This window comes from Megalops cyprinoides, chromosome 22 (genome assembly GCF_013368585.1).
Source record: "Megalops cyprinoides isolate fMegCyp1 chromosome 22, fMegCyp1.pri, whole genome shotgun sequence".
In the NCBI taxonomy this organism is placed as follows: domain Eukaryota; kingdom Metazoa; phylum Chordata; class Actinopteri; order Elopiformes; family Megalopidae; genus Megalops; species Megalops cyprinoides.
In genome coordinates this window covers 4,942,381-5,230,738 of record NC_050604.1, presented here as the reverse complement: position 1 = coordinate 5,230,738, position 288,358 = coordinate 4,942,381, and the positions used below count along the sequence as shown (strand labels likewise).

The 288,358-nt window shown below is 42.7% G+C and overlaps 7 protein-coding genes and 1 non-coding gene across 8 annotated transcripts; 3 read left to right on the top strand and 5 right to left on the bottom strand.

Annotated features, from left to right (window-relative positions):
- Positions 1–16,117: 16,117 nt before the first annotated feature.
- Positions 16,118–16,189, bottom strand: trnap-agg. The gene has a single exon. It is a non-coding gene; the product is annotated as a tRNA-Pro (tRNA).
- A 35,683-nt stretch (positions 16,190–51,872) lies between these two features.
- rrh (retinal pigment epithelium-derived rhodopsin homolog) lies at positions 51,873–59,242 on the bottom strand. Its single transcript, XM_036517419.1, has 7 exons — positions 59,017–59,242; positions 57,308–57,498; positions 55,918–56,017; positions 55,320–55,473; positions 54,591–54,759; positions 54,111–54,289; positions 51,873–52,169 (listed from the first exon to the last, which is right to left on the bottom strand). The coding sequence occupies exons 1-7, from the start codon at positions 59,120–59,122 to the stop codon at positions 52,064–52,066; spliced, it is 1,005 nt and encodes a 334-aa protein (XP_036373312.1). The 5' UTR covers positions 59,123–59,242; the 3' UTR covers positions 51,873–52,063.
- Positions 59,243–61,885: 2,643 nt separating this feature from the next.
- lamtor3 (late endosomal/lysosomal adaptor, MAPK and MTOR activator 3) lies at positions 61,886–65,327 on the top strand. The gene is made up of 7 exons (XM_036517078.1): positions 61,886–61,956; positions 62,186–62,226; positions 62,767–62,801; positions 63,052–63,110; positions 63,303–63,436; positions 64,020–64,083; positions 64,682–65,327. The coding sequence occupies exons 2-7, from the start codon at positions 62,218–62,220 to the stop codon at positions 64,753–64,755; spliced, it is 375 nt and encodes a 124-aa protein (XP_036372971.1). The 5' UTR covers positions 61,886–61,956; positions 62,186–62,217; the 3' UTR covers positions 64,756–65,327.
- Positions 65,328–67,720: 2,393 nt separating this feature from the next.
- On the bottom strand, positions 67,721–80,738 carry dapp1 (dual adaptor of phosphotyrosine and 3-phosphoinositides). The gene is made up of 9 exons (XM_036517270.1): positions 80,571–80,738; positions 74,214–74,336; positions 73,338–73,471; positions 72,919–73,049; positions 72,766–72,813; positions 71,884–71,946; positions 71,465–71,550; positions 69,652–69,739; positions 67,721–68,754 (listed from the first exon to the last, which is right to left on the bottom strand). The coding sequence occupies exons 1-9, from the start codon at positions 80,639–80,641 to the stop codon at positions 68,731–68,733; spliced, it is 768 nt and encodes a 255-aa protein (XP_036373163.1). The 5' UTR covers positions 80,642–80,738; the 3' UTR covers positions 67,721–68,730.
- Positions 80,739–82,512: 1,774 nt separating this feature from the next.
- Positions 82,513–111,769, bottom strand: atp10d (ATPase phospholipid transporting 10D). Its single transcript, XM_036516382.1, has 24 exons — positions 111,597–111,769; positions 106,835–107,193; positions 105,108–105,302; positions 101,309–101,513; positions 101,017–101,102; positions 100,346–100,452; positions 99,567–99,698; positions 97,462–97,574; positions 96,667–96,919; positions 95,473–95,690; positions 94,812–94,997; positions 94,191–94,417; positions 93,859–94,109; positions 92,506–92,612; positions 92,022–92,148; positions 91,676–91,860; positions 90,595–90,895; positions 89,338–89,414; positions 88,675–88,800; positions 87,715–87,915; positions 86,402–86,482; positions 85,242–85,346; positions 84,627–84,814; positions 82,513–84,293 (listed from the first exon to the last, which is right to left on the bottom strand). The coding sequence occupies exons 2-24, from the start codon at positions 107,122–107,124 to the stop codon at positions 84,071–84,073; spliced, it is 3,984 nt and encodes a 1,327-aa protein (XP_036372275.1). The 5' UTR covers positions 107,125–107,193; positions 111,597–111,769; the 3' UTR covers positions 82,513–84,070.
- Positions 111,770–112,552: 783 nt separating this feature from the next.
- commd8 (COMM domain containing 8) lies at positions 112,553–132,270 on the top strand. The gene is made up of 5 exons (XM_036516988.1): positions 112,553–112,651; positions 122,629–122,784; positions 123,114–123,266; positions 128,389–128,544; positions 132,036–132,270. Exons 1-5 carry the CDS (start codon positions 112,607–112,609, stop codon positions 132,054–132,056), a joined length of 531 nt encoding a protein of 176 aa, XP_036372881.1. The 5' UTR covers positions 112,553–112,606; the 3' UTR covers positions 132,057–132,270.
- Positions 132,271–150,189: 17,919 nt separating this feature from the next.
- On the bottom strand, positions 150,190–234,400 carry gabrb1 (gamma-aminobutyric acid type A receptor subunit beta1). The gene is made up of 9 exons (XM_036516704.1): positions 233,656–234,400; positions 233,458–233,549; positions 233,218–233,285; positions 195,678–195,898; positions 177,981–178,063; positions 170,296–170,430; positions 169,355–169,507; positions 163,106–163,356; positions 150,190–151,138 (listed from the first exon to the last, which is right to left on the bottom strand). Exons 1-9 carry the CDS (start codon positions 233,733–233,735, stop codon positions 150,791–150,793), a joined length of 1,431 nt encoding a protein of 476 aa, XP_036372597.1. The 5' UTR covers positions 233,736–234,400; the 3' UTR covers positions 150,190–150,790.
- Positions 234,401–248,382: 13,982 nt separating this feature from the next.
- On the top strand, positions 248,383–272,916 carry LOC118769602 (gamma-aminobutyric acid receptor subunit alpha-6-like). Its single transcript, XM_036516789.1, has 9 exons — positions 248,383–248,963; positions 249,208–249,326; positions 252,043–252,110; positions 253,037–253,257; positions 254,222–254,304; positions 258,111–258,254; positions 258,806–258,958; positions 267,176–267,435; positions 271,960–272,916. The coding sequence occupies exons 1-9, from the start codon at positions 248,878–248,880 to the stop codon at positions 272,521–272,523; spliced, it is 1,698 nt and encodes a 565-aa protein (XP_036372682.1). The 5' UTR covers positions 248,383–248,877; the 3' UTR covers positions 272,524–272,916.
- The last annotated feature ends 15,442 nt before the right edge of the window (positions 272,917–288,358 follow it).

Sequence of the window (288,358 nt, the reverse complement as noted above, 5' to 3'; positions counted from 1 at the left end):
AGTTCTGCAATATTTCTTTGAATAAAATGGAACAAGTTCCACCTTAAAATTTCATCTTCAAGATATTTTGTATTGGGAAAATGAAAAAAGAAGGGAATTTCCCTTTTGGACAATTCTGGTATTAGAGTATGCTTTATTTAATATTAAATTACTGTCTTAAATTTAATATTGAATTATTATATCACTATTGATATAATATGACTGCACTTTGCATTCAGTTATAGAGACACAAAGGTTTTGTAAAGTAATGAGATCTGTAGCAAATGAAAATAAGAAAAACATGCACAGAGGCACACACAGACAGACACGCGCACACACACACACACACGCGCGCACACACACACACACACACACGCACACACACGCACACACACACGTGCCTTCCTGACCCCCAACCCCTGATCCCTGACCCTTGCCCTGTGTTTATTTCTCCCAGCGGAGGAATGCAATCGGTCTCCTCATCATACATCTCTTACACTTCCACAGGGACGCAACTGCGCTCTAGTGCTCTCCTGGTGCGCGATCAAGATGAGCAATTCTTCAATCAGCACAATCCACACAGTTGCGTTTTACGTTTTTTTTACAACTGTTTTCACACTTAGGTCAACACCATTCCCACTTTTTCAACACTCTTTACACAGTGTGCTTAACAACCATGCAAGTGAGCACATCAGTTAATCTTTCGTGCAAAATGCACTACAACCACCAAAACACTTCAAAATTTACCCAAAAGTGACTCATGCTGCCACAACTATAGTCAATGCTCTCTTCCAGCAAGACTACTTTGTCACTCAAAATACAATGGACTAAAAAACAGAAACAACTTGAAGCATTGTGAAAGGCATATATTATGTGTTGCAGTATCCTCTGTTTTTGCATTGATTAGTGCTGCATTGCAAAACAAGTAAAGTAAAGTTTTCAGTACATATTGTAATACCAAACAAATAAATCCGAAACGCTGCAACATGCCTCATGACAGCTCTATGCTACAATTTCTGAGGTATACTATAGTACAAGAAAAATTCTGCAGATGCTTTTTATTTCTAGTACAATAATTGAAACAACAACACTACCACCACCACAATACTACCACTAGAAGTCTGCTGTAGTCCTAATGCAGATCAATGGTGTCCTCTGCATTTTGGGTCTAATTTTTATGAATTTCACATTTACTGCAACATTCTCCCTTGCCTTGAACCTTTAGAAAAAAATCTTTAGCATATCTTATCTACCCCTACAATCCCCCATGCCCCATAAATATTTGAAGCCAAGCAACTACCATGACACCAAGAGCAAACTTTTTGAACAGTTGTTTTGCCTGTCACACTATTGAGTGTGGTAAATTTACTGTAGTTGCATTCTTGAGTCACTTTCTCTCACTAATAGCCCATGATTTACATATACAGCAGTAATAGTGGAAAAATCTCTTCAGTGACAACTACATCTATATTTTACCTATATACATGCACATTTCAATGCAAATATGGCCACTTTTGTATAGATGGTAACAAGGCTGTAGACTGAATAAACTTTCTGCTAAAATCAGTATAATAATCTCAATAATCTCTCTTATTTCAAGCATATATTTTCATTTGTCTGTCAAAATACAGCATATTTCAATCTACAGTGATCTAAATTTGTTCGGTTTTGCACTGAAAGTTATCTGTTTTGAACAGAGTATCTAAATGTCTGCAAAATTTGCTGTAGTTGTACAGAATTTTGCTGGCAGTGAACATTGACTGAGAGAGGTATTCATGAATTTCGCAAGAAGTGGTGATTGAATGTATTTTGTATCAAAGCAATGCAAAAGTATACACAGTTTAGTTCACATAGTCTACTGATATGGTGAATGTGTTAAGTGTTTTGGAAAAGTGGACTTGATATTGAGACACATGTGAAAATGATTGTAAAAACTGTAATGGGAAATAATTTCCTGCAATAGTGCCACTCAGATCTAAATGATATGTTTCCTAAAGAAAATGTGATAAAGATTGAATTTTGTGTTCTGTTTGAATTCTCCTGTGTAACACCGCTGTCTCTTCCTAATCCTTCTCTGCCTCCAGCTGACAGGCACAAGCAACCCTCATCCCATGATTAAAACGCTTAAACAAAAGCTGTTTAAACATGCCTACCTTGTCTGATTTGGCATTTAGAGAACCAAGTGCATATCCTCTCACATCACACAAAACTATAGACAGATCATATATTCAACATGGATCCATGCCATGCATCACTTGTTTTTTTTTTTTGATGACATGAATAGCAAGATGTGTTTTTTGTCCATGTGTTTTCTTAATGATTCACCTATCAAGCTCCTGTTTTTCTCAAATAGTTTCCTATACAAAACTGCTCCTCTAAAAATATGAAATATAGTGATGGCTCAAACAAGAAAATGTTCTCATAATTGAAAAAAAAATTGAAGAATAATACAGTCTGATTCGTTTAGAAAAGTCAAGTCTAAATAAAGTGTACATTTCTTTAGTTAAAATTCTGCCTATAGTTGGGAAATTGGGTAATTCCCAAAATGTATTAATGGGATCCCAAGTGTACTGCAGGACTCCAAGTGCATGGTTTCAATGCCTGTATTATACACATACAACCAAGCTAAGTAAACAAATCAACAAACTAGGCTAACCACCCCCCAAAACATACATACTCAACACCCACCACTGCAAAACAGGGAGACAAAAAACTATGTGTTCCAGATTAAGACCAAACCATCAGATCTTGGCTGTCAATCAGATCAGAACAGCCAACAGAAAACCAAACACTGAGACCAGGCCTGTATCATACCTGTAAAAGCAATGGAAAAAGCAATCTCTTCCCAAGCCTGAGAAATCTGTGACTTACATGAGAGAGAAGAACATTCTGTATGCATGTGCCCTAACAGCACAGTTTTTCCTATTCATATCTGATATGAGATTATAACAGACTCCGGGGAGAAATATGGTGTGAGGGATATTAAACCCTTTCATTTATATCTGTTGTGCTGCATGGACCACCTGCCAAAATGGCTTAATTCTGTCACAGTGACAACACATACTGTATGCGTGTAGATAGGAAGTGCTTTTTAAGTGCTGAAGAAAACATTTACATTTATTTATTTGGCAGACCATATCCAGGGTGGCTTACATGAAGTGCGTTCAATAGGGTTAGGCAGTTAGCCACGCAGATACTGAATCATTAGTGCCATTAGTTAAATGTAGTGCCATTGTAGGAAACATTGCCACAAGGGGAGTAAGTGCAGACATAAGGTTTACAGCCTCTAAACTCTTACCACCAATTTCCAGCCTTAGGCTTTTACCACCATAGGTCTGTATCGCCACATGGTGGTTACCACTTAGCTTTTGCCCCTGCAAAATCTTGAATTGACACCACAATTTTACATTCTACGCTTTGATTGTGATCTAACTACTGGTTCTTTATTAAATTGTTAAGAGGGGAAAGGGGTCAGAGTTTATAGAGAACTCAGAATAAGTGTAGTCTGAATAAGTGGGTTTTGAATCTGTTCTGAAAAAAAATGGACCATGATCCTGCTTTTCTGACAGTTTCAGGTAGCTCATACCACCAAGAAACAAATATCCTAAAGTAACTATGCTGAGCAGGTTAAACCTTTCCTTTATGCTTAAAGACAACTAGAATCTTAAAGCTTTCAAACCTTGAAACCCCTCCCTCAAGCCGTATACCTCCTTAAAATGCTACCTTAACAGCTTAACTGACGAAAATCCACATCTCAACAAACAATGAATGACATCAATATTACGATGCCATCACACAGATAATGAGTATTTCTGGTGACTTGTAATTACCATTGCCTTTTGAATGTAACACAGACGTGAATCAAATTGGATTATAATGTTCACATAACATATTTGTGTAATACAGTCACACATGCATTTTACTGCTCGGTCCAGAGATGAAGACGCATAGGGTTTAGTCAGAGTAAGCCTTTAAGATTACTCACGGGTCTATGAAAGCCCAGACCTGAGTTCCTCTATTGTGAATCATCATCCGTTTTGCGCGATATCATCAGAGGGGGTCCTTAAACAACGTTTTGATACATATGTGCTGCCCGGCCACAAATCGAGATAAAAGTTTCCCTTAAAGAACGGACAAAAAACAGCCATTCTGTTTACTTAATGCTGACAGATCGGCTAGATTCATTTCCCTTTTAGCGCGCCGTACACTCGCTCTCCCGCAAGCAAAATGAGTCGTTAATTCAACCTGTGAGTACACAAATAATGTGTTTCCATCATTCTGTTCCTTTATTCTTCGTCACATGTGGGGGCAGCTTGGTCTTGTGTTAGCCAGTGTTTCACAGGCTGGTTTCTATAATGACATATGTCATGCTCTTGCCGTAGCTATTAGCGTGACGAAAAGCAGGGCTAGCAATAAACAAAGAAAAAAATACAGCGCGTAATGAATACTTAACATATGCTTTTAATATGTGTTATTGTCTGTTGTGTAACCATTAATTAGAGTAAATGTAAAATACAAAAAAGAATTATATTATATTATATTACATTATATTATATTATATTATATTATATTAAGCCAGGGCAGGACTTATTACTTGGGGCAAGTGTTCATTTTGCACTGAATAGGTATGCCAAAGCCCCTATGGTAATTCCATATATTTCATTAAATCCTTTCAAGGTTTGAAGCCTGTGTCTGATATGAAAATCCTGCGCATAAAAAAGAACGATATTGATAGGATTACGAACGACTCAGTGGGAATCTGTGGGAAACAAAAAAAAAACAAAACGTGAGCATTCAACTCAATGCCTATGACAGGCAATCAGTGGCGAATCCCGCGGCTAAATGTGGGAGACGTCTGCGCTGAAAACCCTGATGCGAGCAGGGAGGCAGATAAACGCTGCGTCCGGGTCCTCCGGCTGTCTGAGAAGTGAAGTGGGTCCCCGGGGCCGCCGAGACGACATGGAAAAAGGACACTTCATCACCAGCGTTCGCGGGGCCGCAGCGCGCACCTTCCGACAGCTCCGCGCGTCTCAAGATACCGCGGCTTTGACGAAAACGCACTACAGGCCCGAACTGAATGCAACTGTTAACACAAGTAAAAATTCACAGAAGTTAAACGCACAGGTGTCAGTGGGTGTAGTGTGCGTTCCTTCCTTTCCTTGAGGATATAATAATAATACTAATAATAATACTAATAAGAGTAATAAACCAATATTGCTCAAATTATTAACCTATTATTTTGCTCATCTTGTATTTCATCATTGCTGATTATCAATCAAACAGGAAAACATTTCAACATTTTTTTTTCCTTTTAATGAAATATCTAGTTACTCTAGTTACTATGCATGTCTAATTGAGAAAACAAAACTCATAAGAAGAGTTATTGCAGGCTTTTCTACTTGTCCATTTTTTTTCTAGTGATCCTCACTGTCAATCACCGATTCAGTAATTATAGTGAGTATGGGCTTTTTTCAAGCATGTTGAATGACATAGAGTGCTATCTCAATTATGACCCAGAAGCAGCAGTTCTACAAAATGTCAAACAATACTGTGATAGTTTCAGATGGAGAACCCAAACAGAAAGCTACAATTTTCACACTGCTGTCATCACTAGTAAAGGCTCCAGAGTAATATTCTCAGTGAAATTATAAATATTATGACTGATTTATGTTTTTTAGAAGCTTGACAGAAGTCTATTGGAGCACTCCGTTTGGTCTGTCTGGAAACCATTCAGTGTTGGAAAACATTAGTGGAACAAAGGGTGCAGGGGCAAACAAATATTTAAGACCCCATGAATGTTTTAACGTGTATTTTCAGAAAGTAATATCACTGGCACAGTGATTTTTCCACATTTTTTAAAGCTTTATGACTCCCCCATCTCAAAGCTGCATCTCCGTGTACCAGTGGGGCTTGATAATCACCATCACCTGCCCAGTTTATGAGTTCATTGCTAAACAGAATCTTTTTGTAATTTGTTTCCCTTTTATTACCTCTGTATTATATCAATATTTGAAAGTACATTCAAAAACTATTGATTGTACAAATAATAATGAAAACACTGTAAAAAGTTTCTATCAGTTAGTAATTATGATTTTTGGGCGGTGCCAACTCAAAGCGTTTTGGCACTGTAACCAAAAAATGACAGAGAGGGACATTTGTTGGGTTACTGTCGTCCTCACACATTCCATAATCAAGTGTTACTGAGGTCAGGGCACATCCTGACTGATCCAGCATCAGTTTGCTTTGGCAGCAGCATGAACAAGGAAGCTCTTTGTATCTGTTACAACCTGCGCCAACGCCCTTAACAGTGACGGCTCAAGCTCTGCTTGAAATCCCAGGCAGGGGTGTTTTTTTCTGGCTGACGGCATGCTCTGTGCACCATCTGTAACAGAGGAGGAGAGACTGTCACCCGGGCCCTCGCGCTTGTGTAAATGTGGTGTCAGCCAGGAGCCCAGGGGGTCAAGCGATTTATCGCCCCACGCTGAACCGGCCCCCTCTGCTTCACGAAAACCTCTTACTGTACTCCAGTGCCCCCGTGGGAGTCTTGTTTAAAATACCCGAATCGAAGAGGCGACTGACAGATGAGGCCCTGGGTCTGTTTAAAGTAATCACAGGCCGAGTCCACTGTGAGAAAAAACAGAAGGCACTTATGGAGTCTTTGGAGGGGGAGGTGCCTGGCGTAGCCTGGGCCCACTGCACCGGGCTGTGCATATTAGAGCTAAGTGCTGTATGAAAATGATTTAGCGAGAGGGGGGACTGCAGTTTGGCATGTTGTACAGGACACACTAAAAACTGTTAGAAACACAAACACTGTCTTTCAGAAAAGGAAGCTTGGTTAAGACAGTATGCCAGCCCATTAGTGCTTTGTTTTCCAGCACTTTTTTGGGATGGAAACTGCAAACAGTATCCATCGGTATCTTTGGTACCATTAGCTGATTAGGAACAGAAACCACTACTCTCAAAACCCAAATCGCGCTGAGGCACCTCCCATTGCTTGCACCCCAGCATCAAAGAGGGACCAAGGGAGCTCCAGAAACAAAATGGCGCCCAATGGCAGCTGCTGTAACTCTCCCGGAATTGACCGAGCTGGAGCAGCGGGGACGTGGTCCCGAACGAGTGCGGCGGGCTGCCCGTCTGCGGGATCGGCCCAAACCCCACGGAGATTAGCGGCGGAGGCTTTTGTTTTGCTAAGGGATCAGGGTCTTTGGTGTCCTCGCCCAAATATAACCTCACTCGGATGCCGCCCGCTGCCGCGCCAGGGCGGCCATTCCGTTCGCGAGCGCATGCAAGGCCCCCTGATTACCGCAGTTGACCCGGGGCTTAGGGGCTTAGCAAACAAATTTGTGTTTTATGGAGGCGGTAAGCAGGCTGCCATCAGGGTCTAAAACAGGACGCAGAGATGAGAAGAGCACAGCGCCTCATGCTCCTGTGTCACTTGGCAGCATTTTCATTTCATTTTTGTTTCCATATATAAGTATATAAGTATAGGGACGGGACATGTTTGATCTTCCCTTCCGCTCTTCAAAGAAACAAGATATTTTTAAAATGAATCATACTTTTTTGTCATTTTACCAATTTGCTTAAATACCAGTATACATTCCACCATTTCTTTTTAAAGTGACTCAGAATGTTTTCTTGTAAAATATATACACAAAAGAAAATGAAAATACCAATATGTAATTTGTTTTTGAAATCATGTTAAGGTGATATTAATAATAATCCCATTTTCAGTTTGACTGGCAAAGTCCCCCACCGTTGGAAACTGAAAGTGACCAAGTTGTGTGACAATTGATGTGATCTTTCATTCGATTTAGAACAAAATTTCCAAACCAAAGAGCTTTACTTGATTATTTTTAGCATTTGACAAACAAGGGTTTTCCAAAAATTGTCAAACTTTCCATGAATGGGGGAAATAATCGGTCTTCTCTATTTCCACATAAGAAAAGCAAGTGATTTATAAGAATGCCCCCTGAGACATATGCACAGATTTGGGGTCATATCAGATTTAAGAAGGCATGCAGTCACTTGACATGACAGTATGAATTCCTCTCACCAGAATGGCAGATTTAACAAGCACATTTATGCTAATAAAGTTTGCTTTGGCAGCCTCGCAAAGGACAAATTTAATGCCAGTGGTGAAGATGTAGTTATATGCTGTAACACTCTAAGCTCACGGACACATGTATCCCGGGGGAAAAATAGCTGCACTTAAATAGCACATCCATAAGTTCTCAGGAAGCCAATCACACAGATAGGATTATAGAGGCGCAATCAATTACAGGTTGAAAGTGCTGAGCACCACCTCAATCTGACACCCTCCCCCCCAATCACATGACAACAACACCATGCTGTCATTGGCTGCACAAACCTCACTCACTGCTGAGGGAGTTCTGTTACAGTAGAGACAGCTCTTTGGGGTGTCGGGGGTCTGGATTTACGAGACAAGTAAAGACTAAGGAGCTCACCCAGAGTCCACCATCACAGAGGAGGGTCACAGAGGGTCACAGAATATCCTAGGATGTATTTTCACAGAACAACCGTCACCTCTAACCCCAGATGAGCACAGGCCAGTGGCACGTGAACACCCCAAAAGAGAGCGGGGACCTCTCTGTGAGGCTGTGGTGACAGGTCTTTCCCCCTCCATGGCCGGTGTCCCCTTTCTGACAGGTCCAAATTTCTAACCCATCACTGACACACATCTCCCAGCCCCTCATAAATCTTCCCCCCACTGCCTGGAACCACCCTGCCACCTGCCCCGGCTGCCCAGGGGAATGGGGTAAATGTGCACGCCAGCGTGCGACTGGAAATAGGATCCTTCCTTTAAAAGGGCAAACACACCACGGCTTGTTTTTCCGTAGGCTCTGCAGAGGTCACATTGGACATGGCCTGCAAGACCCGCCTCTCATCTTTCACCGGTGATTCCAAATCCAAATCCATACCACTATGCTGTGTGCATGCGTGTTCTATACAAATAGGAACTTTTTTATGGTACCAGTGACACAGACAGAGCTGTCTGGTTATTAGCAGCAGCATGCGTCTTGGTTATGTTACATATTATAACAAATATCTTGCCATTTGTGTGAGTCATGTCATCATTTCACTTTCTTGTTCATTTTTTATACATGTATACATACACATGAGACACAGCTTGCGATAGACTCATTTAAACCTGTTAACACTGTAATAAGGGCCATGTTATTAAGAATCAGTTGAATGAATGTATTACTATTATATGTATGAAATAAGAAAATAATGAACCCGGGGAGTGCAGATTTAATCATTTAATCACTTAATCATATAATATTGAAATGAATTTAATCTTTTAATCACATAATATGTCATCAGCCCAATATAAGTGTTGATATATGTATATCCCCATTTGCACAGATGTGCGAAGTATTGTCCCACAGTTTTTTTGTTTTTTTTTTGTAGGGGAGGTTATCAAAGCTCATCTTTTCAATTTACCTATGTTTGTTCTGCATTTCATATGACAGTTATGATTTCACAAGCAAATCTGATAGGATGCTCAAAACAACTTTGGGTCTAGCAGTTCTGGAGGAAGTAAGTTTTACAGTTAACCCAGGGAAAGTTTAGTTGAACACACAAACCACACTGAAGTCTAGTCAAATAATTTCCCTGGGATTTATTTTCTCACAAAGCTACCCTTTCACGTGCCTTTTTAGAGTGGCATTTCTCAGGTCATTTTATGAATATGGGTGATGATTATGTCATGATACAGAAATAATATAATAATGAATAATATTTAACAGAGACCTCAATATGAAGAACTTCATATTTCTACAATTCATCTTGAATAAATCTAAAAAAAACTTTGCATTGAACATTATTGCAACAGTTGAGTAGCTGTTATTTGGATTTCCTCCAGATATTTGCAGTCATGTTAAAAAGGAGTAAATCTCATTCATATCTCACCCATGGTGGACAGCTATCTGTTGATATTGTCAATGCTAAATGAAGGATTCCCACTTCACTTTTGAAATGCTTCTCATTGTCACTTTGGCTGCATTTGCATGTGTTGCATGACAGAAAGTTAATGTCCCGGTGTTAAATCTTAAATCCATGGCAGAGGAGATCTCAATGCTGTTTTAGTCACACCTGTGTTTTCCTAACATTTCCTCCTGCTCTGTGTCTCCTGCCTGCGCTTGTCGTTGTGCTCTGAGTTTATCACAGATCAATGCAAACCGGCAACAAGTGGCCGGGCCACTGCCAGAGATCTGAGAGGAGTCTTTGGGCTCTAATCCCAGCCATGTCAATCACGTTTCTGTCACCCTAGCAGGAACGATCCGACTGCGGCAAAACCTGGCACACACGGATGAAGGGTTGGAGACTGTTTTATTTGAGGGGCCATGGTTCGCCTTGGTGAAAATGTAGGTGTGGCACTGCATATAGGCCCCACCCCATGGTGAGAGGTTCAAAGGGCAAAGTTCAGGGGGGGGGGGGGGGGGCGGGGGTAATGGGGGGTGATGGAGCGGTGATGGGGGGGGTTCACACATGGCGGCCCACCCCAACCCCCCGTTTCGCCACGCCTCATGCCCTGCTCCTCCGTGGACAGGGTCGCAGCCCCGTTATCGGGCGGCCGGCATTGTTTCCTAAGAGGGCTCCTCAGGGCCGTCCGCACTACAAGCTCCGCCGTTAATCGCCGATTCCGCCAGAGACGCCTTATCTGTGCCCTGACGCTTTGAAGTGGCGAACGCGTTTGTGCGGAGCTTTCCCACAGTCCCGGGGAGAGAGGAAACAAGCAGGGGCCCCCCGGCACGGGCCGGGAGTCACAGTAACCAGACCCCCTGCTGACAGTCGGGTCCCGCCCCACCCCACCCACTGGACCTGATGGTCCAATCACCTGCACTTCCTGGAGAAGACCACTCACTCACTTTACACCTGTTCAGGCTGCTGGATGCCTTTGGCAAGGGGAGCAGGGAGGTGATGGAGACACCAGTGTTGACTGCTGAGTTCCTCTAGGACTATGGAGTTCATGTTATTCTGACCAAATAAGGTGCATCATATTTATTTTGTGTGTAGTTATCACTTTATATTAAGGTCCCAGTCATTAGCAATTTATGAAACAATATAAAATATTTGATATATTTCTTGCATGTTAATATTTAATGAATTGTTGCATTTCAGTGGCAGTCAAAAATAAAAAAATAAGTACATAACTCACTTGAATGCCTGTTGAATACCTCATATGAATAATAATCTTGCCGTAGCTGTCCTTGCATCATTTGGAAGAAGTATGTGATGTGTACTTTTGGATGATTGTGCATTATTATTAACATTATTATTAATTGCGGACTGCAGTTAATAATAATGTTTTAATAAATGCATACCTAATTGTTTAATCTGTGCTCAATGTGAAGTGCTACAGAATGTTTCTGGGTCAAACCTCTTTTTAAGAAAGACTGTATGTGTAGGAAACAAAATAAGAAATGGACATGAGCTGTAAAAAGCATTATCAGAGACACTAGAGTCCAAAAGACACACGCCTCGGGCTGATGCAGCGCTGATTCTCGGTATCTCTGATCCTTCAGGACCTCGGCACTTATCTTGGTCTCAAGCTCAGAATAAACCGCTTTATCGGGAGAAGTAACCAATCGGCACGGAACAAGCCTCTTGCGAGTTGCTCCTCAGATAAGCGACCCCTAACCCCTCCCAAATAGGCTGCACCCCCATCCAGATTTTAACCTAGATATCAACACATTCTAGGAGGGGAAAAATAAATTTAGAACTGTTTTTCACGCGCCCCGACTGGCGAGTGAGGGCACGTCGGACTCACGCTACACTTAGACCGGTTCGGTTCTTCTCCTCTCTTGGTGTTTTGCGATGCTGCTGCTGCGGCCGGAGGAACCTGACGTGAATTCAGATCCAGGTGGTGAAGGTGAGTATCGGCATCCTGTCCACTGTGGAGCGGTCCTGAAACTGACGCCGGTTTGACGCGCTCTAATTAATGAGTTTGACTAGATAGGAGCGCGCCTGCTGTTTGTGAGTGCAACAATCTCGTCTACATATTACTCGACAAGATTTGTCACGTCTTATCTTTCTGTGTGTGCAAAAATGAATGAATTAAAATAATTTATTAACAAATCTTTTTTCAGTAGTGTTAAGGTATGCAATGAAATTTACGCTTGCCTGCACACTTGTATGCATCCTCTCTATAACTGTTTAGATCCGTGTACCTTCTCTGCCTATCAGAGGAGTCTCAGATTTGAAGGCATGATTTTATTTGCAGATCTTATTTGGCTGCTCGTTCTCGTTGTTACTAGAATAATATGTTTATTTAATTCTATTGATTTAATTTAATTTAATTCTATTTTGATTTTTTTAAATTATTTATTTATCACATAGGGCTGTTTCTTATAAGGCTTTCAGGTGTTATTGTAGAGCCGCATAGTGTCAGAAAACTGTCGTATATAGTTTTTACGGGGATTTTCTATAGTTCTTAGAGGGCTGTTACGTATAGTTCTTCTATGACTGTTGTAGTCTTTACAGGGCTTCTCCGTGGTTATTACAGAGGCTTTTCAGTAGTTCTTATAGGGCTTTTCTATAGTTCTTAGTACCTGATAGTGGTTTTGTGAGAGTGTTGGCTGATTAGCCTTGTTTACAGTGGATTAGGAGGAGGGAAGCAGGGGTTAAGACTGCAGAGGATCTGGACAGTTTCCCCTCAGAGGGGCGTGGAGGGGGTGGGGGTGGGGGGGTGCCAGCCTGTCTCTCCTCCCTCGCCGGAGTCCACTGACAGGCAACGGGATTTGCCCGAGCGGTTTGCATGAGAGCCGACAAGCAGAACTGAACGCGGCGGATTAGCTCGGGATTATGTTGTCAGGGCTACCCTTGATGGACAAACTGCAGAGGAATAAATTGCAGACTGTTTGAGGAGCTGGCCGAGTCGAGGAAAGGCACTGATTTCCCATCAACCCCTCGGAGGAAAAAAAAAACGTCCATAATTCATAAACAATCGTCCTTTACCCAGACACTCCTGTAAAGCTATAAAGCATCTGCACGCAAACCTGGCAAAAAAACACGATCAACAGACTTTTTATTGTAATACTGTAGGAGAGACCTTGCGGGTGGAAAGTAACATTCAGATTAAAATGAAAATTCAGATATATTCTGTTGGTTTCTAATGAATCATAGAGTAGGGCCAGGTCTCGTGCTTAAGGCTAAGGTGTGGAGCTGGCATCTATCAGGAATATTGACACATGTTTGTATATACCGCGTTAACGCCTAAGAAAGGAACTTTTAGCACCATAAAACAGATGTAGCCTATTATACGGCAAATATACTGCAGTTCCAGCAGATGTTTCCGTTTCTTTAATATATGGCCCATGTTGTGCATTTTGTACAAAGGTAGAGTAAATCTCTACAGTTTAGTTGTTGGTTAAGAGTCATAACTTCGGCATAGTGACTCCAGATCGAATTCAATAAATTACCATTACATTTATTTTGCAGTTTAAGGAATGAAATGCTATTGATTGCAAGTTATTGCTATTTTATTGAACTAAAATCTTCCTCTATCAATTATTATTGTGTGCTGTTAGGTGGACATTCATAACTAAATTAGTCACATAAACAGAATTTATACCTGATGTCAGAAGTGATGCAGTTCATTTTAATTTTGATTTTGTTTTGGATGATGATCATGTTTTTTTTTCTTATATTACTATCCGTGGTAAAGTTTTATTATGTGCTTGGTGTTGAATTAATATCAGTTGTATTAATATGTCATGTTATATGGTTTGCGTGAGATTGCATAGGCCTAGTCAAAACATCTATGAATATTTTTGGTAAAGCACTGATCAGACAAAAACGGCGCATTTTATGCAGTGTGCCAGCCTTAAGTGTGTAGTGTGTTTTCCAGTGGCTCCGCGTCAACAGAAGAGGAAACCGGGCTTTCCAAGAACAAAAACGCCGTCTCGGCTCTGCAGACAGAATATCACGCAGAGGAATGCGTTACATGTGGGGGATGAGGAACACTCCTATTAATCCGTTATACCCCGACGACAGCAAAGTGCCTAGGCTCTCTCACGACACACGAAAACTATGAATGAGACACGGTAAAAATAATAATGTTCTGTATTTGTGTATTAAGATGATGATATGGTATCACCAAATTCCTTATATTGGCCTTCTTGGCAGCGTATTTACATTTTAGACTACTTTTTATGTTTAAATTAATGAGCCACATTTGAAACTGAAGCTGAGCATTAGATTTACTGTGGGTGGTGAGATAACATGGCTATCATTACTCATGGCCTCTCACAATACCGTCAGCATAACGCCACGGCAACGTAGGCATGTTATTTAAATTAGTCTAATTAGTGCAGGAGGAGATAGGACATGGCAGATTGCTGTGTGAGAGGAGCGGTACCACATTAATGAGCTCGCAAATGGGACAGAGAAGGGAAAGGCGTCTGTAATTCTGCGCCGTCACTAATGCATGTGTGCACATTAAACATATGAATATGCATCCACCGAGGAACGTTGTCTCGCAGACTTCGTTGTGAGCCAGCGCTGTGCTGTGAATAATAACTCGCATGCGAGAATAAAATGGTAACACTTTCAATACATTTATGCATCTCAACATTTGCCTGTCGTGCTCTACACCTATTGTAATTTATACTGAAATTCAGTCATGTCAGCCCATTTGATTATTATTTTATTTTGGTTTCGGTGACCAGCAACAACAAATTTAATAATACATTTTATGACCAAAAGCTGACATTCGAAATATATAATTCGAAATACACAATACACGTTTTGTTTGGCTGTCATTAAATCTCATATTAAGTTTACCACAATAATTTCAAACATTCAAAATTTTATATTTTGTGTGATTGACCTAGAGACAACTGTCTGTTTCTTTCTCCTTGAATATTGAATGAACAAAAAAGTGTTAATATTTGTGCTTCGTTTTGGGAAGTAACTGGTTTTAATTATATTTTTGCTTATATGTAGCCACATATATACGCAAGTCATTGTAAAAATGAGGCTTTACAGGTTTGATAGTAGCCTACATGTATTGAATTTCAGATTAAAAAGTTATATGGACTGAATAAATGTACAGTTTATCTCAAGGTGAAATAATGATTTGCCACGAGTGTTTCTTTTTTCTTTCACTGAAAATCCTGGCAGTGACTTTGAACTCAATTGCGTCACTGCCAGCGTGTATTTCAATTTACAGCAATCTCAGAGGTACAGCAGAAATCAAAGCCATCTCCATGAATCAAAGCAAGAACGAGAGGGTGCGACAGAGAGAGAGAGAGAGAGAGAGAGAGGGAGAGAGAGAGAGAGAGAGATGGAATGAAGAGGCCCTGTTCTCATAAGGTGGTCGTTTCCCACACGCACGCGGATTCCAGCTTTCCATAGTCATCACAACAGGTCTTGCTGTTTCCATCCAGAGGGAGTTCACCCTGATATTCTACGTACTGACCAGATATTCATTCCCACACTGCTTCTGCCTACAGCGTTTCCGTGTTTAGGAAATTTCCTTTGGTGACGGAAAGCTTCGGTCCCGCCTGTGTCGCCATGCGCGTAATGGTTGCTCCACCTTCGACCACACCCCTTTATCCATATTCATAATAAACCCATACATCATCTTACTCAGCGCCTCAACAATGGCACAGATTTCAAAGTTAAACGTGAGGATCCCTGTCGAGTCATTATATAGATTATCTGTGGTTTGTCTCTTCCTAGGCAAGGCTCCTAGAGGATCACATGTAGCTTGGATTGGGACCACCTGGGTTCAGAATCTGACAGGGTCACTGGAGGTTGACTAATCATGCTGGGGGTGGGTGGGGGGGTCACAGGCCCAGGGAATAGGATGGACTGTGGGTGGAGGGTGGCGTGTCAGATGGACAGCTAAGGACCTGGGCAGTGACTGGTTGAATAAGGAGGTGGAGCTTCAGCTGGGTGGATACAGGGCAGAGCATCAACCTATCATACAAATGTAGATGCTGGGTGTTTGGTGGATCACAATAATTTGTCAATAGTCCCTTCTTAATGTTACATTTAGGTCATTTGGCAGACGCTTTTATCCAAAGCGACTTACAAGTGAGGAACAAGAGGGAGCAAGCAAAACTCACAGGGCTTCATTTGTGAGTGGTCAAATAAATGTTAACAGCCAGGGCTCGTCCGGGATTTGAACCCGGGACCTCTCGCACCCTAAGCGAGAATCATACCCCTAGACCAACGAGCCCCTGTTAAGTTACAAACAGATCTGACACCCACTTGCAGAGAGGGAAACGTCATTTAAAGAATGCATTTAATGAGAAGGTGCTCTGTCAACTTGACCAAAGACATTTTCCAAAGACATTTTTGGTGGTTTTGACTAAGTCCAGGGGTAGGAAGCTGTAAGATAAACTTTGCACCCCTGTTGTGCTGGATAATAATAGTGCTTTTGCTGTACACTTGAAAACCTAAAACCAGAAAACCAGAAAACCTAAAATATGAAATTTGGTCAGTGGGGCATCTGTATTCCATCAGAGGTTCACAAGTGAGAGGAAGGCCTCAGCTTTCCAAGAGCAACTTGGCTATCTGAGTGCCACAGACAACCTGCCACAGAGGAGTGACACAACTCCGCCTCCAGGGGGAATGGCCATGAGTATACTGACAGGGCAAAATGACAGAGATGATCCTTTATCTGGTGGGGGTGGGTACATTCCAGATAAGGTGGGCATGTGCCCCAACACTTCAGGCCAGGCCTCAGTCAGGAGTGCAGACCTGTTTCTGGGTCAAACAGAGTTTGACGTTGATACCATAGACACCTAAAAGGAATGCCTGTGTTATGGAGATGTTCATAGGACTGGTCTGGCGAACTGGTCCACAATCTCCCTCCATAGGTCAGTCAATGGCTACCGGTGATGGGTTGCATCTATCTCAAATACTGGTGTTAGCATACCAGGCAGCAAGGGGAATGGCTCCCCCATCTCTGCAATCAATTATCAGACCTTACACACTGACCAGGTCATTCCACTCTACAAATTCAGGGTGCCGAGCTGTCTCTCCACTATGCAGTCACACAAACCAGCAACAACCTCTGTTCATTCGGCCCCCGGTGTGTTGGAATGAGCTTCCCATAGCAGCCAGAACAGCAGACTGACCTCTTCAGAGTGCAGTCTTGTCTTCCCTCCATAATCATATTTGTGAATATATGTATATATATATATATATATATAAATATATATATATAAATATATATATATATCTTCATATTGCTCTAAAATATGCTGTATTTCTGTATTGGACATTTGAACTGTGCGAGGGACAGACATATTTGAACGTGGTCAGGTGTGTTCAGTATTTTTCAAGGTTCCAACAGTTTCATTATATGCATTTTGTACTCTTATTTTGCAAGCTGCTCTGGACACATGTAAACATTTGTTTTCAATTTGGATAGCTTTGATCCCAGATCATAACCTGTGACTCATAAATTTTCCAGTGAATGTATTAAAGTTCATCCCAAAAAATGCATCCTGGTTCTATTCCCACCACAACAAAATAAAGGTCCTTCAAAATAGTACAGCTTATTACATTACATTACGTTTGCTTAGTAGAGACTCCAGAGTGACTTACAGTATATAGCTCAGAGTTCTTTATATGTTATCACGTTTACATGCAATTTTTACATTACATATTTACACAGCTGGATATTTACTGAGGCAGTTCAGGTTAAGCACCTTGCCCAGGGGCACTACAACAGGGCCCCACCAGGGAATGAAACCATGAACCTTTGGGTTACAAGTCCTGCACTTTACCACTGTGCCACCTCCATGTATTTATTCATGCTTTGTGAAAGTGTTCTTTCCCAACTACATTGTTAGCTTTGTCTCTCTCAGACGGCATAGGGTCAAATGGTCGTGCTGAGCTCCCTGCATCTCCTTAAACAAATCCCTGTGTGATTACACATTAAGCAGATGATGCACCGTCCCCTGCACCATGACCACGGTCCTGTTTGCTAACCACACTTTGAAAAGGTCCCCAAACTGTGGTTGCTGTGTAACGTATTCGGCATGGAAGTCCCCGCTGTCTTCATGGCTTTTGTGGTGCCCACTGCTGGCGGTCGCATTCCCTCGGCTTTTAGGTGAGCTGGCTGTGAAAACACAGGCGAACATTGAATCAATTCCTCAGGCCTCCTTGATTATATCGCTCATTTCCTGCGCAGAGGAAGGTGGGAAGGGAGACGCAGACCCGCGGTCAGCTCATTCCTGAAAAGACGAAGCCTGATTGGCTGGGAGTCATCAGAGGAGACGGTGAGTAAAGGCGATACGGCTTGCGGCGTCTCGAGATCAGTGCTCTGTGTGACTCAGAAAGCATTTCCACATTCTTTCCCAATATTGCGATGGTTATGCCTGGAACAGTTCTCAGGTCAGTGTAATCTCATTAAGAGGGAGGGGGTGGATGTCGTGAGAGGTTAAGATTAAAGAGAAACTGATCAGGCATAAATGCAATTTAATGAAAGGAATACAAGGTCAATGGCGTGGAATGTTTCTTGATTTTGTTTTATTATGTTTTATTATGTGAATGTCATTATGAGTGATTCACATTGGTGAAACCCCGACTCTGCCGTAGAGTATTTAAAGGGAAAGAGGGGAATTGCACAATTCACTGGAAGCATCCATATGTGGAAGATAATGTTACTGACTTACTTCTCATAGTTTCATTACAGAGGGAAACTCATTTCTTCTCAAAATATCCTTTATCAATTGCGACAAATAACCGGCAGTTTTGTACACACACATTTTGTACAGGTATTGATGGATAGCAAGAAATGCTGACACACTAGTTTTCTTCACATCGGATTTTTAACTCAAACCCTAAACACGCCATCCACAAAAAAACGAAAATTGGGCTTTGGCCTAGCATCATTTTTCATACAACAGTGAAATATTTGGCACATTTGTGTGTGTGTGTTGGTTTATATTAATGTCAATGATGATTTTTTTTCCTGCACCATCAAACATGCTGACACATGTTGCCTTTTTCAAATCAAATTTCCACACATGATTGTGATTAAGACTTCATTAGCTGTGCAGCCATCGCCCTGTCTCCGTTTGCGCTTTCGTGCAGGTCGCCCCGTCGACAAAATAAGGAAGGCAGTGACGTCTAAGACATCAAATCTTTTTAGGAGCTGACACCGAGGGCTTGTCCCGTTTGGGGGGTAAAGTAATACCCCTGCGGAAAATGAGGTCATTCTCCTCGCACGCAACTCGATAAGAGTTTCACCTGCACTGACGGAACCGCAGTCAGTAACAGTAACTTTCTGTGCATTCAGATCTTTCACGTTTTATCAGCAGTTTACTGTGAGATGCCTAGAGGTGTAAGAAGCAGAACTTGCAAGTAACAAAACCACGTCAGATCATAAATAGCTTGTAGGATAGGATCTCATCTTGATTTCTGTTGCAAGAGGGAGCTTGGTGGGCAAGTACGCACTCTAAACAGGATGCCAGTCTATCACCATGTCATTACCCACAATCCATCTGTTGTAATGTCTGCCTATCTGAGGGGCACTCACTCCCAAAGTGTTTAGCATGACCCAACTGAGCATCAAACCCACTAGTGTCTGGGGTGAGGGGTAATGCACAAAGCACCTCAATTATTTTGTTATTTTGTGCTGTTAACACTGGCCATTGATGACTCACTATATATCCCAGAATGCCATTCTCTACCACCAAAGTAATCATGTGACAAGACTCGGGATGGTGAGGGTTTCAACAGTTAGTTACAGACTGGTGTTTAAAGAGGCCTCTCGTATTATGAACACAATATGAGGTCAAAAACCTTAATGCATGAAACCAGCTTTCCAGTAACAAGGATAAAATTGCACAGTCATTGATTATTTAACAAAAGTGTATGTAAATGATCCAGGGGAGACTAAATAACACGTGCAGACGTACTCTATGAAACGTCTGCTGCCCCAGCTAGATCAATAGCGAGAGGGGTGGAGCATCCCTCACACCTAGGGAGGGGGCAGGGGGAACATGTGTGACACTGCTCACTTCACCACCCCTGAAAAAACAAGCCGCTACGGCATTCGCAGGCGTCCCAGGTTCGAGCCAGGGCCGCCCTGTGAACCCCAGCATGGCGTGCGACTGGCCCGCCGCTCCCCCTCCACTGACCCAGCCGTGAACCCCCCGAAACAATAACAAGCCCTGCATCTGCGGCCTCCCTCCCCTGCACTTCTGAAGCGGGGGGCGGGCGGGCGAGGGGGGGGGGGGGGGGGACGAGACTTTCGAAAAGTCATCATCTATCTGCGGATTACAGGGGGATTAAGGCCGTCGGGGCTTCCGCCGCAGCCCCGCCCCCTCCGCCGCGTCGCTGCTGTTATTGGAACTGTGATGATGAAGATAGTGTTTATTTTCATTGTCGGTCTTTATTACATTCAGTAATTCCACCCTCTGGGCCCTCGGTTTCAATAACGAGGACCGCAGCGGAATTCCCACTCCCGCCGCCGTGTCAAAACACTCCTGACATGCGAAGCGGCTGCGGAGGACGCCGCAGGCTTAATACTGCCATCTACAGCAAAGGTGCCACAGCTTGCTGCCCAGCACGCATCCCAGTTTCCACACGCTGAAACTCATAAGAAAAGACATCACAAATGTCATGCATGTATCTACTGTAAATGTAATGAATATGCATTAAGGTAACTAAGTGAAAAGTCAGTTTAACACAATTTAGAGTTACTGTGTTATTTAGAATTTACATACTGTAGAGTTTTAAGCAGTGGAAGGCTTGAGTGTGCCTCTGGGTCCCTAATGGGATAAGCTGATGCGTTGTAATGTGTTGTAATGTTATTATGGGTGGGTTTGCATACAAATCTATGATGAGGCAACACAGGCTCAAGTGTTTTTTTAATTCTGTGCTGTACAGGAATGTCAATCCACTGCTTGCTGCAGCAGGAAGTAAAGGAAACCACTTCAGGGTTTTTTACTGTTATAATGCAGGGCCCCACCTTCTGGGCTGGGAGTCGCCCCGTTCTCCTCCAATCAGAGGTGGCGACCTCCCCTCTTGGTGTGGAGAGTGAGTGTATTTCTGGAGACGCGGCCACACATTTACCAGCCTCAGTAAATCTGAACCCCTGATAAGGAGCTGAAGCTAACAATGAGGGTACCCATCACATATTCCCTCTGTTAATACTTCCAGTATGCAGACACCTGTTTTAGTGTGAAGTTTTCTCTCTCTCTCTCTCTCTCAACTAAAATGATAGCCCGTGACACAGAGGTAACATATTTTACATTCGTGGCTACAAGCTATTTGGAACAAAAAACATGCCACATACAGCTATTACTCAGAAGTTAAGATAAAAAGGCTTATTATGGCTAGTGTGGTAGTAATTGATATACCCAGTGAAGTAGCTCATTGTCTAATTTCCCTTAATTCACTGTTGTGCCACATTTATCTCTCTCCAGGGCTTAGATGTTTACCTCAGGATTTATGGAGATTTATCTGGAGTGGCTGTGAATGGACAAAGGTAATCTGCAAGTCTCATACATGATTAGCCTATTGAGTCTGGTGGCGGAGACCCTGGGTGTGAAGATGAGTGGCCAGACATTTTAGAAGGGGTGGAGAAAGGCCCTTAATGATCCACCAATCACCTGAGGATTATCAGGCCCTCAAAAAATATACTACAGTTAATTCCTCCTTTCCCTCAGAGCACAGCATTATGCATGCAAAGGTTGTGTGGATATAATGATACAGACACATACACACACATTCATACACACACAAAGCAGACATTTGACAGAGTGAGTTTGTATATTTGTGGTTTTCAGTCTTATTGGATCACCGAAAGGACATTGAAATAAATCACCACAGGTATTTAGCCAATAAGAGACATCTATTTCTAATAAAGCATATTACCCCATGAGCATATTAACCCTCAGAAGTGAATGAATGCATTCTCTCCATCTCTTTCCCGTGTTACACTTAGAGCACGAAAAAGGTGTAAACCACTTAAACGCAAGAATAAAACTTTTTTTGCTTTTAACTTAAAAGTTTATGCATTTTTTTCCGCGTCTGGTGTGAAAAAACGCACGGAGCCAGCGCCGTGGGCAGCCAAGTGTACAGCATGGCGCGGCAGCGCTGAGCTCGTCTGTAAGCCCGTCTCTTTCCTAGAGACCAGACGTCACCGGAGACGCGCCGGGGTCCGGCTCGCTCTGCTCTGCTGCCGCTCCGACAGAATCTCGTCTGAATGCGAAATCTGCCCAGATACCGGCAATACACTCGCCTCTATTTGCGGTGCAACAGGCAATCACATCCCATGTAATAATGGACGACCGCATTTTTCTGCACACAGCGGATCGCCTGGTGGAGCGGGGCGCTTAATGGAATGGGGGAATTGATTCGAAAATGTCGCGACACTCAATGTAGTCGTTTTGACTGACTGGACGTAAACATACCCCAGCCTGATTTTGAACCCTGGATCACCCACACATTTGGTTATAAACGATAAGGTCGGCTAGCGTTCTCCGAGCTCCCAGAGTCAAAGTGGAATGCAGAGCGGTCATTAATTTTCTCACGCTGGGACTGAAATCTCACGCGGCCCACCTAGACAGTCCAAATGGACTTGAGCCCCAAATGAGATAATAGTGTTTAAATTAAACATTGAAAGCCTCTGAAGATGAGTAACATATTTAAATATGAAGCTCTGCATGAGGGCTGTGGTCAGTGTTTAAGTGTGTGATCGTGTGCGCAGAGTTAAGGGCCATAAATTCACAAACGTCATCATTAGTACAGTTATCACCTGCAACAACCTTTAATAAAAATGTCTGCCGTTTAGAACAAGTTTATTGAGCATATAAAACAATAGCTTGACCCTGCCATTTATAAAGATGTACTCATAGATCGTGCGCAGGGTGACTCTGCTCAGGGACGATAAAACTGCTGTCGTTTTGACAAATGTACGCACAACACATTCAAAGTTTGAATAGTTGGGAAATGGACCGGTACAGAACTGTACTGCCGAGGTGAAGATAAATCTGAAGCCAGATGGTTTCTTGGCCCCTGTGACATGTTGGTTTTAATCTTGCGAGCAGGTAGATCCTGGGGATTCTGTGTGCCAGGGCTCCGCGGTAATGGATGAGCTACCTTACCTAAACAAGCCGGGTCCCGGGAGACGGATCCCTGCCGCTTCGCTAATCCTGGGCGTCTCAGCATCCAGCTTATCTCTTCCGCAGGGCTGTCCCGGTGCCCGATTTTATTTATCTGCTCCATACCTGAGTGCTGGATATTAGGCAGGTGATTACAGTTTATTTATGACTAAGGAAGGAAAACCAGCAAGACCAAGAAAAACAGCTCCCGAGAGTAGGAGACGTCCCAAAGTTTTACGGTCCAACGTCTGGTCATATTTTACTTGATTATACAACCTGCTTTAATTGAAAATGTGGTATTACGAATTCACAAATGCTGAACAGATCATTAACAGATTAACACATTGTTTAATTGAAATCCGTCTTGAACAAGGAAGGCTGAATATGCAGAAAAATATGTTAACAGCAAAAATGGCATGACCTTGAAGCAGGCCAGCATGTTGTATTAAAGACCAGAATGATGATGACATCACTTGTCATTTATCTGCAGTGCCTTGGTGGAGCAGGTGTTTTTTTATATATGTATCTTCAATATGCATCAAGGAATGAAATTTCAACCCAACACATCCACCCAAAACAAATGACTGTATGTATAATATGACAAAACCCTGTAAAGAAGTCAAACTGTGAGATTAGCACATATAATCTCATCATTTGGGCATAATGCAACACAAATAGGGAAGCTCCAGCTCATAAGGCCTTAGTTCTTGAAGTCCAGCCATAGTGATGTGTGATTAGGATGACTCCCATCTCACAGGGTAAGTCTAAGTCTGGGTGGGGCATCTCTTGGTGGGAGGGGAGGGGCATGGTGAGGGTCAATGTGACAGACATTACAAAACTACAGAACCTTATAGAGAGGTTCCTATCCTCCACCATGCCCCTGCTGTCAACATCCATGTCAAGTGTCCACTAATGACTGTACCCGGTCCTCATGATTTCCACCAATCACTGTAGACTATCCTTATGAGCTCAACCAATCACTGTACACAGTCCTCATGAGCTCCACCATTACGTGGTCCTCAGGATCTAACCATTAATGCAAACAAATTACACAAGTTCCCACAATCACTGAACACAGTACTCATGAGCTCCAATAATCATTTTACACAATCTTCAAGAGCTCAACCTTACCTTGGTTGTGACTGTGGTAATAGAGGCTGTTGTACCTGCATTCAATCACAAAAATGTCATTACCATCAGCATACCTTTATTCACTACTAAAAGGTCTGCTACTGGTTTTCATGAGTAACCCAAGATGACTTATGTTATGACTAAATTATTTAAAATTGCTACACATAAGGAGGAGCTGTGCACATTCTTTAAGACCAGAGCTAGCGTGATATTATACAGGTCAGTTACTTTACAATAAATTAATTTATTGTAATCATTTAAGTACACAGAAGTTGTTACATAGACATAGTGGAATGCATGATTTACTCTAACAGTCCAGCACTTAGGTGCACGATCTGCTAGGAAGCAGACTCCCATTAAAGAATATGAGTTTTTCCAACAAATGATATATGTGGTCAAATGTTTGTATGTGCAGATAATGTGGAACGGCTTATCCATTATCTTTTTTTCCTGGCCGTGGATGTTGCGAAGTTATCAAGTTCAACAGTGCTTTGGATTTGACTACCCCGAGCCCTGACGGATCTGCAATCTTCAGACTAACTTTCCCGACCGCCAAAGCTGCGGAATTTTCTATATCGTTAGCCCGACACCGAGAGAGAAATCCCCTCTCCAGCCTGAGATTCGAAACCGAGCTCGGAGCGGATCTGCGGGACACCCAAGCTGCATTCTCCGTGACAAGGACACCTCCACCGCATCAAAGTCTTAGCGCCAGATTATTAACTGGCACAGCTGAAACCCCATCCTCCGCTGTGAAGTGTTCGGTTTCGACAAAGAGGGATTAGATGGACTTGGCACGGGTTTGTTGCTTCGGGATTTGTGTTTATTTGCCTTGCGAAGGCACAAATCGCAGATTTACTCTCTGCGCTGGCAAGAGAGTGTCAGAGCAATAAACAGTCGCCTGGAGTTTATTTATTTTGAAGCACGCGGTAAATTGCAAGGCGTGAAAAGTGCTCAAGTCTCCACGTTAGCGCTACACGTTTGATTGGTCTTTGTATGCCATCATAATACCTAAATGGAATCCCGGGAGCTAAAAAGAAATTGATCTTTCGCCCGTCGGTCAGTCTTTAGCTTTACAGTACAATTTCGCTACATGTTAATGACACAGCCAGCAAAGCCCTGCCACTCTCTATTATCTTTAACCATAAAGCTGCCAGAATGCTTTTGCAAATGGTGTCTGGCTCTCTCTTGCCCTCATCTGCACATGCAGTATGGACAAACTGCAAATCATTTGACCAGTGAGACCGCTTGAGAATGAAGCAGGTTTCCAGCACTAATGTTTAAACAAAGCTGCTTTGAAAGAAATTATCAACCAGATAAACTGTGAGAGAATATTCATTCAGAAACCCTTATAGACATATAATAAAATAAAACAACATCAACAAAAAGGCACCCAATAAACTGAAAACGTTTGCATTTATTTGCTAGTCAAAGTTTAGGGTGAATCCAGGCCCTACTGAATAATTGGGGGATTACTGCTCAAGGCTCTACTGCTTATCCACAGGTTACACTGTGACATCACTTTGGGCTTCACATCGTAGTCATATAAACATCAGACCAGCATTATTATGAGTTCTAGAAAGAAGAAAGACCTAGTGTTGAAGCTTGTGTCCATCACACTCAAGATGGCATTCAAGGAATGGACATATTCTGTTGTTCTTAAATAATCTTAGTTTCATACACGACTGTGTTCTGACTCAGGTACTGACATCTGTTGTCACATTGTCGATTTCTCATGGTTATTGAAATAGAACATATTCCACTCTATGGACCTGCTGGTTTTTCTGCTTCCTCTTGATGAGTAGAGAACATCACATAAATTCATCGCCGATTATTAGTTTTGCATCGCTCGATGCACTTCCTGTTGACAACTGTCATGACCGTGGTCATTGAGTGGTCAGTGCACAAAAACACACCCGTCAGTTGTCATTTTTTGTCCTCATCAGCTGGTTGTTGCATGGCAAGAGGAACCTCAACAGCCCATTTTGTTAAGATTAGGTTCATTCTTTTTACACTTGTCTCTATGAACCTAAGATGGTTTGTTGGAAGTACATGCGTACTAAAATTTCCTACACCTAGGGTTGCCAATTTCCTGATATCGAAATAAGGAAGTGGGGGTGAGGAGCTCAGTCAGTAGTAGACTTTCTGTATCTAAAGATATAACATAAAAATGGTTGTGAGAAGTCCTATCCATACCATACATAATCACATCAAAGAAACTGCAATGGCTTCAACCATTTACCAGACATATATCTATAGGCCCATGTATTAAGACAAGCAAACACAAACGTAAATTTGATCAGTTTTGTATTGTTGAGCGATAGGAATACGTATGTAACTGATTATCATTCAAGAACTTTATTTGGGCTGTGCAAAACAACAGTTTAACATATACTATTTTCTCATTCTTTGGGAAAAAACAGAACTGTATTTTACCAAAAACAATATACCTATATTACAGTTTGGGACTGTAATTTCTTACTTTCTGCGTGTTCTAACGGGTGATATTGTTTCAAATGTTGAAACGGGTTTGTGTTGTTGCCTGTCTTTGATGGCACATATCTTCGGCACAGTTTGCAGTGCATGCTGCTCTGTTTTCGTCGGAATATCTAATAGTTGCCAAAATATCTAATAGTTGAGTGACCTTTCTTGTCGACGATGTCTTCGTCCTTCCAGCTGGTCATAGGCACTGCTTTTTCTTCATTTCGCTTATTTTGCTTATTCCGCTCCAACTACATGCCTGTCAGCCACTGTATGTGTAAACAATACTACGTGCTGGCCTGAATTTATACCTCTCACCGTGCAACCTAACTGCGCAATGCATACCTCTACTTCTGCGACATGATTGGCAGTTTGTGATTCATTTCTGTGAATGCTATCTAAGCATGGAAAGTAATTATATCGAACATTTATCGAACATTTTTTTATATTTCTATCGAGGAAAATTATATCGCGATAATTATTGTTATCGTTGTATCGCCCAGCCCTACTTTTGAATAAAACAGACCTGGTATTATGAAAGAATTTCAATCATTAGCGCAGTCAGACGTATCGTAGCAACGCTGAAAGCGCTTCCATTCTCTGTTTAGGTAGTGGAATATAAATGACAGACAGGCTGAGGGAGAGCAGCAAGGTTTCCTTCTATCTCATACAAATCGCCCTGTCTTAATAGTCTAACCTGTAATATTTCTCTCCCATAGATTTGCATTGAATTGATTCTCAAAAATACGGAACAAAGCGCGTCCTGTATCAGTTCAATACAGAACACGCTGTAAGTTTCCGATTACAGAACATTCTGTATTTTACGGGACAGTTGGCAACACTACGCTGCACCTCTCATGACATTTCAGACTTTATGAAGAGGTACATAAAAGTTAAATAAAGAGGAACATAAAAGGTTACCAACAGATGAAGGGCTGCTTGCCAGAATTTATAGAGAGAATTTTTAAGCCTCATGAAGCTAGCCTTAGAGATATCTACAAACACTGACTACAGATCATTTTGCTAATTATCTAATTGCTTAAGTTCTTTTGATCGATGCACCTAAGGCAGAATTAAGACTGCGTTCCACCTCCATATAAAAAACATTTAGCCTTAAACCAAAAAAAGCTAGAAAGATGATGAACTGTAAAGCAAACATGAGCTGTTTTGCTTTTGATTGGCGGGTCTGCCTCGGTATCGCTAGGCTTTTGCAAACGCACGATCGCTCATCCGTGCCTGGTGCGCATTGGCCTTAAATGGCGTTCATGGACAGGAGTGAGGGGGAATTAAAGCGGGGCTGTTGCGATTAAACGGGAAAAGAGATAACGCCTGGCTTCAGAGTTCACGGGCAGGACGACGGCCCCTTAGGATGTCAGTTCTGTCTCCTCCATGCAAGTGAGTTTTTGGTCAACCGATACCAATCAGTGTCCCGAGCCTCTACAGGGCAGTCATTTCTTGAGAGATAACTTAAATCAAATCAGGCAAACCAGTAGCTGGCCTGGACACATTGGCCCCGTTTACACTTGGTTTTACAATGCGTCTTGGGCGATCGGATCACAAATGGACAGCGCTGAATACAAGTGTAAACGACCACCAAGACGCATTGTGATCCGATCACTCAAAACACTTGCCAAGGTGGTCTGGGACGCATTTGACGACATATCTTTTGTAACGTAAATGTGAATGCGCTCTGACGCGTCCCCGACAAGGACGCAATAGGTCATCAATGCAGGACGTGGTGTTTGTTTTGGTGACAGCGCGCCAACACTCGAAAAAAATGCTTTTCTAACATTCTCCCTTTTTCGTCTTGTCCTGCACTCTTTTGCAAGCCTCAAATGACTTTGTCCTGCCAATCTCAACAGTTATACAGGAATAGCCCGTACATGTATATTCGTTCTCCAAAAATTTTTGTTTTTCTAGCAGGCCCGTGCTAAACAAATCTGGCGACAGAGACTGACGTAAAATAACTGTAGGCGGGGTGACGCAGGCAGTAACGAAATCTGAACACAAGTGGTCAGCTGGACACCTTGGAGACGCATGTTAGACACAGGTGTAAACGGCGATGTCTCGGCTGTCCACTTGTGATCCGATCACCCAAGACGCATTTTAAAACCAAGTATAAACAGGGCCATTGACATAGGCCTACAGACAACTACAATTAGGCCTACACTTTTCCCATTTCAGATTGTGCTGATAGAATGAGTTCAGTGTTTGTTTAAGTTAATAAATGTTAAGGTGTCTTCAATACACACTCCATAGGCCTACACAATACCAGACTCAATACTGAATACTCATTATAGAACTAACAAGCTAACAAAAGAAACTATTTAAGGATTTAATTAAAGCGCCCTGATTGCTGATGGAGTGAAACGTCGGCCATCTTTACTGAGACGTCAGTCAGACGTATACTTTGAAACGGTAACATTTTTGGGCCATTTAAATTCTTTACCAGTAATTTGCTTCTTTAAAAGGAAATGGAGGGAGGAAAGTCAGGAATGCGCACACGACGTTCAGCGCTGTGCCCACAGGACCCCAGCCATGACGTCGATCCAAGACGTTAACCAGGTATACTGTAGCGCTGATATCCTGAGGGAACCGCAGCTCACGAAAGTGCTAGGTACGCTCGGAAGATGGATGGGCTGCACCCCGCGTCCTGAATTCTCGCCTCCAGCTCCCCCTGGCTCCTGTCACGGCAGCATGATTTGCAACGTCCGTGTCGGTTGGTCCGGAGTCTGAGACGCGGCGCCATTGTTTACCCCTTACCCACGGAGGCCCCCAGGCAAAACCCGCAAATTTAGGGTCTAAACGCTCGAGTGAGTTTTACACCTCTACCTCGCTTTCTTTACCCTTCTTTGAGTATCGCAACGGGTCGTTTTATGCATACGCTGAACCCTTGTGATGTCTCAAACTACGTTTGCGGATGACAGGAACCATTTGACTGTTTGGCCATGGACTGCAAAAGACCAGACATTTTGTATGTTTTAAACTTTGTTACTTCAGCATAAAAGTATTGTCTTTCTTACCACCCACAAAACAGCAGCTGGACCAACCTTTGCAAAAGAATATTCCATTTATAAAACTAAAACCAAGACCCATCAGACAACCAGCACCACATGCACAACTCACCCTCAAGAGCCAGGCACATACAGTACCTCTGATGAGACAGGACCGGTTTGTTCATCAATAACTGGTCTTAACACATTCACACACAGACAATTACAATTACAGTCGTCCAATTTAAATTTTAGTTGAAAAAAAGAGTCCTGTTTTTTATGACATTGATAAATGTTAAAATTTAACACAGCGATCCTATACATCTGAACAACAGTATCCATCATACTCAAAACACAAATGATGTGTTATTGATTACAAAATAATATTTTAGTCAGAGTCACTTTTACAATTTTCCAGTTCAGAGTGCACTAAACTTTCACAGAAAATACTCCAACGATTGGAATTAGTCATATATATATATATATATATATATATATATATATATATATATGACTAATTTATCAGTTTTGATTTACTAATGGAAATTCAGCTCTGTTAGAGTGGCATTGATCTTTTAAGGGGAATATCACAACTGGGGATCAGCGTATATGAAAATTGGCGGTGCCAAGAGCAAAGAGCCGTCTCATTCCCATTCTGCGTCGGATTCATTAACCGTCGGTGCCTTCTCACTGATATCAGATTACCGGACCCGTAAACAGCAGCAGCTGGAAAAATGCGTGGGGTATTAAATCTCATACGAAGCGCAAACTTGGGCACATCCAATGCCGGGACGATTACGCAGAAATAATGTCGCCGCGGAGCAGCCCTGTTTGCGCTCTGTGAATACGGGGACCTCTCCGTTCGACAGGGGAGGCGGATTAAATCGCAAAATGAAGCGTGCAAGAGTTCGTGGGGCCGAAAACAGCTGTGTTTTTACTGCCGGCGAAACAGAATGCGGATTTCCTCCGTATAAGCCGCATCTGCCATTTCCATCTGAGCGCGGAGGCCAGGGGGACAACAGAGCACCAGTCAGCGGGGAATAGCACTCCCTTACACAGGGCAATGGCACAGTGGATTAAAACTCCCTCTGAAATGGAACTCTAAGTTAATAGCTGGATATCCATATTAAAATGTCTATATACTTCTCGAATTTCGTAGATTTTACATTCATCTCCATTTTAAATATGCTTGCTTTTAACTTTTCCCATTTTATTCTTAATACCAGGCCTTCCCAACTTTTTTTCCAACCAAAACAGCAGTTGTGAGAGTGTGCTAAACTGTTTATTGATTTCTAATCTACATGCAAAATGGATATCGGCACCATGTAGAATGTATACCAATATGTTTTCAAGGACTCATTAAGGAAAATATAATGGACCTTTCTGTCCACTAAAACATTCATGCCCTGAAACATGGTCTGTAAAATGTCCTTACATTGAATTGGCAAAAACCCAACACCAAAACATGCACACAGAAACCGAACACCTAGTCATTTACACAAAGACACAAAACAAAAACTTGCACACAAAACCCAGCACCAAAACATGTACACAAAAACCCAACATCAAAACATGCACACAGTGGCCCAACACTATTTTACACAGTGAGCAGAGAAAGCAGTGGCAGAGGGGAGGAGGGGGGAGTAGAGGGGGCTGGAGGAAAGGCACAGGGGACATTTTTGGAGACGAGAGCCCAGAACGTGGCTTCCTTTCCCAGACCCCAGCAGAGCTTGTGAGCCGGGCCCACCTGCGCTTTGTGTCACCATCTGGTCTTGGAGCCCGGAAACTGGCACGGTTTGAAATCTGCATCCCCACCATGCCTTTTGTGTGTGTGTGTGTGTGTGTGTGTGTGTGTGTATGTGTGCGCGCACACGCCTCTGTGTATGTACTTGTGCTACAAAGGTGATAGACTAAGTACCACAGAGGGCTGCAGCCAGCCGGGCAGAGGCAAGGCCCAGGTTTGGCTCTGGGTCTATTGTGACCGCACAGCACGAGTTTGTCTGGTATTAAGCCACAGCGGCAGAGAGGTTTAGGTAGAGAGCTAAATCAATCTGCTGGCTTAAATGTTCCTCCCAGTTTCGCTGCTGGTCGTACGGCTCTGTTTCGGTGCTTCAGTGAGGCTTAGAGGGGATCTGCTGTTAGACTCTGCTGTAGTGTTTTGTCAGTGTTTTCATTTCTTAACAAAAAAAAATCTAGCAGTCTTGATGTTTTAACATCAAATGCCACCATGGAGGTATACACACATACACAGCACACACATCAAAAAATGTAAGACCTTTTGACAACAAAATTTGTTGGAATGCTACAATGCTTTCCACTTCACTTCACTATATGGATGCATTTAAAATACTTTAAACAGTTTCTAAGTCTCAAATGCTTTTAATGTATTTTTGAATACTACAATGCTTATCACTTTATGAATCCGTATGGAAACATTTAAAAACATTTTTAAAATATTTAAGAAGTAGACATAAAACACTCTAAAACACAGTACTTAACCCCATCAGAAATATTAAGTTGGCAAAGCATCTCTCTTGACTAGAATGAAATTATGCTGTATTTACTCTGTAAAAAGACCAGAGATACTCTCTTAAAATTCAGTCAATTTTGCAATGATAAGAATTTCTTTGAATTAAGCATTAATGAAGTGACTGAATACAGGAATGGAACATTTATCTTAACTTATGTTATCTGTAACAGTCATGTGAGATATCATACCTTCAACATTGCACACATCACTCATTTTAATCACTTCTGTGTCTCCTTTCACCTATCCTGCTGGCAGTTAAATGAACACCAGCCATCAATCTACAGTTATTCTTCAATATATGCTGGTTTATCATCAGTCTAATTTAATTAGGTGAAAAGAACTGGGTCCAGCCAAGGATTGAGCAGGAATTTGACTGGTTTCTGGGTGGAGAAAAGGGTGTGGCTCCAGCTTCTGGTCCCACTGCTCTGTTTGATCAAGGGTTGGGGGATAGGACATTATGGTACTCATATGTGCTCATATGTGCTCATATGTGCTCACACCTTTTTGAACGTTGCCATTGCAAATGTCTAGTGTTTAAGCTGTCTCCATTCACTAAAATGATGCAATGACCCCCTAAATCTGCTCTGGTAAACTGCATAGTGAACTATGGTATTCAGTTCACTGCTGGTGTTCTGCCAAGTATCCATTTACACTCCCATGCAGACAAAACTGATCACATACATAGGCACCTCCATCTCTGTGTTAACAATAGTTATAAATAGCAGTGGTTGGTTTCTGTTGCTTTAGTCTGATCATGTGTTGATGCACTTCTGGTGCATGGGGGCTTTTTAGCCTGCACCATGACTGCCAGGCAAGTGGATACTGAAGAGTTAAGAGAGCCCTACCACCTTTGCATGGAGCACCTGTGTGTCCATTATAATTACTGTCAAGGTTACCTGGCCAGTGAGGTACTAGTCTACATTTGCAACTTGTAAGCAGGTGTTGTTGGTGTCAGAATATTACGAAATAACTTTAAACTGAAATATAGCAGGATCGCTCACTTTGCTTTCTCACTGTGGTCAAACATGAAGACATGAACTAACTAACCTGTTACACCTGCTCACCAAAGTAATACTAAACAACAGCTAGCATCCTAAAATAAATGGCCACATGTGATTTCTCCTAATTTAACCGTCAACTTGGAATGCCATCCTCGTCCAATTGGGTAATATCAGTGGGTTTATTGCATAAGTGTAAATTTAGTGTGATACACCCAACACTGCCCTCCCAGGGACTCCCCCTGGTGGTTCCACTGGGGAAGTGCGGCCATGAGAACACCCAAGACCCCTCCCTCTCCAAGCCCTGTGAACTTACGTTGAACCCGATAGGCTAATAGAGAAAGGGGCCGGGTTTTCTTTTAAGCATCAGCCTGGCAGTCTGTGTTCAGGGTAAAGAAACAGTCCCTAGTGTGGGCTTGGCAGGTCTCAGCACAGCTACCTGTCCCTCACTAGCTACGCTGTTTACCCTCTCTGTTAACAAAAGCTCTGAGACTCGTCCCTCCTTCTGCCAGGGCCATGGAGCACCGCAGCACCAATATACACAGTAATCAGGCTTGAGTAACCCGCTGCATTAATGTTTGAAAGCTCACCAAAATATTAATCCTAGTGTTAATCAAAGCAAGGTTTGCTCAGCTCCAGATTGGAAAAAAAGATCTGAAGTTTCTAATCATTAAATAAACAGCTAAACCATTCTTTTTGTCTCATCACTCCCAGTTAACATATTTAAAAATGTGTCATCAAAGCAATAAATAAATATGTGGACAAATATGAGGTTGAAACATGGTTATGCTAAGGTATCAACTGTGACTAATGTGTGTCTCTTGCTTTCCCCACACACATTCAGTGCAGAAATGGGAAACCTTCAAACATATTGTATGTTCCATCTTTTCATTTTGAGCTCCTCATTACGAGAAAGCTGTTTCCCCTCATGGCTTTTTCAGCTGCACCCTAATTCAGTCTGGATATTAGCCTTCAGGGGGTCCCAGCTCTTTGAACTTTGACACTGTGAGCTTCTTCGAGGATTCTCTGACGCTAATCAAAGCGAGACTGGGAAATCTTCGACAAGGGTTGCGTTTCTCGGAGCAGTGCTGCCCTCGTCTGAATGAGGCACTCAGACTAAGAAGAAAAGAGTGGTGCAGAGCACGGGGGGGGGAGAGAAGTGACTGTTTTATTGATATCGCTTTTAAATTTAGATTTAGGTCCCAAACGGCAAACGTAGTCTGCAGCGCAGCAGTAGCACATTTCCTTGTTCTGACGGTTTGCTCTTTAAAGAGCAGAGAAAAACGCACCTTGAAGCCACAGGTTAACGTTGCTCAGGGCTCTTCCTTTCAGCTGCGTTTCAAAATAAAATCCGAACGCAATTAGTATAATTCCAGCCATTGTGTCTACTCATGCAGATGAGCAGCGCGCTCCAAGAATGCATTAGCCGTCTAGAATCTCGTTTAATCCGCCTTAAGTGTGTTTAGAATCTCCGACCAGCGGGGCATTCAGGAAGCCCTGTGCAAATTCAGCCAGCCACATTATTGACTGAGAACCACTCTGCTCTTGACATCTTATTTAAAGCTTACCGAGAGCGAGGTCTTTGTGCCAAGCCACTCCACAGTTATTTGCGACGGAGATGCCTCGGATCTGGGAATCAGGGAGGCGATAACTGTTCGCCATTGCCGGGGAGCAACTCCAATTTTCTGCTGGATCCTTTGTCTTTTTTGCTGTATGGGGCATGTGCGCGTCAAGCGTCCTCCCAGATAGTTTCCTCACGTTTTGTGGAGAGTTCACACTGATTTCCTGTTTGATTATTTTTGACACAGCCCCTCAATGCATTTTTTGTCTTTTTATTAGCAATGTGTGAGGATTTAATTACTCATATATTGTTGACCTCTGTCATGCATGCGGTTCAAACAGATAAATATAGCGCTATTTACCCGTACATTTTGTTCATGGCATCACAGTGAGTACACATCTCAGGTCATGCAAAACACTGAATTGCGGAATGGGAAATTTAATGTACTGTGAAATTATTTTCCATCCTCAGGTGCACAGCTGGTACGGTTTGTATGTCATCGCAATAATCTAAAATTCCAAGAATGTTTACAATATGAAACTGATTCACGAAAATGCCGTTCGAGCCATCCGTCACACTCGAACATGTGTTTTTATTCAGACCTTGTTGCCCACTTCAACATATTCATTAATTTATTGTGCATTATAAAGCAGCGTTCTGTAGTTAGCGAAACGGGTCAGTTTCATAAACTGACAGAAAACAAGATTCTGGTCACTTGACAGCAGTGATTCTGTGCTGCCAAAGCATCGAAACCATCAACATATACAATAAGTATATCTCTCTCCTTCAGGGCAAACCTTAAGAACAGTAAATGCACCAATAAATAAATAATACAGATAATTAAAATATAGGTCTCATAATATTTGCCTTTATATTTGATCAATAAAATGACAGTATTGAGATAAAGTTTTGAGATAAACCCAGTTTTTATAATTATTTATCTTTCTACGCGCACCAAATATTGTATTGGGCTAAAGTCCCAGTGGAGGCCCAGTATCATCTAAATGCTTATATTCTCCAGTAAACCCCACTGCTTTATGTATTTATTTCTGTTATGAAGGCCCTCTGAAATGGGGGCTAGAAGTTTTGTTGTAGCTACTGTTTCCATGCAGCTCCTTCAGAGTTAGCCATTCTCTTTGGGCATGGCTCCCAAGTGCCTATAAGAGTGCTGCTCATTTTCCAGTTGTCAGCAGTAACGGGAAGTGCCCTAGCTCAGCTCTGTAACTCCATAACTGTCTATTTCTCTCTGTGTCTGCCTCCATGTGCCACTCTGTGTTTCATTCTCTCTTGCTTACTGCTAGTGTCAGTTTTGAAGACAATGAGAGGAGCCAGATTTAAACTGGAGCAATGCTGTTTAAAAATGACTAATAATTGCATGACTTTAAACTGAAATAGGCCACAAATTATATATTTTTTCAAGCTGATGTGGATGTAAACCTAGTACCTAGTTTTTTTTTTCCCTGGGGTTCCAATTTTTTGAAAATGTGGGTGTTTTTCCTTTTGTTGTAGTCTGCAGTTTCTTTTTTGTGAAATTTTTTTTCACCTGTCTTTTTTTGCTTGAGAGCCAAAAGAAGTCTCTCTCTCCCTCTCTCTCTCTCTCTCTCTCTCTCTCTCTCTCTATCTCACACACACACACATATATATATATATATATATATATATACTGTGTGTATCTGTGTGTCTGCTGGTCTCTGTTGCAGAAGCATGGTCCTTATTGCATTAGAATGAGAGCAGCCTTTGTACCACATGGGAATGTGATCGGTGATGAGCGAGGGGGAAGGGATCGAGTTGCATAAATCCTTCCACACACTGTCTGAGCCGCTCCACTCTGGCAGAGTGTCTGTGTGATGACATCAGCCGTGCTGGCACATTATGCCGCGCCGCGGCCACATTCTTCCCCCGCAGTGGAATTCAGTGCTGACAACAAGATGAGGATGCTGCTATACTTACCCACAATGCAAAGCTCTTCATGGAAGCACTTATGGAACATCTGACAAAAGATCACCCTTCTATTATTACTGTAAAATTATATGGCAGCAGAGCATGTATTTGGAAATATATCCTCGGGAAAGTGTTTGATAGACATACCAAGCATACACTACGTACAGTAGACGGCCTTTACTGTACGGATTTTCACATGTCCAACCAAGCATTTTACCTGAGGTTCTTCTGTTTTTTTTTTTTCTAGAGAAGAATAATAGGTGTTTTTCAAAGGACCCTACTGAAATGGCTTATGGATAGTTTATCCCAAAAAATTGTTTGGTATCTGTGTGTGGAATGACATCATCTTCATTTTGGCCAGTCCATCACAATAATGCTGATTAGCATAGACTTATTCTGAGTATATGTCATATCCTGAAATTTTGCAGCATCCATCTATACAGCTGGGCATTCACTGAGGCAATTTAAATTTCTTATCCAGTGTTACAAGTGCAATGGTCCACTTGGCAATCACACCAGTAACCTCTGTGTTATGAGACCTGCTCCTTACCTCAACAACAGCTGGAGTCCTGATTTGAGTGATTGATTGAAGTGATTGATTGAAGTGAAGCTCTTAGATCATTTGGATGATAAATAAATGCAGAGCCCTGTGCTGCTGCATACCTCTGTCCTAGAAGTGGAACTCCATGGCATCAATTTACAGTATGAGTTAAAAAAAATGGATGTGCACCATTCATTAAAAAGGTCTGCTGTCAAATAATTGTTCAGTTGGAAAAGTGTGTAAGAGATTTTTTGTTTTCAGGGGCAGATTTGAAAAAAAAACAAAGCAAAAAAATTTAGAGAAGAAACAGCCGTTGAAAGAGAAAAATCCATGGCTTGCCGGTCACTGGTGTAGGACCAAGTCACAACAGCAACAGGAACAAATGCAAGCCCTCAATCTTGAGGCAGTGACTGGGAGACTGGCGATGTATGCTGCAAGGGCGCCCTCTAGTGGCATTTCTCGAAAAGTTGAGCCAAGATGTCACAGAACTGCAGACAATTTGTTTCGGGACTAAAATAAGGCAACCAAAGTGTTGCATCTAGATCGTTTAGGTCCACGCCCCATTCTAAACCTTATGACTTTATCTGTGCACTGATTCAGCACAGATACCAGACACAACTGTAAAAGTACACAAGATGTGATCTCTTTTATGTTACAGTGCTCATCAAGCCGATAATTACACAAATTAAGATGTCTTTGATATAGCGGTATGTGATTCACATAACTTTGTCTATAGTATTTCTTTTTGTAACACAATGAATGAGAACCATTTTAGTTTTCAGGGTACACCTAATCCTACAACACTGGCTTTACTGCAATACTGGGCCACTATTTAATCCTGTGTAAGCACTAATTCTGTCTCAAGTTGATTCCTACCTTTCAGGCTGTAATTACACACCTCTTCATATTTCAACAGGTATCACAAATAGCAACGTTGCAAGACATAGCTTTTTGAATACGTTGCAGTGCGCATATGAATGCTTGTGTGTGCACAGTATATGGCCGGAATTCATATGCGTTTATCAATGTACATTCTTTATGTTTGTGTGTATGCAAAGTACATGTGTACAACATTTTTGTTTCTTTGGAAAGTAATAACTGTAAAATTAGTGAACAGTTATTACTATTGAATAAAATATTAGCAAGTGCACTGCGTATGTGCAAAATGTGTTATAATTGAAATGCTATTTGTAATGTAAATTATTTCTGTGATTTATTACAACATTACCAGTTTCGGATTAAAAAGAATTAAAACTGGTTTGGATTGTCCCAGCCAGCCAGGAGGGTTTTTAAGGGAGCCTTTGCCCTTATTTTGTGGTTGGTTGTTGGCTGGCTGAATGGGAGTGAAGACTGGTCAGAGTCTAAGCGTGTACAGTGAGTGGGTATTATTTACAAAACTGTAAATAGTTTTGTTTACCTGTTTGTTGTTTTATTTATTAATTTTTGTTGCATTTTTGTTGCTTGAGTTCTGCTTTTTGTTTATTTTGATACTTTTGCCACCCGCACTGTATATAGCCGTCACCTTCACCTGCACACCTGGGAACCAATAAACACCCTTGCCACTTCATTTGTTGTTTGGCTCCATTTTGGATTTTTTTTTTTTTGCCTGGCTGCTGCAGTTGTCCCATCACAGTGCAACACTGTCTGGGAGTTACAACTCAGGAAACAAGCCTGCCCCTCAAAGCAGAAAAATACAGATTTTCATTAGTGGTTTTTCTGACCACAGCATTATGAGTCCCACAATGGCTGAAATGCGTGAAAATGGTTGAGCTGGTAACTAAATAACTAACGTGTTTATTTATAATTTCTTTCTTTTATTACTATGTGGGATGAGCTGTTTTGTGGTAGGACTGGAACAGGCTCTCGGCCCCTGGGACATTCACTTGCCTGCAGGTACAGAGAAGGAGGGGGGTGGTCCTTTCACAAGCACACGGGGGGGGGGGGGGGGGTTGGTAAAAAACAGACAATAACAGACCTTAGAGAAGCTCCATCCACAACAAAACGCTAGGCACCGAGGCAACGCGGTGGGTGGGAGGGTGAACTCACAGCCAGAGAGCTGCGTGTTTTAATCTTGGGCGGTGCTCTGCTCTCACACCCTTGAGGTACACACTTAACCTGGTTGGCTTAAGCAGATATCCAGCGGTATAAAAGGATAATGGGTGAAAAATGTAAGCTGCGCAAGACTCCCTGGACTAAAATAGCATTCCCTTGCTGTCCTGTTCTATCTTGCCCACCATGTATGAGCATCCAACCTTCGAGATGGAGGCTCTGTGTGAGGCATCGGGGAGGGGTCGTGGGGTGTAGAGAGTAGGTAGAGAGTAGAGGGATGGCAGATTTTTTCTGTATGTTAGACCACGAACAGCCAAGGTGAAGCTAGGGCTGTTCTCCCAACAAGCAAGGAAATAAACCACCGGTTACATTGTGTGTTATGGGTTACATGTACCGATGTAGATGTCCACAGGGAATGGCCTTAAGCAGCCAGTGAGAAGCTCTTTTCCACTGTATTTGTGTCAAAAATTTTCTCACTTATAAAATCTGAAGCTCAAAGTTGTTTACTCGCTGCCTTCGTCTCAGATTAGCATGCAGTGTTGTGAGTCTCGAGTTGCTTTGACGTGACGCTAAGGCTGCTCCTGTCCTTGGTCACATGGTGATGCTGACTGTGTCCCAAGGCCACAGACAGACACCAGGCCACAACTGCGCTCACAGTTTTCACTCGTTCATGCAATAATTATACACTCCCACCTCAGGCTCCTGTACCTCAGACGTCAATTAAAGGATTTCCCGACTGTTTAATGTTGTTTCTTCCGCCATCCTCCCCCCTTTCCTCTCCAGCTCTTTCAAAGACAGTACAGCACAATGCCAAAGCGGAGTCTTGAGCAACATTTGCTGGACCTGCTCCGTTCTTGGCATCTCTTCCCCAAACAGCGCAATTAGCGGTTGGAGCGCCCGCTAGCCACCCCCACCCCCCACCCCCTCGGTCTAGCGGCCCTTCCAGCTCCTCTCCAGGTGCAGAGTGCATCTGCTCGTGGCCGTGCTGCTCTCACAGATGGTGCTGGGAGATTGGCAGGGGAGCCAGTGGGCATGTCTGGAGCTGGCAGCACCACCCAATGGCACAAAGCCCCCAGACACACCCCCCCCACACTGTGCACCCGGGGACATTAAGGGGATCCCTGGTTTAGGGGGGAGGGGGGAGTGCCTCTGTCTCGCTAGGTGGTCCCAGGTGCTCCTCCTACCTGTTGGGGCAGCGCGCACCCTCTGGGGGTGCGCTCAGAGAAAGAGCTGGGGGATTAGCAGTGCCTTTGATGGGTGGGTTTGGTTCATGCCATTTGGGAGGCCACCGACTCCAAAATGGGCATGCTGAAGGTCTAAAAGCCAAAGGCTTTTTTTGTTCTGTGAAAATTACCCGTATGAGAGCTGTGCCTCATCTTTACATGTGTTCATGTATACACATGCACATGTGTGTGTGTGAGTGTGTGTGTACTCATAGATAGATAGATAGATAGATAGATTGTATACACACTTATAGTGACCTCAAATATTTATTCATACCCCTCATTCATAATAAAAATATGGTAAGCCAAAGAAAAAAATCCACACTTAAAAATGTTATACTTAAAAATATACTTCAATTGCTGAATAGTTTACACAGAGCAATATTAGAAAACACGAGGATCACATTTGTTCACACCCATATAGACTTTGCTCTCAGCTGAGAACTACCGTCTCATTGTGGAGCTGTACACATCCTGTCCCCATACTGTCGCTATATTTGCTGTATGCACTTTTGTACGTCGCTTTGGATAAAAGCATCTGCTAAATAAATAAATGTAAATGTAAACATAGTCAGTATTTTGTAAGTCCTGCTTTGGCATGGATTACACTGGCAAGATACTGTGTTGTGTTTCATGACTTTTGAGGAGGGATTTTTTTAACCATTCCTTCTGACAGCTGACAGGATCACTATAGGTCCCTCAGATCTGTCAGTTCAGTTAGCCACTTTCTTGATTAAAAAAAAGGATGTGTTTGAATGGATTTAGGTCTGTAATTATTTTCAGGTGAGTCATTTACTTTGTGCTTGGTTAACTGAGTATGTGTCATACTGGAATTTTCATTTTTGTGTCCTGGTGCATGGCGTTGGGTGTTCATGACTCCCATCTCAACAAGTACCACTGGGTGCAAAACAACCCCAGAAATATAATAGACCCTTTCCTTTCACACCATGAGCTGAGACGAATATACTCAAACCAAATCATTGTTTTGTGGGAATCGGGAAAGTGTAGAAAAGCTATTGACCTTGCATAATTGGAAGGCTGAAGGAAATAGGGCCATTATAATTCCACAAAACTTTGATGAAAACTATGACAGATCGTTTTTAAGTTTGAGTGGGGGATATGCTAACATCCACATTACAGGTAGAATGGACATACCCCATGCCTACACAGCAGTGAGGGGTCATTTTTGGGGTTCCCTCTGACTCATTACAAACATTCATTTATGTATCATATAACCTCAGTTAAACATACAGAGATTGGATACAAGCTCATATGGTCACACAATAGACAAATCATGGACCTTTATCACTTCCTCATCTTTTTTCCTTATCTTATCTTTTTGTCTTCTCCATCTTAATTATCTTGTTACAATACATTCTCAAAAATGTTCCAGTTCTCCAATTTATAAGTCTCAACATTGGTCTCTCCTCAACATTTAATGCTTTCATGCTGTAGCTGGTAACAGCCGCTTGTGTAAAAAAAGGCTGATTTTAGATAGTGGGTCACATATCCGGCTAATTGCCAATCCTGTTCATTGGAGCCAATAGATATTCATTTTACAGCGCTGTTGACTACACATGAAAGCTAGCCTGCTAGATAAGTTGCTAAGCCAGTATAGCAATAACTTCAACATCTCCACCCTCCAAAAAACATTTTTGTTGTTGTCCTTATGCATGAATCTGATAGCATTCCTCTGTGGGAAATAGCATTCCTGAGGCTCTGCTCCAACTCTTACAGTGCTGTGTCCTGTATCCTTCTCTTATTCCTGTTCAGTGTCAACTCTGTCTTTCCCTTATTCCTGGTCAGTGTCGACTCTGTCCTTCCCTTATTCCTGTTCAGTGGGGACTGTGTCATTGCCTTATACCTGTTCAGCAAGGACCACTGCAATTCCCTCCTTTCATCCCTCTATATTGCTATAGCATTTATGTGCTAGTATTTGACCCCTCCTACCCCCCCCCCCCCCAAATAGAGACCACAGCAAGGAAGAAAGAGGACTAGTACATTCACTTTTGACTAAAAATTTCAGGATGAATTTTACAATGTTGTTATGTTTTCATGTCTAGTTTGAGTTCAGTTTTTGAAACTTTTTTTTTTCATAGTTTTAGTATTTTTAGGATACAGGTAGATACAGGCCAGAGAAAATTATTCAAAAGGGGCCACTCATTTTAAAAGTGACTGACCTTCAAAAAGCCCTCTTTCTGTAGGGGGGAGCACCTGGAGAAAATTCTGGAGGTAGGAGAAAGAATGACTTCTGAAATGTGTTAAGGTGCAGTCCTATTAAATTTATCCTGATCATATTTGTCCACATAGTTCCTCTTCTGATTATGTGGTGTTATTTCTGACCCTTCACATGTAATATATGTATTTACTGATAACCTATCCTATCCTTTTCCTAACCTAACGTATTCTAGCCTTATTCTATTCCTGTTCTGCTCAATTTCTAAGATGAAACAAGTCACTCTCCTTGTAACTGTAACAGTATGGAGGTTTGAATATAATCCTCTATGTCGATTTACCATTGCAATTCTCACTCTTACTCTGTGGTTTGGTAAGAAATTATTGTAAATTTAGCCTTCACTAAATGCTTGTTCAGAACTGGAGTCATGCACCACCTTCTTTCTGATAGTTTCTCTTCATTTAAATACCTTCATCAGAAGCTGTGGTAGGTACAGTAATTCATGTTGTATTTCGTCTGAACAAGCTGCTTATTTTTAACAAATGTATGTTGGAAGTTCTTGTTGGCAGTGCTATTTTGCCTTTATTTCCTCAAATGGAAAATGAATATTCCAAATACAGTGCTGCTTGAGGATGTGATCCCCTTGTGAAAGTAAACATTTTTTAGTTTTTTCCATGAAATGATAATGTAAGAAGAACCAGTCTTTTTTATCTGACATAACAGGTTTGTATTTACCAATTCTAAATGTTGGTTTAAAGGAAACCATGTGCTTGGTAGAAAAACAAAATTAAAAATGAATTAGTGCATGTGCAAAAATAATTGAACCCCAAGTTGCATTGGTTAAATCAAGTAGGTAAGTAGAATCAGGTGGATGAATAAATAAATACCAAACTAACCAATCAAAGGAGAGATCTGTAGGAAAGCATTTGGGCGGGAGTCTGATAAATAGAGATAAGGAAGCTGTTCGGTTTGGTGTTACCCATACAGGTGAGTGCAAACACACCGTGCCAAGAGGAAAAGAGATCTCACAGGACATCAGGAAGAGGTAGTAAGAGCACATCAGTCTGGGCAAGGCTATAAAATCATCTCAAAAATCAGTCCACTGTGAGGCAAATAATTTACAAATGGAGAGCATTTAACATGACGAAAACTCGGGCTAGAAGTGGGCGCCCCTCCAAAATATCCCCAAAGGCCACAAGAAAAATAATAAATTCGGTAAAAGCCAACCCAAATAACATCTAGTTGCCAAAAAGAAGCTTCTGCTGTCAAAAAATAACCAAACTGCCCGTCTTAAGTATGCCAGAGACCACATTGACAAACCTGAAAGTTTTGAGTGCAAAATTGACTTTTTTGGTCACAATCGAAATCGCTATGTTTGGCGAAAATCCAACACTGTCTTTCCACCAAAAGAACCTTATCCCGACAGCCAAGCATGGCGGTGGAAATGTCAAGATCTGGGGCTGCTTTTCCTCCTCTGGATCTGGATGACTCCATATCATTAAGGCAACGATGAATTCTGACATATGCCAGGAGATTCTTGGAGAAGAGAACCTCATGCCATTAGTCAAGGAGCTAAAGCTGGACCAGAACTGGGTTTTCCAATAAGACAATGACCGAACGCATTCAAGCAAATCTACCAAAGAATGGCTCAGGAGAAAGAAGATTTGCATTTTGGATTGGCCAAGTCCTGACTTAAATCCAGTTGAGATGCTAGGATATGAAGCAGGCAGTTCATGCCAGACACCCCTCAAACCTCAATCAAATGGCTGAGTTCTGTAAGGAGGAGTGGTCAAAAATCCCTCAAAGCAGATGTATATACAGAGAGAGAGAGAGAGAGAGAGAGAGAGAGAGAGAGAGAGAGAGAGAGAGAGAGAGAGAGAGAGAATTTGGGTTCTTTATTTAGAATGTCTTTATTACAATTTGGGGTTTAGATAAAAATTTTATGAGCTTATTTTAATATTTCATACAAAAATAATGATCTTCCTTGTAGGGTTCACAAACTTTCAAGCAGCACTTTATGAGGACAAGCCAGCCTACCCAGCCTTTTTCCTAAAAACCTGGTCCTGTGTTTTTTCAGCAAGCTGATTTATTTGTTTTTTTCTGCCATGTCAAAGAAAAACAAGGCAGCCTGATGATAGTCACTATTTCAATATTCACTAATGTTCAACTTTTTCTTCCTTGATATTTTTCTAATATTTTCCAGGGTTAGGCATACTTCTATGGCCCTGAGGACAGCTCTGTTCTGAAAGAACGGTCATTTGACTTGATATGTAATTTTTGGTAACTGTGGAATCATGGAAAAGGACTAACCACTGCTTTCTTACCCCTGTGGAGTGCCCTGGCCTTACGCCTGTTTTGAAGGCCTGAATTACCATGTCAGTATCTGCCAGGAACTCCGCCCAGCATCACAATTTACACTGCGTGAGAATGTGGACAGTTTCACTGTGGGTCATTTAACAGTACTGCTGGGAATGACACCAGGTGGTACAATATTAAACATGGGAAAAGGGAAATGTTTAAAGACTGGGTTTGGCTAATCGAAAAGGGTCATTATCTTAAATCAGAATCAGAAAAGTCAGTTGAAATACAACAGCGGGCACTTTAAAGGATATTCCATTTCCCATCCTCCAACCCCTTCCCCCAAAGAACGATTCTCAGTGATGAAAGGAGTATTTACCCTTCCAGTACTCTCCTCTTCATCCTACTCTTCTGCCTCTCCCCTAGTGGCCTGCACACTGCTTTCCTCCTGCTGTTCCTCCTAGTGAACGGGATTTTGTGTGTGCCTGCCTCGTGAATGTGGATGTTGATGTTTAAGCACTGCATAAATAAAAATGCATGATGAATGACAAAACTTCATGGCCCATGGATAAAACACCGACACCACCTGGATTTCCTGTTATTTCCTGCCTGCACGTACCGCAGGCCCGCTGAGATTGAAGTGTTTGCAGTCCTGTCATTCTCCCATAATTCTCTCTGGTGACGGAGGCTAAAAATGTCAGTCATTCTCATTTGTCCCAGGAATGTCTTTTATTGCTATTTTTTTATTTTGCGACAGGCAGATCGAGGGCTAAGCCTTTGGCGGCACTTAGGGGGTGGGGGGTGGGGGGCAAAATCCTTGCAGCTCTCGTGCCGGTTCAACTCCGCCCCCCTGCCCATCCGTTGTGGGAGAGAGAGGAGAAAATGGAAGGAAAATCTCTCAGACAACACTGCTGAACAGCGGCGGCATTACCTGGCCACCGGGGGGAGCTAATGCAATTAGGAGTGTTTACCCACGCCATGTGGTCCTCCCTCATGGGGAACTGAGGCCCGTGTTAGCCGATGAAGCATGGGGTGTTGTGTGGGGGGGGGTGTCTGTTTGCTTTCATAGCCAGTTGCACCCCCCCCTACCTCTCAGACACGCTAATTAAGGAAACCACACAGGGGAGGGAAGGAGATGTGTTTGGAGACTGGATTGAAGTCCACTGGCATATTAAAAGTCAAGGGGGGGGGGGGGTAGAGTGAGGAGGACGGCATAAAGACATGCATTATTCATGAGCACAAAGAGCAGCGTGGCGTGCTGGGGTTTATCCAAAGGATTAGCGACAGCCCGTTTATTAGTGGCCATCCGTGGAGCCCCCTTTCAACAGGTCATTAGTTATGCTGTTCTCAGGGGGGGAGTCCTGATTCCAAACTCAAATATGATCAATTAAACAAATGGCAAGGGGGTTTTAGAACAGGTCGAGCTGCCCTATAACTTAATCCTTAGGGGAAGAGAAGTGAGAAAATAATGGATGGAGATATTAAATACGACTTAAAAAACTAAATATGGAACTCTGTTTATAATGACCGGTTGAGCATTTTTGCCCTTAGAACAAAATTACAACCTGAGACAATGTGCCTTGCTAATGAGATAGTGAAAAGCAATCGTCTATGCTTAGAACTGCTGTTAAAGACTTAAAAGGGTATGCTCACCTGGAAAAAGGAGGAAGTTCTTATTTCTCCTTGTGAACACCAGAAGAAAAGGATTTGTCTTAATGAACACTAAGATTGGACACTAGGAGCCAGGTACAGTATATTCCTTTTATGTGAAGAATGAATTCACTTTCTCTTTTGGAATGGCTCACTCATTTATTCTGTTAAAGACTAAATTATGGGGTTTTAAATGGCAGAACACCAACTTTCCCGCTTATGTTTGAAATCCTAAAATCTCTGTTCTAAATCCAGAATCTGTGAGAGGGTGGTGCTGTGATTGAATTCTATCCTACACACAAGCAACACATGTCTCTTTAGACTTAAGGCCCAGACCTTCACAACGGCCTAGAGGCATACCCACCGCTCCAGGGCTATTTTGACAGTTTAAGTTCCGCAATTATCTCCTTGTGGTGTCTGTCTGCCTGTTTGTATTTGAATCTGGGAGGTAGACGGTGAAGAATGTCGCTCTCGGAAGGAGTAATTCCATTTTCGTCAGGCAAATGCCAAGAATTAAAAAGTTGTTTCTGTGTGTGTGTGTTTTGATAGGTGGTTTTCACTGTGGTTGTTTTGATCACTTTGCACTCTGGAGTTAGTTGACATTTACGTGTGTGTGTGTGTGTGTGTGTGTGTGTGTAGTAAATGAAAATGCCTCATTTTCATCATAGCAATGCATTTAGCTGCTAATGCTACACACACTGTAGCTTTAATTAAGGTAAGAAAATAATTTCAAGCAAAAAAGTTAGTACAGTTAGTACAGTAATAATATTGCATCATCAGCTTTTTCCTAAAGCTCCTCCTTGGCTTTTACAATATGCAATAAATGTAAAATGAATGACATTCTAATATTCAGGTCTGCGTTCTCTTGAAGATAAGTGTCTGGCCCCTAGCCAACATGAAAAAGCCATTGTGGTAAAGAATACAAATTCTACAGCCTGATGCATTAACTGCATTAATCAATGAATCTGATGGATTTTTCAGCTTTTAGAATATAAGTAATAAATTCAATATACTTTAAGATAATTAAATCTGGAGTAAGACATTCTCACATATAAAGGGATTATGAAATATTTCACTTTTTCCAGAACAGGTCCATGAACAAATCTGTATGTTTGAGAGTCTGTGCTATTCTCCACTCTAAGCTAGCAGGTCAGCTAGGTAACCACCACGTAACTAGCAAAAGCTAGCTAGCTGTATAGGTACATTGTAGAATGGGTGTCTATATTTTCAGTCTTCATTTTCAGCAAATTATTAATATAATAAATCACAAATATATCATAGAGTTCCGTGACATTTTGATCACATTGAGCCACCATTCAGTTCCTAGCTATCATCTATCTAACTTTCTAGTTTATGTTCATCATTAACAATCGGCTAAAACTGATCCAGCTAAATTTATAACAGAGCTATAAAGCTAATTAATAAGCTAGCCAGCCACAAATATCAACCTTCAGATTGTTAGTCAGGAATTTGAAATGCAACCTTATTCTCCTTGTTTGTTGGCATAGCAACACACTGCCACACACACAGCGCTCTCTGTTCTGCGTTCTGTATGTTAGCATTCTCTCCTCATCAGCAGTGGGACTCAGCTAACAGCTTTCACAGTTAAGACATGCTTAGTTTTACTCCTAGATTTTTTCAGCTACATTTACATTCACATTTTGTCTAAACAGATGAGAATTTATAGGCTATAGGATATGAATACATCCTTATATTTACATTTTTGAAATCCAGCAGAATCAGAATCAGTCTTTATTGGCCAAGTATGGTTTTACACATACAAGGAATTTGACTCCGGTCAGAGCAACTGGTGCAACCGGTGTGATCAACTCCTGAAGTGAAGCGCAACAGACATCCAACTAAATGACACAAATCGTTACACAGATAAGGAGACCACCATCCATACATGAGCAAGTACCACTGCCAGATACAGGGCCAAGAGGACAAGTGCATGCCTAGCCCAGCATGCAAGAGCAATACAATACACCTGACAGAAGTGAATCACTCCAACACAACACATACCTTGAAGACTTCCAGGTATAATGGATGGGATTAGATGCGCGTAGTTCATTAACAATAACAATATGGAATAATGATGTGACAAGACCTCCCCCGGTGGCTCCTCTCAATGGACTCCCACAGACAGACTCCCTTGTCTTTTTACAGTGAAGCTGAGAGATGAGGCTGTTGTTTTAGTGCAGACATACCCAATAAATAAATGCTCAGTTAGCTGAGACGGAGAAGCCTAAATGGCAGACTCATTAGACTAGCAATTAAAATACATTTCTGAAACTAATCAAAGCAAAAAACAGTAACAACCACTTGTTTGTTATATGATACTAAGTGAGTGTTGCAGAGCTGACCAACACACTGCTAAAATACAACAGTTTAATGCAACAACAATGAGTAATTGGAGTGGTGCTTAGCTTAGTCGTATGGAGCCAACAAAGTTTACACAATCAAAATTACATGCACCCTGAACTAATTATCCTTGTTCCAGCTGAGACGCAGAAGACAAAATTATCAACAAATAAGACTACCATTAAGAATACACTCTAAACTAACCAAGGCAAAAAAAATAAACAATATGGCTATACAATATCTAGGGCAAAATAATTCCCACAAGATCATAGGCCTAAATTGCCTTCACTGCTTTACCCAGATTTTCTGTCTGACTCCATATCTCAAAGTAGCTGGCTAATGTAGTGAATCCTCTCTGTGTGGTAGCAGCACAGCTCATGGTCCGATAGATGGAGGACAGGAAGATGTCGATCTCTGGCTAGTTATTCTCTGGGAGCCATGGTGATGCCAGGCACCTTTAAATGGCTCAATGATGATGTCATTTGTGCTTAATGGAGATTTTATGAACGTAAGTCTTTAAACTGAGCTTGAATTGAATTAATTTTATTGATATACTACAGTAGGTTTTCCTTCACTGATGGGACTGTCATAGGATACAGGTGTTTACAGAGCAATGCAGCAAATCATGACTGGAAGTGTACATGATGAAGAACTGGTAAAAGTAAGTGATTGTAACTGTACTGTGTACCGTACATTGTTTTGTCCTGTTGAGGTATATTCTTACAAACACTGTATTTTCGTTACTCTGAAACATTAATGCCATGTAAACTTATCATGCAAGCAATTAAAAAATAGTTTATAGCTTTCATGCTATGTGCTTATTTTATAGGGGAATTGAACTCCAGGAAAAGTGACTACTCTGACATAAGAAAGCACATGTTAAGTCTGTGGCCCTCACAACACTGATACATTTCACTCATCTTTGTTTCTAAGTTTTATTTTCTTACACAACTACCCCAATTGTTTTATGACTGCGTAAGCTTTTGTCAGTATATTTGTTTTTATTTTAAGGCAGGAAGAAAAGGGCATGGTCCTATTGCACCCTCTTCTGGGTGATGAATGTCTGCACACGCTGATTATAATTTTAAACCATAAATCTTTTGATCCCATTGCAAACACTGAGAGGATGAGAAACTCCTGGGAAGTCTTTTTTCCAGGCTATATTTGCTTGGTATATTCATGTCGGCATCCCTGCAGCTTGCACAGACAAATACAGCATATCACAGCCATACCTGCAACAACATGTTTGCTTTCTTTTTCTGTCTTTTCTTGACCTCTAGTAACCTCTGCCCCCATCCTTTTCCTTCTCTTGCATATGTTCATTGGTTAATTTGTCCACCAGGTGTCTGTAACTGTTATGCTAACCCTCTGAAGAATGCTATATTAAATCCTTGCATTGAATGAGCAAAGTTCAGACTTACTTGGATCATGTTTTCCTTGACATTTCATTGCTCACTATATATCTTGTGGGGATCCAAATGTACACATAATCGAAAATTGATTATCTGTGTATAAAAATAAAGAATTATTTTATTTTTATTTTGCTGGAAGTCATACATATCCTCAAAGTATAGTTAATTTTGGCATATATTCTTCTGTGTATGTGAAATCCATTCTTCATGTCATAGTCACCACTGTCAAACCTGTAGTCTGACTCGTAAGCCTAGCTGCAAGACCCCACCCACTCCTCTCTGCCATGTATAGATCGACTTTAGATTGAGCCTAAAGTGAAGTTATGTTGCCACCTACTGGAAGAAGCACAAAAAACAGGGTATCCACTGAACTTTGGATTTTTTTATTGTAATGAGTTAACACTTTAGAATATGGTTGTTATTAATACATAATAAAACATTAATAACTATATGTAAGCCATTACAAAATGCATTGCTGATTTTTAGTCCAGCATCAATGAATGATGGTAAATGTATTTTTGGATTGGCTCAAACTGGTTACTGTGTGGAAAAAAAAAACTGTAACACTTTCATTAACATTTCTTAATGCTGGACTAAATGTTAACTTATTTTGTATATTACATCAATTGCTCAATGTATATTACATCAATTGCTAATCAATACAATGTATGACTGTACCATATCCATACATGATTATATTATAATACATTCTACAGCATATGCATAAATTGGTATATGCATGTATACATGAATATTGACTATCAATATCTATCATTCATACATTTTGCAGGTGGCACATATATAACAAAAGTGAGATTTCTAATGAAATGTTAAAAAACACTATTAGTCTTGGCAATAGCATAATGATATTCCAGATCAGATGTTTCAAAAATACTGCATTGTGAGTTTGCAGTATAATGAAAAAAAGTGAAAAGTGGAAGTTAGAATGGCTGAAGAAATAATCATTGATTAGCATCTTACAGACAGAGATGTAATTTCTTTTATTATACCACTTACGAGTCTGAACCAATTACTTTTATTGTACTTTATGACCTGACATGACCTGTACAGCTTACATACAGTGATAGCAAAAAAAGAGAATTTACACAGTAAACAAGGTAAGGTCTAAGCACAGGCTAAAATGTATGACTACAATATGCTTTGTTCTTAAGTTTAGGTAACTTTTAAAGTAGTACACAATTATTTTCACTTCAACCATCAAGGTTCAGTATCAACCATCAAGGTTGTCATATGACATAGAAAAAAAAACTAGATTGAATTTGTGACACAAAATTTAAGAACAAAGCGCTTTAGGGTTAGATTCAGCTGGTTCTTCAGTGTGCTACACATAGCAAATAGACAAAGCTACGATCTCTAAGATAAATTACACCCTAACTGAAACAAAATGCCTCACTTCAAAATGACACTAGTAGTCATATTTGGATGCGGTGAATATGATGTCACTTATTAGAACTGACATAATGAAGAACAATGTACAGTATTTTCTGAGGTTGTTTTGTGTCCTTTAAGTCAGCAGTGCAGTCAGATGCTATAGTTGTTATTATGTAAAATAGAATACCGCCCTTTGATTTCAACAGTGGAGGTACAAACAGTGGTCTTTTCGTGGAACGTTTTCGTCACTGTCACTGTGTAAGAGGCAGCTGGGAAACGGTCATGGGAACCTGGTTGTTGATGGTGATCCGCTGTCTGGTCTGGCACCTCAGCATTCCGGTGATGGCTCTCCTGAACCTAAACGCCACCCCAGAGAGAAAATGAGACGTTACGATCGCACACACCCAACGAACACACAAATGGGCTTGTTTGGAAAAGATCAAAAGAGATTACATGAGAATTGCTTACCCCGAAAGTCCAATAATTCATAAATTAAAAACAAATTGATAATGGAATTCCAGAGTGGAAAGTGTTAAAAACAGGACACCTGTGAAAGCATGATGACTGAAAGCGGGCAGTCATCACTGAGGGCCCTCCTTCAATCCATGTAAAGTGATAATTTATCAGCTAATGCAAAGTTGTGTGCGTACAGCAGCCTGTGCCTGCTGTACACCAGATGGTTTTTAGATAAAGCAGAGCTTCTCAAACCTGGCTCTAGGCAGGCATTGTGGGTGCAGGTTTTCATTCCAGCCAAATAACAATAAATTACAACTGAGATGATAACTCACAGTTGATCTTTATTTGACATCTCTGATACCTCTATATACATTTAGTTTTTTTGAAATATTAAATTGTCTGTGAAATCAACATGCTGTTTAAAGGTGTGTTTTATCTAATAAAGTACAGCTGTTTAGTCAATTTGTTTATATTTGTCCCTTGAACAATGTCAGGGCAGGTCTCAGAATTAATATTAATCACTGACATGTTTTTCAGTTTCCACTGAAGGGCTCATTGCTCACCGTGCATTAGCCCTAACTTGTTGAAGCTGTTCCTTGTCATATGCAGTCACTCATCTCCTTTAGCTCTTACAATTAGAGCTCAGGTGAGCTCAAACCAGCGTAGCTCTCAGAATTAACATTAGTCATGACCAAGTTTTTCAATCACCTGTTCCAGGCTCTACTGAGGAACTTTTTACTCACATTATTTTACTGATTAGCTCTGATTTGTTGAAGTTGCTTTGACTGCAGCTAATGACCAGAATGATTTACAAAAAAGCCATTTATATGAGCTCCTACATTTAAACATAAGCTCTGTGGACCAACTTTTGATTTGTTCTTGCTATTGTAACTAGTTGTGTAATGAAGAGCTATGAACTGATACTTGATGAGTCATGCCTGATCCAGGTCAGTATTCAGTTCATGTCTCAGTAAAACCTGATTGGCTGAGAACTCAGCTAGGGTAAGGTCCATGTATGGTCCCAGGTTAGAAAAACACTGAGCATGTTTACAGGCACAGTACTATTCAAGTGTTAACCTGAATATCCATGTATTCCAACAATGACATAAACACCTTATTCTGGTAACTGTAACATGAATAAATCACTATTCCGGTTAAGAAAAGCCCGAAGAAGAAAATGTATGATATTCCTCTCCTACACTGAATATTTAAATCTAAGCACTTTAATTGGAGTATTCAATTAATGAGGTTACATATGAATACGTTCAATGTTTTTCAAGAAATATTGGGTTATAATTCAATTTCAACTTAGCTGTCAAGGCTAACAAAAAAGCTCACCTTTCTGCAGTGACAAGAGGGCAGTTGTTCACAATAAGATACTTTGAAAAGGGCTAAGAAAATAAAACAAAATAATGCGAAAGGGAGTGCAAGCTCTTCTCCTGAATAAGAAGATTCACACCTGTCATTTACAGGCCTTAATCAGCAAACTGATTACAGGAACATTAGCCCTGTGTGTATTTCATGGTACATGCAAACATATTATTTGGAATGTGACTGTAACCAGACTAAGGACCATTTCCTGAATACTGTGCACATGTAACTGTACTGAGTACTGATAGGGGACCAGGTCCTGCATGGCCATATAGACTAAGTACCTTTGTAACAGTGTTGATTAGTCACTGATGTAACAGTACTGATGGAATACCAGGTCCTTCATGATCATCTTGACTAAGCACTGTTGTAACAGTATTGATTATTCAGTGATGTAACAGTACTGATAGGAGACCAGGTCCTTCATGGTCGTACGAATTTTGGAAAGTAGGGTTCTGAAGAAGGGCTTACTTCTTGTTGGCAATGACGTATATGCAGGGGTTGTAGAAGGTGGAGGACTTGGCAAAGAGGGGCGCGATGATGGCCATGGGGGCCGAGATCTTTTTGGGGTCGCCGAAGGAGGCCCAGAGGCACACAATGGAGTATGGCGACCAGGCCACCAGGAACATCACGATCATCACCACCGACATCTATCATCCAGGGAATAAAAGACATACACCAATATGAAGAAATGACTGCCAGTTACTGTTTCCATCCCTGCATAAGATTGGCCAGTGCTGGTCTCATACCAAATGGTACTTTTCCATTAATAGTTAATGTGTCTTAATTATTACCACATAATCATCCTTCTATATGTTGTGGTTCATTCAATAAACACAAAAAGAAATAAATATGTACAACAGAGTATGTTTTGGTTTAATCAGGCCAACCACATCCTGTGACCTGGGGGCCGGTGTCATGGTCAGCGATGGCAACAGGACCGGGGGTTACCTTGGTGACGTCCATCTGGTCTGACCAGTCCATGTTGATGTTGTCCAGGCAGTTGCTGGCCTTGTACCTCCGCATGGTCACGGACACGTTGTAGTAGCAGTAGAACATAACGGATAGGGGGATGACGAAGTTGACGGCTATCACCGACATGGTGAAGGAGATGAACGACCTGAGAGCCGGACACGTCATTTAGAATTCCAGCAGAATTCCAGGCAGAAGTGACACAGCTACGCAGCTACTGTTTTCAAAACTAGAATAATTAAACACATTTTCTCCCTAATATGAATACACATATTTAACTTAATGCTAAATCATTTGCATGTATTTGTAAATTCAGAACAACTAGGATTTATGAACATCTCCACTCAAATATACAAACAGATCCATGGTTTATGCAAGTTTGATTAATCTCATTTTATGTTGCTTCCATGAAAAAAAAAACTATTCCAAAGAGCGAATATAGGAGAACATTCACAATATTTTGGTAAATGAAACAACTGGTCTTGTAACCGGAAGCTTGTAGGTTCAAAACCTGGGCTGGGCACTGCTGATGATCCTTAAGCAAGGAACTTGTACTGCTTGAATAAATATATTGAATGGCTGCTTGGATGGATATTATGTAAGTATTTTGTGTAAATATGACAATGTGCAACGTGATGTGTGATGTGTCTTGGAGGACAGCCATTGGTCTGCTAAGGGAACGAATGATGTCATGGTGAGAGGACTCACGCGTCGTTGTTCCTCCAGTTGATGGTGCAGGTGGCTCCGGTTGGGTCGGGGGCATAGCTGGCCCAGCCCACCACAGGCATGGAGGACCAGAACAGAGCGTTGACCCATGCAGTCAGAATCAGCATCGTGTAGGACCGCGTGGTCATCTTCTGCCCTGTAGGGAGACAAGAGGCACTGTATTTCTCACCCTGTTGTAGCTGTCAGAATCAGACAGCAGGGGGCAGCATTTCCAGTGTCAGAACCATGACCATCATTTTATTTTATTATGAGTTAAAACAAAATATATTCCATACTAAACACATATTAAATAAAAATGACCACTTCAATTTACCACTTAAAAAAGAGGCTTCCTGCTGCCCATGACAGTCTTTTTCAGGGATTACTTTAATATATTTCCCAGCTTTGTGATTTAATTAGTAATGGAATTATCTTTTTTCCCCACAGTATTTGAAGTTGATCAAATTTGGACTAGTGGCAAATCTAAATCAGCCAAATGCTAACACATCAACCCTTCTGAATAGTTCTCTAATATTGCCTTGTTGTTAAGACACTGTACACAGTTAACAAAATGCTACAGTTTAGTGGCACACAAAAGTACCTATGTCAGGTCTGCAGATGGACAGATAACGGTCAATGGCCACCACTGTCAGCAATCCAATACTCGCCATTCCAAAGAAGATGTTCAGCGCTGCATATATCTGGTGGTGGAAAGTAAATAATTAGCTCCAAGAACAGCTGCTTTGGTCTCTGTCTTTCCTCTCACTGGACACGTGTTTATGGAGAAGGAAAAACGATAAAATTGTATGCTAACTCCTCTGTTACTGTGAATAGTTTCCTTACTATAACTACATGGAGAGAGCACTTTTATTGTGATTCCAAAATCTAGTGTCATGGACAACCAGTGAATGTAAATAGATTTTGTCATTTAGCAGACACTTTTATCCAGACAGACCTACACAAATAATCCCAAATATAAATGTATGAATATTTTGTTTCTTAAATTTTACATAAGAAACAATCTTGCCATATGCTTTTATCTTAAATTCTCAAGTTTGCTGATGTAAAAGGATTTCAGCTGAAAGTACCCAGCCCTAAGCATAGATTAAATCAATCTGGATCATTAGCTGTGTAGAGGAATTCTTCAGTCATTTAAACAGTCAACTTCAGTTTCCTGAGCCTAAGCTGTAACAAGCGTGCAGAGATTCATTCATTTCCAAAAGCTTCCGTTACAAAATCAGCTCTGACGTGGAATGCAACCCATTGGGGAAAACCAGAGATGCTGATCTCCTGCACGTTAAACGAGGGATTTGTTCCAAGCCAAATTGGCGTAAGGGACGTCTGATGCCTTGCATAACAAGGGCCCCGTGTGAAACGGGGCCACACGTGGTCCCTGCGTGTCTCACAAGCTCACACAGCACCTAGACTACCCTCACGTGTAGCTTGCCCTCATCTAGCCCTGGGATTGTCCACGTTCCTGGTAAATGTTTATCCAAATCCTTCCAAACACTCTGAAATAGCATTTCTTATTGTTTAATTATTATTATTATTATTATTGCCATTTAGCAGAAGCTCTTATCGAGACTGACTTACATAGGCTACAATTTTATTTATTATCAATTTAAACAGCTGGATATTTTACTGAGGCAATTCTGGGTTAGGTAACTTGCCCTAGGGTACAAAAGCAGTGCCCTAGCGGGGAATTGAACTGGCAACCTTTCGGTTATGAGCCCTACTCATTACCACTACATCACACTGCTGCCACACTGTTGTAACGGACTTCCTCACAGCATGGTGGGAGTCTGAAGCCCCTGAACCCTAAATTCTATCAAGGCTATCACTGACTGACCAATCACAGTGTTTTGCTGTGAAGAGTCTTTTGATTAGTCTGGTGCTTGACAGGACACAGTAGCTCTGCGCACTATGGGGTCCATGATGCCTCATTCTCCTCCTCTGTTCGTTACCATGGCGCCAGCCCCCGCCCCACAAACCTGGCATCCGGTGTAGCCGAACTTCCAGCTGCCATGGAGGTCGGAGGCCGCTGACATGGGGTATCCGATGCCGGCGACGCCGATGTCGGTGAAGGCCAGGTTGATGATGATGGCATTGGTGGCATTGCGGAGCTCCCTGAACTTGACAAACATTAGCAGGACGACAATGTTGCTGGCCAAGCTGATGACCCCTGTGGAGGGGACACTGGGCACTCAGCGCGACACACATACTCACATTATGTTTTTAGTAACAAAAGTATAATGATATTTTGAGATTGTAAATAGAAACAGTGCCTCACAACAGCGTTGCAGTGGTTTTTCTTTGTATGGCAGTTTAATGAGACTGCAGTGTGAAAACAGTTCACTGTAAACAGAGCAAAAGGGAAAAAGGTGCATGCTACTGCCCTCAGGGGTAGATGGGAGATGAAGTCCTGGGCTGACATTTGCAGACTGTTTTTAAATGAATGCTGGACCTCATGTCCCACAATAACTGGTAATACGGATGTCTGTCTTCATGGTATAATTACAGCAGGTCTAGAATTATAAGGTATCCAAACTGAAGACATTGTGCTGTCAGTATCTCCTTATATTAGTCTGTCTCACCCACAATGCCCTTGTTTGCACCAAGTCACAAGACCCTTATAGGCAATCACTCAGCTGCTGCTTGATAAGAATGTGACATGGAAAAACAGGAACCTCTTGGTTATATTGCAGTTGTGCTAAAAGTGAGTCCACATCAAAATTTAGTCATGATATTTCAGGCTAGGCCAAGGGAAAAACTCATATCAACACTATTATTATTATCTGAACATTGGCAACCAGCAGCGGACACAATATCACAATCTCAGCGGACGGTATTGCACCTAGAGGAAACAGGTTAGTTATAGAAGTGTAGGAGTAAAGGGACTGGTTTTTGGACAAAATTTACTTCAAAATTCACGTTTAAATTTAGATTGAAGTTTGGACAGGTGAAGGTTTCAAGCTTTTGATTGCAGCCCTCTGACTACATGGCATCTGCCAAAGTAAAAGTCTTGTACTGCTGAAATCATAGAATATTTTCAAAATCCTCCATGACCTTCTATGACTCCTAAGGTTTGCATAAGGCCAGGAGGGTTTCTTTTTCTTTATGGTTTTTCTCTCTTGTTTCCTTAGCTCACCTAAAAAGGCTAGAAGCATTTCAAACATATTTTACAGCCCTGTCCTTACTGTGAAGATTTAAGAATTTCTTAGAAATAGACAGCCTGTCACCTGTTCCAAGTTCCAAGTTGAAGGAAAAAAATTGTTCCCACTTTATCTTTCAGTGTACTTCCAGTTAGATTATGTAAAACCTACATGCTGCCTCATGATCCTTGCTATGATCTATAATCATTCATACAGGTTTGTAACAGCTTATAACAGAATAATAAGCAAAGTCAGCCCTAATCCTTTAATTATCCATAAATATTTACAAATACTTACATGAAGGGTTAATACTTACATGAGAGCTTTTTTACACTGTGCTATATGACAAACCGATCCAAAACAACATGGTAGAAAAGAACAGTGTTACCTGGGTTCTTTTCAAACAAGAAATGAGAAGCAGCTACATTTTGACTGAAGTTCAAAGCTATTGTCCTTGATCCCTTGCTCATATGTCACGCAGACAATCAAATGCCCACCGTACGGCTAGTTAACAAGTGCACCCTGCCCCAGACACATGTCACTCTCACCCGCAGTGATCAGGTAGGCTGCCACAATGTTGTGCTCCGTCTGGGTGAACGCGGAGTGGGTTGTGTGCTGGGTCTCGCTGGTCGCGTTGAGCACTGCTGTCTCCATAGCCAAGACAAGAAGATTCCAAAGGGAAACACTGGATGATCGTCAACCTTTGACAACAGGCGGTGGGTAAAGGCACAGCCCATGCAGTAAATGGGAGCCCCACGTTTCAAGGGAAGACTGAGAATGGGTTTCCCTCTGGGGCACACTCAGCGAGCTGGGGGCTCCAGAAGGTAGGGGATGGTTGGTGGGGGGGATTAGTATTTTCATGTACATTCCCTCCTTCCCTCGTCAGTAGAAGAGAGGGCCGGTTGTTCTTCAACAGCCCATGAAGGCGATCACAAGAGGGGATTAGTTGTCACATGGAGCCTTTTCACTGCGAGGACACAAATCCCCCCCCCATCCCCCCAGCCTAGAGAAGTCCAGTTCACAGAAAACAGTTGAGCTTTTTTTCAATGCCTTTGGTGAGGTGACAAGAGTATTTGCAAATAGACTCCAAACTTTTAGGACAACCGTCCTGGGGAAACTGCCCAGCTTCCCTCTCTCCCATCAACCCCCTCCAGCCTGAATGAAGGAGGTGGATAAAGAGTGCTGGGCCCTGACTGTGACCCCCGACTGTGTATTCTGAGTTTTTTTTTTTTTCCAGTACAGTAAGCCTGCATTGGGTGATTCAGTATCACTGTTCGGAATTCAACAATTATGTGAAGCCCTCAAAGTCCTTAGCATTGTTCTGGAGGAAGGTTAATCAAGCTTTTCTCTCGTTCGTGAAACCCTTCCCTTTGATAAAGATGACATCATTCACTCTTAGCATGCAGGATGAGAAGTCAGTAGTGTTTTGAGCTTGTGAGGAGAAGACTGGGATTTCAGAATACACATTTCCTAAAACAGCACTTCACTTAAAGGGAATTTGATGTAAAAAGCAGTTGTTCTGCAACTGTTGTTCAAAATTTTAAAACTGTGTTATTATCTGTCAATCTGCTAAAATTTTCATATTATTACAAGCTGTACTTATATGTAAAACCGACAATGGTAAGAATCAATACCATCTGAAGCATGTTGTTGAAAGTAGACTCAATCTGGCAGGCAACACATCAACTGGACAATACTATACTCCAGAGCTAAATGGTTTATCACAACTCTCAGGTGCACATAAAGAATTTGGCCCAGATCACTCCTTCACTAAAACACAGCAAAAGACTAATTGGCTTTGGAGATATTCTCACCCAGGGTGCCCTTCACAGTACATATTTGACACATCATCCGTGTGTACAGCTTAATACATTTACTAAAGCCAATCAGGATAACTGTTACAGTTAATAGCAGGGACAGAACTGCAGTGGCCTACCCAGCATCTCAACTACATTGAGTTACATGTCTATTGTCTGTCTGTGTATAGTATTGATGTTCTTTCAGTCCAAAGGCTGTGGCCAGTGCTGTAAGTGTCCATTATGGGCGTGTTGAAATGCCATGTGGGAGAAACATGCCTGCAGTGGTGTTAGCGAGAGGCCTCTGGTCACCTCTGAAATAAGCCAAACTGGTGATTGTAAGCAGATTTCAAGTGTGTCTCACTAAACCTCCAAAACATTATAATCCAGTCTAAGAAACACCACTGAGTTCTTCATAGGCATGTCTAATCCCATTAATATGGATTCAGTCCAAAAAGTCCAACTAAAGAAAAAACAATCACAAAATGCAACTACAATGTTGCATTATTTCTTTGCAATTCAGTGACTTTTTCCAATGGATGAACAGCTCTTGAGTGAGAAGAATTATCTAAAAGCATGATTCCTGTGCTCGAGCACTGTGTCTTACAAGATGGACAATGGACAACCTTCCCATAATACCAGACAGTAGCCCTGTCTAACAAGTCAAATAATTAATTCATAAATAGCCATGATTATCTGTCTCTCTTTCTATATACGAAAATAATAGGTTTCATTTGAAGGGATTTGTCACATGTCAAACGCAGGCAGATATGGAAAAGTTAAGCAATTGCTCCGGTAGTGGGTTCGTAACTATCAATTACCTAATGAACTAACGTCACTTGCATTCCTGAAGCTTTATGGGGACGCTTTAAAGAGATTGCCGCGCAAACCTCCGCAGTGCAAAGTGAAAAATGCAACGCGTAAACAAACCTAATCTTTTAAAAATACTTACATTATGTGAAAGCTCTAGAATTAAGATCGTGTGTACACACAAGGCATGGATGTCCGTTAAACCTGGTACTGGGACTCTCTTGGTAATGGGATTCAACGGTTCTGTAGATTGCAAAATGTCCGCCAGATCCATAGAACCACAGCCCATCTTGCAACAGAGACATCTGTTTGGCAAAATTAATGCAGTGAAAAAATTTGATGCTGTCTGTTCTCTGATAGGGAATAGATTGGTTTTGTGGATGGACGATGTCCTTGTCATTTGCACATAAATACGTTTTTTTTTTTTAATCAGAAATGAGAATTGTTAAATATTGCCAATGTTTATGGTAGTGTTTACATTTCAGCCTTTTCAATTAAACACAGATTAAAATATTATGATTTATCCTGATTTATATATCAGCACATTTTAGATTACAAGTGGAGTGCAAATTTTCCTCTAATTTCCATGCAGGCAGGCAATTAACACATCTACTGTTCTCACAGGTAGTATAATTTTAAAAGGTCCCATAAACCGCACGGCGAGCAGCACCGTGCGTCCTCTCTCCTTAGTGCAGTACACTGAAGGGGAAACAACACTCTGATACTTGTGGATATCACGTGATCTTTTTTTTTTTTTTTAACAACAGGAAGTTTTAGTTTCCCGGGTGTAACACTGAAAAGCTTCCCCCTACGTGACATAGTCATGTGACATGTATGGCAAACTGAACCTCGAATCCATCCAGAAACTCTGACACATAAAAGGTAAAAAGCGTCGTATTGAAGACTGTAATGTTATACGTGGGAATGTAACATGTTTGCTAGTGTTTGCTAGTAGCAAGTTGACACATGTTGAATGTGACAAATGTTAAATTAAATTCGGCAAAAATAATGCAACTGACGGTAACTGTTAGCTAGATTTAACTCGAGAATGCAACTAAATACGACAGCTAAACATCATATTTTCTGTATATTCACGACTTTCTCTTTGTAGGATTTTTCATTTTAATACCAGGACTTGCAAATATGGCAGATGTAAGTACAATTCTTGTAATGTCTCGGATGACTATCTGGGATGTATAGAAATGCAAGACTAGCGAACGTATGCATTGGCTAGATAGCAAGCCAAATTACTGTCGGTAGTCTAGTTAGCTGTCAGCTAGCCTGTTAACGTTGTTCTTGCTTTATGAGTCCAAAATGCAGTCAAGAAAAAGGCAAACTTTAAAGAAATATCTGTAGCTAACGTGCTAGAGATCACTTTCTCACTTAGAAAAAAAAGTTGGCAATGTCACTTTTATGCTGAAGGTACCTCTAGCTAGTTATTGGGGCTAACTAGACTACATGCAAATTGATTGAGACATAGAAAAGCAATACTGATTAGCGAAAGTGAAGTAGCTGCCACCCACAGCTATAGAGGAAACATGTTTATTTCCAGCGATGTAACTTGGGACTAAAATCGCAGGGTCGGAAGCGAGGTAGTTAGCGAAACTCAGATGAATGGTTAGACATACATATGAAGATTTCATTATCGGATGCGATATTTGTCTGATCTCTAGCCTATTCTGTTTGTTGCAGGACCTGAAGAGGTATCTCTATAAACAGTTACCAAGGTTCGTTAAATTGGCGATTCATGCTAATGTCCAGACTGTGGGTCGTATTCACTGGAGCCGTGACTAATACGGAAAGTAGAGCTGGTGGCTAATCATTTCGCTACAGCCCAAGCTCTTGCACTGATTTTGACGCTGTGGCGTTAATTCACATGCATACTGTAATTTGTTGTTATCAGATTCATTTTGGCCTTTATGTTGTTAATGAAATGTTTGCTATACTGCTATAAAATGATATACTGTTTTCCCACAGCGTTGAAGGCCTCCATGCAATTGTTGTGACAGACAGAGATGGAGTTCCTGTAATTAAAGGTATTGCATGGATCTGACCAGATTAACTTCATTACTGTCTCCATTTTAAGTTCTACATATTTTACTTGGGTATAATTATATGATTCCATGTTGACCTATGACAGAAATATGGGAGTGTTGTAGTTGGGTGACAAAGGATTATCTTCATCCTCTGTTAACACGGGAGTGTCTGGTATTTTCTTGTTCCTCTAGTTGCCAATGACAACGCACCAGAATACGCTCTGCGTCCTGGGTTCCTGTCCACCTTCGCTCTGGCGACAGACCAGGGCAGCAAGCTGGGTCTCTCCAAGAACAAGAGCATAATCTGCTACTACAATACATACCAGGTGCAGCGAACTTCCTATTCAGCAATAACATCGGGATGAAAGCACGCAAGTCAAACGAGTCTGCTCCCATCACACGTGCTGTTCTTATGCTTACAGATTTGACCCCCGACATTTTAAATACACCCTAAAATTCTTTAATTTTTTTTAATTAATGACGGCTCAAATGCCCGGGTCACGTCGTTCAGAATATTTGTTTGACATCGCTCAATTTAGGGCGCATGTTGCTGGAATTTGTGAAGTATTATGAAATCAGACACCCCAAGAGGGCGCTGTGGAGTTGAAAAAGAATTCAGTTGAATTTCTAACATTTCGACACCGGAAAGGCATGAGCAAGTCTTCGGTAAACCAAAATTTCACCATCACATTTATCTGTGCAGCCGTAGTATTTTACCAAAATGTAGTTTGTAGTTTCTTTTAAAGTTTGAAGTGCCTCTTGATTTACAATACATTATTTGTAAAGAATGCTTGTGGATTTAGCAATATGACTTAGTGAAGTTTAATTTATTCAAGGTGGCCTTTGACCTTGCATGCTGGCATGTGGTACATTGTTGATTGTCTTATTTTTTGTTGTTCTCTTCACCAGATTGTGCAGTTCAACCGGTTGCCATTGGTGATCAGCTTTATCGCGAGCAGTAGTGCCAACACAGGTAGTGCAAACACACATATTTTTGGTAAATGTAACAAAAATATGAAAAGCATTCAGCTTATACAATTAATATCACAACTGGAGAAAAAAAACACAGATTTCTTGAAATCATTTTCAAGTGTAACCACTAAGCCAGCGAAATGGGGAAACACTGTTAAAAATGAGCTGGATTTCTGAACCAGGTCAGTCTGCAGTCAGGCCCTAAACAGGCTTTAGAGCAGTATGCAAGCAGGCTGGAAAATGTTATGTAACACTGGGCTCTGTGAGGCAAATGATGTAACACTCAGCTGTATCTGTCAGATAAATGTGATGAGATGCACTTTGTCTCTAATAGTGGAATGTGATGTAACACACTATATCTGTTAACACTTTGATGTGTGATGTAACACTGTGTCTCTAACAGTGCAATACACACTGTAATGTGATGTGACACTGCATTGCTTTACACTGTTATAGAGATAAAGCAATGCAATGTGACTCACTGTTTTTCCATCATGGAAATGTAATGTGATAGTGTCTTAAACAGGGTAAAGTAATGTGACACACTGTTTCTAACAGTGTAAAATGATGTGACACACTGCCACTCCCATTGTCCCCAGGTTTGATCATCAGTCTGGAGAAGGAGCTGGTTCCACTGATCGAGGAGCTGAGGCAAGTGGTGGAAGTGTCATAGGAGGAGCCGCAAGGAATCCTGGGAATGTCACATCCCCCGGAATCCTAGGATTACACCATTATGTGTATCCTGAGCCTCTGGGGTTACCTGCAATCAACTCCCCATCAGTCATTCCCACTCTGTCGCTCAGTCTCTCTCTTTCTCGCGCACACACACACGCACACACACACTCGAGCATTACTTTTTCAAAAGGATGGGTTCAACAAAAAACATAGCGTCTTTGATTTGCTCCATTTTACAGGCCCACGCAGCCCATTACTCGGTTGTGTGTTCCATTTTGTCATTGAAACATATTCATGTGCTTACACCCATTCCAACAATCTCCTTTTATCCCAGTGAAGACACATACAGTTTTCTTATACTCTTTATTACACTGAATGAGTGAGGGGACTACTTTATCCTCACATATGTTTGTGTAGGTGGTGTCAGCACTGGCAATGCCAGCTGTATCAAACGGCTTTTGAAATATTGCTTCGTAAGACATTATGGGCTATTTACATGTTTATTGTGGTATTATATTGTGAAGTTAAGATAAAATAAAGAAGAAAAACTAAATCTGGTGATATACTTTTTGAGTTTCATGAATTCCAGTCATGTACACTTCAGCTTCATTTTCATGCAGTATTAATGGATTTTACTCTACTGAACTCATATTCAGGATATTTTACAGTTGAATAGTCACTTTACTTGTGACCACTGTATGTTTACAGCTTGACCAACAAATAGTCACTGCCTGACCGGTAGGTACCATATGTTGCCTGAGCACTGCTCTGCACTAAGCAAAATCACAGAAATTTGCCTGTGCTGAAATTTTGGAGTGGGTGGCAGAAAGGACTCAGTCAGTTAGCTACAAATGGAATTGAACACAAACCAGGTGGGAACTCCTGGTAAGCGTGTGATTGGACAACCCTGTCCAATATGACTGCTGTCACACAGAGGGCACAGGAGGTCTTGCAGGTGACTTAACCGAAGTCCCTTGCACTCAGTAATAGTTTTGGCTGATGTGCAGCACATAAAATCCACCATAAGGAGGAAAAAGTACCATAAAAATTAAATAATTTATTTAAAACCAAACAACACAGGAACTAGTTTCCTTGGAGCCACAGAAAACTGCTTGACTCAAAAACTCAACATCCTCAGCAGCCACACACCTAATTTAAGTGCTGCTGGTCAAAGCTGATATGGCTCGTTCTCCAATGGCTGGCCAGACAGACCATTGGACTCAGACAATTACAGGCTGTTAATGAAATCAATGGAAAAACATCAACTGTTGTTAAAGTAGCATGATATGTGGAGAAAAAAGGATCATTATACACTTATACAAACATTTCACGGTTAACCATACGATACAACATTAACAAATAATGTTTGGGGATGAGGTGAAGATTCTCCATATGCTCACACCAGTCTAAAGTAAGGAATGGTGTGACATTACAGAGGCTTTGATCTTTCTGGCTGGTTTTCAGTCAGACACACAACTGTACACTATGCTACTAAAAGTGTTGCTGGTGTTGAGGTGGGCCTACAAGAACCTAGCAGCCTACAAGAATCTGAGTCATCTTACTTGTGTATATGTCAAGTGTGTAGGAACTCCTCAATGAGCAATCAACAGATGAGCCATTGTCTGTAGTTCATATTACAGTTATCAATAAATATGAATGAGTAATTGAAGCAATGAGAGTATTTAGGGGGCTTCACCAATGACACACCAAGCCTGGCTTTTCATGTTCTGACCAGTAAAAGGTCTTCATGAGCACTTCCGGGTGTCAGGCAGTGGTCATGAAGATCTCGTGACTCTAAAATAAGGTGAACGGATAATCTGCAACTGCAAGTTGGTTTACGATGTGACTTTCATGTTAAGGCTGGAGGCAGATGATTGAAATCAGATGTTTGGGGCACGTAAACAAAGATCACATGTTTCAAGACATGCTCCTCTTCAAAAATACACCAACAGTTACGCCAAAAACCAAGCAGAAAGCACACATGAAAATTGCAGAGACACACTGCGAGGGACATTAAAAATAAACAAATGTGATATTTGACTGTTCAACCACCAAGACGTCCGTTTCAGGCGCTGGGGTCACTTTTGCATCACCTCCTGCTGAACACGAAGCCGTGGCCTTCAAGTTGTCAACCAGCGAAAACGCAGCCGAATGCGGTCTCGCCACAGGTGGCTCTGGGTGTGATTTGTAATGAGGACTTTCAGCTAGGGCATTAAAGAAGCAGTCATACTCTGACACTCCTGCCACATGTGCCACAGCACTACATATGATGGGATAGGCCCTTTCGAATGAAGAGTTCAAGACTCCTCTAAGCCCCTTTGTCGAGAAAAATTGTAATTGCTTGGGCTTCCAAGTGGCTCAACCAGTAAAAGTGCCTGCTGTGGCAAGTGCAAGGATGAGAAGTACGGCCCGGATTCGATCCCAGCATTGTCATTAGCTGACAATCACCGGGAGTCCACAGCAGGGGAACAAATTGGCTTCAACAGTGGGATAAGCTTTAAGGGTAGGTAAGGTGGCCAGGAGCTTAGACCACTTTACTGATAATCAGTGACCCCTGCTGTGTGTGAAGTGTCCTCCTCTGACTCAAGTCTGTGAATGCCTACAGTGGGGAGTTGCAGTGTGTAAAGAAGTGGCAGGCATGACATGTTTTGGAGGAGAGCATGTGTTGAGAAAATAAATGCTTGTTACTTAGAAAGTCAGTGGTCTTTACCAGGTTGGTTTATATACAGGTCTGTCCAGACACTTTCCCAAAGTTTTGTTTTTAACACCCCCAACATACACCCCCTGCCCAATGCACACACACACACACACACAGTCATCTAAAGTTATTAAAGTTGTAAAAGATGTCTGTTTAAAGTACATGCCTTGAACTCATTTGTTCTACGCTACACACAGTAAGGCAGATAGCATTCAGAGCACAGTATGAGCGAGCTGAAATTCTGCATTCCTGTCTCATACCGGGGGGCAAATAGCTGAACCACTGACATCACCACAGAGGAAGAGTTCCTTGCATTCATATGTGTCAGTCTCATATGCCCTGATCGACAAGCTTGGCAGGTGTTGCATCCCATCATGGACCAGGAAGAGAGTCTTCCCGTCAGTCCTCCAGTGAGCACTCAATCCAGCAAACAAGAAATATTTACTTTTGTAAATTTGGGTCACATAACAGTCTCTCTTTGCTGGTTAGTACAGAATACACACACAATAGGATGTAAGGATATGAAATATCCACTGTATATACAGGCCAAAAAAGAACAACAGCATCAGGTGCTACTACTATACTATAATAATATTAAAATATATTAATTCTGTAGATTAATAAGTCATGGGACAGCCATGGTAAACGGATAAAAGGGGATTTGTGGGATAGGGAATCCATCTCTGCTGTGTAACAGGAACAGGTGGGGCTTACTAACCCGAGGAAGGGCTTGTTGATTACAGGAGAGGGAGGGGTTTATAAATTATAGGAGTAGGAGGGGTTTTCTAATCACAGGAAATGGTGGGATTTTGTTACAGGAAGCAGTGTTTCTAATCATGGGAAAATATTGGGTTCTTACACAGTAACAATTTTTAATGTATGGAAAAGGTGTTTTTTTGATCACACATATTTTCAAACTACACTTAGCCGAAGGCATCTTGCGCAAGTGATGTCATCTATCCTTTGCACCATATCACTTGTGTTACTGAGTGTCTGCCTCATTTCAAAGTCAACAGCAACCATTTTTCGCTTATAACTGGTCTGGCTCACGTCAGTCTGCAGGTGGCTTTTCTTGGAGGGAAGACAATGTCCTTGAGTCACAGTCTGTGATGTGGCTGGAGGGTTTCCACAGATGAGGTCCTAGCTTGACTAACGATTCACTTGGGTAATCCTCAGAGGAACATGGTGTCCCGCGGCAATAGGCCGCTGAGATGTTTGAGCGTGTTTCTGTCCCGAGCTCTACGCAAGCTGTGCACGGTCCTCACCAGCTTCCCATCATCGACCTTTTCGTATCTGTGACTGGGAACACCACAATCATGTATTCAACAGTGTATCAAGAACCAACACGTTTTTTTATGTTGCGGTTAAAGCATAGAATTGACCGCTGCTTTGATCGTCTTCATTGCCGGTAGTGCTGGTTTAGTGTGTTTAAAGAGGAACTGCACCAAAGAAGCATAATTTGATACGTCTGTTGCCCTTAACACAGTTGCTGTTCTTCTTCCTGCCTCAAATCACTGACTTCACTCTTACATGGATGGGCTAAGAGCAGCACGGAGCATGAGGTGGGACATGCTTCAGTTCCAGATTACAAAGAATCAAATTGATCTGAAATGACGCAGGGATGAGAACACAAACTGTTTTGAAGAACCACATATTACCATTTTGTTTGTTTTTGATTTTTCAGTGGAGTTTCCCTTTAACTGCTAGTGAGAAAAATGACCTATTAATTGTGCAATGTGCTACACAGCCATAACAAGACAGCCCACTTCCTACTGACAAAATGTAGACCAGTTAAATGACACTAGACATGAATGACCCCAATGAATACTAACAAGTAAGCATGGCTTACTTCCTTATACTCTGCCAGGTTAACTCAAACCCTGATCCACATGTCCACACATAAAGATGCTGACGGTGAGATTATTATCTGTGACTGAGAATTTCAATCAGTGGCCTTTGTTGTCTGCACAACATACAGAGCTTCCCATTGGCTCACTGAGCTAAAAAGACCCACATCCCAGGCAAAGGGAACCAATCATGCTCTTTCCCTGACTCGGGGGGTGGTGTCACCATTTGTAGTGGACCGTTTCACACCCCTATAGTGTGCAGATCAGAAAAGCTTCGACTGAACCTGGCAGAGAACAGATACAGAGCTTGAACGGCCCCCTCCCAGGCAGAGGTTAGTGCCTCCCTCACCAGTTTCCATCGTAGAATCTTGATCCACTCATCTGCCTCGACTCCGGTCTTAGCACACAGGTAGAAGGTCCTCTCAGGAAACACCAAACTGTGAGACACAGAAGGACATACTGCAGCCAACACTGTACAACCTAATGCTTACTCAACACTTTACAACCCAACACTTACTCAACATGTTCTCTGTACAACCTAACACTGTAATCAACATGCTCTGTACCATTCAATTTTTGTACTATCTTTGTAACTACCTTTGTACAACCTAACATTTACTCAACACACGCTGTAGAACTTCAAACTGTATCCAACACACTGTACAACTCAACACTTACTTTACATTACATTATTGACATTTAGCAGGACTGAGGCAATTGTGGGTAAAGTACCTTGCCTTTGGTCAGATACAACAGTAGTGCCCCAGTGGGGAATCGAACCACCAAGGCCTTTCGGCTACAAGCCCTTCTCCTAACCACTATGTGAGGAATCAAACTAAAGAGTTCAAGACACACAGAGAGAAGCTTAACTTAATAACCTCACCGCTAACTGGGGAATCACAGAAAATAATTTACTTAACACATCCACTCCAAACACTGACAGAGAGTGAGAAAGAGAGAATTAAAGAGAGAGAGAGAGAGAGAGAGAGAGAGAGAGAGAGAGAGAGAGAGAGAGAGAGAGAGACAAAGACAAAGATGAAAATTGTCCTGAAATGATTATAATATAGTACTAATGGGGTTAATATACAAACGATAACATGGCACACCACAATATTTTGACATCCGCCTTGCCATTATCTGATTTCAGTGTAGCCATCACTCTGTTTTATAGTTACCAAATTCTAATGTATGTAAATGCAGCTTTTACAGCACAAAGCAATCTGAAAGAGACAATGGCAAGTCTGGGGCCACTAAGGTGTCAGCTTCCTGTTTTCTTCTTCTCTCTGTTTTCACGGTTCCTCTTTTTCTGATGCCTCTCTCACATTTCGGGGCGATCAGCTGGCTCCATCTGCATTTACTTCAGCCTGCTTTGGGCGCACACAGGAAGTGGAGCATTTGGGCAATTATGTCCACCATCCGGAAACTTTCGCTGTCAAACTGCGGTCTTGCCAACTGAGCGAATCTGACAGAAAGCCAAAGGGCCAGCTCTGTATGAAGCCAAGATTCTGTGTTTTAGCCATTCTCTTGGCACTGCTGGTTTAGTATGATGGGGGCTGATGGACATAAATGATTCACTTTATGATTTTCATATATGAACCCATGTGGTAGAGCTTCTCCCTCTGATCATTTTCACATTTAGGAGGACGGTTAATCCACATCACAAAGCAAATGGACTAAGTTTGAAAACACACTTAAAGATTGAGAAACTCACAGAGACCTCACCAAAATCAATCTAACTTATGGAGACCTCACCAAAAGCCAACAAACTCATAGAGCCTTTGCCAAAAGGAAACTACCTTATAGAGACCACATTAAAAGCAATCCAACTCGTGAAGATCTCACTAAAAGCAACCTAAGTTAAGGAGGTCACCTAAAGCCAAAAAACTCATGAAGATTTTGCCAAAAGGAAACTTATTTATAAAGACCCAACCAAAAGTAATCTAATGGAGACCTCACAAAAAGCCAGATAACACATGGACACTTCATAAAAAGGGAACTAGCTTTTAGAGACCTCACCTAAAGCAACTGAACTTATGCAGACAGAGTCCCCCGCATTTTAGGGCACCAAAAGTGAATATTATCACAGAGACAGAATCAAACACAGTGCATAACATACAGGAAAGGTCTTTCAAGTGAGTAACTGGCTGCTGTGAGAGACTTACCAGAAGCAGTTCACCCTCTCTTGAGAGTAGTCAAACTGGACTGCAGAACATGCCGTTAGGTCCAGGGTTCGAATTGGCTCATCAAACTTTGAGCAGAGAAATCAAACATTAGAACACTGCTGTCTTTCATGCAACTGCAGAGTCAGTCCGTTACCATTCTGTTAGTTTCATTCAACAGTTTCTTTCAAGCAAGTTTCATTCAGGGGTACCGTTCACAGCTAATTTTTGCCACTTAGCTTTATTAAGCCTCATAGACATTATGAAGCCTCATAGGGCTTGGTAGAAAATATAAACAGGTTTTGCAGTAATATATGCAAATCATATTCCAATGAGTAATGGATTCACTTAGAATGATAAAATTGATTTAATCCCCAATTATTGATTTAATTACTTAGACAAAGTCAGATAATCTGACTCACCATTTTATCTTTGAAGTATTTCAGTTCGTTCCTATTTAACGTGAACCACCTCGTTTTCCAGCTCTGAAAAAAAAGATTAGTATTTACTAGGGATGTAACGATACCAAAAACTCACGGCACGATAATACCACAATAAAAAGTCCATGAAACGATATTTATCGTGATATTAAAAAACAAAGAAAAATGATGACTTGAAAAAATGTCCTTTATTAAATAATAAATCAGCATTTTTATTCGTATAAAATTTGTTTTCCCTTTTATCTTAAAGTGTTTCTGCTTTCCTTCTTTAATAAAATAAAATAAAAGTAGCCTGCCATGACCTAAGCATGTGCAATGTCTTTGGCAATGATTGAACTATGTAGGTACAATTGCAAAACAAAAACAATACAATTTTCGACAAGGAGAGATAGTAGAATGCAGCTATACTAGTGAAATAACCATGTAATACCTTGGTAGATTTTGTTACAGTCCCACGACGGTATCGAGACTTTTTTATCGCGATATCGCAAAATTAGATATATCGTTACATCCCTAGTATTTACAAAAACTCACTCATGCATATGTAGCATACTGGCACGTCTGGACCATTAACAACGACTACAGTGTATAAAAAGGGAAATGCTTCAACAAAGAGGCAGGGGATCACTGGGCAAAGCCTGGCAGAGCTTCAGGTTTGTGAACTATTTACCTGCAACCAGCAACCCTATCAACCCAAGGCTTGTTGTTTTTCTAATACAATTTTATTTTTAGCAGAGACAGGGTGGGAAGGGGCAGGACAGCACGGGAGTATGGGGAAATGCCCTCAGAGCAGACTGCTGAGTGTGTCTGCAGTTCCATGGAAGTGGGAGGTTTTCCAAAGTGGTTCTTTGACCTTCGTCTCACCTTGATTATTGCTCCCTGCTTCACCAGATACCCCTCCTTCGTGCCTAGCTGCAGGAAAACAAGCATGTTTCACAGATTCAGCAAGTGGTTAACCGGGTTCCGCTACCTTTCGTTGCATGGAACTTTGACTGTGGGTGTCCGACAGGAACCTACCGAGGGGGCGTTGGGCACCAGGTCATCTTCTGTGCGTCCCGTCTGCATGGCCGTGTGCACGCGGACTGACTCGTATATAGAGGGCTCCTCCACTTTGCAAGGGTATGGGTATTTCAACATGATGAGGGTGCCTAAGACGGAGAGAATGAGAGAGAACGTAATAGAAATTAGACAGAGAAAGAAAGATGGAGGAGAGACAAAGAATGAGAGAAAAGGAGAGAAAGGGTGATGGTGAAGGGAGAAAGCAGAGGGAGAGAGATAAAGGAAAAAAGCAGGAAGATGATGGATAGAGAAAGAAAGCCATGGGAGATTTGAGTTTTGATTACTCAGACTTTGCTGAAATTCCATTGCAATGGTAAGGGGAAGTCATTTTGAGTAACAGGGATTCCCAGGGGGAAGGGTAACTGGAAGGGGGGTACCTGTTTCACTGCCTAGCAGTGGCTGGTTGGCAAAGTGCTTGATGAAGTCTCGTAGGGATGGAAACTGGTTGAAGCCAAAGGCATAACCATTGCCCTTCCGAATCACGTGGAAGTGTTTGACTGAATCCTTCGCGCTACACACCCGGATGAAAAGAAATCAAATGGGTGATGCAGACCAAAACCAACACACATCTCCAAAATATAGACTACCTGTCCCCGCAATAAACCACCTGTCAAAAGCAGCAAACTATTAACATCTTCCTCAAAATATAAATCATCTGTCCTAACCAACAAAGCAGCTGCCTAAACTATAAACTCCAACTTCAAAATATAAAACACCTGTCCTAACTATAAACTACATGTCCAAGATAACAAATCATGTGCTTAAACAATGAATCGCCTGACCAAAATAACAAGCCACCTGTCCACCTGTGGTTCAGCATTCCTCCCAGCAGTCAAACCTCAGAGTGCAGGGGAATACCCGTACACAGTCTCAGGTGAGTTATTTTCTCCCTAAGTTTCCTTGTTTCACTTCTACTTCATTAATGTCCCTGTTCTATCGCATAGGAATGAACTGGCAAAACCAGAGTAATATCACAATATCAAAATGCTAACATGGATGAAAAGGATTCCTCAGTTCTGCTTTGTCGGCTCCTGAGCTCAAGGAGAGAGAGAGCAATAGGAGAAAAAAAAATGCTTTTCATGCAGTGAATAAGACCTTGGTTAATATCCTAAGAATGGTTAATCTGCATTAGAGTGCTGAGATATGTCCTTGTAATCATTGTAATGCTGTGATAACGTGGTAACGTGTGTAACGTGGTGCTGAAGTGTCGCTGTGGGGAACACCTTTTTGGCCAAAACAGAGTGAGGGCTCACCGGACGGAGAGGGCCAGGAAGTTGGGCCCCTCGTGGCTGTTTCTGAGAAGGTAGCTCCCGTCCCTCCCATTGGACAGAAGTAGGGCCTCTGCAGCGTGTCGTGACAGTTCATAATGGTACCACCTGAGAGGGTCGGGGAAAGGTCAGAGGTCAAACAAGATCACAGTGTACATCTGAGTACTATGGTGCTCAATTCTATTTCCCAGCAATCATTCCCTCATAGAATAATCTTGTTTTCATAATATGAAATAAATATTTTACCACAGGTGTCCATCACCTTTAGAGGGTTTACAGGAAGTTAAGCTTAAGCGTCAATATTCATGTGTAGGATCATGACTGAACTGCATTCGCCTAGTGCTGTTCAGAACATTTCATCTCCTCATATGGAGAGCAAACAGTCCTGGAATCTTCTGGAAACTGTGGCTGTGACTGCACTCATGTGAACTGCATTCATCTCAGAAATATATTAAATTGGACATTAACAGTTAGCTGCAAGTGCTTCTAGATCAGCTGGTTTTGTTTACCATAGCAAATGACTGAGGCAGGTTTCTATCCCTCTCCCACACTCCAAATCTGTCTCCTCAGTAAAAGAAATTACTGCTTCCATCTCTACACATAGCATACAGGTTCCTAAACTGATCCTGCAGCTAGGAAGACCAGCTAATGTATGTGCTAGAGACTGCACTAAAGCACTCTCCTGAAAGTATATACTTACAAACAGTTACAAATCATAGGTATTTCAGTAGTTCACACGGGTAGTTAATCTGCAGCTGACCACTGCTGTGATCAGTAGCCACATGGTAAGACACATATGTGCAATCCTCTCTATATAACACACGTGTGCACACGTACGCACACATGCACACGTATCAAACTGCTGGGGGTTTCCATTGGCATTTTTTCTCTCTGTGGCTGGAGAACCAAAAACATACACTTGCCAAAGAGGAATCAGCATGCTTCCTGACTGCTTTAATGTTCTCTGTCCTTCCCATTGTCATGTGAAACTGCAGAGGAGCCCAGCATTGCAGTGCTACAGAACATGTTCTCAAACTTCCTCTTTCCCTGGAGCCGTGCAAAATCACATCAAAGCACTAGTCGTCTCCAACTCATGGCAAGACATCATTCTGAAAGTGGTAAAAATATTCACCAAATTTCCAAACAATAGTAAGCATACTTCTGGATCTCATCTCTGTAAGGGAATGCATTCAGAGGCGATTTAAATGACATGACGATAATATTGCTGTAACTCTCTACCAATCCTTCACATCACGTTTAAACACATGCAAAATTGATGCTTAATATTCAGGGGTACAATCAGCTGATTCGGTTCCGAACATCTCACTGCCTACATAACTTGGACACCAAACATTGAATACAGTTTACATTTACATTTACATTTATTTATTTAGCAGACGCTTTTATCCAAAGCGACTTACAAAAGTGCATACAGCAAGTATAGCGACAGTACGGGGACAGGATGTGTACAGTTCCACAATGAGACAGTTCTCAGCTGAGAGATACAGTTACACTGTAGCTCTGATTATATCCATGTTGACTGTAATCATCTCAGAGTCAAATATATTAAATTGTACAGTATTGTTTTGCCATACATGTCTCTAGGCCAGCTGGAGGTTTTATGCTTTTACATTTTAGATGTACTTTACACAATAGGCAGGATCATCACCAACAAGTGATCCAGTTGCCATGACCCTGACTTTTAAAGGACCTGTCATAAAAATCAGATTATAACAATACAGAAGCACTGCACTGCCTGTGACCCATAGGGAAAAAAGAGGGCCAAAGTTTGTAAATTACACCCAGATTTGCTTTAGCCTTCATGCTTTGGAAGATTTGTTATAGACTCAATGAGCTGATGACGTTGCCCAGGATTCTCCAGCAACTTCAGATCTGACAAGCTAAGTTCCTCTAAAAACCCAATTTGGTTTCCCTTTCACAGTGTGTCAGCCCTGAGAAAGGCCTCATGCCCAGGGGACAAAGTGCTGGGGTCACAATCCAGGGAGTTGTGGGTATGAACTCATGATGGGGTGCTGCTGTTGTGCCTTTACTGTGCAGGAGACTTCCCCTTTTTGACTTTCCCCTTTATACAACCCTAATTTGGGAACAGCAGTTGTATACCAGTATACAATCCAAATTTGGGAATGGCAATTGTATACCGGATTTGTCTCATCTCATCTAGCTCCTGCGGGGACACTGAGGCGAGATGAATGCAATCCTCCTACACGCACAGAGCTAACAGCTATTTTTCACACTATAAGCCAGACAGCCCACTGCAGTCATGTGGCTACTTGCTGGAGGATAGGCGCTTCTCTGTGACTTGCTGGCACCTGATGAATTGCAGGGTGCTTAAGAGTGGTGAGATGAGGAACTCGTGCTGACATAGCCACCCCTGTCCCCAGATGACCGAAGCCAATTTGTTCCACTACTCTGCACTCCCGGTCATTGTCCACTGAGGGCACGCTTAGAACTGAACCAGAGCTGTAGACCTCAACTTGCCCTAAAGGCAAACACCATGACCACTGAGATACTTGGGAGCCCACGACTTTTTCCTCAACTATTAAATTAAAAATCCAGCGACATGCTGATTACACAAATTTTTCATTAGTTTTGGTGAAGACACCTTTTAAGTAGCCTGGATAAGCCATTTGCTAAGGCGCTAATAATCATCATAATGGGCAGGAGTATGGGTACCAACATTGCCTTTTTACATAACCATATAAGCACAGCCCATGACCTTTGTCCAACACATAACTGGCTAACAACATCACAATACATTCACCAAAGTCAGAAACAGGACTATTTTCACCCTGTATCTGAACTTCCTCTGAGGAAGGAAACAGCAGAAGCCTGCTCCAGGAAAGATAACACACAACACTGACAGGCCTATAACTGTGAACAACATCACATGACCGACAAGAGGGTCACAAATGCTGCTCCTAAAAGAGTAACAAAAACAATCTTTTAAGTGTTGGTCTGTCTCAACTCCATGTCACACACAAAAGCCTGCATTGAAAGGAAATTCTCATACTGTAATAATACAAGCGTGATTATTTCCATGGAGTTACAGACTCTAGCCAGTTGTCTCTTTTGCTGGAACTTTCCATGACCTTTGATATCATAGACCAGAAGATCTTGTTACATCTCCTGCAGTAATATGGTGGCTTGTCTGTGCATCCTAGCTTTCCCCTCACTCACTCTTTCTTCCATCTGATTTTCTCAGAGGTCAGCATAAAGAGCTCTTTGGTTTGGTGTTCCACAGGGTTCCATTCTGGGAGAAGCGTTTTTCAGCTTTTATATGTTACAACTGGATGATATCATCATATGGTATACTGTATGTTCTACAATCTGTCATTTCCAACTAAATCTGAAATTGCAGCATCTAAGTGCAAAAAATAAACTAAGCTAAACCCTGACAAAACCAAGAAACCTCAACATTTGTGAGATACTTGGAATAACTTTCATGGGAAACCAAATTTCATCTAATCCCAATGTCAAAAATTTGAGTGCGATTCTTGCTCGATACTCATCTGAAATCATTGACCTGGACAGCCCTTTGTCATTAGAGAAATGTTGCAAAACTTGGCCCATGTTCTGTGAGCAGGAAACACCCAGATTCCTTTATAATTTATAATTTATATAGGAATTATAATTATTATATAATTAATTCCTTTATAATTTTATAATTTATTGTCAGGACAATAGTAAATTTTTGCTTACTGCATTACCAGTGGCAGTTGCCAGATTGATTCACACCTGCATGTCTCAAAACAGTTATTGAAAACATGCATGTTTTAAGATTGCTGAATTGGCTGTGTGTAAACACCTTCTTGATTAAAAAGTCAGAATTCCACACCTTCACTGGACAAGGGTCTGAGTTAAAACAATTATTATTTGATTTTAATTGTGTGTGTGTGTGTGTGTGTGTGTGTAAATAAATGTTATAATATACCCCTCTTCAAAAGATTAAACATCTACACTTGAAACAGTAATTTCCATTTTCAAGATCTGATCTGACCTCCTGTTTTTCTGTCGAACCATATGAAACAGAGCGTGGGTGCTGGTACTTTCACACCCATAGATTTCCTTTCTGAGGAACAGCCTTGTGTACCCTAGGGATCGACTGCTTTACATGTCCGAAAACAAACACCCTCAATGTGCAGACAGACAGATGCACCTGCCTCCGGTGGATGTGGCAGTCGTGTCTCATAAACCCCTGATGGACTCTGACAGTCACCTGAGTAACCTGGCAGGACATAGCTTTATTGTAAAGAACATTGGACAAGCTGTGAAATATTTTCGACCACAGATCAAAAAAGAACAAGCATTCTTTGCCATAAAGAACTCCCACACAGGTGCCCATGGTCGGTTATGGTTGAAATGTTAGTACCAATAAATGTGAAATTTGCTAGTACTGTACAGACAATTTATCCTTTATGGCAACGAGCAGACACAACTTTATGAAAAGCAAACAAGAGGACACTGATAGTCAGTGATATGGATGCCAGCCACACTGCTTCGCTAAAATAGTGCATGACTGTTTGGAATCAAGAACTGTGGGTAAAATACATATTCATCCTTTGCGTTTCCATTGGAAGTCAGATTCATACTGAATGACATAAGGTTTCTTCACTCGTCAAGCCTAAATCTTTCCACTGTTTAACACACATATTTTATACTAACTATACATACTAACACTCAAATGCTAGAAGTCTCCAAGAAAAATAAACATGCGTGGCTTCTCAGATCAAGCCTGTATTCAGCTCAGCGTACATTCTCCAGGAGAGCAAGGACACGTAGGTCACTAGTGAAGAGTGAAAACACATCTGTTTTGCAAACAGAAGACTGGCATCAGGTACTTTATCTTGCAAGGTCATTATGAAACCCTGAAGCTGACAGAGATGCCAACTTAAGGGCATTTAAAGCATTCCTCATTCAGCATATTTCAAAAGAAGAATGTTCCTATTATATATAAATCTCAGTTTTTGAATGTAGTTTTCTAGAGCGCCTATACATGCTTTGATCTTCCCACACCTGGAGTGAGGCTCATGTCCAAAATGGTATTTTCAGAAAAAAAAAAATATATCCAAAAATCTTATTGAAGTGTTCAAAATGTGAACACAACAAAACACTGTTAAACTGAAAACTGATTCCTGTTTTTAGAAATGTCCATATTATACATAAAAGTCTATTATTACCTCAATCGTACTTTTGAGACAACAAAATAGTGGTGTTGTATATAGGCTGGAGCAGGTCACAGATGGGAGAAAAGCCTCCAGTCTCAAAGTTTAGATCCGTGACAGTTAAGATCACAGAACTGAGCAAAGCCTTGGAGTCTAAGTTTAGATCAGATAGAAGGAATAGATGGTTGCCATCACTTTTGTGTTATCAGACAAGCAAAACAGTTGAGCTTTCTGTGCACAACTCCAAGTGGAAGTGAAACTACATGACATGTTATTTTTTGCTCCAATTGAAAGTGGGAAGGGAGGGGGCAAATTTGAGAAGAAGCCAAAGTAAATTAAGTAAATGAAACACTGACAAAAAGATGCTAACCAGAGAAATTCAAACAAGAGAGATTTGAACTGTACTAACACTGGTCTCAGCACTGAAACGGTTGCATTACAGTTCCTAACCAACAGAGCGTTAAAGATTGCATTGGCTGATCTGTCAAGATGTGAAATGTTTGCCACATGAAACCATGTCCCCAAGGTATAGACTAGTTGACGGGCACTCGTGAGTTATGAAGCCAAAATGGCACATTGACGTCGTGTCTATAGTATTGGACGGCTTTTGAAAGCATTTTCAGGATTTCGGTTTCAAAATCCATTTCAAAATTCCATCGCCGACATGCAAAACAACGTCTAGACTTCGCTAATTGGAAAGGCCCGTTGTTGACAGATGACTGCATCACTTAACGTTTTTCAACCCTCAACTAATTCAACCACGACTGCTTTTCTTGATTAGCAAGGACATGAGATTTCTTCTTGTGTCTGTAGCGTCACATGTCAACAGAACAATTGAAGTAATCTTACTCAAGCGAAACAGAGAGATTTTTACGTTTACCTATCAGGCAAGAAAAACTGTATTCTGAAAGCAGGATAGACTGTCAGTTATAGCTGTAGTTTTACGGTTTAGACTGGGATAAAAATATAGATATAGTTTGCATGTGTGTTCTAAATCCGAGATGAATGGGTAGAGAATTACAATAAGAAGAAAAAGAAACATGACAATTGTTTTAAACATACCTCTACACACTCCTCACACGTCGTGCGATTTAAACACACATTTAACCATGCATTGTAGCACAGAACAGCTCGTTGAGGATATGAGTCTCACCCTTACCCTAATGATTCCAGCTCGTCCGCAAGCTCTCTGCTCGAATAATCACTGCACAGAGAACTCCTGTCACTCATGGTGCGAAACTGGACCGGAATGCACCTGACTCCTCCACTTGCGGCAGACTTTTGCGGAACCGGTTAGATGTTGCTTTCCGTGCGGGATCAACGCTGAAAACGCAAGACAACCTCGAAAAAACGCCCGTACAAACTGCTGCAACAAAAAAGGAAGTACGTGGGAGCAGTCACGCCTACACTGAAGTACAATAATCCAGTTAATAGGCTCCTTTAATTCCAGACCACTCTGATCGAAAGAGACATCAGTATTGATTTTAAGCAGGTGTTAACATATTTTGAGCCGGTATTTTCCCTAATGACACATAGACCTAGAACACGCCACTACCAATAATAATAATTGTAATGATAATTATAATAACGGTACACTTATAATTAATAAGCCATTGCTATTCATAAACAGCTATGATTAATCAATAAGACGGGCTTTTTGAGGAAGTAAGCAAAAATAAATGAAATTAATACAACAATTTTAAAAATCAGTTAAAACTCAGTTTATTTAGCATGTATTTCTCTAGAGGGGAATAATACTAGAGGATTTCACCAAGTGTAGTGCACAGAAAAAGCGTGAGGTGTGGCAGATAACCTTAAATATTAAGCACAGAACAGCAAGCCACGATCATTTATCAGCTGGGAAGAAATCACATCGCTTGGTAGAATTAGAAGTAATGCAATGCTTTCAATCTATACTCCCTGGACAGAGCTATGTCCAAAGAGACCTTAAATTCAACATAATAAGGAACTGGGATGCCAGGTATGCCGTCCGACAAATTACGTGATTGGCCTGGCGTAACTCATACTTCTGCACAAACGAGATTCAGGACCTTTTAAAGTTTCCAACAGAAACAACCAGTGGAATCGAGGCCTGACTCATTACAAACTTTTCTTCCATCTAACGCCATGTAAGATCACAGAATTATCTTACAGTCTCATATGCCACACAATACACACCCAAAATGGCACCATCTGTAATTTCGTCCTCAGTCATTATCTTCCTAATTGGCTCGTACACACATTGAGGAAAGAGTGCAAAATTTCCAACCAGTTCCTAAATTACTATGAGAGAAGCACGAGCAAATATTCTTTATCTGTTTGGATTATGGTTGGGGAAAACTACACTAATATGCGGGGCTGTAACGTGCACAGAATTCAGTATTCTAGGGTTTTAGCATGTTAATCACAATAAAACACCAATGGGTTCTAAGGTAGGCCAGTATACAGGTATGGCTTGAGTTCCCTTGCGCGCAAATCCGGTATAAAGTATCGGTAGCGTTGGATGCAATATCTCGACGTTATACGACAAAACATATTTTGGATGCATTCAGAAAAATAAAAATTGATCATTTTATTATTTTGTATATTTCTCACGTATTATGGGTATTAGATAACCATTCCCTATGAATAACTCATGTATACAGGATTGTATTAAAACAATTTAGAAGACTTTCGAAGTCGTGATCTTTCAGTAGCATACAGCACCTTCGTGTTAGTTGTAGCTCCCCTCATGATGCAATGTTCCTGACACGCATGAGTACGCGAGATGAAGAAAAATGTTCGTACTTTGCACAGAACGTCCACAAATGGGGACCAATGCTTATGCGTACCACATGCACGACACGAAAATAATTCATCCAGCTTCAAGCCATACACTTAATTGTAGGCAAAGTGAATTTAGATATAATCATGCGCACGACTGCCTCATATAACCATTGCAATTTTATGTTTGAATTTCTTGCGATTTTGCGTCCACTCACCAATAATACGTTTATACATCACTGTTTAAAGTATTAATGTGAGGGCGTGAGCGTGCGCGCGCGTGTATGTTACCTTCCAGGAAGCACAGACGAACACCAAAATCTCCATTTAATTGAGTCCTGCAAATTTATTTCAATGTGCTTTTAGACACAAACACTTTGTGTGAAGTACACATTGATTTCCTGTATAAAGTAAGAGGGGACAAGTCTAATACTTGTCCGGCACCATTTTGAATGATTTACCGTACAATTGTTCCTATTGCACCCGTTTCACAGAACTTCCACAAAGCATCAGTTGCCGTACTTCATGTTCAAATGGAGTGCAAACATATTTAAACAAAGTCTATCAAGTATTTCCACGTCACATTTTAGAACTGCACGTGAAAAAATACGGCAGATACACCCGCTAAAATATGGACCAGCCAAATTCGTGACGTAATCAGGTCGATGCCACAAAAAATATGCCTTTGTAGTAAGACCCTGCATCAGAAAAGTAGGTCATAAATCCTATAAGGTAATACAAAATTACATTCTGTAGGAATATATACAATTTTGTAAATTAAGGCTTTATCTGCTTTGTAAGCCAGACCCTTCTGAGCAGCTTGTAAACACATTCTGTACATTGCATTGAATCTCTTGACTCTAATGTAAACTAAAAATAATTTTTTTCTTTCAAAAAGTGACTACCATCCCCTCAAGTTATGTTTTTATCCAGTCATGTATTTGGAGCAATGTTGCTAACTTAGTGTAACAGTAAGCGATTGAGTGAAGTGTCATTAACATTCAAGACTAAGAAATTAACTGTCAGCGTGACACAAACTCATCACAAAATTCCAAAACATATAAATATTGTCCATTTGTGGGGTCAACATGAGGTATGGTAGGAGCAAGAGTCAGGTTCAATTCCTTTTCATTTCAGGGGATGAACTGAAATTCAATTCATGATTTGAAAATTGCCCATTAATTCTGATGATGATTTTTTAATTAATGACCTTAACTTCCTGAATTAGCAGAACTATAATGGAATTACAACCCGTGACTCTGGCAGGAGCACCATATCTATAAGATTGTGGTGCTTTGGTCATACAATTCAAAAAATATAAAACTGATGATGAATAGCTTCTTATGAACATCGTAACATAAACTGCTTGTATAAAAATGTGCTGAACTAGAATATGTGACTGCTAAAACAGAACACGAGAATGGTATTTTTGACTCTGGAACATGGGTTGAACACAACTGGGAAGACTTGAGCTGTTTAGTGGCTGCTGTGTCTCGCCATTTTGCTAAAGTGACTTGAGCCGCCCGAAAAGCCACACATGGATATAAACACAATGTGAGGTGTGACTTCGATCCAGTTGGTGGGAAAACTGTGGGCACATGGGCGCCCCCATGTAGCAGGTCACAGTTTGTGAACATCACAGGCATTTTCCAGCAGCCTCCGTCCTCCAACGGGACGCGGCCTGATGCGGTACATTCGAAACGTCGAAGCGGTCAGTTTACTCCTCAGCGTGCATCTGCATTCCTCGCTTTTCGGCGCCTGTCCCAGCACTGTGGGTGCGATTTGTCCTCAGATGTCTGTTACGGGATGCCTTTCTCAGAGCGGTTAAGTCCGTTATTGGCACGGTCCTTCTCCGGTCAGGGTCCTTGAGCACTCCTGCGGTCCTTTCCGCTTTTGTCAGGATACAACTGAGTGTGTGTCAGGACTGCAGTCGCAGAGATCACCGCCGGACAGGACGGGGTCCACCACGACGGTGGTGAGGAGGGGTGAGGCGCGCATCTGCTCCTCCCTCCAGTTGTGGATCCTGGAGCAGCGCTCCTCTGGGCTCAGCCTATCCAGGCAGGCCGCCTTCGTGATGTCAGAGGGGAAGAGGGTGTTCCAGATGCTGTGGTACAGGACCCTGGAGGAGACAGAGAAGTGAGAGTCAGCTGGGCTGTTAAGAGTGTTTGACCGTCTACACACCTCATTTAACTTGAAAAGACGCACTTATGTTCTATTGCGCTGGAAGTCGCTCTGGATAAGAACATCTGCTAGATGCATGTGATGTAATGTAATGTGTATCTGTGTGTATCTCTGCATTGAGAAGTGTCTGTGAATGACACTGCGTCTGTGTATATACATATCTATGTGTGTGTGTGTGTCTGTGTGTGTGTGGGTGTGTCTGTGTGTCTGCATGTGAGAGTAAATGTGTGTGTTGGATTGTGTCAGCATGCGACTGTCAGTGTGTGGGTACCTGGGCAGCAGCGCCAGCAGGGTGGTGAGAGCGCACACGCAGTAGAAGACTGGGTCGGACATGTGGCGGATGTCGATACCCAGCGGGTTGGCGGGGGAGTTGCAGGTGACACAGGTGGCGCTGAACACCAGTGTGAAGGCGAAGTAGAGCAGTGCACTGCCCAGCAGAACTACCCCATGCAACCACGTCTACCACACAGAGAGACAGACAGGCAGCAAATCGTTAGCATCCTGAAGAGCACACACTTAGCATTTAGTATTTACACTCCCCAATGATACAGGACTGCTGGAGAACAGTAAAAATGGGTTCACCCTGAAATTTAGATAACATAACCTGGAACAGATATGGAAACCACAAAAAGGTCTGGCCTCAAAAAGGTCATTTTGGAAAATGACTATACCAAATTTTATTGCTAAGAGGAGAACAGTAGTAATTACATACAGATTCCTTTTTTCTGTACAGTGTGCTACTACATTTATTCATTTGGCAGACGCTTATCCAAAGCGACTTTCAAGCTACAGAGCTACTGAGCTGAGCTATTGGCTCAGGTTGCAAGCACTCCCTCACACCAGGGGGCGCTGTGTCCCTGTGGCCCTCGTTTGGGTTTCCACTCACCAGTGTGTGGCTCTCGATGACCTGATGCAGCAGGATGATGAATAGGGCTGAGGTGTTCATGGGCGTCCCGAAGGAGAACACGCTGATGTCTGAGCCGGCATAAGCCTGCAGTGGGAATGGACAATAACATGACGTTTGCAGTCACAAATCCACTGCTGTGTCACCCTGAGCGAGACCCTTGACCCCAACTTATTCAGTAAAAATCCAGACAGATAAACATATGGCGGGGCGACAGTGGCTCAGGAGGTAGAGCAGTCGACTGGGGATTGGAAGGTCCCTGGTTTGAATCTGGCTCATCCTGGCAGAGTGTCGAAGTGTCCTTGAGCAAGACACTGAACCCCCAACAGCTCCCAGTGGCCAGTTGGTAAGCCTGTATAGCAGCCTCTGCCACTGGTAGGTAGATGTGAGGCATATAACTGTAAAGTGCTTTGAGTACTCAAACGAGTAGAAAAGCGCTATATAAATGCAGTCCATTTACCATTTACGTGTCAAAATGTAAGCAATGTAGTTGACCTAGATCAGCTGTCTATTCATAACAGATCAGCACTCCTTCAAACTCTGTTACCCCTATGAATGACAACGGGCGTTTGCCTCAGAGAGGAAGCCAGGGAGTTTGCTGCTATGCCTACGGCTGTTTACAGCTACTGCGCAACCCCATTACCTTCCCCACCCACCTTTCTGTCTGCGCGGAACACTGAGGGACTGTGCTACAGGGAGAGAAAAAGTGAGCTCTGTGTGCGTTTGTGCTGTGGAAAAAGCCAGTTCCTTTTCCCTACAATTCTGTTCACCATAAAGAGCAATACAATATGAACAATCAGCTGCCGCCTGTGTGTGTTATACTGGAGAGCGTGACACACAGTCTCAGGCACTTCATAAAAAGCAAACAGATCACGGTCCCCTCTGTTCCTCAGCTGCTCTCATCATGTTAACCTTGTGAATTCTGACCAGACTACATGGAGGACTGCACTCCAACTGAACTATGGAGTTGTACTCACTAAATACGGAATGAAGTATGGGGGTATACTTACTAAATACAGGATGAAGTATGTGGGTGTACTCCCTAAATACAGAATGAAGTATGTGGGTGTACTCTCTAAATACGGGATGAAGTATGTGGGTGTACTCTCTAAATATGGGATGAAGTATAGGGGTGTACTCACTAAGTAGGGGACGAAAAAGCAGATCAGGCTTTGGTACATCGCATCCAGCAGGTTTAACCAGAAGGTGGAGGGCAGGTAGGCCTGCAAAGAGGACAAGACACGTAGACGTTAACTCCCCTCCAATGCAGGCGCATATACATATTCCTCCATCTCACATATGAAGTATCTCCCTGTAAGCAGCAGAAGGTGTTCCATTAGCATCACTGGAATACACTGGAACACTGCTATACTGTATACACTGACCCGAGAGCCATCTTAATTTACCCATGACTACTTTTTTTTTTTTTTTTCCCCATTTTTCTCTCCAATTTGAAATGGCCAATTCCCCAAATTTTTTGGAATGCCCAATTTGTCATTGATGTTCGGTCCCATTGCACAACCCCCTCTGCCAATCCAGGAGAGACACGTGATGTCTGCCGCTGCTTCTTTTCGCACTGCGGTCCACAAGCTAAGCTAGCACAGAGATGAGTCGGAGGAAGACATTTCATATGCAGCTTTGGCACATGGACCACAGGCGGCCGATTGACCAGCAGGGGTCGCTGTTGCTATTGGGACTGAAGACCCTGCCGACGTACCCACCCCTATCCCCGGCAGAATGAAGCCAATGTGCTCTGCCTGTGAGCTCCCGGTCACTGTCGGCTAGTGACACGGCCAGGATCGAACCCGGGCCGTAGCGTTCAGTTTACACTCGGAACGAGTGCTTTTACCGACTGAGCCACTCGGGAGCCCTACCCATGACTACTAAATAAGAGTGGCATGTCAAATGCAATTGACAGATGTGACGCAATTAGAAATTTGCTTCTATGAGACTTGATTTAAAAAAACGAATGAATTAATTAATGAACACAGACATATTCTGTCAAACCCAAAAGCTGTTTCACAGCCACTTGCCAGAATCGGCATTTTAACAATGTGCAGTAAGTGCTTTTGATTTAATTACCAGTAGTTGATTTTCCATTCATCGTAAAGCATGATTTAAACTGAAACATGAAATTAAATGGACATTTTCTGGGAAAATTGAATCAATATTTTGAAAAGGAACTGAAGGGAAGGTTATTCATTGGATCCTGCAAGCACACACTAAATCACTGGCCCTTACAAGCCTGGTTTATAAATGCTTGGAACTGTACATCCAACCAAGCATTTTCCCTGGTGTTCATACTCTCACAGGATAACCCAAGAAGCCTTCCTCCCCCCATTAAAAACCAAGCACTTTCTTTCCAGGAATCAACTGCGTTCAATCAATGTGACACAAAAGCCAAAGGCGAAGATCAAAAGGCAGGTGGGGGTTTCTCGGATCTGATCTCCGGTACCTTGCAGTTCTGGCCAGCCCGGTAAAGCTCCGGCAGCTGCATGAGGGTGTCTGCCGAGACGTCCTTGTCTAAGATGCCATAGAGGAGGGGTGGGGCTGAGGTGAAGAGCAGGTTGAAGAAAATGAGCACCCAGTAGTTTGACATGGTGGCACCAGAGAAGCCGCAGTAGAACTGGTACCAGAACAGGAGGTTGACGTAGTTCTGCAGGCAAGACAGACAGAGAGGAGTGCTGTGTCAGAAACAACTTCTGAAAACCTGGCCACCTGCTGTGAGACTAACCGTTTGGAAAAGGCGATTACCAAGGCTGCAGTACTCTGCTCTTGGTCTGGTGACCATATTTTGACCAGTCTCAATCTCGTCTTGATCTCAGGAATAACTGGACTTGGTGTTGGCGTCAATGCCAAATATTACGGACTCAAAATGTTATTTTTTAATCGCAAGCAATTGATAGCAAAAGATTGCTAGACGCCAGTTTTAATTAATAAAACATAAAACATAATAATAACATAAATTATAAAACATTATTATTAGCCCAGTCTTGAAAATATGCCTGGGGGTCCTTTTACTGAACTATGCACATAGTAATCCTAAATCCAGGCAATCAATATGGTGGTAGCCCTGGAAAAGCACACTATTGAGCTCTTGCTCCAGTCTCTGATTCACTGTCAGCCATGGGGCCCCAGCTGTCAACACCTTCATGACTTGATCTTATACATTGCATGTGGTGACCGGAGTCTGTAGACATTACACATCAAAAGCAACTGAATGACATTACTTTCCTGTACGCTGTAAAGCAAGCAGACAACACAATGAGCCTGCCAAGGCAGCTGACGCTTCCCATTAACAGAGGGGTTCCGATCTGCAGTTTGTTTTAACTAGTGGATATTAAACCGGCCTGCATCTCCACCTGAGTAAGTGTGCATGACGTTCGGGACAGTGGGCTCCCCATCAGGTACTCACCACGTTCTTGTAGAAGAAGTAGAGGATCATGTTGGCCAGCCGGGTGTAGCACCAGTGTCCATGGACCAGCAGCAGCTTGCGGAGGTGTTTAAACCTGGAGATGGCGAAGTCGCTGGACATCACGGCCTGAGGGATTATTGACACGGGTTACTGATGGCATGAGTGGCGCTGCCGGCAGCTCTTCAGCCCAAAGGCCAGCATGGAGTAAAAACAGCTAGGCTCATTTGACTGTTAAATGAGGACTGCTGCTACGAACTACACTCATCTGCACCGCTAACGGTCTTCATAAACGGACAGTGAGTAGGTGTTCCAGAAAGGCGAGCTGAGACACTTGCAGTGGTTATACGAGTAATGACTTCTTCAGACACCTAGAGGGGTTTCCCATACTTCATTTCAACAGTTTGCTGGAAGTTTTTTCTCAAGATGGTCTTATATAAAGACCATCTTGAGAAGAAAGAAAGAACGGAAGTAAAACAGGCCACTCTGGAAAGAGCCTCATAATGAAATACTCTTTTAAAGGAAACCAGCATCATTCACTCTTTAACATATTAGACCTTGTAGCAAGAAACAACTTTATTTTCCTCCTTTTCAGGGTGCTGTTGTGCATTACAAACAGTGTCTGATGAGATGAGGACGACGAAAACGAAGAGTGAACTCACACACCTGCATCCCCTCCTGGCCGGAGATCCCTACGCCCACGTCTGCCACCTGGATCATGCTGACGTCGTTAGCGCCATCACCTGATGCACAGAAACGAGAGAGAGCCATGACCATCACAGGTGACATGGGAAGTCATGTGGTGCTTTAAGAAACTCTAGGCACTTCAGATGGATCGGGTTTAACAAGCCTGGATGAGACCTAAATAATCCCTAAGTGATACGCCTAGGTACATTTTATTTCTCTTTCAAAACACAACTCCAAAATTCTTCACTCCACAGTTAATCACAGTAACAGTCCACATGTCCAATATTCACAGAACAGGAGTGTGATAAACAGGATTCATTCACTCCATGAAAATTGCAGTCCCTAGTGATTTGACTACCCATTACAATAAGCCGCGTCTTACTTTCAAAAACCGACCTGTGACCAAGGACTGTGAGTTCAAATTCCAGGTGGAAACAGCTATTACAACCTTTGAGGCAAGAATTCACTGCTCATGAATTTCATGAATAAATATCCAGCCCAGTTCATAGAGTGTACTGAACATAGGCCATACAGAGACATCTGTGTCAGGGTACTACTGAACACAGTGTGATGTCACTGTATGTAACTAAGGCAGTGAGTACACAAAGGATTGGTCTAAGGCTGGTGTTACACAAAGCAACTTTTATTGCTTTCAATAAAACTGTACAACTTAATAGAAGCTCAACTATAATTTCAGGTGTGCAAAGCTGGTAATGATCCAACTGCACACAACTGGTTTCATGCAACAGTTGATCAACGGACTTCATAAGTAGCTCTGGATAAGAGTGTCTACTTAATGACAAAAATTAATGAAATGAATGAATCACACATAATAATAATAACATCTATATCAAAATAGATAAAATCTATGTAATATGAGAGGATCAGCCAAGACGTAGCGACAATCAGAACTGGCCTGGGCCTCAGGCCGAGGAATCTAATCGGCCAACGGTAACTTAAACACGTGCTGTTCATCACTTAATGATTGCAGTTTACTTCACAGCTCCTGATAAAAGGATAGTTGCATGGTAACAATGCAACATTATGCAGCAACTACCTGAACTTCCCCTTGGGTGCGCGGCTCATTACACAGAAACAAAGAGCAGAGCAACAGCTACTGTGAATGCAAACGGTCTTGGAGCTTTAATGTAAAGTTCTGCTGGACGTCCCGTGGAGTGGTGGTAGGTGGTAGTCCCTGTGGGGGTAGGAGGGGAACAGGGCGGGCAGAACACCCACCTACGGCCAGGGTGGTGACGCCAAGCCTGTCCCGCACCAGCTGCACCACCTGGCTCTTCTGCAGGGGCGTGGACCGGCAGCAAACGATCGCGCGGCACTGGCAGGCCAGTTCCAGGAAGGTCTCCTCCAGCTCCTCCTGCAGCGCCCACTCCAGCGTCCGGCCGTCGATGACCAGCGTGAAGCCGCCCCCGTCCCCACCCCCATCCCCGCCCCCGTCCCCGTGCCCATCCGCTCCGGCCGACCCCGCCCTGCCGGCCTCCACCACCTCCCTCAGCTGCACCAGCAGGGCCTCGCACGCCTCCTGCAGGTGGGAGGAGAGAACAGCAGCGCTTAGCTCATGGCCTGTTTTATGTGCGTGTGTGTGTGCGTGCGTGTATGTGTGTGTATATATGTGTGTGTGTGTGTGTGTGTGTGTGTGTGTGTGTAGGGCCAAATGAGTGACATTTTACATAAAAATCAAATACTTTATTTAAAACTCACAGCAACCAAATCAGAGTGCATCCACAGCTTCACTGCTCACAAAAAAGCCACATACCTGTATATACTAAGCCTCTAATCACTAGGTGGGGCTTGTGGGGCTGTGTGATAACTAATGGACAAGCTGTTTGCATAAGCAACTGATGTCATAAAATCAGTTATTGGCAAGATTTGGCCCATGGAAGTTGGACTCCAAGTCTTACTGGTTCACCTTAAGGACTACACACAGAGGACGGGGCTGGTCACATAGGAGTAGTACTCAAGACTAGTCCTAGGTCTTGAAACCATATTTTGACCAGTCCTGGCCTCAGAATAATTTTGACTCAGTTTTGGAATCGGCCTTGGATGCTGAACATTGAGGGCATGTATAAAATTCTGCTGAGACCATAACAAACAAAACAAAAACACAAAAATGTCACAATTTCTAAAGTTTTAAGCTATCTGATGAATAATTTATTCTTCAAAATACACTAGGAAGGAGTTCCACATCAAAAAAATGCTGTTAGGAGTGGGTGAGATAACATGCTTGGCTTAATGGCACCGCAGCAGTGACTGTTGGACTCTGCAACCCCCTGGTGCCCCCCGGCGCCGTGGGCCCACTCACCTTACTGCTGCAGTTGGCGATCAGTAGCCGGTCGGTGGGACGCAGCAGCTTGCAGGAGTAGGCGATGTTGACCGCAGTCTCCTGCTTGTCGCCTGTGAGGATCCAAATGCGGAGACCTGCCCTCTGCAGGGCTTCGATGGTCTCCGGGACGTCCTCCTGCAGCCGGTCCACGATCCCCGTGGCGCCTGGAGGGAGGGAGGGAGGGAGGGTGAGAGAGAAAGAGAGAGAGAGAAAGAGAGACAGAGAGAGAGAGAGATGCCTTTTAAAACGGCCTCCAGATGAGGTTGAGGCCTCAAACCAGCCGATACGGTTGCAGCCTCATCCCTCCCGCTGTGTCCGGACTTACCCAGCAGCGTCAGACCCGTCTCCAGCCTCTCGGCAGACTCCAGCAGCAGCTCCTCCCTGTTCTCTATGCTGGTCTCGGCAAACGCGTGCCGCTTCAGCCACAGCTCGTACTCGTCCTCCCGAAGGACCTGCAGACACAGTTCCTTCCTCAGAATTACTAGCTCGACCTGATGGCTCTCCGTTTGCGTACCTGCTCTGCCTCTCAGCAGGGCTCTCCCGCTCGTGTGCAAATCAGAGCCATTCACCCTCGAGGGGGCAAACTCCGGTGTCCCAGGATTTTCGGTCAAGGTATTTTGTGAAGACAGGATAACACTATACTACCAAACCACCTCCGCCACTGTTTCATTCTTGTCTTTCATAATGCAACACTGTGAACCATCTTAAACCTGTACTGAAAGACGGTGGACAATACGTGCAAAATTGGCATCTCAGTAGATCCCGAAAACATATAGAACTGCATTTAGACGGAAAAACAGTGAAGGTACCTTTTTTGCAATGCACATAGTGCGCAGTCCTTCCCTGGCATATTCGTCTAGGTGCTTCTGGGTCTTTTCTTTGATATCCATGCTCTCCTTGATGGCCTGGGCATTGCCTGGACCAGACAGGAAGTAAAGAAAGTTCAGAAAGATCAGTTAAAAGGAAACAGACAGGAGTCAAAGAGGGGACAGACAGGAAATAAAGAAGGAACACAATGTACATAAAGAAGGAGCAGGCAGGAAGTAAAGATGGCTCAGATAGGAAGTTAAGGTGACACGCCGGTCGGTGTAACAAAGTAACTGCTCCCCCGGTTACCGTAGGGACACGGCATTCCCTCAGGCTTTCAGCACTGATTTTGTAAACACACCACTCAGGAGACTGAACCACCCTGCATGTGCCAACCACAAATCACCCCGGCAGGGACGGCAGCTCTCGCTGAGCTGTTACAGTTCGAAGAGCAAGGATGGACTCAAACTCAAACCCCAATTAGTATGTGTGAGGATTGGCTTTGCCTTTTAATTGTGACGTATACCATTATATTTCTATATTTCTTATAATTTATATTATATATTTCATTCAGCAGTGCTCAGCAATGCCCTTGAGTTTTTTTCCTGGCTCTTATGAGCAGAGGCAGATTTCACCTCCACTACTAAACTGGTAGTCAGACAACGGTTTCAGCTTACACCATAATTTGGAAAACCACACTTTGCCAAGAACTATCCTAAGCTTTTACCCCCACACAGCAAAACCAGTTTTCCATGTTTCTCCAGTACTGGAAACCAAAGCGACACCCGCATGTATGGCAACCACGCTCCATTTATCCCAAAACAAACCTGAAATGGGGGTCATACAGTTAATCTCCTCTACAACCCAAGCATCTACAAGTCTGTGCCCACGTGCAAAGAGAACCACAGAGATTGGTTGCAAAAATGCATTTTTAAGTTTAATAGAAGTTCATATTCGCAGACATGGGGCAAACTTGCACGCGTAAGCACTGATGACAGCGTGAGTGCCGAAATGCATTTGCTCCATGTCTGTTAACATATTTCTTTTAAACTTTGAAATGCGTTTTTTTTAAACTTTGTGGTTCTGTTTATATGGTGAGTGCAGTATGATTCTCCTTGATGTGACATAGCTTTCACCAATACTACCAACCCATGTATGGAAAAAAATACTTTGAGGGACTGAGCATATCTTTACTGTCTTTACTGTTCATACATTCTGTAGCAATTCAGTTAAAATGATGATTTTAATCATCATTAAAAGTCTGTTAAGTATATCTGTTAAGATGTGGTATACTTAACAGATATATATTATACAGAATATATGTGTATATTAACTGTATATTCAAATTTGTGCACCTTTGGGTGAGGTGGTGAGGTCCATGATGACTGAATCGGCCCCTTTGGTGTAGACCACAACCTGCCCCGTGAGAGGATGGCGGACCACCACCGACATCCTCTTGCGAGTAGAGTCAAAGGGCAGGACGTGCAGAAGGCGGACGGGCAGGCAGCCGACGCCCGGCAACTCAACGGTGAGCTGCTCTGAGGCCCGCGCCCTGAGGGTGCAGCCGTACGCCCGGGCGGCATGCACCAGCGCCGCCTCGTCCGGGCTCTCTGCCTCGTACGCCAGCTCCTCCGGGCCGGCCTGTGCTCCCTCCTGCTCCACTGCCTCCTCCTCCTCCTCCTCCTGCTGCTTCTCCTCCTCCTCCCCTACTGGGGTTCCGTCTGGCGAGGGCGGGGCCGCCTTCGGCCGGCTGAAGAGCCTGCGGGCGAGCTGGGCGGGGCTGTCTGCGCCCGGGGACGCGTCGCCCCCCGGGGGGGAGACCGAGGCAAAGCGGGGCACGCCGAAACGCTGGAAAAGCAGCTTCATGTCCTCCAGGGATCTCAGGGGGGTGCGCTGCACATCCTGCACATGCACCTGGGAGGGAGAGAGAGAGAGAGAGAGAGAGAGAGAGAGAGAGAGAGAGAGAGAGAGAGAGAGAGGAGTGAAGCCATACTCACCATCTCTCCAACCCTTTCCTCCAGAACCTCTGCGCTTGCCTTAAACATGGCCTTAATTAGCGTATTGCATCAATACGTAATGAAAGGAAATTAATGAAAATAAGCTGCTATGGCTGGAGGTAGCTACTTCCTAACTTTAAACGCAACTCCAGGGACAATGCTCCCCAAGGTCTGAAAATACCCAAACATTCAGTGATGTCATATCAGAGTGTTCCTGGAGTGTGCTAAAGATCTAGGTATATTTCCTGTTTCTATGGCCTGGCGGCACCTGTACATTACAGCACTTCTTCTCAATGCGGTCACAGGCGTACCGTGCGCTGGGGTTGCTGGGGGAGGGACACCACCACCGTGTTGCAGACGGCCAGCGCCAGGAAGAAGTCCACGATGTAGGTCATCTCCAGGGGTGCAGCTCCCACCACGTCCTGTAGGGGGAGCTCTGGGGAGATGAGGCCATTCAGCTTCTGTAGGAGCAGGGGGTCTGGGAGCACCTCTTTCTCCTGGGGGGGAAGGCAATGAACACAGCGCATGAAGCAGATCACACTGGAACAGCAGGCTGACAGCACTGAAACACAAAGCCAATCTCACTGGAATATCAAACAGATGGCACTGAATTATGAAGAATATGGCACTGAAATATGGAGCACACACAATAAAAGGAGAAGATGATCCACCGAAACTCATGTGAGGCAGGCTGCACTGAACTATGAAGCTGACAGAACCGATACACACAGCTTACACACTGAAACGAGAAGCTGATCCACGGAAAATTGAAGCTGAGGCACTGAGCATGAAGCCAACAGCACCGTACCGATAAAACATGAAGCTGACGTGCTGCAGCATGAAGCTGACACAGCAAACCATGAAGCTGATAATTAGGAAACCTGCAGCAACAGTACAGTTGCTTTGCAGCTCTAAAGCTTTAAAACCAGGCTTCAAACCCCAAACCCAGAGCCGCGTCCTGTTCCCGCTCACCATTCGGCTGCTGAATGCCATGTGGCGGGGGTGGGGCGCGTCCTGTGTCGCCCCCCGGGGGTCAGGCTCAGGGTCGCAGGGGGTGAGCGTGTCCAAGGAGACAGAGCTGCGGCAGCTCAGGGACTTCACGCTGGACCTGCACGACCGGGACTTCCCCGGAACCGCCGCGGGGTCAGCGTCGTCCCAGTCCTGATCCTGGTACAGCTCCAGCCGTCGTGCTGAGAGAAGGAATAGAATGGCACATACAGCAGAAGGGTCAGCGCTGAGAAAAACCACACAGTGTAGCATACCGCTGCAGTGGCACCACTGAATAAAACAACACAGCCATGTGAACAGCATTAGCATCACCACTGAGAAAAAAAACCCAGTGACATCACACAGCTGCGGTGTCTGCATAGAACAACACAGCTATACAAACAGCTATAACATCAGCACTGAGAAGCATTGAGTCAGCATTGTGTAACATCATAGCCACAAACACAGCTCTACTATCCACACTACAGGAAACAACACAGCAATGTACAGAGCTATTATCCTAGCCCTGAAATAAACACGGCGACAGTAGATCTGAAGTGTCAGCACTTAGACCAAAAAAAGATACGAAAACACCACGGTGCTACATACCAATCCAGACACAAAGCTGTGATTAACAGAGACTTGCCATTGAGGTGCTGTCAACAATGCTCAAGCAATGCATTCTAATCCCACCTTCCACCCTCCACCCTGTACACAAAACCATTCACAGCTTTCACAGCAAAGAGCAAGGAAAACAAGGGCTTTGTCTCAATAAAGACAGATAAACACTTCTGTTTACAGCAAGCTGTATAGTAACTTTTCTCCACTGTCATAACCCTCAGCAAGAATGTTCAGGCCTCTAAAAGAGGAGTGGAGGGGAGAACTCAAACATTTCAAATATTTCAAATGCAAATATTTCTCTTTTTCCCCACCATTTTAAAATTAGTTATATACAGTATTTGATTAATTTTGGGTGTTCCATTATGAGGACTTTGTTCTTAAAAGAGGAAATGCAATCTTGAAATGTGTGCAACACAGTATTCTGTGTTCAAGAAAAACAGGAATCTGAAAAAGACTTCCAGTAAGTAACCGCCTCACAGAACAATGTCGTAGACATTCTCGTTTTGACAGCAGTGATGCTTGGAAACAGAGAACTACAGAAGTGGTGAGGGGCGTTACCGTTGTCCTCGTGAGGGTACTCCACCCCAGCGATGGTGCAGCGCCGGAACACCATCTTGTTCTCGGTGAGCGTGCCCGTCTTGTCGGAGAACAGGTACTGGATCTGGCCCAGGTCCTCGGTGATGTTGAGCGCGCGGCACTGGATGGTGGAGTTGAGCCGCTCGCTGTAGAAGTCCACGTCGTTCTGGATGAAGTAGACCTGGCCCAGCTTGACGATCTCGATGGATACATAGAGGGAGATGGGGATGAGGACCTGCCCGGGAAGAGAGGGGGAGAAACAAGGTTCTGTATGAAACACACTGAGCGGGGAGTGGAGTCTCAAATCTTTGCTGCAGTTGAATGTGGTCGAATGTGGTCAATTATGGTCAGAAGCGGTTGAAAGCAGTCTCTGCCCTGTTTGCCTAGTTTCAAAAACTGGAACATTCCAGGGTTATGCCAGCTTAGGTTGTACATTCTGGATGTACGACAGGATGTGCCCAGACAACAACGTTAAAGCTAGTCTGAGGGCTCTTGTCAGGCCTTTGTGACACTTGCCTGACTGAACTCATTTAACCCCTCCATGTAATACCTATGCACCAGGACGAGTAGCAGTGTTCGAATTGCTCATGTCACACTGAGACTTCATGAGCTCTACAATGGGTGGAGCTACCATGCGCTGTCAAGCACTCATGTGACTCATATGAACCAAGCAAAGGACATTTCTGTCCACCATAAAATATGCTCATGATGGCTCCTCCCTTTGCTGGGGTTCACAAAGCCTCTTCATCGAGTCATTATGCTGGAACACAGTGCTACCTGTAGGACGATGATCATGGTCCAGAACATGTAGAATCCGGCCAGCACAGGGGATGTGTCATCCGGGATCATAAACGGAGGGTCCTTTAGGCCACTGAGCCACATACCGTGACCTGGAGGAGAAAGTCAACACTTAAAATACTTAAGGGGAAAAAAAAAAACAACAAAATTTGGCTTTGACCTTGTGGGAAATCTGACAATCCACTCAAGAGCAAAATCAAGACTAGAGGCAGGGCATTTTAACATAATTGTGGTGCTTAAACTTTATTTGACACCGATACTGTTATCTAAATAGCTTGAATTGCTGGCAACATGGCACTGAGGTTAGCAACCCTTCAAATGCAATAACATTTGTAATGACTTTCCAGATTGGCTGGGTGGCAATCTGTTCCAATAACTCACTGCATTTTTTTCCCTGGTGCCCTGTGTTTTTCAACGGCATAATCACCATCATATTAAATTACCTTTAAGTAGTAACAAGTACTTTTTTAAGTAGTAATGGGCATTCATGTTGATCCACCTATGAAGCAACTGAAACCAAATGTCTTTTCAAAACAGTTAACCACTGAAGTAGTTTGAGTATGTTGAGTAAACATGTTTTGTGTAAGTATATATGTGTGTGTATAATACACACACACACACACACACACACACACACAGGCACACACACACACATATGTACAGTATACACACAAACACACACACACACACACACACACAAATGTCATAAATAAACTAATGAATGGCAAGTAGTGTATTGCACATACAGTACCTGATATAGTCTGGTGTCATGCCTCGCACTACTAACAAATGAAGATGTACAGTAAGCGGTCTATGAATTGAAAGTGTGGAGCAGACTCTGTCAGGTTATGGTTCAAGACTAATCTGCTTAGTCTTCAGCTTTCACTGATTCACTGAGGGATTCAAGTTTCACCACATCTGAACAGCAAGACTGCGGGAGAAAGGAATGGAGGGAAGTGAAACAGAGGGGTGCTCAGCCATGTGGAATTTTATCTGCAGCCACTTCCTCGAAGGGCAAGTAAAACCGGTACTGACATCTGTAACGGCCGAATTTCTAGATGTCCGTTAGCAGCTGGTCGACCTGCATAACATCACTGTGCTTCTGAGAACTCGTCAACGAATAAAACTAGTATTTAATCATGCAAGAAACTCCTAATTCCCCTACCAGCAGGGACTAAAGGAGACTAGGGCTGCAGTTGGGAAAAAAATATCAGTACATCCATTATTTAACATATACATCCCTGTGGAATGCAGGATTTATCAGAACATTTGTGAGAAAAAAATCCCATTAACATGGACTGAACAGGTGCTGCTGGCCACCTGTGACAACTTGGTGGTTTTTTCACCATCTAGTGGTGAAATGAGTGTACTGTCATTACACTAGGGGAGCCATTAACTTTGTGTGTCAGAGTGAGCGAGGGACACCATTGCTGGGGGTTGCTTCTTCCAATCAGAAGTGAAGGGCAATTCACTGGCCCAATGAGCACCTTCCAAAGCTTATTAATAAACATTTGGAACATACTACCACTTTCCCTGTAAACACGGTGAGACTTAGTGTCTTTACATATACCATGTGGCGAGTGCTACATCCTGTGTTAACTGAGCACACTATCTGTGTTTTGAGTTTTTCCCTATGCATCAGACAATCTCACAATCACTGCTGTCTTGGGCAACTGTGAGATGCTCCGAAATATGTGAGAAAACTACGAAGATCACAATCGTGGTGTGGAAACTGCTGAGAATAATAATGTTAAAGTCCTAAGAGAAGCCTCAGTGTTTCATACAGGCAATATATATACTTCTGTGTATATATATATATATATAAAAATATATATATAAACATTTAACCCTTTTAGACCATGTTTAGAGAGCTATTTCCAGAAGGCAATCATGCTACAAACAAAGCTAACTCTTACACCCTGGCTAGCAATATCACATTTAAATCACACAAATTCACACTCATCTCCAGTAGCTAGCGCTAGCACTCGGCTGAACTTTTTCACGGCCTCTGGGAGGGAAGGGAACAAAAGAACCCTGTGGGCAGCGGTGTTACAGTGCACTGTGTGTGGCGGGCGGCGGCTGACCTATGGCGGCAACCAGGCACATGGTGAACAGCAGGGCCACGCTCCACAGCACGTCCACGTTCAGCCGCTGCTCCAGCTTGCTGCGCTTGTACCGCAGGCCGCCGTTGTTCTTCATGGCCTTCGTCTCATGACCTGCGGGACCGGGAAACAACGCACGTAAAGCACTCTCTGGGTGAACGCGCTGCATTCTTCTACAGCCATGCCATTACGCCAGCGGCTCTCTGAATGGGACGTGCAGCATTTCCTCACATTTCCTTTGATGGAAAACATGTGCCCCCAACAGCACTTAGGTCAGAGAGTGCAATAACATGTGTCACAGTGTAGCAGATGTTGAAGCGCTGATCAATGCAAAGCATTTAACTTCCAGGAGTGCATTCACAAGACTGTAATTAATAAGTGTCCAGAGGGATTTGGCGGATTGATTGATTGATGGATGGATGGATGGCCCATGATGATGACAATTATTATTATTATTATTATTATTATTATTATTATTAATAATAATAATAATAATAATAATAATATAATTATTATTATTGCTAGACAAGTTACAATCCTGCAGATAGTTACTGATACCCCAAAGATGACCAAAAACGTGAAACCACATTCTTTCAAAGGGCTAAAATGTTTATGCATATGAATAATTCATGCTATTCTTACACACAAAACCCAAATTTGTCAAAAAGCACTTTGCAGAGTTTTCTCACTTGACCACAATGGACAGTATGTAACAAAAGTCAGATGAAATAAGACCCTGCACGTGACACATGAGGACTCACCAGCATAGACGACGATGCCGACGACGGTCTCTGTGTTGCGGATAGTGCAGCTGCGCAGTAAGAGGTTCTCGTTGTGCAGACCCACTCGCACTTTATCGGAGTGCTCCCTAATGCAACACCAGCATGGGAATGGGAATAAACTCATTAATACCTCCACTTCTGCTTGGATGAAAACTTCATTCAAATCAATTACCATAAATACTACTGCTACTATTGACCTGCTAAGCACAGACCTTCGTCCAAAGCTGAGCTTACACCTGGCACATCATCCATTGATGGCTTGATAGTTACTGAAGGGATTCCACACTAAGGGCTAAGTTGCAGCCATCCACCTGGGATTTGTTTGCCTACTTGTGGCACTCTTCTTGGCACCAGTTATTGCAACAACATGTGACACTTGTTTAAATGACGCCTGAGACTTCCTGTTAGCGTTATCGGTCTTATTATGCAATTCTGTAACTTGCTTTCAAGGACACTCCGGGTAAGAACATCCTCTGAATGAGCAATTGTAAATGTACATTTCTCGACAACTCCATCTGACCATGACTCAACACAAAAGCAAACTGGATGACACCATTGTAAAAGTATGCTAACAAGTATGGAAACTCATGAACCAAGCTTATTGTTTGACAAAATTTTTACACAAATGCAGGAGCAACCTCATGACTCACATGAAGCCTCGGAAGCGGGTCAGGTTGTTGTTTGGGCCCTCGCACTCGATCCGGCTGGTGAACTTTTCTGGGGTGACATCGAAACCCTGAAAAAGCCCGGCGTGACCGCATGGTCAGAAAACGAACATGTGTATTTTATATTTCATGTCCCTACACCTCTGTTCTCTAATGCTGAAAGTCACTCTGGATAAGAGCATCTGCTACATGAACATAATGTAATGTAAGTTAATGTTTCCAACCCCAGCCTCCTGTTACTTTGAACTTGTGCCATGTGCCGGGCTGCTTGTTGTACCTGCTCCGTCAGGCCCCTGACCACCTGCCTCTGCTTCAGGTTGGTCTCTCCGTCCAGGTTGGCCGTCTCGATGTGGCACACGCCGCTTGGCTCAGAGGAGTACAGCAGCACCATGTCGGCGGGGATGATCTCGTTGCAGGACAGACGGACAAAGTCCCCCACGCGCACGTCCTTCCAGCGCTGCTCCACGTACCTCTGCTCCTTCCTGGGATGGGTAAAGAAACAAAACAGACACAGGTTCCAACAATAAGTAACAGATCAAACAAACAATCTAACCATCTGACATCTAAAGGTCCAACTAGACAATTGCCTTCCTTGGATTATCAGTGTAAAAGAGAGCTGGTTCTCAATTGGCCCAGCCTTGGTGAAAGGGTCAATGTGCTGGGTGCTGGATGCAGGTTCAGACAATAAGCAACAGATCAAACGCATATAAACATCGGAGTGCCTGAGTGCAATATCTCCAAAGAGGCCGTTTACAGTTATACATTTACATGCTGCATACTGTCTTATTCTCAACTCAGCCATTTTTCCCGAAGCGACAAGGGGTTTGAAACAGGTGATACCTTACACCTGGGGCATGAACAGAACACAAAATTAGATGACCCCCCTCCCCCCATCGACTGTAGTGGTTGTTGTGAAGGGACAGTATGGCGATGAATGCAAAGAATATGGGGGATGGCTTGCCACAGAAGCCCCTGCTCTGGGAGGGGGGCCAACATTTCCATGGACACAACCCCCTGCACGTGGGGTTCCTGCATGCGGTCGTTGATGGAGATACTGCCAGGGGTCGTTTCCACACCAACCAACGAGGCCAAAGGTACGCGATTGTGGTGTCATCCTTTCCAACCCTCCATATGTATAAAGCCATAAAATGTAAAGATAAGAGGCAAAAGCTACAGCTTATCTTTAATCAACCCCTCCTGTACCTGCTTTGGATATTCAAACATTGAACATTTTCTGACTCTGGATAATTTTACTTCTGCTTGCAGAGACAGAGCAGCTAATAAATATCTAATACAGTATACAGCTGTAGAGGGCCCTTCTAACTCTTGTGTTCACCTCACACTAAGTGTTCAGAGAATGGCATTGTAATCTGACAACCGAACATGGTCACAGATAACTTGGTTTACAAGCAGTGGTTTAAGTTACATGGACACGTGCCTGTATCTGTAATTAACACTAGTGTTAGAGAAGCCTCTTCTTCACGTTAATTAAGCTAATGTCAACAGGAAGCATATTGTCCCTGACCACATACAAGCCGCAGTCATTCACATTATGGTCAAAACATGATGGTAGTTTCAGAAAAGAAGGTATTCCACTTTTGAACTTTTGAAAAGAAATGATAAGATCTCTCACAAGTATCCACACAAGAATTCCAAATGCCAGTTCTTCACTGTCATTGTCATTACATGAAAAACATTATGGCAATTCGTAATTGCTACAGATGTATGATATCTTAGATTACTAGTGTGACAAATGTAGACCTTACTTACTATCAGAGAATGGTAAGTAGTACATTTATTCATTTGGCAGATGCTTTTATCCAAAGCTACTTACTACTACTTAAATGTAAGTAGCAGTAAGTAGTAATAGTAATACTTATTACAGTAGTGATTATATGGCACAAAAACATACCATGCTATTGCAGAATGTGGTTTGTACTTGTTGTAGACCTCACAAACCAGGCGTGAAACGTGATTTGTACCTACTGTACACTTCACACACACCAGGCTGTTGTGAAACGTGATTTGTAGGCCTACCTGCTGTACACCTCACACACCAGGCCATTGCAGAACGGATTGTGTACCTGTTGTAAACCTCACACAGGAGGTTATTGATTGCTCTGTCGGACTGCAGTCTCCTGAAATCCACCCAGAGGTCTTTAACCGCAGTTATCAGGAGCACAATGAGGATTGGGATAACCCCGATTTCAGGCTGGAAGGCATTCACCACCGGCACGAAGTTCAGGGCCGCCAAGAAGATGAAGTAGACGTTGCCGAAGCGGTGCAGCTGCTCGAAGAGGTTCATGGGCAGGAAGGAGAGGAGGGTGTACTTGGTGGTTTTGATCCTGTTGCCGGGGTACGTCCGGAGGACGCGTCTCAGTTCCTCGTCCTCTGTCAGGGAGGACACCACTGTCCGCCTCTTCCTGCTCTGGCTCTTCTTGTCTGAAGTCCGTTTTCGCATTTTGGTCCTTGGTCGTCAGTGCGGGCAGCGTGACCATGGAAGGGTTTGGGGAGCAGGGGAAGGCCGGTCAGACCATGCTCAGGTCAGGTCTGGCATTCCTTCGGAGGCTCTGTGACGGTACTCCGCGGGTGTCTGCATGTTTTTGTGAGCGTCTGATCTCAGGGCTGAGGTAAAATGCGCACTATGCATACCCAGGTAGGCTGCTGAGTTTCCTGATAAGCGGTCATAAATGCCAGTGACGTTCACTGGCCCTCCTCTTCCTGGCAGAGCCATTGCCAAACAGATGCCCTGCCCCATCAGAGGAGCAAAGATCTCTGTGACGTCCTCTCGTCTCTGTCTGTGAGGAGCAGAGGTACACTCTTGAGGTTCTTTCTGCATGCTTTTACATGACGATTTGGGGGTCTTGTTTTTTATGGATTCACCGTGAAAATGCCCCCCCCAAAAAAATGACCCGCTTCCCTCCCTGGACCTTGCTCTGCACAAACGCCCTGCAATCAAATGGCCTCGTTGAATATCTACCAGCCTCTTCCCCTGTTCCAGGGGCAACCTGCATTTGCATCAATGACGAACTCAAAGTCCAAAACCTCCTCTTAAGAAACGCTTGTGAAATTGCAATTCATTGATGGGAAAGATTTGTCAGTGACTGAACCCCAGCCAACCTTATAACAGGATAAGACATTATCAAAATGAAAATAAAATACAAAATACAAACCAGATTTAATTTACATCGGAGTTAGACCAAACACTGAAATCTGAATTCTCTCAGAGCTAATTCATCAGCTATCATTTTCATTTACAGCCATTTATGACAAGCCCACTGGACAAACAAGCTAAGGGAGAGCTGGGGAATTTATGATGTTCCACAGAAACAGCATAACAACAACCACAGCGATGCCCCAAACGACACACGACATAATCAGGGCCATGGAATCAGATAACTGTCGATCCTGACCGTGGTGAACTTCACTTACAAGGCCACCTGGAAGTGGAGACCATCACATCACGGAGTGAAAGCTTTTTACTCAAAAGCAGCCTCTTCTTCAATGCTTACTCTTTGGACATCCAAACAGTCCAATTTCAGATGCACTTCTCACAGCTGGGACAGGCAGAGCCCCGCTAACATTCCCTGGCAGACCTGGACGCGCGAAACTATGACTCATGGAATGAAATCAAATAATCCGATCTATATAATTGCCTCTCACTTCCCATAAAGCTGGGCCATAAAGGGGCTACCTCCAACGGAAACTAGAACAGACACACTCTCTTTTAAAGGCCCTATTCTCAGTGGTACAGCAATGAAAACAGACTAAAGGGACAGTAGATTTCCCAATCACCTTAGTCTGTGGTGCCGTGACACAAGCCATGAGGCATTTACTTTAAATATGAGTGGGTGACACAACATTACCAGCAAGGTAAAGCTCCCTTTACTGATAATGACATGTGATGCAATCTATCATGTTGAACTCATAACCCTTAAGAAGCAACCTCCCCAGTCACTGATGCAAGATCAGCTTCAGTTTTTGCACAAAATGACTGGAGCCAGGACAACTGGCTCTGGGCTACTAACTGCAGATCAGTGACTGGTGTGAGGTTGTATGGGAGGTGGCTGGCTTACCCGCTGTACACTCTGACGACGTGGTTGTTGATCTTCTTGTCAAAGCGGTATCGGCGGTAGTCTTCCAGGGCATCTTTGAAGGCGATAACTGTGAGGACCACCACCAGTGGAATCATGGTGATCTCCTTCTGAAAGGCCTCCACCACCGGGACCCAGTTCAGTACAACCAGGAAGAGGAAGTACAAATTGGCCGCTCTAAGAATCACATGACCAGCAAAACCATATGAGATTGGATTGTATCAACACTGGGCATTTTTCACAGGGTTCAATTCACCAGGCTGGCCTTGTCAAAAAGATATAAGTGGTTTAAATTTTTATACCGTAAGTTTAAGTTTATGCTGTAAACATAAAAAAACTGAGATTCAGTATAAAATATAGTAAAATACATATCAAAATAGATTCTTGAAAATAAAATATAGTGCCAACAGCCTTGTGCTCAAGGAAGCCACAGCCTTTCCTAGTGTTTTTTTAGCACTTTCGTGCTAATGCCTCCTTTTTATCACTGTATGTGTCTTAGGAGGAGATTTCTGATGCTATCATGATAAGAACCAAGTAGCAATAGCATTCCATTACATGTTTCTAGTGCCTCTGTGAGCTTGAGCAAACAGCCCTCATGTACAAGGTCAGATAAAATTGTGTGGATACCCTGAAGTAAACCCTGTCTCGCCCAGTCAGGTGGGTCTACCTCTTGATGAATCGGACTATCAACACCAATGTGCACTATACGTACCAAGGGAGAGAATGGCGGCCAACCTACTCTCCCAGTCCATCATTTCTGAACCTGCAGTCTTATTTTAGGGATGGCAAACAAGCAATCATGGTGACTCAGGTTGAAGAGCATACAAAAGCTATGCGATCTTAAATAAACAGCCACAAACAGCCATCCTAGCACGTACTGAGGGCACATGGATGTACCTTTTAGCTGCCTTGAGTCCTTGAAGGCTCACTATGAATAATCTGTACTTTCCGCAATGAAGCAGCTAAAGGGAAATACAGGGAGCCCCGTTATGTCTCGAGTCAGTCTCCTCCTATGTGTGTGCCTTTGCCTACGTGCATCACGTTTGAGGAACAAACTGCGGTGGGCGTTGAGGAGCAGTGATGTCATGGCACAGGATGATCCTCCAATGAAAACACAGCTGTGCCCCGGACCAGTCATGCCAGCCCTTGAGGGGAGACAGATTTACCGCAACAAGACTATGCGAATGGGCCTCAGCTTTCCTTTCAAAAGGGAGCACCTTTTCCAAGAAAGACCATTTACTTCACTCGCCTGTTTCGACATGTCTCACAGCTCAAGGCTTGCCTACTGTTAATTCATCTGAGCACTTCTGAATATTTCCTATTCATGAAAGTAACTTAAGAAAAGTCCCCTGAGAGTTGCCATGCTGCTTTGGGCCAACACACAATAAATTTCAAGACAGGAACGCAAAGCACACAGAACAGAATTTGAACGAGGACCTCAGTCTGTGAAAAATTATGGATCATTAGTAAAAACAGTTGAACGTTTTTGGTTCTGCTGGGTCCCATTTGATTCTGCCATACTTGTAGATGTGCACTAATGTCTCAGCTATTGGAAGAAAACCATTTATTGGCTAACCCTTCTCTTTGGGTGAGCGTCAGTGATGGGCTGATGAGATACCCACTTGCTATATGTCACCTCAACCAGACCATCTTCCATGGTCACTGAAATGAGTGCCATGTTTTGGCTGTGGTCAGCCTTGGTCACTCACCTGTGGAACTGCTCAAACAGGTTCATGGGGATGAAGCTGATGGGGGTGTACTTGGTGGTTCGGATGCTGTTGCCCTGGTAACCCTTGGAGATGCTGTGGTACTCGTCCTGGTAGGGGCCGTGGCGAGCGACGACCGTCCTCCTCTTCCCGTGGATCTTGTGCACCCCTGGCTCCGGCTCGCCCGCGCCGTGCTTGGAGGGCAGGGCCGCTGGGGGCGTGTACCAGCCACGCCCCATCTCCGATGACATCAGCCGTCGCCATTGGAGCTGCAGGCGGCGCAGCGGCTCCATAGCACCCCCCTGTGGCCCGGCCTGCGCTCTGCTCCCGTGGCCGCAGCGCTCGCGGGGCTGCTCCTCTACCTGCAAGGGGAGGAGACATGGAGATGGTTATGCCCCAGCATTCTGATGAGGACCACGGAGGGAACTTACACTGCTGGATATCCCACAATGCAACATTTCAGGGATTTCTCCAACAGAACTGTACTTTCCCATTGTGTCACCAATAAAACATCCTCTTGATCTACAGTTTGAAAGACTGAAGAACCAACAATAATTCCCACACAGTCATTTTAGAACCTTTGAATATTATCATGATTATCATGACTTCATGTTGAACATGACAGCAGGTTCCTCTAAACCACTGACTCTCAATCCTGCTCCTGGGGCCCCCCTGCTCTGCACGTTTTCCAGCTTTCCCTGCTCTACCTACCTGACTGAACTCATCAGTGGCACTTTTGACTAGCTGAGCACACCTGATTTAATCACTAATTTCAATCAGGTGTGTTTGGAGTAAGGATAGATAGAAGATATGTAGGACAGGGGGGCTCCAGGAGTAGGATTGAGAAACACTGCAAACAGCCTCATTAAACCTGAGCTGGCCTGCACTACAGAGCCTGCTCATTCTCCATGTATGATTAATCAACATGGCCTTGTGACCTACATATGATATCCTGTTCTGGATATTCTCGAGTATATGCAGTCTCGCCGCTTTACGAGTCTGTTACAATCACCATAAAACATTTTGCTACAGCCTGCTTGCCAAGCAGGGAAAACAGACAACAGAACGCAAGGGAAACATTCAGAAAGCACTTTGCCCGAGCAACAGTAATACAGTCCATCTGACAGGGCAAGGCTAAAAGTGCGACAGGCCTAGACAAATCACAGGCTTGCAGAGAACGCCAGGGCGAGGAGACACACTGCTACTCATAGTGAGCAATCTCTGCCTCGCCGGGAACGATCCACTGCTGGACCGAAGCCAGCGTTTTCGGCAGCCGCGAGGATGTCCTCGACAAGGGCGACCCTGCTCCGGCACCACGCCATAACCTAGCTGGGGCAGCGCTCACCCGGCTCCACACAACCCTCCAAAAGTCTGGAACGGCTCAGTGACTCAGAAAATCCGTTGCCATGGCGAAAGGGAGAGAGAGAAGTTTTCAGAAGGCTCACTGCCCCACATCATAATCTCATGACAAAGAAAAATGCATTAAAGGGGAGTTTGCTTATTGCTCCGTAAGCCGTTAACTCCTAAGTCACTGAGGACACGTTAAAGAAGAGAGACTTACCAGGCCTATGGCAAGTGATTAGGTTACCCTTTATTTCTCTGTTCTTTATATGAACATGACTTAATTCCCAAGTAAACACACTCACAGAGAAAACAAGCCAGCCATTGTTATTAAGACAGTTATACACATATAAGACTGAAAAAGAGGACCTGAAGCATATTTAATATAATGATCGGACTGTACAGCTGAGAACAGTTTCCGTTTATGGCTGAATCTAGATTTCAAAATGAGGAGGGAAGGAAAACCGAAAGCTCTGTAAAAAAGCAGAACCACGATGAGACATGGTGCACGTAAAAGACAAGCGAACAAGTAACAAACGGTTCTGATGTCCAGCATTTTAATTTTGCTCAGGCTCATTAGAGATAGCACCTCGCTGGTGTGCACAATGTGTTTACAAAACACATTGCAAAACTTCAATGCTGTTCTAAATCAAAAAAAGGAGAAACATGAGACGGGAGGAATGAGACATCGTAGAGATTGCACGGAGAGTTAGTTAGGGTGTTTCTACATCTGTGGTCTCACACCAGAGTGTAGCTCATTCCAGTATTCCCGCGAAATACCAACACTGCCAGACAAAACAGCTTCTACTGCCTGGAGAGTCCGAGCGAGCACTGGGGTGACTGGGGTGGGGTATTTTCCAAACACTTAGAGAGCCAGAATTTTGCGAGGGTGAAGACAGAATGCCGAGAGGTCAAGCTTCACTTTTCAGGCCTTTCATTATAATCTGACTAAATTAAAAAACTTCAGATTGACAGGATCCAGAGGGTGGCGGGGGGGGGGGATGGGGGGGTGGCGATGGCGGTCCATTTTTTTAAAAATTTTTGATTCAAACTCCATTCAAAAACAGATTAGCTAAAAAAAAAGCTTGCAACGAAAGTAGTTAAGCAAGTATAGGCTGTGACCTCAACGTGACCTCCTGTCAACATGTGCTTAGCCGTCAAAACTGGCGAAGCTCTAGCCTATGTGGTCATGACACCTTTATTCATACGTGTTGCACACGTCTGCACATCTTGATGCATTCTGCATGCGTCTCACTGTCTTGATGCATGTGGATCCACTGTGTTCCCCGGCATGAGTTCACATTAGGCTGCGCACCGAATCCCTACAATGCAGTCTGGATGGGTCTGTCTGGACACTGACAGACCCAGCCACGAAACACAGACTACTTTGGATCTGCACATTGCCTGCTTTATTTATGCACAGGCTACTTTAAAACAACACTAGTGAGCAAGCAGAAAGCCCTTTAAAGAGGATGTTGTCTAAGTTTAGCTTTTAACACAAGTTGCACAGTATGCCTACAGGGTGAAATTAGAAATGGGACAAACTAGGCTCTCTCAGCTGATGAAGGCAGAAACAGGCTGCCCACACTCATATAAAGCCACAGCCTCCACTCAATCCTGAAACAAAATGGTGGACAGCTTGGATGTGATGGCATGCTATGTCATTTCTGACATCCTTTTGGTGCCCGTGACACAAGAGACGGCTTAAGCTCACTTTGACGAGCCACAGTCATCTCTTGTCACTTTCATGTGACATGATGATCTCCTGCCTTAGTAATCTACAGCTTTTTAATGCTCACGACTGAGACCCAGAACTCCTCTGAGTCAAAATTTGGTCATGCGAAGTAGGTCTTGCAGGTGAAGTTCTTGTACGTCGGTCCAACAGTGTACAAAAACTAACAGCCGGAGTTTAAAAGGAGCGGGATTCATCAATGCACATATGGAGCGAACATTCTTCACATTACTTCACACTTAACACTCTGTAGCCTACACCACGGCGCTGCTTGTGGACTGAGCTACAGTTAACGCGCTGACTGGTTGTCTGGTGGTCATATGTCAAATATGTGAGAGAACGGTTAGCACCCGTTTCCCTACCACTAACTGTCAACAAACCCACACAGCTAAAACTGTTATGCCACTTGACATAGCTAATAAATTTTGATGGTCACTGTTGGGATGGTGTGACTACCCCCTCCACCCTACCGAAAACACACAGATCCTTAACTTTACAAAGAGAGTGCACACACTTCTGTGGATAGCCTATGCTATTTCATGGTCTAACAGTTACAGGTGCAGATTGCCATGAATATAACTTCACACTGGCCTATGCTCGAAGAACTGTAGTACTGTTAATACACAACGGTGATTCACTATAAGGAAATGCGGGATTTGCATGAAAAAAATTCAACATGAATACTTGTTCGTAGCTCACTAATACAAGTTGAACACGACTAACTCACAGAGCGAACGCATGCAATATCGTGTCTGTCAGTGGGTTCAAGCACAAATGCTGCTGGGAACGAGTTTCACTAGCGGGTCCAGCTGCATATTTTAACTCACTGCCGGTAACTCCAAATTCCTCGCGGCATTATACCCCAAATACCGGTTGTTCAGCGCTGCAGCTTCTAGATCCAGACAGAAACAAAACAATTCTAACAATCTGGCACCCTGAACATCTCTTACACACCAGAACGACTGTGATGTCTGTCTAAACGACATGATACAATTAGCCTATGCGTTTGTTTATTTATTTATTTATTTTCAGGTCACTCAGTGTGACAGACAGCATCCGTATAGTAGCCAAACTATTAACTTCGAAGGAATGCAGGGTCGTGCACAGTTTTTGCAATGGCCAGATATAAAATACAGTTTTCGACTACAGCCCCCCTCGCCATATTCTTTGTGAGATTAGTAGATAACTCCTGTTACGTATAAAGGGCACGCAAATGAAAGTGTTAACCCACAGTTCCGCTGTTTGCATCTTCAAAAGCCCTCAATGTAAGGCGAAATGTGATTAAAATCCATCTGCATATATTTAACTAAAGCATGTAGGATGAAAAGAAAACATTTAAAGAAAATCGACCAATTACAGTTACGGGGAGACCAACCTCGTGTTAAGGCGATCTACGATCTAACTGGTATCAAAGCTACCGTTTGTTTGGGCACATAGGGTGCTTGACATACTATACATGTTGTTAAGGATTTTTTGTTTTTCTTCCTTAAAGCTGTCAGAAGGTATTTCACAGACTTTTTGGATCACTAACAGTAGGGATTGTGGCTTAAACATAATGCCCCTAACCGGAAACAGATAAAATGAAACTAGATTAATTATGGCTAAGACAAAACACGCCAATATAGGGTTCCTATATTCCTATAATTCTATATTCCTACATACATTCTACAGCAATGTAATGAAATGTCTTACCTATTGCCCATGTAAATCAAAGGGTGTATTTAGACTCCTGTGGTAAGCCCCATCTGGTCTTCTTCTGCTTTCTCACGTTAGCTCTTTCAAATGAATTCCCCCAATTTGCTAAACTACTGAACACAGTTCTGCGTTAAACAAAAGGAAGCATTGCTCCACGTTCACTGTCCGTTGTTATCATCCAAATCACGTGTGTGCAAAGAAAAAAAAAGCGTCTGACCGAGTTTCCTCTCTTCTTACCTCTGCAAACGGATTTAGCGAATTGGATTTTTTTCTTAGAAGTCCATCGTGTCTCGTATTTTACCCTCCGTCATCCGGATCGTACCATCCAAACAGTGCAACATATAAATACAGGCTGACTATTTTCTGTATGTTTTTCCAGCTAAATGACACTGGTCATTTAAATCCATCTGGTAGTATTTAGTTTGGGGCTTCTTTTACTACACTTCGTTTAGGCCAAGTTCCTTAAAGAAAATGCTACTGCTACAAATAAATAAATAAATGGTGAAAGGGTTGCATACACATAACAATTACAATCAGATGCTCCGACAAACCCTAAGAAAGAAACATTGCATTTTGTTGGGTTGCATTTTAGTGGGAAATAAGCCGTTGAAAAAAAGACAGAACGTGTCGATGAAAGACCGTTTTCCGTTCAGCAAAAATCAAGTCTATGTTGCAGTGAAATTTTGTCTCGTTAAAATTAAGTTATAAGGGGATTTTCTATTGAAATCACTCAGCCAAACAAGCTAAACACAACCGAAGATTTTTATGGTAATAAGATACGGACGCTTACAGAACCGGAACTTCTGAGCAGAAGCTTTTCGCACCTCAATAAAGTTGAATTTTTACCGGAACTCTTTACTTAATATAAAGAATGAGTAGTCTCTCTTTCGTGCATTCATCTTCTTCATACGTCAAACGCATAATCACATGACTTTCCTGAGAGTCAGCTGACCTGTGCGAACTATGGTGCTGTTTCTGAATGGGAAAGGGACCGGTTGACTGGAATTATGATAAAATTACTCGAGAAACTGCCCCCAAACGAATGTGCAAAAGTAAGTACACGAATCCGTGATTTTAGAGTAAATGGAATACAAATAGAGATGGCTATATGGACATTTTTATATAAAGGAACACGCTAAAGGAACGTAATCTAACACCAAGTAGCTAACTAGCTAGCAGAACAGCTACGGATTAATTAACAAATGGTGTAAACCAATAGCAATATGCTAGCTCTTTCAATGTCTTCACCTGAACAGTGTACCCCAAAAAGTCAAGCAATTTTCCTGGCACTGTGGTATTATTTACATTTATTCATTTAGCAGACGCTTTTATCCAAAGCGACTTGCATAGGTTACAGTTCTTTACAATGTTATCCATTTATACAGCTGGATATTTACTGAGGCAATTGTGGGTTAAGTACCTTGCCCAAGGTACAGCAGAAGTGTCCCAGCAGGGAATCGAACCGGCAATCTTTCGGTTACGAGTCCTGCTCCTTAACCACTATGCTACACTGCGTGAGGTCTTGTCTATTCATCTGCCAAGACGATGGCGAAATGATGATAGTGTTGGATTTGTCAGGGTTATCATTGTATTTTATTGAAATGTTGCGTTCAGTCTCAATAAGAGATAAGTATTATTTAATACAGCACGACCACGCAGACTTAATATAACGCTAATCATTTCATAAATGCGGTTATGTAGCTTAATTTTGGTAGTTCCATATATCTCCTTCTTGATCAAGACACACGACAGTTACAGCATGTATTTCAATAACACATTATCTATGAATAATCAGTCAGGTAGGTGTCTAGTTTATACACACTCACGTGCAGACAGACACACACAGCACTTAATTAATTTGCTCTGGATGGAAATACTGACCTTCCCCCCACATTGGCCTGCAGAACAGGACGGCTTCGGTATAGCCATCTGCTTCGAATGCACCTCGTTGTTTTAGGCTTTACTAAAACAACACTTTAAATGGACTTGACCCCATGGGAGTAACTATGTTGACTGCGTCACACAGCCAGCTAATTGGAAGCTGTGGTGTTAATGAATCAGAACAGTTTGTACAGCCCATCCAGCTCCTCAGGTTTAGATTTAGCCGCTTACCCAACCTGTTCTCTCAGCCACACGCGCTACTGTATATGTGGTGCTCTCATGTTGTCTTAAACCTGACTGGTTCTGGTGCAGCATATCTATCTGGCTGTGTCACAATCGAGCCAGGTTGCATTCGCTGCATATTTGGCACAGTTCCATTTTCAGGCCAAATGTCAACTGGGGAAGATAAACTCAAAATGAGATATGTATATGTATACATATATACCAAGGGACCACGGCCTTAATCGATCTACCTACATGATCACAGACATCAGTGAGTTTTGAGCCCATCTGCTAATCTTTGTACTGTCTGGATGGGAGAATCTAATGATCTTTTTCCTCTGTTAGCCTATATCCTGACAATGTAAAGAGCTGCTCTAAGGATGAACATGCAGAACATCTTTAGTTCCCAGGGTCAGGGTGTATCCTCCACCCAGCTGCAGACATGTCCACACCCCTTACCTTGAGTGAAGTCTGCTGCATGCGCAGATCAGTCACACACACCAATTGTATGTTAAGGTGATGTAACTTGACATAGATCTTGTTTGTTTGACATTTTCTGTAGTATGAGGCAAGGAAAGGATTTCCCTGTAATCATTTAATCATTTCAAGCACTGTGTATACACCTACAGCAGATAGGTTACATTCTTATCTTACCCCTGTTTTTAAGCTTCATCCTTTATCAATGGTGTGTCACTGGTGTTCTACACATAAAGCCGTGTCCTGACAGCTCTTATGACAGAGACACTATGTAGCCTGTCTTGCTGCGATTGCTTTTTTAAATTGCTCTGGATATTAGCCTCCCCCAAATCAGCAGTGGCATGAGACATGAGAGCCTGGCGTTGCTATGGGGTTGCTGAATTATCTATAGCAGGTGCTTACTAATTTTGAAATAATAATAATAATAGGCATATTAAAGACAGTGGGATGTAGTTGGGTCATGGCTAACATATCTGTATAATTGAAAGGCATATATGATAGTTTAATAAGCTATACACACTGCCTGCAACAAGCTCCATCATATTCATTCAGTAGCCAAATCACAGAAAAGTCTGACAGAAAACCTGCCCTGTGGATTTACTGATACACACTGTTCAATTTTTCAGACACTGATAAGAACCATAAAAACTGCACCATTCACTGGGAAATAAAATCATAGAGTACTGACTACAGACAAGATTGGAATAATGCACACTGCCACGCCTTCAGATACAGTCATTGTCATGACAATATCAACATACGCAACCTAAATTAAGTTTTGTATGCTGGAAAAAAAAAAACGAATTATCCAAAAGACAACACACCAACGTCATCACCACTTTCCCCCAGAAATGCTAAAAGCACAAACGCAGACTAATGAACAGTGATGTTGACTCCCTGATAGCCCCACTCACACAGCGGACATTAATATGGTAATTTACACCAGCAAACAAAAGAGGATTGGTGTTCTCACCAGTGAACTGTTGTCTGCTGTGATTTCAGGCAAAGCAGTCAGGCACATCAACAATATCCAGTTCTTTGGTTCTTCTGGATCTGATCGCCAACACAGCCAGGTTGCTGGTTTGAGCATCCCCACTGCTGTTTTTGTTATCATGAAAGTGAATCAGTCCTTGTTGTCCACATATGTAGTTTTAGGGCACTAGCTAGGTACTCGCTGAAACAAATATAACTAGAATAATTCACAATTGATAAGCAGCCGGTTGAGTGACAGTTACACTCACAATGTATGCAGTAAGCAGCCTGTCGAATGACATAACGTACGGCAGAGGTCATCGACATTGGTCATCGTCACATATGTAAAAATGAAAAAATGTCATTTGTTTGCTTGAACAAAATATTTGTTGATTTTAATCTGATACGTTTATATTGTACTTAACATTTTGAAATATTCAATTTTATACCAAAACATTCCTGCAAGCCCCTGCCACAAATAAGCAAATAAAGTCACAAATGAGGTAAATTTACATACATTTCTGAAATAATGTACAGGATAGGGGGAAAATGGAAAAAAAAAAAAAGGATGACAGATGTTTAAAGGGCACCTACATAAAAAACAACAACAAAACAATCCTCTGAATTGCTTAATGGACATATTTTGACTGTAAATATGGGGCAAAGAAGACACTTGTTAGTAAATCATGCAGCACAGTCAAAACGCACAGAACGCAGCGACCCGGCCTTGTGCCTGCATCCTGGTGTGTGTGCACCTCAGTCTTTGTCAGTCGGCATATCTTGATGCGTTTTCAGTTGTTTTTGATGATTTTTGATTTTTGCTGTTCATTATGTGATGTTCATTATGCCGATGCCGATGCTGATATAGTGTAGATATATGCCGCGTAATTTAAAAATGGTCTCACTCCCCTCCGGAAGCAGAGAGAAGCTTAGCAGCACATAACTAGCATCCTCACAGGTTGAGAAACCTAGCTAGGGGTTGGCGAAACGCATTAGGCCCTCCGTTCAGGTCCCAAAGCACGAGCTCGGTGATCGTGGGCTGTCTTATTTCCCATCGCATTCTCTCCTTATGGAGCCGCGATATTTATTCTGAATGAGCAGAGACACAATAAAGTTACAGAAAACGTTATTCGTTGTCCAGTGTCATTGTGTAAGTGTACAAACACAAAAATTACACCCTCTGTTTGAGTCCCAAAGCAGGAACTAGGCGATCGCGGGTTGTCTTGTTTTATTTGTTTTATTTCCCATTGCCGTCTCTGCTTCCAGAGCCTTATCCGGAATCCGGTTTTGCTTAATCGTAACTGTTCATTAAATAGTCAAACTGATTTGAGGTTGTTGTCAGTCATTCGTAAACCTAGGTGTACATTATGTTTGCGTTTGTAACACAGGATGTTATTGAAATATGACTGGTAAGTTTCAGATTTGTCCGGTAAAATAAATTCTTTCCAGACACCAGACCAGAAAAATCCTAGGAAACGCTGCCTGTGACATCTCACATGTGGCTTTGACTTACAACTAAACATTTAGCCCACTTCGTAGAAAATACCGAGATATATATCGTGTATCGCAATTCAGCCTAAACATACCTAGATATGATTTTTGGTCCATATCGCCCAGCCCAAATATATATATATATATATATATATATATATATATATATATATATATACACACACACACACACACACACACACACACATTATATTATACATTATATATAGGCTTAAGGACAGGACATTACAGATGTGAATCTCAAACGAGGCTCTGTAAGTGCATGAGATACAACATGGGTGTCTAATTGGTTTCTACTGCAGTCAGTTCGTAAATTTATTTACATTTATCTAGAACTTTGCCTTTGTCATTGTTACTCTCTATGTTTTTTTTTGCGGTTTAATGCAAGCCATAGGTCTGAGTCACAGCATTCCAGTGTCTATGAGGCCGTACGATCATTAATCGCAAACTCAGTGGATCTGCAACTATTGCGTGTATGGAATTGTCTTTGAATGTGGTGAAAATGCATTCGCGTGGAAATTAATTAAAATACATCACTTACAATTGACATGCATCACTTACACTTATCAACGAGCCAGAACTCCTGCAGTAGTTTTTAAAAGCCTATTGATCATGTGAAGGAGTGTTCCTCTGCAACATTTGTGACCTCTAGTGGTTAGCAGATAAAATCTCAAGTGGGGTCTGCAGAACAGTGTTTGATTGGGAGTTGATTTAGAACAGTGTTTTTCAGCTTTTTTTCTACAAAAAAACAACAACACTGTCCATAAATGAAAGACCACTGTCTTCTCCATCCACCAGAATTGCACCCTATATTACTCATTATCATGGTTTTCTTAATGTTATTAAAATATTTTCACGGTTGGTTGACTGGCAGGGCTAGTGTGTCATGGCCGTTGATGAACACATTTGCATTGCTATTCTGAACCACTTCACCTGTGCCAGCAATTAGTCTGCGAGTGAAACACTGTCGAGCAGTTCACGGGACATTTATTAGTAGTAGTAGTAGTTCTGGATGAGCGCCAGAGTTGTGGTCCCATATACATGTATCAGTTAAAAACTCAATTACTGGCGTGTCCTTAGTTCCCCTGAGGGTCACTTGAACAAGTTAAACAGGTGGGGGTAAATGTGAATTGAACGTCCACGTCTCACGCTGTGACAGGTACTGGACTCTCATGCCGATACGGCCTATTGATCTGCGTGCATCCCTGCCTGGCGCGAGAAGCCCTGGCCGTTCGGAGAGTCACGTAGGATGAATGGGTTCAATTTGGGCAGCTTCCTAATGCGCACATCCCTGCGCGTGAGTGATTCGTGGCACAACCAAGGAATGCAACCATAATTAGAAACTCAAGAGAAACGTCTGACTGTCCAGCGAGTTATCGAAACGGACCAAACTCCCATGCCTTGAAACGTTTCAAATGAATGTTGACTGGTACTGACTGAAAGGTTTGTAATATCATTTTCAGTTATGTCAAGGTAAAAAATCGAGGCAAATGCTGAACGTAATGTATTCAGTATTCAAGACCGTGCTTATGCATTTTACCACAATTTCGCAACACCTAAAATAAATGCCTAGTGAGAGTGAATAAGCGTTGTTAATTCGGATTTTGCGAGTCATGCCAAATGCCACTCCTTAAAACAAGGAAGCTCTTTGCCTTCTGAAATATTCAAAGGCGAAACGTGCCGGGCTGTTCCAGTTTTGAATTAGATGAAAGGGACCGTGACAGATCGCGTGTGATTACAGTCTGTGTGGCGAGCTGGTTCGCGTCACTGCAGGGGAGTTATTTTGGCGGCTCATTTTGCGCGGAGTGACCCAGACGTGGCGTCTCGGGCTGGAGGACGGAGGGATGGCGTTGCCCCGTGACTCCCCTCTCGCCCGGAGCCCGCCTCCTCCCTTAGTGGGGTTCACATGAGCTTAATGAGAAATAGATTATACCTGGAGACTGTGACAGCAGTGCCCTGCGGACCGTGGCCACGAGCGCAGGTGGCACGGCTCCCGTATCGCAGGTGTTTGGCTGAGGTGTGTGACTCCGGGGCCAGAATGACAGGGCTACACCCGTTAACACTTTGCTGTCTGTCTGTTTCCATCTACCACACATGATAAGTCTGAATGCAAGTGGAAGGCATGGCATGGTGTAGCTTTTGCTACAAAGGTCGCTGCGCCATAGAATAGATGACACTGAAAATGACTGTCTTGCCTAATTTCACAGTGCATCGGGAGCCTAGCTCAGGAGAAGATAAGAACCGAGATATACTGGAAGGTTACACAGCTAAACTGAGCTGTCCAAAATGAATCTCCTTGAATACAAAACACAATTTCAAACTAATGTACTTCAACTCCTCTGTTTTTAGGTGACCAGGAAAGAGGTGGATACCTAAAACCAGGCCTTTAAAGTGTGCAGACATCTTTGAATGCTTTCATACAATGTGAAATAAATCTGTAAGAGCACAGTGTTCAGAACTACCAGCCAGCTGCAGCTGTCAGAATCACTATAACAATGTTGACATGCAGGCTCTGGACTATTCTACTCCTCATTAAGATTGAATGTCCCTGACATCTGACTGGTTGAAGGAGTATAGGAGGCTACAGACAGCCTTAGTGCCACAGCTGGTCTGCTTGAGATGTTGCTCAGAGCTCCATGGCTTCATTATAGCACTGAGAGGACTTGCAAGAAAGAACATGACAGGTTTTTTTATTATTGTTTAACCCAAGGGCTTTTTTGGATATTAAAGTAAAATTGGAAGAATACATCAATAGCAGCAGATTTGGTGAGATGCAGTCAGCACATGAATAAGTGTAGTTACATCTGTGCCAGTAGAGGGCGTAATAGGCCTTTGGAAACACAACATTTGGATAATGAAATGGATAATGGTAAGGAATAACGATTAAGGCATTTCTGTGTGTGTGTGTGTGTGTGTGTGTGTGTGTGTGTGTGTGTGTGTGTGTGTGAGAGAGAGAGAGAGAGAGAGAGAGAGAGAGAGAGAGAGAGAGAGAGAGAGAGAGAGAGAGAGAGAGAGAGAGAGAGTGAGTGAGTGTGGGGAGGGGACTTTAACATTTTAATAATTATATTTTCCTCTTCTGCAGACATGATCTGAGAAAGGCCAGCTGAGTCATACACAGTTCAAACTGAAACGTGTCTGAATGCATATTTGTAATGCAGACCATCGCCGAGGATTTATTTATTTATTTACTCATTTCTATTCATTTCTTTGTTTTTCATTTTATACAAATCTCAGTGCTGGCTAATAATGGCCAAATCCCAGTCTGGTAATTCAGTTTAGTCAAGGGGGTCGCGACCTTCTCGGCTGTTTCAGACGAAGCAACGGAAATGCAAGAGGCAGAGTTTTTCTGCTGGGTATTTTATCGGCCTCCGTTGTATTGAATTTCACTCCCAGTGTCCTACAGGACTGTTTCCATCTCTCTCATCCATCCTTTAAGCCCTGGTGGTCTGGTTGTTTTTTATCTTTTAGGTTTTTGACTTCTCTGAAAGTTGGGAAAGGGGTCTTGCGGGTTTCATTGCAATCTAGGAGGCCCCATTTAAAGTACACTGTGGCGGGCCTCGGCCAGAAAGGAGAACAAAGGCATCTCTGCGAATGGTTTTCAGTAATTCTGGGGGGACACTTGCTGTCATTGTGCCGGTGGGAAGAGTGAACAACCACACAGAAGAGGTTTGGGTTGAACGTCAATTAGGCCAATCACATTTCCATACCAGGGATTTGCCTAAGGTTTACATGCCAGAAAGGCTCTTTGGAAAACATTGCAAGGCCTGGATAATAACACATATCTCATATTGGGCTATGTAGCTATGCTGACAAAATACCTCTTCAGATGAAAACCAAGAACCAAAGAGAGCTGGACTGTGATGTTGACTCTGGGTCTGAGTTAGGAGTTGCACTCTAAGCAGATCTGGGCCCTGCTTTAGGAGAGTGATTCTGAGTCCAGTTTGGGCTGTTAATACCATAGGCCTGCTGTGAGTGTTTCTGTGTAGATTCTGGGGCCTGCTGTTAATACCACGGGCCTGCTTAGGGAGAGGGGTTCTGAGTAGATTTTGGCCCTGAAGCTTGATGTTGTGGGCAAGAGGTGATGAGCAGAGCATAGTGCTAGAAATGGGAAGAGATCTCACACCATCTCCACAGCAACCACAGCCCCTCCCCCAAACACACACACACACACACACCCAGACTTGCTCCAGTGAGAGTATCTCAGAGCCAGCTCCTAGCGCAGCTCCTTCCTCTCTACACCTGTCTGCTGTGACGTCGACGTGGCTCTCTGGGGGGGACGAGGGAGGGGTCTCGTCCAGATGCCAGCCCGGCCTCACACTGCCACCACTGCCGCCAGCTGTTATATTATCGCATCTAGACTCAGAAGAAAGGAACCCAACTCTTTTCTTCTGCTTTGAATGGGGGCACCAGGGTCTGCAATTCAGTTAGACCCCCGTGCCCTTTGAGTGGCACAGCTAACGCTTATCACTGCTCATCTGCAGGCACTTGTATCCAGAGAGACCCCCAAGCCTATGATGGGCACAGATAGAGCGCATGCTATAAGAGCAACACAAACAAATAAACTGCTCTAGAATAGCAAGTAACATGTGAGTGATGGAGAGGCAATAACAAAACAGTGCTAGGTGCAAGGATACAACAATAGCTATTGTTAGTGCATGTGTAGCGGATAAAATGATCGTAGGCAACTTTACTTTTGTGCCTCTAATATAGTTTTACTGGAGCAGCACTACTTTACAGCACACTAACGTCCATGTTGTATTTAGTGGTCAGGCTCTGGATATGTCCTGGTTCTGAGGAGGAAATGATGGAGTCGTGTGCTTTTTCAGTTGATGCCAAAAGAGAGTAATGGAGCTCTGACAGGCGCGGCTAGCTGGTTCCACCTCTAGGGGGCGTTCAGCCGTGTAGAGTGAGGGCAGTCGGGGGGACGTCGCTGAGCAAAGCAGCCCATGGGAGCGTGTGGTCTGATGGTGGACTGAAGACCGTGGTCTTGACCGCCTGCACAGGGGGGCTCGGGTCTGATTCTGGCTGCCATCGGAGGGCGCGGAAAGGAAACGAGAGTGGGGGGGCTTGGGCACACCTGAGGGTGTGGCTGAGCGCCACACAGGCAGTGGCATTACACGCAGGCTGACCTGATCTAGTGACACAGCAGGGATGCCAGCCAATAGGGAGTCACAGTGATGCAGATACGAGAGTACTGGGGCCAGGGCTGGCAGCTGGCCTGAGCAGAGGCGAAGGAGTGAGCAGATCTTAAGGTAGTATCAGGGTTTTACATTTTTACACTTTTGTCTTTTTAGATTTGTTAAGCAGTAGTTTTGGTCATTTCAGCAGCCATCAAGCTGATAAAAGTAATGTTTGGTTAAGCTGGTCATTCAAAGCTTAGGGCAAAGCAGACTGTTGTTAGACTGAATAAAGCCAGACATTTTTTTCAAGTGGTGGCCCGCTAACATCAGGAGACTCAGTTTGGGGGGAGAGTATTCATATATCTGTAGACACCATGTGTCTGCTAAGTATGGTATTCGGTATATGAGTACGTGTCCAGCAAGCCTGGACAAGTGGAACACAGAGACCTGGAACCCCTGGTGTTGTTAAAATAGGTTTAATACACACTTTTCAGTTGAGAATAAAAACATTAAACAAGCTATCACATCTTATGAGGAAGTCTGGAATAACTGAGTCATGTCCCTCTTTCTGTCTGTCTGACTGTATTCTTTTCTGTTTCCTTCTTTCTCCCTTTTCCTCCATGCTTTTTTCCCTCTCTCCCTCTCTGTCTGATTGTCTTTCTCATGCTTCGTCTATCTCTCCCTTTGTCTGTATTTCTCCCTTTCTGTCTCTCCCTTCCACTCCATACCCTTCTCTCTCCCCATCTGTCTTTCTCACCCCCCTTTACCACCCCCCCTCTCTTTCTGCACCCCTCCTTGTCTCACTCTCCCTCCCTGCCTTTCGCTCTCTCTCCCCCCTCTCCCAGTTTCTGCACAGGGTGGTGGATGGGGTGTGTGGGAGGAACCCTCCCAGAATGAAAGATTATGGGAACATGTGGAGTCTGACAGAGTGGCTGGAGCTGCTGGATGGTCTCTCCTCTTTCTTCCGCTTTGCAGTGGGGAAAAAATTATCAGATGAAGAGGTGAGGTTTCACTCGTGGACGGAATCACTTCCCACGTGTTTAGGTAACGTGAATCTGAGTGTGTGGTCTGGGATCTCTACAGTGAGTGACATTAAGGTAAGGTGTGCCTGTGTGTAGGTGCTGTAGCCCCTGCAGTGAGAGATGTTAAAGTAATGTGTGCCTGTGTGTAGGTGCTGTACTTCCTGCAGTGAGAGATGTTAAAGTAATGTGTGCCTGTGTGTAGGTACTGTAGTCCCTGCAGTGAGAGATGTTAAAGTAATGTGTGCCTGTGTGTAGGTACTGTAGTCCCTGCTGTAAGCGATATTAAGTTATTGTGTACCCGGCCGCAGGTGCTGGAGTCTCTCGGGGACCTGAACAGCGGGCACCGCGAGGTCATGCTGACGTGCCTGAAGGGTCGCAGGGACGAGATTCGTCACGCCCTGCTGGAGAGGACCAATGCTGTGTCCTCAGCGCAGCTCCAGGACTTCGACTGGCAGATCAAGGTAGTGCTCCCCTGGGATGTGGCACGTGACAGTCTGCAGACGCAAACGCTGAACACCAGAGATTCATTAAAGATCACTCCCGCTTGTGATAGCATTAGCCAGTCTCAGTGCTGTAAAGATTGCATTATCTTTGCAGACACTGTCATACAGAGCGACTTACATAGCTAACAGCTTTTACACCTAGGATATTTACTGAGGCAATTAGATTAAGTACCTTTCTTAAGGGTACAACAGCAGTGGTCTACCAGCTCAACAACATGGAATATAGTAACACAAGAAAAGTGAACGATATGTGCATGTGAACTTGTATGTGTCCTGGCTATCTACAGGTATCAGGTAGGGGTCGGTGAAATGTACACTTTTTCGAGTCCACAGTAAATTAGCACCATTGGTTTAATCAACATCAGGAAGTGGTTCTGTCACTTGCCTGGTGAGTCTGTGCTTCATGGTGAGTGTCAGTGTGTCAGTAATGATTAAATACAGCCCTTCCTGAGTTGGGTTGGGTTGAGACGCTGACGGGGACGGAGGATCCCAGAGTGGGAGAGCCACAGCGATGCTCGGCATTGTGGGATAGCAGCTCTGCAGTGGCGGCAATTTTCTTAAGAGCCACAGAGCGGGGGGAGGGGTGGCAGGCACCTTCGCTTGGACGACAAAGTCGCTTTGATGTGGTGTCCGAATGACAGTGATGGCTGAGGACAGGGAGCAGCTTCTGTCCCCGGAGCGGTGGCATACGGGCAGGGCGGGTGTGTCCTCTCGTCACCCTGGAGGAAGTGGCAGCAGGGAGGCAACAGCTTCTGTCTGCCTGAGGAGCCGAACCCAGCGCCGCACAGACCCTTGCTACACTCCTTTAAATGAGTGGCCAGTGTGTCAACCAGTGTGGGTATGGCTGCCGTGCATGAAAGTATCCGATTCTCACGCTGAGGAACTCCTGTGGCCTGGCAAGTTCAGCATCCAGTCCTCATTCTCTCCCCCACCCTGAGCCCCCGTCTGTGGGCTTGCATTCGTGGCTCCTTTCACTATGCACACAGACGAGTGGGAGTGCCCTATTGTCATCGTTGGCTCCATTTTTTGAACCATGCCATCTTTGCTAATTGCCGCCGCTGTTTCCAAGAGCGCGATGTGTGTCTTCCTGCTTGCTGCAGCTGCCGCTGGACCAGCACCGGGATCACCTCGAATGGTGCGGAGCAATTCGAAATGAGGGCCGATTTCCCCTGGATGCGTTCGAAAGCCACCCAGTGGAAAAGACATCCAGGTCTAGTAGCCACACAGACAGGCAGCCGAACGCTCATGAGCCAGGTTACAGAATGCATTGCAGACAGAGCCTATAATTCCTTACACTTCTACCAAATCTAATGTTTTATTCTGTTTCCAGTCTCCTAAAGACACAAACAGAAATTCCGTGCAGCACGGCAACAGCTCACAGCATCGTATCTCTCTCTCACGAACAAAAATCTGCTTCTGCAGTGTGTTTATTACTTTATTCTAGTGTTAATTCTCTCAAAGAGTACATACAAATGATTTGCCGCATAGCTGCTCCTCGGCGAACCAGCACGTCGAGTGTTTGGTGCCTAACATCAAATGCAGCGTTAGCACACGGGAGACTGGTTAACGAGGTCTTACACGTGCGCAGCTGCCAAAGTTTTATCCGCACCAGCTTCTGCATTCTTTCCGGAACCCTATCGTGCGCAAATTGGCCTCCCGTTTCTCGAGCGACTGCACCCGTGCTTATTAAAAAGGCTCGCTCAGGGATCCGACAGCAGTATTGAAAACATTCGTCCCTGAAAACTGCACCGCGGAGGGGAGGAGAGTCCCCGTTTTAGCTTAAATTGCCGCGGGGTGCATTCTGATTAGCGCGGCTTCGACAGATGCACTTCTGCTCCACGCTAAATGGGCCGACCTGCCGAGTAGCCGTTACTGTGCTGCTCGAGCAGCATGTGGTGCCAAGGGCTCGGTAAGGCAGCGAGCCGAACGCCGGGGTCGGCGCCGTGTACTCCTCGGCTGCTGGAGAGGGAGCCTCATTCTCGTCACCCTGATCCCTCCGTTGACCTCTGGTGCTGTAACAAAACCTCAGAAGGGGAAAAGTGATGAGTCATAGTTTATCAAGGTTGTCTGCTTTAGCTTAGACATACTGCACAGACCTGTTTCTAACAGACACCTTTGTATATGGCTTTTCAAGGCAGGTGGCAGTGGAAATAAATAGCCAGACGGTAAACAGTAAATAGACGGCAGATAGCCACGATGTGGGAGCGGGCCTGCTTTTTCACAGAACAACCAGACGGGAAACGGTAAACAGACAGTGAATTGCCGCTGTGTGGGAGTGGGCCTGTATTTTTACAAAACATTCAGACAGTAATGAGTGAACAAACAGCAAAGAGCCACTGGCAAAGCAGTGAATAGCCAAAAGGTGAAGCAGTGTAATTACGTGGCCCGGTCAAGTCCCCTCACCGTCCAATCCCCCCTTTTCTCAGAATGCTCCTGGCACGGCGAGCAGCGGGTTCGGCTCAGGTGGCTGCCAACCCCCCCCTGCCCCCCCCCGCCCGTCCACTGGCCAGCCAATCAGCCAGCGGGAGGGCCTTGGGTCATAGCAGGGTCGAGGCTTATCGCAGTGTTGGCCAGTCTCAAATCTGTATCATCCCGAACCCACCACCGTGCTCGTCACAGCAGTGCCGAGCAGCGGGCGTCAGGGCTTTTGGACAGCTGGTGGAAATTAAGCCCCCTTCTTTAGGGTTTCAGCAGCTCAAACAGCCAAGCCGCAGGCCTTAGTAAACGCTTAGAGCGTAAGCGTGGTGTCATTAAATCACACGTCGGCCACATTCAGATCAGCCCTGACGAAGCGGACACTGAGGGGACGCTGAGGCCGGTGTGCCGAGACGCGAAGGCACAGGTTGCACAGGGACGCTGTGCGCTCGCTGTGAGAGGAGACGCAGGCGGGCAGCGTGGGGGCGTGTATGCCACGCTCCTGTGGAGCTGTCGGAGACGGCGTTCCAGCAGCGTTCTTTTATCTGTGAGATCAGGGTGGATCGACCACAGAAGCACAACGGGGGACCGCGTATGCTAAACCCCTCTCTATAATGAATCTGCTTGGCATTCATGCCATTGTTCATTATAAACCAGCATTACTGCCAAACTTTCTTGACTATGTGAGGCATCGAGACATATGGAAGAATAATAAGTAAACTGTATATGCAGTTTGTGTGTGTGTGTGTGTGTGTGTGTGTGTGTGTGTGTGTGGAGTTTGGTGTGTGTGTGCTTGCGTTCAGTATGCGTGGGCGCTTGTGTGCCGTGTGTGTGTGTGTGCAGTGTTTGTGTGTGGAGTATGAAGTGCAGGCTCACCACAGTTTCATTAGGTGGTATTGACCCTCACGCCCGGGGGAGGGTCAGTGAGTTGTTTGCCTGCATCTCCACGACACGGAGGTCTTTTGAGGACAGGCCATGTGCTGTGGAGCAACCTGAAATCAAATTTCCTTCTCACTAAAGTGGCTGCCGTAATCCTGGACCGCATCCAATAGCAAATAATTGTCTTTCTGCATCAGCAGCAACACCAAGATGGCATTCTTACTTTCCTCACATTTAGAAAAGAGTTCTGTTCACTTCGCATTCGTAAAAAGGAGACCCAGAGCCCAGAAGGCAGGAGTGGTGTGTCCCACAGTCCCAAAGCAGACGCTGTGTGTTTAATTACAGGAACGTGGCAAGGAGATCTTGTATATCTGTCACATCAACGTATTGATTCTCAGAGAATTCACTGAAACAGGACGTATAAACAAGGCCAATTGGCAAAGTTTCAAGAAGTGGGCGATTTGATTTTTTCCCTCAGTGGCTTGACTCCTCCTTCTGAAATGAGTTGCCTAGAGTGATGCTTGTCCATTCACTTGCTGGCATCCCAAACAGTGATGTTTTAGATTCTGAATGATTGTCTTGAAATGAATCTCTTTTCTTAATCACATTACATTACATTACATTACGCTCTTATCCGGAGCGACTTCCAGCACAATAGAACAGAAGTGTATTCATTCAAGTTGAATGGGCAATAGTGTCATACCAGGCTGGCAACACTCCCAGGCCAGTGAGTGTGAGCATGACACTATTCAAACCCTACCCTAAGTTAACTTGTTCAACCTGACTAGACAAGGGAAGCCAAGTATACTACCATACATATTTCACTATATCACAGAACCCAAAACACTTTGCAATACCACACATAAAATAAACAGCACATTCTGACAACAACACAGATGTGTTGTTGCATAGGAAAACCACATCTCATATTCCCCAACGCGGAGCCATTCTTCTCACTACCACCACCCATACGCTGTGCCAGGAAGGGGGTTCTCTTCAGAAAGCTGTTCTTTCAGCAGCGGCCCCAGAGTGTTAAACTAAATGGCATAACCTGGCACATTTCAATCCATTGCACCATTGTGGCATGCTTTTACATTTCAGAAAACCACAATGAGGCTCGTAAAGAGTCTGAGTGGTTTGTATTGACTTTCACTTGCATCGAACACCCTAATAAAATTGTTGCTGTTTCCTCTTGTTGGCTAGGTAAATCTTGAGGTAAATCTTAATAAGGTGATGTAATAATGTTGTAGAGCTCAGGCCCATCTCTCGGCATGGGCGGGCTGCCCTTTGCAACTGGAGAATTGCAAATCACTATCGGGGGGGGAAATGTTATTTTTTTGTGTACGTATAGCTCCCTGATCAGTCCAAGGCCAAGTCCAAGTCCATGTATTACGAAGAAAAGCTCCTTCTGAATGCTTCAGTCTGCCATTAGCATGCAGTGGCAATTTCAGTGTTTGGAAATTTGAAATTTTTCCCTGTTAGAAAGATTTGGAGGTCTTATCACTCATTTTGTTTGTTTCGGTTCAGTGCTTAGTTGTCCGGTTGACTTCCAGTGGGTACAGATTTTAATGCACATCTGATGAAACATCTAAGATCTTGGATCAACATGTTACAGCATAGCAAATGTAAACTTCTCCTTGAAGGAGCTCATCAAATAGGTGCCAGATCAGTTCCACTGAGTTTTGCAAACACCTGCTATATACATTGTACCAAGTCTAAGGATATGGTGGAAGGTAGAAGGGAATATATCAATATATCCTAACTGTCTTGCTCTGACCTGTTGCAGTTGGCCCTGTCCAGCGACAAGATCTCCTCCCTCCAGATGGCGCTGTTGAACCTCAATCTGGATGTGAAGCAGGATGGTGTGGTGAAGCCCGTGTCCATCGAGCTCAACCGAGAGGAGCTGCAGACCCTCATCAGCTCTTTAGAGGCAGCCAATAAGGTACTGTGTCACTGATGGCCAATCGGGGACAGCGTCAATAACGGCCAAGGGGTTCTGTTTCAGTCGTAGCCAGTATGGTCCTGTGTGATTCACCTGTCACTACTGGCCAATAAAGCTCTGTGTCATTAAAGCTCAATAAGGCACTGTGCCACTAAAAGCCAATAAGGTAATGTTTCAGTCGCAGTCAGTGTGGTACTGTGTTACTCATACACAACGATTAACTGCATCATTTACAGCCAGTTGTTGACAGCAGTACGAATAGCCAGTTGACGTTATTGCATCATTCACGGCCAGTGGTCTAGAGTGTTGTCTGACACCCGAACCCTAACTTAAGAGTACAGAGGGCCAGCGAGAGGGGTGTGCTTATTTGTCTGATTCTTTTAAGGACATCCTTAGTTACCCTTTAGGTGTTCCCTGTTTTCATGGAGCAAGGCATTTTTGGTTGCAGAGTGAAACGCGAGATGTATGCAACTGCCTGTCTGAACAGCACGAGTCTTTAACAGCTTTCCTTAGGGCCCAGGAGCTCGGTTCTATCCCCCAGACACTCATGATCGCACTCTTAACATGCTGTGTGCTGTAAGTCGAATGCATAATTCAGGATCTCAATAAAGCAGTGGGAGATGTATGGAGGCTATTATAGCGTAGAAAAGATCGATACACTAAACTGATTCCTTTAAATTGCCAATGCGGAAAGCCGTGGAAATGGAGAGCTGTAATTATGGTCCTTCTGTATGACCATGTGGATGGGGAACGCTGCGGTCCTTCTGTTTGACCGTGTGGATGGGGAAAACTGTGGTCCTTCTGCATGACCGTGTGGATGGGGAACACTGTGGTCCTTCTGCATGACCGTGTGGATGGGGAACGCTGCGGTCCTTCTGTTTGACCGTGTGGATGGGGAAAACTGTGGTCCTTCTGCATGACCGTGTGGATGGGGAACACTGTGGTCCTTCTGCATGACCGTGTGGATGGGGAACGCTGCGGTCCTTCTGTTTGACCGTGTGGATGGGGAAAAATGTGGTCCTTCGGCATGACCGTGTGGATGGGGAACACGGTGGTCCTTCTGTATGACCATGTGGATGGGGAACACTGTGGTCCTTCTGTTTGACCGTGTGGATGGGGAACGCTGCGGTCCTTCTGTTTGACCGTGTGGATGGGGAAAACTGTGGTCCTTCTGTTTGACCGTGTGGATGGGGAAAACTGCGGTCCTTCTGTTTGACCGTGTGGATGGGGAAAACTGCGGTCCTTCTGTTTGACCGTGTGGATGGGGAAAATTGTGTTCCTTCTGTTTGACCATGTGGATGGGGAACGCTGCGGCCCTTCTGTTTGACCGTGTGGATGGAGAACGCTGCGGTCCTTCTGTTTGACCGTGTGGATGGGGAACACTGCGGCCCTTCTGTTTGACCGTGTGGATGGGGAAACCTGCGGTCCTTCTGTTTGACCGTGTGGATGGGGAACACTGCGGCCCTTCTGTTTGACCGTGTGGATGGGGAACACTGCGGCCCTTCTGTTTGACCGTGTGGATGGGGAATGCTGTGGTCCTTCTGTTTGACCGTGTGGATGGGGAACACTGCGGCCCTTCTGTTTGACCGTGTGGATGGGGAATGCTGTGGTCCTTCTGTATGACCGTGTGGATGGGGAAACCTGCGGTCCTTCTGTTTGACCGTGTGGATGGGGAAAACTGTGATCTTTCTGTTTATCCATGTTGATGGACCCCAGAAAACAGGGGTGCTTCTCTGTGGCTGTATTACAGGGGAAAACAGCAGCCTTTCTTTGTGTTTCTGAGTGAATGAGTGCAACCACCCCTTCAGCAGTTCTCTGAAGGTCCTGCTTTCTCTCTGCTGGAGCCGAGGTCTGAGCTGGGGGTCAGCGGAACGTGGAGAGAGTTCTGGACGTGCATGCGCACGGATGCGAGCGTGCGTGTTTGCGTGCGTGTTTGAGGGAGCGCTCCCTCTCGGTGCTTGGAGATTGTCCGGCGTTGATAGCGGCAGGGGTCGGGGCAGAGCTGGCACACTCCTACAGCGCTCCCCAAACGAGGAGGAGGGCCATTGGACGCCATCTGCACAGGGCGGGACTGGCCTCCCTAAACGCTCCCTAAACTGCCTGCTTCCAGGCCGTTCCCTGCTCTGATTCATGGGGTACGCCTCCCTGAAGCTACAGCGAGCGGCCCGCTAACTGCAGTAAGTGATGGCCCTGTTTAATGGATCCCATTTAAGCATGGTGGGATTAATGGCAGCGCAGGCACGCGGTGTGGGTTCCTGAGATGGTGAGAAAGGAAAAGGCGCTGTGTTTCAGGCGGCCGTGCTGACAGCTCCGGCTCTGTTTGAATGTGTTTGTGTTCGGGAAGGATCACCCCTGTGATCCGGTGAGGCTGAACTCGCCGGTGTGTGTGTGTGTGTGTGTCTTTGTGTTTTGTACGTGTGTGTGTGCATGTGCACGTATGTTTACGTGTCGGTGACACAGTATGGGTGGGTTTGTCTGTGTGTGGATGTGCCTGTCCCTCTCGATGTGTGTGTCTCCACAGCCCTTGAAAAGATCAGCCCTCAGAGCCATTGAAGAAAATGCACTGTTGAATCATTCATAAAGCCATTAAATGAGATTTGGACAGCGGCGTGATGATGTCATTGTTTGTCAGGGATTGTTTGATGTTCTTATTGAGCAGATGGTGGCCAGATATTCTGACAGCTCCAACCTGTCTCTTCATCTCTGTCTCGTTCTGCTCTCGTCCACCAGAGAGCACTGTCCCCATCTCTCTCCTCCTCTCTGTCCATTTCTCAATTTATCTTTCTCTAACTCACTCTGTCCCTCTCCCTCTCTCCCTCCCTCTCTCTGTCTTTGTTTTTTTTTTTTTTTTTTACTCCCAGCAGCCCCTGCTGTAGCTCCTTTTGTTCACAGCAGCAGATTACTGCCTGTGTGAAATTCACAGGTTCGCTGTCATTGTGATGAGATAATAAGGATGAAACGCCCCGTCCCCGGCTGCGTTCCCGACTGATCTGGAGTCAGCGGCAGCATGCCCGCCTGGAGACAGAGACGCTGGCACCGCTCAGTCCCGTTTCCATGGCGTCTCAGCCTGCTGGGGCGCAACGTCGGAAGCCGCGCTGGCCGCAGAGCCGCCGTTAGCGCTGACTGCCACTAGGGGGAGCCGCTGCCCGCCAAACACGCAGCTGCCAACCCACAGCTAAAATAAATACCGCTCACCCCCTGCAGCCCGATCAGTCATCATTATGTTTGGAGGTTCGCGTGGCGTCCGACTCCAGCGAAGCCACTTAAGCCCCGCCCTTCAACAGAATGGCCTTTGTGTCACGGTCTGTTTGCCATCTTTATCACTTAGCAGCTGACAGGCGTGTCTGGCATTGCTCAGTGTAGTGCGGGCCTATGAACTGAGGCTTCAGAGGGAACAGGGTAGCGCTAGCCTTATCTCGCTGGCTTCATATCCGGCCCACTCCTCATCTCCTTTAACTATGTTCTGTTCTCCCCTTTTCCCTCCCTGGCAGGTCGTGCTTCAGCTGAAGTGAAGGAAGGTTGGAGGTTAGCAGGGGCTACAGTATGTCCATAAGCGAGAGAGAGAGAGAGAGAGAGAGGAGGGAAGACTTGGAGAGGTGGGGAGTGATGTCATCACCGGGGGACACCGAGAAGCTGGGCACTGCTGGGAAAGCTGTCCAAGGAAATGTGTTTGTGTAATAGAAACTGTCATCGTCTCATCTGGCAGGTGCCAAGAAGAAACTAATGCTTTTTTTTTCTATTTCTATTTTTTTTTTGTTTTTGTTTTTGTTTTGTTTAGTTTTCTTTGTACTCTTGAGAAAATAAACTGCAGTCACATTTACTTGACCTGTCAAGTTGTCTTTTATGTATGTGTGTATGAGTGTGCAGATGTATGTGTGTGCGTGCATGTTTGAGTTATGAGTTAGCAGAACAGTCCTCTCCTGCTTTCTTTGTGTGTGTGTGTGTATGTGTATGTGTATGTGTGTGTGTATGTGTGTGTGTGTGTGTGTGTGTGTGTGTGTGTGCGCGTGCGCGTGCGCGTGCGCGTGCGTGCGTGCGTGTGTGTGTGTGTATATGCCTGAGTTATGACTCAGCAGATCAGTACTCTGCCTTTGTGTTCCTAGCTCGTAGAATGCACTGGCTCACTGCCTCTGTGCCTGCAGTGATCAATGGAGACCACACAGCTCCCCCAGCAGCAGTGGCCTGCTTCATGTGTGAAGTGCATCTGAGCTATTTCTCTGGAAGAATATTACTAGTTCATCCTTGTTTCGCTATTTCACGTGCATACAGCATCCTGTAAGTCGAATCTCAGGAAGCCCAACGTCTTAAACCCTTTCTCTTGTGTTGTGGGTAGACTAGCGTTCAGTGGCTAACAGGAAAACAGAGTATAGGTCCGTGAGAAAAGACAGCTATTATTCTATTGTGTCCACTGATTGCCTGCAGAACTATTCCTGCCGTTTGTGAACGAATCACAGCAGACAGTTTTCAAAATTAAAAAAAAAATGACCCTGTCATTTTCCTGGGCTGCGTCCTGAATATTTAAATGAGTCTCCAACACCATCGTAATCATCATTTCAGCCCCACGCATCTCCTTTCATGTAGACCAGGCCACCAGTGCTCACAGGCCTTGTTGCAACTAGGAAACAATGTTGACGCACTGAGGCAGTTGTCCGTTTTGACATATCTGCAAATCCCAGGCAAAACTGCATCGCAAACAAAGGGGATCAGTCCAGACACCGTCTTGCAGCTGTTCAACTCATTTCCTGGTGGATTCAGGTGAGGCAAGTCATTTGGCTCTTTGTGTAGCTTTACCTTTCGTGTAACTTCACTCATCCATACATAATCTTATTACATAGTGTAGCTATGTAGCTGCCTCATCCATGAGTAAGAAATGGGGGATACTTTGTCTTTAAGCTGAAAACTGCACTTAACGTTCATTGTATTTCATGATTACCAAGTTAGAATCCATCATCAGCAAATTACTTTGCAGTATTTGAGTCAAATTCAAGTGATGCCAGTACCTCAGCACACCATGTTCAGTACAGTACATTTGTTCCAAACATTGGGCTCCAAAATAAATCAGTTTGATTATAACACGGAAATGGGAGCTGGAATAGAAATTGAGACTTCATTGTATCTAATGTGATTTTATGTGGAGGGCATAAAGGTGGCTAATGGTGTCATATTAGAATGCAAGACAATGAAAAAGCAGGTACAGGATAACTGCTAAATAAAGGCGAGCTCTTCGACTCCCCAAGCTTCTCTAAATTCGGTTTAAAGTAAACACGCTAATGATAGCAGACCTGAGGGACACCCTCTATGCTGCCTGGAGCTTGACATTGTTTTTTTGGAGTTGTAATAAAAATCTTAGCAAGTGTGAGGCAGGCACCGAGCAGGAGGCCTGCAGAAGGCATGGATGTGTGTGTTCGGACCCTCTTCCTGGAAATTTGGGGGTTAGGTGGTTGGGAGGTTGGGGTTGGGGTTGGGTGAGGATCAGAAAAGGACCCCCTGTTTCCCAAAAAATGTGTGGGGGGGGGGGGGGGGGTGGGAAACCCCAGGGGCCCACAAACAGTCCCTACTGTCCCACCAGGTTAAACACACATACACACTTGTGCACATTCTAGGGGTTAGAGTTGTAGGATTGGAGCTGGGGTTAGGGTTATGGTTAAGATAATTGGAGTTCGGGTTAGGGTTAGAGTTTTGGGGTTGGAGTTAGGGGTAGGGTTTGAGGTTAGGGTTTAGAGTAAGGGGTTTGGGCTTTATGGTTAGGGCTTTAGGGTTTAAGGGTTTTAGGGTTAGAGGTTTGGAGTTAGGGTTAGGGTTAGGGTTAGGGCTAGGGTTAGCGTCAGCTTTAGGGCTACAATTAGCGTTATGGTTAGCATTTGGGGTAGGGCTTGCGCTAGGGCTAGAGATAACAGCTGGCTGATAGCTGATAGAAGCTGGTATGCTTTTCCGAATAGTTGGCTAGTGCTGGTGTAGTTGGTCTTGCACCCCCCCACCACATGCACTCCCTAACACCTGAATCCTCTTGTCTGTGAGGCAGATTCCTCCTGCTGGCTGTGTGTGAATGGTGTGGGGATGACACAGGGGGCAGGTTTCTTTGTGTTGACAGGTTGACAGGTTGACACCGTGTGGGTGCCACACCGGGTTGGGCAGAGGCACGCTAACAGCGGATCCATGGAAAAGTTTGCTATATACCATGGCCTGTCAGATTTCCAGCAAACTTGTGGCCCAAAGGTTTTATCCAAGCAGGAGGATGCAGTCTGGTCTTATGTGAAACAGGGCCCATGGCCTTTATTTAGATACAGCTTGCTGCCCTCCGTATATTTACCACATCCTCCATTTCTGCATTTGTGTGAGTTCAAATATGTTTTAATAACACTGTCATGGATGTGTTTTAGAGGAAAATGGATATTTCTTTACATGTAGTTCCATAGATTATTTGTGTGCATTTTGATGCTGGATCAATACCTGTGGCTTCAACAGTGGTCCAAGTGCATGAGTTCTCTCACACCTGAAATAGGTCAAATGTGCCTTTATTTATCAGTGTGTTGTGTCAAGTTTGGAACATGGAACTGTGCAATATGGAAGGTATGTATAGAGCATTTCAGTGATAGACATTAGAGGGCTACTTTCTTAGAAGGCTTAAATATTTCAGTGGTATATGTGAGGACATCGAATCTAAACTATGTGTGTGAGTAAATTTAAGAGCAGATACATTGTGGCAGACAAGGCTGTAAAGAAATTTTATGGGAAAAATCTATAAGGGGCAGAGCTTAAACTTGGCTCATAGTTGGGGTCACTGAACAGCAGAGTGAGGTCTCCCAAACCCCATGGTAGGTGGAGCTATCATGTGCCATCAAGCATCAGCCTGTTTGATGAAATCGCTCTCTACAGCAAAACATATTTATTGGTTCAGATCAGTGGCTCACACATGATACACTATATGGACAAACGTATTTGGCCACACCTGTTTTTCAGGATTTGGGCTAGGCCCCTTATCTCCAGTGAAGGACAATCTTAATGCTTCAGCATACCAAGACATTTTGGACAATGCTATGCTTCCAACTTTGTGGCAAAACAGTTTGGGGAAGGCCCTTTTCTATTCCAACCTGACTGTGCCCCAGTGCACAAAGCAGGGACTATAAAGACATGGTTTGATGAATTCGGTGTGGAAGAACTTGACTGGCCCGCACAGAGCCCTGACCTCAACCCCATCGAGCACCTTTGGGATGAACTGGAATGGAGATTGCGAGCCAGGCCTTCTCGTCCAACATCAGTGCCTGACCTCATAAATGCTCTACAGAATGAATGGGCACAAATTCCCACAGAAACACTCCAAAATCTTGTGGAAAGCCTTCCAAGAAGAGTGGAAGCTGTTATAGCTGCAAAAGGGGGACCAACTCCATATTAAAGTATATGTGGCAACCTGACTGCTCAGGACTGCAGACTGCTACAAAGGACTGTAAAGACAGCAGCAAAAATCATTGGTACAGAACTACCACAACTCCATAATATCTATACTGCTCGATGCAAAAGGAAAGCCCAAAACATCATTAAGGACACCAGCCACCCCGCTCGTTCTGTTCTCGCTCCTTCCATCCAAAAAACGCTACCGGAGCATCAAATCACGTACTACCCATCTCCGTAACAGTTTCTTCCCACAGGTAATCAGGTTGCTGAACAGCTGAGGCAACCATGAGCACTGCACATTGTCGTTGTATAATATGTAATGTTATTGTGTACTGTATTATGTGTAAATAATGTATACTGGATTCTGTGTATATAATGTAATGCTATTGTGTACTGTATTCTGTGTATATAATGTATATCTACATGTGCAAGGTGTACATAGTCTGTGTAGGTCTGTAGTATCCTTCTTTGTTGGTTTTGTGACGGTATGCCCTTCATGTTAGGGCAGAGACAGTCGGAGCACAAGTATTTCATTGTATTGTTAATACACACGACAAAGATGAACTTGACTTGACTTGACTTGATGTATTTGAATACAATGTCATTACAGTCACAATGGTCAGGCGTCCGAATACTTTTGTCCATATAGTGGAACACATGAAAACTCCACCAGTTTTGGGTCCTTTCAGCCATAACTTTCTGAGTTCGAAAGAGTCGCTCCATATCCAACCCCAACTGTGTCAGACAGATCATCTGTCAGGCTACCATTGACACACTGAATTAAGCACTGTGTCAAATTTGATTTCAAATGCTAAGGGTGCATCACCACTCCCATGTAAGTCCTGAAAGTGTTCCATTGAGGGGAATTGAAATACCCACCAGTGGAGTCAATTACAACCTCAAATTCTCACTAAAAGAGAATGTACCTGAGAAAAAAAAAAACCTCAGTGGAAGTCTAACATGCTCTGTGCCTTTGTGTCTCATACACTCAAAAAGTACAGAGTGGAGGGGAAGCGAAAGAGGCTAAGTCTAAATGAGAGAGGAAAGGAGAGCAGTTCTTATTTTTAACAAAGCTGACTTTATTTATGGCCGATTCATGGTGCAACCTGGGCTAAGACTGGAATGGCACAAGGTCCTGCTTGTGTTCTGTCTGACCTCTCCATGTTTGAGATGTGTTTGGTTCATTTTCTCATGATTTCCATGACACACTTTTGTTAGAAAATAAGGACTGCTCTCCTCTTCTCCTTGTGTAGTGTTTCACTAAAACAACCACATAAGACTTTATAACAATCAGAAACTGTTAAGGTTGACCAATACTCTGTAATGCACCCTTGTTAATGTATCCAGAGATCAAGACTCCCAATTCCCTCTCTGCTCTGTTTCATTTCCTGTCACTTTGGTTCTTCTTCCTTCCTTCCACTTCCACTGTGGAAGCATTGTCTGTCTACGAACAGCACAGTACACTAATCTGATCTGTCTTTGAGTTTGCACAGTGGTCTTGGGAAGAAGTAGTGGTTCAGCCTCAAAATGAGGCTGAAGGTAAATAGTTACTGTTGCTATGGTCATTGTTGCAACTAGATGTTGTAAATAGCAGATCTTTTTTTCTTCTTTTGAGCCAGCAACTCCTAAAAAGGTGACATTGTATGAGCTGAAACCACTGTGAGCTTGCTTTACATGCTTTAGGATGATCAACAGTTGCCGCAGACCTGCAGTAATTCTCATAAAAAGCAGAAAAATATATAATTTTACATATGAGTTCCAAAAAAGGTGAATAAGTGTACACAACCATCACCATATCCCATCTGGTGGAAACAGTGTGAGAGATTCTAGGGCTTCCATTGACATCAAAAGCTTAATTTACCATATAGGCCCAAATATGAGGTGGTGTTTTTCCCCTAAAAATATACATTTTATTTTTTTTAATAATTTTTTTTTTAATTTTATTCTATTTTACATTTTAAAAATATTACATTTTATAAATGTAACTTACCCTATCTTCATAGAGTACTAAGTATTGCTCATGCTAATGCAAAATGGAAAAAGGAGGCATCATGGGAAAACTGACTTTGGAAAAAATACATTTATACACATAGTAGGCACCAGAAACAATATCTGAAATTTAACATGTCACCAAAAACAATTTTTTGTTGCTTTACAAAAACATGAATTAAATTTCCTCCTTGACTGTAAAATTGTGATGTTGCAATGTTGCAACTGTCAAAGCAGGCATCCTTGTCATACAACTATGACATAAAATGGATGTCAATGAGAAGTGCCATACCCTCCAATTGATGATGGCTCCTCGGTGATGCATTGTGGGACTTTTAGTTTATGAAATAGCCATTGGCTACAGGCTAGTATAAACAGAAGTCTCAAAATCCCCCTTCCTGTGCAACAAAAAATAATATTGTTCAAAGTTCAATAATTTCTAAGCTTGATAACTGCATTTTTGTCATTAAAAAACCTCTTCTTCAAACAGGTTTGTTGCCTTACAAGCATGACTGCCTCATATTTGAGCCAATGAAGTATTTGTTAACAATTTCAAATGAGCCAACAGTTCACATCTACCAGCAATGTGCGACCAGAACTTTATGCAAATACCCAACTTCAGAGAACTATTAATACACAGTCTTGTTTTCCTTGTTTAAAAGGATAAGCTGTCTTTTTATTATTTGATCCTCTGAACAACAATCTGACACAATAATCTTATCTCGAAACAGCCCAGAGGATCTACAGGACAGGGGTGTCTTTAAATCAAAAGCCGAGTGAAATAAATCACTTTAATCTGGCAGGAGAAGGATACCCACCCCTTCGTCCTTTTAATCCAGCACTTGGCCTTGTTTGATTAGAGTCAGTTCTCGGTAAATTGCAATGGATGCTTTATCTAGTGGAACCAATGTGGCATTTGGGGGCACCTGTCCAATGACAGCTGCAATTGAGTGGAGATAAAAAAAGTGACTAAATCCCAGATCTGCATGGGAAATGAGTTATGTGAGGGGAAAAAAGCACCTAATAGCTGGTGAGTGGCAGGTCTTGGCCGCTTCTGCGGAGCAGTTGACCCAAATAAAATACTGTGGTTCATACTTCATGTCATCACACAACTGAATCTGGTACTTCCTCAGAAGGACACTCCCACTGGAGTTTTTTGTGTGCAAACATCAAACGTCTAATGTCTAACGGAGCAGCAGTTAACATCAAGGGTTTGGCTCAATTTCTTTGAGCTATGTAATGCAAATGGGATATCCATTGTGCTCCGGAACACCCGAGTCAGGCCCTTCAGGTTGCCCTATGTCGGGCTGACCGCAGGGCTGGTCCTCTGTTACAGGCACCGCCCACCATCCCTGGACTGGCTGAGCAGACTTTCAGACTGGTGCAGATGGTTGCGGTTTTAAATTGCTCCATTGGTAAAGCAGGTATAGTTTTTGCCTGTCTGCTGCCCTTAGGACTCCCATTCAAAATTAACCCCCTCAGCATTCAAGCATCCTGTCACTCTATTCTCAGGCGATTCTGCACGTCTCAGTCAGTGATGGTCAGGTCTTGCATTCAGATCAATGCGTACCTTTCGGATTGTAGCCGCTTTCCAGTCACGGTGCTTTTGTTCAATTCTGTCGCTTGCTAAATTCTGGCTGTTTTCCTGCTGCCCTGTTTTGATGGTCTTCGGAGAGGTCTTCGGTGCTGCGCAGCTGCAGATAAGAGTCCTCCAGATGGTGTTCAGGGACGCTTATGAAGGGAAATCACACCCTGCTTAAGTGGCCTCCACGCAAATGCAAACGCTATCTAGATGGCAAACACAATCTTTGAGAACCGGTTGAATTCCTGCTCACAGTTCGAAAGGAGAGCAGATCTGTTTCACCACACTATGTGTTACGTTTGGTAATTGGGTCATGTGCCTTTAAGACCTGCAGTTACAGGGATTTCACATCATGATGAACAAAAGCAGTAGACGGCATTAAGTTGCTTTGCTGTATGCATGTTGCATGTTGTTCTGTGTGCAGATAGCCAAGTAAAGCACAAGATTTTATCTAATCAAACAGAGTGTCTGGTGTAGACTTCATACTTGATGAATGAGGATGGCAGCATTCAACATATTCCCATCACCACAGTTTTTCCTTGTCCCTGGGAAACCATCAGTTCTATGTCATTATAATATCTGTTTGGACTTAATACCATGAATGGTGCAACTTAGGCTTAAAAGCAGTGTAGCGCTTTTTGGATACATATTCCATTATGATAAACTGATTACCAACTGATTGACTGAATAATCACTTTAGATCAAGAATATGTTTGGCTAAACCTTTAACAACATAATATATGCACATTCTTAAAGGAACTGTGACCACAGACATTTTCAATTGGCAACAGTAGAGTCTACCCAAGGACAGTGAGTAGTTGGGATCCATTTGAAATATCATAAATACTACTGAGCATGCCTAGTACATTTAGTTCCCTCACCCTGTAGCTAATCGGGCTGTCCAATTGGACGGAGCTGCCACAGGACAGATGGGAGACATGCTGCTGCCCTCCTCACCCCGCACACGCAGACCTAATCCCCGCCTACCCGTGAAGCTGCCACAGGGCTGCCGACCATCCGCCAACAGACTGCCGACAGGATGCCGACACGCTGATGACCGACTGCCGGCAAGCAGGCAGAACAGTCAGACTGTGGCAAGGAACTGTCTGTCACCGGCAAAAACATAAACAAACATGAAATGATAAATAAACAATAATAAAATAACCCTACTGTTGGAGGCCTGTACAGAGATCAGAGTTGAAGCCTGCATTCTTCTAAGTGATGGGAAAACAGTAGCAGCTATACACTTACGGTTTGCTGTTACAGTCTTGTTCCAAGGCCAGATGTTCAGTATGACCCCCTTTCTGTTCATATCAAACAGCAGTTTTGAGTCTTAGACTTAGACTTAGTAAAAAGAACACAATGGAACAACACAGGTGTTTTTCATATTTTTTTTTTTATTCCTATCTATATTTGATAATGCATGGGTGTGACTGTTGGAATTTTACACACATACGCATACTGATAGCAAATAATTATGTTCGTACTGCAAGTACTTGCAAGTAAGTGTGAAGAGAAACGATTCCTCACACAGTGAGGTCATATCCACAAGTACTAATACTAATTATGACAGTACTTGGTCATCATGCTCCTAGTTGCATCTGCATTTTGTGAGGTGAAATCTGTGTGAGTACAGAGGACATGAAAGAATTTCCTGTACAACAGCCCATGAAACTACCACATCCAAAACACTAACGTGCTACCATGTAATCAAAGATTAACCTAAACCTTGTTAACAATCCAGTTAAAATGAAGATGGAATATGTCCACTGCCATTGCCCTTTAGATCAAGCATTGATTTCACCGATCCAATATCTCTGACAGCTTCATCTGACAGTTAACCCTGAGGGAAAACCTTAGCTGCGGGATTTGCATTTTGGCCCAGGGCAGAGTTGTGACAACTGGTCAGGAGGGTGACCTCTGCTTAATCTAACATTAGTCTGCCTTTGACCTCTGAGCACTGGATCTGAATGTGTTACTTCCGCATTCCTCACACATTCTCATTAGAGTTCATTCAAAGTGACTATATTCATCCTGGGGGGTGCTAGGAATAGGGGATGAAAACAGATCAAAAAAGAGGAGTAGTCCACAGACACATGCACTGTAGCTCTCAAGGGGTCATACAACGTGGACAATAGTGATGAGGTGAGCATTCACACTTCAAGCTATCTGTTCCTTTTTGTTTTGGTCAAGTGCTCGCATATTCTCTTTCATGTTTTGAATCCCATGACCGCCGATATTAAGGAGCACTGATGTCTGAGAAAAAAACTGTATTAACAATTCAGAACAAGGCAAACTGAAATTAGAGTCCACAAAGGCGTGCTCTGTGTTGCTGTGTAATAATAGTGTTTATCATCCCCATTAATTCCCTACAGTATATGCAACACCAATTCTGTCCTTCAGGTTCTTTTTACAGCAACAGTAATGATACATTACAGCATAAGGATAAAGTACAGTGCAGATAATTATAATAAAACATAATTCTCAAAAATAACATTAATGTGTTTGCTATATAACAGTGCAATTGTAAAGCAGTTATTTACTGCTTGATTACAGTTACAGATACAACATTTTTTTCAATTTCAGTATAATAACATGAGTAAACAGCCTATACTGACAATTAGTATTTTTTTCCTAAAGAGCTTGTGCTTACATGTAAGATTTCACATGGTACAGTATCAGGAGCCAATCCTTTTCCTTTTGCAATTTGTGATAGTTATTGCTTCAGCTTGTCATAAACAGGATTGCAGGTAGATTGTTTAAGTTTCTTTAATATGCCTGTAAATGGCTGTAAATACTATTTCCAAGGACCGTAAACCTAGATTTATACACACAAAAAACCCTTCTTCAACTAAACCCCCCTTACCTCCTCCCCCTGCTCATATGTCCTCTAAAAATAGTTTCTGACGTCAGGGAAAAGTATGAATTGAGCCAAGAGCGACAGTTTATTTATGATGAGCCGTGATGCTTGGTGACAATTAACAAGGGCGACAAAAAAAAAAAAAAAAAAACAACCCAACACAAACAAAAACGCAGATGGCTTTATTATTCTGCCTTGGTTTGAAAGTGTGTGCCTCTTCCCACCTTCACTCCTGAAGAGAGCTGCCACAGAGAAGCTGGAACAGAAGAGTCAACACATCATAACCAAGCTGACGCACATAAAAAACCCGCACTGTTACCGCTAATGCTAAATGGTGTGGTAGCAAAGGGCTGCTGTTAAGGCCTGATGGCTACGAGGGGAGCCCGAATTGGAGGAAAAGGTGTCAGGCATCACATAACAAGCCTGCCTTTCTGCCGTGGCCCGTGAGACTGCTCTCGCTCGCCGCTCTTTGTTCCATCTTTGATGACGGCGATTGTCTATAACGAATTGCATTGCCGTCCAATCAACTGATCAGAACTCTGTCCCCTGGGATGCGGTCTAGCGAAGAAAGGGAGCTCTCAGTAATGAAATCCCTGTGATTACCCCCCTGTGGATTTAACCCTGCGATGTAAAACAGTGTTTTGAAACCCCCCCCGCTGGCTAATGGAAGTGCTGAAAGACATGTGTTTGTAAACTAATGCAGGCTGTGACTTGCGGCTCGTGACTTGTGAAGAATCTTTAATCTTGTTAGGAATATTCATTTTCACTGCATAATTACAGACATGACTGCATATTGCTCTCATGACACGTTTCTTCATTTAAAATGCAAGTCAGTAATATACTGTCTGAATAAACACCTTTTGTCAACTAATACAAAATATGTTTTCAGAACTATTTTTAACCCTGCCCTGTGGCAAACAAGGGTCCAATAGATGACACGCTTGTTTAAACTGTGTTACAATCATTTCAGTGACATTTGTTTTATTGTCTAGTTAAAAAGCCCTGTTTTTACTGGCCAATAGCTGTTTTACCTGCCTTCTCCAGAGGTGATTTTTATTGTAATTCTGTTCAAAACCATGGTTTAATGGCTGGTAGGATTCTACTGCTTCTGAAAAGAGGGCTACAAGACTGACCATCACGCAGTCTCTCTAGAGCACAGCCAGGAGTGTTCCTTGCCTTGTGTGATGCAAACAGTGCCCTCTGGAGGGAGGGAGGAAAGGAACATCTGCAAGTACTGCCAGCCAAAGTGCCGCAGTGTCCCACGGGAGCAGCTGTCGGCCGCCAGGTGACAGAAGCCCAGACCAGGCCATGGGACAGCAGGTGGACATCTGAGCGGAAAAAAATCTTCCGTGTTCTCTGCGGCCCCCACCTGGGGGAGCACCTGCTGCCCCTGCGGGATTCTTTTTTTTTCCACTGGGCTTGGGAAGCCCCTCCCATCTTCTTCCAGCTCACTGATTCGCTCCGTTAAGCTCAATGTGGGCTCGGGCAGCCAAGCAGGAGAGCTTCGGTCTCACTCTTCATGGCGCGCTCGCAGGTGGCCGCCTCACACTGGCGGAAGTTATGAAAAGTGGAGTGCTCCGAAGGCCCGCTGAGCTGGGCTTGCTGTGAATTTATTCAAGTCTAAAAAAAAAACCTACCTCCAAAAAAACTAGGCACATCTTCTGCTTGCCTTACCTGCCGGCTGCATTAGCTTGGGTCTGGACGGGCGTCCAAAAGCCCATTACGCTCTCAATTTCTTTGGTGTTTACTCCATTTCCTGCCTTTCAGCCTCCTGAGGGGAATGAAGCTTTGACATCGCAACTGAAGTTTCCCATCAGCAACTTACCTGCAGTGCCTTTTCCACGGCGCAATCCTAGGAATGAACATTTTACCATTTTACTATTGCTCCCAAAGAACAAACACATCAGGGATATATTCTACTGTGACAGTGCTGTTTTCAAGGCCTACTGTGAACCACTGAAAACCCAAGTAGGAACCTCCTAATTGAGAGACACTGCTCACCCGTTGTTTGGTTGCTAAGAGTTTTATTTCTTGGCAAATGTGTGTGGGTGTGAAAGAGACATGAAGGCCAACCGGCGGGAAAACGCGCTTCATTTTTTTTGGCACTCCTTTCAAACGCAGCGTGGTGGGACCGTGTCTCGCCGTCCGCGGGCCGTGTCTCGCCCGCATGTTGGGGGCGTGTTTGGTGCCCTGGGACGCAGCCCGCTCATGGCGCGTGTGGAACGATCCCTCCAAGCTGCCTTTTCTCACAGGAATAGCGGTCAAAATCAAAGCTCTTCCTTACAATTGTTTATTTACAGATTTTTCCAAACTTAAACCAACAGAAAACAAAGAGATGTAGCTGACATTTTTTTTTCTTTTCTTTCTTTTTTATACGACAGAAGGTGACATTTGATGTTATAAATATTTACACGCACACTGATAGTCCAAGGTAGCTTCTACAGTCGATATGAAACTCCACCCTGTAACCCTCCATCTCAGATGTACCATGTAGGAAGTTCAGGACAGTCATGTGGGAGGAGGTGTTCAAGCAAAAGGGACGTGGAACTAATGTTCAAGTCATTTCTTGTGCCCAAGCACAGGGCTCTTTGTATTCAGGATTTCAAACTAATTGGATGAGAACAGAAACCAAAGGAGCCCCACAATGTTTACTCCTTCCTTCCCACCTCCTTTTCACAATTTGGTGTTGTCATCAAACATCTAACACCTGCATTTCTGTGCATAAATTAAGCATTTAATACCATTTTTACATTTAATAAATAGGTAATAAACATGTAATAATGTAATGGTCATTACACACCGCAGTAAAAAGTAAGAAGATAATGCAGAAACCAAAATACCCATGTGTTACATTGGCCATGATGTATGTATTTGAACATTAAATTATTTGGGCAGGTTATTACCTGTTTATTACCTATTAAAACTATTATATTGTTCCTATTATGTAGGAAGTATCAATGGGAAGTCACACATTTCTTGTCCGATTACATTAGTAATGGACCTTAAAGTGCTGTCTGTGGTATGTCTGTACACCTGTTTTCATTCTATATTTACTGATATTGATGGAGACCCACAGCACAGAGCTACCTTTCATGTTTTTTTCTGTTCATGTCATATCAAAAGCATATTATTTTACAGCATGTGATAAGCTTTGTGTTGAATTATATTACGCTGCTTCACAATTTGCCAAACAAAAGCATTGATCATTGAAATAAGAAACATGTCTGAATAGGAGTAAAATCTTAACTGCATTTTTTCCTATGCGTAATGAGTACGATTTAAAGTTAAGAGCTGTGAGCTGTAAGTAAGATGTCTGAGAGGGGTATACTGTCTCATCTCAAGACCAGGGTTAAAGTACCTTAAAACAAATGCGGTCTGCTGTCATTTCTTCTTTTGTGACAACTCCTAGAAATGTAAACCACCCCCGCAGACCCCCGAAAATGTTCTCACACAGCACTGTGGTCCCATCACGTCACATGCATTTGTCTTTTCCCCGTCTTGTGAACCAGTGTCCATCCCTCCCGTGACAGTCCACGATATCCAGGGGCAGGAAGGGGCAGAGTCCACTGAAATCTTTGACCAGCTCAAGGAGTGAAGTTTATTCATTCCGTCCCTTATTCTATCAGCTGTGTGTATGTGCACACACTCGCACGCACGCTCATTTACACATATCGGCATAACGCATTGAGAGAGTGCAGGGGTGGAACTTTACAGCATTTTAACATAATTACTAAAGTTTGATAAGTTGTCCTTTAGAGGCTTTGAAGAAAATAACAATTAAAATTAGACTTCCAGTGTTACCGTAATCTCTGTCCACGAAGAATGTGTATTTACACATACTTCCAGAGTGTCTGGTATGAGGGAAGTCTTTAGCATTGTACAATGTTGCAGCTCTTGCTCCAAATCCCTTTTTGTGTTTGCTCAAAAAAAAAAAAAAGACAACAGTAAGAGAAACACAAGAAAACAATGTTCAAAAAATGAAGTTGTCTCATGAACAGATTGTCTCGGTTATCCTGGAATGTCATATAACTACTGGATATATACACGTACAGATAGCATCATAAAAGTCGTCAACGATAACCTTAGTTTATTTAATCTTTTTTACTCTTTAAAAAAGTACAAGTTTATTTGTTGAAATTCTACACACTAGTTATAAGTTTAACCCTGTGAAAATATTTTGATTCTTTTTTTTTTTTTTTGAAGGCACAATATTCAGCCATAAGAAACATAGAGCACTGATAATTGTTGTGTCATTGTGTCCTGTGAATGCATCCCTGTCTCAGCCACCTGTGGTCTTTTTTCCCTGCTAAACCCTGATAGCACATAAAGCTTATATCTGTTTCAGATCCAGCTGGTGTGAGCAGTGTGTTCCTAAGTGGTCAGAAAAGCCAAGTATGTTGATCATTTTTGAAGAGAAAAGTGTCATTATTTTTAAATAATAATTGTATGCATATGGAGAGCGAAGTTTTACACTCACATAGATATACATACACAGGTATACCTTGGTTAATCATAAGTATAGGGATTTGTTCCAGGACTTCTACTACATTAATGATGTCACATGTACCTTCAACATGAAGTGCATATGCATTTGATAAACATACATAGAACATTGATATCTGACTCAGAAATTCTCTTGCCGTGATTCCTCCTACTATTAATGTCACCAGCATGCTGCACTTTAGTTTCTGATTAGAAATGGTTCAAATGTGTGCATTGGCCATGTGTCCTGACTGTGCCACTTCACTTTGAAGGTTAACACTCCTTGTGATCTCCATTTTATTTTATGGAGATTCATGTTTCTCACCCGGCAAGGCCGGTTACCTCAGTTGACCATTTGGTTCACACACCGAATCGCATCTGAACGAGACTGACACATTGAATTGGGAAGTTTCATTTGAAATGCTTCCAATGACTTTTGGAGTTTTTAAACGAGTAACATTATTAACCATAAATAAATGTTAAAAAATTATATTTTATTATATTCTGAAGATATGATAGATTTATTATTAGGACCTTTCTTCTCAGAGGCATACCTGTGTGTGTGTGTGTGTGTGTGTGTGTGTGTGTGTGTGTGTGTGTGTGTGTGTGTAAAAAAATATATATATATGTATGTATAATGTCACAATTCAATTATTCAACAATTTTGTCCTATAAGCACTTGGAGTCACTGTGGATAAGCTAGGCCTTGAAAGTTAGAATATGGTGGACAGTAAAAAGCAATTTTTTCCACTTGACGTCTGACAGTCCTTTACAGCACAGAAAAAGCAATTTCTGTCAGTGTAAAAGATGACTACACTGTAGAAGGTGAAGAGCCTGTTTGAAGGTGTCCTTGCAGGCCTCTCCATCTCTAGATGTGTCTCCATGTCCCTCCTCCCTCCTTTAGAGTGTCTGACCCTTGCCTCACAGTCATGCATCTGAATTTGAATCTGTTTCAGAGACTGGTCAGCTGAGGCCAGCTTTACCCGTGGCATGACTGCATGCAGGACTTCACCCTACCGGATGATATCCATACAGTGGTGAGAAAAAGTCTCTCCCCTCTTCTTGATACTCTCTATTATTGCCTGTTTGGAGCACTGAATGGTTTCAGATTGTCTAACAAAATGTAATACGACACACAGGGAACCTGACTAAACACAAAAAACAGTATTTTAATGTTTATTTTGTTCTTTCGTGAAAATAGTTAACCTACACCCATATGATCTCTGTAAAAAAGTAAATGCCCCCTTAAACATAATATCTGGTTGGACCACCCTTAGTGACAATAACTGCAACTAGACACTTCCTACAATCTGATGTGAGCCTTGCTCTGTGGAGGAATCTTGGCCTGTGGAGGAATCTTTACAGAACTGCTTTAACTCTTTTCAGGTCCTGCCACATCATCTCTATAGGATTCAAGTCAGGACTTTGACTAGGCCACTCCAAAACTTTAATGTTGCTTCTTTGTAGTCATTGAAATGTGGACTTGCTGCTGTGTTTTGAATCAGTATCCTGCTCCATCACTGAATTATACTTTAGCTTCAGCTCATACACAGATGGTCAGACATTCTCCTTAAGAATTGTCTGGTACATAGAACAATTCATGCTTCCTTCAATGACAACAAGTTGTCCAGGTCCCGAGGCAGCAAAACATCCCCATACCATCACACTGCCACCACCATGTTTCACTGTAGGTATGATGTTTTTACAATGGAATCCTGTATTTGCTTTACACCAGATATAGGAAGACTTGCACCCTCCAAAAAGTTTCACTTTGGACTCATCTGTCCATAGAATGTAATCCCAAAATTCTTGGGGATCATCCAGGTGCTTTGTACCAAATGAGAGACAAGCTTTGATGTTTTTCTTGGTAAGCAGTGGTTTCTGCCTTGCTACTTTTCCATGAAGCCCGTTTTTGCACAGTCTCTTTCTTTATTCTTGAGTGATGAACACTGACCTTAGCTGATGCCCTTGGAGAAATTTTTGCAGGTCAGCCACTCCTGGGAAGATACACAACTACTCCAAGTCTTCTCCATTTGGAGATAATGGCTCACTCTGTGATTTGGTGGAGTTCAAGAACCTTAGAAATGGCTTTGTAACCCTTTCCAGACTGGTATATCTCAACAACTTTTTTGTCAGCTGTTCTGGACTTTCCTTTGATTGTGGCATCGTGTGCCTGTAGAAGCTTTGTGGTGACTACTTCTCTCTGATGGTAAGGTTCAATATATACAGTATGTCATTTAAACTCAACAGGGCTGGTTGCAATCAAGCCCGGCTGTGTTCAGTCACCTGAATCTAATTATTAACTAAAATTGTGTTCATTTCTTTGTTTCAAAACTAAGGGGGTAATTACTTTTTCCACAGGGACACCATGGGTTATTGGTGACTAATAATAAATTTAATTTACAATATGAAACCATTCATTCAATTATAGAGGAAATCAGGAAGGGGGCAAATATTTTTTCACGCCGCTGTATGTGCTGCTGGGTGACACCACCCTCTTTCGAGCATGTTAAGGAAGTCTACTACTCATTCTCTCTTTCCCAGCTATTTCCCTTTTCCATGCCTCTTCATTTTTAACTCACGCTATGTTAATGTTACATCATTACATCTTTACATGTTAAATCTTCATTTTATGCAAAGGTATTATTACATTCCAGATTTTGTTGGATATCACATCTGTTCCCATGATTAATCCCAGCAGGTATCTGATAGTTGCCTGCTAGAGTGAGTTCTGAACTAACATTGCAGCTATGGGATTGTTACATTTTTTTCCGTCACAAATCCACAAATGTATGTATAGCTGTGAAGGCTGGATTCATCTGAAACAGAGACAATATGTGTTAAAAAGGGTTTATGTGTATTTATATGGTCTTGAAAGCATGGCGACGTCATAAGTCATTCTATACCTGATTTCTTTTAAAGAAAATTACATTTTACATACTCACAGACACTGTGAGAATAAATACAAATTTGACACATCTAGATTTTTGAGGTTAGTTGACTCCAATTAATATCGGTGACATATTTAAATGCTATAATTTTTCAGAAAGCACTGAATGGCTTTTCAAACAAACTATGCATCGAAACCCTGCAAACCCCATGAGCTTCATATTGGAGGAAAAAAAGCTTATATGATTCAGTGCAAAAAAGCATGTTTGCACCACTCATGAGATGGCTTTCAAAATCAGTCGGAAGCCACAACCAATTATGTCACAATAAATAAATAAATAAATAAATAAATAAATAAATAAATAAGATGGAGTCCAAATATGGCCCAATCTTTTTCACAGGACATCGGTAACACAGCAAGACTCATTGGCATTTTTCTACATATCTGGGCGTTTTCTTTTGTATGTTTTGTTGTTGATGTTGTTGTTTTCTCGTGAACAACATAAACACTATTTTGATTGATCACATGCAGAACGTGACAAGCCGCTGTGAACGTGGGGGGGTGGTGGGGGGGGGGCGCTTCTTGTGAAATCACAGCGCTATGCAGTGGCTAATGTCATCCGTTTTGGCAACAAAGTTCAGTTTTTTTCGTTGATGGGCTAATGCTGGGGCCAAATTCCACAGCTCCGCTGCGCCGTGAATCCACGCAGATTAATGCTACACTACTGGTGCGGGTGGATGCGGTGACAGGCAAGAGAAATTAGCTGACTTCGTTCACTGGTTCCATTTTTCTGTACTTTAAAATATATTTACACTGAAAAGTAAATATTATGTATACCCCATTTCAACTTAAATTCATGAAAAAAATAAACAATGGCTGAATACGATACTTGCCTTAGCGCTATATACTTACATTGTTAATTTTTCTATTACTACTATTATAATTATTTACCTTATGGCGGTCCTTTAGGGATTAAACTCAAACCATAAAAAATAAATAAAATATATAAGGAATAAATGAACCGATAAAGCTGGAGGAGCAGACGGCTGCTCTAGTGGACATAGTAGAGCCAGTAGACCAGGTTGAAGAAGGTGAAGGTGATGGGGAAGATGACCCGGGACCACTTGTCAATGGCGTTGACGTCCGTCAGGTCGGGGATCTTGACCTTGAGCTGGGATGCCCTCCTCCGGAGACGGCCCTTCTTGTGGCTCACGGGGCGGTCCATGGCGGGGCGTCCGTACAGATCCCGGGTGGTCATGGGCTTTCGGTACTGGATGCTGGCGCTGTCGTAGGAGAACATGGTGGCCCGCGGGTCTCCCAGGCCTGCCAACATCTCCGTGCCACTCACCTCGTTCCGGATTTCAAGGTTTGTGAGGAGGATGTTGCCATGGGCATCCACCTGGGGGGGGGGGGGGGCAGAGTGTGAGAGTCACCATCAAGCTATCGGGGGTAATTAGTTGCATTAGGCTACATACTGTACTCCTTCATTCAAGGTAATGTCTATCTGCATTGATGGCTTTGGAGAGGCAGAAAAGGCGAAACAGAGAGAAAGAAAGTAAAATGCATATATGAATCCTCCTTTCTGCCACCAAATCCACACATTAATAACAATTCATATTTACTCATATTTACACTATCAGTCAAAAGTTTTAGAACACCCCCAATTTCTGTAAAGGAAAGACCTACACTTTTAAGGGTTATAATGTTCTGTCTGTCATCCTTTGTTAATTGCCTTTTTCTCGCCATTATGATAGCAATATACTACTTCCTGCAGTGCAATATTGTCCAAATAATGCTTCAGAGGGTGTAGTAACACAGTCTATTCTAACACTACTTTTATACAGACAGAGGGTTTGTAAGTAATCAACAAAAAGTCAGGACACCTGTAGGAATTGTTTGCATCATCTTTCAAGGCTTAATTTACTTCCATTGCTGCAGAAAAGCTGTAAGTTGTTAACCCTTTACTTGTACCCTGAAAAAGGCCTTTTTTAGAACTCTGAAATTTACATTATTTTTCAGTTTTTTGTAACCTAAACTTTTTTTAACCTCCGGAAGTTTACCGCTTCCTTTTGTTCCATTTCAGGTCATTCACTGGACTTGAATTGCTTAAATTTCAATAAACCTGGAAAGTGGAGGTATTCTAAAACTTTTGACCGGTAGTGTGTGTGGATCCAGCTGTTATTTTTGTCATAGGGAACTAACTTACTTGGCATAAGCTTTCCTTCAAGGTAAGTTACAGGTACATGAATACAGGCAGCAAGTTAAAGGGATGGATTTACTTAGGGACTGAAGATAAACACACAGTCCTCTCCTCTACAGTCCTATGCACTATGCATCTCCCACTCTGCGCTGCTCATTCTAACCACATGCAAATGGCATGTCCTTTTTATGCCTCCCTTAATAGTGAAGACAAAGCCTGTTACACTTTAGTCTGCAATTCATTCTCACGTGTGGGTGAATTCCAACAGAGCAGCCCCCATAGGAGAGCTCATCCACACACAGGAAAATATAATACAGGATATATCATTTACTCTTACACTGAGATGTGAAAAACATAATGCAACATTTAACATTTACCTTTACACTGAGACACATTATACAAGATTTAGCATTTACCACTATACCAAGGCGTATTATACAACATTTAACATTTACCTTTACACTGAGACACATTATACAAGATTTAGCATTTACCGCTATACCAAGGCATATTATACAACATTTAACATTTAGCTCTACACTGAGATGTGAAAAATACAATAAAACATTTAACATTTACCTTTACACTGAGACATATAATTCAACATTTAACATTTACCCCTACACTGAGAAATATAAAACATTTAACATTACACTGAGACGTGAATTCGACTGACCTCCACAGTGATGGAATTTCTGAGATTCCCCAAAAAGCACGACACGCACACAATGTGTGCGCACACATGCCCACACAATCAATTATTCTTGTTACAATTTATTACCTCAGTATAAAAACTTTATCTTTGCGATTCATCATTTCAGAGAACCTCTTGAAATAGCTATGTCCTCAGTGTGTCTTGCTAAATGTAGAGAGTGTCTGGAACAGGCTGCTCAGTATCGCTGATACACAAGTGAAGCTCAGCACACTGTACTGTAAGACTATTGCCACTGTGGCTCAATATGGGTCGTGCATTAGTATCTGTCATGTTCAACAGAACGATGCACCACTTAAATCCTATTTTAACGACCCCCTGAACCTTGGCTATCATTTGATGATACAAATGTCCTGAGAACTTAGCTTGTGCCCTGTTTGTATAAAATAAACATACCTGCTATTAGCTGGACGGTGATGGTGAGGGTGGGTGAGGGGGGGTGAGGGGGGTGAGGGGGGGTGGGGGGGAGGGTATAAAAATCATGTATTTAGTGCATTATCAAAGACGTGTCAATATGTAGGATAATTATAATTCTGTCTGATATATATATTGCTAACGAATGTCAATTTATTCTCTTTTTATTTTTGCTGTCACTCATTTCATAATTTAAAGTCTCAGTAAGTGTATATAACTTGTACACCCCTACAAGACAAAAGCATGTGAAAGAGATGAGCAGAGCACAATGCAGCCACAGCCTTTGCTGTTTCCTTTGTAAAATGTAAGGAGTCACTGTTCCATTTTCCTCGGCTGCTGTGTTTTCATCCTCCAACCGAACACAAATTGCAGGCACTTATTTCACATTCAGGAAGCTGCTGGAAGTAAAACTGAAGAAGGAGAAAACTGTATGTTTGCAACGGCATCTTGACCAATTGTTTTCTTTTGTGACGGTTAGGCCGAAAGGGGGAATGTTCTGGAGGGGAGGTGGTGTTGCAGTCCCTCCTCCAGCCCCCCCACCCCCCCCCCCCCTCCAAGAAACACTGTCTCACACACCCTACCCTTCCCCTGTACTCTGCACTCCTTCCATAGAGAAGCAGTTCCTGACCCCAGGTCTGTGACTGTGACTCAAATGTCACTAGCCATGTGGCAGCCATGAAACGTGACTCTTTTATATTGATTTTATATTGATTTTACACTACTTATACTACTTTGCTACAGATGGTTTAGACCATTTGGCTTCAACAGTTTAACCAAGGAATTCCTTTCTGAAATTTAAGATTCCTCATAATGAATGGTTATAAACAGCACAGTGACCCCTTTCCTCGCAGAACAAGAAATTAGAAATATTTTGTTACATTCTCTACGTTGATGGTATCAGATGCTGTCAAATATATGTGAATCATCTGCGTTAACTTTAAATTACATTATTGGCATTTAGCAGACACTCTTATCCAGAGCGACTTACAGCAATTACAGGTTTTTTTTACAATGTTATTCATTTATACAGCTGGATATTTACTGAGGCAACTGTGGGTTAAGCACCTTGCCCAAGGGGACAGCAGCAGTGCCCCAGTGGGGACTTGAACCGGCTTCTTAATCACTATGCTACACTACCGCCCTATTATGTGCCTATAAAATCTTGTAACAGACATTTTAACTTCTCTACAAATGTGCTGTAGGTTTCAGATGCACAGATTGAAAACGAATGAATGCTAAACATGTAATGATCCATTTACAGCCCCTGCAGAATGTAGTCTCATATCTATATCCAGTCTAACAGAGATGTTGTTTTTTCCTTTTTTACCCTGTGTATCTAAGACGGTATTACTTTTTTTAGGTGCTTGAAAGGTCACAAATTTGACGTTTTGAATTACACTTGCATTGAAGACAAAAAACAGAAAGCATACTTGCTCCAAGGTGTTGCTCGAACTTAGGATAAGGCAGATTGCATTGGGAGGAGCTTGGCTTGAGAGTCTAGAAGCATATGGACGAGTTGGAGTGGTTGGGTGATGGGGAGGAGGCCTGAAGCCCCTGAAGCCCTGAGAGTACAGATCTGTGTGACGTGGGGACGTTGGAAGATGGTGATGAGACAAAGTGCCACCAGAGTTAATCCACAGTACCAGGCTCCACATTGACGGAGGGGGGGGGGGGGAGGGGGGGTTCACTTCTCCTTGCCTCAATGCCTTGAGATACAATGCCAGACGGCAAGGACATGATGTGTGTACATGCATTTACTGGAGTGCGATACTGTCAAGTTTCATGTATAATCAAATAGAAATAACTACCCTTTCTGTGTCTATATACAGTATGCACAACTACACTATATTTTGTAATGGATTCAATAAATCAGCTATTGATTTTTTGATTGATAATCAGCTATACAGATTTACCTGAAGTGAGAGTGTCATTTTCCCAGTAGTCAAAGGGTGTCAGACAGAATGACAGGTTTGACCATGGCTGTCTAATGGTCTGGAGGTATGAGAACCTTGCGCTTTTTCCATCCCTTAGTGTTTGGAACAATCCCTAGGGAGTATGGAAGTTGTAGCTGTGCTTAATTAACCCAATAGCTCCGAAGAACCAGGGAGAGAACCAGTTTCTTCTGTTTGCAGGTTATAAGAGCCTTCTATGCAAATGGGTTGTTGGACTGCATGAAGTGGGCTTAATTTTCCAAATAAGGATACAACGTCTGCTTGATCCTCCAAATAAGGACGCAACATGTGCTTGATCCTCCAAATAAGGACAGGACGTGTGCCTGATCCTCCAAATAAGGACACAACTTGTGCTTGATCCTCCAAATAATGACAGGAGGCATGCCTCGTCTTCCAAACAAGGGTGCATGTAGCACGTATTTGCTCTGTATGTTTGTATGTGTGTGTGTGAAGTATGGCTGTTGGACGCTGTAGAAAGGTTCTTTGCCTCACTCCCTTCTATAAAAATCTTTCTCTAGCAGATCAGCGATTTTTGCACAGACAGAATTGAAATACTATGGCAGTGCTACTCAGACAGATACTTAACAGAATGGTATTGCTACACGGAGACAGATGTGTTACATTACATTATGGTGTTGCAAAGACTTCTGGTGAAGGAGTCCATTGTCTTGTTTACACGTGATCCTGGGGTTGATGGGAAGAGGACTGGACACTGAAGAAATGGGTGAGCAGAGAGCTAATAGCCATCACCCTTAGGAGTCAGCAAGTTCGCTGCGTGTGCCGTTGTCTTGATTTCCACAAAGGACATCATATGTGACATAAAGCAACAGACTGTCACAGGTAAGGTTTTTGCAAAAAAGGTCAGAGGAGGGCCGATCACAGTTAGAGACCGTGCTCTTGATGCATTCAGAGTGGGATGAGGCCTGATGCTTTATGCTTTCCCTGCCAAACAGCTGAACACTGCCTTGAAAGCCGCCCTTGGTGCCAGCATGTTATGCACTCCTGCCGAGCGGTGCTCCCTAACTCCAAAGCACAGCTGGAGACACAAGCTCTTCACTTCCTGTCCTTGTAGGGCAACATTCGAGGAGCACAAATCAAACGCCGTCTTTTATGTTCCTCTGTGGTGGCTGGAGGGAGGGAGTCCTCTGACCCTGCTGACAGCACAGAAAGAACTCTCCCCCTGCCGTCACAGAGGGCTCTGTGCTCTGTACTTACTGGCAGTGGTGGTCACCGAGACACAAACAGGCGGGAAGGAGCTACTTACCTGTATCACGGCAATCCTCCGAAACCTTTTTTGACTGTTTAGCTACTTTGATTGTTTAACAAGCATGCCAGTTTAAATACAGCTCACCTATTGCCAGATTCCTTCTCACTAGATGGCATCTAATGGGGGCATATCTGCCTTTGTGAACAAAACATTTTAGTTATGACAAAAAACCCATGTTTGCTTTAAGTTACAAGCCATTCCCCCATGCCTTTGTTCTAAGGAAAATAACGCGATGTATCCTGATCTCTTGAATGTAATTTAATGTGTTTAATGTGGAGTGCTGGAAGGTGCTAATGAAGTACAAATGAATGAGCTGCTGATGAGCGATCCTCGCTGTAACTGTCAAACTCGTTAATCAGGAAAAGAATGAGTTCAGGGCCGTTTATCAATCACTTCTTTCCCTTCCCTATTAGACGCTGACTGGCAGCACCCTTGTGTGTGCTTGTGTGTGTCACCTGTTGCCAGAGAGACCACAAAGAGCATTTAAACGTCTCTCGCATGTCATAAAATGGAACAAATATGACACGCTGTCATGCGAACTGATGTCATTCAGGCATTCAATTGCAGAAGGACTGCCGGAGCATGCTAACATATGTGACACATAATGACTGTTGTCACAGCATATATAACGGTATGTGACAGCAGTCTGTCATGCTTGTGCATGGGAACGGTGAATACCCCGCCCGCTCAATATGGATTGTCATTTGTGTGCAGACTGACTTTTTCTGAATGTAAGTTGACAATGTCGCTGACAGAAACAACCTAAAGGACTAATTCAAATTCTACACGATCTTGCAGTCAGGAGGCTTATTCATAAATGATATAATTTCTCTGACTCCACTGTGGAGACCCTGTGAGTTTTCTGGCTCTGCCCCTGCTAGTCTCTTTATTTACGATTCCATGGTTCCATGATTTGGCCTGAACTGATTTTCACAGAACGCAGATTTGGCTCAGTGCCGCGTTCCCTTTGTTTTTTGAAGTCTTTGTTTTATGCAAGCGGGTGTTTGGTTACAGTGACCACAAGTCCTTGCTTTCAGCATGAAAGGCCATTCCTTTTGTCTCTTGTTCAGCCTATCAGTGGACGAATCAATCCAACAACCAAGCAAAAGAAATGTTCCTGTAAATGCAATTATGACCGAGCATGCCACGGAAAAGGAATGCTTCTGTTGCCCAATACTGCAAAACAACTAGCAAGTCCTTAAACAAACAGCAGGTATCATTTCTTCACAGGTCCATGTCTGAAATAAGACATGGCATTTGAAGGATGGATGGTTGAAAAAGGCTCATTCAGGTCAGTGGGTGTCCTTTTGAGGTCTTTGATGGTCACCAACTGTAACTGGAAAGCCAATTAAGGTCTTTGTGTCAGTTCAAGAGATTTCCCAATCTCCATGTGTTTGATAATATTCTATTCTTTTCCTGATATGGTGAGAGTGTTTGATAACTGCTCCTTTCTAGTTAATTCTTCTCTACATGTACCTGCAGTTACTCTTATCCAGAGTGACTTGCATGTCCTACAATATTAATATTTGAATAGCTTGCTATTTACTGAGGCAATTTACATTAGATGCCAACAGCAAGGGTACAACTGCAGTGCCTCACCCAGGACCAGAACCAGCAACTTTATGGTTACAAGCCCTGTTTCTAACTACTATGCCATACACTGCCACACTTGTTAGCTTCTCCATGGTAGTTAAGGAAAACATGCTGCCTCTGGGTCAAGGTAACTAGGCTGTAAACATTACGTGCTGTAAATCACAAATAATAATAGGTAAGAATGATAACAACTGGAGCAGTCATATCAGCACCACTACTTTCATAATTTGAGATTTGTTTATTACACATTAATAGTGCAACATTTTTTTCTTTTCAGTTAATGCAGAGATTGACAGGCATAACTTTTAGGGTATAAAATGCTATGTCATTGTGATGTCATTGCTCAGTTCTTGTTCTAGCTCTCTTTTGGCTGCATTTGCTTGATTTCATAAATTGGTTTAGGGTTAGGATTAGGATTTGATGTTAGGGTCAGCATTAGGGATGGGGTTATGGGTTAATATTAGGGTTAGAGTTATGGGTTAATATTAGGGTTAGCGTTAGTATCAGGGCTATGGGTTAGGATTTAGATTTAAATGGTTTATTTGCAGCCTGTTTGCTACCTACCGAATTTAGATGCTTGGCCTGTCGCTCAGCTCCTTGTATTGTGATTTGTATTCTACCCATCTACCTGTGGAGAATAACAAGTCTTATCTATTATTATCTATTATATGATCTATTATTTCTGTAATATCTTGAGAATGAATGATTAAGCAAGCCTCCATCTGTGCGCCAGTCTAAACAATCACATCTGTGTATGGGTTTGCTATTACAGTTGGTTGCCTTAGTGCAATAACAACACATCATTTATGGGCTTATAAATCATTTTGATACTCTCTCATAACCAGTGATAGGGGATTACCACAGCAATGCGTCGATGAGGGGGTATTGTTTTGTGCATTGTATTTGGCGTGATGAATTTGCTTAATAAAGCTGCGACTGTTTAATGCTGAATTCATACCGCCCTGGTGTGTGGGTCAGAAAGCAGCAGTCAAGCAGTTCTGGGGAACACAGGCAAGAAATTAAATTAGAAGTGAAAATGAAGTGCAGCGAAAGAAGCACTAAGAGCATCATCCAAGTGGCAGATCAAGCTGCCATACCTTGGACTTTACACTCTCTCACACTTAACTCCTCTTCATACTCCCCTCTACCTCACACTTTACAGTGTCTCATACTTGACGTCTGGCTTCACAACCCAGGGTAATGTAACTGGTGCCCGAAGGGGTTAACAGTAGGCAGCAGTATAGCTTAATTGTTAGGGAGCAGGACTGAAAGGTTGCTGGTGATTCCCTGGTGGAGCACTGCTGCTGTACCCTTGGGCAAGGGACCCACAATCACCTCAATAAAATGTCCAGCTGTATAAATGGATAACATTGTTAAAAAAAAACTGTAACCGATGTAAGCTCTAGATAAGAGAGTCTGCTAAATGCCAATAACGTAATGGTCGATTGCTGCTAGATCAAATGGTGAAGTGTGTGTAATGCCCCATCTCTTCTCACTGTGTCAAAGCCGGTTTGTGTTTGCCTGTCACCCAGAATCCCCAGACCCCAAACCCCAACCCTGTTGTTTGCCTTCATCTATACCTGGGTAGGTGACGTTTAGTTGTGGCTTACATCTAGGGTCAGATCTGAGGCCTAGTCCTGCTGTGAGAACCAAGCAGCACCCTGCAGGACCACACAGGTGGGACTCTGGGAAAAAAGGCAGCTTCAGATAGACCAGGGATGAGAGCTGTTACCTGCAGGGTTCTAGCTGATATGTAACCATGCGTGTCAGACCCTGGGTGGCTTCCCTCTGGAATCTACATTGTTTACACTTGTAATACAGTTCACTGACATAGGGGAGATTGATGTTCAGTGCATTTAACTCCTGTGAGGCATGAACAAGCCTTTCTGTGGGCACCAATGCTGAATACCTCCTCTTTCAGAGAAAAGCACCACGGGGTATGGACTGACTTAATTTGGTTTGGCTAATTAGGAATGGCTGTGGGTATACAAAATTATTATTATTAAACTGAAGGTGAATTGTGTAAAAGGAACCTACATGACTCTAGGTAAAATCTTTCCCAAACAGCATGACAAAGATGTGAAGACTGTTTATTTTTAGTGTCTGAGTTGGGTGAATTCAGCGTATGCCACCATTTGATTGGTGGCGAGGAACAGAGACGTTTCTAGCTATTGAAAAGATCCGGGGCTAAGTCAAGTTTGCCTGGGGCTTGTCTTTTTTTGAAGGGAGATCGGCAACGGTAGGTTGGGGAGGTTATATCTACCTTTATAATAAATAAACATTATCACACCTTCGGACGCTGCAAGTCAAGGTCCGCTCTGTTACACAGTCTGTCTGTTGTTTTGCTATAGACACCTCCCTTTTCAGGGTGGAAATATTCGGGGCTATAGCCGAATGATCAGACCTAACGACGCCACTGTTGAAGAATAGGAGGGGTTGTAGGCGGAATTTCCCTGTCTCATCCGATTGAAGTGGGAGGAATCCTCTGTGAGCCACCAGGTTGCTCTAAGGGACATCACCACTTTACAGTGCTCTGCCAAGCTTCCAGATCTAATTCTGATATTGAATAAGCTATTCTTTCTAAAATGCAGTTTGACAGCTGTTACCACGGTGCAATTTTATTTTATTTGGCTTGAGAAATAAAAAAATACATCAAAGAAAACACAGATCTGTGTCTCTAAAAAGAACAAGAGTATGCTGACATCCGAACCATTTAAACTGATATGATTGATGTCAGTGACTTGACTTTACATGAAGGCCGTTACTTTTAAAATTACTGGCTTATGCCAAACCCTAACAGCTTGCTGCGTACTCAGACTGTGAAGACTGAAGAGGTTATATCTAAGTTTAGCAGGTTGTTAGAACATAGCAAGGAAGTTTCTAGAAATGACATGGAAATAAGTAACAAACACATAAATAAAAAAATAAATGAACTTCAGGGCAGTCAACGAGGAGCAACACTCCAATATGTTCACTCTGTCTCTGATGCACTCTAAAGAGGATTTTCACAGTCATGTACAATTCCAGTCAGAGTATCCCATTCACTGAATTAATAAAAGCAAGCTATATTCATATTTTAGGAAATTCAAAATTTATGAGTGCATGTGTGCATGCACACACACACACATACACACACACATGTGCACGCACACACACATACACACACTGCATATGTTTTGGAATGCTCTAAAATGCCACCCACAGTCCTGTTCTTTATGTATGTATGTATTTAAAGGGCATACATTGTTGCTGCCCGAGTACTCGCTGCCTCGTAATAATAATTCAACCAATAATTTAACCTGCTCCTCAATCATTCATTTAACTTCTACATCTACCTGGAAATCAAAATCAATTTGACCTTTCCTGGTATTTAAAGACAATAAGCATAAAAAGTGAACCAGGGGTAAGTGTTCATTTGGAAGAACCCAGAGCATAATATGATTTATAAATGCAAACCAAAACTTTTCTCACATGTTCCCCCTACCGAATAGCACTGTTCTTCTCAGAAGTGACTTTTAAGAAAGAAATGGTTAAAGCTGATGAGGAAGAAGCATGAGGAAGAGGCCTGGGAATAGTGTGTGATGCCAGCATTTCCACCGCTCATTCTTTGTGTTCCCTGCTGTCTCTTGCACTCATCTGGGCCTTCATCTTAGAGCACATCTGTGCCTCAACCAGGTTAGACAAAAGCTCAACCGTCATCACACAGGCAAAGCCATCAGGGAGGCCAGCAGGTCTGTCTGCTTATTGTTCTATATACACCTTCTCGCTGAAATCAGTGGATCAGTTATTCTTCTACACTTAATCAGGGCTGGCTATAGGCAATGGCTGAGGTGAAAGGGTCATGGATAGATGGCGTTTTCCCCCTGGGGACTCAACTCAGTGACTCAAAATGACAGTTATGTATGACAGTGCTGATCTAAGAGCAGAGCCCTAATGACTCAACTTGATATGGTGACTGGAAAGGATAACTCAACTCAGTGACTCAAACCTGGAAACTCAACCAGATAGCTTGGCATAACTAAACCCAGCAACTCAACCCAGCAACTCAGTGTGCCGGCTCAGCAGGTGAACTCAACGGCTCAAACCGGTGAATCAAACCGGTGATTCAACCTGGCAACTCAGCCTGACAGCTCGACAGGAGAACTCACACCAAAATTGGTGACCTTTTCAACTCAACCCTACAGTCAAACCTGTCTGACAGTGCAGCACAAATATGATGAAAAACAGTGTATCAGGAGTAAGGAAAGCCACCGGTTTGTATGATGGAACAACAGAAACAAAAAAGATAAACAGCCATTTATTTCTGAGACATATTGACTTAATCCAGTTTCATAAAAGAAAAATGGCACCCCAGTGGAACAGTGTGTTGATGTGTATATTCCAAACGGATGTACCAAGCCTGTGACCTTATCTTAAAATGAACGGAATCAGCAAACAGTTCCCAATCAGGCAAATCACATGTAATTTAACTAAGCAGATGCGCACCACTGATGATTACTCGCTGTCAATTGTTTGTGCTTAACCATCAAGGGACTTTTGTCTGAAATAGTCACTGTTAGACCAATGGCTCAAGCCATTTGTTTTGGAGTAAGCTGGTGCTTCTTTACATTGTAAAGCATCATAGTGTTGGGAGGCTCTCCTGACAACAACAGCAACTCAAATGTTTTAGTTCCGTTTTTTTTTTTATCCTGTCTCAGAAAGAGAGCTCAAATGCTCCACTGTGTCCCAACACCGAAGGGACGAGGTAACTTCTGTCCCATAACTTAGTGGCTGTGGTGCTAGCTTTGCACAGCTCGACTGCATTTCCTTCTTCACCCTCAAAGCCCTCTGAAATGACACAACCAGTGCCTTCGGGCCCCCAAAGTGCTTCATCCTTTCGTCAGAATAACAGGATTTGGGCCACTGTTATTTTTGCACTTGCACATTTCTCAATTAATTCAGAATAAAATGGAGCAAAAGATGTCACACAGAGTAAGTTAGATAAAGTCACGCTGCCCCAAATGGGCTATTGAAAGCTCAGGTCAGAATGATTTGTGCCTCCCCTGAACCGTCTACTTACAGTGACGGGGGAACACGGGAATAATGGCCGTTTTTCTAATCTGCTAAATGACCCTGAAACCTGGGAAGTCTGAGAGACGGGCCTCAGGTTTCCAGGGCAACACTTATTTAGCACTCCCCCTGAGGCACAGAAAGTTCCAGGCAAAGGGAGAGGAGGGCAGCCCTCTTACCTGCACTTTGTTGGTCTCGAGCCGGCTCTTCTCATTGTTGGTTTTGGCAGCCTTCTCTGCCACCTTCTTCTGCAGGTGGGGGCCCCTCCCGAAGAAGATGTAGTTGACGAAGGCATACTCCAGCAGTGCCAGGAAGACAAAGACGAAGCAGCCCATCAAGTAGATATCAATGGCCTTCACGTAGGGGATCTTGGGAAGGGTCTCACGCAGGTGTGTGTTGATGGTGGTCATTGTCAGGACGGTCGTTATCCCTGAAGGGGGGGGGGGGCAGGGAAGGAGACATTTTGCATGTTAGTGGACATGGTGAGCTGGAGGCCCTCTCTGCTGGCTGTGTTCCAGGCCATCTGTATCGCCCCTCTGACCCGCGCGATGGGAACAGCTGATAGCCCAGGTGCCTCTACAGGAGGGACTGAGTCATGAGTTTCAAGGTCAGCACTAACCACAAAAAGGATTAACTGCAGCTGCATGAACGCGGGGGGGATTCTATTAATAACACATCGCTTTTTGGGAAAAAATACTTATTATTTAATTATTATTAATAGTATAAATAGTAGTAGTACTGCTAGTAGCAGTAGCAAAGAAGATACTTTCACTTGTAGCAACTTACATTGACATAACATAACATATTTACAATACAACATAGCATTCAGTTTAGATATTATCCAACTAAACACTCACAGTTGTGACTAAGGTTACCTACTTTAATCTCAGGGACACAGCAGCAGTGCCGCAGGACTCAAACTTGCAGCCTACCAGTGTCAAACCACTCCTCTGCTCTCTTCCTCGTATGAAATAAATATGAAATATGAGTTGAATTTATGCTTTCGTCCTCCATAAAGAGCAACATAAAACACAAAGGCCTAATAAGCTGTGTAATATGCAGATCTAATTTGACAAGGCACTCATTTTCAGTGTTCAGTTCTCCAGGGCTTTGCTTTTGCTTTGTTAGGGAGCGAAAAATAGCAAATTCATCAAGATCTCAAAGATATCTAAACCAGCATCCAGTGGCAGGATCTGCACTAGGCTTATAGCAACAAAACTCTCTCAAGCGGAGACGACAGCCAAAACAGAACCCTTGACAGACAGTCTGTTAAATGACCCCACCTACCAGTCCTCCTGAGAAACAGGAGCTTGGTGCTTCTGTCAGTTGTTGTGATGTGGCATTGTCAAAAAAAGGCAGGTTCCAATCAGTGGCTAGGTCCCCCTGAGTAGCACCCCGCCCCTGCGCAACCCCAACAGCCCTCTCATCTGTACACAGCTGGAGCACGAAAACCATTATCCCCCCATACACCCCCCCAAGCCACGCCTCCCTGTGAAAGGTCCCACTGCCACCCTGGGTGACAGCGATAAGGACGTATGGGGAGCTCAAAAGTGTCAAAAAGCTCAAAAGTGTCTCTCCCCAGAAAGAAAGGCTGCTTTTAGAGGGTGGCCGTCCAACGATCTGTCTTAAAATCACGTTTCCGTGCTGCTTATGGGCTTTTTTGAAAGTTCGTTGAGATTCTGCACCTTTCATCTTGCAGATGTAAAAAGAACAATCATAACAATAATGGAAATGTCATTGAGCAGCACACAGTGACAAAATCTGCTGCTATGCAGCTTGGGTTGAAAAATAAATATCTGGAGGAGGGGGACAGGCATCACTCTGAGCCATTCTCTTGCAGTTTGAACCAGGTACAAAGATTTCAGGGATGCATTCTCCCTCTCTTTCTTTATAACAATGTTTAAACACCAATCAATCTGTCAGCAGACTGTGGTTTGCATAAATGTTTCTTTTATTCTCTTAACTGTATTTCTCTCAGTGATTACTTCAGTTCACCAAACATTTGGGTTGAATCTTGTTGTTTGTCTTTCATTTCAAATGTTAATCCCTAACAACACGGCAATGACACATGTCATGCTTACACAGGCCTGGATTTGGCTGTCCCTCACTGTGGCTGTGGCTCTTCTTCTGTTCTGACTACCTCCAAGTATACCTGGAGCAGAGCTGGCAGGTTTCACAGGGTTAAAAGGTTTCACAGGGTTAATATATGTTTATTTATGGCTATGGAAGTAGAGCCTAACTATTGTAAACATATACATAATTATATAGTACTTACAGTTATTAACCCTGTTTGTGGCTTGTGCAATAACAACCACACTGTGTACGTGCACAGCAGTGGGTACTCTGTACTACCTACGTGAGAACAGTGTAGAGATGTACACAGATAGTAGGCTGCTTTGTGTGAAGTGGAGCCCTGTGTTTCTTAACGGGAATTTGGCTGTTCCATATGCAGCTGCCTGCCTTTCTCTTAAGGGAGCTCTCTCAGCACCCTTTGTGACACAGTGTTAGGTGTGGTTGAAAGTGGGCCCCAGCAGACGAGCTGAGGAATGAGAAATCGGGAAAGGACCTCCAACCCGATGATGAGTACTGCAAGAAGCATCACAGAACTGGGGGAGAGGTGATATAAATACCTTTTATTTCTGCCATCTACATTTTTTTTTCCAAACTCATGGTGTTTCCTTGACCGAGTGATGATAAACAGCTCCTTTAATAACTAGCTGAATGTGTATCACAGGAGGTGTTTATTAAAGTAACTACCCTATGAGTGCATTGCTGTAGAGACACACCAAACTGTGAGGATGGGCTATCTCATACGACCCGGGAGAACGTATTCATGAAATTACTAATGTGCTTAGTTACCTGGCATGAAACCCTTTATCTCCTCAAATGAGCAGATTTCAACTTTGGAATGAGATTGTTATTATCCTGCCACAGTACCAGCTACACAAATTAGGTGTAATTTCATGACTGCCAACTTAGCTCATTAGAATAGACCAGAGAATGTGAGTTTTAAAGCGAATGCTGTGAGCAACGAGGACAAATCACTAGCCATAAACTTCCACAAAACAGCTTCAAGGAGCAGTTGTGTAGTAGCACTTTATCTCCTGCGGCTTTTGTGTTGCCTTTATCTTTGCTACCACTCAGACTGCAAGTAATATACAAAAAAAAAAACATCTCTGTGACTCTGTATGGACAGCTGTTGTATAGAGGAGTGAATATCAGTTAACCCCTGACACTGCTGAAATGGATCTGACATCAGGCATACCTATGATCAAACATGTCGAATGGCCCTGATTCAATGTGGTACTGGTCAGGCATGCTCGCATGTGTTCAGTAAAAACACGGTCAGTGACTGTGATACATGGTCATGCATGGTCGTGGACGGTCGTGGATGGTTGTGGCATTCCTAGGTGTCCCTCTAGCTGTTCTTGTACACTGTCGTCCACCTCCATCTTTGCTGTATGTCATTGTTATAGAACCAACATGCATGCAATTGCTCTCTGGTGCAGACCCCCCCACCCCGAATCCCGAATCCCTCCCAGCTAGAAGCTGTCTCTTCATTCTGAGGCTTGATCTTGCCTGGGTTTGGTCCTGAGCTCCTCCCTACAACTTTTCAAACGATCCCACTTGCCAGAGGGGATCTGCTTGTAACTCATACACAAGAACCTTTTCAAAACGAGGATGAGAAGAATTGCTGTTCCTCACTCCCCCCTCAGGGGTTTGATACATAACGGAACACAACATTCATTGTATCCCCCTGGGGGGTGGGATGTGCGTTTAATCGGTACATAAGAAAACACGAAGCATTTTCCTACACGGAGGCCACTGTTGCTTTCCTTCCCCATCCACCGATACATGAAACAATCCCTCTGTAACCAGCCAAATATTCACGGTCCCTGAGAGCTTATCATGCGTTAAGACAGGAGATATGGTGCAGTTTGGTGTGTGTTTGTAGGGGGGCAATTTGTGTGATTAAACTGGAAGAGGTAATGATCTGGAGTGTCAGGGTTGGGTAATATCAGAGATATGCCTGAGGGATAAAGAACCAAACAGTTTCCAGCCGCTGTTTTTACAGGGCTTATGTAACGGCTTTCATCCAATATTCACTTTTAACGCATGCCTATATCGCCATCCACTTCCTTTTGCCATTTTTTACTTACCATTTATTGAATTCTAAAGCTCAACATTTATTAATATTTTCAGCAGAACTTCAGGAAATCAATGCATTCATCATTGTCATGTTTTCATATTTGCAAACTCCTCAACTTCAACAGCATACCAACCAGGAACCATCCATCTAATATACAAAATGTGCAATAACTTCGACTTCTGTTATAACTCACAGTGGTAGTACTAGCAGTCATAGTACTACTACGAATACTACTACAATGAATAGTATAGTAGTACTATTAGCACCAGTAAGAGTAGTGCTATTACCACAAATGCTGTTTTGACTTTTCTTAGGCTTCATTTATTAGGGGTGCTGCTTATCAGCAAATATGACTACCAAGTACTACTTTGAAAAACACGTTCTCTCTTGCTGTTCAATTTCACTCATAGTTGTTAGCAGGTTCCAACCCTCTCAGGAAAGCTGGGAGAGTTATCCTGAGAGACCCTCTGTGTTCTCACACCGGACTGAGTCTGGAAGAGGATCTCCCAGTAGAACCACCAGAATGAGTTTGGAAGAGAAACACCATCTGTTCTCATACTAAGATGAGTTCAACCCAATGCTAACAATTTTATATAAGCCCTTCTAAGAAAACATTCTGAAAATACTGTAAAACCTATAAAACAAAACAGGGCAAATATTTTGTTGGAAGGACCCCATTCGTACCCTCAGCCTTGTGTAAAAACCCCATATTAATGAACCTTGTAACCCCCCTGTCCAAAGTTCATGCACTGCGTGTTCAAACTGAAATTTTTGTCAGGCATTTAAATTATACCAGTGCAGTGAAGTATTGATTATATGTCAGTAAAATGCCCTCAGTGAACTTTAAGAAAAGGATACAATTTGACAGACTGTCTGACTGACGCCTTTCTGGTGGTGGATGACCAGCACCTAGGCTTCTGTGTATTCAGCGTGGCACGCCTCTGTTCGTGTTAATGACAGGGGCAGGATGACTGATCTCATAATTCTCTGGGCTGCAGTCAGGTAAAGTTGTCACCTTGAGAGGGCTCTCTGCTCTCAATCTGCCCTGCACTCCAACGTCTTCACAGGCACAAGGTCACCTTGGTGACCGTAGCAGTGTGTGTAGAGATGCTGCTGCATGGGAAGCTGGCATGTCAGAGGCACTGGATGCCATGTTTGTCAGAAACCCTCTTAGGAGGTGAGTTTCGACATAAGGGTCTCTGTTATTTCTAATAACACCTCATTTCTAATAAGGTGCTGTAGCTATACCCATTGCTTCTTAATGGAAGAAACAATTATCATGCTTCTTACTGCACGAATTCTAAATCTGATGCACACACAACCTATTCAAATAGGATACACAAAACCATTCACTAAAGAGTGAATGAGCCACATAGTGTTTGCATAGTGTAAATGTGTAATTCTATTAGAATTTCATTTTCTCAAGCAGGTGTCATAACTTTATCCTATTATAGCAAGCATTGGACCTTGAACAAAAATATTTAGACCAAATTTTATTGTCTGCCTTGCAGCTATGAAAAATGTTATTTCCTAAATGACAAAAAAATGCTTATTTTTGTTATAAATCAAAAAAACGCATGCGTAATGTTGTCTATTTTCCCTGTTAAACATTTTTACATTTAGTGAACTATGAAATACTAATAGAACTGAAAAAATGGAAAGTAGAGGTTGTTAGTGCCACAAGACAACACAGTTCTGTCATGAGGGTTTGCTTGTTTTGTGCCAACAGAGACTACCACCACTTATCTTGGAAAAGATATATGCACATCATTTACAGCTTGGATTCTTTTGGATGTGTCACTCATTGTAGTTTACTGATCACCATGTCTCCTGATTGCTCTTTCAAATGAACGGTTAGATGTATTAATTTTCATATCGGCACAGGTGACCAATCACTCGACTCTAAAGTTCAACTATAACGCACTAACTTATCTAAATTTTACCACAGCTTTTTAGCTAGCACACTATTAAATGATATGAGGTTGTTCTTGCCAATTATTTAATTTAAATAAATCACTCATGGGCAGAGTAGCAAATGGGAGGAATCCACATTTGTCCCTAACTTTGACTAAGAATAAATGCAAGTGTGGTTTTTTTCAATGGAAGCACGATTTTTTTCATTTCAATTTTGGAAATTGCTAAATTCACCAAACTGTTCACTTTCAGTGTCAGAGCAACAAAAACCATATCCCCTCCTCTGTAGATAAGGAATGAGCAGAGTATGGAGAAACCCAGGTCCACAGCAGATAAGAAGTAGGGACTGCATGGAAACACATACCCAGGGCCACCCTGGCAGCTGACGCATCGTAGTTGATCCAGAATGAGACCCAGGACAGGATGGTGATCAGTGTTGAGGGCATGTAGGTCTGCAGGATGAAGTAGCCAATGTTTCTCTTCAGCTTGAAGCTGAGCGACAGCCTGGGATAGGCCCCTGGGAGGGAAGCCATCGCAAACACACAATGAATGAACAAATAGGCAGGCCCATAATGCAATTCAGCCGGTGAATAAACACAGAGAGAACTGAATGGAATTGCTTTGGCACGCTGTTATACAGAATTACAGAGGAGAGGGAGGAGCACCAGTGCAGCTACACTGATGATGTATTCGTCTGCTTTAATTGCGAACCTTGGCAGATATCTCAATGAGCTTCAAATCTCTGATTTAAGGAGCAGCGTGGTGGAGTCTCAGTTTGGTAAGAACCATGTCTGTGTCATGCAACTAAGTCCTCTCTGCATAATTATGCTCCTTTTGTCTGAGTCAGGACAGGACCCTGCGTAATCGAGACTCATGACAATGATCTGAGCGGCAATGACGAATCGGACAAGGCCTTTTTGAAGCTCCACAGCAATTCCTATTGAGAGGGTTTAGTCAGAGTGACGAAATACGAGAATTCGATTACTCTGACTTGTGTCTCGGATCCTGATTCACAATTCCTGTGCGCATCTCACAGAGCATGTTGGGAGGATATAAGCGAGGAGAAATCGAAATGAAAATATTAAAAATGCATGACATTAAGCACTGCTACATTTGTGCCATCCCATATAACAGCAACATGCATAATTCAGGATTATAGCGCCTTATGTTGACGAAACGCTGCCCAGCACTAACCCTCACATGCGTCTTATTACAACCCTTGTGACCATTTACATACACTTGATAAACCATTAATGATCCCTATGGAAACGAGGAAGTGGAAGTGTGTTGGTTATGGAATCCCACCTGTTGCAAACACCACATTCTTGGACAGTGTTCTGTAGTCAATGATGGAGAATTGGGGAAGCTCAATGTTGTCCACTCCGGTGACCGAACTCCCACCCTGCCAGTAGAACTCGATGTCATCAGTGGTGTAGCCATCTGGAACAAAAAAGCAGACAGGGTTACCCTTTACATTAAATTACACTATACCAGTGTAGTTACACATTAACGATTACAACGTAATTACTGTGCAATTGCTTGTAGTTACTCTTTTGTTACTTATTTATATATAGCATGTGACTAACTTATACTAAAGAACCTTATAAACAGTAATTACTATGAAACTAATGTACAATACCACGCAGTTACAAGCACTTACAGTATAACTACACAGGTATATGTGCATATGTGACTGTAGCATGTGAAAGTGTTCCTGGGAAAAGTTGTGTCATTTGGAAGAGGACAGTCTTCACATTTTCTCCACCTTGACTGGGATGAAGTCATGTTTAAACGGCAGGGAGTGAAATGGTCATTATTATCATAGTGCTGTGCAGAACTATCCTGCAGTCTCATGTGATTGAGTCAGCGCTCTCCAGGTCCAGCCCAAGACAATCTCAATAAAGGACACTTCTTGGCTCAAACGTATTAGCAGGCGGTTGCTATAGCAATGCACTTCATCTTGCTTTGCCCCATAATCAGGATTAAGGAGGAGTCCACATGGACTAATTTCACATGTGCATCTGTGTCGTTTTACTTTAATATTATTGTATTAGTGTAATGAAGGTCCCGGTCTCAATTAGCCTCAGATGACTTGAATCTGCAGTATTGATTGTAAACTGTGGCCCCATTGTGTAGCTCCCTGTGCTACTGGCCTTAATGCCTAGCTACCCACTGATAGTTAGAACAGACCTCGACAAATCAAAATAAGTGTCTCCATCTTGCAGTCATGGTGGCACAGACATGGTCTGATGGCTGCGAGACCTCGTTCACTCTGTCCCAGTTTGGGTAATTTTGTAATCCATGCATTCTTAAAGAGGGCATTTAGCTTGACCGAGAGCAATAATACTTTTCAAGGTTAAACATTAACTCTTGATGGTAACCACAGGCCTCAAGTTAATGATTAAAAGCACACAATCTGAACATTGAAAAACAGGTGGGTATTTCAACTCATTTGGGACGTTTCCATCATAGTGTGGGGCATCTTGTTGCACCACTAAATACCCTGAAGTATCCTTTGACAATGTCTTTGCACAATGTAAATGTGCATCATGTGTATATGTGTATTATAAGAACATAAGGACCTTACTACCTTAACGTAGTGCTGTCAGCATAAAGGCGGAGCTATGAACCAAATGTTCCATACCATTGAACTGTGAAGATGGGAGTTTACAGGGACCTTCATGGGCTGGCAATTCCTTCCTCCATATGGAGTTTGAAAGGTTGTGTCCTATCAGGTACTGGGTCCTCACTGCTTGCCCTAATAGGCTGTTTCCCTTGAATATATCACTGTTCAGGAAGACATAAACCTCTGTTCCATCTAAGGCCAAGTCAGTCTACCCTTCCGTTTGGACACTGTATTCAAGCGAGTCTTCAATTTAGTTTTTTTTTTCCATCAATCTCTATGGCTGAAAAAATGATAATCTCAAGCAACAAAATAGATAAAGAAAGGAAACACTCTCTAAAGTTACATCCAGTGATTTCCATTAGCATATGAAACCTGACAATCAATCAATCAACTAATTTATATATGCATACAGGTATTTTGATACATTTTGATATAGCGCTATGCATATAACTAGCTGTTACATAAAGCTATAGACAACAATTTGTTTTACATGTCATTGTAACATTCACATATTTAGTAGAAAACATATATAAAAAATCTATACAAGAAATGTTGATTTACAACATTTGTTGTAAATGTTGATAGAATACAATATATGCATAAGCCTACATATATGAAAGTGGAAACATCTGATAGATGTTTTTGACTTCAAAGTACACTTCTTTACATGATTTTTTCATGCATGTAAAAAATAAATCGGGCAACTTTTCTTGATGTCCACAGTTATGAGATGATGGCATGCAGCTGCTAAGAGGACCCTTGTGTGTGAGCCATGTTCCCTCCCAACGATGCACAATGCCAACACAAGCACAAGCCCCGCGTCTTCTGGGCCGAAAGTCTCCAATCCCGGCATGACCAAACCTATTGACGACTACAGCTGTTTTCACAATAGCTGGGATATTGGATTGGACATGCTGTAGGCAGCATCCAGGAAAGGGAAGGAGTGAAGAGGAGGCTTAACCTCCGCAGGCACACACAGTGACGGCCACATCCTGGCCAATGCTGGTTCTCATTTCCCAGCTGGTGAGGGAGATGAAAACCTGCAGCAATGCCTGAAAAGGCGTTTGCATTTAATTACAAATGAAGGACTATGAATTTTTAACAATGCTTACTTGGTTCATCAGTTTCAGCGAAAGAAATCAAAGACCACTGCAGCGCGTTGAAAGCGACTGACAACTGACAACTGACAACTGTGTTTTTCAGGACTGGGATTGTGAAACGCACTGTGTCAGTTACATACATGCATGTAATTTACAGATATTGACATCCCATTGCATTCTAACTGCCATATGGAAAAGGATGGAAAAATGTGCTGTTGCAGTAGATATTCCACTGCCCTAGCTACATCTCCTCATGATTAAGATAATGAGCTGCTAATAACCAGTGCTTTCATATATACTCCAAGCATTTGACACCCAGCACAAGGCATTATGTTCACATAGCGGTTAGGTTAGTAAGGCAATGTACTGTAGGTATTACCGCAGTAGCCCATTCCCTGGGGTGGTTGTTGGGCGGATGTTTTAATCGGCCAATTCCGTGTGCATCGAATCTGAAGTAATGAAATTCCAACCTGAAGTCAAATATGCTCCCTCCGAGTTCCTCCTTACCTGCTCACAGCTGTTCTTGTTTGAGAATAATGTCAATCTCTGTGACTGTTGTATGTACTTTGTGTTACATGACCATCTCATGCATGCATTGAACGCTCATACAATGGAGTGCTATGTCAGTGTAAGACAGATAAAACATTTCCTTACATTGATATTGTTTGTGGATGGATATGTAGCATTTGCAGTGTAGCCACTGGTGGCCACCATCCTGAGAGATTGAGCCAACAAGGGGCCTAAGACTGTGAAAAGGAAGGAACTCCTCAAGTAATTAAAAACTATTTCCCTGTCTGCCTGAAACACATTTCTCTTCCACTTCTCCAAGAGGATTACAACTAGTCATTTAAATATTCATGCTGAATTAATTATTGAGGCGACAGACGTTCCAGGATCCAGGAAATCACTTATTCGTGAGTTTCTAAAAATAAGAAAGTGTTGAAAATGGTGAAATCACGTCCGTATCCCACGCTGCACTGAGGGAAAGGTAGAGCCTCCTTCTTCCCAGGTTGTAAAAGAGGCCACAGAAATGTGTCAAGTAGCAAGTTAGATTAAGTAGGACTCATATTAACCAGTAAGCTCATATGCTTTCTTTACAAAGCTGAAATAAAACAATTTCTGAACGCATGTGGTGTCCCTGAGTTGGATTACCAATGTAAAAGTTAATAGGGTAGGAATCCCCATAGCAAAAGTTACTACAGCCTCATCTCTCTCTCTCACCTGTTGATTACAACATTTCTCCACGAAAAGAGAGTGACAAATATAACTGAGTGCAAATATACTTGCTGGGTTGTAATATAAAAAAAAGAGGTGATGGCTGCATGAAAGCCCCACACTGATGAGTGTTAAAAGACTCCAGAATTCTCCTCCTGTGCGCTCCCTCGCTGAATTACCTGCGAGGCAATAAAAAGATGTTATTCTAAGTAGCCGGATGGCACGGTCTCCTGAAACAGCAAATTCCACTTCAGGCTCTATCTCCTCATCTTCAGTGAGAACTGTAGGATTCTGCCAGACCCCCTTTTCTCCCAATAGGAACAGTTTTAATTAACGCATTGTTCCCGCCGCATGGCTGAACTCTCAGTTATCTTTACAGGCCTATATAACAGGGCTGTTCTCCTGAGTGAGTCTTGATAGGGGTTGGTAGGGGCGTGCATTCATAACAACAGAAGACTGTGCTTTTTACAGCCAGTTCCAATAAGGAATTTAATAAACTCTTCCCTGGTGGGTCTGCTGGGAGCACGAGAAATTGATTTTTAAATGATACAGGAATGCAGCAGACATTTGGGACTGGTAAACCAAATATATAAAGAAATAAAATAATCACTAATCTACAAGTCAACAGCCAAGTCATCTTCTATGTTCTAGTGCACTGTTGTGCAGGCAGATTCTGAAACAAGAAACAATTTGAGTGAGTTTCAATCATATTACAGCTCATGACTGGAGCAAGGCTGTAACCCAAACCCCCCTTCTGAGGGTTCAGTATACCCGAAATAGTGACACTGTATGTGTGAACAGAACAGCACAGGACCTATCATTAAGCAAGTGAAGATTTAGCCTCTGCAGTCCACATGACCTGTGAACTGATCTCATTTGTTAACTAAAAGCTCAAATTAAATTTGTAAACCAGGAACATTCTGTGGAGTTACTGCTTAATGATCACTCTGTCTTGTTAGCTTAACAGTAGCTGGTTGACCTTGCAGTGTCTTCCTCCAGTTACCCTAAACTGCAAGACATTAGCTAATGCAATTCCATGATGCTGTGATGTCCAAACTGTCAACAACAATAAAGTCAAAGCTATCAAAACTAAAACATGAAAGGAACAAGACATCACGATTACTGAACTCATAAACGAGTCTTACTGAGACTGAAATGTATTTTTGTCTGGATGTAATTGATATATTTCTTTTCTGTCAACAATTTGGGTTCTACGACTGCTGTGGTTTTGGGTGGGAGGAGAGGGACATATTTTGCTTGGGTTAAATTTGTTCAATATTGTTGTCACTGCAATTCACACAAAGCTTCCTAAAAATAACCCAGAGCCATTCAGGCTCTCTGAAATCAACATTGCTTTCCCCTGATATAGAGCACACATAGCATACTAAAAAGCCTATCCTCTCAGGAAGGTAAGAAACCTGACTGACATGTTAATAACAGTTGTTGCATTATTTTTCTATCACACCTAAACAGGCAGTCTGGTGTTCATATATAGCAGATGATACTGTTCCTTCGTTATACTGTAGCATAAAGATCACTTTACTTTCATTCCCACTAGCCATTATACACCAACCCTACTAACTAATCAAACAATACCACCAACCCCAATTTACAATCCACCACTGCCACCAAACTACTCACCATTACCATGTTGGATACCTTGATACCTACTAATTGTAAAGCATACTACACCTTCTGCTTATCCCCTGTTAGGAACAATCATGAATCCAACCATACACAAGACATGCTGCAGTCTGAAAATGCTTGTAATGTAGAATAATCAATATTGTGTTTTAAACCTAGACTACTGATTCTGTGCAGCGAGGTAACAGACAGCAGGGGTGAACGATGCAATTTCATTGCGAAAATAGCCTCCATCCTGTGTGGCTAGGAACCTTCCTCACAGAGACATACTGTGTGTAACATGTGTTTCTTCTCCCTTTAACAACAGAGGTATGGATAGCTGAACCCAGCCTGGTGAATGGCACACTGGGAGATTGAGTTCTCTGCCAATCCTATGTGACCTGGCCACAGTTCCCTCCAGGACCACCACTGATCCCAGCACGCTAACCAGAGTGTTCTCTCAGCTGTCATTTGGGGTGGTTAGTGAAGGGTTTGTTCCTGTCAGTAAGGGGGAATGGGGGTGAGGCAGGTGAGGACATTCATGCTGTCAGCATAACTAGGACAGTGGTGAGTACAGTCACCACTGTGCATATGCCAAAGGAAATAACAGACACTGCCATAGTGATGTCATCATATTTTTGCATTCCTTGAGCATGATGGGGGTACACTGTGAGGTCATCATTGTGTGCAATGCAATGGAAAAGGAGTGACAGGGCTGCGCAGTGAGGTCATAGCTGCACAAAGTGAAAACAGACGGGACTGACAGGGTTATACTGTGAGGTCATCAACGTGCACAATACAAAGGGAAAAGGTAAAAGGGCTACACAGTGAGGTTATCACTATGGTATGGATCATCACTGTGTTATTGTTAAAGATATCATTTTTACCATTCTTGCCATTATTATTAAGAACTAGATCAAATAAAATCCTCCAATGTGTGATCAAATGCTAAATTACAATTATTTGCAATATGTGTCTATAGCCTGTATAATCTGCACACGCACTTTGCCTCATAGTGGCTTTAATGCCACACGTGATATTAAGCAGAGATCAGAAACGGCAGCCCAGCTCAGGTTTTTGACTCATGACCCATTTGAGGTATTAATTTTTAAAAATATGAGTGCGGAGTACTTTACTCTAAGACACCGCTCTCATGATAGGCTGGAATGACAGGCCCAGAAAACTGAGAGCACATGGCAAACATTCACCTTGAAGTGTTCAATGATTAAGAGCAGGTCTCATTTCACCCTTGCCTCTTTACAAAACAAATATCTTTGTAGGGTACACCAGAGAAAGGGATTTCTAAAAACAGATTGTGAGCCTTAACATTCTTTACTTGAGAGTTAGTCAAATTCTTCATCTTAAGAAATGCAGCTAGACTAGCGTGAGCAGAAGGGGGAAACCACTTCTTCTGTGCTGGGAATGACTGCAGGCACCTCGACGAGTTAACGGCTTTGTAAGATTTTCCGGTGAGTCAGACTTCATTTCTTGTATATGTTGTAAAACGTTGCAATTAACATTGAAAGCCAATTTAAATTTCAGAACAAGACCAGCCAGAAATATTTAATTGAGCTTGCAAATGGAAAAAGAATACGGAAAATATAATTTCATTTGTGTGGTGTTTGAAATATGTAACTAATATGAGGTATGTTTTTATAATAAGAATAAAATAATCCCCTTCAACTTCCATGAAGCAGTGGTACACCGTATGTTTACCGTTTCAGAAACTGCAATAGTTAGCTGTGACAGTATCAGCAAATTGAAATAACATGCTGGATTTCTTCTGTATCCACCTGTTTCCCTCAGATACTATACCATCAAACCAGTTTTCATACTCTTACATTGCGACTGTGGATGTTTGTATGGTTGTGGTTGTACTGCAGCTGCAGTTCCCCTAACCACATGCTTTCCTATCAGCCCTCAGTAGCGCTGACCATGGCTTTGCCAAATAAAAGGGTTTTCATTCACATAACCCCCCCCCCCCCGAAGCTGTTAAAGGATAACTGTTCAGTGTTTTCATGATCAACACAGTGGCTGACAACAATATGACATAATGGTTTCCTTGGGCATATTAAGTTAAAAATTCTGATGTAATCAAATTTGAATTGACATTTTTAAGTACACCAAGTAAAGTGCCGAATGACATTTTCATTTAACACTGATATATTAAATTAAAAAGGTGTCAGTTTCTTACTTTCTGTGTTAAATATGCAGTGCCATTCTACTCCTCCCACTGTGTCAGTATGTTCCCGTTCACAGGGAAAAAGAGCCAAAATGAAAAACAGTCTAGGTCTCTGGTCATGTTCCGCATTGCTTTGAGTGGGCCATAACTTTGGTTATGGTACTAGACCTAAGGCATGCCCAGTGCAGTGATTTGGGACACTGGTAGTGATGTCATCATTGTTCACAGTGTCAGGTGGACTCACAGCTTTCAATCTCCAGGGTGCAGTTCTGCTCATCCAAAGGATATCTGCGTAGATCCATCATGCAGGCGGCTGTGGTAGTGATCCTAACAGAGGGAGAGAGTGGGGGAGGGAAAGACCAAGTGAGACAGAGCGGTGTTTCTCGGCCAAGTGCAAAGAGCATCACTCAGATTAAAAGAAATTTGCCCTGAATATGAGAACCACTCATAGACTGGGAGCCTGCCATTCCTGCTTTGGCAACACAAGTATACACTTGTCACGCTAATAGAGCCAATTGAATTGAACTCAATTGTAGAGTTAAGACAGAATAAATTCTGTAACTGATGAGTTGTATCTGTCAAAACGTTCAACAGGATTTACAAAGCAATGAAAAAGCAGAGGGTAAGGTTCAGGGCACAAAGCAATAAATGAATGAAGACATCATTCAAGCACTCAGAATGGGAGTTTTCAGCCATTGCTGTCAAGCTCTTTCAGTGTACTTGGAAAAGAGTACCTGTGGAAAACTGTTAAGTTATGACATATTACATGATTACACACACACACACACACACACACACACACATACACACACACACACAAACACACACATACAGTATGTACACACAGTTCGGACACATGCACGCTCAAATGCACTGTGTTCACACTTGCAGAGAGAAACACAAATTCAGTATACAAACGCAAATATATTTGCAATCATGCATATACATATACACAAAAACATGTGCACACACACATACCATAGTTCAAACACATATATACGCTCTCTGTTTCTCACAAACACACACACACACACACACACACAGGTACTGCAGATACCAAAAAACCCTATGAAATTGTATTCATGTCCAAAAAGTCCTCGTTACAGACATGACAGCCAGATCAACTTGCGTTTAATTCCCAGCTCAGGCCGTTTCCTCTCTCATCATGGTCCCTGCGCCGTGTTAGCTCCCAGCACGCCATCCTCATCAGAATGCTTCACCTCGGCCCGACCTCTCGCTAAAGACGGATTAAACGCAAAATGCTGGCTGATGTGGGGATTTTTGAGTTTGCAACCCCTTCGGCCGGGGCGGCCAGGGGAATTTGAAGTGCTGCACTTTTGCATACCCCTTTTCCTCCTTCCTACCACACATCCCCAACAGTTGTGTTTGTTCTTTTGTGTGCTCTTGGCCAGGAAATGCTCGAAAGACTGCACAAAACTAAATCCAGTCAGAAAAACTTGCTCCTCTGTAACCCACAGAAATTTTAATAGAGGAGCTGCTTGTCGGCCCATGGTTTCACGTGAAAAATAGGGAGCCTTTCACATCAGCAAGGAAATGAGCAGAGGCTCGATGGTGGCCCTCCCCTCCCTTGAAATTTTCCCCCCAGATCAATTCGTGATTGCGGGGTTATTTGACAGGAATGGGCATGAAAGTGACGGCAGAAGAGGGGTGAGGCTGCTGGAATGCAGATGGATGGAGGTTTCAAATGAGGGTGCAGACACTGGTGGATAGTGCTCAAAGAAAATGGGCTGGATTTCTCCAATAAAGAGGTACGCCACATATAGTTATTTTCACATCACACTGTGATTTTACTGTGTGCGTGCCCTCATGCAGAATGAGTTACACTGTTCTTATTTTCCCTGAATAAGGGTTCAGTATTAACTCAAGAGGTTCAGGGTGCTACCTATACACAAAACCCTGCCCCCTCCCACCACACACACACACACACAAAGTTCAATTTTTAGTTCTTCTAACCAGATTGATTTCTCCTTAGCAAGCTACATAGATGTAATAGGCCCATTTCAATTTAAATGCATACACCAAAGCCATTTTTTCCCTGCCTGGAAATCAAACTGGCGGCTTTTGGGTTAGGGGAACTGCTCCTTACCACTACAACGTCAAGATGTGGATCAGGGCCCCTATTGGTGTGTTTAAAAATAGAACTGGATAAGCTCTCTGCTGACACTCTGTGAAAACTGAACAGGGGCACCCAAAATCTTCATCACCCCATTGGGACCCAGATGTACAGAATCCTGTGTAAAATGCATGACCTGCTGTATGTGTTTTAACATGCAAAATCAGTTTTTTTTAGCTGATGTGATATGTTCAGTTTGTTAAAATGCTAATTATTTTGTGTTTTTTCATATTCCATAGTTTCCCACGAGTTTAACTTGAAAGGCTCCAGGAAAGGGGGACAATTTTCCATTTTTTCATATTGTTGTTTTCTTGAAATGCCCATTTTGCTGTGCTTCAGTGCTATGTAACAATATGAAAATGGTGCTACTGCAAAATAAAGCTTCTTTGATTGACTACTTAATTTAAAATGGGATGACTTCACTGAGTGCGACCAGTGACCTCCTGTTGTGGTAGCTCTTGTATTAGACCTGCAGCTGTGAGGGAGTGACCTAAACCCCCACAAACTCTTGAGATGTCTGTCCATCAGTTTGAGTTGCTGCATGCCATATTAAATAACGCATTAATATACTCCACAGGGGCATCTTAAAAACAGACTCTGGGTTCTGTTAAGAGGGGTTTATATCCATGTCACTCCACTGAAGCGCCTGTTTAGACGCACTTTTTTCATCTCCACTTTTGATAAAATGCAGGCTGCAGTCCAGATATTAGGTGAGAAGGGCAAGCTTTAAAAAAACCCCTGTTGATTATGTAAAGTTTTTCTGAGAGGAGATGGCAGAGCCAGAATGGCCGCTGGGTGCATGCGGTTTCCACCGACTCCACAGCGAGTGGATGACATCGCGGGCGACAGAGGCACCAGCTGGGCCTCCCTGACACAACCACCTCGGGAAGTCTCCTTGGAGCAGCTGTGCATTCTGGGCATGCTCAGCGCAGGCACCTCGCCCAGATCACCGTGAGAGGTCACAGCAGGTTTCTGGTTCCATTTAAGAAAGCCCGGCGTTATGGTGCCATTTGGATAGCTTGGGTGATCCAGACGTTATAATTACTTACAAAATGACTATAACAAAAAAAAAAATCAGCTCTACAATCTCAACAAAAAATATGCTTAACTTTAGGGATCCATCAAGCATTAGGAGAAGGGGCATACAGCCTACCAAAAAGAATCTGGGTGTAGTTCAGACCTGTTTTCACAAGAATCATGTTTTCAACAGTTTACTTCTGTCTTTTTAATACTGTGTATCCAAACAAAAAGTACCACTTGGACACATTCTGCTTGCAATTTTCAACAAGAAACAATGTTTCAGACAGTTACCAAGCTACAGAGGGAATGGGAAAGTGACAGTTCTGACACAGGTGCCTTCATCAGAATGACATTTTAATTTGAACAATAATGATGACACAATCGTTGCAATGACTGGATGGTGACATTGTCAGGAACATAAAAGACATACTCTAAAAAAGGATCAGAACTGTGTTGTTTGAACTTTAGCGTTTAATATGATTCAACACTGTGGTCCAATCTGAGCTTGAAATGGAAGCTTTCTGATAAAAAGTAAGCTAATAAGCACTGGAAAACAAACAACAGGGGTAGTGCCAGAAAAACTCTACATGGGGGATTTACAAATTCCTGGTACACCCAGAAAGCTTCCTCTAGGTTTTATCCTCTAACAGCGGAACTCAAGGTGTTGGTGGAGAGAGTTAGAAAGCCCTTGGTGCCAGTTCTCAGGAGGTTTATCGTCTAGTCTGGTCCTGACATTATTAACCCTGTGTTGTCCAGAGTCTGCTGTGGGGTTTAGGGCAGCAAAAGGCCGACCCTTGAGCAAACACAGCAAACTGAGCAAACCCAACAAGCAGGATGTGACTGCCAGTCCGCCCAGGGACAGCTTCACATCCCACAGGCTATGGCCCCTTTGAAGTACAGTTTCTGTCTGAGCAAGCCTTCCCGGCTAGAAATAGACTCCCACTCTCCTGAGCCCTAGAATACAACAGACTGAAGACACACAGAGAATTGGACACACACACACACACACACACACACAAACACACAGAGACTCTCTCTCTCTCACACACACATATGAACACACACTTTCTCACTGACTGAAAGCTTGTGAATGGCTAAACATGATGTGAATGGCTCAACCACTTTTTTTTAACATCAAAATGTTACTACGGGAAATAACAAATCATTCACACCAATGGCCAGCAGATCTGTCCTTAGGGAGGGAGGGATGGAGGGAGTAGATGCAAAATAGCTACCTAGCACACTTTAAATTTCATATTATCTGACATTTATTGTTAATATACAATGTTCTTAATATGTTTAATTGTTTGCTAGCTTAATATAAGCCACAAATTTGTGCAATTATATAATGATTGCTATGCTCGAAAAGCAAGTGACATTTCAACCCTAGTTGGATAACTATCTTTTCCAAGTTGTCACTGATAACACATGGTGCTGGGGGCTTCAGTCTTCTCATCTCATCCACATGCTGCCAGTTGGCACCAGTTATTTCACTAGGTTGGTATTGTAATAGCCTCAACAGTTCCAACACTGTTATCGGCCTACCATTTAAACTCAGCTAGCAGGCCAACATCATAACTAGCTAATTTTACAAGCTGGCTACTTAGCCCCACTAGCAGGCATAAAACTATTTTTTTTTTCTGGTGACACTCTTTCCAAGTTCAATATAAGCTAGAAAAAAGAAAATTAATGACTAGTAGAACTAACTTAAAACAAGGTACGTGTTGATAATTTAATTTACCCAAGTTTCTGGGGGAGATGAAAATTCCCCTGTTAAATTAAGCATTGTTTTGTTTTCTTGTTAATTTAGAACATTCTAGAGCACAGGATATTGCCAGTCGGTTAAAGTTATGCACAAAGGAGTTATGAACAAAATGTACTTTTGTCATCACTCATTAAACCACCAGTACTTGACAAGTATCTACTGTATGACTCTTGCGACAAACTCCCTTTCCTGATTCAATCTCTACATTCACGCCAGCTCTTCAGAAGCAATACCGAGGCCCTGTTGGTTCTGTCAAATTAGAAAAAGAAACATTAGAGTTTTAATTGTGCTCATTAGGCAGGGAGACGTTCACTAATTGTAAAGACCCGAACTCATTTTCCTCATTCCACTGATTGCGATCGTCTTCGAGGGGGTGTGGCAATCTCCCGATTAAATGGGCGGGGGTGGGAGACTCACCGAATCTTCATGAATATTAATCCCTCTCTTCACAGCTAAACATTCAGCTGTTGCAGATATGCATTTTTGAGACAGCAAATGCATTAGAAGGGAAGATTAATAATAGACAAGAGCGAGAGGGAAAATAGGACAGAAACTGGATAATGCTTGATGCGGCACTTCAGGGCGAACCCTGGAGCCAGAGTTTGACAGCGAAGTCACGTGTGTTTTTCATCCATCACTTTTAAAGCAGCAATGCGGCGCATCACCAAATATTGAACGTTGCTTCGCTTTTATTACAGTTTAAAAATGTTTCAAGCGGTGCACATTCATCTCGACTTCTGTTGCATTTTACCTGTCCTTTGGATGTGCTGTTAATCAGAGAGGTCATTGGAGATACAACCAGCCAAGGGCAGAAGAGGAATGAATTGAGTTCATCTCCACACACGTCTGTGCGGTTTGCCAAGCTCATACTGTATTAATGAACTGATTTGGGATGAGCTTTCAGGGTATAAACTTACAGTATGCCAGTACAGGGAAGCACTCAAAATATCCTAGAATGCGTCTTTATTCCTGTCACTAAAATCCGTGCCAAAGCTGCGTGATGCTGAAGAGGAAATGGGTCAGAATTATTAGCAGATAACAGGACATTAGGCAAGAGTTATTGGGCACATATCCGCACAATGGCATACGCGTAGTAATTGAACAGCTCTGCTGGCAGACAGATAAACTGAAAATCCAGAAGTGATCACCCTTTACTGCCCATTTACTGCACCTTATTTTCTAAATTGCTCATCTGTCCAAAAAATTTTTTTGGATAGACTCTACAATGCCCTAGAAAGAGAAAAAAGCTATCATTCATGCTTCTTTTTTTGGAGGGGGGCATAGTTGGGCTAAAATAAACAAGGTTACACCCTTCTCTGGGGACTCCACAGATCTTCTGGATGTCATTGTCCGGACACATCTCGTGTTCACCACAGGGTACTTATCCATCTGGGAGGTTGGGAAGTTGCACAAGTCTGTGAACGTTTTACTTGCACCAACATCAGGCTGAACACGACTCAAAATTCAGTCTGTCACTCTGGGATTTGCAAATGGTTGCACTGTTTGTCTCAGATCAGCTACTGCAGTTAGGTGCAGAATTTTTAGGTACAATTGGGCCTCTGAAAAAAGCGTTTACTGGTTGCATGTGTCATGACATGTGTTGCCTTGGTGTGCCGAGGCCCTTTCAAGCTTTTGCAACATTAATTGCAGAGGCTTGCCCGGCAAATTTTGGGGTTCTTTAAGGCAACCTAAATATATCCCATTCTGGGCTGTGCTGTATACACATAATAGTTTTAGTCAGTGAATTATTCCCTAGCCTGCAAAGTGTGAATAATTTCCGAACTCGCCATGAAGCCGTGAGAATTGTGCGAGAAGATTAAACTCGCAAAATGTCACCGTCACATGCTATTTCTGTCCCCCTCGTGGAAGCCAGGAGGAATTTTAATCAGTCTACCCTTTCACCGTGCCCCTCTTCCTTTACGGAGGACACACTTGGGGGGGGGGTAGAGAGCGGCTGAGTGAGCCGCCGCCTCAGAGGATTATAGGGGAGGCACCGAGGGGTAGAGCCCGCTCTGAGCGGTGTGCTGTGGAAGGTCGACCCTCGTTCCCAATGCCACGCACCTGCGCCTGCTGCCCAGAGCAAAGCCACATGTCCATGCACATGCATGGAAAACATTCCCTTTTCAAAATGATTAAACAAGCAGCTCATCATATATTTTAATGTATGTGAACTACGCACTTTACAATAAATATGAAATAGCACAATTATGACTATTGGCATTCAACTTGACTCAGTGTCATCTCTACACTTTTCATAGATGTTTTCTTTCTTACTGTTGTGATGAAAAAACATATATGTATATAACATATATTTCTATATATACTATACATCTATGCTTCTTCATCACAGCAGTAAGAAAGAGGACACCTTGCCAAAGAAAGATGTGGGGACAACACTGGAAAGTTGACTGCCAATAGTTATAGTTTTCATATTGTATTTTTGGCCTGACCACAAAGCAATGACATCCTTTTTTACAATAGCATACCACCTGCCTGCCATTAATGCACATGACAGCATTGCAATTTGGCTATGACTTGAAAGGAGGGAGAGGTTAGCATTCAGATCAGAGCGGAGTTTAATTACCGAAATTGGCGATGAGCAGCGGGCAGTGAGAGGAGTGTGGCTGGAAAGGGACCGGCCGGTATTTAAGGTGCCTCCCGGGGCTGTTTGCTGAACCCTGCTGATGTGGCGAGTTTGCGGCCAATACATCACCTGCCAATTTGGAGGGATAAACCCACTAATCCCAAAAGAAAAGGGTATCAATCATCTGTTTGGACACCCCCCCCCCCACCCCCTCTTGGGAAGTGCTGAATAGCTGTGTTCTTCTTTTTGGAACCTGTACCTACCCCGCTCCACCCTTTTCAGATGAAATCATTCCTCTGTTTCTATGCCTTTTATTTCATATAAACCTGGCTGTGTCACGGCAACATCTCTGATGCCCTCTGGTTGCTAAGCAGCGGGTAGTCAGGCTCAGACAAGATGCGAGAAAAGAGATAGAGTTGTGTGCATGTGTGTGTGTGTGTATGTGTGTGTGTGCATAACATAGAAAGTGTGTGTCAGGATGCTTTTAACCATGTGTGTTTGTTTGTGTGTGTGCAAGAGAGAGAGTGGAAGTGTGTTTACTGTACAAGCTAAACTGATCATCAAATTGCAAAATGAGTGAAATGTGAAATGAAATTGAAAGTGAAATCAAATTGAAAAGTCAAGTGAGGTCCATACTGTCTGCGCCACAGTCATTGAGATCATGAGCAATTGTGCTTTTTCTTTTTCCTGCTGAGTGTGTGGCAAGGTGGTCAGTTTGCCTCCACATAGCAGCAAGCACTTGAGCCAGGAACAGACTGTTCATCCACTCACAGCACCTGAATGCTCTCTCCAAATGCTGGGATTTAAAGGATGCCACGTCTTCTATTCAGAGAAACGCTCTAGAGGTGAGAATGGGCAATAGATCACTTCAGAATAGGCCATAGGCAGTAGAGAATATCACTGTGTACATGCAGGTCATGTCTGCACTTCAATTCATAACATAATGAACACAACAAAGCTATCTATCTGTCCATCTGTCTGTCTATCTATCTATCTATCATTAGCTGATTCTTTTTTACATAACTGTGACTGGTGTAGCATCAAAGAACCTGTCATGTTACATTAAATAGTTTAAGATGGACTAGATGAGCATTGAATATTATTTTAATATTATTTCTCAGCTTGCATTTATGGTTGATTCAGATTCAGGTTGATTACCGTGATGTCATGTATAAATGGAACATTAGCTTAACCCTTTACTGCCTTTAAATTATGTTGCAAATTCATGTGCAACAACATCACTGCAAACTGGTAAACATATACAGGGATTAGCACCTGCTGAAGCAAACAAAGCAAAGCAAAAAGAAAAAAAAAACAACAAAAACACCTTCTGAGACTTCTGGCATGTCAAAGCAGTGCTCTGTTCTAAAATGACATGTTTATTGCCAACCTTGACTACTTTACCTTTGTATCAAAGAAAGCAAAATCAAAGAAACAAAATGTCTGCAAGTTACAACTTAACTTTGATTTATGTGGGGGCCTTGTCACTCACAGCCGGCTTGACAGCTAATTTAATGATGCTATCACAACCAAAACAGCACATGCAAATGAGAGCGCAATGACAGATACGATAAATATGGCATGTTCCTTTACAAACCGCGGTGTCAGCAAAAGGGGTCACAGGGGTTTCAAGGTATCAAACCAGTAACCCAAATCAAAATCAGATGTTATCAAGATCAGATGTTAGAATCTGGTGATCTTCATTGTAACTGGCATGCTTAGTTAATTCTGCAGAAACTTCAGGATAGTTATGGGATAAATTCTCTGCCTCTTTTGTGTGAAGCGATACATCATTTCACTGCTGTTGCCCTAGCCTGATCTCACGTGTCAAAGCACCTTTGTGTGCAAAAAGGTCTTGCTGATTCATTTGTCCTTCCTCACCGAGCGATTATTTTCAGAGTGTGCTGTCTCATTCGTTACTGTGCTGCAGGCCACACAGGCTCCTGGGCAAGGGGCGGGAGGAGGTGCGAGCACAAGGAAAGTTAGCTGTTGTGATTGGACCATGGCTCTGGAAGGTAACTCTATCACAGGTTGGTAATAGCCCCTAGCCCAAACCCTTAGGATGTAGTAACCCAAACTGAAACAGGGTGACTCTTTCCAGACCAGAAAGAGATTATCCAATCTCCAATCCATCTGTCTGCTGGGTGGGCTCGTGTTTCTCGACTGTCACATCACAAGGTCACGAGTGGCCAGCGAATCAGTGTTGAAACTGATGCTGGTGGCTGTTTGCTGCCTCATTAGAGACCGCAGACCTTTGAGACCATGCCATAACAGGGTCATTGAATTAGCTGGTGACAAAGGTTTGCCCTAATTTTCCATGCCACCCCAGCACAGCACAATGATTTGACCCAAAAAATCACTTTGATCCACACGTGAACGCTGTCTGCTCCACCATGGATATGAATCAGACTGATATGCCCATCTGCATGATATCTGACCCTTGAGAAACCTCAGACAATCCCCCTCCCTTTTCTCCCCAGGCTAGAATCTGAGGTATCAAGAAAGGGGATTAAAACATAAATTATGAATGCACAGAGGCCAGAACATTGACTGCAGGGACTATTTCAGAGTCTATCAAATATGCTTTTTTCCCAACTCGGATGAATCCACCTTTACGTTAAATTGAAAAACCAAGAATGCCGCCATCTCAAAATGATTTTCCAAACCTGGTGTGTGCATACTCAAATAATGAAAACTATGCTGTGTGTTTACTTTTTTCACCCTGGATATTTTGAGCCAGACAGCTGGGAGGTAGCTTCCAAAGCTGACCATAGATATCCATTCACAGCAGAACCTCAGCAAAGGACACAATAGACCATGGAATTCAATTCCAGAGAATGACCACAGACATTCTGTTTATCCATGTTAATAAATACACAATAATAAAAAGAATATCAGGGCAGCAACTCAGAAAACCATAGAAATCAATTCAAAAGGAAACTCAGAGAATGATCCCAGATACTCCATTTGCTCTCTTCATCTGTGATAATGAATGTATAACAATGAATAGAATATCAGCTGAATGATGCAGAAAACCACAGAAATCCATTCACATGAGAAACCCTGAGAATGACTTTTTGAGTCAAACTTGGGAAGAGTGTAGACAGAGAGAGGACTCGCTTTCCTCTTCGGCTGGAACATGGTGGGTGGCAGAATGTGACCAAATGCTTTCCAAACACAAAATGCACTTAGATGACCTCATTACTGTCAGAATGGAGAGACGCAAAGTTGTGAAAGAAACAAATAAGGGAAAAAAATCAGGGACTCTTTCCATGACCTGAAAAAACACAGTTCAGCCCCCTAGTATCAAATACATATACCACATATTCGCAATGCTGAGTCATTTCTGATAATCTTGTATTGGCTTTGATGACCTTCTGCATTAGGATCTGTGCGTTGAATGGAAAGGAAGCCTTTAACTGCGGGAGAGGAGTGATTGAGGAGGGGGAGACGCCACAACCGAAAATGACGCAGTGCAGATTTTAATGCAGTCCATTTTTTTCCGTGGAGGAGTTTTCACAGCCATGTCAGGAGTATGTATTAACCACTAACAGACACAGCAGTCAGCTGAAGGGTACTATTGCATTAGCACTGATAAGATAGTGAGCAAGGGAGAGAGTTGACCTTCCCACGCTAGGAGCTTCTTTATTCACGGGTATACACCAAACATTGACTAAATTAGACACTTACACTACGATCTCCTGTTGATCAAAACCCATAGCTCAGGCATACCATATGGCCATTCCTTAAGTATTGAACAAGAGAGAGAGGATCTTTCTGTGGCTCTGCTGTGAAGAGACCATCTCTGGCAGGCCTGTTGAAATACAGCTATACATAATATATCATTTTTGTCTCTTATGGATATTTTTCTGAATTGTTTGTCTCCTTGTCAATATTGTCCTAAACTGTGCTCTCTGACATTTTAAGAATTATTTTATTGAATATAAACAGCATTTGAATGTGGCTGATACGTCTAACAGCAGTCTCTTTCTTGAACTTAAATTGAAAACTTAAAAAGGAAATTAAAATGTGGGTTGATGGGGTTGAAAAACAAGTAAGCAGAGAAAAGTTAAATTGGTTCCAGCTAGAGTGACAAGGTAGATTCAGCGGGAAATGGTCAGATTAAAGCCATTGATTTGCTTTAAATTTGAAATTAACGTCTTAAGATCTTAACTGCAGTGTGAGCTCAATTTGCCCGATCTTAATCAACGCCTGGTGTGGGCCGTGGGGTATTGATTCGAACATCTCAATTTCCCTTTCAATGGCGGCCGAACAAGCCATTACAAGCGCTGAAATGCTGTGTGGTCCGTCCGCGAGTCTCAGATCAACATTTCATTCTCTCTCCCCTGAGAAGTCAGGAGTGTGGTTCTCCACAAAGCTTGGAATGACATTGGCGTGACTCGGTGCCGTTTCGCATTTTCATACAAGAGAACCAGGCTAAAACGTCTTGTGGATATTGTACAGACCCTTACTACCCGTACTAGTAAAGAGCTCTCTATTAAAACTTTGTTCCTATTTTGAGCCAAACAGACAAGTGGAAAGCAGTGGAAAATGATTGCGCTATAGTGGTTAATGTGTTCGTAATTGTCTATCGTATTGCTGGCTTGTTTCTCTTTGCGCTGTTGCACACTGTCAAGAACACATTTACACTGTGGGTAGTGTGTCCTGCTACACAAAAAACTCACAACTGTTTCATCTGTTACTGCCAGGTAATGAAGGGATTGTGTGATGAAGTCACAAATTCAGTCTGCCTGCTTTGTGCATGTTAATGCACAAATAATTATATTAAGTATATAAAAAAAAACTACTGAAGGTAAAGGCAAAATGGAGTCCTATGACAGTGTTGTTTGTATTTACTAGGCTGTGAGCAGTTAGGCTATTAAGAACAGCCTGACCATAAGAAGTGATATCTGTTTTGCTGTATGCGGTCTCACTGTGTACCAATTCAACGGAGGGAGGTTATCAGCTGTGACAAAAGCGCTATTAAAATGATAGACTGTTAAATTGAGGCCATAAAAATTTAATCCCGACTCGTGGAAACAGTTGCCACTTCATTTGCCGTGGGGCTGAGGAGGAACTGTTGCTCACATTCCTTTAGAGGGATGCGGAATGTTGCGGAATCAAGAATTCATGAGCTGTTCTGTTTATAAGGCCCGAAGTTACAGTTGAGTAATTCTGAATATCCCTGCGTTTTTAAACTTTGCCCTCACCAGTTTCTCTCCTGAAATATCCTCTCATGGAGATGCAAGCTCATCGCTTGCCCTGCATCCGTTTTGGTTGCGCTTTTCTCTGGTAGAGCAGCCCCACAGAATGTGGTAAAGCTGGTAGATGCAGCCACTACAGCAAACGCAAATAGTTTCGTTACTGGTGAAGAGCAGTATGGGAAAGACACTTTTATGATAATCAGATTATTAGGCTTTTATGGTGTGTCAGTAATGGGGGTGTGGAGGAGGCAGATTTGATTGTGCAGCTGTAATTGATTCTGTTCAAGCATGTCTGAGGTTCAGCTGAATGACAGGACAGGGTTTGATGTGTTGCAGTGCCTGGGCCTTTCCTGTCTAGTGACAGGGTGACAGGAGCACCCATGTGGCAGTGTTGCCCAGACTTGTGGGGGTCAGCTGCACATTGTTCATGAGCTAGGAGAGTAGGTACTCCCACTGTACTGAGCTGCCCAGTGAGGGACACCCCTTCGACATGGCCCAACTCGTCTCCATACATCGTCAACACAAAGTTCTGTAACACATGTAAGCAAATAACCATACATTTTTGGCCTTCCATTAGGACATCTTCACAAACCAGTACGGTGTGAACAACAACATAGCACTACTTCCGCTTCTTCAGTGATTTGTTCTCTGTTACTAGGGTACAATTGATTCTCATTTTCCATTCACTCCATGCTACAGTGAAAACCCCATGGAGAAGTTGATTTGGAAAAAATTATGAAGGCACCTCAGGTCTGAACAGTTGGTTCTAAATGCACAACAGACACACAGCTACCATTTGATTCAACGTGAATTTCCCTGTGATATCTCTGGAAACAATAAATATAAGGAGCTTGAAAATATATTCATTATTTTTTTTTCCATTGGAAGGTCAAGGTCTGTTTTTTTAGTGTAGCATTTTTCAGTGTGAAAAGAAAACTGAGAAAGACATAAAACTAAATTATCAGAAAGAGATTTAAAACAGCCTGACTAAAATCAAATATCAAAAATATGAAGGCCAATTCAGCAGCAGTCAAAAATTGCTTCATTTCATTTCAGATTGACCTGGCTAAACTGTGTCGCCGTATTGAAAGCGACAACCATTGACACCTCAAAAAAAATTCTCACTCTCAATCTCACACAATGATTCATATTTTGGGCTTTCAGTGCTCATGGATTGGACCATGTGATCATGTGTCTTGATTTAGAAAGTGCTGTTTAACAGTTGGGGCAGTCAACAACATTCTGAAGGTGCAGCAAGAAAGGGTTTGAAAAGGGAACCTTGCCTAGGGAGTTCATATGACACCACCAATGTCAAGATTGTGTTGCCATGCGCAGCGCCAAGGTGTTATTCAAAAATCAGGACTGAAAAAAATATATTCAGCAAAAAGAAACGAAACAAGTATGGCTATTTGCATTATATTCTGAATATTAAGACTAACTGTAACCTATAAATGCATTTCAAAAAAAAAGAAAATACAAACACTTTCAACAAAATAAACAAAAACAGCTTATTATTGCTGCATTATGGTAATGCTAAGGCTAATAATTCAACCTGCAAGTTCAATCCATTTCTTCCATTTAAAAGTAGCAAAGCAGTACCATATTGTGCACTGCCCGTTCATTTGTGCAGCCATTCCTCTGACCCAGTCCTCACCCTCTGCCACAGATGCCTTTTTACAGAAACATGGCGCCGTCCTCAGACTCGTACAGTGTGACATAAGGACAATTTACGACCACATACGGCGCGCTGCAAGCATCGCTGGGCGAGCTCCAAAGGAGCAATGTGATACATATTTTTACCCTGAAATCAAAGGAAATAGGATCCCGCATGCCAATAAGTGAGAGAAGAAGTGGTATGAGAAGGAAAATGTGCCAAATTATCTTCCAGTGTGGCAGAGTAGCAATATAACCTTCAGGCAAAAAATTGTCTTTGGGACTGAATAACAAAACAGCAAAAGTGTAACCTTTTTATTGCTGACAATTTGGCGCTGAAATGAAGAAAAATTTGTTGTAAACGACAAAAAGGAATTAAGCAGTTGCTTACTCTTCTGCTTTGCGATCAGACTGAGCCTGAGCCCAAGCACGCTTAGTAAGTAGCATGCTTGGGCTCAGGTTCAGAAATGTTAAAAATCAGTATGAGCCACTAAAAAAAACCAAACAAAACCAAACAAACAAGCATGCAAATCGTGCTACTAGGCCTGTATCTCAGTGGGTCTTTTCACTAATCAGAGCTCCTGTGAGCTCCCTGTTGAGCTTGTGGGGCGATCCTTAACGGAATGTGTCTGGACTTCTTCACACACTCAAATACACCTGAAGGGGAGGAAGGAAGGTGTGCTGTTTACCTGCACTGGCAGAGGGGAGCTTTAAACATCTCTCATGGAAGATCCCGCTGTAGACAAACATTTGCCGGACTGTGCCCCCAGACAACGCAGGATTTCTTTTGTGGAAAGAGAAGCTGTTTGTGGATCTATGGGGCATCTACATATAATGTGGAGCTTGCAACTGAAAGGTTCCTCACTGGGACACTGCTGTTGTACCCTTACCCAAGGCACGTAACTCAGAATTACCTCAGTAATAACCCAGCTGTATAAATCAATAACATGTAAAAACGTATAAAACTGAAAATTATATAAGTCACTCCCGATGAGTGTCTGCCAACCAACTAAATGTAAGTGTAAATACATTATATGGACAAAAGTATTCGGACACCTGACCATTACACCAACAGGGACTGTAATGACATAGTATTCAAATACATATACTTTAATATGGAGTTGCTTCCCCTTTTGCAGCTATAACAGCTTCCACTCTTCATGGAAGGCTTTCCACAAGATTTTGGAGTGTCTCTGTGGGAATTTGTGCCCATTCATTCTGTAGAGCATTTATGAGGTCAGGCACTGATGTTGAATGAGAAGGCCTGGCTCGCAATCTCCGTTCCAGTTCATCTCAAAGGTGCTGGGTTGAGGTCAGGGCTCTGTGCGGGCCAGTCAAGTTCTTCCACACCAAAACCATCAAACCATGTCTTTATAGTCCTTGCTTTGTGCACTGGGGCACAGTCATGCTGGAATAGAAAAGGGCCTTCCCCAAACTGTTGCCACAAAGTTGGAAGCATAGCATTGTCCAAAATGTCTTGGTATGCTGAAGCATTAAGATTGCCCTTCACTGGAGATAAGGGGGCTAGCCCAAACCCTGAAAAACAGGTGTGGCCAAATACTTTTGTCCATATAGTGTAGTGTGTGGTAAGCAAATGTAAGGACAATGCAGAAATGGAAGGGATCCAGCTAATCACAGCTTGACCTTATCTGGGGTAAGAATACTGTATGTACAGAGTGCTTTTGTTTAAATTTCTAGTAGTGCTGTTACTTCCAAGAAGAAAAAGTTCAGGGTTGACACATATGTCACAGCAAATCTGGACAGCTCTGCAGAAAATACCCTTAAATATATGATTAATAACTCCATGCATATACCTTTAGGCAATGCAACAGTTTGACTACAGATGCCCGTGAAAGAACATGTTTTCGGAGTCCATGTGCTCCGCCATGCTAACAATTACCCTGCTTTTCTGAATTATCTCAAAAGACAAGAAAGCATGTGCTATCAATGCTAAGGATATCAGAATAATCAGACATTGCATTTGACTTCAGTGAAGACATTATAACAAGTGCACACACACACACACACACACACACACACAGAATCCATCAGCACCATTAAGATTACTGTATTAAAGTGCTATTCTATTGCCATTAACTGCTATGCAAGATGACAGATGATAATGGGTATTCATCACTATAGTGCATGTTTACATTAACAGTAACTAAGACAGATTTCATTAGACTGTACCCATTACTACTGTAGACATGTACACGTACTATGTAGCAACACAGTAGCTACTGTGTAGTTATAGTTACTGCCTACGTGTACAAATGCACAGTGCTCTCTGTATGTAGGGTGGATGCAAAATCTGCACCCCCCCATTGTGCCACTCCTTGTGTTCCTCCCCTCTATATTATGTGCTTGCGTCATTGCTGTGAGACAGGGGTGTTGTGGTTTGAGAGGTAGCACTTTTGTCATGTTTAAATCTTTAAAGCGCAACTCAGCTAGTGAGAACAAGTGGAACATGAAACACGATGTAAACATGAATAATGCAGCATGCTTGCATGTCTTTGTGAATGTTTGTGCATCTATCACTTTGTTAAAAAAAGAGAAACAAAAAAAAAACTATGCAGATAAAGATCATGCATAGAAATTACTTCAGGGGATGTTAAACACAGATCATAACAGATTTTTATGTGTCCTAATGTTCATTTAATTAGTCTGAGGCTTGAACAAATCTTGATTTGCAATACATGCCCTTAATTACCATTAACAGGTTTTAAATGAAAACATCCAAAATATGACCTCATCAGAATTGAAAAAAGTCATTCAAAATGTGTTTTTCCTAAAAACTAGATTGCTGGACCTAATTTTGCCAAAAGCAGCAGCAACAAAAACCTTTTTTGGTATTGAAAATGAAAATCATTCTACCTTTTTGTCTTGAAACACCATGCCACAATACCTTTGTCACAAAGCCAATATTGAAGGGACATCTAAATGTCTGCACCTTGGTCTAATCCTCTGCCTCTCCATGAGGAGGTAAATGAACCCATTTTATTTTGCTCTGCAAGTCTGCGCTAATTTGCCATGAGCTACAGAAAGCTGAAACCTGACTCTGAAGTCAAAATGGTTCCCTTCAGGTAAGAAGAAACTATGCTGATGTGATAATTGATGAACAACACCAATCAACTATATAAATAGCTGACAAGCATCTTACAGATCCCCTTAGGTTCAAACTACCAAGGCAAGCATATCCAATATGATTGATTTTTTTAAAACAATACTTAACCCTCTAAGCAGATCAAAATCTCAGAAAGTTTGTTGCAGATATTCTCAGCAGTTTCTTTGTCTTTGCATTGTGTTTCATTATTTGTATCCTGCCTATAGGAACCTGCCTTTCTACAGGATGAGTAACAATTACTGCACTTGTAGCCGGTATCTCAAACACAAGCATTATTTGTAGAATTCAGTGAGCTAAACTCATGTGCCTATATTGATTGACTTATTTGTTCAAGAACTGCAGCCCTAGTCACCTGGGGGGAGTAGCACTTTGGAGATTCACCTCATTTCTCAAAAGTTTGTCTTTCTTACAGGTGCCGTTCCTTGGGCTGCTCCCCCTCCCCCCCATGGTCCCTCACCTAAGGCCATAGAGCACAGTGCCGTCTGGGTGCAGCCGGATCATGCGGTTCTTGACCGTCACACCGTGCACGAAGGACTTCTTGTCATTGATGAAGTAGGTGTCGGGGACCCAGAGCTGGTCGGCCACCCGGTTGTCCAGAGTGAGGTTGAGCGGGATTCCCGTGTAGGAGAGTCGCTTGTCCCTCCATGACTGCTGGAAATACATGGTGATGGTGTAATCCTGGAGTGACAGAGAGAGAGAGAGGAGGGGAGGAGCGTCAATGACAGGAGCCAATCGAATCATAGTAGAGCTAACTGCTGTACTGCCGGATTGGTTCATTTGGGTTAGGTAGGGAACTTGGACTTCAATGCCTTCAAGCAAGCCCTCTGGGTGCAGTGCATTGTGGAGATTTCTGAAACCCCTCCCACACCAAAGTATTCAATTTCTTCTGGAACAGGAAAGAGAAAACTTAGGCCAGTTCCAGAAATCCAACATCTTAGACCGCTGCCAAATATTTAACTCATGCAAAGAAATACTAAGATGCTTCTCGGGAGAGCAAGCTCACATTTTTACTCAAAGCCCTGATTAAACAGGAACAAAAACATGATACAACAGAAGAAATGTAATAAATAATTTACAAAATAAAATATTTATTTTCTGATAAAAAAAATAATAAACTTTAGTCTTCATAGCCTTGTGCAAAGTAAAATCATATAGTTCAATTATACTGAATTTATGAATCATCACGAAAACACAAGGGTGATATTTTTCTCATGTTTAAGTACTGTTTTAGATACAGTCCAAAAAATGAGTGTGTGTGTGTGTGTGTGTGTGTGTGTGTGTGTGCATGCATGCGTGTGTGTGTTCGTGTATGTATTATGTGTGTGTGACTGCTGATTAAGTTTTTTTGGAACGATAAAGTAGTCTACATGCCATCGTAATAGAAACATTTCATTATTATAATTTGCAAACACTTGTTAAAATAGCCAGATTGTGTTGTTCCAAGATCTTTACTATGCAACAACCTTAAGGTAAACTTTATTTTCTGCCTTTTTTAATGTTCAACAACACCACCTCTAATGAGATAGACAACCTTTCCAATCCATTATTTTTCAGTCTTTTGCCCACAGTCGAGTGAACTGAGAGTGAATCTGAGTGAACTTGAGTGTTGAGTTTAGCCCTGAATTCTTCAATGTGCAGGTGTTAAAATGGCCTGGGATGTGCTTATCTGTCATGAGAGTCCAAATCACCCTGGTTTTAGCTGCTTCGCTCGAGCACACATGGCAGCACCCAGCTCCTCAACCCTGTAAAGCTGCCAATCAATCATTGGCTTTCCAGCTCCAATCAAGGTTCTTCCATGTAAAACGCAGTTTTGGGATCGCCCTGTGAGGGATTGCGGGTTGCCCACACATGGAGGGATAATTGGATTTATGCAAATAGTGGTCAACGCGCAGGAAACCTGGACAGCCAGCATAACATTGGTTCTCTGTCTTTCAACTTCACTATAAATTGCTTATCAGTAGAAAACGAAAGGATTGAATATCTCTAGGCCCTTTGAAGTTGAATGGCTGTAGTCATTGTAGACAGCCCAGGCTGGATTTCATTGGTTGTTGTCATACTGCCTGACAGGCCTCAAATAATGACCAGACATAGTCTGTCTGTCTGTAGAGCTGAAAGAGATTGATTTTTTTTTCAAAGAATATAGCATATAACTATGAAAATGATGAGTTTTTGATGAGAAATTCAGTCAGTGTAGTCTATTACAATTTTGTATCTGAACATATATTAGCACATGAAATTAAATACATTATGCATCGGCTATGCTGATGACACCCAGCTCTACTTCCATCTTGATGATCCCATGGTCTCGGCACAAATCTACACCTGCCTCTCAGACATCTCAGTTTGGATGAAGGAATGCCACCTTCAACTTAACCTGTCTAAGATGGAGCTCCTCATCATCCCAGCCAGCCCGTCCATTCAGCATGACATCACCGTACAGATTGGCTTAATGATACTAACTTCATCTAGGTCTGCAAGGAACCTGGAGGTAATGTTTGATGACCAGCTAAACTTTAAGGACCACATTGTGACAACAGCCAGATCATGCAGATTTGAGCTGTACAACATCCAGAAAACAGGCTCTACTTATCTGAGTATGGTGCATAGCTCTTTGTCCAGGCTTTTGTCATCTCAAGACTGGACTACTGCAATGATCTTTTGGCTGGCCTTCCTGCATGCACCACTAAGCCTCTGCAGTTGATACAAAATGCAGCTGCATGTCTGGTTTTCAACCAGTTGAAGAGGTCCCCATGTCACACCTCTCTTTGCCTCACTTCACTGGCTCCCTGTAGCTGCTCACATCAGGTACAAGGCCTTGTTGCTTGTGTTCAGAACAGCCAACAAAGCTGCACCTACCTACCTGAATGCTCTTCTTCAAGCAAATATTCCCTCCCGACCACTACGCTCTGCTACCGGTGGCGACGGTGGTCCCATCACATCACAGCACAAAATCACTAACTAGAACTTTCTCTGCCGTTGACCCCCGATGGTGGAATGACCTTCCACACATCCATTCTGCTGAATCTCTCACTATTTTTAAGAAACATCTGAAGACATAGCACTTCTGCACTCACCTGATCACCTGAATCGCTACCACCTAAAGCAATTTCTTATGTCCTTAACTCTGTTTTCCTTAAAAAAAAAATAATAATGATGGTTTACTGCACTTGTGTTTCTGCCAGCTAGCTTGTACCTTGTCTGGCCAACTATTGAAACTTGGTCATGCAGCACTTCTAATATTGTGACTCTGTGTATGGCTTTCGCTTGTGTTGTACTCTGCCTCACTTGTAAGTTGCTTTGGATACATGTAAATTTAAATGTATCTATCCAACAATTTCTGGAGCAGTTTAAGAGCTAGGTGCATGCTGAAGAGGGCAACGCCAGTGCCCGATACAGAACTAGCACCTACCACCTCCCAATTATAAGACCATAACCCTAAGCCTAATAAGTGCTACAACATTGCCATTAGTGCTGTATGCTACAGTCACACCTCTGCCTTTAGCACCCTATAGCTATCCACCAATAGACACCACCATCAGTATCACAACAACAGCACAGCTCTAAAAATGTTTTCTCACGCTCCTAACGAGAGGTCCGACAAGCCCACTGGCGGTGCTGCTTAACGATACTTCAAACAGCCACACAGACTTTGACTATTCGTCTTTGTCTGCTTCTTCCTCTTCTTAATGTTCCTGCTACATTACATCATCTCAGCTCCTCCAGTAGTTCTAATAACTTCTATCTCCATTGGTCTGCCTTATCGGAGTAGCCTGCATCCACGTATTCAGCAGACAGCTACCAGGGTTTCCGTTATCCGGTAATTACTGGTTTTTGCCTGGTAAAATTTATAATAAAAAATGATAAATTAAAAACTTGCCGGTCAAAATATCCGATAATAATGCTCATAAAATTCGTAGCTATAACAAAGGTTATTTATTTAATTAGCTATAACGATTGCTTATTTATGAGTTCAGCGAGCTGAACCCCAGCTGGGCTACACTGGGTAAAACTGCCTGTGTTCTGCCCGTGTCAAGTGTGCCAGCAGAGAGGGGCTTCCCTCTGCAGAATCGAATTAAGACGGTGCTGCGAAGTTGTCTGGAGGAGGAAAGAGTGATACGGTTTATGTGCATTGCAAGCTGCAAAGACACATTGGACATGTTTGATTGTAAGTCAGCAGCAGATGACTTTGCCGCAATGAAAAAAAAAGGAGAAAATAAAATGTTACCTGGTAGTCTATAGACTACATTTGATGCCATGTAGGCCTAGCCTTTTTTTTTAAACAGGCCACAGATGTTACAGGTTACAGATGTTTTGCTCAATCATTACTGTTCGTTTTGTTACTGTTCATTAAATAGTCAAACTGATTTGAGGTCGTTATCATTCTTCCGTCAACCTAGGTGTACATTATATTTGCATTTGTAACATAGACTGTTATTGAAACATGACTGGTAAGTTTCAAATTTGTACTGTAAAATAAATTCTTTATGGACACCGGACCGACAAGAAAAAATCCTAGTGGAAACCCTGACAGCTACATCTACATTATAAAGAAGAGACATAGCCTTGTTTGCCTATTGAAAACTATCATGGGTAATGGAAATGAAAGGGTCTGCTGTGGAGTAAGGCCAACATACACCTTTTTGGAAGTTTTTGCCTTTGGAGGGTTTTGCCTTTTTCCATTGATTTAAATGGAAACATTAATTAAGTTGCATTAAAGTTTTTATACATATTTTGAAGTCTCCTTCCTGTTTAAAGGATGTCTTGATGAGATAAATAAAACTGACCATCAGTAGTCCATCCTGTTTAAACATCCTATATGTTCAGCATATGGTTACATCAGTTCATAACCAACTGTCTGTTTTCTGCCTCCTTCATCTTGCAAAGAATAAAGGATAATATTGCACATGTAGCCACATCATGGATCTGATAGTAAAGCCATAGTATTCGACTGGAGGTTTTTTGCCTTTAATCTCGCTAATGAGATTTTAGTTCATCTGAACACTTTGAAACAGACTGAAAATAACTGGTGAAACATTCACTGTGCAGCAACTGTTTCTACTGTGTCTCAGGTTTCTTACTGTCTTAAAAACCATGTAGCAATGCAATACCTTTATCTCGTTTTTATGCTGCTGGGAAAATTGAAGAGGATCTGTCCTGCTGTGTAATTACATCGCCATGTGTCCCATTCTACACATTTACCTATCTTTCATTTCGCTCAGTGTGTTTACACATCTATAACAACAATGCTTTCAGTGTACAAAAAATAGCAAATCACTCACAGGTACAAATCCTATATTCTCAATGTGGCAGTAGATGCACATTTTGGGAAAATACTTCTACCAACCCAAAAAATAGGTTTAAACATGATGCCAACCCACCTCCAGCAAAATACGCCCACGCAATACCCATTTAAGACACACTATTCCACATGAATGCCGCCCAGTGTTTCCCAATCTTTCCAGTAGCCCCAATGTTCTGTGTACTAGGCCAATTAGCCAATCGTCAGTGTACAAAAGGGCCACATTCCCTAGTCTTTGTTTGTGCACACAACCCCCACCTCTCACAGGCACTTTGTTTACAATCTAGTTGAAACCTGCCCAAAACGGTCCTGCTGCTCCCCTTATCAGCAGGGCCCCCCGCAGGTAACCCCAGAGCCATGTAGAGAGAGTCGCGTCAACTCCGTTCGCTCCAATGGACCATTTTTCTACAGCAATGGCGGATCGTGGAGCCTCTCAATAGTTCCCGGAAGTTAGCAGCAAATACTAGCAGCGCAGTAGAGTTGCAGCAGAATAGACCGTTAGTGATGCACTTTTAAAGGGTAAGATGTTTAAAGAATCAAATTGTATATTATCAGCACATCTGAATCAAATTAACGTGCATTAAATCATGTTAGTGGATTATCCCCCACTAAATTAGTAGATTTAGGGAACGTAAAATAACAGATTAGGCTATACAAAGTTAGCAACATATAATATTAACCACGAACAGCCTATTATATGATTACCTCACATATTTTTGTCGTTGTAATCTTTAGTGATAGTAAGATTGCTCCTGCTGACTTGAGCCAATCATTTTTTCTCCTCTCTGTGTCAGTGGGGAAACCGTACATTTGTACTCCTTTCTCCAAGCAATTGGAGCATCTCCATGCAGTACAGCAAACCATGGTGGAGACTATATGCAAGGACAACACAGATGTTTCTGAGTTTATTAGACATGTATTTAATGAAATCATGACAACCATTGATAGTCACCTGTCGATTTCCTTCTGTCCAGTCTGAAAGTCATAAAGATTACATTTAGTCATTAAGATTACTTAGGCCCTCAGTTACCATGGGATTACAGAAACCACTATGAATTAAAGAAATGTTAGAAAATTAATCTGATCTGAATTTTGAAACATTCCTTCCCTTCCCCTCCCTCTAAATATATCAATGAACATTAGGATATGATTGCTCTTGACTACCATACAGGTTTAAGAACATAATAATTATAAAAATAAAAAACAATTCAAAGCAATAAACAGCAACACGCTCTTTAACCAAGGTAACGTCAGCCTAAAATATGTTGACAAGGCAGGTAACGCTAGCTGTTCACACTAACTAATCATCAAATAATACTGAATTTTACTTTTTAAAAAATACATATATTGGTGTAACTACATACACGTGTCAGTGTGCTACATAAATATTGTAAATCGATGCATTTATTCACTACTAATTACAAAAAATCGCAGTTCTGTCTCTCTGTATTTATGCATTCAAATTGCCCACCAAGAACTTCCTGGAACTATCTGAAGCCTACATGAATCATGTGACGATCAAGCACTTTGGACTTCCGTTGATGCGACTCTCTCTCTACATAGCTCTTGGTAACCCGAGGCACAGACGCACCCCCAAGGACGGCCCCCAGGTCACCATTTGCCCTCTGACCTGTCTGTATCCTTTGGCCACCAATAACAACCTTGACAGGGCCAAGGATACGGGACAATATAAAGTAGTGGTGACCTCCCCCGCCTCAGTACTACACCAATACATTTACATTAACATTTATATTATTTAGCAGACGCTTTCATCCAAAGCAACTTACATAGGTTACAGTTCTTTACAATGTTACCCATTTATACAGCTGGATATTTACTGAGGCAATTGTGGGTTAAGTACCTTGCCCAAGGGTACAGCAGAAGTGCCCCAGGGGGAATCGAACCGGCAACCTTTCGGTTACGAGTCCTGCTCCTTAACCACTATGCTACACTGCCGCCCAATACCAATACCCACGGGGTAAATAACTGGGGAGACCAAACCCTTGGGGACAGATTATTGTGTTGTTGTTGTGTGCATCTGTGCCTGAGTAAGTACTATGCATGAGTTCAACTGGTTGTATTACAATTGTCTGTAGAGAGAGAAGGGTGATATGCATTCTTATCCAATGCATATTACTGTATGTGTGCACATTAATTAAGATCGTGTTTGTCTGTTATTTGTACCAAGACAAAGTGTTTGTTAGTGGAGGGTAACGCTTTAGCATCAAGCATTGTTTTTCAGGAAAAACCGGGAGTAAAACCTGATGAAATAACATCAATGAATAGATGGTTTGAATATGTGTCTGTAGTTGTACATGGAAAACATTTCAGTCAGAGATATCAGAGCTTTGAGTGGTGAGCTCATTTTTGGAAAGGTGTGCGTATGTAGCGAAGGGGGAGAACAGTCACCCCACCCGGTATTGAACCTGGGTCTACAGCTTTGACGCCTTGGCTCTTTGGCAGTTTGGTGCCCTGTAGACCCGGGTTTGATGCCGGGTGGGGTGACTGCTCTCACCCTTCGCTACATATGGTGTCAGGAGTGGGATGGCTTGCCTTGAGGCCATCGGAGGCATGTCCAGTGTGTGAGCAGTATGAGGGACCCCCAGGTTAGGTTGACCCCGGAGTGAGGGACCCCAGAGATGGGTGAAGCACTAGTAAGTGGGGCACCCTGGGATGGGAGAAGTATGGTGGGGGAATGCGCGAGGGACACCTTGGTGCATGAATTGCATGGGCGCACTTCCCGAAGGGGAGGGCAGTGTGACAGAATGCTGTCACTACAGTTGAGTATGCACTCTGACTACCATACCAACAAGCCTGGCTCTTTGGCGTTGCAGTCAAAGCTGCAGTTTGGTACCCTGTAGACCCGGGTTCAAGGCTGGGTGGGGTGGCTGCACTTGCTCTTGTTTCTCTAATGCTAGAACCTCGATCCCTTCTTCAAAGATCTGATTCAGTTCCTGTAATGAACAGCATGCTGAGAGTCCAGAAAAATAAGTAAATACAAAGAAAGACATGATTAAAGATCCAGAGGCTCCTTGTGAATTCTGATGTACACCTCATGCTTTCAATCAGGACCCGCCTGAGCTGGCCAATCGGCAGGGGTCAAAAGGAAGCCAGAGCACTTGTTGCTAAGGAACCAGTCTTTAAGTGCCATTTTGGGACACAGAGCCGAGCGGTGGACGCAGGAGAAGAGCACACAGAGCCGCCTCTGACGGTCAGCTTCTCACAATCACGCGCGGACCGCCGGCCGCCTCCCCCCGTGCATTCTAATCAAGCCCCCTCGCCTGAGCTGCAGCAGCAAATTCACTGGCTCTGAAACCAGCGCACCTCTCTCTCATCTGTTACGATTTGACAGCCTTCCTGCCCCTACCCTCCATACCCCTCCCCTTCCCCTCCAGGCGAGTATTAAGTTGTGATACACTCCTGGTCGCATTTTTTACACCTAGCATGGTACACCTCCAGGGGCCAGCTGATGGCCATCCTCATTGGCTGATGGAGGAGAGGGGCTGGAACTCGTAGTGCAGGGACATCATCTCTTTTTTTTTTTTTTTTTCTTTTTCTTTTTCAACATTTTGCATGTTTTGTTTTTTGAGATTGAATGAATTGAATTGAATTGAATTGAATTTCAATGTTTATTTACCAGCAAAAACAAAGATAAAAGCATCTGAAGACAGTGTTGGAGCTTAATGGCAACAACACTGTTCACAATCCTGTCCGACACACTCCTTGTAATATTTCTGTACACGTATATTCTTATTGCAATATATTTCTTATTGCAATAGCATTATTCATTGTCATAACTGTTTACTAATACATTACTGTGTACTAATAATGTATGTTAATAATGTACATTATATAATTTTATACTGTCAAAATATCTTAATTTTAGAATCAGATTACATGTGTGCAGTGTTATGGTGGGGTATTGAATAGAGTGTTATTGTTGCCTTGACTGTTTTTCTCCTCTTTTTTCCTGAAAGCATAATATTGTCATGTATAATATAACTCCAAATTTCAGATATTGATGGCTCATTCCTTCTGAAAGAAGGTGTAATATTGACATTTTGGGGCATGATTCTAGGTTTTGTAAAGGCAAACCAAATGTTAAGTAGTGTTTTGCAGGGTCTTCTAAGCACCAGAGGCCCCCAAGGCTGAAAATAGGAAGTGCTGCCCAGGGAACCACCCTCATTGGTTGAAACAAAATGTTTCTGCAGCAGGAAGTGGAATGTGTATGCTTAAAATCCTATAATGCTCAAACAGGTTAGAAATAGCATATATCTATTATCTGGAATTGGTTTGTTGGCAAGACAGCTCACAGGTAAGGTAATAAACACAAGAATTAAGGTGTCACAACTTTTAGGTTAAGAATTAAGGACAGAAACTTGGATCATCACCAATTCTTTCATTGTTGACACAGGAGGAGTCAATTAACCTAAATCACAAAAGCTACTTCAAAGCACCGAGTCTCTTTTGTAACAAAATGGGTTCACAGATGGCAAATGACTAATTGTCAAGAGTATGAACTGGAAATGAACAGACACACATACATCTATGCATGCTCACACACACACACACACATATTTGAATAACCCTATGTGTATTTCTCCAGTTCCTCCTTAGATTAAGAAAATAGGAGTAAAGTTTCAAGATAACAAATTTGACTCTTTGACTCTTATTAACCTGTCATTAAAATTTGGACAGCCTGATGAATTCAACTGAAGCCCTTATCTCACCCTCCTTTTTGTCATATCCAAAAATGGCAAAATGAATGCTTAAGGTTGTGTTTATCTCTCCAGGTAAAACTTCAAAAAAGAAAAGAAAATGAATGGATACTGTATGTTGTGACATGATTAATATTGCATTAAAGTTGTATTAAGTAAATTGTCACATGACATTTTACAGACAATCTGTATGCACCATTACTTGTTTAAGCAATCCTTTAGGTATTCAGACCTGCATTCCTCTTATATAATAATAATAATAATAACAATAATCTTTATATATTTATTTATATATAGAGACACACACATACACACATATATAGCATCTTTCCAGCAGTACAGCACAGTGATTCACACAATGAAATAACAAAATAAAAATACATATTCACAAAATAAAAAAAAACAAAATAATGACAGGATAATAATAGAGAAGACAAGCTATAAAAATAAAAATCCATTAGGTTTGCAAGAGTCTTTGGGAAATACACTGAATGTGATGTAAAAATCTCAGCTTATCTCTCGTGACTTAGACCCCCAGGTACCATGCGTTTTTCTGCAGGTGTGGTTGCAGCCATAGACCGTTATGAACATTGGTCAGGAGCTGACAGGTGTGATTTTAGGCGCAAGGCAGGATCACTGCCCCGGCATTGACACAACCACGTGTAGTTCGTCACAGTACTCCCAAGGATCTTTCCAGCATCTTTTGGAATGCCTTTGATGGCCGGGCCTAGGAAACAAACCACCAGGGTGAGAGTGTCTCGCACCTGATTGGCTGCAGTGCTGACAGGCGACCGGGGGAGGGATATGGATAAAGAGCTTGTTTGCGGCCCTGTGTGAAAAAGCCAGTGGAGGACGTCTCTCACTAGGTGCATTCAAATAGGATGTTTTCAGGCCAGGAGCGCAGGTGTGTTATCTGAAACACTTTCATACGAACTGCAGATGCCAGACGCTTCGGCTTAATGAGCTGTTTTCGTTGAATTCTGGCAAAAGGCAAACTCAGGAATGACAAATGCTGCATTCAGCCGCGACTTCATTAATAGATAAACACTTCGCCGTGGGAACCGCCGACGGGCCGCCGCCACGGCATTCGTCACGGTTGCCTCTGTTTCACTCGTAGCTCTCGGCCCGATGGCGCCAAAGCCGGGCCAACACCTTATCGCTCTTCTGCCAGGTAAGTGATTGAAATGGACTTCACGCAAGGAACCAATTAAGAGCAAGACCAACAAAGATTAATTCAAAGAGAAAAGCACTGAGGGCATTTTCTCCCCCTTTTTTATAGTCTTTTACTCTCATTTAATTCCCAGCCAGCACAAAATCAAAAGCGCATGTCTGACATTTGACATTGTCCCAAGCCAGGTGCCATGTGTTGTTGCTGGTCAAGGCTGAGAGGGGCTTCATTTCAGTTTGGGATGTTTGGGATTGGACAAAACAGGGGCACAGAAAAAGAAGTTCGGCTTGCAAGGTTCTGTAAGCATCTCAATGTTCCATGCTGGCTGCTTCGGGGGCATCAAAGAACGAGGGATGCGTGACATGCTGGAACCCGCCCCTCCTTCGCAGCTAGGTGTCCCCAGATAGTGGGGGACAGGGGGAACTGGAGAGGTTGCAGGGAGGGGGGCACACAAAAACATCAAAGTCACCGCAGTGATGCTGAAAATAAGACTCAGCCTAGTTTTGAAAACACAGCTGTGTAAGTCCAAATAAAGACATGCTGCAGTCAACTAAAAAATGCACAAATGAAGAAACACAGCATCCAAACAAGGATGTCAAGAAATGCGGCAGTAAAATAATGAAGCAAAGACATGCGGCACCATAAATTCAGCTATTCAGCATCTAAATTCAGTCATGCAGCACACACATTCAGCGAAGCAGCACCCAATTTCAGCCAGGCAGCACCCAAATTCAGCCATCCAAATTCAGCCATGAAGCACCCGAATTCAGCCATGCAGTATCCAAATTCAGCCATCCAAATTCAGCCATGAAGCACCCGAATTCAGCCATGCAGTATCCAAATTCAGCCAGGCAGCACCCAAATTCAGCCATGCAGCATCCAAATTCAGCCATCCAAATTCAGCCATGCAGCACCCGAATTCAGCCAGGCAGCACACACATTCAGCCATGCAGCACACAAATTCAGTCCAGCAGCACCCAAATTCTGCCATGCAGCACCCAAATTCAGCCATGCAACATCCAAATTCTGCCATGCAGCATCCAAATTCAGCCATGCAGCACCCGAATTCAGCCATGCAGCACCCAAATTCAGTCATGCAACATCCAAATTCAGCCATGCAGCACACACATTCAGCCATGCAGCACCCAAATTCAGCCATGCAGCACCCGAATTCAGCCCAGCAGCACCCGAATTCAGCCATGCAGCACCCAAATTCTGCCATGCAGCATCCAAATTCAGCCATGCAGCACCTGAATTCAGTCATGCAGCATCCAAATTCAGCCATGCAGCATCCAAATTCAGACATGCAGCACACACATTCAGCCATGCAGCACCCGAATTCAGCCATGCAGCACCCAAATTCAGCCATGCAGCACCCAAATTCAGTCATGCAGCATCCAAATTCAGTCAGGCAGCACTCACATTCAGCCCAGCAGCACACAAATAAATACGTGCAGCACTGAAATAAGACAATAAAAAGACATGCAGAGATGATTCAATTTGCTGTATGACTGTCACTAGGAGGTGAAATACTACAGTATATAGAAGAGAACAGTAATTTTGAGGTAAAGTTCTGTCTGGTGTCTGCAGATTTAGATTTCCATACACACACACACACACACACACACAAAGCTCTGAGGGTCTGTGAGTTCCCTCGACCCCATCTCACAATCGGGTAGCCAGTGGGCTACATCTGACTTTTCCCTGTACGCGAATCTAATCTTGGCTTCGCCCAAGGCATGCATTTACTGGCTGTGCTGAGGGAATCTTCTATCTGTCTCTAAGTCTCCTTTATAGAATCTTTTTGAACTGTAAAAAAAAAATGCAGAGAAACTGCCAGGGTAGCTGAGCGGTCTGTCTCTCTCTGTGTCTCTTTTTTTTTGTCTCTCCTCTCTTTTTCTCCCTTTCAATCTCTCTCACGCTTGCTTTGTCTCTCAATTTCTCTCCCTTTTTCTGGCTTTCTAAATCTCTCCCTTTTGCTCCCTTTCTCTCACTCTGTTTCTCTTTCTTACTCACACTCTGTCTGTCTCAATCTCGGCTTCTCCCTGCAGTTATCCTGTCTGTGTTTTTACCTTTCGCAGGCTCCCTCCCCTGCAAATGGTTGCATTTGCACAAATACAGGCAGAGATGCCATCACATCCCTACTTGGAATATGTTAATGTCTTCTTTGGCTCCTCCGATACAGGGCTGTCTGGAGTAGGCATTTGTACCCCCACCTCCTCATGCCCCCACAGGAGCCTCCTGCCCATAATTATTACGCTCATCTGGTCCCCCTGGCAGGCACTGGGAGTGCGGTTTCACTGAGCATATAAATCACCTGGTCACCCCTGCGTTTGGGGTCAGGCGGGTTGCCTCGCCAGGGGACTCTGGCGCCTTGCTTACTCTTACCCCCACTGTCTCAGTTGCTGTGATGTCACTTCCTTCACTGGAGTCCATTCATGCATATATGCTAGCGTATTGGGAATCATAATAGGGGATAGGGGAAAGTCCTTTGCAGAATGTAATGAAAAAGAAATACTGTATAGATCTGTAGGACCCAGGGGGCTCCTTGTCCACCACTGACAGCATGTATACAATATGCCAGAAAGCATTAAAGTAAATGTCGGATGAAAGCAAATGTATTACTTGTTACTTAAACACATTCAGTGTACAGATTATCATGGACTGATTGGCTTTTTTAAAAGTAAAGAAAAAGACTGCAGCAACATTACCCACATCTCTAAGCAGAGAGAAATTCACCCTGGTATATATATGTTATATGATACTTCACAGCTATGTTTGCTGATTAGGCAAGTCGATTATTGTTACATCATTGCACTAATATCATATTGTCCAAATTGTTTGAATAGTAACTGACAAATTGTTAGAAACCTCTATACAGAATTGGAGTTTCAGAGAGCATTTTTGGAATGAATCCTTACCTTAGATGACTGGAGGCCTCTTACCGTGTTGCAGCAATAAAGGGCAACATTGGTGAAAGCCAGCTGATTTCTTTGTGTACATGAGATTATACTGTTCCTAGATCAGTCTCCCAACCCTGGGGCTTCCCAGCAAAGATACCGTGAGGCGATCCACAGTTTCCGACTGTATTGTCTGTCACTTCCCATTTAACATAATAACATCACGTCAACAATGTGAGGTCATGTAACTGTGGTAGGGTCAGAGCAACGTTAGGAGAACATTATTTGTTGGTTAAATTACCTACTGATTGATCAACCATCTTATTATTATTTTTGTCCTACATTTATTTAAGCACTGGACTTTGCAACTTGCAAAGCAAAATAATAATAATAATAATAATAGTAATAATAGTAATAATAATAGTAATGTTATTATGTAGGACAAAAATAGGAAGAACTATTATTATAATATACCAGTGATAAACCAAACACTGAGACACATTAAAACCGCTGTTTACTGAAGAATGGCTGTCTGCACTACATCTACACAGAGACCAATGCTGCAGGTCACTCCTGGCTGCTGGCTGCCTGAGCTGGTCATGTCGACCAGTGGGACGGGAGGAAAGATCAGATTTAATCCGTCTGCGGTTAGCTCACACAGAGGAGCCCTGGAGCCCAATCTCTCCCCACGCGCTCAGCGCAAACATCCCCCAAAATTGGCGCTGCGCCTGTGATTCAGCACCCCCAGACTGCAGTCTCTGACGTTGGTCTGGCTGCGCTGCAGGCCCCCCTGGGATAGGCCCCTGGGTTTAAGTGTATGGGGGGGGGGTCATACGAAACTGAAGCAGATTCCAACGATGACAAGGCTGTGTAATAACACTTCTTGTTAGCCTTATTCGCTCTCTCGCCACTCCTCCAGTCTGTGGGCTGCCTGGTAACGTATGTCAGAGACGGGGACCGGCCAAACTGTTTACCCTCTCAAACACGAGTCACAGCTTACATTACGTGGGCACTAGGCACACAGTTGAAACACAGCAATTTCATAAGCAAGTATTCCCCAACAGCAAGGTGGCACCGTCTGACTATTGTGAAAGTGTTCAGTTTCATTGTGAGATGAAGCCGCACTCTGGGATTTGACAAGCAATTCACATAAACGACAACCATGCAGAAAATGAAATATACTGTTGTTACAGAACAATCCATGTTTCACAGGGGTTCATAGATAGGTATTGGTTTTTCAAAGGAAATATGCCCATAAGTATGAATGAGATGACTGCCATACTGTATGCACAGTGATTAAGAGCAGTGTTGAGAAGTGACTGACAGGCACTGACAAGAGATTGGGGCTTTAGGAGCACCAGAATAAGCAGAGCTATCATCTGATATTAGTGACTCTCTGACATGAACTTGAATCACTCAGAACTTTTTGATATGGACAACGGATTGCTTTGATTGGTCTGTCAGTGACTGACAGCACAAGGTAGCTCCTCACTATATTGAAGATCATGAAACCTTGGCTTCTAATCACTGGATAAAATTAGTTTCTGTTAAGTGTTATTGGCTTGCTTGAATTACCATTAGTCATGTACTCTATCACATGAAACTGTGGGCCATCCCCTTACAAAAATAAATAAATAAATAAATAAATAAATAAACTGACCACGGCTTTGTCTCCAATTTTACTTCCCAGCTAAGATTTGCATTCTCTAAACATTGACACAACACTATAACATTGCCTTGATGCAATGATGACATAGCAGAGGTGTTATGCTGGTTTCCGGTTTAGTTAATAAACTGGCTAGTGCAAGAGATCTCTAACTGGGAGATAAGTGGTCCATTTTCAACAGCACTGTAAAAAAAAACATTAGAAGGAAACTAGACATATTGATTTGTCTGAGTTACACAGCAAGAGAGATTAAGGCTGGGAATACTAAAAACTCTTGTTTACTGTGTGCAATCAGAAAGCGGCATCAGTTACAGGAATTCAAGGGTGCCCATGTTTTCTGCAAGTAAATACTAGCAATCAAATATTTTCTTATATTCTTATATTATATTCTATATTATCTTATATATATAGATCTACCAATAAGTTTTTTTAAGGCCAACTCCAGATGGGTAATACATACAAATGCTGATCTGAGATCAGCGCACTCACCACTAAATGTAAAGAACACCATTCTGTGGAAATAACTCAAAAGGCTGAACTCAAAATCTAGGGTCAGTGCTTGTAGCAACAGAATTCCACACCCAGGGTGAGGCACTTGGCCTGGCATGTCCATGCAAATACATGGGTGACATTATATTCGGCAACCTTGTTCCGAGAGTCTAAAATCACTTCCATCCGTCAGCTATACCTGTCCTATGGCAATGGATAAAAATCTCCATACTCATCTTCAATGACCTAGGTACACTATCATACCAACAGACATGTTTGTGACTTTTTGACAGTTATCTGAATATGCAGATGCATGTGTATATCCTATTACACTATAATCCATGAACTATGAACTCAGGTAATGTCACTGTAGGAGGATCATCCGAAAGGTTTGCCTAGAGTGCATCTGCTGCCTGGACGCACATTATTCATGGAAGCTGTTTCAGGATGCAGTGTCCGTTTGCTTGGGAGAAGCTGAATGCTGCTGCTCTGATTAACAGTTTGCATTGAAAGATGACAGGAAATGATATCATTCCAGCTGTCGTATGCCTTACAGTTAATTTTCTCCTCTCTCTCTGCCCCCTCTGGTCTTTGGGCTGGTGATTTGATTTGATGCGTCACAGCTGCTGCAGCCTCCCTCCCCTGACTCACTGAAATCCCTTTCCTTTAAAAAAAATAAATAAATAAAATAAAATTACATGGCCACTGTTGTTGTTGCCTAATTGGCTGTGCAAATCTTTAAATCGCACAGCGTGGCCTTTTTGTCTATCCCCATTAAAGCATCGCTTGTTTTTGGCAGCGCCTCTTTCGGATTTTAAGAGATAGTCTAGGCGTCCCTCATGGCCCTGTACTGGGTCGGCTTGACTGTCTTGGGTCACGTCAATCTCTCTCTGATCTTCTACTAACGTGTACTTCAAAAGAGAGCATTATCCTTTCACAGCATGAGGGCCCCGATAGGCTTTAACATGCCGGGTTTATTTTTTTTTATAGCTGAGATGGAGACAAACAAAAACAAAACATTAAAACTGAATGCGCTTGGCTCCCCCCCATATCAGCAGTCATGGTGAACAGCAATCCCCGCTCTCTCCTTCCAACATGCACTTGAGTGTCTCACTTGACTGTCAGTAACCTTTTTAGAACAAAGCTGACAGGGGGCTCACCGGGAAAGAGAGAAATGATTGAATCACTCCTGTTCTATCAGGGGGTGGCTGCTGCTGACAGTGAAAAAAAAAGCACAGTCTGGAAACAGGCCCTTTTAATTTGTAGGCATTTCACGCGATAAAATGCTTTCTTCCTTCTTTCGCATGAATTAGTCGATAGATGGGAACGTTCTGCCCAACTTTTTAATGTATTCACCTATATGACAGGACTCTTGTATTGATCTCTGAGCCCTGGGTGGAATGGAAGGAAGTCATTTCTAAAAAAAATATTTAGAGAAAATAAAATGTTGAAACCGATAACTGCCAAACGGAAAACTTTCCACCTCCACTGATAATAGCATTCAGACTACAACACTTCAGTTGAAAATCATTCAAATTGTACAACAAACAGTATGTGCTCTATTTAATTTGTACTTTGTTAATCTTGTAAAATATTTACATTTGTAGTTGAAGCTCATGCTATGTTCTGCAAGGAAAGATTGCATTTTTGTTACTTTTCTGTTTATGGGCAGAAGCAAAAAAAAATCTAAAACGGCAATGATTGTGAAATTAATGCCACGATTTATACTGCAATGTAATTTATATTCAGTACATACCATCATTCTTTTTTATCTCTGCTTCCTGTCTGCACTGAGCACATTTGAGATTCAATATATGCCCATCTCCGGGGCTGAGAGGAAGCCTTTGAAATTCATTTTGCAAGGGGGCACGGTCCAGCTCTTCCCCGTTAGCGCTGGTGCTGGATCGCCCATCGCACAGCTCCACCTGCCGACGTCATCGGCCCGTCCTCGGAGGGCATTTTTTTAGGTTGGGTCAGCTCCCTGCCGCCAATCAGTGATAATCCTGAGGGTAACTGATCCATGGGCGCTAGTCGTGGTACTTCACCAGATACACTGTATACCTCTGGAGACACTGTAGAACTCATGACAGTCTGTATTACTGCAGGTATACACACACCATACACACACGTGCCCTATACCTCTACACACACTGTGTACCTGCACATACTGTCTTACTCCAAAATGGCTGTCTGCTCCAGACACTCACCATCCATTCAATATGCTACATTATTATAACTGGCAGCTATATTAGTGGTACTGTGGTACGGTGGCGTGAACCAGGGCTTGTGAGACAAAGGTTGCTGGTTGTATACATAATAACTGCTGATACTGACGATACAGTGGCAACCTACATATAGAGATACGCTGTAAACGTCTCTACACAGTTCCTCCATGCTAAACAGCTCTAGTCATCCGGTATACACACATGATACCTCCCAAAATATAAAACAATATTCAGTTAGTATTCTGCATGCTACAGGCTAAGACTGGGCTGAAACTGCATTGCCTTTCTCATTTCATATTCACACTATTACAGTCTTTCCATTTGCAGCAGATAAGGACCAGTAGCGCTGTTAAATCATGTAATTTTGACAGCCTACATCTCCGATTAATGATAGCTTGGAGTCAACAGGCCAGACTGACAAAGGAGAAGAGGGAGAGAAAATGAAAGAGTAAGGCGAAAACAAACCATTTGGCGTCCAGGAGATGCAGACGGGCAAACGGGACATCTGCAATCCGCCATCATCTGCTTACTCTTATCTAATTATAACTGCTTCAACAGCATTGAATAATCATTGCATACAATTAGCGCTATTTCCTCATCAGGACAGCTAAAACCTCCAAGTAGAAGTCCAGGAAGTTTATACTAATAGCTATGGAGTGTAATGGAATATTTCAGTCTGAGAAATGTGAAGAGTGCAGACGCACAGATTGTGATTCCTCCCTTGCCAGGACTCAGGGTTCTTTGAAGATCTCAAACTGCCTTGTGCATTTCTCCTCCTGGTGGACTGCCCGTCATCCTGAGATGAACCCTATCAGTGTCAGACATCCATTGCCTCCGAGCCAAGTCAACCCTCAGCCTCTGGACCCATCCATCTCCATGAAAAATTCCATCCCAGCCATCACCCACCCACCCCCACCAGCCTCCAATACCCTTGAGGTTATCAATGACCATGATCTGATCTTCTCCCAGGCCATCACAAAACTCATAGCCAAGCTTCATAGCCAATAACAAGAGACTCCACCAACAAAATCTAGACTGTGGTCTTAGTCTAAGCCGTGATGTCATATTGCAGGTCCTTGCAAAGTTGATTTTGCTGCCTGTTTTATCTCTCTGCCTCATCCAGAGCTACAGAGCAGTCCTCTCCATCCCAACCTTATGGAAGAATTCCCTCTTCTCATCTCTCTCCACTGGTTATCAGTCACAGCTCAAACTAACTGTCACAGCTCTAGTGGTGGAATGACTGACCAACACAGAGGAGGACAGTGGAGTTACTTGTCACATTCCAGCAACTTGAGGGGACTGACCACATCAGACTGTACCTGGAACAACACAGTGACTCACAACCTTCCATTTCCTCTGACAAGCTAATCTCCTCAGACTGTACCTAGAAAAATGGAGTTGCTCACCACCTTCCATTCCTCAGATACAGTCATCTCTTCAGACTGTAACTGGTATGGCAGAGTCATCTGCCACTTCCATTACCTCCTTTTAAACTCACCTCTCCAGACTGTACCTGTGCTTGATCTTAGTTGTGAATCTTTTAATCCTCATGTTGTTACGTAACTGTAGAACTTGTATTACTGTTTTTGCACTTTCGGGAATTTTTCTCCTCTCTTAGATATAAGAGTGATTCATCACAGGCTTTAGCTTCCTTTGCTAGGTAGCTGTATCAGCTGTATCACTAGCATGTGATATAGTACTGTAGCAAAGATATATCTTATTGCACCATGTGTGTGATGTAGCTGTTTGCAGACTTGCGCTTGACTCTAGGTAATCGCTCTGTTTCCTTTTCAGCTTACTGTAGCTACAGAATGTATTGCTCTGTCTGGTCTGTAGTAACTTAATTACTATTGATTTTACACTGTATTTAATGTTGTGCGATAAATCACTGTGGATAAGGGCACCCATTGGCAACCAATAAAATAAAATCAAACAAAGTAAAATAAAATCAAATAATACAATTTCTGGCTGAGAACAGCCACCTCAGACAAGAATATTCCAGATGAAGTTACTCAGTTCTTGGTCATTAGTGGCAAATGTTTAGCTCATATCTGAGCACCAACAGCTGTTTCACTGGGGAGGTCGCTGACACATCACTTCCATTCACCATAACCACTGCCGTGACTCATGGGGACCCGAGTGGAGCGCCAGGGCGCCTGGTCACACTGAGAGGGAGCAGTGCCCGGGGCTCGTGCATGGGGCCCGGCTGAGAGAGGCTGCGGACGTCCTTGGCGTTGTTTTATCTGCTCCCCCCTCCAGCAGTCTCAGGAGATGCATGAGAAGGGGCTTGGGGGTGTTGCTTACCCAATTTGTGTTTCCCTGAATGTTAAAGTGGTCCCCTCATACTGCCATTGCATGTTTCTCTGCACCGGAGAGGTAGGGGAGCAAAAGATCCTCCATGGTGATTATTCTCATGGCCCCCTATACTCTCTTACAGTCCAGCCCAAATTTAACACTCAGTAGTCAGCAGCACATGCAGAAAGCAGCTTGATACTCAGCCAAGGCCTGCATATAAAGTACTGAAAAAAGCTCTGTATAAATAGTATTCATTTTTAACCCTTTTAGTGCAACATCAAGCAGAAGGGTAAGTGTGACGGAATTAAGTTACCAATTTCATGGTACTACTTCCAACAAATTTCCATGTGTCTAGTATATCATGGTCAGAATGTCCTAATTTGCTAAGTAACAGCACTGTGTCCTCAAACTCCCTCTTGCACCTCCTGTGGCAGAATGTTGTACTTTTTGTAATGACTACTACTGATGATTTGGTATCTCTGTTCTTAGCTTAACCTTTGTGTGTGTTTGTGTGTCACTTTGGATAAGAGCATATGTTAAAGTGTAAATGATTGGCAGGGCTATTCAGTCCAGCCATAGATATAAACTACAAACTAAAGTTGTGCTAACATTGCTAACATTCCCTTGCCATCAGATGGAGTGGTCTATGTGACAATAAAACCCCAGCTCATCTCTGCTTTTATAGTTCTGTTGTCCTATTCTGCACATGCTTTGATCTGTCTATTTCTTCCTCTGGTTGCCTCAAAAGGTTGTTTTAAACGCGCTGGGAGATGTCTCATTGCAGACGCGTGTCAGAAATGTCCTGCACTGAGGTGCCGCTTGCCTTATCGTCTTAGATCTGAAGACTCAATATCTCTCCTGCGGAAGCCTGGAAATTCAGCTGTTTGAATACAGCTGCATTGGAAATGTTTACGGCATTAAAAACTAAAAACAGAAAACCTGACCTCTCCTTTCACCGCAATCTGCTGATCTGCAATCCCTGAACATGAAAATATGCACCTCTTAATCATAAATACAGAAATGTAGTAGAGGCTTCAGAAGGCAATGTTTAGCAGGCGAATATTCATCAGTGCATATTTAGTTCCACACAAGAGCTCAGCATCCCTGAAATTTCATTTTCAAAGTCACTGCAGCCATGCTTATAGGGGAAGAGTCATCCCAGGCACACTTCCAAGGGAAAGTCATCACCATCATCCTCATAGGGTCAAAGGACTGCAGCCATGCCTATGGGGTAAAGTCACTGTGGTCACACTTGTACAGCGGGGGAAATGTCATAATGGTCATGTTTAAAGTCATTATGGTCATATTTATTTGGGAAAGTCAGTGCTTTCACATTTAAAGGGAAAAAGCCAACAGTCATACTTGCATGAGGAAAAATACTGCAGTAATGCCTACAGGGTAAAATCATTCCTGTCCAACTTATGAGGTAAAGTCAATATAACCACACACACACAAGTCATTGCAGTAACTGTTTTACAGTTGCAGGCTCCCGTGTGTTCACCCCCCCCGAGAAGATCTCCCTCTGATGAGGCTCAGAGGTGGATTAGACACTGATCTTGAATTTGTTGCTGCCGCTGCATATTTTATAAAAATGGCACACGCATGGCACCTCCAAACAGAGCTTCCCAGTTAGCCATCATCCCCCTCACCTTATTGTCTATCACAAAAAAAGATTGCATTTCAGTTTCAGTCTATTCACACACACACTCCTCTGTCACCTTACTACGAATATATATACATCATTTTGGAATATGCTATTGTAACGGGTGGGACCTTGCTGTGCTGTGTATTAGATGTTACGTGGGTCACCAAGCGAGCGAGTTTCAAACCGAGGTTCTCACTGCTCACTGCCAACTTACAGCCAGCGTCATTACCAGTTGAGCTAAAGGCAAATTGCCCTTATCCTGTCGGCAAAAATGCTGCTTAACCAGGTCTCAGAGGAGTGACGTAGCCGCTGCAACCGTTCGGCTACCTGCTACCCGCTACCTAAGGCTTTACGCAGGACTCACATGAGCTAATCGCTTCAGCTCTGCTACACTATACGCTGAGATATATGTTATTCAAGAATATATTGTACATACAATTAAAATACATTGAAAAATATACTGCAACATACCAAAACAATAATAGTTTTCATGTGATAAATGTATTTAGTGAGTTTAAAAATATGTTCTCTAACATACATTCTCAATATATAATTTGTTTATATAAGAATCCATTATCAGATCGGAAAAGGTGAAATACAGAAGGCTTAAAAACTGAATCCGTTCTTCCAGGGGCAAGACTGATATCTCAAATGTCGTCTACTCCCCAGCAGCGACGCTCACGCTCAATGTCGTGTGGGTGGTGTTGCGACAATGTTTGTCCCCCCCCCCGGGAAGTCGCATCCCGAATGTGGCTTGAAACTGCATCGACACATGTGTGTGTCCTGTGTGTGTCCTGTTAGGTGGGCCAGCTCATCGAACGTACATCTACCCCCTATCTGAGGCCTCTAGTCAGTCATCCGTCAAACTAGCTTCCACCTCTCATCCCTCTATCCCATCTATCTGCCACTCTAATGGAGGCAAGGCACACACGTGAACACCTTAGTTGTGGATGCACATCATTTGGCTGGACTTGATGTCATCTGCCTGTACTTTGAGAGAGTCTACCTGTGTCCTGAGGTGACAGGTGCAGGAGCAGGCCAGAAAGAGCTGATAATTCAGCTGCTGACAGTATCTCATGCGCATGCGGGCAATATTCTTGCACTCTCCACATCCACATCCTTAGTATATGAGGGAGGGGAGTGTATAATGGTATGACTGAAGCCCCTATTCACCCTGCTGGACCAGTATGTATTAGCGCTTTTCAGAAAACCCAAGGTCATTGCACAGAATGAAGACACAATAGCAGTCTATTCATGGTAACAAAAAACATGCTAACGGCCTTTGAGCTGAGGGAGAAAGTCTATTGTGTCAGACCCACTGCGTTTTCTCTCAACTTAAAAGGAGAAAGGATTCAAAGACATGCAAGGCCCTGCTGGACTGTGTTGTTTGATGCCATAGATCACTAGCACAAGGGAGGGAGTTATTTTTCTTTCCTTTGAATTGAGCAATGACATCAGCGTCAACTTTGTCATTTTGTTTTGTTTTTTTTTTTCCAACGGTGTCTTCTAAGTATTATATTCTGGGATTTACGCAGATGCATTGAAAGCTAAGCTCCTTCCCAGTTCCTGTGCAACCTTCTCACAACATTTCTGCATTGTTTCTACAACTTCACATTGATGCCGTAAGAATTGTGCACGGCCCCAGGCTCATGACTGGGGATCCAGAATCCAAAATGGCCAGAAGAGAGGGTGGTTTCCTAAAGGCAGGATGGTACAGTGTAAGGAAGGTTGAACCAGAACTGGATTGAATGGGGGGTAGAAAACTCCTCAGAGTCCTGGGTAGACACGCATACACACTCACACTCACACACACGCACGAGCACACACACACACATACACACACACACACACACACAGACACCTGGAAGTAGCTTTCCTCTTCTCCCTCTGCTCCTACATTGATTAAAATTAATTATTGCCCTGGAAGGAATCTGGGTGACCCAACCTCTCTGTTTCATCCACTTTCCACCCATGACCCCCCAAACCCTTTCCTAATGTGACTGGAGCCACATAATAACCCTTTGAGGGGTCAATGTTAAATCATGTGCCAGTTACCAAGCCTTCATTCTCCCCCACTGAAATATACAGAGCTTTTGATCATTTGCGAGATGGCAACAGCCAGGCCTTTACCCCTTTCTACACATGACAGTGGTAGACCGATGGTCCACTTGGTTTGATTAAAACTGATGCGTCGCGTGACTTGGCTGTTTGCTTTTTAGGGATATGGTGGCATCCCACAGATGCCACAAACAGAGAGAGCTGTGCGCCAAATTGCACGCAATATGGAACTCTGTCTGAGCTGACCTCGCCAGCGCCACGAAAGACGAAAGGCGAAAATCAAACCCGCCATCTGCCGCAAACGTCGGGGTCTTGATTAGGTGCCACATCTGAACTTCGATTCGGGCCTAAATCCCAAATTCTAACTGCCTGTCCCTTGCGGGTGCCTGCCGCAGCCTAACTAGCGTGCCAGCAATTACGACCGGGCCACGTGTTACCCAGTGAGCCCATGCTGGAGTGCTGAGATGGGGAAGAGGATGGGTGTCAAGGGGAGTTATTGGAAATTTACGAGTGACAGAGCCGGAGCCCGGTGAGGTGAGCCTGACCTCAGTACCCTGCCAAAAACGCAGGCCAGTGTCTGCCACGGGCCGTGTGTGCTCACCCTCAGTGTGAGTGACAGGTGTTGGGTTTGGTTGGGGGGGGGGTGTGGTCCTGTGGTGGTGACGGTCAGGGGACACACGGCCACCTCATAAATGGGCAGTGTCACCACGCCTGAGTTCACGCAGGAGAGGGGTGTGTCTGCCTATTTCTGTGGCCTTGCGGGCCACCCCGATGCCAGAATTCTGTGTGTTCAAACCCCAGCAGATGGGTCAGACCGCAGGCCACGGACAGTACTAGCATCTTCTTGTAAGAGAATGCTTTTACCTGTTCCATCCCTTCCCTCTTTAGGGCAGATGTTTTATTAACATGGTATCTATGTGTAACTGTCAAAAAGCTTCATCCATAAACTGGAATTTTATATAAAATTCAATTCATAGAGTTTTTAAGGAAGATTCAAAATGTTACATCACCTGCACTATTCAACGAAAAATCCATTAGATTTCTGTAGTTGTTGTCAAAATCTAATTTATTTGTGTGGAGATTAGCCATTTCACTCTACCTCCTTACATGTTGTGCATATCTTTTTTGGATTTGTTGCATTGTATTATAGACAGGCAGAGACATGAGCTGGGGTCCTGACAGGCAGACACATGGACGAGCTGGGATCCTGAGAGAGACTGCAGAGTTGGGAGGACCACAGGCAGGTCTCATTTCATGTCTTATTTCACTCGTCTGTTGCACTCCACTTGGGAAATCCATTAAGAGCCTCATCTGAAATCTCAAGCTGCATGGGACATCCCACACACCTATTTACATTATGCATTTCTGCTGCAAGCTGCCGCTCCCTGGTCGACATGGATCGGCCATATTTCCACGATATCACCCATTTACACAATTGCATTAGCGCCGTGCCAAGTCAGGATATGGCTTTTTTCTCAGCTATGCCAGTAACACTGCCCTGCTCTCGAATCAAATCCCATCTGGTCAGGAGTTCCGTGCCTTGAATACTATTCAGCACCTTTGGACGATGATGTAGGGCCTGCTCCCTCCTTCCCTGACCTCAGCAAAGTCAAAGGATCCGAGCTGCAGATACAAGTGTGCAAATATTCTCATCGTCGGAAAACAATCAAGCGTGAACTTGTGTTTTTCCGACCAAGCAGGCTGACTGATTATCATTTCAGTTTTCATGGAAAAAAGAGAGAAAAGGTCTGTAATTTTGGCAGGTCTCTTTTTTGCGTGAGTCATCTCATTCCGTTGCCTGATAAGCTTTTAATTAAAAAAGGAATGCATAAATAAGTAAATAAAGCTCTCGCATTCGACGTGTTCTAATCAACTGGAAAATAGATTCAGAAATACCAGTTTGTGCCTCGCCAGGCTCTAGGAGCGTTAAGGAATTGATGTGGATGAAAAACAGGGCCCCCAAAAATGTGTGCTTTGAATTCCCATCACATCACCTCACAGCGTGATGGTGTCTGCCCCCGTCTCACAAGCAGGAGGACGCTTTGCTTCATGGTCTCAAACTCAGGGGCCTCAAACTCTGGACCCTTGAACTCTGGGGCCGCAAATACTATGTGCATGTCAGCGGGCTCATCGCTGCCTAGCAATTCAGGAGAGCAGACTTGGGAAAGAAAAATCACAGGCCCTCATTCTCTTTTTTCGCTTCTCGAGTTGGCATGGAGTTTGTCACCGAGTGGAGTGCTGCATGTGCCTGACCAGTGGACTACCATCAAAGCTGAAATGCTGATAAAAGAACTGGAGAGCACACACCTGAAATGAGATACAGACTTTCAAGTACATTCCTGTCCTCCTCTTTTGCATTTTTTTGCCCCTTTGAGTCGCCAAAAGTGACCCGTGTGCGAAGCCACATTCAATAAGCAGCCCCATAATGCATTGCTTGGCTCCATTGAGCTTCTACAATGCTGCTCACGGCTCCATTGAGTCTCCACATTCCAGTGCTCGGGTGAAATATGAGACATGTTCAAAGCTCTTTTGACAGGAAGAAAAATGAAAGGAAAGAATTTCTATGACGAGGAGTACATTTTTATGCCTTAAGGATAACCCATGCGCAATGCCAGTGGGGCACCATAATACCGGTCTTATTTGCATGAGCTGAAATGCAGCACCAGCATCTTCAGAGCAGTGGCACAGAAAAAAGCATAAAGGTGGATTCACAAGTCTGCAGTCCAGAAAATAAAGAAGATATCTCAATGGGCTCATATGCGCCAAAAGAACTTTCCTCAAATACAGCTATTGTGACCATTTTTCCTGTCGAGCACTGATATATTTCTCTTAAAAATACTTTGCTTTACTGCAAGTATTACCATATTTAAAATGGTGATAATACATTATAATATAGTTCAGGCCTTGGAATTTGTGAAGATTTATCCGGAAAAAGATACAAAAGTAATCCAAGGGAAAGTGACTGACAGTGTGTGGTACAACAAATATCATGCTGTGTCCCACTTGTGACAGAGAACAACTGCAGTAGTCTTCAAAAAATAATGTGAATGAAGCCAGTGGAAGGCAGTGATAAAATTGCCTGCTTAAACATATTGTGTGTATGTGTGTGTACTTTTTTCTATCTATTTATCTGAAGTTACCTTATTCCTTTCACTGCAGTGGTGAGGCTGCATTACTGAGGCATCACATAAATCCACATCTTAAAGAGAAGAGCCATAAATCACACAGCCAAATCAATAGACCCTGCACCACGCTGGGCCCGCAAAACTCCTGTGAGGTTTCACTTTGAGCAGCCAATCAATGTGCTTCCATCACGGCTGAGAAAACTGCAGCATGCTTCCGCCCACGTGACGTCAGTGCTGGAGGGGCAGCTTAATAACGTATTTACACTAACCACCTGGCACTGTGAAGCCCCCCGGGGGTAGACTTCCATAATCACCTGGAGGGACAAAGAGTGTCATCCACTCATTGTGGGTTCAGCAGTGAGCTTTCGGTTAGCAAAGGATATTCATCTTTTGGAATACAACGTGAGCTGAATTCCTGTCCAAATAATGACTTTAGAGAAAGTCAGTGGAGAATGAGGGCTTCAGAGCTGGGCTGAATCATGCCTTTCCTGAATTAGGGATCTCAGACCATGAGACTTTCAGCATAACCAACCTCTTCCCTGTGTGATTCAGCCCAGCTGAGATTTAAATATTTAAATATTTAAATATACTCACATCATTAATGACCACAAAAGAACCACCGTAACTCTGTTACAATGCCAGAATGGTGTTATTACAACCCCAGCTCTTTGCTAATGAATGGCTCATTGGAACAGGCAGGCACAAGCTTAGAATAAGAGCCCGTCAGTGGCGGGGATTTGACTGAGGTTAACTCACTGCCATTTGAGGATATGCCTTGGGTGTCTTCTCTGGAGAGAAAGCCATTAAACAGATCATAGCCATGTCCGCCCGCTTCTCCACTTCACAGTAGTGTAGTAAATCAGGTGTGTGCTTCGCAAGTGAGCCTTCAGTGGCGCGTCCGTTCACTGCCCGCGTTAAGCTTACAGCTTCAGAGGCAGGAGAGATTTACAACACGCCCTTGCGGTCATCCACTCAATCACAGGCTGGAGTCACAACTCAGCCACGGCTCCAACTTCAACAGACATTGCTCTTCCCTAGCCCCCAGACAATATAGATGGGGAGCACACCCTGTCGCGAAAAACAAATCAGATTGTTTGTGGAAGTAACAGAGGAGCACCCAGCACGTGCCCTTTACCATGTTTGCCAAAACCACCCCCCAGCCCCAACCCTGCCCTGTTCTGGAAATGTTTGGGTTATCGGGTTGTGGTGATGTCAGTGGGAAAGCGGTCATCCATTAAAGGTGTCTCTGGGGTGTCTCCGTAGAGACACCAGTTCTATTTGTGGTGTGGGGCCTATTTACAAGCACCCGTCTCTGAAAAGAAACAAAAGTGGAGATGCTACTCCCGCTACAATCAGGCCACAAAGTGGGCTAGGGCCCAGGAACTCCCCGTTCCTGGGAAAGTTTCACAGTGCGGTTGTTACTGTTTCAGAGTGTTGTTTAAGAGTGTAGTTGTGTTACTGTTTAATGGTATTGTTTTATTGTTGTTTCAGAGTGCACTTCTGTTTCTGTCTCAAAGTGCAGCTGTACTGTTTAAAAGTGCCATTGTGTTATTGTTAGGGGGTATTGTTATTAAGAGTACAATTTTGTTGTTGTTTCAAAGTACCGTTGTGTTACTTTTTCAGAGGGCAGTTTCTTCACAGAGTCTTCATTTTCCAAAAATTTGCTTTATTTGGTTTATTAAATTTTACAACGAAACAACTAATGGGGTCAAATGACCAATGCACATATTCAACAGAGCTATGAAATCAATATAGGTTGCACTTTTGAGGGCACATGCTTGAGAGCTAAACTAGAATAAATATAAATAAATATGTGCTTTTGATCTAAGGTGTTACCAAGCTGCTGTCTCTGGAGTGGACAAGGCAATAAAATATTCAGTGCCTAGGGATTTTGGTTCAGAAGGGCATTTATATCTTTCAGCATTTTGCCAGTGCGTTATTGTGGTTTGGGAATTGGCCCTGCAACCAGAATGTTGTAGGTTTAATTCCTGGATTCCTGGATTAAAACTTGGATTGTTTCAATCACACCTACGATAATGGTTAATGCTTAAGCAATGCAAGCTATGTGACCTATCCTGACTAAAAAAAAACAAAAGTAAGAAATGTTATGTAGCTAACTGTTAATAATGAAGTGGGTCTTATTAAAAATTGCAGGGTGGGGCCTTCAGCTGATCGATTAGTGAATGAGGCCTGTCACCTCAAAGTCAAAACAGCTGAACTGTTATTACTACACATTGAATCTCAGCCAATTACAGTTGATTGTGTCATGTGGTACTTGCAAAAAAAAAAAAAAATGGGGCCAAACATTATGCCGACCTTCTAGTCTCCTCAGTTGTACCCCTCTGGCCAGGGTCAAACATGAATTCACAGACTGGATAGCTTGCTAGCAGGCAGAAACTCTGAATATTCATAGTCAGTCCACTGTTGTGAACGACGGCAGAGATTACTGCAGCAAACCACTGGCCTCATTCCTTGCAACTCGAAACTAAAGCCAGAACTTTAATCACCAAGGTCACAGTGTACAAATGTGAAACTGCGTACTATGAAAAAGTATGACAAAAACACGCACATAGATTCACACACACACACACACACACTCTCATGCACACTCAAGCACACACTTATTCCACTTCATTTACTTCAATATTCTTATAAAAAATGGACCCATCAATGGAAGAGTGTGACCTTAAGGGCAACGTAGGTTAATGAGTAGGCAGCCCACACTGTGACGCCATGCCAGTCGTGATTCACAGCACAAATGAAATATCTAATTTACTGCAGCACCCTGTGAGGCTGAAGGATGAATATGGGTCTGCTGTAGTATACTGAGTTCATCTGTATAAAATGCGTTTGAATGTATGTCTGTAATCTTTGACTTTGTGTCTCTGAGATATTTGTAATATGTTTCATTGCTCTCTGTCTTGTTTAATCTACTGATCATTGTAAAAGTTCCATCTCTGATACTCTGAGGCAATTCTTGAATATGTTGAAATTATCAAATCTGTAATAAATTGTCTGGATCACTGATTGGCTGTTCGAAACTATACTCATAACGTCTTTCATTTTCTTATTGTTATGCACTCTGTGATGAATGTCTTATAAAGATGCCCTGTATCAAATGTCATGTGATGCAACCCACAGTTTCTCTTGTCACATCTACTGACTAGAAATGAAGGGAGTCCTAATATTTGGCTCCTCAGCATGTCATATTTGGGCTTGAATCATGATTGTCTTTGTTTTTTTTTTTTTTTTTCAAATGAGTCACTTCCAAATGAAAAAAAAAAAAAAAAAACAGCACTACTCACATGAAATTGAATGCAGCTCCCAATTAGCTAACATACAGCACAATGTAAGTAACAATAATATTGAGCAAAAGCCGAATAAAAAAGGGTGTTATGGCTCTACTTCATATTTGCTCTGACAAGGCTAATGCTAATGCTAACTCTTGTGGCGCTGCCTGTGGGTAATTATATCACTGGTCAGGTCAGTGGGGTTGATGACAATCTGATTTTATTCTTCCACAGCAAGAAAAAATGGTAAACCACAATATAATGTGGCACTGAGGCAAAGCTGTGGCAGAAAGGCATCTGCTTGAGAAAAGAATTCATTTCTGATCATCAAACAGATTTCAGTGAGCCTTGCTTTATGGTACTCATATGCTGACTCATATCTGTGCACAATAATCAATTATATTGCATTATTGTCATTTAGCAGATGCTTTAATCCAGAGCAACTTGAATAGGTTACATTTTTTGCACATTATCCATTTATACAGCTAGACAGTTACTGAGACACTTCTGGGTTAGATACCTTGCCCAACAGCCCAGGAGGGGAATCAAACTAGAAACCTTTGATTCACAACTATGGTACACTGCCCCAACAACAATGAAGTTGTTGTCAGTTATTCAGTGTGTAGTTACTTGTAGTTGGTAATACCCAGTTGCAGTCTTTCATGTATTTTTAAATGTGTCTTTTTTCACAATATAATAGAAATAATAGCACCCCATCTAGCCTGTTAGCCTAAGGTTGCTGGGCACGTTTACATTCCTTAGCTAATGTTAGTTAAATACGCACCTTATGTTACCTACATTGCTTGTCAGTATGCTATTGATATATGATAGCCTAGTTATACAGTATATCAGGTTTGGTGTGGATATGCTAGCAAGCTAGCTTATTTATGCTTAACACAAACAAGTAATAGTGAAAATAGTAATCATTGAGACTGAATGAATGAAGAATGCCAAGACATTTTTGCTGGCTAGCACAATCATTAAACATGCGCAACACAGTATACCTGAAACCTCCAACGTGTACAACATGGTATAAGTGAATTCCTATACATTTTCATTACAGTAGACTTTTTTAACTGAGTATATTTGTATTGTTGATTACATGCAAAGGGGTACAACAGGATTCTGGACTGGGTACAATAATATTTTCCATGAGGGGGTTTGTGCAATACTTAATTGTGCACTGCTTCCAAGTTGTGTCCTATACTTACACTGTATCTATGCCTTCATAAACTGCATCATTGAATTTTATCTTGTTTTCGGCACCAGTACGATGATCATCATCATCGTTATCATTATTGGTACATGGTATATATGCATTTACTGGTGTTGCAGATAGACAGAACATTTTAATCAATATCAAAGTAAAATAAGTAAAAAAATCGAATCTACAGGCATGGTTCCACCTAAAGGAATTCCACTCAAGCCATGTTTCAGAGGCAATCTCTGTAAACTTATTTACATGCACAAAGAAGCAGGTTTTTTGTATTAATCTTTGTATGACTGTAAAACTAGCCACAAAATTTCATGCTGCCTGGGAAGAAGACTGGACATACAGAACGTCATCTGCATCTGCACTGAAGCAGCTGTGGAAAGATGGAAAAAAAAATGCAGTTCAGCGCTGACCTCTTTTCCCCCTCTTTGCTATTTGGTGCACTACTGCATACCGCAGAGTCCGAAAGTCCGAACTGAAAAAAAAAAGCTTTCCTGAAAACTCTCTGAGAAACAGTAGATTATATGCTTAAATGCGTTGGCTTAGGATAGTGTTTCAGCACCACCATCTTAAATTGCAGGATGTGCTGCAGAGTCATGCAAAGGGATCAGGCCAGGGAGGATGCAGGTTCCTCCTGGGCAGAGACACTGCAGATGTACTCCTGAGCATCTAACTCCACCTGAATCAGTTTGTTAAAACATGAAGTAGTATAACCTGGTAAGGCGCAGCCATGTCATGCAAGCAGGTCCATGACGTGAACGCTACGCTTTTGCCAGGGCGAATTCAGAAGACGTGGAAAAGAGGTCAGATTTAAGCTGTTTACTTCCCCCTGGATAAGTATGCTTATCAAATGAATAAATAATGGCGCGTCACGTTCTTTCGGCACGAACATACCGCATGAGCCCCACGTTCGCCCGGCCTGCCACTCCCATTTCTGTCACAGTGATCATTTCGTGCGCAGGCGGCTTGGTCGGGTGTTTGTTTATTTTACTGATTCTTCCTTTTTAATTACTGCCTTGGAGGCTTTCCAGAATATTCAATCAATGTGACAATGTGCGAAATGATTCAATAATAATGCCCGGATAAAATTCCGGGGCACATCTGAAAATTAAATGCCTGACCCCAAGGTGGGGAGTGTGGATTTTTATGACAAAATGAGCAGGCGGACGGAAAAGTTGTCACAGAGAAGACTGCCGCACAGGTGCTACATTGAAACATTGGGTGGACTATGGGAAGGCTTTAGATTCATGTACAATGCAATAACAGGGACATCTTTTTTTCCAATTACCGTCCATTCAGACAACTGGTTATATATTGATTCATCTTTGTGTGACTGACCTGGGATTTGAGCCTACAATGTTCTGGTCACTGGACCAGCTCCATGCCCACCTCCCCACCAAGATGTGCAACATCACCTGCCCTCTCAAATCCATAAATCAAGGTCTCCCATTAATCGACACTTCAGCTCATTTTCCCCCTCGCATAGCCTCAGTGTCTTTCCATAGAAATCCCAAAATGCAAAGCAGGAAGAGAGAACACGCTGTGAAAAAGGACCACAGTGACCGTGCAGCAAGCTAACAAACGAGCCCTGTAGCAAAGTCAACAATCAACACACAGCCCTGTAGTAATGCAAACAGTTCGGAACGGAGCCCCATAGCAGAAAGAACAAACTAACACACCGCCCTGTACCAGAGCCAATAAACCAGCTCACAGTCCATAGCAAAGCCAACAAATCAACACGTAGGCCTGTTAATACAGTAGGAGAGCAAGCAAAGCAAGGCATGGTGGTGTTAAAATGACAGTAGAACCAACCAAGCAACCAGCACACAACTGTGTTAATATTGAGAGCCGAGAAGCCAAAACACAGCCAAGTTAATGAAGGAAAGGAAGAAAACCAGAGAACCAAGACACAGCCCTGTTAATACAACACAAGAGGCAACAAAAAAACACACAGGCCTATTAATCCAACACCAGGTCTAACAAAGCAATGCCAGGTCATATTGTAACAGTAACAATGCCAACAAACCAAAAATACAGGCACATGTATACAGCATCATTTGTACACATACCCCCACTGACACAGCGTCAGAGCCAACTGATCAACTCCTGACCCTGTTTACATAGTGTCAGAGCCAAATGACCAACACAAAGCCCTGTTTACACTGCATCAGAGCCAAGTGACCAACACACTGCCCCATTCACACAACATCAGAGCCAACTGACCGATGCTATTCCCCATTAACACAACAGCAGAACCAAACGGTAGCTCCTATGAGAAAGTGGGTTCAATATGACCATTATGGCCATTATGATACAAAGATTCATTATGCTGAGGGCACAATGGGAGAAGAGGCCAATCAGACAGGGCACCTCTGCTTGGATCTCTGAAGTCCAGCCTGTGGATGCATTGCTATCAGATCTGCAAATCTTTGGTGAGCGTGAAACAGAGGGAATGTTTTTTTTACTTTAGAACTGACTCAAAGCTGATTATTTGATTTTTGCAACACTAGAAAAAACTGGACATACAGATTGTGGTGACTCCATTACCACCTACAACACCCATAATGTGGCACACCCTCAATGATAATGTAAGACTTAAAAAAGTAACACATAATGATAGTGTTACACTCAAAGAATGTAACACACCCTCAATGATTATGGAATGGTCAGCAAATTTAACATTAAAAGAAAGTAACAAACCCATAATGATAACGTATCACTCAAAGAATATAGTACATCCTCAGTGACGATGCAGCACTCAAAGAATGTAACACCCCAATAATGATAATGTAAAACACATGGAATGTAACACATCTACAACAATGCACTCGGCCCTCGAATTAGCAACATTTATCGACATTGTCACTCACACATGTAAGCCATGAAATCACCAGAACCAATTTGCCAGAAAGGTGGAAACCTGAATTGCAATTTACTAAGAAAAATCTAAAAATGATTGCCGAGCCACAGGGATAAAAACAAGAGACCAACGACGGCTCCCTCTTCCAGACCTCCCCGCCATCCAGCCCGAGCTCTCTTCAGACGAACGCCAACCACACGCAAATTCAACATCATGTTCCATTCTGTGTGAGCGCGGGATCCGGCCTGATAAACAATTCATAACCCCGGCTACTGCGGCGCCGCCTGATCAGCTCCGCAAACTCTGTCAGAATGTAGTTAGCAAAATTCTGCATTCCACTGGCGAGAGGCTTACGCGTGACCCGTCTAAATGCAAAAGGCTTTGCTCAGAGACTCACCCCATGAGTTAGAATCTACAATACAATACCTGTTTGGATCATTATTATTTCAGTTTGGAGGCTATTACGGCCTGCATGACCTAGGGCTTTTTTAGGGCTGTCTTTGTCTCTGTTTTAATACACTATATTAACCACTGAGTGTTTTCAGATATCATAATTTCCCATTGCTCTGGCAGTTTGAATATATACATTTGCTATTGATGCTGTATTTGAAAAAATCTAGGCAACTGTTGTTAAGTCCATTCATGATTGACTGATCTGTATTATTAATTTAATTTGCCTTTGTTTATTGTTCAAATTATTTGAATCTCTCTTGAGATATCTGTCTAAATTGAACAAACAGGATTATAAGCCATGATGGGAGGATTCTGTCCCTTTTAGCCAATGAAAACTGACATTCAGCGAGTATCTATGACCTCTGGATGACATGATTGGATGCTTACTCCTGCAGGAGCCATAACACTGTCCAGTGTTCAGGCCAGAGGTGCTAAACACTGGTCCTTTGGCACATCAATCTGAGGAGGCGGGACTTCGTGAGCTTTTACAGATTTGCCAGCCAGCTACATCGGTGGTTTCATTAATATTGTACTTGCTTTATCGACGAGGCTGAGGAACAAGAGGCAATGGGTGAGCTTTTTAATGTTTCAGTATTGATCAGACAGCAGCCTTGCCTCATGCCCAGCGAGAAGCAAAGTTTCAGAGCTGTTTAGGGTAGCAACAAAGTTGAATCAAGCCAGTGAGCAGATATATCAGGGTAGGAGCCTTGATATGATATAAAACAGTGGTTTATATGTGTCATTCTAGCACATCAGGCCTTGTTAATAATTGATTTTATTACTGCATGCTATAATAAATTTATTGAGCATATGATCAGAGAGGGGCCTCTCTTTATAGATTTTATGAAGTGTGCTTCTGAAGGTGCTGGTTTATCTGTCCTCTCTGTGCAGTAATGAGCATCAGCTAAAGTTGCCATTATGGTATTCCCAAGGACATTAGCTGCCTCACCAGGGCAACAGTGTACATCCCCTTAAGTTATTGGCATGCAGGATTTTCTACTTGTCATACACTTGTGACTCGACTGTAAGGGCATGATAACCTTTATAATTAGAAGTGAAAAGAAGTCTAGGAGGCAAAGAAGATAAGGAAGATACTTTGGCAAGCACTATATATCTGAGCTACTGTCCTTGTTAGCATCCATTAAAAATATGGACATATTTTACAAATAGACGCACATGCAGCACCTTACAAGGCCCCATTTACATCACGCACAGCGCAAATGAGATTGCATGTCGGCACTGTTTTTAACGTCATGGCTTGCATGCACAGTGGCACAGAGGTGATTAGCCATGTGTTTTATAAAGGACAGTAGCTGGTCTCATTACTCTCTATTTACTAACATGCACCAAACAACCAAGCTGAACGTAGCAGCCCTGATGAGGCAACCCTTCCGTCCATGCTCCTCTGCAATGGAGTCCAGCAAGGACAGCCCGAGGGCTGAAAGCATTTAGCACGCTCCCAGTCTCGAGATCACCTGCGGCCTTTTCAATGGAGCCCATGTGATGCTGTCACCTGGCATATCGTGTTTTTTTTTTTTTTATTATTCCACCCGCCTACTGCTCTTAAGTAAGGCCTCTGGGCTGGTCTTGAACTCACCTCTGCGGCTCTCACAGTGATCTGACCCTGCACATGGCCCGGGCAATGGGTCACTGTTGCGATGGCTATGCGCTCTTTTTCAGATTTCTCGAGACTTCATCGGGTAACACCTGGATTCTATGAGATGCCCCCATGTTACTCGACTCTCCCACCCAGAGCAGCAATGCCTTAAGCTGTTTGTGGTCGGCGTTTGCTGCAAGAATAAAACTGCAGGGAAACCCGCCTGAAGCCAGCAAGACCAGCGAGGAACATGTCACCTGGAATGCATGATAAGATTTTGACTGCCCAATTAATGATGTCACCCGTATGCCATGTCACGTGCCCACGAGTGGCATTAGCGTTTTGGCCAGTGAAGTCCTCGTTGACTCAGTGACAGGTCTTATGCAATGACTGCATTCAGAGCAGAGCACACAACCTGCTTTTCAAAGTCTTGTTTTCTGTTCCTCTTGCGTTTATTTATTTATTTTCAGACTGCAGATATCGCTAAAGCCCCGATATAGGTATGCGCGTGTGTGAGCTGTGCAAAGTATGCGCAGCCCATGTGAGTTAGCAAGGCGCATCAGGATGCCGGAGATCTCTCTCTCTCTCTCTTTCTTATCGCGAAGCACAGGTAATTCTTGGTCTTTACTGGCTCTGACACCTAAGGGAACTTTATGCATATGAATTGCAGATTGCGGATCTGTCCGCGGTGCTGAAACGCAGTGGGTTTGCTTAATCGACAGATGGCGGCATTAGGCACATTTAACAAATCAAACGCCTTATGAAATGCTGTACTTCAAAGCATGCGATAATTCCCAGCAAGGGTTCTTAAAAGCGAAAGTTAAAGAGGATGTCGTTTATTAACAACTTCCGAAATCATGAGACGGCGCTGCCGCGTAAACCAGCATTCACGTATGACTTTATTGACATGATCCCTTTAAACAAGTAATAGGTCTCCTTTAGACGTTCTGTCATACTGTCTGCATTTGGGGTCTCGTTCATTCCAAATGTACTCACCATGTTAACTTCTGAGACCATGTCGATACTCGCGATGTCTATGCTCATTCCGACATCAACAGGGGCACCTTAGAAAAAGCAAATATAAAGCAGATTAATGTCTTTGCTTATCACGGACACAAGTCTCACTGATATGAATGAAACCACAATGCCTGCATCACGCTCCCGACAATAACCGCAAACTGTCAGGCAATGGGTAAACGAGCAGTGTCTTAAGGTCTGTTAAGTGAAACATATTACCTCCAAAATCAGGCCTTAGCCGAATGTCATATCCTTTGAGCAATTTGTCCACGGTCACTTTCACATATGACATGTTGCTCGGCTCGTTTGCGCTAAAGGGGAGAGATATAGAATTGGTTCAGAATCAAAACCGAACCGCAGACCGTGAGACAAGGAAGAGAGCATTCAATAAGAGCTCACAGATTCCGAGGATCTCACCTCTGAGCGCAGCAGACCGTGGCGACCATCAGGGGAAGCGACAAAATCCCGAAACATCCTCTGTCTCGAACCGTCCACATTCCTAACTCCGATTAAAGAAATGACTTTGAGCGAAGATTCAAGGAACGCAACTTAGTCCTAGGCAGCGCAATGATTCCGTCCACAGCAACGCATGCGCGTAGCTTAACAACATCAAAACACTATTTGCTTGGAAACTGTTTTGTCCGTTTTGAAAATACTGGACAAAGAAAAAAGAATATATATATCGCAGCGTTTTTTACGTGCGTTTCATTCGCTGTTGTTGATAGCGTGGAGGTCGTGGAGATGTACTTGCAGAACTGAATCAATATGCTGGTCAGATCCGATCCCCTCCGGCTAATTGGAGCGTTTCACCAGACACAGCAGTGTCCAGATTAGATTTGCATCAGGTCTCCGTGCGTTATAAGGCGGACGATCTTAAAGAATAGTGCCATTCAACGCAGCCCGCTGTCCACCTTTAATCAGCTACGCTTAGGACATCCTGGAACACAAGCACGTTTCGGGAGCTGCGCATTTTCCCCGGCTTTACCTGAAGGCTCGGAGCCCTATTCATCCTTTTCTTGCACGTTGCGGTTTAGCAATCAAGTTTAAATTATTTGTTAGGGTACAGCCCAGAAAAGAAGCATTAAAAATCGCAATGCACAAAAATCAGAAGAAACGAAGGCATTGCCGGCAGCAAGTTAAAGGACGCCCAATGACTCCCGCAGTTTACGTTTGGCAGCGTAGAGTAGGCTATACGAAAAAAAAGAAAAACAGTAATTATGAGTTCTTCCTGTCAATCTTGCGGCTTTTGCTCTGAGTGATCTGTACCACTCGCTTGTTTCTGTGAGCCCCGATTATTATGAATGCACTTATCTCAATGTGCACTATTAATATTTGATTATTTGGGTAACACAAACTGCATGCCTTCCAGTTTGCTTGAAACGCCTTCATAAAGGGCAAATGGTGACACGTTATTGTTATTATTATTATAATTATTGTTATTATTATTATAATAATAATTATTATTATATTGATTGTAGTTTATAATGCAATGATAAATGATTCCTTATGTATATCCCCTCATGTCAAAAGCTGAACAAGTATAATTAACTTATTCAAATAAATATTGAATTCTTGGTGACGTAGCTGTACTGCCCTTTTGATAAAAGTAAGTGTGTGTGTGTGTGTGTGTGTGTGTGTGTGTGTGTGTGCGTGTGCATGTGCGGTGCTTTGTTTCCAGCAAAGAATCAACTTTACAACTGTAAAGCAAACAAAATGGCAGAACAACAATAATTAACCTTGAATATGACCAATTGACCATCTATAATAACATAAAACATGATTGCATACCTGAATCAGACTATGAGACATGGTAATGGAAGCAATACTATGCATATTTGAATATTAAGCAGGAACATTAGCTGGGTCCAATATCTCCTTATCTACAGGTAATGCACTTGTCCTTAGTGGTTTTCTACGGTTTTCGCAGAGGGAGGTCGTGCTTAACAAACCTCCTGGACTTCTTTGAGGAAGCTACAGCATGTCTGGACTCAAACCAGGCTTATGATATTATCTATTTGGACTTTCAAAAGGCATTTGACAAAGTTCCGCACGAGAGACTCATATTGAAAATGACATCTGCGGGAATTACAGGAGCCATCACCGAGTGGGTTCGAAGTTGGCTGTCTAATAGAAAGCAGACTGTAACTGTGGGAGGAATTGTATCGGAGCAGGGTCCTGTACGAAGTGGAATCCCACAGGGATCGGTGTTGGGGCCTTTGCTATTTCTTATATACATAAATGATCTTGATGCAGAGGTTAGAAGTAAAATAGTAAAATTTGCAGATGACACAAAACTAGGGGGTCTAGCCAACAGTATAGAATCAACTAAGGTAATACAGGAAGACCTAAACAGCATCCAAAAGTGGGCAGATACCTGGCAGATGACTTTCAATTTAGATAAATGTAAAATCTTGCATGTAGGAAATAAGAACCTTAAACAAGACTACTTCATGGGTGGAAAAAAACTAGAATGTGCTCAATTTGAAAAGGACTTGGGAGTAATGGTTGACCCAAGCTTAACAGGATCTAGGCAGTGTGCTGTAGCAGTAAAAAAGGCCAACAGGATGCTGGGATATATAGCCAAAAATATTGAGTATAAATCTAAAGAGGTTATATTGAAATTATACAATGCCTTAGTCAGACCGCACCTGGAATACTGTGGGCAGTTCTGGGCACCGCACTATAAAAAAGATACTAAAGCTTTAGAAAAGGTTCAAAGAAGGGCAACTAAATTAGTTCCTGGCATGAAATATAAATGCTATGAGGAAAGACTCAAGTTACTTAACCTATTTAGATTAAGCGAGAGGAGGCTTAGGGGTGATTTAATTGAGGTATTTAAATTTATAAAAGGAATCAATAAGGTTAACTATAATAGATTCTTTAGGGTGAGTTCAGTCTGTAAAACAAGAGGACATAAATGGAAACTAGTTAAGAGTAAGTTCCGCACTGATGTAAGGAAATATTATTTTACACAAAGAGTTATCAATACATGGAATAGGTTGCCAGGTCATGTAGTTGAGGCAGAGACCCTTGCTGTGTTCAAGTCTAGACTTGATGCAGTTTTGGATACTCTTTAATTAAGAAATGGCGAGCTTAGTTGGGCCGAATGGCCTGTTCTCGTCATCATATGTTCTTATGTTCTTATGTTCTTATGTTCTTAAAGCAAACAGATGAATCTGATTCGGCAATCCAGACAGTTTGATCGAAATATTTATACTTTGGGGAGTTGAACAGGTCAGAGAGCAGAGATGGGGAAAGTACTGAGGGAGAACACTAGAAAGTCAGCAAGATTTAGAAGGAGTCAGAAGGGTCCGGCAGCCCTGACAGAAAGACCAGACTGAATAGAGATCCTGTACTCTGAACCAGACAGCAACTGTGCAGAGTAGGGGAGCAGCACTGGGGCCTGGACCAGTAGTTGTGTAGAGTACTTCCTGTGTTCTTCTTGATATGGGAGAGAATTCAGTTATGAACCATCACTCCTGTGCTCTTCATAGCCTGTGAGGCAGTTAGGATATGAAGCAGGATGCTAATATTAAGACAAGGTATAATGCTTCTGAGAGTAACATCATCAAAAATGGACATCATATAACTGCAAATTAAGGATATTTTCAGTGCTGTAAGCCTCATACTAGCTCCCCCGTCTCTAATAAATCACCAATATCATTATCAGCATTGAATTAATTGAACATTATCCAGTGGTTTGACACAATGTTGGTGGTGACAAATGAACTCATTTTGTTCTGTATTTACTATTATTTTTTTCCAAGGCAGGCCTCATCATAGGCACAACATGGAGAAGTACATTATGCAAATGTCGTTGTTCCGGTTTTCAACACAGCACCAGTAGTGTGGTCAGCTCATCACTCTTCACTGTCCAATCATTATGCTTACAAAAAAAAGCAAACAGCCAATTTATCTGTGTGATAGAGCCACTCCCCATCTCCAGGCCCTGGGAGTAAAACCCAGCCCCAATCACACATCTGTACGAATTTCATGAGCAAAGTTTCTGAGTTTGATTGATGCACATTAAATCAGGACCCAATTTTCTTTTGTGTGGTTTCCCCTTTGGGCTGGGTGCTGCAGGTGCCCGGAGAGAGCCGTGACTCGTGGTTGCGGGGAGGGGGGGGGGACACCACAGCGACGAAACGATTAACGTGGCATCAGGTGTGAGCACCTGTGGGTCCCAATTGACAGCCCCCACCCGGACATGAAAACTTTTACGATTTGTGTCTGAGCAACTCTGGAGGGCCACGCAGAAAGATCCAAACATGCCCCACTTCGCTCCCCGGGCCCGCAGGTGGGAAGGTGCAGGATTCATCTGTGTCACTTGGGACAGGGGTGCAATCCCCCATGGGAATGAGCTGATTGGATGAGCTTCATCATCTGACTTCCGCTTCATGCAGACACCCAGGTGAGAGTCAGTAACATGCTGCAGTGTGGTGTAGCAGTACGGAGCCAATATCCCAGCTGCTGAGTTTAGCGTGTGAGAACTGTAATCTATGTAGGTTGGTCTGGATCAGAGTGTTTGCTATAGCTAATTATAATGGATTGTAAACCAATGTTAAGTCCCTCATGCGCTATGCCACTCAAAAGGTACCTGAAGAAGTGTTTTATTAATTAATTTAAGGCATAAATCACATGCTTTTCTTGGGTCCATGTATTCCTAGGTCCAAAGTGACCATAACAACATTTACATTGTACCCACACAGGAATAGTTAAATAGTTACATCGTACTTACAGTTGTTAAACGTATTTATGACTTGTGCAATTACACATGTAATCACAACACATATGCACACAGTGGTTACTATGAAGACACATTGTAGGAATTATACAGGTATAGAGGTGAGTAAGCAGGTACAAAAGGATCTGAAGGGAAAGAGGGTCTACAGGCATTGTCAAGAGCTACACATCAAGTGTTTCAAACGGGACCCTCACTCTCCTGGTAGGCGTGATTACAATCAACAGTTTGTTCACTCATAATGCTACAACACTTTGTCAGACATTCCGGAATTAAACTTGTGACCTCCAATCAATAATGTGGGGCAGCCGCAAGGGTTTACAACCAGAAAACGAGATAGAGAGAGCTCACTTAATAATGTGCTGCCCTCGGTTCGGCCAGCTGTCATCAGGAAAGGGAAAGAAGCTGCGGTTATGGATGTTCGCGATCCCTGATGCAGCAATTTCCTGGCACTGCATTTTGAACATGTTGTTGTCTGTGTGTTCTTGCCTGTCCGATTAAACCCCTGGCCCTCTTGATATACCAGTTTTAAAATGTCATCCCCATTAATCATAATTGTGCCAAATTTCACACAACCGGTCACTGCTCACATCCATAGCATGGGTTGGTGTGGTGTTGTAAGTAACCCCACTGGGATAAAGACATTCAGAGTGAGTTTAACTCCCGGAATTTCATTCCTGTTCATTTTCCAGGAAAGTGATGTCACTTCCATGACCTCATGCATTCTATGACCTCAACACTCTGCATTTCAGATTTCAGTATCCATGGCATGTCACATACTGTGACTCAGGGTTATGTCTGTCTGCTTGTCTGTCTGTCTCTCTGTCTGACGTTAAATGCTCAATGCTAACTGGGTTTGTTGTAGTTACATACTTGCGGTTGTCTGGGCTCCGCAGTGTGTGTGAAAACCAACCAGGATTACTTGTGCCCATGTCTGTTCCAATACTGTCTGATGATAACATTCTCCTTGGCTCTGCTCACTCTTTAAACACCTGGGCATCTGGAGTGCCGGTTCTGAAGCACCTGAGAAGAATGGCTAAAAATGACCACAAACTACTTACCTGATCCGCCACACGAGTGCCAACACCTCAGCAGTTCGGCTTGGCCTAAGGGGAGCTCAAGGCAGGGAACCCACACATTTTCAGAATAAAATGGAAATGGAAATCCCACTGGCTTCTATGAAACCAAACAAGAAAAAAGCAAGCCATAAAACAAAAACACAAATAACCAAGAGATGGAGCTGTTCTGTTATGATATTGGATTTATTCATGTTGCATGAGGAATCACATCCACACAGCAGTTTTCCTGTGTTTCTGCCGGTGGACTGAGACACTCTGCCTCAAATGCATTTATGCATGTGAATGTGCAGACCATGATTCTCCCCTGGTTACAGTTCTGTCTGTGGGGTATGCATAACTAAATCACTGAAATAATATCATATCAGATACAGAGCATTTGTGAATACATGCATTTAACAAGAATTTATATTTTCAGATGATCATTATGCTTACTCATTTAATAAGGAGGTGCAGAGATGGCATAATTAAATGTTCTTGCTTTTCCGACTCACTATTGCTGGTAATTTCACAGGCGCCTTCTTGGTGCCTGTTAGGAGAGGCACGGTTTGGGACCTGTTTAAGGAGGAGAGAAACGATGCTTGGAGCTAATGATCTGAGCAAATGTGTCCGCCTCTGTGGATAGATCACTTCAGGGGGAAGAAAAATGGCCCCTGTGGTTCTGCGGGTCATCTCTCTATGCCATTACTTGAGTGCAGCCAGGGTTAGTCGGTGTCCGCCTTTTAACAGAGCATTTGGAAACCCTCTCCCTCCGTCCTTTTAACTTTAAAGTGCAGCTAATGAATCACCGCTCGTGCACAAAGGTGTCTTTTCTCACAGACGAGAAATGTCAGTTTCGTGCTTTCAGCCGCTAACGGGCAACAGGCAAAAGCTGACCATGTAAGCAATTCGGAGAGGGATAGGGAACGGTTGCAGCTCAGTGTCTGTAAAGACTGCACATCACGTGCAGCGTGGACTTTTTCTGTACTATGTCTGTACCTTGCTCAAGGGTACAACAACAACAGTACCTCAGCAGGGAACTGAACCAACAACCTCTCAGTTACAAGCCCTACTCCATACAACTGCACTACCCTGCTGCAGTCACATGGGTCAACATGGGGCCAGTTAAAATCCCACAAGCGTGTGTGGCCCCCATGGGCCAAATTGACACAGCATGCATGCTTGTGTATGTGTGTGTGCTGTACAAAGATGGGGCTGGCTTCCTGGGGTTGTGCCCATGTGACACGGATGGCCTAAGCGTATAATAGTGAATTGGCGGGTGTCTAGCGAGCACGTGCGGGGTGCTGATTTGGGGGGGGGGGGTGGGGGGGCTAATTCCATGCGCGCTCTGAAAATGAATTTCACAGTCTGCCTCTGGAAGGTCGATGAATCCAGCGGCTGTACAACTTTAATGCCCTTATCAGACCGCTGTCAGGAGTGGCCAGTCACCAGCAGTATCTGTGCTAATTCACCAGCTCATTGAGCACTGGATTTAAAGAGACCATAAAGGAGACCAGGAATGAGTGCAGTAGAAATACACCCTATTTCTAATGCTGGGAGGAGCAATAAAGCACCCCAGGCCATATTAGTACTACCCATTCAAACTGGATTGGCCCATTAGCAATTCAATTCACTGGGCTGGTGCCCTGAATTTACGTAGATCATTGACTCCCCCTCTCAGGCAGCTGCTGTAGCAGCTTCAGCACAATCGGCAATCACTGTTTCTCATCAGCTTCAGGACTATAAGCAGCATCCATTTTATCAGATGATGTTTTAAGGTAGCTAGCTAACAGTTTCAGCTTGACTGTTGATTCCACCTAAGCTAGCTCATTAACTCTCAGTGGTGTTAACTGGCTAGCTGGTAAACAAATAAATTGACGATTTTGGATGAGGGGCCTTCTTTGCTAAGGCATCGCTGATAAGCACAGCCTAACAGTCTGTGTAGTCTTCCAGTTCTCCTAGACCTGGCCTCCCTCTCAATTTACACTCCCATTGGATATTATTGAGCTACTGTATTATCTTAGCCCAATGATTGGTGTCTGTCAGCTCCATCTGTTGGATCAAGGTACTTTGTTACAATTGAATTAATATAAAAGATAGTGTTTTTACTCTTGCTAGGCATTGCTTTCCACATCCTCTCCTACACCAAATAACAATGTAGCATAGACTTACCTCTTTTCAGTCACTCTTATGAACAGACTGTGGACTAAATATATGTAAATGGGGTGCTGGTCTATGTTACTATCTCAGTAATTTGATGTCAGCTGAATAAGGCTTGGAGAATGTTTACTTGATCATTCTAGCAGCTAGAGGAAATAATGGAACCCAAGCAGCGAGGATTATTTATGAATAAATGAAAAATGTTTTGTATGCTTGATGCCGTCTCCATACAACACAGCAAAAACATTTGCCTTCTTGACAGCTGTCCAGATTTCCTACTCAAATTCACATGGAGGTCAACTCCCACAAAAAAAAAAAAAAGCCTAAAGACATTCTCTTCCGGTCGGCCCATTCAGGCTAATCCATCAGGCCTGCCTAAGGGTCACAAGGACCCCTGCTCTCCGCCTGCTCCCTTCTTCTGCCCAATCAGACCTGAGCATCACTGCAGCCATGCCTCTCCCAGCTGGAGCGAGCTGCGCTTTCTCACACCTCTCTCTAAACATCTGCTGTGCCCGTCCACACGGCACGCGCGGCGGCAAGCCCGCACGACGGTCACTGTCGGCTGTTCGGTTGGAGGTGTCGCTGCGCTGCGGCCTCGCTGGCGGCAGGTGCGTCTGACAGCTTAATGCGGACCATACGCTGCCAAGTGAGAATTCTGCTACCTGTCAGCAGAGAAGTTGGCCGTGCCGGCTGAGAGGAAAGCTGAGAAGACGTCCGGCTTTGCGCTCTTTCAGTGTGCCCACCAGGTATGCTGCAGCCATAGCTGGGCCTCAGAAGAATTTCAGACCCGATTTGGAGCGGCTGATTTCTGACCTGCCACATGTGGTTTAGCTTCTCTGCAGTTCCTGCTCCCTTAGAATGTGCGCTCCTTTGAGGTTTCCTGCAGCAGGCCAGGTACATAGAAGATCCAAGTTACAACAAGAGAAAAGGACTTAAACGATAAGAGCTAGATTGTGACTAATTTATGTGCGTCCTGCTTTAGTTTTCCTACACCCTCATCCTTCATTGTAGTTTTAGAATGCAAGTATTAAAACTACCAGGAGGTATCCAATGATGGTTTTTCATTAAAACTTCAGACCTAGTAAACAGTGAAATCTTGTTTTTACTACATTGAATGTATTCATTTTTTTCTGGATGCAGCCCATTTCCCAGATACACAGAATTGGCTGATGCATCTAGAACCAGCTGATGCCCCGCCTTCAGCTACTTTTAGTCTATGATTGGATATTGTCTTGTAGACATGGTGACTTCCCTTTCCTCCCTGCACTGCAGCGAGAAGAAATTGCTGAAAAGTGATTCCCCAGATACAAAGAGGCAGAGGACAATGTTGAATTTGGTGGCTGTGGCAAACCCTCCATGTGACATCACCAGCATTAGCATTAGCATTAGCATCATATTAAATTCTCCCTCAGCATTAGTGAGATTAAAATAGTAAGATTTCAATGGGTAGTGTTTTTCAGAAAGCAGACCATTGAAGCCTGTCTGTACAATATCAAAATGCCCTTTCCCCCTAAGAATGCTATTTTTATAATCAAGTAAACAAAATTGTTTTGCCATTTGTTGTATCCCTGATTTATAAATTATGTATATGTTTGTATAATTATGTATATATTTCAGGAAATAACAGAAACAGGCACCTGAAATGCTCATACTGTGATACAAGTTAATACAAGTGTATGTACACAAGAATGAGCTGTCCTTATTAATTATCTCTGGAATAGCCATGGCACCTCATTTGCTCAGAAACAACATGGATGGAAATGCCAGATATGACAAATAATTGAGTCCAGCTCACTCTGTAACGTGTCCCATTATCTATGAATAGGCATATCGGGCTGATGAAGGCTGGGGTCGAAATATGCTGGTGATTTACCAATGAAGATTTTATCCAACAATAGGCGCAAGAGTGTTGCTGAACTTTATAGCAAGCTGCCATTCTCTGTGAACATCAGGCAATTAATTAGGGCCACAGTTAAGGCCAGTTTGAAGCTTCAAGTGTATGCAACCTTCTGAGTGACATCACAAGGAGACAGGTGTGTAGCTCTTTTTGAATTGACATGAGGCTTTTCTCATTTTGCTAGTTTGATGGTTTAGGGTTGAACGCAATTGTTAGTTCAATTGTTAGTAGCTATTTTGGCATACTGAGGCAAACATATGCATACCGTTTAAACACATAATCCACATTTTGTAACAGGAATAATGATGGCAATCAATCTGTCATTCTTGCAGAGGAAAACCACATGACTTTTGTGTATTTGTCAAAAATTTTATTTCTTTTAATACTGGTTAAACAACAACAAAAACAGGCAATGCTGTGCTTGCTAAGACAAAGCACTGTTTGTTGGCAAAACCTTTAGTGAACAAAAACATCAGGAGAAAAGAGCAGAGTGTCTGCCACGCACATCATACTAAAATACTTTACTTCAGTGGGAGAAGGATTTTATTAGCATTGACTCAATAAATGCTGGTTTTTCTTTCTCTCACAGGGACAATGAATGTCGGTGCGGTTTATAGGATACCTCGTTGACTCATTGCTGGACAACACTGTTAAAAGATTCATGAAGTCTGCAGGGAGAATGGGAGCAGTTAGAACTGTCGTTCAGAATGTGTCGACACTCAATGTACAGAGCAGTGAACATCTGTCACGTCCAGCAGCAGCAACCTGGAACGATGTTTGTCCGATCCAGAATGATGGAGTGGTGCTGTAGAGGGGAACTGGGATTTTTAACCAGCATACTGCGTGTTCACATCCTGAACATAAACACTGCTGGTGCAGTGACCAGAATAATTGACGTGATTTTTTATGAGTATATCCAGCTGCATGAATGCACAAAGGGTACAATGTCATCTGTAAACCAGGGTATCACATGTCTGCAAGGTAATAGAAGAGAACAACTAAAGAAGAGAACTAACTAAAGAAAAAATCAACAATGTGATGCTCCGTTTCAGCTGCCATCGATTGGAAGCAACACTTGTTTCTTTACCAGGACCTGCCCCTGCGTAAACGCACAACCATGAAAGGGTACGGCCATCTGACCACCAGCCCTGGCTGAGGTCGTGTGTACCACAGATCGATATTGCGCGAAGGGTTTCGCTTTTGTGTCTCACCCTTCGTACTCGAAGTTGCCGTGGAGACCGGGTAACAGTGGGCGTTGGCTCTGCTTCCTCAGTCGGCGGTGCCGTGGAAACAACCCCCCCTGCCCGGGACGACAGATGCACTCCCGGCGCTGATCTCTGTGTGGTGTTGATCCGTCATGAAGCTGCGGTAGCACGAAATGGGCCCTGCGGCCCCCCCTGTGGGGGACAAAGCTGCTCCCGCTCAGTAAGCAGTGAGCTTGGTTGCGGTCGTGTGGACCCAGGAACGTTTCTCCGAAGGAACATCTTGACTGCTAAGGACTGCACCCTGTGACATCACTGGGTCAGTGAGCGATCAAGAAAAAGAGTGGTCGCTGCAGTGCTAAGTTGCAGTTACCTCAACTTTCCCTCGAGAGCATGCAGACTGTGACAAAGATAGTGTAATTCACTGGTATCTGAACTGCAACATAAATGCTTAAATTACCTCCACTAATGCAGGTTCAGATTCAAACGCAGTTTTACAGCTTTGGGAAATGTGATCAGTATGGTTAATAACCCATCATTCCTGTTATAGTGTGCTTTTGCTATTCATTCAGCTCACTACATGGAATATGTCTTTACAGATCTCAGCAGTGAGTCATATTTTGTCTGATTATTTACAGCAGGTGAGGTACCTCAGCTTTACACCAACTGCATTTGGTTTTCATCCTCGATTGTCTGTGCTCTTTGCTTAACCTTTGGAGTCCACCTCTATAGTTGCTCTGGATAAGACTCTGTTAAATGACTAAATGTTATTTAATGTAATGCATGCTCTGATGCTGGGTCATGAACGGTTCTCAGCTTAAATTCAAAGGTGGTGCCCTCACAAATGAGGTGGCAAAGCTCCTTCTGCAGCAGGGCTCAAAATGCCAACTTTTGTGGTGTCAAACCAGCAGACTGGAGATGACTCATGTGATTGGAGTGGTGAATCCATCTATGGATGAACCAGCCAGCCCTGGGCAGAGCAGGGGGCATTCTGATATGCCGATCACACGGTGCCTGTTTAACTCCTTTTCGTCGCCCTCCTCCTACCCCTCCTCCTCCTCTTTCTATTCCCATAAATGTCATTCTTTGGGTCCTATATGATCAGCAGGCTTGAGTCATTGGCCATGAGTCATTGGCTTAATTTGCCATCCCTACAGTGTACACTGGGTGCTCTCCGAGCCTCCCCATCCAGACACCAACCACATCTCCACAGGCTGTGGAGCCAACATGGAGCCACCTGTGGAACCAACATGAGAGGCAGCAGTCCATGGGATGATGCGTTCTGACTGCAGATTAAGGCATCCACTCACACAGTTGTGATGGCTGTTGAATGGACAGTGGTTTTACCAAATAGGTTATATGATGATTCAAACCTCCAGAGGCTTCCTGGAAGAAGCACTGAGTGACTGTGACAGACCCCATGTGGTTTTCACTCATGTATGATTCTGTTTTTTAACTAATTGCACATTTCTCCATCATGGATCCCAGTACACAATGTAATCTACATGCCCCATCTCAGAACTTTAATGATAGCAGACTGTAGTTTGTGTAAGTTATGGCTCTAGTTTATATCAATTTACTAGTCCTGTAGCATATCACCTACCATTGTCTGACAAGCTATTCCATTTACAAATCAAATAAAACTGAGTTGCTGATTGATGGTCAAGAATGTGAATGAAACATGAAATACACATGAAATACACACACACACGCATGGATGTAAATACATACACACACACACAGAATGTAGGTTATCATAGCAGCCTGGCTGTACATGACAGCAGCCTGTTCAGCTGCCGCTATGAAACAGAGGGAGCTGCACTGCTTCTCCTAGTGCACAGTAAGTTACTGAGTGATCTGTATCAATGGCTCCTTATGCCTCTTTAACACACCATTAGTGAGCCATGAATGGAATTAAGGTGTGTCCTGATAGGGTGTTAGAATGAGTTGTGGTAGTGTTTTAGATGTCTTGTAATATTGGTTAAGATGTGTCAGACAGGGGTTAAGGTGTGTTTTGCGTCAAAGTTAAGGGGACTTGTGAGTGCTTTTGAAGTATGTCATGATAGAAGTTAAGGTGAGTCATGACACCTCCATAAAAATATTGACCTTCTTCTTACATCTAAAAAACAAATTAAATGCTGTCTCATTGCCAATGTTATTCTTTCATATCAATATTAGGTATACACTGCAGAATGAAAATGAGAACATTTGTATTCCATGATAACGTTTAACATGTTTGAACACTTTGACCTCTGTAAATACCTTTGGTTTTTCTGTGGGCTGTGGGTGTAAATAGACTATAAACCACAGCCAAACGTCCCCCTGAGGAGGACTGAGATATCAGCCATGCTGACATTTAACACAATGTTCCTGCAACATTGTGGCAGTCATCTCACTCCTTGAGCATTACACCAACATTAATTGAATGTTATGTTTCAGTTGGGATCTCAGGCCAAAAACAAACTTCTGCAGAGCTGAAAACAGCTGAACAATCTGCACAGCATCACAGACCAATGTTTTCTTTACCCTTGAAAGGGTCACACTGCTAGGAATGAGGCTTGCCTTGATTTTTCACCCACATGGCCACTGGTTCAATGAGTGTTCAATAGCATTTGAAATGGCAAAGTCCCCATGGACAAGAAGCGGGGATGGTGTTGACCTTCTCTCCGCATCTGGGACTCGTGAACCACATGTGCGTGCCACCCTCTAAAACCCAAAGCCTCTTATCACCATCCAGGCTGCACAGACAACTGGGACCCAGTCTCAGGGTTCCCTGAGCCCCACCCTTTAAACACAATCAATATGCGTGACTACTATTTCAACGTGTGATGAGGAAACTGTAATAACTGGGTTTGTAGCCTGCCAGACTGTTGGGTAAACTTTGGAGAGACAATGGAGTTCTTTTGCCACTTTTTCTCTCTTCTTTTCTCTCCCCCTTTCCATCTCCTAGACAGCAACAATCTATCCCTGCACCTTTGAGATTAAGGCAAAGTCAGTCGGTTATCACTCTAAACATAAACTAAACACAGTGCACGCTGCCATTTTACAATCACTCCTAAATTCATCCAATTAGCTTTTTTAATTTTGCAAAACCATGAAGATTGCCTGCTGTATATTTGGTTTGTGCCTTTGTGTCTGTGCACATGTGTTGTCATTATTAACCATTATTTTACCAGGGAGTTGCACACAGATGAGGCAACCTCTTATGCAAGGGGGACATGGACCAGGGCCAGCCCTTAGTATTGGCCATATAGGCAATCACCTAGGGGGATACCTATCACCGGGGGTACCATGTATCATTATTCTTACAATATTTTATCATTTATTTTTATAAATATTGAATTCTTGGTGACATAGTTGTACTCCCCTTTTGATAAAAGTAAGTGTGTGTGTGTGTGTGTGTGTGTGTGTGTGTTTATTGGATGGGGGGTGGAAACTAAACCAACTAAATATCTAGGGCAAATCTGGACGAATAGATCAAAAACAAATGCATAGTAATACAGAAATAATACAGTAATACAGAAATGTATGTCATAACCAAAACCAGCTACTCTCTACAAGAGTCAAGCTGTTTAGTCTAATAAAGCATGCAATAAAATTATCTTTTTAAAGCGTAGACTGTTCAAGGGTCATGGAGTAAAGCGGTCAAAGGCTCTTTTACCGAGCTCAATTCTTGCTCGCATTAGAATGCAACTTGGACTGACCGTTACGCACCTGTAACCAGCCTCCCCATAATTCTCTCAGGACTCAGGCTTTCTGACAACCACCCAGGCACTCCGATCCGCATGTCATAAAGTTCAAGCTATTGCATTTATGCGAGCCGGCACGTGGGACGTCCCACACGGTGGCATACCGTGCAGTATTTAATTACACGTATATTTGACGAGATTGACTTTGTAATGTGTGTGTCATTTGCTTTGATTGTGGAATATGAATGAAACGGCTGAAAAATGCAAGGTGAACGTCTCTGGCAAGAAAAGGTTAATTACTTCCCGAAGCTAACTCATTTTTCTCCCGTTGCGCTGTTGCGATGTTGTTAGAGACGCGATGTGCCAGAGACGTTTTAAGATACGTGTGATGCGTCTGAAAGGCAGCAAGTGAGTCTAGTTCAGCTAAAAGCAATTGACCTTGGATTGTAGGTAAACAAGTGATGCGAGACACCTGCTAAACCGCGCTGTCTAAATGCGCTGTTGTTTCTCTGAGACCGAGTCGTTTTGTCAGGAATCTTGATGTGTGCTACGCTTTTCTCCTCATTACTAACGGTCCAAATGCCGCTTTTACTGTAAAGGGAACGCGAACCATTCAGGCATCACCCCCGCTCTGTTGATTCCCGTAACACCGCCATGTGAAGATTCGCCACCAACATAGTTACGGGCCGGGGGCACGTTCGTCTGGCGACAACACACAAGACATGTAACAGTATGCTCGGATGAGACGGACTTCTTTCTCTCGGAAGAGATTGCGGGAGATGCGGGCGGTCCATTCGCCTCGCGCTGTCGATTCATTCACTGGTTGCGATGTTTCACTGGGACAAGACGTTTGGTAAAGAGACATGTGAGGGGGTTTAAAGTATGGCAAGCAAAGATGGTTTCTGCCAAGAAGGAGATTGTGATTGCGATGTCCCCCGGTTACATTTCCACTCTCATATACTTTATCTGCGTGGCTTCTTGGTGAGTACTTTCAACCGGGGTGTACTGGCGAAATTCCCCTTTTTATTTTCGAGAGGCTCCGGTTTTCACTTCAGTTTCTTATAAAATTCTTAGCAAACACACAGTAATGTAACCCACAGGAGTCGTGGATTTAATTGTAACGATAATACTGATACTCGCTTAATTGAGTTAATGAGACAAATCCGTGAGAAGGTTGTGTGTTCAATGACATAACGCCCATTTTGTATCAATCGTTTTTTTTCAGTGTAAAGCGAATCTCTGGACAGATTAAACGGGATGAGAAATTATACCCTGAGAATTTCACGCGCATTCTAGATCGACTTCTGGATGGCTATGACAACAGGCTACGACCTGGATTTGGGGGTATGTACCGGGATCTGTTGCAGGTTACGGGACTGAGGTACGCGTTCGTTTGTCTCATACTTATGCGTCCACCCCGTTCATGCGAGGGGAGGAGGAACTGACCGAGAGGTAAACAACAGTTATTGAAATCCTAAAGTTGAAATCTTAAAATGGGTTGTTTTGTTTGCTTAATGTGGGCAGAGGAGATTCTAATACTGAAATACTGTCACTGAAAATCAAGCACAGTAAATCAGCGAGTCGAGGGCTTTATACTGTTTAGCAGCATGCTGTGTTAAGGTTACCGATTTATTTTTGCAGTTGTGGACAGATAAAATATATTTTCAAACTGTTGAACTGTAGACCTTGACAAACATTTTTGTCGGTCTTTAAATATCAACAATTACAGCAAGAATAGTCGTAATAATAACATTAGTGGTTGTACGAAGTCATTGATTCATGTACATGTTGCTGTGACCGATACCTTCAAATGTCACGCAAGTTTAGTTATGTAATCGGGGTGGGAAAAGTCGCTTCATTCACTGTTTGCAAGGACGATCATATGTAAGTGCCGATGTTCTTTCGTTTGAAAAATCCACGAGGTGTTTTTAAGAAAATATCCAAAGAACATGTGCATTGCGGCTGTGGAGATACAAATAATTTTCCAAAAACGAACTGCTATCATGCACTATTACAGCAAATCTTTGAAAAATCCCCGGTTACCCTATCACCTCCCACCTGGGGAACGGTTGCCTTTAGGTGTTTCTAATATTAAAGCTAAACAAACTTCTAGCTAATGGTGATCAATTACATTCCAGAGAGGTTTTATACTCTGTACACTGTAATAATGATAATAATAATAATAATAATAATAATAATAATAATAACGTCATCATAGAAAACGCAGTGGTGCATGAAACCGTATTCTGGTCGTTTCTTTTTAAGATACTGTAAACAGTTTAAGAGCCATGCAGGGCAGCGCCGTTTACTTGTATCAACGCCAGCTGCCCGCACCGCAGCTACTGAGATCCGGCTGTACTTCTGTTATTGGTTACTTATTGAAAGTTTGAGCTGTGAAATGGAATGCATACTGTTGTGCGCCGGTGAGAATCGGGTTAATTCTGCTAATGGTAGAAGAGATTATCGTCTCGTGTCTGAGGCATTCTCTTCAACTCAGCTGTTGCATCCTGTTGAGAAGGAAGTAGAGATAAGTAAATAATTAAAAAATAAAAGTTGGTTGCCTAGGAAACTGTAAGAAGTTATACAAGGTCCCCAGAATTAAATAGCTAATGAGGGTTCGGTACAGTAACTTGACAGTGGCGTCGTCAGAATAATCCGGGCACGTGAAATTATGGGAGAAGATAACTGAATCGGGGGAGTAACTCATTTGAGTCGTATCTCCTTAATGTAGAACGAATAACAACATAATGAATGAATAAATAAATATATTCAGTTATTTTATTTAATAATTCTGTTGGAATGATACACCGTATACAAATGTTATTAAAACTTGAGGATGACAGAGCCTAAGTGAGAGAATCTATGTCAAATTGAATGGTGTGGGGATATTTTCTGTTGAAACGTTCAGTGAATAGATATTTGGTAGTTATACCACCTTGTAACATAAAGAAATCTCAGATGAGCTGACCCCAGAAGGAGGTGCCCATCCACCATGGGAGCTGATCTAGGGTCCTGCTACTCTCCCCTCTGAAAATGATTTCCTATTGGATGAACACAGGCATGAGGAAAAAAAACTGGTCTGAGACCAGATCTGGAATCTTAAATAAAGGGTTCTGGGAGTGGACTTCAATGTCAACTGCTCACACCTAGGTTATTAATGTACAGTACAGACAATACTGCACATACTATTAGAGTACATTTTATGAATGTGCTAAAATCTGTATTAAAACCCTCCTCAGCATTTATTCCTTGCATGAACTTGCTTCTGACTGATCACTCCTGAGCGAAAGTCAGAATATATCACATTAATATAGAGAATCCTGACCCCAAAAGACATCATTTTGCAACTGTGCTGGTCTTCAGAAAGTCTTCGGAGCAGAGAGTCCCTTCATATCACCTCTGTGTCTTATATCATCTGTGGGTCGGCTTTGCAAGGCAGACTGATGGCAGGTTATGACATGCGTGAATAAACAGAACTTGGAATGATCTACAGTTTGCTTGTCTGACTCCCAAGACTGATTAGTCAAGGTTTTGCCAATGATAAAAAAAGACCAAAGTCTCTTTTTGCTAAATCTGGGAGCAATTCAATACTATTGACTGTTATGGGCAGTCCATATTACATGTCTAAAAGAAATCAAGGATTAATTACAAATGTTCTGGACTTCCAAGTTCCTAATTAGAATTAGAAATGTAGAACTTTACAGGAATTAATTGAAATGAGAATGACCAAATTCAAATGGATACAATTAAGACAATCAAGTGGATACGATAAAAGCATTTAAGGCAGTGGCACTTTTTTGTCATAATGTACATAATATTGTTTTCTTCAAACTGAAATAAACATGTTATAAAATGTTATCAATGCCTTATTTTTAAACTCCAGACTGTAAATGCTCTGCCAAATGTATGCACACCCATATTGCTTTGTGGCTTCTATCATGTAGAAAATCTACAAAAGTATTAAATGTGTGTGTGTGTGTGTGTGTTTCTTTTATATCTTGTGTGTTTTATCTGTTTGGGAATGCATTTGCTCATTTCATGCAAATCTCTGTTTGAACAGGCCCAGTGACTGAGGTGAAAACTGATATATATGTTACAAGCTTTGGTCCCGTTTCAGATGTTGAAATGGTAAGTGCTTCTGCAAGAAAATGTTGCTGCACTGCCGCATTGCATGTGAAGGCTACTGTGCAGAGGGTCGAACAAAGCACCTAGTGATATGGACATAACTTTCAACACAGAAATGATACTTTGCTTTCTGCATGCTCGTATCCTGAGACTTACATACCTTGCAATTGCTACATGTTATTAATTTGTATACAAAATGTACCTCAATATCAAAATAATTTAGGCATTTGTTTGTATTGTTCTTTTTGGTAACTGTATTTTTACAGTTTATTTTTGCTTTAAATTAAATGCTGAAAGAAATTATTTAGATGAAGGACATTGTAACATATTCAAATTAACTGTTCCTTGCAGAGTAGAGAGGTCAAATTTAATTCCAGAAGGGTTGGGTATGAGCCATACATTTCTTCCCAACCAATTCTCTGAGCTTAATCGGTACAATTAGTTCATTTTTTTCACACGTTTGCGTTTATGTGTTTCCCATAAGTCACTGCAGTCAGGGCACGTCCACAGTGATTTGGGTTTGATTTGCAAGACTACAAACAAATGCCAAAACTGGTAAATGACTGGGCTAATGAATGCATTTTGAGAACTCAGCTGATTAACTAATTAAGAGCTCTGGCTAATTAACCAATTAACAGTAAAAGCTGCCGTGAAGGGTTTGCATGGGTCTCTTGGGACTGAATCTGACACTACTGCAGGCTAAGAGTGAAAAATGGTTTTCTTCCAGAAGCTTCAGCAGAAGACTTTATTATTTGTGTTTTGCATATTTGTATGATTGGTGTGGTGATACATATGTGGCCTCTAATATCTTAGATTAAATTTGTACAAATACAAAAAATACAAATGTATATTATATATACAAATATATAAATGTTTAACATCTTAATCAAATCTGGGTCGTCCCAACACCCCCCCCCCCCCCCCCCCAGGAATACACGATGGACGTCTTCTTCCGCCAGACATGGGTGGACAGGAGGCTGCGCTACGAGGGCCCCATCGAGATCCTGCGCCTCAACAACCTCATGGTCACCAAGGTGTGGACTCCTGACACCTTCTTCAGGAACGGGAAGAAGTCAGTGGCCCACAACATGACCGCCCCCAACAAGCTGTTCCGCATCATGAGGAACGGCACCATCCTCTACACCATGAGGTACAGACCAACGAACTGATTAACCAATTGATTAAGCAATTAGCCAACTATTTAACCCATTCACCACTTAAGCAATTTATTGATTTGATTTGACAGTGCTACAGGCTCCACTGTGAAGCCAGCCAAAATATTTGAAATGCATGAAAGTGTGATATTATGGCTGAAAATAAAACGCAGGTAAAGTGTTTGATTGCATTTACTGGCTATTTGTGTGTCTGCCTGTTTGAGTCACTGCCATGTAAACACTCTGAGTGGTTCATTTTCAAGGACTTAGTCACTTTCCCCTCAAAAATGTCCAGTCGGTTTTAGGAGCAAATGTAGTATGTACTTTTGGTTTTGTATGCTAATATAGTATTGTCTTTGTCACCCATAACAAGCACAGCTGTGTATTTACAATGTATGTACTTAGGTATAATGTACCATAGCTGTCCATTGTCAATCTACACATTGCTGTTGTTAAACTTGGTTGTATCTTGTGTTACAATGTGTATTTACATAGTAGTTATGGTTGTAGGTTGCAGTGGAGCTTCTGTGTCCAGACATGTAGATATATAGTAATGACTATTAAGAAACATGCTTATGGCTTCTGTAATTACTCTTGTGGAACAACCACAATGTGTTTGCACATAGTAGTTACAATGTAATTACATAGTACTACAGAGGTTAAGATGGTGCACAATTAACACATTGGTAAAAGGGCCATTTGATGTTACTAGGGGCCAGCATATGTTCAGAGAACAGTCCTAGACCAATAAGATAAAACAACTAAGAGGGAGCACTGAAACATCATAGCAAAATGGATCAAAATGGATTCGATAGCCCTGAGTAACAGCACACATGTGTTAACATGCAAACCCACCCCCTCACAATGAACACGCTCACCGGCAGTCTCACCTTTAACCCTCCAGGCCCTGACCCCCCACGCCCCGACTAACCTTCCCTCTGCATGTCCCCCCCCCCACAGGCTGACGATCAGCGCCGAGTGCCCCATGAGGCTGGTGGACTTCCCGATGGACGGACATGCCTGCCCCCTAAAGTTTGGAAGCTGTGAGTGGAACACGGTTGGGAGTACATGGTATATGTGCTGGTGTTAAACACGGCTCAACAAAGGCCCTGATGCAGGCATGCACAAAAAATGAAACAATGATGACATAGCACGAAAACAATGCTTATAAACTGACACTTGGGCCAGAAAGTAGAAATAAGTACTTTATTGTTACGCTACAAACATTTCATACTGCCATGGTACAAGTTAACATGAAATATCTTATCTCACTTCTGCCTCCTGTGGGCTTAAGGATTGAGACAATGTTGATTGAACTGAGAGAAATACAGACCTATCCTGTTTTCACATTTGCAAAAGGCCCAACTGGCAAAGATGATCACATTGGAGGCTAATGCACTGTGACTAAGGCAATAACGCACTAATGCAATAAACAGACTCTTAGGCCCTGTTTACACTTGGTTTTAAAATGCGTCTTGGGCGATCGGATCACAAGTGGACAGCCGAGACACATCGCCGTTTACACCTGTGTTCATCATGCGTCTCCAAGGTGTCCAGCTGAGCACTTGTGTTCAGATTTCGTTGCTGCCTACATCACGTCTGCTAGAATGTCAAAGGGCCCCATGCAAGTTATTATCTCAGTCTCTGTCACCAGGTAAGCGCCAGATTTTTTTAGCACGGGCTAGCTAAGAAAACAAAAATGTTTCAAGAACTAATATATATGTACAGGCTATTCCAACTGTTGAGATTAGCTGGACAAAGTCATTTGCGACTTGCAAAAGAGCGCAGGACAAGATGAAAAAGGAAGAATGTTAGAAAAGCAGTGCCTTTCGTCGCTGCTGTGATAGCCACAAGACCACCACGTCCTGCATTTTCCTGTTACATCCTTGTCGGAGAAGCATCAGGATGCATTAGCATTTACGCTGCAAAAGATATGTGGTCAAATGCGTCCCAATAAGAGTAAGGCTATAGCAGCATAACTACAGGATAGGAGGCAGAGGGCAAGCACAGTCATGAGGGCAGGCCTGAAGGTGTAACCACCACATCAAAGTTGGAATCGCTAAGACAGAGTTGCTGTCCAATGAATATAGCAACAGCACTCACAGCTCACGCTACCAGAAACTCTATGGCTTCTGTTAGTCCTCCAATCCTTATCCTTCAACTAATAAGTGAAATTGAGATAGAAATGTTAATGTTTGGGTAATGGGATAGAAGCCATCAGGGCAATCTGAGCTGGAAAATAATGTTTTGAGGAGAGACCAGTTGACAGCGTTAGGCTGGGCCCATGACAGCTTTACGCTCAAGGTCGTTTTGTCTGGGACTCATATTGCTGCATTTTTGGGTCACGCGTCCCTTGCCTTTCCCCTGAGTGGGTTGGCTGTGTGGGCTTTGCTTCTGTCTTTGGTTTAGAAGACGTTTTTCTGGGCCTGCCTGTTTTTAGTTTTCTTCTTGTCAAGCACCACACCCTCTCGGACACCTCACAGGTTGATGGGCTGTCACCTCAGTGCCATTGAAATAAAACAAAGGAAAATAAGCATCAAATAACCCACCGCTATGGCTCTCTGGAGGATGGTGCTGGTCCGAGAGAGTTGGCATGTTCTCCTTTGCCTCTCTGATTTTGGAGTTCACATTTGCCACATTTGAATTTGTTTGGTTTAGTCAAAGGCACACACACACACACACACACACACACACACACACACACACACACACAGCACACACACACAGCACACAGGCAGGTTAGGCCAGCCAAGTGATGCAGGTATGAGAGTCCTGGTATTTCAAGCCAGAAATGTAGCTCCTAACATCGGTCACTGATGATGGTTTTACCACTTCAGAGCAAGGCAATGGTGAAATATTATCTGAATACATTACTTTTTGAATTGCATTTAGGCAGGCACAACTTCCATTTTCAAATTTCCACAATTTCCAAAAAAAAGTTTAATCAAACATTTGCATAGAAAAAAAGTTCAGGTAATAGCCTAAGGGGGTGTCTGGAAATTTTCCTCCATAATCTTTGTTTTAAACATCGATAGTCAAAAGACAACACAGCTAAAGTGCAACTCAAAGTGCTGTCTTGGAACATCAATACCTTACTCTGTGTTCATCGATTATCTTATTTACTGTCGTCACAAATTAAAAGTAACCTTTAATTAATTTTGCGTTTTGGAAAAATGTCAGAAACCTTTTAGACTGTGCCTAGTCGGTGGTGTGGAGGACGTGGCCAGTGGGTGGCCTTTAAAAAGGGCTGAGTGAGGAACACCTTGTGACATTTTCAGCTAACAACTCCAGGTGCCCTTGAATCTTGTTGGGCCTCAGTGTTCCAGCCACAGTGAAACAAGGAGGCAAAAACCACACAATTCCAACCGGTCCTTCCCTGGCAACCACCTCTAGGCTCTCTGGGGTCTCCCCTCCACACGCGTCTCACGAGGGGATTGAATTGCAGTCTGTGAGGGGTGAACGGGTGTGGGGGAACTGCGTTCTGAGAGCTGACATTTCACTCGGGCTAATTTGGCTCGGTGCCAAAGATGGGACGGAGAACAAAGTGGCCGCTGGCGTCAGCACTAATGGCAGACGTAGCATCTGGAGCGGCGGGGCCGGCGGGCTTATCGCCGCGGCGCAGCGGCGGACAGATAGCATCACATCAAAGCGTCGGAGAAGAACGGCGGCGAGCGCAGCTCTTTCCCCTGCATGTCTTTGATTGTGACATTGGAGGAGACGGATCCAGATTTCTTCCCTTTTTCTGTGTGGGGGCAGGGTGGCTGTGTGAGACAAATAAAACCCTGAGAAATCACTTGGCTGGCCACACCAGTTACAGATCAAGTTAAACTTACTCTGTGGGTGCCAGGTTTGTCCACCAAAAACTTTCCCTGGGGTATATATATATGTTAAATGATGCATTCTGATGAAAAGAATTTCTATACATCTGCTCATGTTAGCGTTATCCTGAATAAGGTTCTTACCAAAACATGTTAATCAATATGTTTTACCCATTAAAGTAAAGGAATTGTATATATTCACTGTGGTTGAGGGCCCTGCTATTGGGATCACTATTGTCATTAGACGTTACCTCTTTTGCAATCTATCCTTTTCTTGTGTATTTGTGATATTCTGTATTCAGGAGCACCTTTTGGAGTTTTCATTCATCCATTGATGCACTCCTATTGCACTTTTATATTTCTACTAATTTCTTTTTCTCCCCAAGAACCACCCTTGTTTTCGTTTAAGAAGATATTTGCGGTCAGGAAGTAGAGGCTAATCAGAATCTGACTGTTTTTGCAGTAAGGCTAAATCAGAATCAGAAAGTGTGTCCACCAAAAGGTCAGAGTTCATTCCGCAGTCTCGCAACAACACAGACTTGATGCTCTTTGAGGCGAGGGAGAGGTAAACTCAAACTTCATCGATATGACTCAACCGCAGAAGGCCCGTCTCCATGGCAGTGTGGAGAGGCAATATAAACACTCAGGAGAGCGCAGAAGGCGTTCAAGCTCTCAAGTCTGGGGGAAGAGAGATCATTCAGAGTTCACTGGGTTCAACTGCTCTCAGGGCTCTGGAGGTTTGACCTTAACAGGACCGGAGGCATTATGCCATGACATCACTTGATCAGTGGAAGCCCTTGTTCAGAGACATTTTAACTTTGTTTGTTTATATATTAGATATTTATATATATTTGAGCCTGCAACCTCATGACCGAAACTATGGTTCCTTACACAATACTCTTGCACTGCTGATCATGTATTTTAGAGGTTATTTATAGAATTCCTGATTGTATTTCATTAGCCTGCTCTTCCCTTGATGTCAGCCACTGGTATGGGCTCACTGAGTTCCATGTGGTTGGTCCTCTTCTCAGATGCATACCCCAAAACGGAGATGATCTACACTTGGACCAAAGGACCCCAGAACTCTGTGGAGGTGCCCTCAGAGTCATCGAGCCTGGTCCAGTATGACCTGATTGGACAGACCGTCTCCAGTGAGACCATCAAATCAATAACAGGTCATCACCGTGTGCCCATTATCCTGTCCATAAATAAATCTTTCATTGTCATGCATTTCTCATACAATTTAATGTAAGCAAAACCCTTTGTGCGCATGTAAGTTTCTGAATTGGATTGTGAAAATGAAAGGTCTGTCGATGGGTCACAGTACATACAGATTAGTTAATGTATTGTGATGCCTCCTTGCTTTAACACATGCTGAAGATAGATCATAAATGAAAGAGCATCAGTGATAATAATCCTACACAAATGGAATGAGTGGAGTCCCAGACAAAAACATAGTCACACTTTGTAAGAAGCAGTGTGCAAGTTTGACTGGAGTTTTTACAAGAGGTAAAAGGGAATGAGGATGACTTTAGTATATGAAGTGTGGTATTTATTTATTTATTTTTTGGCTTCAGATTGCGACTAAAACACAGGCTATGTATTTGTATATGAAAGAAACAGAGAGAGATAGCGAGAGAGAGAGTAATTTTATTCCATTGCAATTTTCCCTGCTTTTTTGTTGTTTCGGATCAATCTAACCACGGGCATGTTTATTACCTTCCAGGAGAATACGTAGTGATGACTGTGTACTTCCATCTGAGGCGGAAGATGGGCTACTTCATGATCCAGACCTACATCCCGTGCATTATGACTGTGATTCTCTCCCAAGTGTCCTTCTGGATAAACAAAGAGTCCGTGCCCGCGAGGACAGTGTTCGGTATGTAACACGCTTCCGGCAGGGCTCCTCAGTCACGGCCCCGTGCCCCTGCGCTGAGCGACTCTCCTCTGTGCTCTATCAGGTAAACAGCGCTGTGAGAGACATACAGCCATAGCCTCCCTGTACAAGCTGCTTGGATTTTAGACGGAGGTGATTTTAATCATATTCCCCTGGAAAGGTAAACATGATGTAACAGTCAAGGAGCTGGGTCTGTATTCAGAATGCTGCAGAAAATACTGACATTGCATTACCAAGGTGTTCAATTCTCAATAGCTTCAAAGAATATTAAGCCTCAGAAATGGAGTTTACATACAATGAAGGCTTTGTAATTCCCCAAGCTTTCTTCTTCTCTTAATTATCTTATTTTTTATTACTACTACTTCTACTGCTACTAATTGATTATGCTAGTAATATAAATAAATCAATCAGTAAAATTTTGTTTGTTATGGAAAAAAAGGAACATTATACTCTGACCTCAGGAGACTACTGGAAAGTAATAATAGAAAAGCTAACACAAGGCATCAGTCTATCAATAATAATAATAATAATAATAATAATAATAATTTATAATATAATGATATTTAATATAATATAATGATATTTATGATTATTGAGTACAGGATCTTGCATGCATGGGTGGGGACGTGGGTGCTTGCTTACAAAGTAATTACCGCAATTACTGCTGTTGCATTAATTATATACTTAAATCCAACACAAGAAACCAGCTACACAGCAAAAGCAGTTAAACTGTAAAACCCATGACAGATATCTGGACTTTTTTCCCTTGATCTTTGCTGCCAATCCAAAACCACTGAGTATGGCAGTGTGCTGGGATCGGGTGAAAGAAGCTTTTCCCTCCTATGTATCATCAGAAGAATAATGAAGGGTGTGTGCTACAAGTTGCTGTGAGAGAGCTCTCCCAGCAATCGTTGCACCTTTGAGCCTATATACAGCAATGTATTCAGCTGCAATTCACATGGTTCTGTGACCCCTTTACAGATATATGATAACATAGCATTGTTTGATGATATCTGATATGCCCTCCTATGATATTCTGTGGTCTCGAGCTTGGTATATGATACCAGAGAGAGGCAAACCTGGCCTTGCAGCGTAGGGCATCTTCTTGGGTCTTTGTTTGGTCTCATCTAACCTTTAAAGGCAGAGGCTGGAAAGCTACCAACAGGGGAGACAGAGAACTTCCATTTATTTCACAATTACCTTGGACCTGTTTTTTTATTGATTTGGACAAAGGCATCAGTGGAAAGGCTGCCAGCTTGAATAAAGATCCCTGTTTGGCACCAATTTCCTTTACGCGTGATGGCACCTAAGGTAGTAGAGCTGCAATTGTGCTCTTCAACAAAAAAAGTTAGTTTTTAAGTTCAATATCAACTGCTAATGTCTTTGTTGTAATTGAAACAGTGTGTGTGTGTGTGCGTGTGTGTGTGTGTGTGTTTGAAGAGTACAGAGGAAATCTAAGCATGTTCAATGTGATTAAGTACAGAAGAAACTGCTGCTGATGGGGAACTCTTACTAAAACTGGCAACCTTGCCAACTGGCAAATCGTGCTTAAATCAAACACACTTGAGTATGTTTAAGGAGATTGTAGACAAGTTGTTTAGCTGTGTTTTGGATTAGCTGTAGAGGTTTGATTGCACATGCAGGAAGGCAAGCAAACAGGGAGCTGCAGTAATCCGGGCATGAGAGAACCGGGGCCTGAACTATGAGCTGTGTTGAATATGTAAGTGAGATGGCAGATCCTTCAGATGTTGTATGGGAAGAATCTGAAAGCCCAACTCACCGCTGTCACCTGAGAGAAAAACAGTTGGCTATCGAGCATTACACCAGTGCGCCAACTTACTAATGGTAAGTCATCTCCCTTCCTGCTTTGTAGCAGACTGAGCTTTAATTACATAATTTCACTATACAAATTTCAACAGGTTAGACTCACATAGGTAACCATACAATTAAGGTGTTGGCTCAAGAAGCTTTCATGTCTGCAGGATTTTCCAGCAGGAACAGGGTCAGACTACCCCTCCTTGAGTGGGGTAGGGGATTCTACCCCTAAACTTGATAATAATTTGGTGTAGTTCAATGTTGGGTCAAGTAAACAGGCTTATTTACCATTCTTTGCAGATTCACGTTACTAATTTATTTTATGAGAAGGCAGCTGTGTGGTGTAGTGCTAAGGAGCAGGGCTGACAACCCAAAATTTGCTGGTTTGATTCCCTGGTGGGTGCTTCTGATTCACTGCTGTTGCACCAGGTTCCTTACCAGCATCTCCTCAGTAACTGTCCAACAGAGAAAAAAAAACAGCATGTCTAAACCGTAATCTGTGAAAGTCACTCTGGATAGTGATATCTGCAAATGAACTGTGATGTAGCATAAAACATAATGAGGGTACAAGAAATGGAGCTTTTTAGCACCTCTGTGATCTAGCGCAGGTGCAGAGGAGGAAATTGGCACTGTCATTTTACCACTGGCCCCCGCTTCACTGGGAAAAAAGAAAGCCGTGGCCATGGGAAAACTAATGGGACCGCTCCGGTCCCTCTCCTGCCTCTGCGCTGTCTGGACTGCAGCAGGTCCCTGGCACGGACCTGCACGGCCGGACAGATTTGGGTCTGCGTCCACCTGCCATCCTTTGGCGCTGGTCAACGTGCTGCTTTTGTGTGGCTGGGTCTCAGGGCAAATACTCACAGGATCATGTAAATATTATGTTTCATTACACTACATTATTCTGCGCTTAGAGGATGCTGTGATTCCAAAGCGACCTCTAAAGCTTGCAATTTTTACATGCCATTCATTTATTCAGCATAATATTTACTGAGTAAACTTGGGTTAAGCACCTTGCCCGAGGGTACAAAAAGCTCTGGCTCAGTCGGGAATTGAACCACCAGCTTCAGGGTTTTGAGCACTGCCCCTTACCACTACCCCCACACTGCTGCCTGAATGGTCTGTAGGCACAAATTCTGAGAATTTAGAATCGATACAGAGCTCCCTCTGGTGGACGAAGGCGGGACCAGCACTGTAAATGTGCTCCGTCATTAGGAACATATTCACTCTGTCTGCAGGTGGGAGCTGTGTCTGGGATGCTTTCTTAGTCCTGGCTATCTCCTGTTGACCCCGCCGTGCCCAGCGAGGCTTGCGCTACAAATTCATTGCCACAGTTTGAGTATGTGAAACATCCACTGCTGTCTGCTGTTATCCCAACCCCCCCGCCCTCTCCCGGGTGCATTTCCCACTCCCTCTGCTGTTTTGTCTCTGCACGCTCTCTCTCCACATGCTCGAGATGCGGGGTGCAGTGATGCTCCTTCATGGTGTTAAGTGGACATGGCGTTGCACAGGCAGGAGCTCATTTGGCCCTATTATCCTGAGTACGCTCTGAGGCACCCTGTCATGCCACTGCCAGGGAAACAAAGGTGCTGAATTCACACTCACCACACGTGGGCCTCTGATATATTAGCAATGTAACCGCTGATGTCACAATGGAAGGACACTGAACGTTTTGTTTTGCTTGTTGGAGCTCCTTACCCAGCGTAACTGACACAGATTCACGTTCATATTCACATACAGTCATACAGCTGGGCCAATTCAGGATGACAGCAGTATGCAGGGCAGGGTTTGAACCCGCAACCCCCCCAGATCAAAAGTCTAACCGCTGCCCAGACAACATTCACAATACTAGGCCCCTCTGTGCCCCTGAACTGAGAGAAGTAGTGTTACACTACCAGAGGCATGCCCTCGGGCGCAGTAGACTGGGAGGAGGGATTCTCTCGCATCTGCCTCTTTGCAGAGGGAGTGTGGCCACAACTGTTGCTTGCATCTGGCAGCAGTCTCAAAAAGACAAGCCATAATTTCAATCTGTGGGAAAACAACAAGAGATCTACTCCAACCAAATGAAATTGATTTGGTTCTAAATGTTTGATGCATTATGGTGACCATTTGTATGTTATTTGTATGAATATTATTATTTCACTTATTTATTTATTTTATTTATTATTTATTTACACATATTATCTATGTGTAATGCATAGGCACTATAGGGCACATTGGTTTAGCCTGTTAGCTTTGGTTTAGCCCAGAGATGTTAGACATCGGGGATAACATGCGATTGTGATTGACTATTGCTAATACCATTCAGTCCACCAGTATCTCAGCTGCCTTCAGAGCAGAGTTAACACAGAGGGAGCTGGAGCTTTTGCATTGTATTAATGCAGCAGTGTACTTCCCTGGATTTCCTGTGGTAAGGACATCCGCAGGGATAATCGCCCAAAAAAGAGTCAACTTCCAAGCCATTTAACACAGAGTGACAGAGCCCTCTCTTTCCCTCCCCGCCCCTAATAGAGGCTCTTGTAGCAAGGTCTCTGCTCCTGAAAATGCATCCTCTTTTTCTCCAAAAAAGAAAAAAAAATATGCAGGGCTGCCTTTTTCAGACATTCCATTCTGTTCTGGGGTGCAGGATCGTGTTTAGTGCTTTGCGGAATGAGCCGGCACCGTGACTGCTCAGAACAAATTGCCCAAGATGAAACTGAATGGAAAGACGACGGCCGCAAATCTCTACAGAACGTCACCCACTGTTGTGATTGGGGTCAGCGAGGAATCACATATGAACAAGCCACAAGCCTTTTTTCAACAGAAGGACCTGTACCTGTCTGGAATGGTGGAGCTGTCATTTATTTTTCTAGGAATTTTAAGGTTTGGTCAAACAAGTTGAGGCCTTGAATGACAGTTATTTAACGACCTGTAGGTTGCCTAGCTTGTGCTTTCATTATGGCCATTCACTTCTGAATAGTTTCCTCCTCCTCCCTTGTAGAAAATGACAGTAATGATTGAATTATTTTTTATTACTTGAATGATCACAAACATGATAGCCCTATACAAAAATACTTTTGATGTCAAGTCAAATAGAAGCCCAGTTCTTATTCCTGAATTAAGCATGAAACAGACATGTTTCTGGAAGGTCAGGCAATGTTGGCTGTGCGTATTTCCAATCGAAACAGCAACATGCAAGGGTCACTTTCTTGTCAATATCTTAATGCTCACAGCTTTTTGATAGCATCCTCTTTGAACCTACTGCAGTTAGTAGGTTAAACTGTGGCTACATCCCAGATCCTTCCCTGTCTACTGTCTCTTTTCTCTTCCTCAGAACAGGGCTGCTAATGACTGATCGGGGATCACTATGGGGTGATGGAGTGGTTTGAATGCAGCCCCATTGCCCAGTGGTTAGAACAAAAATCATTCAAGGGTCCCGCAAGAGCCTTGAGAAAAGTTCTCTAATAGAGAGTTTGACACTTACTTCCAAGTCACTTACATACAGAGCTTTTCAAAGTCAGACAAGCTATTGAGCATTTCCCATAGGAGCCTGGCCCATCCATAATTGAGCAGCTCATTCTTATTCGGCCATGGAACGCTGTAGTGTTCTAATAATGAAACAACTTTTATTGTACAGTTATCGTACAGGTTGGCCCAAAGCGAGTGTCTCCCAGTTAGCCAACACCAAAGTGCGACCAATGACGCAACAAACCCATGTTTTCCCCTTTTAACCATCACAGTTGGCTGTGATTGACAGGTTGTTGACAACCCTTGAAAAATGTCATTAATTTCACTTCCCAACATACATATCTTTGGGGCCACAATTTCCCTCACAGCTGATTACAGAGTATTCTTCTTCAATTTTCAGGATGTCTGTGTCACTGCTGTCATGTTGTCACAATGATGACTTTGGGAGGAGGCTTTTAAAATGCACACCCTCTCAGTCTTCAAAGTGCAATATTTTTGTGAGTTCTGTCTGAATAGTGCTGCCAGCACATGAGGGACAAAACACATTTTTTTAAAAAAGATGCACAGACCCATCGCTTATTGTGTCCACATATAAAAGGAACCCTGCAGTTCCAAAACAAACAAGATAATATCTCTTTCTGCACTAATCTTTTTTCCCCCGCAGTGAGATACCCTCTGGTAACATTCAGTAAAACTGTGATGTTCACACTGACAGGAAGTCAAGAATTGCAGGGACCTTTTCGCTTTCCTCTTCAGGTGACATTTGCTGATTATGTCTGCAGGCATCTGCTCTGTAGTTACTGTATAAATGAGGGGAGCTGAGATCTAATACACTAGATGCTTTTCAGTTATATGGTTCACTATATGCATTTTTCCTAGACTATGCCAGAATCCAGAGCAATTGACATTTTATCCATTTCAGCAGCTCTGTACTTTCAGAGCCAGCCAGGGTATGTGTCTTTCATGAAAAGGGGTACGCCAACAGAGTCCTTACCCGGATATGAACCTGCAAACCCCTAGATAATCCCTAATAAATCCCTAATAACTGCCTCACACTTCTGTAATTAAATCAGTATGCTATATAATATTAGTTATTAGGGCCCACTGAATCTAATGAGCTATTTCCATATCACAGAACTGTCACCACTCACTGACCAGCATATCTTCCTTTGAAAAATGGTGTACCTATGCAATTTATAAAGATGGTTTAAATATATCCAAGATCTTATCTGTTGATTCTTGATCAGCACAATGAAATACATATGAGTGACTGCAAGCAACTGAATAAAAACATCAAACCAAAATGCCATGTTTAACCGTTTCCAATTTAATCCAAGTTGATGAATCACCCTGAGAAAGCCGAGGTAATATTGTTCATTCCTTGAAATTGAGTCAGGTTTTCACGCAATGAGTCAATGAGTTTCAGTCAAGTATTACAAAATGTTGAATTCTCATTTCAGTACTGGAAACCAGCCACAGTAGAGTGACTTCTCTTTGTGTCTCTGAACACAATGGAAGTGAATCGAAAACACCCTGTCTCTCTATTAAGAATTATATTTAAGAATAATGTCAAGTACTGATTCCGTGGTTTTAGACTGGAGCAGCTGCTGGGCCAGGGGGAAAGTGTAAGCCAGTCAGACCGATTTGATTCTTCATGAAAGGCCTTGCAGTCTCTGCACTGGTCCCTCTGGCTTGCTTATTGGGGATACAAGGGGTTTTCATCCCCAAAGGAGTTTTTTACTTTTTGTGGTTACATTTGTAACATCTTCATTTGATGGATTAGTTCTTCTTTTATGGCTCTAACTAATCTGGTTCATTTAGTATTTTTTTAAATGATTCTACTAAATCAATTCAAAAATGCAAATGTCATTATCAGGTCATCTTTCTGTTATGATTTTGTGACGTATGATTTTGCTGTCCAGTCATGAGTGTTATCCATGAATATTGAATATTACGACAGTAACACATCTGTCCATCATTGATATTTGTAGAAGAAATTCACTCGTACCTTCTTTATGGCTATTTCAAAGAAATACTCTTGTAAGGGCTTGTTGTGGTTTGGGTGGAGAATGCAGTTTAAACCTGAAGCCCCATTCTGGCTTTAACACAGCAGTAAGAGTAGACACACCATCAGAGCTGTGATGTTCCATTAGGCCTTTGATACGGCCCCTGTAGTTCTTTCACTTTTGATGTAATCCAGTAGAAATGCCTTAATGTGCAGTGGCAGATGGCACTTATGCATATGGAGCTCTAACAGCAGGGGTAATGTGTTGTGCATTTCATAGACTAGTGATGATATTTGGGGGGACATAAATGGCACTGGGGGACATCTATGTACTGTGTAAGCATCTCTCATTAAAAATATTGAGCGTAATTAACTCAGTAATCATCATAAAAAAAGGAGAGGCCACATAAAGGAAAGACTGTGGTACACACAGTAAGGTTGTGATGCATGCAAATGAAGAGGTGCATTCTGGGGTCCACGTGTTAAATGGAGTTTAATGGAGAAGCTGGTTGGCTGCCTTCTATCTCTACCGTCCTTAGCTGGTTATTTGAAACTAGTCTTAAAGCTGATTGGCAGGTTCCTGTCTTATCCTCCCTTAACTGGTTCAGTGGAATGAGGCTGAAAGCTAATTGAATGCCTTTTAAGGTCCTCCTCCCTTACCTTTCAGACTCATTCCATTTAACGGACTAAGGGAGATGGACACAGGAGGCAACCAATTAGCAATTAACTTATTCCATTTGACAGACTAATTGGCTGCCTCCTGTCTCCTTGGTGTGTTGAATAGAGTGATTCTGAGAGCTGATTGGTCGCTTCCTGTCTCCAACTCCCTTAGCCTGTTAAATTAAATTAACCTGAAAGCTGATTGGCTGCCCTTTAGGTCCTCTGGAGTGATTCTGAAAGCTAATTGGCTGGCCTGTGTTCCTGGCTCCCCTCAGGGATCACGACCGTGCTGACCATGACCACACTGAGCATCAGCGCCCGCCACTCGCTGCCCAAAGTCTCCTACGCCACCGCCATGGACTGGTTCATCGCTGTCTGCTTCGCCTTCGTCTTCTCTGCCCTCATCGAGTTTGCAGCCGTCAACTACTTCACCAATGTGCGGGCAGAGCGTGCTAAGAGGAAGCTGGCCAAATGTCCACCGGCCCCCAAGGCCACCCCGGTGAAGAAGGCCAGCGACCCTGAAGAGGTGTTACAGGTGAGTCTCTGTAAGCGCACTCAGCTGTGAAAAAGTCAGTCGCAGCCATGTACAAGGGTCCTCTAGGAAGTATAAAGAGCCACCACAATATCAATGACTATGATGCCTTGAAAGTTTGCAAATAATCATTCCCACCAATTGCTGCCATTCTGTCTCCTCAGAGTTCACCCATTAGCGCATAAATGCTCACATTCCTTAATTGCTTAGCTTGAACCAGAATGATCTTTACTCTCTTAATGCATGAATATGGTTGGATATTTGCTGAAATCCAGGTTAGTGCCTTGCTGGACTAACGCCAGCGGTCCTTCTGCCTAAATGCACTGACAGACAATGAAATACCTGCAAATAAATAAACACATCAACACAGACGTGCGGTACCTGTGTAACACTGTACTGCCAGCCTATCAGGATGCCAGTGTTCTGATCAGACAAGCTATCAACCAATTGAAAGCTGACACATCATACAAGGACTTACTTTATTAAGAGTTGCTACTTAAAGAAGGTGGGGGGGAGGGATTTTATCAACAAATAGGGACCTGATCTGGCATGTAATTTCAAAGCTCAGGGACCTTTCCTCAAGATGGGTTGTAGGGTCTTGTGGGTGAAATCCCAGCATCCATTGCATTGCAACAGATGCTGTCTCAGTGAACAAGGAAAACAGTTCAATTTACTCCTAAAGGATGTTGTGCTGGTCTCTCTGGGCTGGTCTGAATGTGCTTGCAACTTGCTGTCGGATGTCAGCTATGGCGAGCGAATCAGAAGATCGCGCATGCCTCGATTCTGTGCTCTGTGTATGAGAGCTGGAGGTTTGGTTGGCTCAGCGCCTTAGAGGAGGTTGCGGGGAGGGGGGAATGTGGGGACTCCCACCCTCCCCTTCCAACTGCTTTCACTCCAAACCTTCAGAGGTCAAAGGGCATTGATTGAGAGTTGAGTGAGAGTGCTGGATACCTTCCCAGAATTCTCCATCTTTCTGGGTGGAGGTATTATCCATCACCATAGACAACAGAGAGAAATGAGGCCGTCTCTGAGTGGAAATGTTACCTTCATGTTCCATTCAATTACTGCCCGCCACAGCGTGGGACCCATCTTAATAAATAGCAGGAATGTCATTACTGGCCTCCTGGAAGTATCATATTCGCCTCTACGAGGCTGCCACTCTATCAGCTGACCTTACACAGGGCTGCCATGATCAATGCACTCAATACATATGAAAAGCTACTATTTAGACCCACTATCCTGTTAGAATTAAAAGTCAGAACAGCATGCATGCCTGTGTCAGAGATCACATTATACTGTGAACCCAAAAAAGATGGATATTTCAACCTTCTGAACAACAAAAATGGGAGACTGTTTGTCCAGCTGTTTCATCTTACAGATAATGTTCATTCACTGAACATAGGCACATGAATTCTAGAATACAATCCTATTGTGCACCACAGCCTCAGTGGTTTCTGTATTCATGATGCAGATATGTTCAGGTGCCAGTTTGACATCTAAAAGCTGTTCTTTAAATCCCATGGTTGAGTGGCTGTGCTTGCAATGTACTGCAAGCACTCTCTGAGTAGATCAGAAGGCCACTGAGAGAAGTGAGTAAAACAAGTGAGAATATACAAACTTTCAGAATCTCCTTTATGGTGTCCATACATCAATTGCTTATTTATATTATCAATTTGTTTAACAGATGACCAAACCTAAAGCGGCTTGGGTCCAGAACCTCAGGGTAAAGCAAATGACATCAATTCTCCACTGTGGATTTAAACTCACAACCCCTTTGTAATAAGTCCCATTTTCTAAACACTGCACCACAGTATCACAGCATCAAAGACGGTAACCTACTCCTCTGAGAAGAGTACAGATGTTCTTTTTATGAAGACACTCAGAACTCCTTGTGTGATGCCACCAAATAAAGGTGTGCTCAGGTCTGTTCGAGAAACATTTATCACATGGTATGACATCAGAAAGACACAGATCCTATTGGTGACATTTATCAGTGACATATTACTTTGCTCTTTATAATCATCTTAAACACCAGAGTGAGCAAGCATTTAATTCTGTCACTTCCTAGGTACAAACCCTACCATACAGTCTGCTCCTCAATAAAACACTGCCCTTTAAATCGGGACTGTTATCTTTTATAAGGTTTAACCTTTGCAGATGTCAAATCATCTGCAAGTATAACATCTCCCATTTACTGATGTCAATTTATTCCTCAAATGCAGCGGTTATTTGATGGTTACAAATGAATAATCCAGTCACAGTTTGTTGGGCTTGATGCCAAAGCGTGTGACAGGTTTGATATGGCAGCTCATGCAGAAAATAGTCTAGAATGATAAACTGGCCATGGACTGAACTTCTATCAGCTCCAGTTTTGAGGATTTTCAGTCATTTGGGACCCACGGCCTAAGTGGTTGGATGGAGAACAGAGGCATACACAGCCTGTGGAGTGGAAAGTGTTACTTCAGATGCACACTGCGGGTCCATGTACCTTTCAGACTCAGGTCAGAGACCAGTTTGTCTATTCATGGCATAATATTGGTTAAAGCTGTTAAAATACTTTTAAAGCAGTATAGTTATGTTTTGATCAATTTGGTACAAGCAATGAAAACTACAGAAATATTATTTTCAGCTTATTGCATCTTTACGTATTGTATGTGTTCTGTTTCTGAAAAATTCAAACTGGTAATTCGTAATGTATAAGTGGTAACGCAGTGAGTTATTCATTTCTAATGATATAAACAGGCCCTACATTAATGGGAGCACGAGGGGCTTTTCTTTGTAAAAATCTTAACTGTGAATTGCTCATTTAAATTGTCTATCTTAATGAAACATGAGACTGTTTTCTTTTTTAAATAGAAGGTAGAACTGGAGTGTGGCACAGTAGTAAAGAGTAGGGTTTGTAAAGATTGTAAAAGGTTGGTAGCATGATTCCCAGATGGGCTACTGCTGTTGTACCCATGGACATGGTACAAAACTTTAATTGCATCAGTAAATATCCAGCTGTGTAAATGGATTACAGGTAAATAATGTAAGCTATGTAATTTTCTGTAGACAAGAGTGTCTGCTAAGCTAAAAAAAAAAAGCTAATGTAAGGTCAGTGTTTGGAAATGAACTTCAGAGAATGTTTTGACCACCCTTGGCTTTTGAATCTAAACTTACTGGGTATTCAGTTGACACATCCATACCTTGCCCAATGGATATTAGAAGTCTTATCACAGTTTAAATTTAATTCAGTTTAGGCCCTGAGGTAACTTACAGTGGACAGTGTTGGTTTGTTTAGTAGTACCATCATCAAGAAACTCCTTTCCCACCTAAAGAAACGTTATGTCATTTTGATTTAAAATGAGGCAATGAGAGGTCTCAGGGTTACCGGCGCACTGGGGTGACTGAAACACCATAAAATGCTCTTAGGAGTGTTTAGTGTCTAAATTTAACTCCCTGATTTAAAAAAAAAGAAAGGATAAATTTCAGAGAGAGGCCTGCCAGATGAGAACACTACTCTCCAGATATAATTTAGAGGCAATTTCCCCTAGCCTCTCAAACTGAAAAAAATAGAAGTGACATAAATTAATAAATGAGCATGCCAAATGTTTTAAGGCATAGAGAAGGGTGCCAAAAGCATCATTTGTGATGTATGTGCGCCAACCTTAAAGCTGTCCCCCCATCCCCCATCCCCCATCCTCAGCCCTCATGTTGTAAAGCTGAATTATGTCATCTCTGGCATCTCCACTGTAGCCCGATTATGGCTCTGCTCAGTCATCCATTAAACGGTCATAAGAACGGTAATCAAGTCGTAAAAAGAAACGAATATATTTGCGGAGCAAGACTGGAGCTGCCCGATGACTCACGGCTGGTTCCGAATTTCATATGGATCTCACAGGGCATGAGCTCTTCTCCGAGCTGCAGCACAGAGCTATGGAGAGCCAGCAATCAGTTTTTGCACGTGCCAAATGGATACTTGCATCACTCGGAAAGCAAATAGCAATTCATAAAATACAGAAATACATTTAGCTATGCTCGAGTGATGTATTTCATCGGTTTGCAGTTTTGAGACTGGTCTGAGCATAACAAACAACTATATTCATTTGAAATGTATGCAATATTTGCTCTTTTGCAACCTCTTTCTGTTGGATGTGTTGTGGGTACTATTCAGTCTACAATAACTGACATTAATGTTAATGTATGTGCAAAATTGCAATTCCAGCTGTGTAGCAGGGAACAACGATTAAACGTTGAAATGCACAGGCAACAACTATGCACTTTTTTGAAACATTCAGCTTCAAAGTATTACATTCAAATTTGAAAAAAGCATTTCATTCCTATCAGATGTCCTAGGGTTGGAGGTAGTAGAGCTCAATCACACAATCGACAATGTGCAGACCATGGGACCATGGGCCCAACAGTGTGTGCAGTATGGTCCAAAAGAACTGAAATAAGGTTCTGCATGTTCTTCTTCTGTGTGAGGTTCTGTGATATTGAGGCCTTGTGTGTTACACTTGTGTGGTCGTTTTCCTTTCCCTGCAACAGAATCCAGACACCAATGGCAGCTTGCGCAAACGGCTGAACTATGTGGCCCAGTCAGACTCAAACCCCGCCCAGAGCGCTGACCCTGGGGGCAGGAATAGGCCGGGTGGGGTGAGACAGTCCCTGGTGGGCCACGTCCCTTCTGCATCCACTGGAGCAGCAGCGGCCGCCGTGATGTCAGCCTCTGCCCTGTCTCACTCCAGCCCCAACCCCTTCAGCCAGTCCAACGCTCTGCAGATCCTGGCCTCCTGGAACACGCCCCCGGCCCCGCCCTCCACCCCACTGCTGGTGGGACGTGTGCCGTCCAATCTGAACCCAGGCTCCTCCTCCCTCCAGCAACTGCTGAGGCCCAAGCTGGAGCACATACAGATAACCGGGGGAAAGGCAGAGCCCGGGCAGGCCACACCCAGCAACCAGACCGCCCCTCCCACCACCTCTGGGTCCAGCGGAACCAGTAAAATCGACAAGTATGCCCGAATTCTTTTCCCAGTGTCCTTTGGGGTTTTTAATATGGTTTACTGGGTGGTGTACTTGTCTAAGGACACCATGGAGCCTAGAGAGGGGTAACCCCAGTGTGCCTCTTTTTCTATCCTTACAAGAATAATAAAAAGATGAACATGAGGACAATCTTGAGGCCTGGATTCCATTTCCTCTAATCTGTAGGAGATGTAGCTAATGGCCTAAAACTGTAGATGAGACATACCTACAAGAGCCAATAAGCAAATGAATGGAGTAATTACCTCAGCGATAACATTAGGAAAGAAACACATAAAAGGTTCTCGAAAGAGGAGCATGTTATGGAAAAAATACAAAAAACATTCCAAATATATTGAATTGTATTAATAAGAGTAACCTCTGTGTTTTCAATGGATGTATCTGGATATTAGTGACAAACTACATGTATTCCAGCAATATTCTTTCATTTTTGGGGAAGAGAGTTTCAATGTGAAAAATTCTGTATCAGCACCAACGTAATTAACTGTAATGTCAGCTTAGTAGAGAATATAATAAATAAGTCCATTTAGTCTATGATTTTGTAGGATATATAATATCTCAGAAAGTAAAAAAGGAATAAATATCATTTCAATGTACAAAAGTGCTTTAACATGCTAGATTTGTTTATTTGTTGTGAGGATGTATGCGGCCACATGTAGGAGATATACATGCAAGGCATGAGGCCTGCTGTTTGGGCTACATATGCATATGCCTGCGATAAACCCTCACATCTCACTGATATCAGTTCAGTTGTCACATGACTGAGGCCGAGAAGAATCTGTCTCTGTGCTGCTACCCAGATTCCACTGATATCTTTGCAGAAGCAGTTCAGCCCTTGTATGTAAAAGATTTAATGGTTTTTGTGTTAAACTTTTTTTTCCATGGCTATATATATCTTACCGGGTCAAAGGTCACAAAACTGATGACGTGCTGGTGGTAAGTGACTTTGAAAAACATGGTTGAGATGGTGTGTCTGGGTTATTAAAAGGTTATTAACAGGTTTGTTAACAAGCTAAATCAGGGGTGGGCAACATTTTTTTCCAGAGGGCCATACTTACTTTGATACAGTAAGCCGGGGGCCACACATTGGACGATTGAAATGAAACATGAAACACATAGTGCTGTTATGTTAAATGACATGATTTTGATATATATGACAGATTACTTTACAGTAGCCAATTTGCCAGCCTACTCAAAGGCCTGACATTTTTTACGGCTTCATGTCAATCTGGTGTACTCTGCGGTTACAATAAAAACATTTACTTTCACAAAACAATCCAACCGGATGCCCTTTTTGACAATTCAGCAGTCAACTCTTCATCAATGACTTCCACACGCCGAGTAACTGTAACGTGACAGACTCACATTTTCAAACTGACTTGTCAGGGCACAGTATGCTAGCCGCCTCTACCATAGTTTTTTAAAGACTCACCATCTGAAAATGGCTTAGTGTTTTGCAATTTTGTGTGACAGCATGTAGCATGTAACTTTTGTTGCCGATTCTTGGACTGTAGACTGCTTTGTAAAAATATTCTGCCTGGCAATTCAGTTGGAAGACAATTTCTGGGCTTTTTTTCTCTTTCCTGCGAAGACAGGTTTGTGCTATAGTTAGCATGCTTAGTACTGATATGTCTATTAATTTTGTATTCTTTGAATACTGCAACATTTTTGCGATACAAAATGGTGACAAGGAGACAACTGGCTCTCGTTTAGAGTCAGTTAAAAACATGGTAATTACATGAGGCTTTGGTACTTTTTTCTGTGGTGAGACACCATTTGAGTAGATAACGTACATTGTTAGCGATCTAGCTGGCTATACATTGTTGCAGAGCTAACGTTAGCTAACAGGCTAGTTTTGCAAACGACAAGCAGTAAACACAAACACCAGAAACTCCTATGATCCGTCCAATTTGACTCCAAACGGCCTCTTTATGATGAATGTTATGATACAGTTTAACTGTCATGTTGTACAGTTCACTGTGCTCAGAAATTAGCACAATTAACTTCACCGCTACCTTCTCCATTTTTGGTGGTTGTTATGGGAAAGGACAGGTCTCACCAGTCCGTTTCAGTTTAGCTTCAGAACAAATTCCAAGACAGCAGTGTTGTGCATATTGTCCAGGTGGTCATTGTTCCGGAATCTATAAGACGATCCCAACATTCCAACACACATTCAGACACTGACCAATCAAAAAGCTGTGATGTAAAATATTTTAGAGACAGAAAAAATATTTTAAGACAGAAATGGACAGGGCCCTGTGCAAGAATGATAACTTTGGCAGCCTTGTTAGAATTTGAGGATGAATCTGCAGAGAGTTGCCTCCCAGTTAATCAAAGAGAGTGAATTCAGTCCCCTGTGCAGATCAGAAAGCCTTTGTCTTTGGATTGCAACAGCAATCAATGAAAGAAGAGCATCTTATTGAAATGGCCAGTGTTATTGCTGAATAGGTGTGGGCCTGTCAGAGCAGGTCTTTTACAAGTGTGCAACTAAGTAAATGCAGTTTCTGTCCATCTATTGTCCATCTGACACAACTCATATATAAGCTGTAGCTGTGTACAGTAATTGCCTCATACCATAACAATTGTTAACTGGACTCACAAAGGAGGCGGTGATTGTCTGTAAACACATTTACGAACTTCTACAAAAATTGCTCACCTTAGGAGTCCTTGGCTACTTATAAGATTGAATGACACCAACATCGATGCAAGTCACCTTAACTGATGGGTTCAAAGCAATGAAATCAAGGGTATTGGAACTTATGAAAGTTCATAATTGTTACATCTACAAAAATTAAGCAACTAATCCTTTTGAAGTTGGATGCAGAGAATCGCAGATGGAAATGCCATTTGAAGCTCATGTGTCCTAATTATAGCGTCATATCAGTCTGAACAAAGCTGTTTCTGTGCTATCATGTATTTTACATTGACAGTGACAGCCTATAGCTGGAATGAAGTGTTTCCAGTCAGGATGGGCCCTGAAATGTTTTCTTTTTAAATCATAGAGGCATGTCCATTATAACAGAATACTTACCACAGCCAAACCCTCAGGTCTGCCATCGCAGACAGATACCATAAACAAGGCTGTCATTTTGCGACTTTTTAACCGCTCTTGCTAATTGATTTGCCCTGTTCATTACATCACGGGCTCCTACCTTCTGGTCTGACTGCCCTTTATTAGGACTAAATATGCTTAAATGAGGTACTTCAATCAAAGAGCGAAGAATAATTAGGGGTTATTATTTCTAATTGTGTAAAGGATTAATGAACTTAAAGCGTGGAATGTTCAGACACCTGTTAGGCCAACCTGAAGTACCTTTTGTACTTCATTTGTAATTAAGCACTTGAACGCACATACCTACACTTACATGCACACACTCACATACTGACATGCATACACAGAACAGATTAAATAAATCCTGCATTCAGTTGGACCATTTTTATGATTTGTTTGATGACAGGTATAAATTTGAATTATGACTCATATTCATGATTTTATCAATAAAAATGATCATAACTCTGCCCTAAGGCCTCTCCTGACTTCATCACTGAAAAAGCGTCTGCTTCTGCTTTTGCCACATCATGAAGGTACCCATCTGTCCTGTTTAATACTATTTACCATATGCACTTGTAAAAACCTTACACAATTAAAAACCTTCTCCATAATCCAATTGACCAACTATACATAATTACACACTTTCTCCAAAGTCCAATATGCTACAAAACTCAATTAAAGACCTTCTCCAAAGTCCAATACACCGAGCATGCAAAATGAGGGATCTTTGCCAAGGTCCAGTAGACTATGCATACACATTTAAAGAGCTTCCCCCTGGGTCAAATAGGCTAAGAATGCACAATTAGTTACCTCCAAAATCCAGATGGCTAAAGCTGTAGACACACACACCTGCCGGTCAATCTAAAACTGTTGGTAGCTGACCATTGCCTATCGTCACTGTGAACCTATTTGTTAATAATCACAGAGACTTGCTTACATACTCACAGTTTCACGCCACCTGTAGTAATTATTAGCACTGGGCAGGGATGAGCAGGGGGTGTGGCTATCTGAGCTGTTCAGTGCTGGATTGATCTCTATGCTGCCATTGGCTGAAAACAGAATGATCAGGATGGGCCAGAATCGTGTTGGGTTGGGAAGGGGGGGGGGGGGGCGTGCAGAGGTGATGTCTGGAACATCACTGTATCCATGAATGCACCAGCATGCAAAATGTCCTTTTCTTCTACCCCTTTTTTGTTTCACTAAAAGTCCTTTTTATATTGTACTTCATTGTCATTGTCATTGTCACATTGTTTTGGCTGTTCAGATGCTCCCAATAAATAACGCATGACCACGTCACAGAAGGGCTGCTTGTTTAGTCCCCTCTCTGGCCCCCGGGAGTTTCTGAAGGTCAGGTGAGGAGATTTCCTCATTGCTATTTGTGTTCCGCATGCAGTCATTGAGCTCCAGGATAGATGCAGAGGAAAAGCTGGATTTTTTTGTTTGTTTGTTTTTTATCCTTTTACATTAATCGCCTGGTTCACTTCCCTGAAAGTGCAAAGAACCCCCCATTTTACAGTCAAATAACTGTAGAAAACATCATCTGTGAAACCAGGCAGAAACATGGGGACACTCATATTACATTCATGTACACACAATTTTGTTGCTGTGGGTTTTTTTTTTTTTATTTGCACAGAATTGCAAAGCCTTTTCTGAGACATTAGTTTTATTTTCTCCAACAAATTAACTGTTGTGCATTAACAATTTTTGCATCAAATGTTTTGATACAGATTAAAATAACAGGAGTGAAATGATTTCAAATTAGCAAATTACTGTTTCATTTTTTCTAAAATAAATGAAGTTGATTTTAAGATGGGGACCCACTACAGCGAAGGCTCAGTGTGACGTACTAAATCTTAAAGAAAGGCTAATCTTTGACGTATTCACCCGCTACTCAGACTCGAGGTTCGTGCACTCGCTATGATTTTCTAAGGCGGTTAGTGCAAGCACGACGGGCATTAGCAGCTGATGCTGTGTTTACCTGACTTGGCAGCGTCGGGCTCCTATCAAGAGAGAAAAGAAAACACGTTGGAGAGGACAACCATTTCATAATAGATGGATGAGTCAGTTACACCAGCAAAGGATCATAATCTTTCCTTGGACCAAGTCCAGAAGCAAGGATGGAAGGAGTATATTACCCTCGCGAGAGGGACTGAGTAGAGAGATGAACACTACGTGGGGAGAATGGTAAAACTCACTGACTTTCCCTCTGAGGTCAGGTCCACGATTTACCCAGCGCTTCAGAATAACCAAAAGTCCTTGTATGCAGTATTCAGAGTTGCTGTTCTGCAGTAATTGTGTGTGACCCTCTGCAACTTCAGTGCCTCCACTGTGAATTCATGGGCCAAAATAATGTCAGAATCAGAATCAGAATTTCTTTATTGTCATTGTAACATGTACAACGAAATTTGAGTTCAATCATCAACAGTGCAAACATCAATAAAAAAAACTAGTAAAATAATCTATAAAAATAATTTAAAAGTAGACTATTAAAAAGTAAAAAAGGTAGAACACAAGTAAAAGCACTCAGAGATATCTACAATGAAAAATTGCACAGATCAGAATGATTGCACAGATCCCTTGTTGCAGAGTGAAGAACCCTGAGCATTAATTGCACAGATCCCTTATTGCACAGTGAATGTGAACATTATTTTGTGGCATTTAAAGCTCGTACAGCTGTGGGATAAAAACTGTTTTTGAGTCGGTTTGTCCTCGTTCTAATGGCTCTATACCGTCTGCCTGACGGTAGCAGTTCGAACAGAGAGTGACCGGGGTGGGATGTGTCCTTTATGATGTTATGGGCTCTCTTGAGGCAGTGGGAACTGTGTAGGTCCTGTCCTAATGTGTCAGTTCATCAGAAAACAATTCTCCTTTCATAATATATTCTGCTATATTTCATAATATATACTGGAATTTTGGTTGGCTGAGAGTTGATTCCTCCAGAAGGTAGGTGGCAGTGCACTCATAAGCTCATAATATGAGGATGAATTTAATAAACCCATTTCATCCCCACGCTTTTCTGTAGTCTATTTCTATTTGAGGAAAAATGCATGTTCAGCACTGCATTATTAGCATAGAGGGGTTGAGACCCATCATCAGATCCAATTTGACATTTTCTGTCTGTGCAGTAGGATTACTTGTTAAATATACTAAATAAATATTATAATAAATATACTATAATTTCACATGACATTACAATACATTGTAAATCAATGTAAGTGGCTGTTGTTTTCCTTGTTTTCTGTATTGCAGGAAACAATGTGGGCCAGTCTCCCACTGTGAAGAAATTACTTGCTCTAAATTCTACTTCTGGATATTGAAAGCCTATTCTAGACCAATGTATTTTTACTACTTGTACAGTAAATGAAAAGCAGACTTGTCAAAGAAATTCAGAATCGACTCTCTCTGCCAGCAGCATCATCAACATACTGAACATTTTCAAACATTTTCAAATCGTCATCGCTTCTAAGCTAAAACTTTGACTGGGGGCGCGTCACACATCAAGATGGCTCTGCACATCAGGGGATGGTCCTGGGAGGAACAGGGTCACTGTCAGTTGAGCGTATGAAGCTTGGCTCCCCGTTGCCATGGCAATAAGCCAGGGATGACTCATCCTTTTTTTCTGAAGTCCCCCCCCACCTCCCCCCCAGCTGACTCACTCATCAAGGATTACACTCTCCAGCAGAGTGTACGGCCGCGACAAGGTCTGGAAAAAGAAATAACCAAGGGACGATTAGCGTGGTCTGTGTCCTGAAGAACAGAAAGGAAGCTGGCTCCATAATACCGCTCCTCTCAGCAGTATCTTGGAAGACAGTGTAAAGAGGGTTTAAGGGACCACTTCATAGAGCACACAGTACTGGAAGAAAAAATACACTCCATGAATTCAAAATGGCTCCGTACGGGGCACCAGCTGTCTGTCGACCCCCCAGTCTACAGCTCAATCTCAGCCGAACGCGCTGCAATAACACAGGCCGCCCGAACCCCATTAGCCGAAATCACTCCATCAGATTCGTTTCCCGTGATGGGCCTGCATGGACTCGTTTGCAATTCACGCGGGCCGCAGGAAAATTGACAGGATGTTCTGTAACTCAGGATCTCGATTGGTACACTTGTGTTTGCTGTACTAATGGAAACAGCACATGTGCCCAAAAAAAAAAATAAACACTCTCTGAAAATGCTCAAAGCATTGTGTGCAAGGGAGTCATTTCGGTTTAAGCTTAATTGGCTTAATTAGGGTCCCTTGACAATAAACGTGATCGCTCTCATCCTGTGTGGCGTGATTTCAGCTGACAGGTGGAAAACGGTGATTATCATTTTACTCTCGAGGCTTGTTTTTTTTGTCTTTTTTCTCTCTCTCTCTCTGAGCTTGGATCAAACCCACCATTGTGTCAAGTCTTCAAGCATGATACCCTGCAATATCACAGACACTTTAGTCATATCAATGTGTGTGTGTGTCACATCAAGGCAATCCATTATTTCTCCCAATCATTTAAATGTGTCCTATTAAATAAGCATGGTTGAATTTTTAAAATCAAATAGAGCTTTGTTTACAGTTTGTTGTTAAGATTCCATTAATGTGTTTTGGGGACTGTTTTGATTCATAATGAGGCATATCAGCAATGAATACATGCAGCCTGAATTTTACAGTGATTGTCACTACTGTAGCTGCTGCTAATTTAAATGCAGTTACTTATCACTTAGCCAATGGCAATGATTATCAATATCAGGGACATGCGAGCCAAATAGACTGGAGTTTTACTAGATTACAACATTAAACCCCGTTAACCTCAGTTGTACAGTGAAAAATAGAATGGAAATGTCAATGAAAAGAACCTGTAACCTGTTGAAATCGGCATGTCACAGGATAGAATATAGAGAATGCTTTCACATTATCATCATTTAGCAGATGCTCTTATCTAGAACAACTTAAACAGGCAACAATTTTATCTATTGACATGGTTGGATATTTCCTGAGGCAATTGTGGGTTATATACCTTGCCCAAAGGTACAACAGTAGTCTGCTGGCAAGGACTTGAACCAGTGACCTTTCAGTTAGTAGTCTTGCTTCTTACCACTGCACCACACTGTGTTCTCTGAATGAAATCAGAGAATGATTTCCATTGCGCTAGTCTAAAAACACCACGTAAGGTCAAGGCCCTGAGGGAGAACTATGGAAAAGAGGTGGTGTGGGTGGTTCTTTCTTCTTTCATATTACACTTTCTGACTTTTATCTACAAAATCTACACTCATTTCACCTTGCACATGGCCTAGGCTATTTTTCATATTTCTTTTGTTTTGGGTTTCGACAAGTTAATTCAGTATTAAAAATCTTTTTAGTCACATTTTTCAAGTAGCTTGTGATCAATAACTGCATACATAAATGATGTTATTATAGTGGTCTTGTTTTCATTTGCACTGAACACAGACACTGGCATATTTCAACCCAGTGTTACATTTGAAATATGCTTAGTCACTCTTGACCTAGAGAGGGTGAAGTGATTTGCATTATATCATATTGTGTTGGACTGTGAGCAATGTCTCAGATGTCAGCCTAATTATTATTTCAAAAACCAGCCTCCTTCGTCTGTCACTAAAATGTGCATTAATTTTATAATTTGTCATTTTAATATTTCTCACTGTAATAATTAGAATAGCGAGTGAACCAAAAATTTTTCCCTTAAAAAACAACTGACTTCTTGGTCACAGCTTCTCAACACAAAAGCTGAGCATCCTCACTATAATTACCATTTAAGCGTTTTTATGCAATATCTAATTCATACTTTTAAAAAGTGAAAACCTGGATAAGGCTACAGTTTGGAATTTCCATAGGCATACAGAGTTACTTCCAAGCCTACTGGCAGTGAGCCAAACGTCGATGTAGACTTAAAAACTTCCCACTCCAAAATATGTGTACAGTAAATACCATTTGGTTCTCCTACTTTGGAGTTATAACAACAGAGGCTGTCATTGTTGTGCATCTTCAGTAAAAGAATGTCATTACAAAATGCTCCATGGTGAAAACATTTTTGATGTTTGATAATTTTACTATGAGAGCAACGAGAGCAAGCAATGAGAGCAAGTTGTGATCTCTCTTTATGAGGTGTAATCAGTCGATCATTGAGGGTATTTCAGAGGTTAGGTAGGTTTATGCATCAATGCATGTTTATTTATGTTAATAATGCACTTCCACAGATTTGCAGGCGTCACACTTGGTACTTTAAGAAATAAGGGCCAACCTTTTGACGACCCTCTTGTGTTTCTGAAGCATGCGTTAACTCTGCCCATGTGATTTGCCATTCAGCATATTTGGCATTAGCCAGCATGAAGGCAAAGGCCACGGGGGGCGTTTTCTCTTTGCCAGTGCTCTTCACCCTGGCAACCACCTAAAAAGTGAACAGATTCAAACTTTGCAGAGCACAGCAGAGGTTGCACAGTGTGGGGCTGATTGCACATGTGGAAGACTCAGCTGTGAACCTATCCAATCGATGGCATGGATTTACGCACGCGTGCGTTAGTAAAATCCTGATGCGTGACTATTGATTTGCACAGGTTGGTGCCACCCTTGGCGAGGGGAAAACACAGTCTACTTGCAGAGTTACATTGCGTGCTTTGGCGACAATTTCACCCCCTGCGCAATATAAAACCATTACAAGACAGAATTGTCGTACTGTTTGAACACATTTTATTACTGATTATGCAATAGCATGGATACCATAACATGCAGGCAATACTTGCCTTACATCTGGCAACCCTCCTCCCAGATTCAGTGAGGTTGTGGGGAAATGGGACTGTTTGAAAGTATGGAAAATTTTTACTGGTTTGCCTGCCACAACCTAGTGAATTAATATGTGTGGGTCATGGGGATTAACTACTTCCATTTAAATCGCTTTTAGCCATCAGCTGTCTGCACCCAGATGAAAAAGAGATATCTTACGTGGACACACCTACAGTTAGGCCATCAGTTAAGATATAGGGAAGCTAAGGTTTAGTTAAGATGACACCAGAGCACCACTAGAGGGAGATGGAGGGGTTCCTGATCTTACAGCTGGAAAGCACAGAGAAACCTGGTTACATTAAGGTCAGCTTCCAGAAGAAAAAAGCTTCTTTGTACAACTGGTTCATTTTTTTTCCTGGTGACTACAGAAAATAATAAGATTACCATCATGTGATTGCTATGAGGTGGCTGTATGCTGTTTGTGTATCACATGCTAAAGGTTATGTGTGATTATCTTAAACACATTTTTCGATCAAAATTTAGTATTAGTCTCCACATTTTTGTTTTCTTTTTTGTGGTCAGCAGATTCAGCTTTACAATTACAATTTAATTTTTAAAAAGATATAACTCCTAACTGAAAATAATGAAGCATTTTTTCTGTAAATAGGGAAGGTTGAATGTTTTAGAGCAGAATCAAAATCACCAAAATTCACCCTTGATTTTGGACTAAAATCATAATTGTCAAAATATCTGATTCAGTCAAAGATCAGGGAACATGTTGAAATATCCAGAGAGAACAGTACATTGTTAAATAATCTGTCCTTTTCCCTCGCTGTTGAATAAATGATTCAAATAAAAAGGCTCACATCGAGTTCCACTAGAGGGTGGCATATCTGCATGATGATGTATGCGTGTCTTCAGAGGTTCTTAAAGAGTTTAAAATGAGCAGAATGGATCATTGTAAGGCTGGCTTGCTCTATGCTCTCCTATCAGTCCACAGCTGATAAGCGTAGACTGGAGAATAAATCATATTTAAATGCTGCTAGCACATAAAGCATTTAAAATCATTGTCATTTTATTACAAATGGGCAGATATGGCCTTAGTGTCCATTCACCCAGGGCCAAAATAGAACTGTGAGGTCCCCCTTTCTGCTCTTAATACAATATAGTAAATGTGCACTCAGCTTCATTACAAAAGGGGACCAAGAGGGGAGCAACACACACACTTCTCAGTCCCACCAGGAGGGGGTGGTAAAGCTAAGTATGCAAATGATGTTAATTTATGCATGCGTGTGTTGGATTTTACAACTAGTACTAAGGGATTAGTTTACTAGAGTATAGAGGACAGTGGTGTAGCTCTCCCATAATTCCATTCCATTATTCACTCCATATTTATAAGCAAAATTTTTTGCAACTAAAATGCCGAGTGGCATGAAAGTTCTTCTATAAATGTCTGTTTAAGTGTGAGCCAAAAAATAGTACCGATGTTGCACACATCCTGTCTATTTCATCTACTCAGATTTCTACCATTCGCATAGTTGTCACCTTCCATTAGTGGCTGTATAAACTCTGAGTGATTTCTTTTCCTGACACACAGGGAGAGTATTCACTTGTGTAATGTATGCTGGTGTGAACATACAAACAGTGCTGGGTGCACTCAGCTAAACATGTCTCCAGTCAAAGATCATGGGCTTAAACACTGGTTTTGTGTTAAGTCCTGTGACAAGCGATTTAACTTAATATGTACATCAATCCAATTGATCAAAATTTTCATAACTTTTTTCTGTGTGTTGAATTAATCTGTTTTTTTAAGCTATTTACACCAGCTGACATTTGTGGAAGTATGGGCATTGTAAATGACAGTGCTCTTTAGTTCAGTGTTTTGTCATGGTTTACAGTTTACAGTCTCTACAGCTAGCTACCAACATACTCACGATCTTGCTCGGTTAGGTGACTTCTTTTCATTTCGGACAGTTCAACTGGTTATACTTGCATTCTATAATCATTTTCTTACTCGTTACGGAGTTAACAACACTGTTCCGGGTTTACATTGTTCCTTGAATATTAGCTACAGCACTAGCTGGGTCTTTTTATTTTGCAAATACAGTAAATGAAACCATGCGTGTTTTCTTTGGCATTGCTGCAATGCAGAAAGATGAACTAGAAAGAATGACCACTTTTGTATCATGTATGCTCCACTGCCCACCCCAAAGAATCACCAATAAATATGCACAGCTATAAAGGCTGTTGAATAATTGTCTAAAGCTGCAGATATTGTAAAGGACCAATGAATACATTAATCCCTACAGCCCTTACATATAAATATATATGAAGCTGGAAAATAGAATTGAAATCTGTACAACATCATATTAATTTCTCAGAATGCTTCACATAACATCTCCTCACAGTAATATTTTCATGATTGCCGCATCTTGCACAACTAAGCAAGTGTATAATTAAAGAATTTATTCAGAAGAGAAATCCTGAATGTGCTGAAACCAACTCTCCTGACTCCATTAATCTTCAATTACTTGCCTTTTTATGAGGTTAATAGTCTATATTAGTATTCATGTCAGCTCAATTCATCATTTTCAAGTCTCCAAGATCCATACATTGCATCAATTGTCTGCATTTTCATTTTTAATGTAAAAAATGATATGAAATAAAAAATGAAATAAGTGTGATGAATGTTATATATATTAGCTATGATTATTTCATATAAATTACATGAAACTGTTAATGAGCCATAACCTTTTTGAGCCAAAGTATTTGTCTACCTGAGTACTGTAAAGGAAATGTAGAGCACCATTCAAGCCTTTAGTTTAATGAGTAAAATGTTTCAAATAAATATGAGATATAATTCACAATTAAATAAATCATCTTAGAATATAATTTAATTTAGATTGTTATAATTAGAAGGGAAAGTCTGGGGACTTTAAGTTGACTTGAAAAAGCACAGCAGGGTAGTAGTTAGTAGTTACAAGCTTTCCCTGAGAGATTGTATCTGTGGCCGCTGTAGCAGTCCCATTGTGATGTCAGCTGCACCTGCTAGAATGTTCACATTCTGAATGTTCTATCCATGCAAATTAGATGTAAAATTTAAAGATTTTCCTAAAAAATATTTTGGCTATTGACACAAAAAGCACAAGCAACGCATCCCACATTGTCTGATGGTATTGGAAAAGTTTCATACAGGAAGCTGGAAAGCTGTAGGAGCTGCACACAGAAATTTAGATGGAATAATCATAATAGGAAATAGGAATATCAGTAAGTTGGCTTTTTCAAGACAACGTAATTTAGATTATACAGAGTGACTTACATTGTGAGTATAACAGAGCATATATACAGTAGTATGGATATGATTGAAGAATGAGAAATTGTTCATGACACAGGTGAGACAAAACATATCAAAACTGTTCAGCACAGCTGTCATTATGAAGAGGACTGACAAAAGCAGTGTAACATTAATAGACGTGCATGAGTCATTACAAATCTGCAGCTTTATGGACATCAGAGATAACTACAGTGGAAATGCTAAGGCTGATGTGTGAGTGAAGATACAGTTTGTACAGAGGTGGAGTGGTAAGTCCTACTGACCTGGGGTCAGGGTCTGTAAACTTGGGTGCAGCTCAGTGAATCACTGCTGTGTGGCAGGTTCTGCTGTCAGGCGATGACTGCTTTTACCCACATCAGTCTGTGTGCAGAAGGTCAGCAACAAGGATGTACAATGAGGATTATATTCTGAAAATCTGGAATGTCCACTCCAATACAGTGTATGGTCTACATCTAAGACCTGCACTGTCAATCAGTACGGGGAGGGGGGAGGGGGGGAGACTAACACTACCTTGACGGGCCAGCAGAGGTTATTGTTTAAAGTCCCACACCAACTTACCCTTGCCTATATCACCAGTGGAGCTAACCAGTTTGTTCCACTGCTATGGGCTTCTGGTCATTGTTGGCTGATGACGCAGCTCGGATTGAGCCTGGGCTCAATTAGTGTGTTAGTTGTCATCTGTAATCTAGTTCTCATCCTTGCAATATTCTGATATACACTACTATCCAGTGTGCACCTTCTCATAATGACCTAATAAGTTACAGGAGACAGGAGCATTCACCATATGCACCATATGCACTAATCCCACGTAATAAATGATATATATATATATATATATATATATATATATATATATATATATATATATATATCTTCATTTTTAAGAGCAAAGAATAAGAATAAGAATTTGGATGATTAAGATGAAGTTTACCCACCTACTCTTTATGTTAATATGATATCATGCTAATGCACACACATACACACACACACACACACACAAACATCACTCATGCCTTAGAAGGTCAGGTTTCCACTATAGCACAATAGCTTATTTACTGACAGGTCCCTTGCATGTTATTGATGCTTTAGTGGTATTAATCGTAGCTCATTGGCACATTTGGAAATATTAGTATGTTGTCAGCTTGTGACACAAGGCTGTTTTCCATGGCATCTCTGCACAGTAAGCTATACCTTGTTATAGTCAGTTAATCCTGGCTAATGACCCAACCGCTACTGTAGAACCAATTAAGATATGCTTATTAAATGTCCAATAGGCCATGGGTTTTACTGCCTCTGAAATGGTGCTTATGGGTGTAATTCACTAATTTGAATTATGGATGCGTTTCGCTAACACTTAGTCATGGTTTAGTTATCAGAGAGGGCCTTGGGAGCTGGAGTCCTTCTCAAAGCCAAACATTCAGAACTGGAAGCTGAGCTTTGCTAATGCTCGCTCATAACTCATCCCAAATTCAAAGCCACCTTAAGAGGTGGCAATAGCGCCCCATGCATGTGGTGCGTGGATGAGTGATGGCGACAGGGAGAATTAGCCGCTACGCTCCACCACTCCTGAGCTCTTTGGATTTCCTCTGTGGCTGTCTGCTTTGATGTAGCCTCTGTGCTAACAAGGAAAGGTACGAGCCTCTGCTCAAAATGTTCCAGCAGACAGGGAAGGACAGGTCAGTGTAAATATGTTCCATTGGATAAGGGGAATACACTCGGCAGCAGACGGGTGATAATTGGTGTGCATTATAATTAGCAGATTTCCTCTCCTATGCTTGGGTAACTGTCCAACCCAGCATTTCCCCCCAGATTTAATTCCCTAAGAGACTTTTCTTCCAGAGAACTCATAGATCATTTCAAGCAACCATTTGATTACGAGCCCTGCTCTTTACCACTATGCTACACTGCAGCCCCTTCAGTAACACCGCAGGACCATTACTTTTCTCAGATGACATCCTCACCAAGTGAACGGCATGACACCAGCTCTGGAAGAGTGAAAAAAGTCACTGAATGCGTTATGACCTCAATGTGTTCATGGTCGTACTGTCTGCGGTATGATTGCTTTAGTCTTCATAGCACACACTTGTCCGTGACTGGCCTAGCCACCCCGTGTGATGTGTCAAAAAGGGAAAAGTAAGAGCTTTCTGGTACAAAAGAAGCAGAGTGGTCAATGCTGGCCAGGTGTTCTCTATGGCTTTACTTTTATGGTTTTGATGTTGCCGCACCATGTTCCTAATGTGTTTCCACAAGGAGCTCCATATGTAAACACGTTGCATTGTGTAGCACCGCCATCCTCTTACACCTTGCAGACCTCCTCTGTGCTGCCATCTCTCTCTTATGTGGAACCCTGAGTCGGCAGCGGCCACACCTCATGCAACTCCGTGGCCGTCGAAATGGAGCACTCTGGAAGAGCCCTTGTTAGCAGCAGGCTTCTGCTATGAACTTGCACTTGCTGACCTTCGTCTGCTCTGAGAACTTGTGGGGTTGATTAATATGCATTAAGCCTTATTCTGGGCACCGGGGAGAGGAAAGGAGTGAAGCACGATGGTGGCCCACACGCCAGGCTGCCGTATCGCTATTGCAACGAGCCGTGCTACCGCCGAACCACACATGATCCTGTAGCCTTTAAACCAAGGCAATCCAAGAGCTCCCAGAGCAAAAATGACCGAAACACAGAGCTCAGTGTTAGTGTGCCTTTCTGAATCTGAGCTTTTCAGGACTGAAACAGGGCTGCTTCAATAACAGAGCCCTGAATGGAGGCAGCTGAAAACAGTCATAGACTATTCACCACAGGTCTGCACTCACTGCC

Coding starts and splice junctions, on each gene's coding strand:
- dapp1 (XM_036517270.1), bottom strand. CDS start 80,641: ATGAGTGACAGGAGTTCTCTGTGCAGTGATTATTCGAGCAGAGAGCTT. Junction 73,050..73,337: donor ACTGCTAGGCAGTGAAACAG/GTACCCCCCTTC, acceptor TCTCCGTCTTAG/GCACCCTCATCATGTTGAAA. Junction 69,740..71,464: donor GAGAGGGTGAACTGCTTCTG/GTAAGTCTCTCA, acceptor TGTGTCTCACAG/TTTGGTGTTTCCTGAGAGGA.
- gabrb1 (XM_036516704.1), bottom strand. CDS start 233,735: ATGTGGACGGTTCGAGACAGAGGATGTTTCGGGATTTTGTCGCTTCCC. Junction 178,064..195,677: donor ACTGTGCTCTATGGCCTTAG/GTGAGGGACCAT, acceptor TCCCTCTGTTAG/GATCACTACCACAGCCGCCT. Junction 163,357..169,354: donor AGCTGCCAGGGTGGCCCTGG/GTATGTGTTTCC, acceptor CCCCCCCTTCAG/GGATAACGACCGTCCTGACA.
- atp10d (XM_036516382.1), bottom strand. CDS start 107,124: ATGGAGCCGCTGCGCCGCCTGCAGCTCCAATGGCGACGGCTGATGTCA. Junction 101,514..105,107: donor GTCGTCAGAGTGTACAGCGG/GTAAGCCAGCCA, acceptor TACCCATCCCAG/GAAGGAGCAGAGGTACGTGG. Junction 97,575..99,566: donor GTGCCTGGTTGCCGCCATAG/GTCAGCCGCCGC, acceptor TTTCTCCTCCAG/GTCACGGTATGTGGCTCAGT.
- LOC118769602 (XM_036516789.1), top strand. CDS start 248,878: ATGGTTTCTGCCAAGAAGGAGATTGTGATTGCGATGTCCCCCGGTTAC. Junction 249,327..252,042: donor GCTACGACCTGGATTTGGGG/GTATGTACCGGG, acceptor CTGTTTGAACAG/GCCCAGTGACTGAGGTGAAA. Junction 258,255..258,805: donor GACCATCAAATCAATAACAG/GTCATCACCGTG, acceptor ATTACCTTCCAG/GAGAATACGTAGTGATGACT.
- lamtor3 (XM_036517078.1), top strand. Junction 63,111..63,302: donor TGGAGTTCCTGTAATTAAAG/GTATTGCATGGA, acceptor TTGTTCCTCTAG/TTGCCAATGACAACGCACCA. Junction 64,084..64,681: donor GAGCAGTAGTGCCAACACAG/GTAGTGCAAACA, acceptor CATTGTCCCCAG/GTTTGATCATCAGTCTGGAG.
- rrh (XM_036517419.1), bottom strand. CDS start 59,122: ATGGAGACAGCAGTGCTCAACGCGACCAGCGAGACCCAGCACACAACC. Junction 55,474..55,917: donor CATCTGCAGACCTGACATAG/GTACTTTTGTGT, acceptor GTCTCCCTACAG/GGCAGAAGATGACCACGCGG. Junction 52,170..54,110: donor TACGTCATTGCCAACAAGAA/GTAAGCCCTTCT, acceptor GGTGGCGTTTAG/GTTCAGGAGAGCCATCACCG.
- commd8 (XM_036516988.1), top strand. CDS start 112,607: ATGATAAAATTACTCGAGAAACTGCCCCCAAACGAATGTGCAAAA. Junction 122,785..123,113: donor AAAAATTATCAGATGAAGAG/GTGAGGTTTCAC, acceptor ACCCGGCCGCAG/GTGCTGGAGTCTCTCGGGGA. Junction 128,545..132,035: donor CTTTAGAGGCAGCCAATAAG/GTACTGTGTCAC, acceptor CCTCCCTGGCAG/GTCGTGCTTCAGCTGAAGTG.